Source organism: Manis javanica, chromosome 1 (assembly GCF_040802235.1).
Source record: "Manis javanica isolate MJ-LG chromosome 1, MJ_LKY, whole genome shotgun sequence".
In the NCBI taxonomy this organism is placed as follows: domain Eukaryota; kingdom Metazoa; phylum Chordata; class Mammalia; order Pholidota; family Manidae; genus Manis; species Manis javanica.
In genome coordinates, this window is record NC_133156.1 from 151,506,399 (window position 1) to 151,775,400 (window position 269,002).

The following is a 269,002-nucleotide window of genomic DNA, read 5'->3' on the forward strand; positions in this document are numbered from 1 at the left end:
GATCAAAAAAACCATATGAAGAACACACAAATGACCAATAAGAGGAAATGATAAGGAAATTATCACTACATGTCCTATAGACATTAAAATGATGAAAAAATAATTATAAACAATGTTCTAATAAGCTTGACAAATTAGATGGGATGGACATGGTCCTTGAAAGACACAGACTACTAAAGCTCATTCAATAAAAAGTAGAGAAGCTGAATAGCTTTGCATCTATTTTAAAGCTGAATCTGCAGATTAAGACATTGCACAAAGAAAACTTCAAGCCTGGATGGTTCTTCTGGTGAATTCTACCAAATATTTTTGGAAGAAATAATATCAATTATCAATATAAATAATATCAATACTACTAGACAATAGAAGTCCTAGTCTTTTCCAAATAACTTAAGGAGGCAACTATTTTGATAACAAAACATTTCAACCAAAACCAATGAGGTTTTGATAGCAAAATCAAAGATTTTGAAAGAAAATTACAGAAGAATAACCCTCATGAAAATAGCTATAAAAATACTTTGAAAATATTAGCAAATAAAATTCAGAAACACATATATCAGGACCAAGTGAAGTTTGTGCCAGAAATGCAAGAATAAAATTCAGAAACACATATATCAGGACCAAGTGAAGTTTGTGCCAGAAATGCAAGATTGGTATAACATTCAAAAATCAATTAATGTAATTTACCATATTAACAAACTGAAAAAAAAAGCCCCACATAAGTTTAGATACAGAAAAAATGGAAAACATTCAACACCCATTCATGGAAGAAACTCAGCAAATGAGCTGAGGGACCTTCCTAAACCTATATAGGAGATGGACAAAAAAACCTAAAGCTAACATAGTTAATAGTGAAATAATAAATTCTTTCCTCCTAAGGTAAGGAATTCAGCAAAGATGTCTGCTCTTTCCACCTCTAATAAACATGGTACTAGAGGTCCTAGCTAGTGAAATAAGGCAAAGAAAAGAAACAAAAGGTAAACAGATCAGAAAAGAAGCAAATTTGTCTTTATTTGCAGATGGCATGATTGTCAATATAGAATATTCCAAAAAAAATCCACAAAAAAACTACTTATACTATTGAGTTTAGCAAGGTCACAGGATATAAGGTATTTCTAACAATGAAAACTTAGAAGTTTAAATCCAGGAGAAAAAAAACCTTTTATATTGGCATAGACAAATACAAAGTTCTTAGGGATAAATCAAACACTAAGCACTACAAAATACCACTGGGAGAAAATTTTAATTTGACCCTAATTATCTGTATATTCAAAACAACTGCAATAAAATTTCAGTAGGTTTTTTTTTAATTCTAAAATTTAAGTGGAAGTGAAACAAAAAATAGCCAAACAAGTTCTAAAAAGAACAGTTACAGAAAGTGTACTACTCAATTTTAAGACTGCAAAACTAAAGCCAAGACTGGCAGTGACATAAAAATAGATATATAGATAAACAGAATAAAATAGAGATCCCAGAAATGGACCCACACATGTTCAATTGATTGATACAGATGTCAGGGAGCTCCAGTGGGCAAAAGACAGTCTTTTCAACAAATGGTAATGGAAAAATTAGATATTGAAAAGGAAACAAAATGAACCTCAAGCCTTCATACATATAAAAGATTAGCTTGAAATTGATCATAGGCCTGAATAGAAGAGCTAAAACTATAAAACTTATGAAGGAAATCCAAGAGACAATCTTTATGACCATGAGTTGGGCAAGTGTTTATAGAGAGGATACAAAAAAGCAAGAACTGTACTCAAAAATTGGTGAGTTGAACTCCATCAAAATGAAAACTTTTAATTGTACACTTAACTGGCCAAGTTGTGTGGTACCTGAATTTTATCTCAATGAAGCTATTATTGAAAAATATGTATCTTTTTGTTACATATACTTAGAATAACTTGTTTCAAAAGATACTGCTAAGAAAGTAAATATGGAAGTCAAAGAAAATATTTGCAAAACATACATCTATAAAGACTTTGTATCCTGAATACATAGAGAACACTTACAACATACTACTAAGAGAACTAACAGCTCCAAAAATAAGTGAAATGCTTGAACAGACACTTCACCAAGGAAGATATGGAAATGGCAAATAAGCACATTAAAAGACACTCATTAGAAAATACAATTTGAAACCAACCACATTATGATATTATCTTACATCCACTAGAACAGTTAAAATTTCAGACAGATAACGCCAAATGTTGGTAAGGATGCTAAACAACTAGATTTCTCCTACACTGGATGTGAGAATGAAAACAGCCAGTTTGGAAAACACTTTGGCAGCTTCTTATGGAATTATACATGTATTTATCATAATCCCAGCAATTAATGTTTATGTATCCAGGAGAAATGAAAACATATTCACTACAAAAAATAATTGTGTCTACAGAAATGTTTATAGAAGCTTTATTCAAATAGCTGAAAACTGGAAACAATCCAAATGTTCAAGTGGTGAAAAAATAAACCAATTGAGGTACATTCATGCAATGAAATACTAATTAGTAATAAAAATGAACAAAAAGGATACATGCAACATGAATGAATCTCAGAAGCATTAACTAAGTAAAAGCAGAGGCAGAAAGAAAATATGCCACATAATTTCATATATATGTGTGATTCTTGAGAAGATATAGTAATAGCTAATTAGTAGTTGCCAGAAGCCATGGGTAAGAGAGGCAACTGGCTGAAAAGGAACAGAAAGGAACTTTTTGGGTTGGTGCAAACATTCTATGTTTTAATCATTGTTGAGGCTGCACAAACAGATGTGTCTATTAAAACTCATTAACTGTACAGTTAAAATGAGTGAACTTGATTGGATTTAATTATAGATCAATAATGCTGATTAAATTTATTCATACCTTCACTGTACTACCACTGTAATCATTTTCACTGTTGCAAATTATCTTCAAAATACAAAAGAATGGTTGAATATTGAATGACTAGAAATTTTATGTGTTAGTAGGTTACAGGTTGGGAATATTCATGTTTTTTAAAAAATACATTGAAAGTAATTTTTTTTCAGTTTTTTTTTGGTAATGTTAATGTACAATTACTCGAACAACATATGGTTACTAGACTCCCCCTATTATCAAGTCCCCCCCACATACCCCATTACACTCACTGTCCATCAGCGTAGTAAGATGCTATAGAATCATTACTTGTCTTCTCTGTATATACTGCCTTTCCCATGTCCCCCCCGCCTGCTATTAAAAGTAACATTTTTAAAAAGAAGTTCTTTGTCCATTTCTCTTTCTCGATAAGATGGAATAACTCCATTCCTTCCAGTTTTTCCCTTCTATAACTGGAAAACGCTAAGTATATAATACAACAAAAAAAGCATAGGAAGACACTGAGAAGTGGAAAGAGGAAGATGGGTTACTTAGGGACCTCAGAACGTGAGAACAGCCTGTGGTGAGTTCCGTGGGTTTCCTTATTGTTTCACATATATCCTGGACAAAAAGCTACAGAAGCATCCAGCCCAGAACTATCAACAGTAGGAGGTAGGAAGAGATGGAAGAAGGAAGGGAGGAAGGGAGGGAAGGAAGGAAGGAAACTAACTCCTAGAAAAGCCTGTTTTCCCTAACCAGTCTGAGAAAAAGAATAGACTACTAAAAGAAACCCTTTTCTGGCATTGCCCCTTGTATTCCAGCCAACAGCATAATGGAAAAACTGCCCCCACCATCTATAGTTTCCACAAGACTGAGCAAGAAGCTGGTCTTTTACCCCCTCTCTTTGTCCTCTGGAATCAAGCAGCAGAGTTCCACTTCTGCCTGGTGGTGTCAGCAGGCCTGAGCAAACATCAGATAGCTGAGACAAAAAGCACCACTCCATCTGTCACCTGGCAGAAGTAGATGATTGTCCAATTTCCCCACCAAGGTAGTGTCAGTGGGGTTTGGCATTAAGCTGAACCACCACCTCCACCCCCAAGCGCTTGTTGGCTACACTTGTTGAAATGGTTCTGGCAAGACCCATGGAAGCTGAAATAAACCATCCAGCCCTCACATTACATCTCAACAGAGGAACTGCCGGATAAAAACAAGATTAAATAGGATCCAGAGTATCATAATATAATAACCAAAATTTCCTGGATACAGCTGAAAATTATTCATCATATCAAGAATCAGGAAAATCACAACTTGAATGAGAAAAGTCAGCAGACCCAATACCAAAATAAATCCAAAATAAATCTGATGTTGAAATTATCTGGCGAGGATTTTAAAGCAGCTATCATAAAAACACTTAAACAATCAATTAAAAATTCTCTTCAATGAAAAAAAACTAAAAAATTTCAACAAAGAAAAAGAGCAGTCTCAGAGAACTGTAAGACAATAACAAAAGAGCAAACTTTCCTATTATTGGAATCCCAGAAGCAAAGGAGAGAGAATGGACCTGAAAAGCATGCAAAGAAATAATTGTCAAAAAATTGAAAATTTGGCAAAAAATAATAATAATGAAGCTACACATTAGAGAAGCTAAGGGAAACCAAATAGGATAAACCCAAAAATCTATGCCAAGACACATCAAAACTGACCATATGGAAATCAACAGCAAAGAAAGAGCCCTGAATGCAGCCGTCAATGACATGTGATCAATGATGGAACACCAGTTCAGATTTCTCATCAGAAACTGTAAGTGCCAGAAGGAAGTGGCACATTTTTCAAGTGCTGAAAGAATCATTGACCATGAAAAGTTTCTTCAGGTATGAAGAGGAAATAAAGCCATTCTCAAATGAAGGAAAAGTAAGATAATTTGTGGCTGGCAAATCTGCCCATAGAGAATGGAGAAAACCAGAAAAGAAAAGACAACAGAAGGCCTGGGACTTCAGAAATTAAAGGTAAGCATTGGGTAGGTAACTAGAGTAGACTATCCTACTTCTCATGAGGTTCTTAAATCATATTTGATAGCTGAAGCAAAAGTTACATTCCATCTGATGTGGTATTTGATGTGTGTAGAGAGAATACTTCAGGAACTATATTTTAAAGCAAAACTACACAAAGTGATATACTCAAAAACACCACACAAAATGTTTAAGTAACCCACACAAAAGTAGAAAAAGAGAACAGAGGAACAAGAAATAGAGGAAACAAACAGAAAACAGGTAATAAAATGACAGGCTTAACTTCTAATATATCTATGATTACCTTAAATATACAAGGTCCATATACACCAATGAAAAGACAGAGATTGGCAGAGTGGATAAAAAAATCCAATGTGCTGTCTGCAAGAAATTCAATCAAATGTAATACAGGCAGGTAGAAAGTAAAAGGGTGTAAAAAGATGTACCATGCAGACATTAATTCTTACAAAATCAGGACTGGCTATATTAAATCAGATAAAGCAGACTTCTGAGGGAAAAAAATTACTAGAGAAAAAGATGGACAACATATAACAATAAAAGGATCAATTTACCAAAAAGACATAAGTCCTGAATGTGCCTGCACCAAGAACTATGTGGAATTACAGCATGTGTAAATTACTCTCCAATCTCAACAGTAAAAACAAATACAGTTTAAAAATATCAAAATACTTGGAAAGATACATCACCAAACAGGATGTATGTGACATGAAAAGGTGTTTGGCATCATTAACGGTTAGGGAAATCCACATTTAAGCCACAAGATACACTATACATCTATCAGAGAACAGCTAAAATAAAAAATAAAAATTTAATAAAATACTAAGATAAAAATAACAGTGTGATTTCACTCATATATGGAGTATAAGAACAAAGAAAAACTGAAGGAACAAAAACAGCACCACAATCACAGAACCCAAGAAAGGACTAACAGTTACCAAAGGGAAAGGGACTGAGGAGGATGGGTGGGAAGGAAGGGATAAGGGAGGGGGAAAAAGAAAGGGGCATTAGGATTAGCATGTATAGTGTGTGTGGGGGCACAGGGAGGGCTGTGCAACACAGAGAAGACAAGTAGTGATTCTATAGCATCTTACTACGCTGATGGACAGTGACTCTAGTGGGGTTTGTGGGGGGGACTTGGTGATGGGGGGAGCCTAATAAACATAATGTTCGTCATGTAATTGTAGATTAATGATACCAAAATTATAAATTAAAAAAAATAACAAGTAAAAATTTGTTGACCAGGATGTGAAAGTAGTGGGTCACTCACTGTTAGTGGGAATGTTAAATAGTATAGTCACTCTGGGGAAACGTATAAACATGTTTTCACTAAAACTAAACATGTGCTTACTGTATGACCCAGCAATTACACTCTTGGGCATTATCCCAGAGAAATAAAAACTTATGTTCACACACAAACCTGTACACAAATGTTCACATAGATGAAGTAGCCAACACTTGCAAAACACCCCAATGTCCTCCAGTGGGTGAAAGGTTAAACAAACTATGCATGTGCATACCTTGGAAAACCACTCACCAAGAAAGAAACAAACTGCTGATACACAGTTTGGGTGGATCTCAAGGGCATTTCACTGAATTTTTTAAAGCCAGTCTCCAAAGGTTACATACACTGTGTGATTCAATTTATATAAATTTCTTGAAATGACAAAATTTAGAAACGAAGGACAGATTTAATGCTTGGCAGGAGTGCATGTGGCTCACAGGCATTAGGGCTCTTTGTCATGAAACTGTTATGTGTGCTGACAGTGCTGAGGGCGGTTGGTCACATGAATCAGCATGTGATCAACTTGCACAGAACCAAATACACAAACACAAACAAGTACATGGAAAAATGAAGAAATCCAAGTAAGGTCAGTGGACTGTATCAATGTCAATTTCTTGACTGGGATATCTTACTATATTATGCAAGTCACCATTGGAGAAAACTGAGTGAGGGGTAGAAAGAACTTCTCTATAGTGTTTCCTACAACTGCATGTGAATTTACAATTATCTCAAGACAAACACTTAGAAAGAAAAGTTCATCACTGAACCCAGACTCAAGGTAAAGGTAAATATACAACTCAGTAAAAATGAGTCTTTTAGCTATCAGTATAGTTAAAAGAAAATTGGAGGAAAATATTGGTAATCAAAAGTTAATATTTTTACTAAAGTTCTTATAAACACATAAGTAAAACAAAACCTAAATATATGTGTAGATATGTCTATTGGCACAGGTGTGGGAAAATGGACCCCTTGGTGAAAGCTCTCTGGAAGGCAGTGTGGTAATGTATATTAATGTTTAATGTGTGTATCCCATTGACCCAACAATCCCACTGTTTGGAATTTCTCCTCTGGAAATATTCAGACAAGTGCACAGGTATGGAGATATGGATACTCATTAGCACCACTAATACTAGTAGTAAGTGGGAACCACCTAAGAGTCCATCAGTAGAAGTGAATGAACACTTCATGGTGCATCCATTCAGTGAAATATCATGCAGTTATTATAACTGGCTGCATTGAACTATGTAAGTTGACATGAATAGAAAGAAGTTCATTATATATTGTTAAAATTTAAAAAGCAAGCTAATGGAACTGTATGTGGAATATGACCCTGTCTCTGGATAGTAAAAAATGTCTGTGTATATGTGCAGAGAAAAAAACCTGAAAAACTGTACAAATGATAACAATAGTATCCTAGAATGGTGGGGTAATAGGTGACCTTCCCCCTGCTTTGTTTTGCTATGTTTATATTTCTGCAGTGTTTACAATGAACCTAGATTACCTTTATTAAAACAAAGCCATAAAATTACAATTGTATCAAAAAGAATAAAATAACCTAGAAATAAACCTAACCAAGGAGGTAAAAGACCTGTACTCTGAAAACTACAACATGAGAGAAATGAAGGAAGATACAAATAAATGGAAATCTATCCCATGCTCATGGATAGGAAGAACTAATATTGTCAAAATGGCCATTCTGCCTCAAACAATTCATAGACTCAATGCAATCCCTATCAAAATACCAACAGCATTCTTCAATGAACTAGAACAAATAGTTCTAAAAGTCATATGGAACCACAAAAGACCCCAAATAGCCAAAGCAATTCTGAGAAAGAAGAATAAAACAGGAGGGATTACACTCCCTGACCTCAAGCTCTAGTACAGAGTTACAGTAATCAAGACAATTTGGTTCTGGCACAAGAACAGATCCATAGATCAATGGAACAAAATAGACAGCCCAGATACAAACCCTTGCATATATGATCAATTAATACAGGAAAAGGAGCCATGGATATACAATGGGGAAATGACAGCCTCTTCAACAGCTGGTATTGGCAAAACTGAACAGCTACATGCAAAAGAATGAAACTGGATTACTCTCTAACTCCATACACAAAAGTAAACTCAAAATGGGTCAAAGACCTGAATGTAAGTTGTGAAACTGTAAAATTCATAGAAGAAAACATGGCAAAAATCTCTTGAACATAAATGTGAGCAATTTTTTCCTGGACACATTTCCTGGGGCAAGGGGAACAAAAGAACAAATGAAACAAATGGGATGACATCAAACTAAAAACTTTGGTACCATCAGCAGAACAAAAAGGCATCCCACAGTAATGGAGAATATATTCATAAATGATTTATCCAATAACGGGTTAATATCTAAAACAAAGAACTCATACAACACAACACTAAAATAATAGTAATAATAATAATAATAACCTAATTAAAAAATGGGTGGAGGACCTGAACATTTTTCAAAGAAGAAATTAAAATGGTCAATAAGCACATGAATAGATACTCTCCATCACTAATCATCAGGGAAATGCAAATTAAAACCACAACGACATATCACCTCACACTGATTAGAATGGCCAACATCCAAAAGACAAGGAACAAATGCTGGTGAGGGTATAGAGAAATAGGAGCCCTCCTACACTGCTGGTGGGAATGTGAATTGGTGAAACCGCTGTGAAAAAAAAGCATTATGGAGGTTCCTCAAAAAACTAAAAATAGAAATACCATTTGACCCAGTAATTCCACTTCTAGGAATTTATCCAAAGCAAACAAAATCCCTGATTTAAAGAGACATATGCAGCCCTATGTTTATCACAGCACTATTTACTATAGCCAAGATATGGAAGCAACCTAACTGTCCATCAGTAGATGACTGGATAAAGAATAGGTGGTACATATATACAATGGAATTTTATTCAGCCATTAAAATAAAAAGAAATCCTGCCACTTGCAACATCATGGATGGAGCTAGAGGGTATTTTGCTCAGTGAAATAAACCAGGCAGAGAAAGACAAATACCATATTATTTCATTTATTTATGGAATATAAAAACAAAGCAAACCAGAATGAACAAAACATCAATAGACATTGAGAAGTGACTGGTGGTTACATGTGGGAGGGGTTAGGGTGGGTAGGTGGGGAGATTGAGTGGAATAAAGGGGCACAAAAATCTTAATCATAGTATAAGTTGGTCATGGGGATGGAGGTGTAGCATGGAGAATATAGTCAATGATTTCAGTGATTCTGTAACATCTTTCTGTGTTGACAGATAGTAACTGCACTAGAGGGGGTGAGGATTTAATAATGTGGGTAATTGTTGAACAACTGTGTTGTATATTGGAAACCAACATAAAGGGCATTACAATTAGCAGACATAATGTAGGGGTGGGGGCACGGAGAGGGCTGTACAACACAGAGAAGACAAGTAGAGATTCTATAGCATCTTACTACGCTGATGGACAGTGACTGCAATGGAGTATGTGGGGGGATTTGGTGATGGGGGCAGTCTAGGAAGCATAATGTTGCTCATGTAATTGCATATTAATGATACCAAAATAAAAGAAAAAAATGATTGTATATCAGTGATACTTCAATAAAAGAAGCCATACAGATAAGGGAATAAATGATGCTATGGTATTTGGTTAAACGACTGTGAAGATACTTCTTTTAAAAAATATGAGATCTACTCTCTTAGCAACACTCAATTATGCAATACTGTTAACTACAGTCACCCTGCTGTACTTTAGTTGCCAAAAGTGTAGGTCCTAAAAGTCCTCATCACAATAAAAAATACTTTTTTGTAACTATATATGATGATGAAGGTTAACTAGGTGTTGAAAGGAAAGGAGCGACACACAACAGCAATTCACTGGAGAATTCCGCTTTATTAGGGAAAGGTGCTGCGTTATATAGGAAGGGGCATAGGGTGATTGTGGTGTTACTTCTATGGGGCTGTTGGCTGTTGGCTAGGTGCTGGGATTGGGAGTGGGGCGAGAGGTGATTGGGCTTTAGGTGGCTCCAGCGGGAACCGAGGACCCCGAAGAGAAGCCAGAAGTTTGCCATCTTACTGGTGGGGAACCTTCATTCCCCCCTTTCTCCTCTATGGGGTTGTGGACATTGCTTTCTCTCTGACTGCTTCTTGCTGAACAGGGGCGGAGAAGGAAGTGAGGGCTTGAGGATTGGGAGGAAAGGGTTGACAGGATTCCCACAGTAAGGATGAGTAGATGTGGACTTCTTCAGGTTGGAAATCAATGAAGGTTCCCTGTAACCATAGGTCGAGGACCTGTTGATTCCAATGGTGCCAAGAGTATATGGGTGTCAGGAGCCAGGGGGCTGTGGCCATTGTTTCCAGGAACAGTTTCCAGTGGAAAGAGAGGTCCATCTCAGCGTGTGGTGAGGAGGTCACATGAGGGTGAGGGATTTTCTGTGGCCAGAAGCTGGTAGTTCCTGAGTAAAAGCTGGTTGAAAGCTTGATTAGAGATTTTTCCGACTTGGGATTTGATGAACTTTATTATACAGGGTAAGAAGAGACAGACGAGAAGAATGACTATTATGGGGCCTGCAATGGGCCAGACCCAGGTAAGGAGGGGGTTTGTTAGTATTGATGAGAATGGGTTGGAATTGGAAGCAGAGTGGAGACTGGAGGCAAGGTCGGTGAGTTTGGTGATGTCAGTTTCTACAATGCCAGATTCGTTGATGTAATAGCAGCACTCTTCCCAGAGGAAGACGCAGGTGCCACCCTTCTTGGCTGTAAGCAGATCTAGGGCCCGCCGGTTTTGAAGGGTGACTTTAGCTAGCAAAGTGACCTGTCTTTGGAGAGAGGCTAGGGAATTGGCAGTGGATGTCAGGGCTCCCTCAAGTTTGGCGTCGAGATCTCTAACTGCCCATAGAGAGTGACCCAAGGCTCCTCCCGAAAACCCTGCCCCCATGGCTGAGGTGATCAAAGAGATACCGGCCATGATGGGAAGGAAAGCAGCCCTTTTTGTGCGCGAGGGCAAGGGAGGTTGGAGCTCAAGGAATTCTGCTATGCTGTAAAGTGTAAGCTGTGGGATTAGGGTGACGAGAATGCAGGGTGTATAGGAGTTAAGAGGCAGTGAGTTGAAAAGACTGCCATTACACCAAAAGAAGTGTCCCGGTTGTGTAAAAGTCTTAGAGCCGAGGTAGGGGTGTAGATAGAGAGGCAGTGAAGTGCGCTGGAGGGGGGTGGAGTTGGGCCTACACAGTGGTGGATGGTGAGATTATCTGCATATTCTGGTTCCCATAGGGGTATGTCTGCCAGGGGGCAGAGGGGTTGTCTTTCTGCATGGAAGGAGTAGTTGGAAATATTAAGGGGCACGGCGGCCAGCAGTGGGCGCTGTAGTGATGCGCACAAGAAACAATTGGCGGTGTTGAGGGTGTGGTTGAGAAAGATGGTGGTGTCTTGAATGAGTTGTAACCAAGAGTAGGAGGAATAAGAAGATGAAGAGGCGCCATCAAGGGTTTGGATAATGACTTTTTCGGAATGTCTGATATCTGATGCAACTTGAGAGATCTGGGAGTGAGAGGGAACATACTCTTGAGAGATATCAAGGGTACCGTGGGGGGTCGAGGACCCCCTGTAGTAAACTGAGGCTGTCACTCCGGCAGCCCATCGAGAATCCCAGGGATCTGGGATTGATAAGGAGAATGAGCCGTTGGTATATTTCATGAAATGGTTGGAGGAGTAATACTGTGGGTACTGGGAGCCCCGGGGGTAGAATCGGGCGGCTGTACATGATATCAAAGGGCGACAAGAAGGAAGGTTTCTTTGGGAGGGCTCGAATGCGGAGTAGAGCTAAGGGATGTAAGCGAACCCAGTCAAGGTATAGTTCTAGAGATAGTTTGGTCAGGATGTCTTTTAGAGTCCTATTGGCTCTTTCTACTTTTCCCGAAGCTTGTGGTCGATAAGGACAATGTAAATACCAGGGCAGTGAGAGCGACTTGGAGAGGTTCTGGATAATTTGGGCAGTGAACTCAGGGCCATTATCTGATTGGAGGGAAGTGGGCATCCTGAACCTAGGAAAGATCTGGGTGAGGAGGATAGAGGCAACCGCGGACGCTCGTTTGTTATTGGTGGGGAAAGCTTCGACCCATCCTGAAAATGTATCTACTAACACGAGTAGGTATCTGGTACACCGTACAGGGGGCATGTTAGTGAAGTCTATTTGCCAATCTGCAGCGGGGACATTACCCCTTGCTTGATGAGCCGGGAAGGGTCGGGCCTTGAGGGGGGTATTAGGGTTAGTGCGTTGGCAGATGGTGCACTTGCAGGTGATTTGGTTAAGTAGGGTTTTGTCTTCAGGAGAGAGAGGAAGAAAAGATTGTAAAAAATGGATCAAGGATTGGGGGCTGGGATGGAACAGGTCATGTAAGAGGTGGAAGAGAGACTCTTTGTCCTGAGAGCAGAGGGCATCTTGTGATAAGGCTAAAACTGCAAGGGCAGATGGATTGTTGTCTGGTGTGTCTTCTGATAGGGCAACTGACCAGGCTACTCTGTCAGCTTTGTTGTTACCTCTTGCAATGGGGGGGGTCATCCTTTTGATGTGATTTGCAGTGGACTATGCCTAGTTGGTGTGGGAGTTGTGAAGCCTCTGGAAGTTTAGTAATTAAGGCTGAATTAGTTATGGAATTTCCCTTTGTGGTGAGGAGGCCTCGTTCTTTCCATAGTGCCGCGTGGGAAAAGAGAATGTGGAATACGTACTTGGAGTCAGTGTACAATGTGAGAGACATGTCCCGGGCCAGAGTGCAAGCTCTGGTGGCTGCAGTGAGTTCGGCCTGCTGATTGGTTGTACCAGGGGGTAGGGCTCGTGCCTCAATGACATCTTTGAGGGAGACTACTGCGTATCCTGAGTAGTGGGTGCCCTCATGTTTAAAAGAGGACCCATCAGTAAACCAGATGAGGTCGGAGTGTGAGAGGGCTCCTTCAGAGATCGTGGAGTGGCACGGAAGGAAGTTGTGAAGGGCTTCTAGGCAATCATGCGAGGGAGTATGAGGAGAGTAGGGTAGAGGAAGAAGAGTGGCCGGATTCAGGGGCTGGCAGGGGAGGAAAGAAATGTTTGGATTTTGGAGGAAAGAGGATAGTAAGGTCAGGAGTCTGGAGGGAGAGAGAGTCTGTAAACTTTTGTAGGTTAAGAGATCTTTTAGGTGATGTGGGGACAGAATGGTAAGGGGCGCTCCGAATGTTAGTTTATGAGCTTCTTTCTGCAAGACCTGTCCAGCAGCTAATGCCCGTAGGCAGGGGGCCCATCCCCAAACTGTGGGGTCTAATTGCTTGGAGAGATAAGCTACTGGGGCAAAGGATGGGCCATAATATTGGCCTAGGACTCCTAGAGCTTGACTGGACCTCTCATGAATGTACAATGAGAAGGGTTTTGACAAATCAGGGAGATGGAGAGCTGGAGCTTCCACAAGGGCTTGATGGAGCTTAATGAAGGAGTGTCAGGGTGAGGATGATAATGGTTCTTCAGGGGGGCCCTTGCTGAGGTCGTATAGGGGTCTTGCCAACAGGGAGAAGTTAGGGATCCACGCTCTAAAATACCCAGCCAGGCGTAGAAAGGAAAGGATTTCTGTCTTGGTTTTGGGAACGGGTAGGTCAGAGAGGAGTCATTTTCTGTCTAAGGTAATGGACTTTCTTTGTTGAGACAGAAGGAATCCAAGGTAAGGGACAGAAGGGGAAGAGATTTGGGCTTTGACGGGGGATACCCGGTAACCTCTGGAAGCTAGAAAGTTAAGTAGAGATGCAGTGTCAAGTTGAGACTGTTCCCACGAGGGACTGCAGAGCAGAAGATCATCTACATATTGTAATAAAGTGGACTCGGGGTGATCATGATGAAACTGTTTGAGGTCTTGAGCTAGGACTTGTCCAAAAATGTGGGGACTATCTCAGAAGCCTTGTGGCAAAGCTGTCCAAGTAAGTTGTTCAGAATGTCTGGTGCATGGGTCCGTCCAGGTGAAGGCGAAAAAATCTTGGGAGGAGGGTTCTAGAGGGATAGAAAAAAATGAGTCCTTGAGATCTAGGACTGAGAAGTGGGATGCTGAGGCAGTGATCTGCGATAAAAGGGTGTATGGATTTGGAACTAAGGGATGGATAGGGACAATGGCCATGTTGATAAGGCGAAGGTCTTGGACAAGGCGGAAAGATCTGTTGGTTTTTTTTTAACAGCTAATATGAGGGTATTAAATGGGGAGTGAGTGGGTCTGAGGTAATTTTTGTTTAAGAGATCTTGAATGATGGGTTGGAGGCCTATGAGGGCTGAAGTGGTTAGGGGGTATTGGGCCTGACATGTATACTGAGAGAGGTCACATAATTTGATAGAGGCAGGGGGACATAGGGCCACGGAGGGGCTTGTAATGTCCCAAACTTTGGGATTTACAGGGTGTATGAGGGCGGAACTGGAGATTTCATTGGGTAGAGGGGGGTTGTCGGCTATGAGGGCCATCAGAAAGGGAGTACTGGGGGCTGTGGGAGTGGATATAGTTATGGAAACGTGGAGGAGGGAAAGGATGTCTCATCCTAGTAAAGGGATGGGACACTGGGGCATAACTAGGAAGGAATGGGAGAAAGGTATGGGATTGTCTAGGATTGTGCATAAAGGGGGGGGTTTAATGGGAAAATCTGTTTACCTCCTACCCCAACTATAGAAGTAATGGCTGGCGTGGTAGGTTCGCAAGACTGAGAAGGTGGCTCCTGTATCTAGGAGGAAGGAGATGGGGCGACCGTTTACTGTTAAAATAACCCTGGGCTCCTGTTTGGTGATGGAAATGGTCGGGCAAGAAGCTCCCGGGCCACGTCAATCTTCTTCTGTCAGCCCCACTATGGCGGGCTTAGGATGCGGGTTGTTTGTCCAGCCTCCCCTTTGGGTGGTTGGGCAATCAGACCCCCAGTGGCCCTTTCTGTGGCATCTGGGGCATGGGGTGGTAGGAGATCTGGGGGAGGGGTACGCCCTTGACCAATGTCCCTCTTTTCCGCACTTGAAACAAGCTCCTGGGGGGGGGGCTTGTTTGTAGAGGGGCACCCAGGTTGTGGTTTTATCAGCTGGGCCAACATCTGGAAATTGGCCTGATCAGCCTTTTGTTTATGGTGTTCTTTCTCCTCCTCCCGGTTATGGAAGACTTTAAAGGCCACTGTTAGGATCTCAGTCTGTGGGGTAGCGGGGCCCTGTTCTAACTTTTTGAGTTTAGCTTTAATGTCGGGGTAGCTTTGAGCTAGGAAGTATGTCATAAGGACATGTCTTCCTTCAGGTGTTTCTGGGTCCAGGCTGGTATACTGTAATAGGGCTTGAGTGAGTCTGTCTAAGAACTCAGAGGGGGTTTCGTCTCTCTTTTGAATTATGTCTTGGAGCTTTTGAATATTGAGTACTTTACGAGCTGCCTTTTTCAGACCTGCTATTAAGCAGGAGGCAAAAATATCTCGAGAGCAGAGACCCATGGCGGTGTTATAATCTCAGTGCGGGTCTTGTTCGGGGACAGCCGTGGGCCCAGGGGGATAGGTGGGGTCAGTCCTGTGGGTTTCGGTAGTGTGCATTTGGGCAAAGTCCTAAACTCGTCTACGCTCTTCAGGGAGGAGAGTATTGGCCAGGAGCATGAAAATGTCATTATGCGTGAGGCTGTAAGACTGGAGGGTCCATTGAAACTCCCTGATGTATGTCGTGGGATCAGTGGAAAAGGAACCTAGGCGTTTCTCTAGTTGGGCTAAATCTCCTAAGGAGAAAGGGACGTGAACGCGCACGATGCTTTCGGATCTTGCCACCTCCCGGAGGGGGGCAATAACTTTGGGAGGCCCTCGGGACCGGGTCTGAGGGGGGCTGAAGGGTTCTGGCTCAGTGTGTGTGGGGGAAACAGGTGATTGGGGCAAAGCTGCAATAATTTTGGGAGGCCCTCTGGACTGAGTCTGAGGGGGCAAAGACAGAGGAGGCTCCTGGAACTTAGTTAGAGGGGGGCTGAAAGGCTCAGGCTCAATCTGCGGGAGGGGGGGAGGTGAGGGGGACAGAGGAGGAGGGGGTGAGGTGGGGGAGGAGATGGTGGTGGAGGGTGGGGAGGAGGGGGAAGGGAGAGGACAGGAGGCTTCCGCCGCGGGGAAAGAGGCAGCAGTGGTGGCGGAGGGTGGAGGGGTTGTAGGAGGGGAAGGGGCCGAAGGGGGAAGTCTGTATGGCAGAGGCTCGTTGGCCGGGTCAAAGGTAATCGAAGAGGGACTGGGCATGTGTGGAGGGGAGGGAGATGGCTTGCAGGCTAGGAGAACTTGGGGTGGGGAGCAGGTGGTGCAGAGACTGGGATTTTGAGCTAGGAGGCAAAAAGCTTCGATATAGGGAATCTCCTTCCATTTTTTCAGGCGCTGGCAGTAGTTTAAGAGACTGCGAGTGATGTTAGGATCAAGAGTTCCCCCTTCAGGCCACTGGTTGTTATTGTCTAGGGGGTATGTCGGCCAATCTTGGGAGCAATATTTACGGAGAAGTTTTGCTTTTATATCAGGCATCAGGGAGAGGGTAGCCAGATGCTTAAGCAGACATTCAAGAGGTGAACTTTCAGGGAGGGATGAGGAGGCTCCCATGGCTAAAGGACAGAGAAGGAGACAAACAGGGGAGGACAAACGGAGATCCTCGGACTGGAAGCAGACTGCAAGGAGACAAAGGGTGTCCCCGATGATCCTTGGTGGTCTGCAGAAACTGATACATGAGTTGGAATTTCTTAGGAAGTGTGGGTCATCACCCAGACTTCCCTAAGAAGGCAGTTTGCTGGAGTGACGAGGTACCTAGTGGAAGGAGTTTTGGGCAGACAGAACAGATTTCGGCAGACGGAACAGAAGGAGGTGGGGGGGAAAAGGGAGCGTTCTCATCTGCAAAGGAGTCACATTGTTTATGGGAGGGGCCTGAGGGTCCACCGCAGCCATGAAGGCTTGAGGCAGGGATTTATGACTGTCAGAGGAGGGGCCTGAGGGTCCGCCGCAGCCATGAAGGCTTGAGGTGGGGAGAGTTCCCTCATGTTCCCAAGCGTCAGGGCCTTGCCGGACGATCACGGTCAATGGCACTGCTCGGGGAAGAGTGGCCCACTCCGGGGAAATTTTGCTTAAAAAGTTTAAGGCCTGAGGCGGGGGTTTATGGATGTTGGAGGAGGAGCCTGAGGGTCCGCCGCAGCCATGAAGGCCTGAGGCAGGGAGAGTTCCCTCCTTATCCCCGAGCATCAGGGCCTTGCCGGACGATCATGGTCAATGGCACTGCAATAGCTCGGGGAAGAGTGGCCCACTCCGGGGGAAAACTTACCTAAAGGCCAGAGAGGAGTGGTGAGTGTGATGAGCCAGCGCTGGAAAAAGAGGACGAGGGCAAGCTGCTGCTGGTGTAGGGGGGAAGACGGGGCCCAGTTGGGGTGTCCCGTCTCCCGGGTTTCGGCACCAATGAAAGGAAAGGAGCAACACACAGCAGCAATTCACCGGAGAATTCCGCTTTATTAGGGAAAGGTGCTGGGTTATATAGGAAGGGGCATAGGGTGATTGTGGTGTTACTTCTACGGGGCTGGTGGCTGTTGGCTAGGTGCTGGGATTGGGAGGGGTCGAGAGGTAATTGGGTTTCAGGTGGCGCCGGCGGGAACCGAGGACCCCCGGAAGAGAAGCCGGAAGTTTGCCATCTTACTGGTGGGGACCCTTCAGGTGTATTGTGGTGATCTTTGCAATATACACAAATATCAAATAATGTTGTGTACACCTGAAATTAATAGGTTGCATGTCAATGATGCCTGAATAAAAAGATATTAGAAATTACATGTTATTTGCTGGAACTTCACAAGTAACTATTTTTTGCAAATTATATAATAACAATCAGTGCCATGATTTGGGGGTGTAGAGATACTTCGATCAACTTTGTTGTCATATGTTGACTTCAGAGCTAATCCGCAGGGTCGGCAGGGCCAAGCCTGGCGGATCACAGGGCGCCTCCAGCGAAGGGTCGGAGCCTGCGCTTCTAATTGCGGTCTTCCTCACAGCACCTCCACCCAAGGAGGATCCAAAGCCTTTCACCGTCACAGGAAACCAATGTTCATACTTCCTTTTGAGGGAGGGGTGTGAGATCTTTATCTGGGGGAATATTCAGACAGAGAAAAAGGGTCACTAGTCCCGGCACAGGGAAAGACTACGGGCTGTCCCCATCCCTGTCCCTGACACACCCAGAGTCTGTGGGTAGGACTGAACTTGGACCACAATTACTTAAACAGTTCCTCCATGCAAATAGAAGCACTGTTTCCGTAAGTTCGACAGTCCTTCCTCATCAGAAACACTCAGGAGTAGCGGTGGCGATCAGCTCCGACTGTGCCTTCCCGGGAAGAGCGGCCCTTCTCCCTCGCCCCTCAGCGGCCACTCCTCCATTTTTGTCCCTGAATCCAATCGTAATAAAGCCTCACCACCGGATGAGGGGCTCTCCAAAACACACAGTTGACAATTACAATCTGCTTTTCTTTCTGCTTCTGGAAAAAAAGTCCTGAAATCATGTGATCTCCACCCTCCATATTAAAAGGTTTGAGGCTGAACAACACTTTGAGCTCTTGAAGGAAAATAATAATTTTTGGTTTTGAATTATGATCCCAACACCCACTGAGAAAATGTGTGTTTCCTGGCAGGGAGCATACCAAAGTGTCGATTCAGGAGGAGGGCACACGACAGCCAAGAGAGGTGGGAGGGTGGGGGCAGCGGGGGGGCACGCCAGAGACCTGGAGGGCAGGGGACCGCCTCTCCGCCCGGAGGAGAGCTCCGCCCAGCCAGTGCTGCCCACCCGCCCCGCGGGCCTGCGCTCACTCGGGCGGTCCCTGCCCTCTCACGGTGCCTCGTGATCTTCCGCGTCTGGTGCCTACAATAAAATGTAAAATATCCTGTGGTAGTTGGCCTGCTACAGTGTAGGAAGACAGCGGGAGAGTCACTCAGTGACCGGCTGGGAAGCCATTCTCTGCCTCCGGACCTGGGCCTCACGTTCCCACTGTGCGCCGGGCACCCAGCACAGGGGCTGCCCTTCCTTCCTCAGGGTCCCTCTCGCCTCAAGAGTGACTCCTGCTCCTGTGCTCTGGACTCTGCTGGCACGCCCCCTCGTGGGATGTGCTGGTTAGAACTGATTGTTCCATTTCCTGACAAGTCAGGAAGGAATTTCCCAGATGAAACCCTGTCAGGACGCTCCCTCTGGCCTCCATAACTCCGCTGAGGCGGAACAACGTGTTTGGCTACTGCGAGAGCCAGTGACTGGAGCAGCAGCTGTCCTCAGCGTCCCCTGCAGTTCCTGGGGCAACAATCTGCTGGGTTTTCATGACTCATGAGTCCTGGGCAGGGCGGGCAGGGCCCCCATTTCCAGGATCTCGGCAGCCTTCTGCCAACAGGCTGCCTCACCTTTGCAGTGTTGGCTCTGGAAAGGCCCTGGCTGCCCAGCCCCATGAGGCCCAGGGGTAAGGCCCCACCTCCATCCCCAGCCCTCAGCTTCCCCAGACCTTTCCTGATTTAAGATAGCAAGAGCAGGATGGGATACGCATGAACAGGCAAAAGTTCTGGTTTATCCAAAGGCAGACATCGCTGAGAGCTAACAGCGGGGAAGGAGCCTGAAGGGCGAGCCTGCACAAGGCGTAGTGCCGTCTCCCAAGGGCACTTGGAGGAGAGGGGCCAGGGAACATTTCCTGGAGGGACTGAGGCCTGAGTTGGGCCCTGGGGGACAGAAGTGACCAGGGGGCAGGCAGGGAAGAGCACTCCAGCTGAGAGAGCTAGGAAAATGTGATGAGGGGTTATTTGGAGAGCTGTACAAGTGCAGACCTGCTAACGTGGGACGTGGGATGTGGGAGGAAAAAGAAAGCAGGCCAGGTCTGCGGGGCATTAGGGCCAGAGTGCTGGCAGTCGGGGGCCATCCAGAGTTTCCGCATAAGAGGGTTTGGTTGTTACCTTTCAAGTTTCCTGTGTGTGAATTATTGATGTAGATTTTACTGATAACATGGGATGAGCCCTTTCTATCACACCATTGACCCACAGCAGCAATAACAAAAACAAAGGAACAGTAAGAGCAACCTAATAATATTATTTTGTTGTTTTAAGCAAGAAGCTCTAAATATTTTACTTTTTTTTTTTTTTTTTGAGAGGGCATCTCTCCTATTTATTGATCAAATGGTTGTTAACAACAATAAAATTCAGTATAGGGGGGTCAACGCTCAATGTACAATCATTAATCCATCTCAAGCCTAATTCTCGTCAGTCTCCAATCTTCTGAAGCATAACGAACAAGTTCTTACATGGTGAACGAATTCTTACATAGTGAATAAATTCTTACATGGTGAACAGTGCAAGGGCAGTCATCACAGAAACTTTCGGTTTTGATCATGCATTATGCCCTATAAACAATCAGGTCAAATATGAATATTCGTTTGATTTTTGTACTTGATTTATATGTTGATCCCACATTTCTCCTATTATTATTATTATTTTTATTTTTAATAAAGTGCTGAAGTGGTAGGTAGATGCAAGATAAAGGTAGAAAACATAGTTTAGTGCTGTAAGAGAGCAAATGTAGATGATCAGGTGTGTGCCTATGGACTAAGTATTAATCCAGGCTAGACAAGGGCAGCAAGACATCCACGGATGCAGAAGATTTCTCTCAAAGCAGGGGGGGGGTGAGGTTCTGAGCCTCACCTCTGTTGATCCCCAAATTCTCACCTGATGGCCCCCCTGCGACTGTGCCTGTCTTAGGTTGTTCCTCCCTTGAGGAATCTTACCCGTCTCTGGCTAACCAGTCATCTTCCGGGGCCATACAGGGAAATGTAAAGTTGGTAAGTGAGAGAGAAGCCATATTGTTTGCAAAGGTTAGCTTTTTACTTCTTTACAGATTTATGCCCTGTGGCTTCTATGCCCAGCACTTGTCTCGAGGTATCTTTACCACCTGGAGGAATTATGATACTCGGTAAATTCAATATGAGGCACGAATTCTATTTAAGTGTTGTAATTAGGAAGGAAGAAGAAAAGCTATAGATGTAGCATATGAAGGAAACATGGTAGGATTGATTATTTCTTTGACATATCTTCTTGTAGAGTACCTTAAGTATGTATAGATTTTAAACTACTAATTTGCACACACATATTAACATAATAGGAATACAGTGACATAAACAAAGCAAATCTATAATTACCATCCATCTCCAGTGAAGCCAAGAAAACCATTTAGGCACCCTAGGCATTTGTGAAAATTTATCTATGATATGATGGATATTGTCCAACTGTACTTGAACCATCAGACAAATTAAAGCAGCCCATTTCTGGGATCTGTTCACATCCCATATGTTCTTTTAACCATAGATAGTCTATAGTCATGAGATTTTGGAGTGCTACAACTTGCACCCCTCCCAACTCCTGGTTGAGTTCCAACAGTACAGATCCGGTCAAATTCGTTGTTTCACTGTATGCACATGCCAGCCTAGACATCTCCCTCCTCATTCTTATGGCAAGTCCAGGAGACGGTGGGGTGGACGCAGCCACAACCGCAGCATCGTCCGGATCCCTGTGGAGGCTTTTTGATGATCATCCCCTGGCACGAGTCCTCCAGAGAGTGCTGATGCCGGAAGCTCCTCCTCATATTGTACCTTAGTTCATTTTCTGGGTATCCAAGCTAGCCCTTGATCTTCTACATAGAAACAAACAGACCCTTTGCCCACACTTTGACATGCCCTTTATACCACTGTGCAGAACACATTGGAGGTCAGCACACAGTAACTGCTTTTTTTTTTTTTTTTTAATTTTTAATCTACACTTACATGAAGAATACTATGTTTACTATGCTCTCCCCTATATCAGGTCCCCCCTAACAACCACATTACGGTTACTGTCCATCAGCTTAGCAAAATGTCGTAGAGTCACTACTTGTCCTCTCTGTGTTGTGCAGCCCACCCTCCCCTTTCTCCCTTCCCCCCATGCATGCTAATCTTAATACCCCCCTTCTTCTTCCCCCCCCTTATCCCTCCCTGCCCACCCATCCTCCCCAGTTCCTTTCCCTTTGGTACCTGTTAGTCCATTTTTGGGTTCTGTAATTCCACTGCTGTTTTGTTCCTTCAGTTTTTCCTTTGTTCCTATACTCCTCAGATGAGTGAAATCATTTGGTATTTCTCTTTCTCCGCTTGGCTTATTTCACTGAGCATAATACTCTCCAGCTCCATCCATGTTGCTGCAAATGGTTGGATTTTTCCACTTCTTATGGCTGAGTAGTATTCCATTGTGTATATGTACCACATCTTCTTTATCCATTCATCTACCGATAGACATTTAGGTTGCTTCCAATTCTTGGCTATTGTAAATAGTGCTGCGATAAACATAGGAGTGCATCTGTCTTTCTCAAACTTGATTGCTGCGTTCTTAGGGTAAATTCCTAGGAGTGGAATTCCTGGGTCAAATGGTAGGTCTGTTTTGAGCATTTTGATGAACCTCCATACTGCTTTCCACAGTGGTTGAACTAATTTACATTCCCACCAGCAGTGTAGGAGGGTTCCCCTTTCTCCACAGCCTCGCCAACATTTGTTGTTGTTTGTCTTTTGGATGGCAGCTATCCTTACTGGTGTGAGGTGATACTTCATTGTAGTTTTAATTTGCATTTCTCTGATAATTAGCGATGTGGAGCATCTTTTCATGTGTCTCTTGGCCATCTGTATTTCTTTTTTGGAGAACTGTCTGTTCAGTTCCTCTGCCCATTTTTTAATTGGGTTATTTGTTTTTTGTTTGTTGAGGTGTGTGAGCTCTTTATATATTCTGGACGTCAAGCCTTTATTGGATCTGTCATTTTCAAATATATTCTCCCATACTGTAGGGTTCCTTTTTGTTCTATTGATGGTGTCTTTCACTGTACAGAAGCTTTTCAGCTTAATGTAGTCCCACTTGCTCATTTTTGCTGTTGTTTTCCTTGCCCGGGGAGATATGTTCAAGAAGAGATCACTTATGTTTATGTCTAAGAGGTTTTTGCCTATGTTTTTTTCCAAGAGTTTAATGGTTTCATGACTTACATTCAGGTCTTTGATCCATTTTGAATTTACTTTTGTGTATGGGGTTAGACAATGGTCCAGTTTCATTCTCCTACATGTAGCTGTCCAGTTTTGCCAGCACCATCTGTTGAAGAGACTGTCATTTTGCCATTGTATGTCCATGGCTCCTTTATCAAATATTAATTGACCATATATGTTTGGGTTAATTTCTGGGGTCTCTAATCTGTTCCACTGGTCTGTGGCTCTGTTCTTGCGCCAGTACCAAATTGTCTTGATTACTATGGCTTTGTAGTAGAGCTTGAAGTTGGGGAGTGAGATCCCCCCTACTTTATTCTTCTTTTTCAGGATTGCTTTGGCTATTCGGGGTCTTTGGTGTTTCCATATGAATTTTTGAATTATTTGTTCCAATTCATTGAAGAATGTTGCTGGTAATTTGAGAGGGATTGCATCAAATCTGTATATTGCTTTGGGCAGGATGGCCATTTTGACGATATTAATTCTTCCTAGCCATGAGCATGGGATGAGTTTCCATTTATTAGTGTCCCCTTTAATTTCTCTTAAGAGTGACTTGTAGTTTTCAGAGTATAAGTCTTTCACTTCTTTGGTTAGGTTTACTCCTAGGTATTTTATTCTTTTTGATGCAATGGTGAATGGAATTGTTTTCCTGATTTCTCTTTCTATTAGTTAGTGTATAGGAAAGCTACAGATTTCTGTGTGTTAATTTTGTATGCTGCAACTTTGCTGTATTCCGATATCAGTTCTAGTAGTTTTGGAGTGGAGTCTTTAGGGTTTTTTATGTACAGTATCATATCATCTGCAAATAGTGACAGTTTAACTTCTTCTTTACCAATCTGGATTCCTTGTATTTCTTTGTTTTGTCTGATTGCCGTGGCTAGGACCTCCAGTACTATGTTAAATAACAGTGGGGAGAGTGGGCATCCCTGTCTGGTTCCCGATCTCAGAGGAAATGCTTTCAGCTTCTCGCTGTTCAGTATAATGCTGGCTGTGGGTTTATCATATATGGCCTTTATTATGTTGAGGTACTTGCCCTCTATTCCCATTTTGCTGAGAGTTTTTATCATGAATGGATGTTGAATTTTGTCAAATGCTTTTTCAGCATCTATGGAGATGATCATGTGGTTTTTGTCTTTCTTTTTGTTGATGTGGTGGATGATGTTGATGGATTTTCGAATGTTGTACCATCCTTGCATCCCTGGGATGAACCCCACTTGGTCATGGTGTATGATCCTTTTGATATACTGTTGAATTCTGTTTGCTAATATTTTATTGAGTATTTTTGCATCTACATTCATCAGGGATATTGGTCTGTAATTTTCTTTTTTGGTGGGGTCTTTGCCTGGTTTTGGTATTAGGGTGATGTTGGCCTCATAGAATGAGTTTGGGAGTATTCCCTCTTCTTCTATTTTGTGGAACACTTTAAGGAGAATGGGTATTATGTCTTCTCTGTGTGTCTGATAAAATTCCGAGGTAAATCCGTCCGGCCCCGGGTTTTGTTCTTGGGTAGTTTTTTGATTACTGTTTCAATTTCTTTGCTTGTAATTGGTTTGTTTAACTTTTGTGTTTCTTCCTTGGTCAGTCTTGGGAGGTTGTATTTTTCTAGGAAGTTGTCCATTTCTTCTAGGTTTTCCAGCTTGTTGGCATATAGGTTTTCATAGTAGTCTTTAATAATTCTTTGTATTTCTGTGGAGTCTGTCGTGATTTTTCCATTCTCATTTCTGATTCTGTTGATTTGTGTTGAGTCTCTTTTTCTCTTAATAAGTTGGGCTAGAGGCTTATCTATTTTGTTTATTTTCTCAAAGAACCAGCTCTTGGTTTCGTTGATTTTTGCTATTGTTTTATTCTTCTCAATTTTGTTTATTTCTTCTCTGATCTTTATTATATCCCTCCTTCTGCTGACTTTAGGCCTCATTTGTTCTTCTTTTTCCAGTTTTAATAATTGTGATGTTAGACTATTCATTTGGGATTGTTCTTCCTTCTTCAAGTGTGCCTGGATTGCTATATACTTTCCTCTTAAGACTGCTGTCGCTGCATCCCACAGAAGTTGGGGCTTAGTGTTGTTGTTGTCATTTGTTTCTATATATTCCTTGATCTCTATTTTGATTTGTTCATTGATCCATTGATTATTTAGTAGCATGTTGTTAAGCCTCCATGTGTTTGTGAGCCTTTTTGTTTTCTTTGTAGAATTTATTTCTACTTTCATACCTTTGTGGTCTGAAAAATTGGTTGGTAGAATTTCAATATTTTGGAATTTACTGAGGCTCTTTTTGTGAGGTAGTATGTGGTCTATTCTGGAGAATGTTCCATGTGCACTTGAGAAGAATGTATATCCTGTTGCTTTTGGATGTAGAGTTCTATAGATGTCTATTAGGTCCATCTGTTCTAGTGTGTTGTTCAGTGCCTGTGTGTCTTTACTTATTTTCTGCCCGGTGGATCTATCCTTTGGGGTGAGTGGTGTGTTGAAGTCTCCTAAAATGAATGCATTGCAGTCTATTTCCCTCTTTAGTTCTGTTAGTATTTGCTTCACATATGCTGGTGCTCCTGTATTGGGTGCATATATATTTAGAATGGTTATATCCTCTTGTTGGACTGAGCCCTTTATCATTATGTAGTGTCCTTCTTTATCTCTTGTTACTTTCTTTGTTTTGAAGTCTATTTTGTCTGATATTAGTACTGCAACCCCTGCTTTCTTCTCACTGTTGTTTGCCTGAAATATGTTTTTCCACCCCTTGACTTTTAGTCTATGCTTATCTTTGGGTTTAAGGTGAGTTTCTTGTAAGCAGCATATAGATGGGTCTTGCTTTTTTATCCATTGTATTACTCTATGTCTTTTGATTGGTGCATTAAGTCCATTTACATTTAGGGTGACTATTGAGAGATATGTACTTATTGCCATTGCGGGCTTTAGATTCGTGGTTACCAAAGGTTCAAGGTTAGCTTCTTTAGTATCTTACTGCCTAACTTAGCTCACTTATTGAGCTGTTATATACACTGTCTGGAGATTCTTTTCTTCTCTCCCTTATTATTCCTCCTCCTCCATTCTTCATATGTTGTGTGTTTTGTTCTGTGCTCTTTTTAGGGGTGCTCCCATCTAGAGCAGTCCCTGTAGGATGCCCTGTAGAGGTGGTTTGTGGGAAGCAAATTCCCTCAGCTTTTGCTTGTCTGGGAATTGTTTAATCCCGCCATCATATTTAAATGATAGTCGTGCTGGATACAGTATCCTTGGTTCAAGGCCCTTCTGTTTCATTGCATTAAGTATATCATGCCATTCTCTTCTTGCCTGTAGGGTTTCTGTCGAGAAGTCTGATGTCAGCCTGATGGGTTTTCCTTCATAGGTGACCTTTTTCTCTCTAGCTGCCTTTAAAACTCTTTCCTTGTCCTTGATCCTTGCCATTTTAATTACTATGTGTCTTGGTGTTGTCCTCCTTGGATCCTTTCTGTTGGGAGTTCTGTGTATTTCCGTGGTCTGTTCGATTATTTCCTCCCCCAGTTTGGGGAAGTTTTCAGCAATTATTTCTTCAAAGAGACTTTCTATCCCTTTTCCTCTTTCTTCCTCTTCTGGTATCCCTATAATACGAATATTATTCCTTTTGTATTGGTCACATAGTTCTCTTAGTGTTGTTTCATTCCTGGAGATCCTTTTATCTCTCTCTATGTCAGCTTCTATACGTTCCTGTTCTCTGGCTTCTATTCCTTCAATGGCCTCTTGCATCTTATCCATTCTGCTTATAAATCCTTCCAGGGATTGTTTCACTTCTGTGATTTCCTTCGTGACATCTGTGATCTCCTTCCGGACTTCATCCCACTGCTCTTGCATTTTTCTCTGCATCTCATCCCACTGCTCTTGCATTTTTCTCTGCATCTCATCCCATTGCTCTTGCATTTTTCTCTGTATCTCTGTCAGCATGTTCATGATTTTTATTTTGAATTCTTTTTCAGGAGGAATAGTTAGGTCTGTCTCCCTCTCAGGTGTTGTTTCTGTGATCTTTATCTGCCTGTAGTTTTGCCTTTTCATGGTGATAGAGATAGTTTGCAGAGCTGGTACAAGTGACCGCTGGAAGTGCTTCCCTTCTTGTTGGTTTGTGGCCTTTTCCTGGGAGAATAGCGACCTCTAGTGGCTTGTGCTGGGCAGCTGTGCGCAGACAGGGCTTCTGCTTCCTGCCCAGTTGCTTTGGGGTTTATCTCCGTTGTTGCTGTGGGCTTGGCCTGGCTGGGGCTGTTCCTCCAAAATGGTGGAGCCCCGTTGGAGGGGGAGCGGCCGGGAGGCTATTTATCTCTGTAAGGGGCCTCTGTGCTCCCTGCTGCCCAGGGGGTTAGAGTGCCCAGAGATCCCCAGATTCCATGCCTCTGGTCTAAGTGACCTGTCCTGCCCCTTTAAGACTTCCAAAAAGCACTCTCCAAACCAAAACAACAACAGCAACAATGAGAGAGGGAACAGAAAGGAAAAAAAAAAAGGAAAAAAGACGCGATTTTTTTTTTTTTTTTTTTGTCCTCAGGTGCCGGTCCCAGGCACCCGCTCACCAGTCCCGCCGCCCTGCCTCCCTAGCACCGGGGTCCCTGTCCCTTTAAGGCTTCCAAAAAACACTCGCCAAAAAGAGAGAAAAAAAGGGGAAAAACGCGCGATTTCCTCCGTCCTCAGGTGCCGGTCTCAGGCACCCGCCCACCGGTCCCACAGGGAAAAATGCGCGATATTGTTTGCCCTCAGGCGCCAGTCCCAGGCACCTGCTCACCAGTCCCGCCGCCCTGCCTCCCTAGCACCGGGGTCCCTGTCCCTTTTAGGCTTCCAAAAAGCACTCGCAAAAAAGAGAAAAAAAAAAGGGGAAAAACGCGCAATTTCCTCCGTGCTCAGGCGCCGGTCTCAGGCACCCGCCCGCCGGTCCCGCAGGGAGAAAGGCGGGATATTCTTTGTCCTCAGGCGCCGTTCCCAGGCACCTGCTCACCGGTCCCGCCACCCTGCCTCCCTAGCAACGGGGGCCCGTCCCTTTAAGGCTTCCAAAAAGCACTCGCCAAAAAAAAACCGCACCGGTTTCTTTCCACCCACCGGGAGCCGGGGGAAGGGGCGCTCCGGTCCCGCCGGCCGGGGCTTGTATCTTACCCCCTTCGCAAGGCGCTGGGTTCTTGCAGGTGTGGATGTGGTCTGGCTGTTGTCCTGTGTCCTGTGGTCTCTATTTTAGGAAGATTTTTCTTTGGTATATTTTCATAGCTCTATGTGATTTTGGGAGGAGATTTCCACTGCTCTACTCACGCCGCCATCCTGGCTCCGCCCCATATTTTACTTTTTAAAATGGCATTTCTATAGCAGTAGACTCATAGACACTGAGACGTGACTGGTAGTTACCAGGGGGGAGGGTTTGGGGTGGATATGTGGAGAGGATGAGGGAGATAAAGGGGCACAAAACTCTCAGTCATAATTTAAGTTGGTCACAGGGATGGAAGTGAAGCATGGAGAACATAACCGATGATTCTGTAACACCTTCTTATATTGTAACTGCACTAGTTGGGTGAGGATTTAATAATATGGGTAACTGTTGAACCACTGTGTTGTACACTTGAAACCAATATAAGATTATATATCAATGATACTTCAATAGAAGAAGAAAAAAATTAGCAATTCTATTTTTAAAAATGACAGCAAATAATAAAAGGACTTGATAGCCACCTCAAAGCTGGCTTCCTCCATTAGGTTTTCCCTACCCATTGAGCCATCATTTCTAGGGCTTGCCAATATTAAGGGCCTCTTCTTCTCTGGACTAGACTCCTTGGAATGGGACTCTCAGGACACCCAGAGCCGATTGGTTCTATGGGTCTTTTACTCCCATGAGTCCTCTGCCTGAAGAGGCTCGAACACTCTCAGCTGTTGCAGCCCCCCAGCCAGCATCAGCACCCAGCAGTCAGAGGCAGAGAACAGAGGAACATGAGCCACGCCCTGGCAGTGCTCTGAATCTCCTTAAAACCTGACCCTGGGCACTGATTGTCACCCAAGTACAAGTTCCTCTCACCTAATTTGTCGTCCTTCCTAATCATCTATCTGTGGAGTTGTGTATATCAAAAAGAAAAAGCCAGCTAGCTTTCCTAAACAAGACCTGTATATTTCACTCACTTTCCCTTAGTCTATCTTTCTGGGATGGGTGAGCCCACTTTGGCACTCCTGATTAATCACTCAGGAAGTTCTTAGCTGCAAGTAACAAAAGACTGAATTTGAAGTGGCTTTAATAAGAAGAAAGTGGATGGGCTTGCTGAAGTCCCAACACAGGGAAGCTCTGAGCATGGCGCTGTTAGGCTCCCTCTCCAAAGCTCCATAAGCCTTCTCTCTGCCCTTTGTCCTATGCTGGCTACACCCTTGGCAGCCTTCCATTGGGGCCACAGTTGCAGCTGCCCTGCCTAATGCCTCTCCTTGGGGTGCAGAATAGCTGTCCTTCTCCACGGTGCTGATGGGCCAGCTGAATCCACTTGCCCATCCTTAGACTCGTAATGGTTACCAGAACAATGCAATGCTTTGATTGGCTTAAACCTGGATCCCTAAACCAGTCACTGACAAGGTAGGGTGGGATCAGCAAGGCCTGAACAGGACCCACTCCTGGAGTGATGGACACTTTCTCAGGTCACTCACCTGCAACATCTAAGTACTAATAGAAAAGAGGAAGGATACACGAGACGCTTGGCAGACAACTAAGTGTCCACAACTCCTTGCTTAAGAGCATGACCACTGTCTATTAATCCCCTTTGTCCTTATTCTTGGGATGCCCCATTTAGGGGCTTTCCTGAGACCTCCCCATCACTTCAATGATGTCCCTCCCTCAGTTCTGCTCAAGAACTACTATGAAATGAACCTCGTATTTCACTCTTCTTTCATGCACACTAATCTTATCTCTAAGTTAAATTCATCACTTCTGAATACTCACTATCACCTACATTCCCCAGGTTGCATCTATTGCATCTTGTGGTGTAAATACAATGGTGTGCCTCTCATCTCTTCCCAACTCTGCGTTCAAGGCTTGCTAAACATTCATGGTCTATGCCCACTGTCATTGCTCACAGCACCCCCATTCACTCTCAAAATGTCTCATTTTGGGTGAAAACCTATACGGTCATCTTGTCTATAGCTGTCATCTATCCGTACCTAGTAGAGATGGGAAATATCTGTCCCCAAAGAACTTATTCACTGGCAACACCCCCAAAGGTAAATTCTGAATCAAGTCATTCTCCCAAAACTTGCTCTGCCCACAGCCTCTTCATCGTGGTCAGGACCAGTGCCATTCTTCCTCTGTTCAGGGCAACCTTGGAGTCACTCCAATCACCCTTGTTCTTCCATGTTTCCCGTCTAATTGGGCAGGCTTGCATCCATGACATAGCTGCAGAGACACTCTCTGGTCCCAGCAACACTGTCTCCAGCAAGATCATGCAGCCCCAAGTCCATCTTTGCCCCCTATTCTCCTTTCAACACAGCAGCCAAAGTGGCCCCTTAGAAATGACTTGGGTCACATCCCTCCTCTGTTCTAAACCACCCAGGGATTCTGTGTTTCTCTCAAGGCAGAAGCCAAAGTCCTTATCTTTTAAGGGGACCCAGTATTTGTTTTAATCAGGTGTAGTAAGACACACAGACATGGAAATGACTGCCATGCAAGAAGATTTTATATTCACAGATGCCTAGAAACAGGGGACATGCCATGCAGATCCACATGGGGAAGCACCAGGACCAGGAATCAGGGAAAACTTGGGCAAGAGAATTTATGTGGTTTCCATGGGAGGTACAGGCAGTGTCAGTGTTAGCTAGTTTGAATGATTTCAGCAGGCCCTGCAGTGTGCAAGCTGTCCTGAGGAATCTGCTCTTGGCCCTGGGAAGATGTGGCAGGCCCCAAGTGTGAACGGAGGTGGAGAGGGGGTGGTTGTGGCAGGGGAACAGTGGCCTCAGTTCTGCTGTTACATTCACATTTTACTGGGATATAATTCACATGCCATAAGGTTCACCCTTTTAAAGTGTACAATTCATTGGGTTTGTCTATTCCCAGATCTGTGCATCTACCACCCCTACCATCAGTTTAGGGCATTTTATCACCCCAAGAAGATACTGCACAGCCTTTGCCATGAACCCTAGTTTCCCCTCCTCCCCATACCCCTTGACCTTAGGTAGCCGTGCATCTCCTTTCTGTCTCTGTGCATTTGCCTTTCTGGACAGTTCATGTAAGGGGAACCACATGACATGTGGCCTCTCACGTCTGTCTCCTTCCTGCTGCCACATTCGATTAGCACCTGATCCAGAACACAAATGCTCCTTGGCCTCATCAGTAAGCTTGCAAGAGGTAAATTGGGGTTTGATAGGCAGAAATTTAAAATTGATCACAAACTTTCTAGGATGTTTAAAGTTGGAGGTGGAAATAGGGCTGGTATATCCAGGACACCCACAGAGGATTCAGCTCTATTGTACAGATTGCCTTCCGACAGCGCGTCTGACCCTATCTCCACCCTTACCACCACTAAGGGGCAGGGGAAGGTGGAGAAGGAGCCAGAGCCCGAGACCCAGAGGCCACCCTAGCTAACTCCAGGTCCCATCTTCAGAGAGCTGTCACCACTTGCAAAGTGCTCTGTAAAATCTGTTCTAGTCATAGATCGACCCCTAGCCAAGTGCTGAGGTCATTCTGGCATTCACGCTGCCATCCAGCCAGAGCAGAGCCCTGGACCTCAGCCAGTTGCAGGCCCTCAGCAGCGCTTGGTGGAGCTTTGTGCTCGCACTGCCGCAGAGACTGATCCCTGGACCACGTCTCTAGTTGGCTTACCACCACATCTCCGTGTTTAGGCTAAAACCACCATCAGTATGTGGCATCCACTAAGATCTTGTTCTTTGAGGGAAATTTTTCCCAACAGCTGACCCTGGCTGGTTCTATTACCTAAAAGCCAGTGTATTTTTCTTTAAACACATTTGCTGGGCTTCTGGCAGAGCCACTGTAAACACTTTACTTCAGTCCTACATATTTTAGCCTCAAGTTTGGCAGTGCTGGGACAGACCCAAAGTCTTAGCACTGTCATCTGTAAAGAACCTGCCACAGGACGGGGCCAATTGGTCTGGTGTTGGTGAGTGGACCCTGTAAAACTGGCAGAATCAGGTGTCCCTGACCTGGTGAGGAGCCCTGTACTGGCATGAGAAGCAGAAAACAAAGTTATGCCTAAGTTAAGAAGGGACAACCTAAGTTAAGAAGGGACAATCAGAACTCTCTGATTACTGCTGTGCAGGAAGGACGAAGGTGGGGTGAAGGGAAAGCAAGATCAGGCCAGGACAGGTATGGCCAAGTTCTTCCCCACTGCCCAGGGCGGCTGTCAGCGGCTGCACTGCCTTATGGGTGGTGAGCATGGCTGGCGTGAAGGCAGCCAGGCCCCACAGGATGGCTTGGTCTCCCACTTGCTGAGGGACCTTGCACACATCACTCAGGATCAGTGATCTGAAGTTCTTCTGTGCCCAGTGGCCTCCCATGCCACGTGTGTCAGGAACATGCTAATATCATCAGTATATTTCTTTCTGTCATTAGATTAAAAACTCCTGGAGAACAAGAGCCAGGTAACATTTCTCTTTGTCCCCCTAGGTACCAACCTCAACATGAACCTAATACAGATTGGGAAATTTCATAAATGATGGCTAAAATGAATGAAATTTTAGGTAAGGGGGAGTACCAATATAATTTGTAGAGTTCAGCTATTCTACAAAAATTAGTTCTAGGAAAACATTTTATTGTTGTTCAGAGACATTTGGCAATGGAATAACTCTTTCAAAGGAGCAGTTTTTATGAGTTACGTGTAGATGGTCCAACCCATATGGATCAAGTTTCTCTGTAAATGCTTGGGCATGCTCTGAGAAACAGAGCAGAGATAGGGGGAGGAGGGAAAGAGCACCCTTGGCAGAAGGAATTTTGGAATTTACTGGATCAGAGTGCAGGAGAGGGAAAGGCGACTTTGCCAAGTCAGGGCGTGGCTGGATTCTGTCACTGCTAATGAAAAGCAGGTACTAGAAATGTGCTTCAGCTAGTTGAAAATCTCTCCACAAACTGTTTCCTGCTGACCTTTGCCCTCTTACATGGCTACTGACCCCAGATGCTGGCACTGCGAGATAACAATGTCCTGTTTAAGTTCTACCCTGTTGTGAGAGAGGCAGGCCACAGAGGCCCACCTCAGAGGTCTGGGAAAGGCCTGATGCGGCTGACCGCCTTTGCAAGCTGGCCCCTCCCTCTGTCTCTGGTGCATTCTGTTCTCAGCCTGGCTCTGGCTCACTGGGTCTAACTGCCTACCGGATTTTGGAGAAGATGGTAACAAGTTTCTACCAAATGTCAGCCAGTTGAAGAAGATATTGAAACAGTGTTAAGGAGGAGGGAACCATTTCATATTAATTCTACAGGAGAAAGTGGAAACACAACTAGATCTGTTTTTAGCTCAAAGGAGGCTCCCCCCAGAGAACAGCCATGGTCCTGTTTCTGAAGGAAGTGCAGGGGTGCCAGGATCCTGCTAGAGCTTCAGGAGGAACTTGTATTCACTCTAGACTCTGCACAGAGCAGAAGGCAAAGCCATAGGAAGGCCTGGGAACCCTGGGAGGACCACGGCATGGCATCTGCACAGTGGCTGTCCCGAGAGCAGTCTGTGGAGGCCTGGCAGCCCTGGGCCTCTGACACACAGGTATCAGGGGCTTCAGGAAGAGCAATGCCACCAGGAACCCTCACACAATTCTACCCAGAGCACCCAACTCCACACCACAGCTCCCAGATGGTGGGCAGCTTCTAACAGGGCATGAGCAGTGCCTTCATTTTCTTCTGCACACCCCTGCTCTCCCACACAGCTCCCAGCACCTTTCCCTGTTTCTGGCTCATATACGTCTGTAAGACCAGCTCTTACCCTGACCTGGGTAATGGGATAGCAATGTTGTGGCTGGATTCAGAGTCAGGCTAAATCAGAAAGAACAGTCCCCAGACTCTGTAATGTAAGCTCTTCCTCACAGTGGTGCAGGCCAGCAATTCTGAAACTACACTACAAATATAGTAGGGTCGACAAATAAGGAAATGTGCTGTAGATAATAAAGAGCCGGTTTCCCATGTTGGAGAAAGATGTTCCATGTGCAGCTACAATGAACTTGTGCTATGCAATGAACATGAGGGGTGTCAGGGGGAACTCATGGTGTCGCAGACATATGCACACAGACAGTCATGGACATCAGAACGGGTGTGTGCACGGTCACTGAGCTCCGTGCATTTCCTGCTCACCAGGTGGGTCCAGAAGCAGTGACAGTCTATCACCCCAAACGCCATTGCCAAGAACAGGAACCAGGGCTCCTTGGAGATAGGATCTGTTTCTGAGATAGGGCAAGGAAAATACAAGATAAGCCTAAATGTCCTGTGTTGCCAAAAAGTAAGGAGGTGCTCAAAATTCCAAATAGGGGTTTATCAAAGGCTCAAGGGCCCAGCTGAGGGGCCTCCTGATGGCCGTGCTGGGACACTGTGGGAACAAAATAAATAATGACAATACTGGATTATAACCCCAATAAAATAAGTATTCGTGGGTCCAAATCAATCTAAATAAATAATGGAATAAGTAACTTAATCGAATGCATTGCCCCTGATCAGTGCTCAGTCCATACATGCAGACCAATGTGTTAAGTGCACAATGGCTGCATAAATAAAATATTTCCATGTGAAAAGAAATGCAGTGGCCCCTATGTAGGCAAGGGGGCTGCATCTGAAGGACAAATGCCTTCTTTAAAACATTTGAGACTATGAGCAATTTTTTATTTTGCAAAGGCATGTTTAAGATGTAAGCCCTTTCCTGCTCAAACCAGAGAGTTAAAATTACACAGGTAAACAACTAGAAATAGGTGGGTTCAGTATGGGGCCAGTTTGCCTAAGTAAAATCTGAGCTCAATGCTCCAGGCTCATCTAAAAGCAATCAGAGACCCCTGGACTTTCCAGGGTCACCGGTTCAGGGCTTTGACTTGCTTGGAGGCCTCTCAGTCCCATCCTGAAGGGGCCCCAACACTAGTGCTCCCAAGATACTGACATCAGCCACCACGTGCCAGTTGGAAAATGATAAAACCATCTGAAAAAAAGGCAATTAGATATGAAAGCCAGAGGCTGGGAGTGAGAAAATGGCAAAACTGACAAAATGAACCACAAACCTCTCTAAAACCTTATTTCTTTGAAAATATCAGGAATTTTTTAAAACCCCGACTTTCCCCTCATGACTTAGGCTTCTTTTCCCCAAAATGACCTGTCCTCACGGCACTCCCGGCTCTCCAGTCTGGCTGGTGACTCCGGAAGCTGTCCAGCCTTTGTCCCCTCTGCATCCCATTCACGGTCCCGCCCTCCAGGCACTGTTCCTCCTGTCACTGTGATATGACCCAGCTACAAACTGAGAGCTATCTCAGAGCAAACCAGAACCACAGTAACCCAGTGGCCCCCAGGTCCATGCAAGCCCCTGTCCCTCAGGGCCAACGTCATTGCTGCCCAGCATTAAGACCCAGGCAGCCACCTACCGAGGCACCCTGTGGGCATGGTGTTCACAGTACGAGCACCTCGGTGCCTACGGGACGAGGCCTGGTATGTCTTTGCTGCAGGAAGCATCCCATACACTGCCTGTGCGTGTGCACTCAATGTGACCTCTACAAAGGCAGTCTGGCCATAACGGCCAGAGTTCCAACTACATGTGCCCTGCGCACCAGGAATTCTGCCCTCCAACAATCATCAGACTACAACCAGTCTACAGTTAGACTGCCACAAGTATGAAATTATGTGTTTATAAGCATATTCATTGCAACATTGTTTGCCCAACATGTTGATCAATGGTGACCAGGTTAAATAAACCATTTGCACATCCTCACAGTGGAATTAAAAAAAGTCAGGGCTATTTGGGAAAATACTGCAAGATACTATGATGAGTGACAAAAACAACATGTGAGCAGTGGAGTGGTGTATTGCCATTTATGTGACAGATAACATGCTCACAGATGCTCATAAACATATAGGTGCTTCTCACAGGAGTCCCAAGAAACCAAGAAGCAGGTGTCTTAGAGGTAATTAGATGGAAAGAAAGGCAGAAGAGAGAGGAAAGCTGGCTTTTCCCTCCTGCACCTTCACAGTTTTGTTCATGTGCACACTTAACCTATTCTAAACAATAAAATATTAAAAATATGCATGGTTTTTGTCTCTGATGAACTTGGGGGAAGTGAAAGGATTACTGAATTTTGAATTTGAGCCACTGTGGGCCAGGCACTGTGCTTATTCCCTCTGAGACACAAAGGAACGTGAAACAGTCTTTACTCAGGCTGAAAATGAATGAGTGTTGGCGAACGATAGGAATAGATATAGTGAAATAGCCACATGGGACCCCCACAGTAGTCCCCCAAGGGGCCTGGGACAGTGGGAAGGGGGAAGAGGGCCTCGGAGGTCAAGCAGCGTGTGCCTGCCTGAGCAGGCGGCCCTAGCAGTGCTTGGGGCAAATGTCCACAGAATGCCAGCCAGCCAGTGAAGTCTGCCCTTGGAAACCGTGTGTTTATTGCTCAATACCCCAGCATTTGGGGGAGGATGCTCGTTGATGGAAGGATTCAAGACCAGCATGAGAAGTGACCTGGCCATGTCCTGGAAGTAACATCATTCACGTCAGGTCAGACTGCAGCAAGACACAGCGGCTGCGGTGGGGGCGAGCAAGCAGCTGCCTGAGGAGTGGGGTGGGTTGGAGCAGCCGTGAGTCGGTGTTTACCAGTAACCACTGCTCTGGGATTTCTGGTCCCACCCCAATCCTGACCACGCCTGCCCTGCCCGGCAGGCCGAACTTGTGCACCTCTCCACGCCAAGTCACGTCCCGACTTCCTCACAAAGACGGTGTTAGCTAGCTCTTCCCACTCTACTTAGGGGTTCTTACAGGGAGTATTACATAATTTAACCCTTAACTTCTCTAACACTATTCAGTTTAGTCTTCTTTTCCCGACAAGTTAAAGGCTTTCAGGGGCGGGGCAAAGCAATGTTGCGCATCGTGTCCCCTGCAGCCCTGAGCAGATCCTCAGCAGAGCTCCTTGAACGACTGAACCTGCCCCTCCTCTCCATTACCAGGCCAAAGCCAGGCCCACTGTGCTCCCGGAGGCTGCTCCCTGAGGGCTCCAGACACTAGGTACCGCCAACCCTTCCAGGGGTACAGACATCGTTCACTTCTTATTTAAGTGAGGAAAACAAAGCAGAGGGTGGTTTATCCAAAGCCCTGATCCTTACAGGCAAGTCTGCCAAGGAAAGTGGAATGTCCCATGAGGTGACCCTGGGGCCTCCCAGGGTCACCACCCAGGTTGACATCTCCATGACTGGGACCTGTCATCTGGGCTGACAGCTCCCACCACACAGGCACAGGGGCCCCCACCAAGATCTGTGCTCCTGTGGCCTTGGCGCCCCTGCCCCTGGGTTCCCCTCATGTGCCCCAGTGCAGGCTTGGCGTCTGCCGCCTCTAAGAGTCTGAGTCAGGGAGCAGAACCCAGCTCACGCCTTCATGGGGAGGGCCCACCAGAGGCCATCACAGAGCAACCTGGCTGGGATGGGCGTGCCACAGGCTCACACCAGGCGGGCCTTCAGGCCTCTGCTTCTTCCTGGAAAGCCCAAGTTTCCACCCGATTCCAAGCCAAAGTGTCACCCTTCCATCTCCTGTCACCACTGCAGACGTACACACATGCATACCAGCTCCTCTTGTGCATGAAGCCATCAGGTCATTTTTGAATAAGGAAATGAGGTCAAATTGCCCAGGCCCTTGGTCCACCTCCCATGCTACCTAGAACTGAGCTCCTTGGGACCAGCTACTCTCAGAGAACTGCCCACCACATCCTGGGGGCTGGCCTTGCCCATGCTGACCCCAGGAGTCACCTCCCTTTTATGCCACTTTTGCTCAGCTTTACTCAGAAGCACCCCACCTTGGCTCCCGCATTCCCCGTGTGAACTCAGGTCAGACCGGTGGGGTCAAACCCATCTCAGATTTGAAAGGTCCCAGGGCCTTCCCTTCACTCTACACCAGTTAGGGCAAGATCTCTGGATGGGAACCCAGAAATCAGTGAGACTTTTGGTTCTGTTGCTTTTTAAAAGCCGCCCAGGGGTGTGACTTACAGCCCTGTAACTGAGAGCCCTTGCCTTGGGGTGCCAACTAGCTGTGTTAGCTTATGATGCCTTTGGCCAAGGAAAACAGAAGATCCCAGGTCAGCAGCTTTAAAGGAGGAAACTTACCTCCTCTAACAGAAAGTTCACACATGAAGCAGTTCCTGGGGTCAGTTAATCCACACACGATGCTGCCATCAAGAACGAGTGTTTCCCAAATCTGCACTGAGGGGTCTCCCCTCATCAGGCTAGCCCCCGTTCCCAGCCCCATGTCCTTACACAGAGCTCCCCAAGTGGGAAAGGCCTCCGGGGATCTGGCAGCAGTGGGCCCGGGCAGGGGTGCTCTGACAGGGTGCCGGCCCCACCACCGGCTTCCTCCCCTGCCTTCTGGGAGACACCTTTCTGCACTGGCCACGTTGGGGCTCTCTTTTCCCTGATACCATTAGCTTATTGAGCTCATTTATATTTTGATCACTCTGGCCTCAGGGACTTTGATCTGGTTATTCTAAGATTAAGAGCAAAATCCGCTGAGCTCCTCAAAGACTGAATTTCAAACTGGAAGGGGATGGAAAAAGTGAATTAAATAGGTAGTTATTTGGGAGATGGCTATACCCCCTGGATTTCAGGGACGCTTCCAGGCCTTGCTGCTGTCACATGGGTAGGTGCGGGGGGTGTCTGCTGCTCTCCTTTCCTGCTCACAGGCACTTCCATTGACATTCCTCAGCTGCATACCAGAACCATCTGTGGCTGGAAAAAATGTTCACATCCAGACCCCAACTCCAGAGACCCTGATTTAATTTGGCTGCCATGGAACTCGCACACTGTTGGGGGCTGAACTGTGTTCCTCTGGAACTCCTATGCTGCCGCCCTAAACACCAGCACTTCAGAGTGTGGCTGTATTTGGAGCTGGGGCCCTAAGAAATGATTACGTTAAAATGAGGTCATTAGGGTGGGCTCTAAGCCAGGATAACTGGTGTCCTTATGAGGTAGGGCAGGGACAGGGGACAGCATCAGGATTGGTGTTTCCTGCCAAGGATGAAAAATGTCAAGATATATAAACAGTCTGGTAAGAACAAGAGGGACCCCATCTTAAGGCTAAGATTCCATTTTAAACACTAGGAGCTAAGTTTCCTAACATATTTTATGGTAATCAGTCAATAATCTGCTCTATCTTAAGGCAGGGTAAGCAGTCCTAAATGTTATGTTCCCAGTGCTTGAGGGTAACCACTATTTTGGAGAAGAACAGGACCAATAAATTTCTTGTGTTAAGTTTATCTTACAGAATATCTAGAGGACTGACTGCAGATGGTAACACAATGTCTCTCACCAGAGATGCACTTCATGAGACCACATGTCAAGTCTGATCACCCCCCCTCCACCCTTTGACTCCTTCTTAAAATCCTTAAAAGACAGAATCCTAAGCCTTTGAGCACATCTCTCTGAGGTTGTCTGCACTCTTCTTTCTTTGAGTGTGTACTTTTTGCCTTAAATAAAGCCTTCTCAGTGCTCAACTTAATTGCCTTTTGTCTCTGAGCTCTTCCAATGATAAGCATCTTTGTTACTTCACTATTTCGTTCAATTTTCTAGACTTAAGCAGAAGTCTTCTCTCTCTCTGTTCTACTTCAGACAAGTAGGGAGGGGCTCCTGAGAGCTCTGATTTGGGCTTGAAAGTTTCTGCTGCCTGGGTGACCCAGACAGGCCTGCAGCTGTACGATCATGCTCTCTAGCAGCCTGCCTGAAAACCTCCTTTCTTTGCCTCTGGGAAATTCTCAGAACATAGTCTCACTCCATCCAGGGCTCTGCATCTCCCCAAAATCCTGGGGTGGTAGGGGCTTAGTTCCCACACCATGCTGATTCAAGCAGATGCTGGAACGCCAGGCAACTCTGGCTTCAGGAGCTGTGAACGGATCTGCCCTGTGCTGACCAGGAATTGAATGTGCTTCCCTCTCCTCCGTCTGCTCTCTGCCACCTGCACAGGGGCTGCCATTCACTGCCACTCCCGCTTTAATGAATTCCTTCCTTACCTACACTTGTCCAAGCTGTTTGAGAATTCTTCCTCTATCAGATTCAAGAACCCTCTCCCAACCAGGCTGAGGTTTCACCTAGTGCTCAGGTAGAGACTTCCCCAGATGCAGCTGCCCAACACTTATAAGAAGAGGCTGCGCCATGGGCACACAGAGGGAAGCCCATGTGAGGACCCAGGCAGAGGATGGCCATCGCAGGCCCGGGAGATGGGCTTCAGGAGGAACCAGCCCTGCCCAGGCCTTGTTCTCAGACTTCAGCCTCCAGATCTGTGATAAAATAAATTCCTGTTGGTAAGCCCCCAGTCTGTGGCACTATGTCCTGGTAGCCTGAGCAGACTGATATGGACATTAATATTTATCTATGGCCCAAGTGATTCTAATGTGTGGCTGGGTTGACAGTCACTGTTATAGACTCTTGGTTGAGTGACGTTTTCAAAGACGATGACAGCTGGACCCCACCGCCCCTGGTTCAGATTCATCGCATCAGCTGTGGTAATAGGTCATCAGTGTTCCTGGAGTTCCCCAGGGCACTTCACTGTGCGGCCAGCGCTGAGAGCAGCTCGTTCCGACTGCGCTCTGCTTCCAGGTGACACAGCACCCTGGAAGGGCACAGCGGAACTCCTCCCAGTCCCTGTGACCCCACGCAGCTTCCTGGGATGAAGAGGAATGCTTCGTTAAAGCGCCAGGCCCCTGAGGCGAGGGGAAGCCGGGGAAAGACAAGCACTAACCACTGACTCCTAAGCTTGGATGCCTTGGACTCCTTTAATTCAGATTGCTTTCCTCTTGTTACTTAGCTGAGATCAGCTACTCTGAAAATTAGGAATTTGGGTTGAGGGAGGAAGAAGAAAGTTCTGAAGTACAAAATGAAAAGTAAAAATCATGCCTTTCTTCCACCCCTCTAGCTCTCTTCAAGGGTGAAAGTGCTTATCACTATTAATGATTCATAATGGTTGCTGATATTAATAATTTCTTATGTGTCCTTCCATATATATGTAGTACCAGCATATGAATAACCTCTATGCTTCCACACAAAAGGGATTATACTTACATATACACTAAATTATACCACATATACTATATTTTACTATATAGTGTTAACCTAAAAACAATCAGTTATCCTACCAGCAAAAATGGATTTATTTGGAAGCAGAGAATCGCAATTTGGGACATGCCAGCTGCAGCAGAACCACAGGCTTGTCTGGAGAAAGAAGGAGAAGAGGCCTCCCACGTTTCATGGCTTCCAGGGGAAGGGGCCTCCCACGTTTCATTGGCTGAGCTGTGACAGTCTCTCATTGGCTGCGCCCTTTTTGGGGAAGAAGGTGGAAACCTCCTTCCTCCTGCTGGGGAGTAAAGCAGCTAGAACAGTGTGGCCTCCATCTCTTCCAATGGGATCTGAGATGTACAGTGGTGGGTCTGAGCTTCTCCTGCAGGCCTTCCAATGTCATGTCAGTGAGGTTTCCCTTAATTAATTTCACAATAGATATGTGATTGTATGTATATATATTTGTGGCTATTGCTTTTTAATTACCAGCACATTGCAGTTGAGTTCTTCCCATTGGCTTTTATATATTCAAGTCTTGCCTATTTAAAAAGTGTATTTCACTTCCCCTCACCCAATTCCATCCACCCCTCATTTCTGTTCTCTTGTGCACTGTTTTCCAGAGTTCTGTCTACGTGCTTGTTTCTTCTCAGCCCTTCCTAATCTGGTGTCTGTCCACACTGGTTACCAAGGTCCCTGGCTTCCAGGCACTAAGTTCAAAGCACAGTGCAGTCCAGTCCAGTCCTCTTCTAACTGTGTTCTGGCATCCTTTGACCCTGGCAGGTGCCCATCCTCCTCCTCTCCCCATCCCTTACCAGCCCCACCCTTTCCCCTGGACCATTCTTATCATGTCTTGTGAATTTGAGGCTTCTCAGGCTACTCTGTGCCTGGAACACAGGAAGATGGTGACTGCCAGATGAAATATTCAGTAGTAGAAGAAAAGAAGAACAGTATCCTAGGCATCTATCCAAGTCAGTGTATAGAGACCTAGCTCATTCTTTTTGATGTTGCAACATGAAATTCTATTTTATAAAGAAATCTATTTAACAATTCCCCTCAATCATCGACATTGGGTTTATCATTTCTGATCCAGTGCTGCAGGAAGCATCCTCCTACAAATATCTTGGGTTATGCTGTCTGGTGAATTACTACAGGGCACCTGGGTCAAAGGGTGTAGTCTTTTTAATTTTTGTAAATATTACCAAAATGCCCTCCCAATTACCTTTTCCCAATAGCATATGAGAAGATCTGTCTTCCACACCACCTACACAACATGGCAACATCACCCTTTAAGATGTTTGTTGGTCTGATATGTGAAACACGGCCTCACAATTCTGATCTGCATTTTCTTCATGGTGATTCTAGTAATAGCCATGTGTTAAGTGCTGTGCTAAAAGCAAGAACTGGCAGCCTTAAACTGCCACCAAAGTGGGGCAGCAGGAGAGAGCGTGAAGGACCAGGGCTCTGCCAAGGCAGAGGTGCAGGGCAGGGGGTGCAGATGCTGCGAAGGCTCTCTCCCTACCGCCTCTGGTGGCGCTGAGCAAAGGCCATCACCACCAGGAAAAGAGGTGGGAAACCTGCCCCAGGGTGGGTAGCCTCCAGGCTGGGCACCGAGGCCTCCTGGACACAGCCAGAAACCCCACCTGCCTCTCTCCCTGACCGACATCTGCTTGGAGGACTTGAGCGACCTCCGTGCGAGTCCACTCCAGGGAGCTGGCTGGCTGATGCCTCTTACCTCCTGGACAGCATGCTGCTTCCGTTTCTCAGGGCAGGGTAGGAACACAAAGGGACAAAACATAAACCCATGAAGCTCCAGAGGTAGATAGGAGACAGACAGCACTGGGCCAGACCATGTTAGGTCTGAGAAAGATGGGGAGATGAGTGAGGGAGGGAAGGTGGCTCCATCTTCCACTGGGGGTGAGGAATTAGGGCTTACTTGAGTCTCGGATGGAATTTCTGACAACACTCCTCCTCTCCAAAACATACGCACACTGTGGGCTCTACAAAGCAGGAACTAGATTTGTGTGTTCACCCTCACATCCCAGAAGTCCTGGGCCAGTACCTGGCACACAGTAGACCCACAGTGAGTGTTTGTTGAAAACATTAATAAATGGAGGACACAGGGACCGTCCTATGGCCATGTGCCCCTTTATTAGAGTGTTAAACCACAGGCCCAACATGGAGTCATTCTGCAAGGCTAAGTCACCAAACCTCAAACTTCTGATAATTACTACTAATAGGAATGAATACCCAACCTTAATTGCTGTTTCAACCTCCCCCAGAAATATAGTCAGTCTGGAATTTTCCAGCCAGCATCAGTAAGACAATCTGTCACTCAAGGACAGAAGATGAGATAAGCAAGAATGTTTGTTCTTCCCTCTAGTAACACTTGGCACCAGGATGTGCATCAGCACCGACCCTTTTTCTCCTAAGCGTCCCATGACTGTGGCTCCTCGGAACACTTCCGTCCACAGAAACTGTGTCTCCAGTGTTGTCCTCAGTTTGGCTCAAATAAAACTCTGTCTTATCTCAAAGTGACTTCAGTGAACTTTTCTTTAACAAGAGAAACCCTTGCTCTGTACCGTGCTGGCAGCCAGGTTGGTGACTGGCATGAGGGGACAGGATCACACTGCCTGGGGGGATTCTTGCTCCTCTGGCTCCTTGCTGCTGTGATTTGGGGTGATTTGCCACTATCTGCCTCAGTTTCCAAATCTGTAAAAGAGGGATAAGGATCCTGCCTACACTATATGTTAGTGTAAGGGGTAAGTGTAATAATGTAAGTTCGGACAGTAGTCTGGTCCCAGGGGACAGCCTGGAAATGTTCCTGTCATCATTCTAGCATCCTGACTGCCACCTCTGACCCACCCAGCCTGCCATTCCATCTACAATCAGCCTGAGCAACCACACTGTGCCTCTTCAGCACCTCCCAGGTGTGTGCCAGTTGGAGCCAATAAAAATAGAGTGCCCAGCTAACTCTGAATTTCAGGTGAACACAACAAGAATTTAGTCTAAGTATAGCTAATGCATTCTTACACTAAGTACTATTCACTGTTTACCTGGAACCCAATTTTAACTGGACATCCTGTATTTTAACTAGCAACTTTACTGCTGGGCTCACTGTCAGGACCTCACATTCTCCTTTTGTGTGAAAGGAGATTGTAATAGTATTATAATATTTCAGGTTATTTTCAAAGCATCATCTCACTATTTACAGTAATGTGCTTATCTGCACTAGAGCACCATTTCCTGAGCTCATCTGATTGGAAGAAGAGCCTGTGGTCCTGGATCCCACCCCCACCAACCAAATCAGAATCCCCAGGAAACAGGCTTGAGAAGCAGTGTCCTCGGCAAGCACCTCGGGTGATCCTGATGGACAGGCAGGTCTGGGAAACCCTGGGAAAGAAGTCACTCTTTGCTCCAGCAAGCAGACCTGTCATTTCCACCTGGGAGATGTTTTGTCTCCACTGGGCTCAAGGCAAATGGAAAAAGAGTTGCTCTGCACAGAGTAAATCTCTGCTGGCTAAGCAAACGTAGTGACCTTGGGACAGGACGCCTTCCCTCCAGGAAGCATTTACAGCTGTATCTTAAGCACACATGGTCCACGATGCTGGGACACAGTAGACCAGAACTGTCTCAGGTGGAGGACTTCTGGGGCCACTGCCAGCAACCTCTGGAGGCCACCCTGAGCCCATCTCCTGGCTGGGACTCATCAGGTCAGTGCCCTGTGAATTTTCTCTGAATTCTTGGTTTTCTGGGCTTAGTACTTCAACATCATTACAGGAAACAGTTTTCATTAAGTCCCTTTGATATTTTCCTCTTTGTTTTTACTCAATTGTTCTTTAAGTAAAAAGAATATCTTTGACACTGATCCCCACCTCCAAACACCAACTGCTTCATAAACCTGCCTTTTTTTAATGTGAATTTCCACTAAAACAGCATATAAGTTTGATAAAGTGCATAAATAAGCAAACAGCTTAAGATGGTTTCACAAGATACAGACACATGTATCCACAGCACAGAATTGAACCTCACCAAAGCCCAGAAATCCCCTCATCTGTCCTCCAAATCTCTAGTGCCCCTCCAAGGGGACCTGCTCCTGAGTTCTAACATTACCTGTACACGTGGGACAGTACGGTGTGCATTCTGCAGGCTTCCTTCATTCTGTTTGTGGGACTAACCACAGTGACGTCACTCCTCCCGTCGCCCTAGAGTGCCCTCGAAATGGACATCCCAGCTTATACATCCATTCTGCTGCTGATGGACATTTAGGCTATTTCTAATTTTGGATTATTACTAATAATGTTCTTGCACTGTGTTTCTGTGAATGTATCAAAGGGAGTTAGAACATGCCACCCCTAAATATGCCACTTTCATTTTTTGCCTACTTTCTACATATTTATCTTTTTGAGCAGCTTTTCAAAGTGACTTACCAATGTATACTTCCAACAGCAAGGTTTGAAAAGCCTTCCATCTACACACCTTCGCTGCTCTGGGCACAGTCTGCCTTCCACATTTAGCCATCCATGTATGCAAGATGCTTTTCTTTTAAATAATAATAATAATAAACCACGTAGTTCTATTTTGTTTTTAATAATATTTTTGCAAATAAACCACTTAAAACAGAGGCACCAAGACTGGAAAAGGGAAGGTTTGAAAAAAAGGTGAGATTCATGTGCCTGGAAAAGTAACCATGAGGAAATCGGTGGTGCCTGACTGCAAGGGTCTGACTGGAATTCAGATGACAGAGCTCATAGCAATAATTAATAATAATAATAAATGGTTGTTGAGTGTTTCTACATGCAAGCACTGTTCTACGTATTCTATTAATACATTTAATTGTATGATAAGCCCAAGAGACAAGTGCCCTCACTACCCTCACTGCACAGGGAAGGCAGAGAAGGTAGGTGACCCCCCTGGGTGACCCTGACTTAAATGGGACTGCCCACTGGGCCCCCACAGTCATTCCTGGAGGTTAGATTTAGTCTGGTTTCATCCGCTCACATGTGGGGGGAGTAGGGAGGAAGGTCTGCAATCTGCCTCTTGCTCTGGGTTCATACATAAAGTTTCAGGGCCTGACTTCTCTAACTGGCTAGGAACCTCCTCACAGTGGGCCTCAAAACTGAGTCATGCATGAGCTTTGTAAACTCTGTAAAAACAGACTCATGTTCCTAGTCTCCAGCTGTCTCTTATCTCGGATTCTGTTTCAGTAGGTCAGGGATGGAGTCAGGGCCTATGAGCACACAATTTTAACAAGGTCTCCTGGAAACTTTTATATAAGCAAGACAGTCTGATTGAGGTGGTGTGGAGTTTTTAGAGTCAGAAGTTTCTGCCCTAAAGAGTTTTTAAACCAAATAAGCAAAAGATTGCTCCAGTCAGCTAAGGGAGGTAGCATATGATGGGCGATGACTTCTCATCATGGAATGAGGGGTATAATGACTTTAATGACTTACAAGGATTAACCTTATAAATCCATACATGTTAGGAATATTAGGAGAAAGGTAGACATGAGCAGCCAGAAAAGGGAAAGATAAGGTTCAAAGAAAAAGCTGCCCAAACTCTGCCCAGGCATGTGGTCCCCATGAAGACAGCAAATGCTTTGCAGGGAGGTTATTTCCTTCCCAACCAGATCCCAAAGGGATTGGGATTGAAAAGAATTAAGAACAGCCCAGATCACACCTCATCATGGGAAAGGACATGCTCACTGAGAGGGATGGACCTGTCAGTCAAATGGCCCACCTTGTCAATCAAAGAGGTCCCTCCTTGTCAGACTGCAATACACAGTCCTTCCACCTCACAGTTCAGAGCCTTTGTCTACTGGACTCTGGCCCACTCCTCCCCTGGAGTGCATTCAAATAAAACTTCCCCTTAGCTTCACTATTGTGTCTCTGCCTTTCAATTCTTTGTTGTGGAGGGGACAAGGACCAAGGAGAAGGAACTCAGCCCTGTCATACATGCCTATGCACATAGGAGTCAGGTGTGCATTGATATTGTGTGTGTGTAGTCAACTTTGATAATGCCAGATCCACACATGCATACATGAACACATACACATATGTGCACATACACACATACATACACAGACATGCATACACACACATGTACATACGCACACCCATGCATATATACTGTGGGTAAAATTGCAATATTTCCAGAATCTCTTGCTTGGCTTTAGTGCATCTCCACACAATGGGTGTTTCCAAGGGATGGAGAGTAGTCCATCTCCATATCAGTATGTAGTTACAAGGGCCAGCGAGGGCTTATCTGGACTGGAGAGGTTGGGTGGGGGCCTCTTCTTCTACAGCCAGGTCGTGAGACACACGGGAGAGCAAAAGTAGACTGTTTGTAAGAAATAAATGGGTTTCTCCCACTTTATTTGTCCCTTTGACTGATTTTGGTTTCAAAGGTATTTTGCCCTAGATTTTCCCCCCAGAGTTACACCTGGCAGTAGTCAGCAGGAAATCCGAACATGAAATCTGTCTACATGGGTGTGACCCTTGGGCAGACTGCCCCTAGAGATGGTAGAGAGATTCTTGGAACCACCTCCCACCCCGTGGATGGTGGGGAGGCCACAGTGGCTGCAGCAGTGGAGAGTCCTGCTTCACCCAGGAAACCCCTATGTGTGGGGCTTCCAATTGGGGAACCCCTAGGAGGGAACTGGTCTATGGTAAACACCTCCTAGAGGGGTGGGGCCTTCCCCAGAATTGGGGAACTGTAGAGACACCAGAAGCTGGGGAATCAGCCCTCCATCGGATAGAAGACTGTTTAGAGGCCCTGAGTGGCCATGTAGCAGCTGGGATTGTGAGATATCTTTTCCTTGAGATCCTGGAAAGTGTTATCAAGGAGGAAGACACACTCGATGTAGCTTAGAGGAGCTGGGCCAGTGACCTATGGGATGCCCTTAAGAAAGAGAGACAGTTATTGAGAAGACGGGCACGCTCCTGGAAGATACATTAGCAGCAAGGGAGGAGGCAGCCAGAGAATCCCCCTTGCAGGACGTCAAGGGGGAGTGGGTGGAAAGAGGAGTGCCTTTAGCCCTAGAGATGGTAAAGGAGATGTTGGGAGAGGATGAGGGGGCGGGGCCAAGGGCTGATCTGCTGCTGAGGCCACCGCCTGAGGCACCAGCCTCTCCTATATTAAAGGCCCACCCAGTTGTAATTAAGAAAATAAAAACTCGACAACCACAGACTCCTTGTGGGGGGGAGCTGCCCCCTCCCCAGGTTGTGGAGCACTCCATGATCGGCCCCTGTACCCAGGATGAGCTGGTGGACATGAGCATCCAGGATTGGCAGAAGCCATTGTTAACTCTGCCTGTGTGGCTTTAATGTCTCTGGGATACGGGGGTGGAAAACATTGTTATGTCGAGTTTTGAAATGAGTAGACTGGCTTCTCTGATGACTCACCCTTCCCTCAGGCAGTGGTTGCAAAGTGTCCCTCATACATCAGAGAATCAGGCGCTTCTGGATTGGGTGACAGCAGCCATCAGGACAGGATGGCCTAATCAGGGTGATTTACTATACTTATCCACCAGCTGGAAAATGTATGCAGAGCTCCAACAGGTGTTACAGGAGCTGGGCATGAAAATGATCCTCTACAATATGGACCCCCAGGGCCCTGATGAGGAGCTGTTCACCATAAGAATGAGAAATATGATGCTCCCTACAGCTCCATCTATCTCTGGGTCCCTAGTCACTATTCTTGCCCCCATATAGGGCAACCCATAAGTGAGGCTACTTGTACTTCAGCAGATCTGGGGGAGGTTGAAACAATAAGAGTGTGGAAGGAAGTATGGGCTTCAACTGAAAGGAGAGGTGCAAAGGGCCCCGTGAAGGTCTTGAGGACCCAGATGTGGGTTGATCTGATAAAGGCAGGGATAGTGAAAGAAAAACTTGATGGGCAGCCCAATAGGATCTTGTTAGAACTATGGCACCAATTAAAGCCAGAGCAGCAGTTCCAGCTGCTGAGGTCCAGGACATGGAAACCAGAGGCAAGGCCTCATGCCCAGCCTGTGTCCCTGCAAAACTTCATGGGAGATAGTACTCAGGCTCTGCCTGGGCCCTCACCCCCACAGGACGATTGGACATCAAAGTTTGACTGGGGGGTGGTCAAAGTCCCCACCTTGGGGGACATGCTGGGGACCAGAGGCCACATGTAGAATTAGCAATTCATTGGTCCCCTGTGAATGTACAATGTGTCCTGGCACTGGTAGACACAGGAGCTGAGGGTTCTCTGATTTATGGCAACCCTGAGTGTTTTCCCAGGACTCCTGCTGTGATAGATGGCTATGGTGGCGAGACAATTATAATGAAGAAAGCCGAAATCCCTTTGGGGATAGGGCATTTACCCGCAAAGGAGTATACTGTGCACATTTTTCCCATCCCTGAATATGTTTTGTGGGTAGAGATCCTGCAGGGCCAGTGGTTACAGACCACTGCAAGGTGAGTTCAGACTGGGGGTATGTGTGGTAAAGGCAGTTCTGAGGGGACATGCTAAGCACCCACCTGTAGCTCTGCCTATAACTGGGCGAGTGACAAATACTAAGCATATAAATTGCCTGGGGGCACAAGGAAATTGGAGAAACTCTATAGAAGGTGGAGAAGGTGGACATCATAAAGCCCACTCATAGTCCTTTTAATTCCCCAGTGTGGCCAGTGAGAAAGCCAGATGGCTCTTGGCATATGACTGTGAACTGCAGGGAATTGAATAAAGTCACACCCTCTTTGCATGCTGCTGTCCCCCCTACAGCAACCCTTATGGACACACAGTCATGAACTAGGGAGGTATGATTATGTTGTGGACCTTACTAATGCATTCTTCTCTATTGACATAGCAGAGGAAAGTCAGGAACAGTTTTCCTTCATGTGGGAAGGACATCAATGGATTTTTCACTGCCCTTTCACAGGGATACCTCTACAGTCCCACAATTTGTCACAGACTTGTAGTCCAGGACTTGGCCACAGGGAAGAAAAAGCAAATGGTTTGGTTGCATTACTATATTGCTCACTTTACTGGACATGTGTTACAAAAATGAGTGCAGCAATTAAGAATAAAGTGGAAGTTTCATGTAACATATAACCCTACTGGGGGAGGCATGATAGGGAGGTATAATGGTTTTGTTGAAATCTCACCTTAAGTCAGACACCAATAATCTACAGGGCTGAGCAGTTCATTTATGGACAGTGCTACTGTGTTTGAATGAGAAGCCCTGAAAAGGAGCCTTGAACCCCATGGACATGCTAACACACATTGCTACCTCTCCTATTCAACTGTATGTACAAACCAAAGAAGAGTTATTGAAGCCAGGGTATGGCCAGGATATGGCTGTCAGCCCCAACTGCATTAAGCCCTGGAGACACTGTTGAGTGGACTTGGCCCTGAACATTTCGACACATGGGTCAATGATAGCTGGCCCTTCTGGCACCTTGGGGAAAAGGCCTGTAAGCTGGCCTCATGTGTGTTCCTGGAATAATAGCAGAGTGGAACCCAAAGATCATAGTAGTGTACCCAAAATGCGCAGGAGGTAATAGCTTCTTATGGGGAAGTTTTGTTTTAACTTTATGGCCAGTGCATGTACCTCCCGTAGCCCTACATACTGAGCCATCTGTAATTCCCACAGGGAGGAGGGTGAACGTCTAGTATACTAGACCAGGATGAGATCCCATTCCTGCCACTGTCCTATCACAGGACCACTCTCTTGCATGCATCCTATTTGATGGACAAGATTTGCCTATGCTGATGTCATTAAAACATGTATCTTATCGCCCTTAAGCTTATTTTCTTCTATAGTCCTTGTAGCCTGAATGCGCCTCCTGGCTGCAGCTGCCACATGATGATTGCTCTGAACTCCCTACCTCTTCAGCTACTGCCTGTGGAGTGGGCAATTGATGGGCTTAATCTGCATAGGACTTTGAACCTAGCTGAATCCTCTGGCTTGAGGATTGTCATGATTTTATTGCTATTGCTATTGTATGTCATTAGTTTGGTTTCAATGCTCCAGTTTTCCCACACAGGGGCCATTGCAGAAGATGGGGAATGAGTAGATTGTTAAGCAAGATTTTCTGGAGAGGTGGGCTATGGGTTAAAATTGCAATATTTCCAGAATCTCTAGACTGGCTTTAGAGCATCTGCATATTGATAGATGTTTCCAAGGGATGGAAAGAAGTATCCATCTCCACATCAATAGGTAATTACATGGGTGAGCAAGGGCTTAACTGGCCTAGAGTGGTTGGGTGGGGCCCTCTTCTTCTGTAGCCGATTGGAAGAGACACAGGACAGCAGAAATGGACTGCTTGTAAGAAGTAAATGGGTTTCTCCCACTTTATTTCCCCCTTTGACTGATTTTGGTTTTAAAGGTATTTTGCCCCAGGATTCCCCCCCACCTGGAGTTACACACACACACACACACACACACACACACACACACACACACACACACGTATACAGTTGATCCTTGTTATTCAGACTGTATTTGTGAACTCTAAAACTTATCTGTAACCCCAAACCAATACTTGCTTTTGTGGTCATTTGTGGATGTGCTCAAGGTGGAGAAACATCTGAGTGCCTGTGAGAAAGCTGCCAGCCCAGGTCAAACCAGTGATGTCTGCTGCTTGCTGCAGCTCTCCAACTATGAACACAAGTGCTCTCTGAGGTCCGTTTAGTGCCACGTTTTTCACATTTGTGCTTTTCGTGGGAGGTTTTCACTGTTGAAAATGGCCCCCACACAGGCTGCCAGCAGGCTGACTGGATGTCCTCAGCTCTGGAACACTGTGCCTGCTGGGGGAGAAAGGTGTTACATGGGCTTCTTTCAGGTTCAACTTGCATGACTGATGTCATGCGTTCAAAGTTAATGAATCAAAAATGTGTATTAAATAAGGTGACTGTAAACAAAAACTCTCATAAAACAATGTTCTGTATTGAGCTGAGAAAAATGCTGTGTTCACAGGACCTACCCTTCCATGTCCCCTATGGGCAGTGATTCAGCATTCCTGAATTCAGAGTTCACTGTGACTTTCTAGACCGTAACTTTTGGTGAGGGCGGGGAGGGCTGTGAGGTCATACGGAGGAGCTCCTTGCCTGGCTCCCTGCCAGGCCGGCGCTCTGAGCTCATGGCACCACCCTGCCTTTGCTGTTCTGCCTCAGCGCACAGGGTCCTGGCAAGTGTTTGTTGAATGCAGAGGGATCGAATGGCTCCAGGCCTATTCACTGACTGTGTCCCCAGCACATGCTGAGTCTGACCTGGAACTCCAGGGCTCTGTGGGGCCTTCCCGCACCCACAAAGAGTTGTCAGGAACCCTCCTGCCATGCCCACAGCCAGCATCCAGTTCCCTAGACCCCACCAGCTTCTCTTTGTGGAAGAAGTATGAAACCAAGAAAAGGAAACAGACTCACAAAGTGCATCGTGTGTTTTCCGAACAGTGGGCAGTCAGGTCGTTTATTTATGACTATTTGAATCATGGGCATCTTTTTCAGTGCAAATGTTTCAAGGGAACATACAAAGGTCTTCTAGGTTTCGGATGGGCAGAACTCTGCATGTTCTTCCAGAGGTATGCTGCTCAGGGAAACGTCAGCCACACTCAGAAGGCACATCTGTCCTTGGTGTGACCAGCCGACTTGGGTCCGGCCCCACCATGGGCCGCCCACAGCAGGGACAGGCTGTGCTCAGGGTGCAGCATTCCAGCCACAGGGACTGTAGTTCCTCCAGGGTCCAGAGCTGTGGGCTCTTGGAGATCCTCCCAATGTCCCTCTTGACTCAGTTAACCGGATGAAGCAGATCCTGGGGTATGAATATTTGATATCCTCAGTATTTTTGCCCTGTAGTCCTTGGAAAAAATTACATATTTTGAGCAGAGACAAGAGGAAAGATCTGATCTATTTTTAAGTAGGTAAGCCAAAGGTCCTAGCCTTGTGGGAGGAGTTGTTCGCTCTGTATGTTCTAAGTGACAGGAGAGTGAGGAAATGTCGCTGAGCAGCAGGACTCTGCCTCTCTGAAGCACAGTCACCTGGCTATGGGCTGCCTGGGGCCCCTCCTCTAGCTGTCACCCTGGTGAGTAAGACTGCATCAGGCTGTGCTGTGCGGCCTGACAGGCCCGGTTCCCTGTGTCCCCTTCCCTGCAGTCGTTCATCCTTGAAATTGGTGGGTGTATTGAGCATTTACAAGTCCCTGTGCCAGGCACAGGGGACACAGGTCAAAAGATGGGGTCTCTGCCTTCGGTGAGAGTCCCTGACTGTAGAGACGGGGAGGTCGGCAGCTGTGATTTGCTGCTGTTGGATCAAAACGAACTCTAAGTGGTTGGCCCGAATTCTTCACGGGAGGGAACTGGCTTTTTGTGGAAGGTAACTTGAGTTCCTGAAAGAAGGCAAAGAAAAGGAGGGAAATAAGCCTGGCTGATGGCATTCAGGGTGCTCAGTTTAAGAGCTCTGCTTTGAAAGCACTTCCTTTCTCCCATGATCCAGAAACCTTCAGTAAACCCTGCTGCTCCTGGCAGCACCTGGGCCACTGCTCCCTGGGAAGGAGTGGTCAAAGAGAAGGGTCTTGGCTCTAAGAGCTGATGTCAGACAGTGGTGATATGACAGCCACAACATTCAGAGAAAAGAAAAGTTTGGCATCAGCTGGAAATTGGCCCAACTGGGACCTCAAGAACACAAAACCCTCCCCACAAATTCATAGAAATCTTGGGCAGGCACTGACTTGCGGTCTGAGAAGCTGGGTGATGGGACCTGAGCCACTTCTCTACAGATAGCAGGGTGGTGAGACCCCAGCCAACACCAAGCTGGTAACACAAGGTGGGGTGGGGGGCTCTGATCAGCCTGGAATCAGGGGCAGGTGCCCAGAGGAGATGCCTCCCCAGAGGACTCTTAGAGGGGAAGAACATAGGGAGGAGCCCTGAGGAAGGGGCAAGACCAGAAGCAAAGGGAGCCAACGGTCACCTGCAAATCATGGGATTGACCTCGGGAATGGAGACTGCGACACAGAACAATGGGCTCCATTTAGTAAAGAGTGGAGCAAAGGTGGAAACCTCAGATGACATCTCAGCTTCTGAAAAGACAACTGCATTTTCCCCTCAAATTCAAATCTTACAGTGAGTATGGCCCTACCTTCAAGAGTGTCACTCCAGAGAAACAGACAATAGATAATGATAGATAGATGTGATAGATAATAGGTAGATGATAGGTAGATCAGAGATAGAGGTAGATCAGGTCAGTAAATGATAGATGATAGCTACAGACGACAGATAGAAGATAGATAAGTAGGCAGATAGGTAGCTATGGATAGAAACAGACACCAAAGAAAAGCCCACTGCTGTCTAAGTGTGTATCCACAGATCTCCCCAGAGATTGGCCTCCAATTGCCTCCCAGTGCCCACAGAAGAATGCCACCCTCATGCAAAATGAACACTGTGCTATCTTGCTTCTTAAGACAGAATTTGAAAAGTACTGTACTTGCGGTGTTCATGTCTTGCTTGCCTCCTTGTTTTGGAAAGAAAAATGCTTCCTGTTCTTTCCATGGCAGGCTTCTGACCTCCTTTAGCTGGCATCTACTGCACTCAGCCTGCCACATCAGCCCCATGGTGACCTCAGGGCTTAGGGCCAAGCTGGAGCTTCCTACCTGGCAGATCTGAACAGGCAGCAAATTTGTTTGAGTGCTGCACATCCCAGAGCCTGGGCAGCGTGTTCTGGTCTGCATGTGCCTGCCCGGGATTCCCACTTCTGTTGGGGAGCTGCAGACAAAGCGCACTCAGCAACATTTCCTAGCCGAGGAGAGCAAGGGCCGAAGCCAGCGTGGCCGCATGGTGGAGGATGGCACTGGGGAACGTTGCCTTTCAACGCACGATTAAGATGGCAAGGAAAAGTGGGCTCCCACTGCCACCTTGCCTTCCAGGGCCCCGTGGGTGGGAGTAGGAGAGTGCAGAGTCCAGGGCAGTGCCTCCCACGCACGGGCTTGGCGGGGTCAGGGCCAGGAAGCCCGCTGCAGTGCTGATGAGCTCCTGTCCTCCGGCTTCTCCTGAGCACTGCCCATGCAAAGCAAGACTGTGATGGATGTCACACTGGAGGAACCTCCTCAGGTACAAACATTTGTTGGAGATAAATGCATGGAGGATGTGAGTGAATAAATGCACTTTCCTCATTGCCATTGTGACCTTGCTGATCGACACATGCACCTGCCGGTGCTACCAAACAGTTCATGTCACAGTGAAACATTAACTCTGTTCCATACTGCATATGCTCCAGGACCAGCCACCCGCCTAGGACAGTTCCACTGCACACATTCACACAGACCCAGCCCTAGGTAAAGAGACACAGATGGAGCAAGCAGGGGGGGCCATGGCTGGCCCTGAGCCTCAGGGATGCGTGGCTCCTTGCTCAGCTCAGGGTCTGGCTTCTGCGAATTATTCTGGAATGCAGGAATGTGATGGTTTCAGGGTGCTGAGAAGGGAAGACAGTGCCAGAGGACTTCACAGTCCCTGGGCTTGTAAAGCAAGAGCTGTAGGAGGCCCCTGGCTGATCTCATCCAGGGGCACTGCCACCTACTTCAGATTTTGCCAAGTTGCCCTTCAAGTTTGAAGGGAAGAGACATTCCTGAGAGCCCTAATTGAAAATGAAGTCTAGCAACCAAGACATGAAATAAAATTAACAGTTAAGGGAGGGAGAAGCCATGGTGGAAAGATGGGTAAAAGGGATAACTTCACGCAAAGACCTAAGACTGCAGTACGGAGAAACTGTGACTTCAGAACAAAATGTGAATCTCAACAGCATAAAACTGGCAAACTCAGGATTTATAGAGAAATAAATCTGGGAAGATTTATTTGGGAGAAATAAGGGAAGAGAAAATGGAAGGATGTTTAATTTCCTTATCATAACAAGGAGTTAGTAGATACCATCTAAAGTTAAAACACATTTCAAAATAGCTGCTACCTATAAATGCTTTTCCTTAGCCCCTTAATTTCAGCAGATTTATTTTAGAAACTGTTACTTTTTCATGGTGAGGATTCTGAAATTCAGAAATTCCTTTGATTATTTTCTGGGGTTTTTTTTGGTTAAAGTACAGTTTTTTACTTCCTTTTCTGTTAAAGTGAAATTACACTCAATATTTATTGTTTAAAATAGCATGTATGGTCTCTGCTTGTGAAAATGGCGGTGTGAGTAAGGTGGCGGAAATCTCCTCCCAAAACCACATGTATTTTGAAAATACAGCAAAAACAACTATTCCTAGAAGAGAGACCAGAAGATAAAGTACAACAGCCAGGCTACATCTACATCTGCGAGAACTCAGCATCTCACGAAAGGGTAAGATACAAAGTCGTGACCCAGTAGGACCCAAACACTCCCCTGACCCCAGCTCACCAGCGGGGGCAGGAGGAAAAGAATCGGAGTGGGGAGGGAGTGGAAGCACAGGACTGCTAAATAACCAGCCCTAGTGATCTGCACTGAGAGCACAGACACACACAGCATGGTGTACTGGTTATTAGAGAAACGGAAAAGTAAAATCCGAGACAGAGACTGAGAGCTGGTCTCCACAGCCAGCTCCCCTGGGACAAAAGAAAAGTGGGTGCTTTAAAACTCTTAAAGGGACAAGGGTTTAACAGGTGGAAAAAATCGTCCTGCCACACTTAACCCAGCATGCTGGGAATTTTAAGCAACTTCAGGCACCCTAACCCCCTGGGTGACAACACAGTTCTGAAACCCCTCATGGCGATAAGCAGACTGCCAGTCATTATCCCGGCTGGCACTGCAAGCAAACCAGCTAACCCGCCATTGCTGCGGACCTGCTGGGTAGCAGCCCTGCCTGCAGCAACCACACAGAGGCTTCCGCCAGCATACAGCTAACCAGGCCAGACCCAGAGGCTGCTGCCTAAGTGCAGCGGCCCAGCACAGTCAGAGGAAGCCAGCGCAAATTCCAGAAGGCACGAAGGGGTGCTGTTCTGGCAGGAGAACACAAGCCGCTCATCTGGGACCCCTGCCAGTGCTCTAGGCTATACTGAGGACTCGAAGACTGCCCCACCCATGGCAACTCAGGGGATTAACCCAGAGACTGCTCCCTGTGTGCAGTTAACTAGCATAGGCAGTGGAGAAGGGCAAGGAGACCAGCAAGCAGGAAGGGACTTTATTCTCCCAGTGGACACACCCACCACTCACCGGCAATCATGTTATCACCACAAAAACGCAGAAGAACCTGGTCCAGTCTAAAATCACTCAAACACCAGAGACAGGGCCTGGTGAGACAGATATAACAAATCTTCCTGAAAAAGAATTCAAAATAAAAGTTATAACCATGCTGGTGGAGCTGCAGAGAAATATGCAAGAGATAAAGGAGTGGAGAGAGAGGATTAAAGATGGTGGCGTGAGAGGTAAGACAGAAGCTTCCTCCTAAAACCGCATATAATGTGAAAATATAATTAATATGACTAATTCTCAAAAAGCAACAAGAAAGAGGGCTGTGCCAAACTACATACACCTGGAGAAAAGAATAAACTTACAGAACAGGGTAACATACCAAATCCGTGGCCTGGTGGGACCTCACTGGTAGGAGGAAGACAAATGGAGTGGGGAGAGAGTGGAGGCCTGGTGCTGCTAAATACCTAACTCCAGAGATCTGCTCTGGGAGCACAAACCTACATCTCATGGTGCGTTCATGGTATTCTTGTGATTTGGGGGTTGTAAAGTTAAGACAGGCAGAATACCTGGAGAGACTGAGATTCCAGCCACTTGTGGAAAGCAGAGATCCATATCTGGCTGCTCTGGGACAAAAGAAAGGTGGGAAGTCTGAGAGACTTCCTAACAGCAAGAGAGCTGCTAAAGGGGCAAGGATTACACAGAGTTTACTGCTCAGAAGAAAGGACAGGTAGACAAAACTGTCTGGGTGCACTCTGCCCAGCAGGTTGGAACTTTCTCAGCCTTCAGGCACTCCAGCTCCCTGGATGGCTACACAACTAAAAGGACCCCCTCTGTGATATGCAGCCTACTGCACCTTTCTCCTGGCCAGCCCCACCTGGATATCAAACTGGCAAACCTGACCCTGGTGTTAGGCCAGCCAGAGGGAAGTCCCATCAACAGCAACTACAAACACAAAGCATAGAGACTTATACCTGTGTGCTCGGTCTACTGGTTACAGAAGTGGAGGCAGGCATAGCAGCCGGGAAGCAAGAAAGAGCTCTTTCCTCCCTCCAGGCACAGGTACCATTCCCTGAAACCCCCGACATTGCTTCAGGGGCTGAGCAGCTCCAGAGACTAGAGCCTCTGGATACTAGAGGGTGCCATATACAAATATGAAACACCAAAGAAACCTGGTTCAAAGTAAAATTATTAATACACCTGAGAGAGATTCAAATGAAATTGACCTCATGAAACTTCCTGAAAGGGATTTAAAAATAAAATCATTAATATGTCAAAGGAGGTAAAAAAAGGAACTCAGGAATGAACTCTGATTGAAGATCCAATTGTTGAAGACTGCAATGGAGGGTACTAAAAGCAAATTAGATATGGTGGAGGAGACAATTAAAGAGACAGAAATTAGAAAAGAGGAATATGAACAAGCTGAGACACAGAGAGAAAAAAAGGATCTCTAAGAATGAAAGAATATTGAGAGAACTGTGTGACCAATCAAAACAGAACAATATTTACATTATAGGGGTACCAGAAGAAGAAGAGAGAGAAAAAGGGATAGAAAGTGCCTTTGAGGAAGTAATTGCTGAAAACTTCCCAAATATGGGGAAGGAGATAGTCTCTCAGGCCATGGAGATGCATAGATCTCCCAACACAATGGACCCAAGGAAGAAAACACCAAGAAATATAGTAACTAAAATGGCAAAGATCAAGGATAAGGACAGACTATTAAAAGCATCCAGAGAGAGAAATAAGATCACATACAAAGGAAAGACCATCAGGCTATCATCAGACTTCTCAGCAGAAACCCTACAGGCCAGAAGGGAGTGGCATGATATATTTAATGCAATGAAGCAGAAGGGCCTCAAACCAAGAATAATTTACCAGCAAGATTCTCATTTAAATTTGAAGGAGGGATTAAACAATTTCCAGATGAGCAAATGCTGAGAGAATTTACCTCCCACAAAGCATCTCTACAGTCTATGTTGGAAGGACTGCTATAGATGGAAGTGTTCTTAAGGTTTAACAGCTGTCACTAGAAGTAATAAAATCACAGTAAAGAAAGTAGAACAGTTAATTACTAAGGAAATGCAAAACAAAGTCAACTATCCCAAAAGTCAATCAAGGGAAAGACAAAGAGTACAGAATATGATACCTAATATGTAAAGAATGGAGGAGGAAGAAAAAGGAGGAAAAAAAAAGAACCTTTAGATTGTGTTTGTAATAGCATGTTAAGTGAGTTAAGTTAGACTCTTAGATAGTAATGAAGTTAACCTTGAACCTTTGGTAACCACGAATCTAAAGCCTTCAATAGCAATAAGTACATACCTGTCAATAATCACCCTAAATGTAAATGGTCTAAATGCACCAATCAAAAGACACAGAGTCACTGAATGGATAAAAAACAACACCCATCTATATGCTGCCTACAAGACACTCACGTCAAACCTAAAATACACAGACTAAAAGTGAAGGGATGTAAAAAGATATTCCATGCAACTAATAGGGAGCAAAAAGCAGGTGTTGCTGTACTTGTATCAGACAAAATATACTTCAAAACAAAGAAAGTCACAAGAGACAAAGAAGGACATTACATAATGATGTCAGTCCAACAAGAGAATATAACCATTATAAATATCTGTGCACCCAACATAGGAGCTCCTACATATGTGAAAAAAATACTAACAGAATTAAAAGGGGAAATAGAATGGAATGCATTCATTCTAGGAGACTTCAACACACCACTCACTTTGTAGGGCAGATTCAACCAGACATAAAATAAGTAATGAGACAGTGGCACTGAACAACATATTAGAACAGATGGACCCAACAGACATCCACAGAACTTTACATCCAAAAGCAGTAGAATACACATTGTTCTCAAGTGCACATGGAACATTTTCAAGAATAGATCATATACTAGGCCATAGAAAGAGCCTTGGTAAATTCAAAAAGATTGAAATTGTACTAACCAGTTTCTCATATCACAAAGGTATGAAACTAGAAATAAATTATGCAAAGAAAATGAAAAATCCTACAAACACATGGAGGCTTCACAACATGCTCCTAAATTACCAATGGATCAATGACCAAATAAAAACAGAGATCAAGCAATATATGGAGACAAATGACAACAATAATTCAACACTGCAAAATCTGTGGGATGCAGCCAAGGCCATGCTAAGAGGCAAGTATATTGCAATACAGACCTACCTCAGGAAAGAAGAGCAATCTCATATGAGCAGTCTAAACTCACAATTAATGAAACTAGATAAAGAAGAAAAAATGAGGCCCAAAGTCAGTAGAAGGAGGGACATAATAAAGATTAGAGCAGAAATAAATAAAATTGAGAATAATAAAACAATAGAAAGAATCAGTGAAAGCAAGAGCTGGTTCTTCAAGAAAATAGACAAAATAGATAAACCCCTAGCCAGACTTATCAAGACAAAAAGAGAGTCTACACACATAAACAGAATCAAAAACAAGAAAGGAAAAATCACTATGGACACCACAGAAATACAAAGAATTATTAAAGAATACTATGAAAAATTATATGCTATAAAACTGGATAACTTGGAAGAAATGGACAACTTTCTAGAAAAATACAACTTTCCAAGGCTGACCCAGAAAGAAACAGAAAATCTGAACAGACCAATTACCAGCAATGAAATTGAACTGGTAATCAAAAACCTACCTAAGAACAAAACCCCTGGAGCAGATGGCTACACTGCTGAATTTTATTAAACATTTAGTGAAGACCTAATACCCATTCTCCTTAAAGTTTTCCAAAGAGTAGAAGAAGAGGGAATACGTCCAAACTCATTCTATGAGGTAAGCATCACTCTAATACCAAAACCAGGCAAAGACAACACACAAAAAAAATTATGGAACAATATCCTTGATTAACATAGATGAAAAAATATACAACCAAATATTAGCAAACTGAATTCAAAAATATATCAAAGAGATCATCCAACATGATCAAGTAGGATTTATTCCAGGGATGCAAGGATGGTACAACATTCGAAAATGCATTAACATCATCCACCATATGAACAAAAAGGACAAAAACCACATGATCATCACCATAGATGCTGAAAAAGCATTTGATAAAATTTAACATCTGCTGAAGATAAAAACTCTCAACAAAATGGGTATAGAGGGAAAGTACCTCAACATAATAAACAGCCAACATTACACTTAACAGCAAGAAGCTAAAAGCTTTTCTTTTATGACAGGGAACAACTCAAGGATGCCCACTCTCCCCACTTCTATTAAACATAGTAGTGGAGGTCTTAGACATGGCAATCAGACAACACAAAGAAATAAAAGGCATCCAGATTTGCAAGGAAGAAGTTAAACTGTCCCTGTTTGCAGATGACATGATATTGTACATAAAAAACCCTAAAGAATCCACACCAAAACTACAACATCTAAAACCTGAATTCGGTAAAGTTGCAGGATACAATAATAATACACAGAAATATGTTGCATTCCTATACATTAACAATGAACTAACAGAAAGAGAAATCAGGAAAACAATTCCATTCACAATTGCATCAAAAAGAATAAAATACCTAGGAAGAGAAAGACTTATACTCAGAAAACTACAAGACACTCACAAGAGAAATAAAAGAAGATACCAATAAATGGAAACACACCCCATGCTCATGGACAGTAAGAATTAATATTGTCAAAATGGCTATCCTGCCTAAAGCAATCAAAGATGCAATGCAATTCCTATCAAAATGGTACGAGCATTCTTCAATGAACTAGAGAAAATCATTCTAAAACTCATATGGAAGCACAAGACCCTGAATAGCCAAAGCAATCCTGAGAAGGAAGAATAAAAAGGGGAGAATTATGCTCCCCAACTTCAAGCTCTACTACAAAGCCACAGTAATCAAGACAATTTGGTACTGGCACAAGAATAGACCCATAGACCAGTGGAACAGACTAGAGAGCCCTGATATTAACCCAACCATATATGGTCAATTAATATATGATAAAGGAGCAATGGACATACAATGGGGAAATGACAGCCTCTTCAACAGCTGGTGTTGGCAAAACTGGACAGCTACATGTAAGAGAATGAAACTGGATTATTGCCTAACCCCATACACAAAATAAACTTGAAATGGATTAAAGACTTGAATTTAAGTCATGAAACCATAAAACTCTTAGAAGACAATATAGTCAAACATCTCCTGAATATAAGCATGAGGAAATTCTCCCTGAACGCATCTCCTTGAGAAAGGGAAACAAAAGCAAAAATGAACTCATGGGACTACATCAAACTCAAAAGTTTCTGTACAGCAAAGGAAACCATCAGTAGAACAAAAAGGCATCCTACAGTTTGGGAAAATATATTTGTAAATGAAATATGTGACAAGGGGTTAACATCCAAAATACATAAAGAACTTACATGCTTCAACATACAAAAAGCAAGTAACCTGATTTAAAAATGAGCAGATAATATGAAGAGACAGTTCTCCAAAGAAGCCAACACACACATGAAAAGGTGCTCCACATGACTAATCATCAGGGAAATGCAAATTAAAACCACAGTGAGATATCACCTCACACCAGTGAGGATGGCTATCATTGAAGAATCTTAGAACAACAAATGCTGGCGAGGATGTGGAGAAAGGGGAACCCTCCTAACACTGCTGGTGGAAATGTAAGCTTGTTCAACCATTGTGGAAAACAATATGGAAGTTCCTCAAAAAACTAAAAACAGAAATATCATTTGACCTGGGAATCCCATTCCTTGGAATTTACCCAAAGAATACAACTTCACAGATTCAAAAAGACATATGCACCCCTATGTTTATCACAGCACTATTTACAATAGCCAAGATATGGAAGCAACTTAAGTGTCCATCTGAAGATGAATGGATAAAGAAGATGCGGTACATATATACAATGGAATACTATTCAGCCATAAGAAAGAAACAAATCCTACCATTTGCAACAACATGGATGGAGCTGGAGGACATTATGTTCAGTGTAATAAGTGAGGCAGAGAAAGACAAATGCCAATTGATTTCCCTCATTTGTGGAGTATATCAATGAAGCAAAACTGAAGGATCAAAATGGTAGCAGACTCAGAGACTCCAAGAATGAACTAGTGGTTACCAAAGGGGAGGGGTGTGGGAGGGTGGGTGGGAATGGAAGGAGAAGGGGATTGAGGGGTATTATGTTTAGTACACATGGTGTGGGGGATCACAGGGAGAACAGTATAGAACAGAGAGGGTACATAGTGAACCTGTGGCATCTTGCTGCACTGATGGACAGTGACTGCATTGGGGTATGGGTGGGGACATGATGATATGGGTAAATGTAGTAACCACATTGTTTTTTCATGTGAAACCGTCATAAGAGTGTATATCAAAATACCTTAATAAAAAACTTTTTTAAAAAAGTAAATAATCCAGACAGTCTCTTCAACTGATGGTGCTGGCAAAACTGGACAGCTACATGTAGGAGAATGAAACCGGACCATTGTCTAAACCCATACACAAAAGTAAATTCAAAATGGATAAAAGACCTGAATGTAGTCATGAAACCATAAAACTCTTAGAAAAAAACACAGGCAAAAACCTTTTAGACATAAACATGAGTGACCTCTTCTTGAACATATCTCCCAGGGCAAGGAAAACAACAGCAAAAATGAACAAATGGGACTATATTAAGCTGAAAAGCTTCTGTACAGTGAAAGACACCATCAATAGAACAAAAAGGAACCCTACAGTATGGGAGAATATATTTGTAAATGACAGATCCGATAAAGGCTTGATGTCCAAAATATATAAAGAGCTCACATGCCTCAAAAAAAAAAAAACAACAAATAATCCAATTAAAAAATGGGCAGAGGAACTGAACAGACAGTTCTCCAAAAAAGAAATATAGATGGCCAACAGACACATGAAAAGATGCTCCACATTGCTAATTATCAGAGAAATGCAAATTAAAACTACAATGAGATATCACCTCACGCCAGTAAGGATGGCTGCCATCCAAAAGACAAACAACAACAAATGTTGGCGAGGCTGTGAAGAAAGGGGAAGCCTCCTACACTGCTGGTGGGAATGTAAATTAGTTCAACCACTGTGGAAAGCAGTATGGAGGTTCATCAAAATGCTCAAAACAGACCTACCATTTGACCCAGGAATTCCACTCCTAGGAATTTACCCTAAGAATGCAGCAATCAAGTTTGAGAAAGACAGATGCACCCCTATGTTTATCGCAGCACTATTTACAATAGCCAAGAATTGGAAACAACCTAAATGTCCATCAGTAGATGAATGGATAAAGAAGATGTGGTACATATACACAATGGAATACTACTCAGCCATAAGAAGAGGGCAAATCCTACCATTTGCAGCAACATGGATGGACCTGGAGGGTATTATGCTCAGTGAAATAAGCCAGGCAGAGAAAGACAAGTACCAAATGATTTCACTCATCTGTGGAGTATAAGAACAAAGGAAAAACTGAAGGAACAAAACAGCAGCGGAATCACAGAACCCAAGAATGGACTAACAGGTACCAAAGGGAAAGGGACTGGGGAGGATGGGTGGGTAGGGAGGGATAAGGGGGTGGAGAAGAAAGAGGGTATTAAGATTAGCATGCATAGGGAGGGAGGGAGAAAGGGGAGGGCTGTACAACACAGAGAAGACAAGTAGTGATTCGACAACATTTTGCTATGCTGATGGACACTGACTGTAAAGTGGTTTATAGGGGGGACCTGGTATAGGGGAGAGCCTAGTAAACATAATATTCTTCATGTAAGTGTAGATTAAAGATTATAAAAAAAGAAAGAAAAGGGGGATTACTCCTTGATAGGATAAAACTAATGGTTAATCAACGATTAATGCATACTTTAAATATCCTTAATTTTGATCACTTAAACGGTGTCAGATGATCGGCTATGGAGATACACTTTTCTGATAATATTCCTTTCTCTTAAAAAAAGAAAAGCAGTTCCTGTATGGTGACCTCCAGTGAGTTCTACACAATGGTATAAAGGGCATATCAAAGTGTGGGCAAAGGGTCTGTTTGTGTTTATACAGAGGATCAAAGCCTAATTTGGCTACCCAGAAAATGAACTAAGATACGATATGAAGAAGAACTTCCAACATCAGCACTCTCTGGAAGACTCATACCAGAAGATGATCATCAAAAAACCTCAACAAAGATCCAGGTGATGCTGCAGTTGTAGCTGCATCCATCCCATCGGTTCCTGGACTTGCCATTGGAATGAAGAAGGAGATATCTAAGCTGGCCTGTGCATACAGTAAAACAACAAATTTGACTGGATCTATACAGTTGGAACTCAACCAAGAATTAGGAGAAGTGCAAGTTGTAGCGCTCCAAAATCTTATGACTACAGACTATCTACGGTTAAAAGAACATATAGGATGTGAACAGTTCCCAGGAATGGGTTGTTTTAATTTGTCTGATTTCTCTCAGACTGTTCAAGTACAGTTGGACAATATCCATCATATCATAGATAAATTTTCACAAATGCCTAGGGTGCCTAACTGGTTTTCTTGGCTTCACTGGAGATGGCTGGTAATTATAGATCTGCTTTGGTTATGTAACTGTATTCCTATTATGTTAATGTGTGTGCACAATTTAGTTAGTAGTTTTAAACCTATACATGCTTAAGTTACTCTACAAGAAGATCTGTCAAAGAAATAATCAATCTTCCCATGTTTTCTTCCATCTGCTACCTCTATAGCTTTTCTTCTTCCTTCCTAATTACAACCCTTAAATAGAATTCATGCCTCATATCAAATTTACAGAGTATCATAATTCCTCCAAGTGGTAAAGATACCTCAAGACAAATGCTGGGCATAGAAGCCACAGGGCATAAATCTGCAAAGAAGTAAAAAGCTAACCTTTTCAAACAATATAGCTTCTCTCTCCCTTACCAACTTTACATTTCCCTGTATGGCCCCGGAAGATGACTGGTTAGCCAGAGACAGGTAAAATACTTCAAGGGAGGAACAACCTAAGACAGGCACAGTCGCAGGGGGGCCATCAGGTGAGAAATTGGGGATCAACAGTGGTGAGGCTTAGAACCTCACCCCCCCTTGTTTTGAGAGAAATCTTCTGCATCCGTGGATGTTTTAATTCCCTTGTCTAGCTTGGATTAGCACAGAGTTTATAGGCACACACCTGATCATCTACAATTGCTCTTTTACAACACTAAACTATGTTTTCTACCTTTATCTTGCATCTACATACCACTTCAGCATTTTATTTAAAATAAAAATAATAATAGTAATAAAGGGAGAAATGTGGGATCCACATATAAATCAAGTATAAAAATCAAATGAATATCCATATTTGACCTGATTGTTTATAGTTCATAATGCGTGATCAAAACCAAAAGATTCTGTGATGACTGCCCTTGTACTGTTCACCATGTAAGAACTTATTCACTATGTAAGAATTTGTTCACCATGTAAGAACTTGTTCGTTATGCTTGAGAAGATTGGAGACTGACAAGAATTAGGCTTGAGATGGATTAATGATTGTGCATTGAGCATTGACTCCCCTATACAGAATTTTCTTGTTGTTAACAACCATTTGATCAATAAATATGAGAGATGCCCTCTCAAAAAAAAATAATAAATAATCCAGTTAAAAAATGGGCAAAGGATCTGAACAGACACTTCTCCAAAGAAGAAATTCAGATGGCCAACAGACACATGAAAAGATGCTCCATATCACTAATCATCAGAGAAATGCAAATTAAAACGATAGTGAGATATCACCTTTTACCAGTTAGGATGGCCACCATCCAAAAGACAAGCCAAAAAAATGTTGGCAAGGATGTGGAGAAAGGGGAATCCTCCTGCACTGCTGGTGGGAATGTAAACTAGTTCAACCATTGTGGAATTCCACTCCTAGGAATTTACACTAAGAATGCAGGAGCCCAGTTTGAAAAAGACATATGCACCCCTATGTTTACTGAAGCACTATACACAATAGCCATGAAATGGAAACAACCTAAGTGTCCATCAGTAGATGAATGGATAAAGAGAATGTGGTACATATACACAATGTTTTCTTCTTCCTTCCTAATTACAACCCTTAAATAGAATTCATGCCTCATATCAAATTTACAGAGTATCATAATTCCTCCAAGTTCAGCCAATTCCTCCAAATTATTCAGCCATAAGAAGAAAACAAATCCAAACATTTGCAACAACATGGATGGATCTAGAGGGTATTATGCTAAGTGAAATAAGCCAGGCAGTGAAAGACAGGTATCAAATGATTTCACTTATCTGTGGAGACTCACAGAACCCCCAAATGGATTAAAAGTTATGAAAGGGAAAGGGACTGGGGAGGATGGGTAGGAAGGGAGGGATAAAGGGGGAAGGGGGGATTACAATTAGCATACATAATGTAGGGGTCAGGGCATGGGGAAGGCAGTACAACACAGAGAAGACACGTAGTGCTTCTATAGCATCTTACTATGCTGATGGCGTATGTGGTGGGGAGTTGGTAATGGGGGGAGTCTAGTAACCATAATGTTGCTCATATAATTGTACATTAATGATACCAAAAAAATAGCATGTATGCACTAACTGTAAAGACTGACACAATAAAAAGGTGTCATCAATACAGTATTAAGAGAGTGAAAGATATTTCACACTTCACAGAGTGCATGAGAAGGGATTTGCAACATAATCCCTACAAATTAATGAGAAAAAGGCAGACATCTCAGTTGAGAAACTGGAAAAAAGAGTTGAACCAACAAAACAGATATAACCCAAGTGGACAATAAATATGTGGAAAGGCACTCAATTTCATTAGTCTTCATAGAAATGTAAATTAAACCTACAGTGAGGTACCACATTATTCACAGAATAGCTAAAATGAGAATAGAAAAAAAATCTGGTGATGTCAAGTGTAGACAAGATTGGGGATCCCTGAAATTCTCATATACTGTTTGTAACAATATATTGATACAACAATCTTGGTAAGCTGTTTGGCCTTTCCGTATTAAAGTTGAGCATATGTGTGCTCTGTGACTCAATGCCACTCCTGGGTAATAACCAACAAAATGTGTACATATGTGCCAAAAACTTAGCAGGAATATCTGTAGCTTCACATTAACAGCTGAATGCACATATGGTGGAACATTACAGAACTATGAACAGGAGCTAGGATATAGGCAATGATGTCAAAGAATCTTATCAAAACAGTTTTGAGCCAAAGAAGCCAGACACAAAATAATACCTACTGAGGAGGAACCAAGATGGTGGCATGAGTAAGGAAACAGAAATCTCCTCCCAAACCATACACACACACACACACACACACACACATATATATATATATATATATTGGTATCATTAATCTACAAGTACATGAAGAACATTATGTTCACTAGGCTCCCCCCTTCATCAAGTCCCCCCACATACTCCTTCACAGTCACTGTCCATCAGCATAGTAAGATGCTGTAAAATCACTACTTGTATTCTCTGTGTTGTAGAGACTGCCCCATACCCCCCAAAATTATACATGCTCATTTTAATGCCCCCTTCTTTTTCCCACCTTAGTCCTCCCTTCCCACCCATCCTCCCCAGTCCCTTTCCCTTTCATAACTGTTAATCCATTTGGGGGTTCTGTGGTTCTGCTGCTGTTTTGTTCCTTCAGTTTTTCTTTGCTCTTATACTCCACATATGAGTGAAATCATTTGGTACTTGTCTTTCTCCGCCTGGCTTATTTCACTGACATAATACCCTCTAGCTCCATCCATGTTGTTGCAAATGGTAGGATTTGTTTTCTTCCTATGGCTGAATAATATTCCATTGTGTATATGTACCACATCTTCTTTATCCATTCATCTACTGATGGAGATTTAGGTTGCTTCCATATCTTGGCTATTGTAAATAGTGCTGCAATAAACATAGGGGTGAATCTATCTTTTTCAAACTGGGCTGCTGCAATCTTAGGGTAAATTCCTAGAAGTGAAATTCCTGGGTCAAATGGTATTTCTATTTAAGCATTTTGAGTAACCTCCATACTGCTTTCCACAATGGTTGAACTAATTTACATTCCCACCAACAGTGTAGGAGGGTTCCCCATTCTCCACAACCTCGCAAACATTTGTTGTTGTTTGTCTTTTGGATGGTGGCGATCCTTACTGGTGTGAGGTGATATCTCATTGTTGTTTTAATTTGCATTTCTCTGATGACAAGTGATGTGGAGCATCTTTTCATGTGTCTGCTGGCCATCTGAATTTCCTCTTTGGAGAACTGTCTATTCAGCTCCTCTGTCCATTTTTTAATTGGATTATTTGTTTTTTGTTTGTTGAGGTGTATGAGCTCTTTATATACTTTGGATGTCAACCCTTTATCGGATCTGTCATTTACGAATATATTCTCCCATACTATAGGATATCTTTTTATTCTCTTGATGGTGTCCTTTGCTGTACAGAAGGTTTTCAGCTTGATATAGTCCCACTTGTTCATTTTGCTTTTGTTTCCCTTGCCGGGGAGATATGTTCATGAAGAATTCACTCATGTTTATGCCTATGATATTTTGACCTATGTTTTTTTCTAAGAGTTTTATGGTTTTATGACTTACATTCAAGTGTTGATCCGTTTCAAATTTATTTTTGTGTAGGAGGTTAGACAGTGATCCAGTTTCATTCTCTTACATGTAGGTGTCCAGATTTGCCAGCACCATCTGTTGAAGAGACTGCCATTTCTCCATTGTATGTCCATGGCTCCTTTATCATATATTAACTGACCATATACATTTGGGTTAATGTTTTGAGTCTCTGTTCTGTTCCATTGGTCTGTGGCTCTGTTCTTGTGCCAGTACGAAATTGTCTTGATTACTGTGGCTTTGTAGTAGAGTTTGAAGTTGGGGAGCAAGATACCCCCACTTTATTCTTCCTTCTCAGGATTGCTTTGGTTATTTGGAGTCTTAGGTGTTTCCATATGAATTTTTGAACTATTTGTTTCAGTTCATTGAAGAATGCTGTTGGTAATTTGAGAGGGATTTCATCAAATCTGTATATTGCTTTGGGCAGGACGGCTATTTTGACTATATTAATTTTTCCAACCAGGAGCATGGGATGAGTTTCCATTTGTTACTGTCCTCTGTAATTTTTCTTAACAGTGTCTTGTAGTTTTCAGGGTGTAGGTCTTTCACTTCCTTGGTTAGGTTTATTCCTAGGTATTTTTTTCTTTTTGATGCTATTGTGAATTGAATTGTTTTCCTGTTCTCTCTTTCTATTAGTTCAGTGTTAATGTATAGGAAAGCCACAGATTTCTGTGTGTTAATTTTGTATCCTGCAACTTTGCTGTATTCCGATATCAGTTCTAGCAGTTTGGGAGTGGAGTCTTTGGGGGTTTTTTTATGTACAATATCATGTCATCTGCAAATAGTGACAGTTTACTTCTTCTTTACCAATCTGGATTCCTTGTATTTCTTTGTTTTGTGTGATTGCCAAGGCTAGGATCTCCAGTACTATGTTGAATAACAGTGGGGAGAGTGGACATACCTGTCTTGTTCCCAATCTCAGAGGAAAATCTTTCAGCTTCTTGCTGTTCAGTATAATGTTGGCTGTGGGTTTATCACATATGGCCTTTATTATGTTGAAGTACTTGTCCTCTATACCCATTTTGTGGAGAGTTTTTATCATGACTGGATGTTGAATTTTGTCGAATACGTTTTCAGCATCTATGGAGATGATCATGTGCTTTTTCTCCGTCTTTTTGTTCATATGGTGGATGATATTGATGGATTTTTGAATGTTGTACCATCCTTGCATCAGCTGGGACGAATCCCACTTGGTCATGGAGTATGATCCTTTTGATGTATCTTTGAATTCGGTTTGCTAATATTTTGTTGAGTATTTTTGCATCTATGTTCATCAGGGATTTCAGTCTATAATTTTCTTTTTTAGTAGGGTCTTTACCTGGTTTTCATATTAGGATGATGCTGGCTTCATAGAATGAGGTTGGGAGTATTTCCACCTCTTTTTTAGAAAAGTTTAAGGAGAATAGGTATTAATGTCTTCCCTGTGTGTCTGATAAAATTCTGAGGTAAATCCATCTGGCCTGGGAGTTTTGTTCTTGGGTAGTTTTTTTATTACTGCTTCAATTTCGTTGCTGGAAATTGGTCTGTTTAGATTTTCTGTTTCATTCTGGGTCAGTCTTGGAAGGTTGTATTTTTCTAGGAAGTTGTCCATTTCTCCTAGGTTTTCCAGCTTGTTAGCATATAGGTTTTCATAGTACTCTCTAATAATTCTTTGTATTTCTGTGCGGTCCGTCGTGACTTTTCCTTTCTCGTTTCTGATTCTGTTGATGTGTGTTGATTCTCTTAATAAGTCTGGCTAGAGGCTTATCTATTTTGTTTATTTTCTCGAAGAACCAGCTCTTGGTTTCATTGATTTTTGCTATTGTTTTATTCTTCTCAATTTTATTTATTTATTCTCTGATCTTTATTATGTCCCTCCTTCTGCTGACCTTACGCCTCATTTGTTCTTTATCCAATTTCGATAATTGTGACATTAGACTATGCATTTGGGATTGCTCTTCCTTCTTTAAGTAGGCCTCGATTGCTATATACTTCCCTCTCAGAACTGCATTTACTGTGTCCCACAGAAGTTGGGGCTTTGTGTTGTTATTGTCATTTGTTTCCATATATTGCTGGATCTCCTTTTTAATTGGTTGTTGATCCATTGATTATTTAGGAACATGTTGTAAAGCCTCCATGTGTTTGTGAGCTTTTTTGCTTTCTTTCTACAATTTATTTCTAGTTTTATACCTTTGTGGTTTGAAAAGTTGGTTGGTAGGATTTCAATCTTTTGGAATTTACTGAGGCTCTTTTTGTGGCCTAGTATGTGGTCTATGCTGGAGAATGTTCCATGTGCACTTGAGAAGAATGTGTATCCTGCTGCTTTTGAATGTAGAGTTCTATAGATGTCTATTAGGTCCATCTGTTCTAGTGTGTTGTTCAATGCCTCTGTGTCCTTACTTATTTTCCGTCTGGTAGATCTGTCCTTTGGAGTGAGTGGTGTGTTGAAGTCTCGTAAAATGAATGCATTGCATTCCATTTCCTCCTTTAATTCTGTTAGTATTTGTTTCACATATGTTGGTGCTCCTGTATTGGGCGCATATATATTTATAATGGTATATCCTCTTGTTGGACTAACCCCTTTATCATTGTGGAATGTCCTTCTTTATCTCTTGTTACTTGCTTTGTTTTGAAGTCTATTTTGTCTGATAATAGCACTTCAACACCTGCTTTTTCTCTCTTTTGTTTGCCTGAAATATCATTTTCCATCCCTTGACTTTTAATCTGTACATGTCTTTTGGTTTGAGGTAAGTCTCTTGTAAGCAGCATATAGATTGGTCTTGCTTTTTTATCCTTTCTATTACTCTGTGTCTTTGGATTGGTGCATTCAGTCCATTTACATGTAGGATGATTATTGACAGATATGTACTTAATGCCATTGCAGGCTTTTAGTTTGTGGTTACCAAAGGTTCAAGGTTAGCTTCTTTACTATCTTACTGTCTAACTTAACTTGCTTATTGAGCTATTATAAATACTGTCTGATGATTCTTTATTTCTCTCCCTTCTTATTCCTCCTCCTCCATTCTTCATATGTTTGGTGTTTTTTTTCTGTGCTCTTTTTAGTAGTGCTCCCATCTAGAGCAGTCACTCTAAAATACCCTGTAGAGGTGGTTTGTGGGAGGCAAATTCCTGCAACTGTTGCTTGTCTGGGAATTGTTTAATCCCTCCTTCATATTTAAATGATAATCATGCTTGATACAGTACAGTTGGTTCCAGGCCCTTCTGCTTCATTGCATTAAATATATCATACCATTCTCTTCTGGCCTATAAGGTTTCTGTTGAGAAGTCTGATAGCCTGATGGGTTTTCCTCTGTAGGTGACCTTTTTTCTCTCTCTGGCTGCCTTTAATACTCTGTCCTTGTCCTTGATCTTTGCCATTTTAATTATTATGTGTCTTGGTGTTGTCCTCCTTGGGTCCCTTCTGTTGGAAGTTTTGTGTGCTTCTGTGGTCTGAGCAACTATTTCCTTCCCCAGTTTGGGGAACTTTTCAGCAATTATTTCTTCAAAGACACTTTCTATCCCTTTTTCTCTCTCTTCTTCTGGTACCCCTATAATGCAGATATTGTTCCATTTGGATTGGTCACACAGTTCTCTTAATATTGTTTCATTCCTGGAGATCCTTTTATCTCTCTCTGCATCAACCTCTAAGTGTTCCTGTTCTCTGGTTTCTATTCCATTAATGGCTTCTTGCATCCCATCCATTCTGCTTTTAAGTCCTTCCAGAGACTGTTTTATTTCTGTAGTCTCCCTCTGTACTTGCTCCTTTAGCTCTTGCATATTTCTCTGCAGATCCATCAGTATGTTTATGATTTTTATTTTGAATTCTTTTTCAGGGAGACTGGTTAAGTCTATCACTGCAGGTCCTCTCTCAGGGGTTGTCTGGACTATTTAGGACTGGACTAAATTCTTCTGCTTTTTCATGGTGATAGCAGTGGCTATAGGCAGGTAGCGGGTTTGTCAGCTGGGAGAAGAAAGTCCTTTCCTGCTTGCTGGATGCCTTGCCCTTCTCCGCTGCCTGTGACAGTTACCTACACTCCTGGAGCAGCCACCGCATTAATCCCCTAAGGTACTGTGGGCAGGTCTCCATCAGAGCAGTGCAGAGCCCTGCAGGTAGTGGCAAGCATGCTGGGTGCACTCCCCCATGAAAGTGGCACCCCTGCTGGGCAGCTGTGTACTAGCAGTGGCCTTTGGGTCTGGCCCTGGTGGCTGTGCATCTGACTAGGATTCCGGATGGCTGCTGGGGGCATGGCTGCTCCTGCGCTGCTCCTCCACCGCTGCCGCTGGCTCCCACGGGCCACTCCCAGACTCCTCTAGTGCTGCTGTAGGTGCACCCGGGCGTCTCCCATGCCCCTTTTGCACCACCACCACTGGCACATGTGGGCTACTCCCAGGCCACTTGGTCACCACCGCTGCAGGCTCACGCACACCTCTCCTCAGGCCCTCTGCCGCCGCGGCTGCCAGTGCACACAGGCCACTCCTGGGTTGCTCGGTCGCCGCCACAGTGGGCTTGCACAGGCTGCTCTCTGTTCTCTCTGATGCCACCACCCCCAGCGCGCCCTGCTGCTCTCCCATTACTGGGTTAGTGTGTTGGGGTCCACGCCACTTGGGAGAATGACTGGCAAGCTACTTATTGCCATGAGGGGCTTCAGAGCTGTGCTGCTGCCCAGAGGGTTAGGGCGCCTAAAGTTCCCCGGGATTCCCAGCTGCTGGCTAAGTGTGCTGGGACAACTTTGTCCAGCTGGAGGGTCTCTCTTTAAGACTTGCAAAAAGCATTCGCTTTTCTTTTGTCTCAGGGACTCTGGTTGCAGGGACCTGCCCGCAGGTTTTGCTTTTCCGTTTCTCTAATATCCAGCACCCCATGCACCGTGTGTCTGTGCTCTGGGTGTGGATTTCTAGGGCTGGTTGTTTAGCAGTCCTGGGTTTTCACTCCCTCCCCATTCCAACTCCTCTCTTCCTGCCAGGTTCTAGGGTGGGGAGGCTTGGCCATGGCTTGTATCTTACCCCCTTTGTGTGATGTTGAGTTCTCGCAGATGTACATGTAGCCTGGCTGTTGTACTGTATCCACTGGTGTCTCTTTTAGGAATAGCTGTATTTATTGTATTTTCATAAATATATGTTTTTGGGAGGAGATTTCCACTGCAGTATTCACCCTGCCATCTTGGCTCCACCCCTATATTTTTGAAATTACAACAAATACAACTATTCCTAAAAGAGAGACCACAAGATACAGTACAATAGCCAGGCTACATCTACAACTGCAAGAACCCAGCACCTCACAAAGTGGGTAAGATACAAGCTGAGGCCCGGCAGGACTCGAGCGCACCACCCACCCCAGCTCCCTGTTGTGAGGAGAGGAGTCAGAGCAGGGAGGGATTGGAAGCCCAGGACTGCTAAATACCCAGCCCTAGTCATCTGCACTGGGAGCACAGACACACAGTGTGTGGTGTGCTGGATAGTAGGGAAATGGTACAATAAAACCTGCAAGTGGGTCCTCGCAGCTGGCGAACCTGGGACAAAAGAAAAGTGACTGCTTTTTGGAAGTCTTAAAGGGACAGGAGCTCACAGCTGGATGGAAGCATCCCGGCACACTCAGCCCAGCAGCTGGGAATCCTGGGGAACTCTGGGCACCCTAACCACCTGGGCAGCAGCACAGCTCTGAGGCCCCTCATGGTGATAAACAGCCTCCTGCCGATTCCCCCTCTGGTGCAGCCCCGCCATAGTGGAGCAACAGTCTGAGACAGGCCATGCCCACAGCAGCCACACAGAGCCTCCGCAGCCTCCTGGGCCAGACTCAGAGGCCCTGTCACTGTGCAGCTTCCCAGCACAAGCTGCTAGGGGTCACTGTACTCACATGAAGGGAAGGCAACAGGCCAGCAGGAAGGGACTTTGTTCTCCCAGCTGACACACACACCAACTGCCTACAACTACCTCTATCACCATGAAAAGGCAGAAGAATTTGATACAGACAAGAGTATCCCAGACAACCCCTCAGAGGGAACCTGGGGAGATAGATTTAACCAATCTTCCTGAAAAAGAATTCAAAATAAAGGTCATAACCATGCTGATGGAGATGCAGAGAAAAATGCAAGAGCTAAACGGACAAAGTTGGGAGGGAGAATACAGAAATAAAACAATGTCTGGAGGGACATAAAAGCATAATGCATGAGGTGCAAGAGGCCGTTAATGGAATAGAAATCACAGAACAGGAACACATAGAAGCTGACACAGAGAGAGATGAAAGGATCTCCAGGAATTAAACAATATTAAGAGAACTGTGTGACCAATCCAAATGGAACAATATCCGCATTACAGGGGTATTAGAAGAAGAAGAGAGAGAAAAAGGGTTAGGAAGTCTCTTTGAAGAAATAATTGCTGAAAAGTTCCCCAAACTGGGGAAGGAAATACTCGCTCAGACCATGGAAGCACACAGAAATCCCAACAGACGGAACCCAAAGAGAACAACACCAAGACACATAATAATTAAAATGGCAAAGATCAAGGACAAGGACAGAGTATTAAAGGCAGCCAGAGAGAGAAAAAAGGTCACCTACAGAGGAAAACCGATCAGGCTATCATCAGACTTCTCAACAGAAACCTTACAGGCCATAAGAGAATGGCACAATATATTTAATGCAATGAAACAGAAGGGCCTTGAACCAAGAATACTGTATCCAGCACAATTATCATTTAAATATGAAGGAGGGATTAAACAATTCCCAGACAGGCAAAAGTTGAGGGAATTTGCCTCCCACAAAACACCTCTACAGGGTATTCTACATGGACTGTTCTAGATGGGAACAGTCCTAAGGCTAACTACATGTCACCAGAGAAAATGAAATCATACCAAAGAAAGCAGACCAACCAAATACTAAGTAAAGGCAAAAAATAAAATCAACTACCCACAAAAGCAGTAAAAGGAAACACAAAAGAGCACAAAATAAAACACCTAACATATAAAGAACGGAGGAGGAGGAATAAAAGGGAGAGAAATAAAGACTGATCAGACTGTGTTTATAATAGATCAATAAGTGAGCTAAGTTAGACAGTAAGATAATAAAAAAGTTAACCTTGAACCTTTGGTAACCATGAATCTAAAGCATGAAATGGCAATAAGTACATATCTTTAAATAATCACCCTAAATATAAATGGACTGAATAAATCTATGAAAAGACACAGAGTAATAGAATGGATAAAAAAGCAACACCCATCTATATGCTGCTTACAAGAGACTCACCTCAAATCCAAAGACATGCACAGACTAAAAGTCAAGGGATGGAAAAAGATGTTTCATGCAAACAACAGGGAGGAAAAAGCAGGTGTTGCAGTACTAGTATCAGACAAAATAGACTTCAAAACAAAGCAAGTAACAAGAGATAAAGAAGGACATTACATAATGATAAAGGGGTTAGTCCAACAAGAGGAAATATCCATTATAAATACATATGCACCCAATACAGGAGCACCAACATATGTGAAACAAATACTAACAGAATTAAAGGAGGAAAATGCAATGCATTCATTTTAGGAGACTTCAACACACCACTCACTTCAAAGGACAGATCCACCAGACAGAAAATAAGTAAGGACACAGAGGTACTGAACAACACACTAGAACAGATGGACCTAATAGACATCTATAGAACTCTACATCCAAAAGCAGTAGGATACACATTCTTCTCAAGTGCACATGGAACATTCTCCAGCTTAGACCACATACTAGGCCACAAAAAGAGCCTCAGTAAACTACAAAAGATTGAAATCCTACCAACCAACTTTTCAGACCACAAAGGTATAAAACTAGAAATAAATTGTACAAAGCAAAAAGGCTCACAAACACATGGAGGCTTAACAACATGTTCCTAAATAATCAATGGATCAAATACCAAATTAAAATAGAGATCCAGCAAAATATGGAAACAAATGACAGCAACAACACAAAGCCCCAATTTCTGTGGGACACAGCGAATGCAGTTTTAAGAGGAAAGTATATAGCAGTCCAGGCATATTTAAAGAAGGAAGAACAATCCCAAATGAATAGTCAAAAGTCACAATGATCAAAATAGGGAAAAGAAGAACATATGAGCCCTAAAGCCCACAGAAGGAGGGACATAATAAAGATCAGAGAATAAATAAATAAAATTGAGAAGAATAAAACAATAGAAAAAATTCAATGAAACCAAGAGCTGGTTCTTTGAGAAAATAAACAAAATAGATATGCCTCTAGCCAGATTTATTAAGAGAATCAACACACATTAACAGAATCTGAAACGAGAAAGAAAAATAATGATGGACCCTACAGAAATACAAAGAATTATTAGAGAATACTATAAAAACCTACATGCTAAGAAGCTGAAAAACCTAGAAGAAATGGACAACTTCCTAGAAAAATACAACCTTCCAAGACTGAACAAGGAAGAAACACAAAATCTAAACAAACCAATTACCAGCAAAGAAATTGAAGCAGTAATGAAAAAACTCCCCAAGAAAAAAATCCCGGGCCAGAAGGATTTACCTCGGAATTTTATCAGACATACAGAGAAGATATAATACCCATTCTCCTTAAAGTTTTCCAAAAAAATAGAAGAGGAGGGAATACTCCCAAACTCATTCTATGAAGCCAACATCACCCTAATACCAAAACCAGGCAAAGACCCCACCAAAAAAGAAAATTACAGACCAATATCCCTGATGAGTGTAGATGCAAAAATACTCAATAAAATATTAGCAAACAGAATTCAACAGTATATCAAAAGGATCATACACCGTGACCAAGTGGGATTCATCCCAGGGATGCAAGGATGGTACAACATTCGAAAATCCATCAACATCATCCACCACATAAACAAAAAGAAGGACAAAAACCACATGATCATCTCCATAGATGCTGAAAAAGCATTCGACAAAATTCAACATCCATTCATGATAAAAACTCTCAACAAAATGGGTATAGAGGGCAGGTACCTCAACATAATAAAGGCCATATATGATAAACCCATAGCCAACATCATACTGAACAATGAAAGGCTAAAAGCTTTTCCTCTGAGATTGGGAACAACACAGGGATGCCCACTCTCCCCACTGTTATTCAACATACTACTGGATGTCCTAGCCACGGTAATAAGACAAAACAAACAAATACAACCAATCCAAATTGGTAAAGAAGTTAAGCTGTCACTATTTGCAGATGACATGATACTGTACATAAAAAACCCTAAAGAGTCCACTCCAAAACTACTAGAACTGAGATTGGAATACAGCAAAGTTGCAGGATACAAAATTAACACACAGTTTTCCATGGCTTTCCTATACACTAACAACGAACTAATAGAAAGAGAAATCAGGAAAACAATTCCATTCACAATTGCATCAAAAAGAATAAAGTACTTAGGAATAAACCTTACCAAGGAAGTGAAAGACCTATACCCTGAAAACACAAAGACACTCTTAAAAGAAATTAAAGAAGACACTAACAAATGGAAACTCATCCCATGCTCTTGGCTAGGAAGAATTAATATTGTCAAAATGGCCATCCTGCCCAAAGCAATGTACAGATTCGATGCAATCCCTATCAAATTACCAACAACATTCTTCAACGAACTAGAACAAATAGTTCAAAAATTCATATGGAAACACCAAAGACCCCGAATAGCGAAAGCAATCCTGAGAAGGAAGAATAAAATGGGGGGGGGGGATCTCACTCCCCAACTTCAAGCTCTACTACAAAGCCACAGTAATCAAGACAGTTTGGTACTGGCACAAGAACAGAGCCACAGACCAGTGGAACAGAATAGAGACCCCATATATTAACCGAAACATATATGGTCAGTTAATATATGATAAAGGAGCCACGGCCATACAATCGGGAAATGATAGTCTCTTCAACAGATGGTGCTGGCAAAACTGGACAGCTACATGTAAGAGAATGAAACTGGATCACTGTCTAACCTCATACACAAAAGTAAATCCAAAATGGATCAAAGACCTGAATGTAAGTCATGAAACCATAAAACTCTTAGAAAAAAGCATTGGCAAAAATCTCTTGAACATAAACATGAGTGACTTCTTCATGAACTTATCTCCCCGGGAAAGGGAAACAAAAGCAAAAATGAACAAGTGGGACTATATCAAGCTGAAAAGGTTCTGTACAGCAAAGGACACCATGAATAAAACAAAAAGGTACCCTACAGTATAGGAGAATATATTCATAAATGACAGTTCTGATAAAGGGTTGACATCCAAAACATACAAAGAGCTCACACACCTCAACAAACAAAAAGGGAACAATCCAATTAAAAAATGGGCAGAGGAACTGTACAGACAGTTCTACAAAGAAGAAATTCAGATGGCCAACAGACACATGAAAAGATGCTCCACATCACTTGTCATCAGGGAAATGCAAAGTAAAAACCACAATGAGATATCACCTCACACCAGTAAGGATGGCTGCCATCCAAAAGACAACCAACAACAAATGTTGGCGAGGTTGTGAAGAAAGGGGAACCCTCCTACACTGCTGGTGGGAATGTAAATTACTTCAACCACTGTGGAAAGCAGTATGGAGGTTCCTCAAAAAACTAAAAATAGAATAATACCATTTGACCCAGGAATTCCACTCCTAGGAATTTGCCCTAAGAATACAGCAGCCCAGTTTGAAAAAGACAGATGCACCCTATGTTTATCACAGCAGTATTTACAATAGCCAAGAAATGGAAGCCACATAAGTGTCCATCAGTAGATGAATGGATAAAGAAGTTGTGGTACATATACACAATGGAATATTATTCAGCCCTAAGAAGAAAACAAATTCTACATTTCCAACAACATGGATGGAGCTAGAGGGTATTATGCTCAGTGAAATAAGCCAGGAGGAGAAAGGCAAATACCAAATGATTTTACTCATATGTGGAGTATAAGAACAAAGAAAAACTGAAGGAACAAAACAGCAGCAGACTCACAGAACCCAAGAATGGACTAACAGTTACCAAAGGGAAAGGGACTGGGGATGATGGGTATGAAGGGAGGGATAATGGGTGGCAAAAAAGGGGGCATCACGATTAGCATGTATAATATGGGGGGGCATGGGGCGGGCTGTGCAACAGAGACAACAAGTAGTGACTCTACAGCGTCTTACTACACTGATGGACAGTGACTGTAATGGGGAATGTGGTGGGACTTGTGAAGGGGGAAGCATATTAACATAATTTTCCTCATGTAATTGTAGATTGATGATACCAAAATAAAAATAAATTAATTTTTAAAAATCAACGTTAAAAAAAGATAGATATTTCTTAATAAAGGACTTGACAATAAAACAAAACAAAACAAAACAAAAATAACAATACCTACTGTGTGATCCTTTTATAAAAATTTAAAAGGAAAAGGCAGAAGTGGGCTCTGGTGTCAGACGTCAGCATGGAAGCACTGTGGGGAAGAAAACTCATGGGAAGGCAGGAGTGGGGCTCTTGGGGTGCTGGCTATGTTCTTTCCTAACCTAAGTAGAGCCTCTACACAGGTCTTCATTTTGTGATAATTCATTGCATTTAAAGTTTTGGTTTGTTCCCTCCTCTGTATGTATACTGTCCTTCAAAGCAAAAATTTTAAATAAATTTTGATATAATTATTTTTATCTATGTTTAGGTATTCAATGAGATTTCAATAAAGATGTTCACTAAATATTCATGAAGGTTCTTTGTGACTGGTGGGATTTGGGGTGATTTTAATTTTCTTCATACTATTGCTTGAATTTCTATAAAATGAATTATTTCTAGAACTATATGTGCATCATTATAGAACTATAATGCAGGCATCTTGCTCACCAGGAAGGATGGACAAAAGCCAAGATGTGTTAAAAGAGGAATAAACGTCATGAGGACTGCCCAGCAACAGAACAGAGCGTCTGCTCTACAAAGGAGTGATTGCCTCACTTTGGAAGTGTCCAAGCATTTGAGGGGATTTGTTCATACTGTACACCTCCCAGACCTCAGCGTCCATGTGTCTGAGTCCATGACTGTACTTCAGGCCGGCTATTGCCCAGTGAAATTTGGGAAGCATCTCAATGTCACAGGAGCATTTTCCCCAAAGCCAGTTGGAGGAGGAGTTATTTCTGGAAATGATTCATAGGCATGTTTGGTCTCTTTTCTGACATGCATTCTTGTTAGCTTCTACACAAAGGCTGTTCTTTTCCATCTGGATATTCTGTCAACCTTCCTGTTATTCAACTCAAATGTTCTTGGCCTAAATTTGTGGCTTATATCACTTTTTTTTTGCAGTTAAAACTTTATTCTGTTTTTATCAACATATTTTATAATGATACAAGTTATATTTATTGAAAATACATATTAACTAATATAAACATGTAAGTGGCTATTCCAATATATAGTTAGTTAAACTGAGAAAACTGTTGGTTAACAGTCTTCTACTAGTTTTTTTTTTTTTTTGAGAGGGCATCTCTCATATCTATTGATCAAATGGTTGTCAACAACAATAAAATTCAGTATAGGGGGGTCAATGCTCAATGTACAATCATCAATCCATCCCAAGCCCAATTCTCGTCAGTCTCAAATCTTCTGAAGCATAACGAACAAGTTCTTACATGGTGAATGAATTCTTACATAGTGAATAAATTCTTACATGGTGAACAGTACGAGGGCATTCATCACAGAAACTTTCGGTTTTGATCACGCATCATGAACTATAAACAATCAGGTCAAATATGAACATTCGTTTGATTTTTATACTTGATCTATATGTTGATCCCACATTTCTCCCTTTATTATTATTATTTTTTTTATTTTTAATAAAATGCTGAAGTGGTAGGTAGATGCAAGACAAAGGTAGAAAACATAGTTTAGTGCTGTAAGAGAGCAAATGTAGATGATCAGGTGTGTGCCTATGGACTAAGTATTAATCCAAGCTAGACAAGGGCAGCAAAACATCCACGGATGCAGAAGATTTCTCTCAAAACAGGGGGGGTGAGGTTCTGTGCCTCACCTCTGTTGATCCCCAACTTCTCACCTGATGGCCCCCCTGCGACTGTGCCCGTCTTAGGTTGTTCCTCCCTTGAGGAATCTTACCCGTCTCTGGCTAACCAGTCATCTTCCGGGGCCATACAGGGAAATGCAAAGTTGGTAAGTGAGAGAGAAGCCACACTGTTTGAAAAGGTTGGCTTTTTACTTCCCTGCAGATTTATGCCCTGTGGCTTCCATGCCCAGCACTTGTCTCGAGGCATCCATACCACCTGGAGGAATCATGATACTCGGTAAATTCGACATGAGGCACGAATTCTATTTAAGGGTTGTAATTAGGAAGGAAGAAGAAAAGCTATAGAGGTAGCATATGGAAGAAAACATGGGAGGATTGATTATTTCTTTGACATATCTTCTTGTAGAGTACCTTAAGTATGTATAGGTTTTAAACTACTAACTAATTTGCACACACATATTAACATAATAGGAATACGGTGACATAAACAAAGCAAATCTATAATTACCATCCATCTCCAGTGAAGCCAAGGAAACCATTTAGGCACCCTAGACATTTGTGAAAATTTGTCTATGATATGATGGATATTGTCCAACTGTACTTGAACAGTCTGAGAGAAATCAGACAAATTAAAGCAGCCCATTTCTGGGATCTATTCACATCCCATATGTTCTTTTAACCATAGATAGTCTATAGTCATAAGAATTTGGAGTGCTATAACTTGCACCCCTCCCAACTCCTGGTTGAGTTCCAACAGTACAGATCCGGTCAAATTCGTTGTCTCACTGTATGCACATGCCAGCCTAGACATCTCCCTCCTCATTCCAATGGCAAGTCCAGGAAACGGTGGGGTGGATGCAGCCACAACTGCAGCATCACCCAGATCCCTGTGGAGGCTTTTTGATGATCATCCCCCTGGCACAAGTCCTCCAGAGAGTGCTGATGCCGGAAGCTCCTCCTCATATCGTATCTTAGTTCATTTTCTGGGTATCCAAGCTAGGCCTTGATCTTCTGCATAGAAACAAACAGACCCTTTGCCCACACTTTGACATGCCCTCTATACCACTGTGCAGAACTCATTGGAGGTCAGCACACAGGAACTGCTTTTTCTTTTTATTATTAAGAGAAAGGAATATTATCAGAAAAGAGTACTTCCATAGCTGATCATCTGACACCCTTTAAGTGATCAACATTAAGGATATTTAAAGCATGCGTTGATCTTTGATTTACCAATAGTTTTATCCTATCAAGGAGTAATCCCCCTTTTCTTTCTTTTTCTTTCTTTCTTTCTTTCTTCTTTCTTTCTTTCTTTCTTTCTTTCTTTCTTTCTTTCTTTCTTTCTTTCTTTCTTTCTTTCTTTCTTTCTTTTCTTTCTTTCTTTTCTTCTTTCTTTCTTCTTTCTTTCTTTCTTTCTTTCTTTCTTTTTCTTTCTTTCTTTCTTTCTTTCTTTCTTTCTTTCCTTCCTTCCTTCCTTCTTTCTTTCTTCTCTTTCTTTTTCTTTCTTTCTCTTTCTTTCCTTTCTTTCTTTCTTTCTTTCTTTCTTTTCTCTTTTTCTTTCTTTCTTTTTTCCTTTCTTTTTTCCTTCCTTCCTTTCTTTCTTTTTTTCTTTCTTTCTTTCTTTCTTTCTTTCTTTCTTCCTTCCTTCCTTTCTTTCTTTCTTTCTTTCTTTCTTTCTTTCTTTCTTTCTTTCTTTCTTTCTTTCTTTCTCTCTTTCTTTCCCTCTTTCTTTCTTTCTTTCTTTCTTTCTTTCTTTCTTTCTTTCTTTCTTTCTTTCTTTCTTTCTTTCTTTCTTTCTTTCTTCTTTCTTTCTCTCTCTCTCTCTCTCTCTCTCTCTCTCTTTCTTTCTTTCTTTCTTTCTTTCTTTCTTTCTTTCTTTCTTTCTTTCTTTCTTTCTTTCTCAGTTTCATTCTCCTACATGTAGCTGTCCAGTTTTGCCAGCACCATCTGTTGAAGAGACTGTCATTTTGCCATTGTATGTCCATGGCTCCTTTATCAAATATTAATTGACCATATATGTTTGGGTTAATTTCTGGAGTCTCTAATCTGTTCCACTGGTCTGTGGCTCTGTTCTTGCGCCAGTACCAAACTGTCTTGATTACTATGGCTTTGTAGTAGAGCTTGAAGTTGGGGAGTGAGATCCCCCCTACTTTATTCTTCTTTTTCAGGATTGCTTTGGCTATTCGGGGTCTTTGGTGTTTCCATATGAATTTTTGAATTATTTGTTCCAATTCATTGAAGAATGTTGCTGGTAATTTGAGAGGGATTGCATCAAATCTGTATATTTCTTTGGGCAGGATGGCCATTTTGACGATATTAATTCTTCCTAGCCATGAGCATGGGATGAGTTTCCATTTATTAGTGTCCCCTTTAATTTCTCTTAAGAGTGACTTGTAGTTTTCAGAGTATAAGTCTTTCACTTCTTTGGTTAGGTTTATTCCTAGGTATTTTATTCTTTTTGATGCAATGGTGAATGGAATTGTTTTCCTGATTTCTCTTTCTATTGATTCGTTGTTAGTGTATAGGAAAGCTACAGATTTCTGTGTGTTAATTTTGTATGCTGCAACTTTGCTGTATTCCGATATCAGTTCTAGTAGTTTTGGAGTGGAGTCTTTAGGGTTTTTTATGTATAGTATCTTATCATCTGCAAATAGTAACAGTTTAACTTCTTCTTTACCAATCTTGATTCCTTGTATTTCTTTGTTTTGTCTGATTGCCGTGGCTAGGACCTCCAGTACTATGTTAAATAACAGTGGGGAGAGTGGGCATCCCTGTCTGGTTCCCCATCTCAGAGGAAATGCTTTCAGCTTCTCGCTGTTCAGTATAGTGCTGGCTGTGGGTTTATCATATATGGCCTTTATTATGTTGAGGTACTTGCCCTCTATTCCCATTTTGCTGAGAGTTTTTATCATGAATGGATGTTGAATTTTGTCAAATGCTTTTTCAGCATCTATGGAGATGATCATGTGGTTTTTGTCTTTCTTTTTGTTGATGTGGTGGATGATGTTGATGGATTTTCGAATGTTGTACCATCCTTGCATCCCTGGGATGAATCCCACTTGGTCATGGTGTATGATCCTTTTGATATACTGTTGAATTCTGTTTGCTAATATTTTATTGAGTATTTTTGCATCTACACTCATCAGGGATATTGGTCTGTAATTTTCTTTTTTGGTGGGGTCTTTGCCTGGTTTTGGTATTAGGGTGATGTTGGCTTCATAGAATGAGTTTGGGAGTATTCCCTCCTCTTCTATTTTTTGGAACACTTTAAGGAGAATGGGTATTATGTCTTCTCTGTGTGTCTGATAAAATTCCAAGGTAAATCCGTCCAGCCCCGGGGTTTTGTTCTTGGGTAGTTTTTTGATTACCGTTTCAATTTCTTTGCTCGTAATTGGTTTGTTTAACTTTTGTGTTTCTTCCTTGGTCAGTCTTGGGAGGTTGTATTTTTCTAGGAAGTTGTCCATTTCTTCTAGGTTTTCCAGCTTGTTGGCATATAGGTTTTCATAGTAGTCTTTAATAATTCTTTGTATTTCTGTGGAGTCTGTTGTGATTATTCCATTCTCATTTCTGATGCTGTTGATTTGTGTTGATCCTCTTTTTCTCTTAATAAGTTAGGCTAGAGGCTTATCTATTTTGTTTATTTTCTCAAAGAACCAGCTCTTGGTTTCGTTGATTTTTGCTATTGTTTTATTCTTCTCAATTTTGTTTATTTCTTCTCTGATCTTTATTATGTCCCTCCTTCTGCTGACTTTAGGCCTCATTTGTTCTTCTTTTTCCAGTTTCGATAGTTGTGATGTTAGACTATTCATTTGGGATTGTTCTTCCTTCTTCAAGTGTGCCTGGATTGCTATATACTTTCCTCTTAAGACTGCTTTCGCTGCGTCCCACAGAAGTTGGGGCTTATTGTTGTTGTTGTCATTTGTTTCTATATATTGCTGGATCTCTATTTTAATTTGGTATTTGATCCATTGATTATTTAGTAGCATGTTGTTAAGCCTCCATGTGTTTGTGAGCCTTTTTGCTTTCTTTGTACAATTTATTTCTAGTTTTATACCTTTGTGGTCTGAAAAATTGCTTGGTAGAATTTCAATATTTTGGAATTTACTGAGGCTCTTTTTGTGAGCTACTATGTGGTCTATTCTGGAGAATGTTCCATGTGCACTTGAGAAGAATGTATATCCTGTTGCTTTTGGATGTAGAGTTCTATAGATGTCTATTAGGTCCATCTGTTCTACTGTGTTGTTCAGTGCCTGTGTGTCCTTACTTATTTTCTGGCCCGTGGATCTATCCTTTGGGGTGAGTGGTGTGTTGAAGTCTCCTAAAATGAATGCATTGCAGTCTATTTCCCTCTTTAGTTCTGTTAGTATTTGCTTCACATATGCTGGTGCTCCTGTATTGGGTGCATATATATTTAGAATGGTTATATCCTCTTGTTGGACTGAGCCCTTTATCATTATGTAGTATCCTTCTTTATCTCTTGTTACTTTCTTTGTTTTGAAGTCTATTTTGTCTGATATTAGTACTGCAACCCCTGCTTTCTTCTCACTGTTGTTTGCCTGAAATATGTTTTTCCACCCCTTGACTTTTAGTCTATGCTTATCTTTGGGTTTAAGGTGAGTTTCTTGTAAGCAGCATATAGATGGGTCTTGCTTTTTTATCCATTCTATTACTCTATGTCTTTTGATTGGTGCATTAAGTCCATTTACATTTAGGGTGACTATTGAGAGATATGTACTTATTGCCATTGCAGGCTTTAGATTCGTGGTTACCAAAGGTTCAAGGTTGGCTTCTTTAGTATCTTACTGCCTAACTTAGCTCACTTATTGAGCTGTTATATACACTGTCTGGAGATTCTTTTCTTCTCTCCCTTCTCATTCCTCCTCCTCCATTCTTCATATGTTGTGTGTTTTGTTCTGTGCTCTTTCTTGGAGTGCTCGCATCTAGAGCAGTCCCTGTAGGATGCCCTGTAGAGGTGGTTTGTGGGAAGCAAATTCCGTCAGCTTTTGCGTGTCTGGGAATTGTGTAATCCCGTCATATTTAAATGATAGTTATGCTGGATACAGTGTCCTTGGTTCAAGGCCCTTCTGTTTCATTGCATTAATTATATCATGCCATTCTCTTCTTGCCTGTAGGGTTTCTGTCGAGAAGTCTGATGTCAGCCTGATGGGTTTTCCTTCATAGGTGAACTTTTTCTCTCTAGCTGCCTTTAAAACTCTTTCCTTGTCCTTGATCCTTGCCATTTTAATTACTATGTGTCTTGGTGTTGTCCTCCTTGGATATTTTCTGTTGGGGGTTCTGTGTAATTCCATGGTCTGTTCGATTATTTCCTCCCCCAGTTTAGGGAAGTTTTCAGCAATTATTTCTTCAAAGAGACTTTCTATCCCTTTTCCTCTTTCTTCTTCTTCTGGTACCCCTATAACACGAATATTATTCCTTTTGGATTGGTCACATAGTTCTCTTAGCATTGTTTCATTCCTGGAGATCCTTTTATCTCTATGTCAGCTTCTATACCTTCCTGTTCTCTGGCTTCTATACCTTCAATGGCCTCTTGCATCTTATCCATTCTGCTTATAAATCCTTCCAGGGATTGTTTCACTTCTGTGATCTCCTTCCTGACATCTGTGATCTCCCTTCGGACTTCATCCCATTGCTCTTGCATTTTTCTCTGCATCTCATCCCATTGCCCTTGCATTTTTCTCTGCATCTCTGTCAGCATGTTCATGATTTTTATTTTGAATTCTTTTTCAGGAGGACTGGTTAGGTCTGTCTCCTTCTCAGGTGTTGTCTCTGTGATCTTTGTCTGCCTGTAGTTTTGCCTTTTCATGGTGATAGAGATAGTTTTCAGAGCTGGTACGAGTGACTGCTGGAAGAGCTTCCCTTCTTGTTGGTTTGTGGCCTTCCTCTCCTGGGAGAATAGCAACCTCTAGTGGCTTATGCTTGTCAGCTGTGCGCAGACAGGGCTTCTGCTACCTGCCTGTTTGCTATGGAGTTTATCTCCGCTGTTGCTGTGGGCGTGGCCTGGCTGGGGCTGCTCCTCCAAAGTGGTGGAGCCCCATTGGAGGGGGAGCGGCCAGGAGGCTGTTTATATCCGTAAGGGGCCTCTGTGCTCCCTGTTGCCCACGGGGTTAGAGTGCCCAGAGATCCCCAGATTCCCTGCCTCTGGACTAAGTGTCCTGTCCTGCCCCTTTAAGACTTCCAAAAAGCACTCTCCAAACCAAAACAACAACAGCAACAATGAGAGAGGGAACAGAAAAAAAAAAAAAAAAGGAAAAAACACGCGATTTTTTTTGTCCTCAGGTGCCGGTCCCAGGCACCCACTCACTGGTCCTGCTGCTCTGCCTCCCTAGCACCGGGGTCCCTGTCCCTTCAAGGCTTCCAAAAAGCACCCGCCCACCGGTCCCACAGGGAAAAACGCGCGATATTTTTGTCCTCAGACGCCGGTCCCAGGCACCCGCTCACTGGTCCTGCTGCTCTGCCTCCCTAGCACCGGGGTCCTTGTCCCTTTAAGGCTTCCCAAAAGCACTTGACAAAAAGAGAAAAAAGAGGGGAAAAAACGCGCGATTTCCTCCGTCCTCAGGCGCCAGTCTCAGGCACCCGCCCACCGGTCCTGCAGGGAAAAACGCGTGATAATCTTTGTCCTCAGGTGCCGGTCCCAGGCACCCGCTCACAGGTCCTGCTGCTCTGCCTCCCTAGCACCAGGGTCCCTGCCCCCTTAAGGCTTCCAAAAAGCACTCACCAAAAAGAGAGAAAAAAAGGGGAAAAACGCGTGATTTCCTCCGTCCTCAGGCGCCGGTCTCAGGCACCCACCCACTGGTCCCGTAGGGAAAAATGTGCGATATTCTTTGTCCTCAGGCGTCGGTCCCAGGCTCCCACTCACCGGTCCCGCCGCCCTGCCCCCCTAGCAACGGAGTCCCTCTCCCTTTAAGGCTTCCAAAAAGCACTCTCCAACAAAAAAACCGCTCTGGTTTCTTTCCACCCGCCGGGAGCTGGGGGGAGGGTCGCTCGAGTCCTGCCGGGCTGGGGCTTGTATCTTACCCCCTACGCAAGGCGCTGGGTTCTTGCAGGTGTGGATGTGGTCTGGATGTTGTCCTGTGTCCTCTGATCTCTATTTTAGGAAGAGTTTTCTTTGTTATATTTTCATAGCTCTATGTGTTTTGGGGAGGAGATTTCCACTGCTCTACTCACGCCGCCATCTGGCTCCACCCCTTTATATCACTTTTGTTTGTGTAGTTCTTCTGCAATTTCTGCAGAAATTCTCAACCATAATTCTATTTTCCCTCCTAAGATAGATGTGAGTTTCAGCATTCTATTAGCTGTATATTTTGCCAGTAGAATATTTTAAGTTATGATCTCCTTTTCCTTATTTAATAGCATGGCATTTGCTCTCTGCGAGAGCACCACCCAGCACCAGGATATACTACAATGAAACATTAGGAGACAGAGATTTTTTTTTAGATCTGTCCATTTAAATTTATCCCCAATATCCAGGTCCGGAACCAGGGCACAGAAGGCACTCAATAACTATTTGCTGGAAGGAAGGAAGGAAGGAAGGAAGGAAGGAAGGAAGGAAGGAAGGAAGGAAGGAAGGGAGGGAGGGAGGGAGGGAGGGAGGGAGGAAGGAAGGAGGAAGGAAGGAAGGAAGGAAGGAAGGAAGGAAGGAAGGAAGGAAGGAAGGAAGGAAGGAAGGAAGGAACCCCCTCCTTGCCTTCAAAGATCTCCAAATAGTGGAGGAAATGGACATGCATTTAAGGTAAAGGTTGTGGGCAACATGCTATGAGAACCCAGAAGAGAGAAGAAACAGGTTTTTTAGGATTAGGAAAGGTTTTGAGCTGGGTTCTAATTAATGAAATAGAATGAGAAATGGGTGGAAGCCATTTCAGGTAGAGGGAGGAGCCCAGACAGAGGGGGAATGTTACAGGCTCACGTGGAGACCTGGGTTACAGGCACGGCAAGGACAGTAGGAACAGGCAAGCCTGAGGAGAGAGGGTGAAGAATTCTGACCCACATTCCAGAAAATGTAGGTGGATTCCATAGGCGGCAGGTGGGAAGGATTGAAGGCATTTGATCAGAGAAGGGACATGTCAATATCTATACTCTGGAAACAGGAGTCTGTGGCCCCTTAGATGCTCTGTTTGAGAAAGATGAGATTGCAGGCAGGGAGACCATTAGGAGCTTTTGCAAAGTACAGGAAGAGGAGACTGGGCAGTGACAATGGGAATGGAAGGCAGAACAGTTTTGAACCCTGTCTTAGTTCAGAGCTTCTGAAAAGCAGTTACCAACACAGTACTAGGCTAATTTGCACGAGATTTTTCTGGGAGAACACCTGTAAAACATAAAGGTGGTGTGAGTTGTCCAATCACAAACTGGCCTGATCTTGGTGGAGACAAGGAGGCAGGACTGGAGGGCAGAGTCTCAGATGCAGCAGGCCCAGAGAAGTTTCTGCCATGCTGAGGGGGAGTGCTGGAACCACGGGCTCCCTCTGAAGGAATGCCACATGTCACAGAAGTTGGCTGTATGTGCTCCTCACCGGCTGGCATGTGGCTCAGTACACACACAGAGAGGCCGAAGGGGTCTTCAGCAGCTGGGGCCTCCAGTCCATCATCTCCTGAAGCAGGAGACATGAGCTATCTGCCAAAACTGTCTGGAAAGGGAAAAGTCGGCATTACACAGGGTTCGCAGGTGGTGTCAGGGTGATGATAGTACTGGAGAGAGGAAGGCTTTACTGGAGGCAATAGTGAGCATGAGGTCTAGTTTGAGTTTCCTGTGGAGTATCCAGGGTGTATATCCTGAAGATGGCTGGAGATCAAGGATGAACCAGCAGAGATGCACAGCTGCTCATTAAACCCTGTGTCCCTATTTTCTAGGCTTACCACTGTCAACATTTCTTAGCCTTCCTTGCAGTTAGCTGCTGCCATGTGAGTTCTAGACAGAGGAACATAAGCAAGTGTGTGCCACTGCCATTCCTAGCCCTTGAATCCTTCTTCTCACGCTCCTCCATGTCCCTTCCTCTTCCACCAGCAGGGACAGCCCTGACAGGACAAACCTGAAACCACATGTTGCCATGGGAGAGCCTCCATCAACCTGAGTCCTTGAATGACGCATGGGATGGAGTCACTCCGCCCACCTCGCATGTCCTTGGGCTGCTCGCTTGAGCAAGAATTACATTTCTATTGCATTTAGGCCATTGCCTATTATCATTTATCTGCTACAGCAGAGAAGCCAGCCCTAACTGACCTAATGACCCCTAGCTAGCACACAGAGGACCAAGGAAGAGGCCAGGCTAAAGACACAGCTGTAGGAGCAGCCAGGAGACTGCGAGGAGAGTAGAGAAGAGAGGAGAAAGCTTGAGGGACACCAGCTGGCACCTCTGCCTCCAGGGGCCAGGAAGGTGACAAAGGACAGGGGGCCATAATCCAGACTTAGGAGGAACTGGTGTGGTGTTACTGCCACTGATTTTCAGAAGAGGTAGATGAGGCTCTGAGAGATGTGGTCTTTCGGTGGCAGAATCAGAGCCAGCACTCCTCTGCTGGCGCCCTCTGCAGCCCATCTTTTCATTCCCCCACTGCTAGCTACAGGACTGCTTGGCCCCTCCCTGTAGGCTCAGGTCCTCCTGCCATTCATTTCCTGGGATCAGTCGTGGCCGGAGTCAAAAACTAAGCTCCTGCTGCTCATTTCACGCCCCCACCAGGACCCTGGGTCAGCTGTCTGGTCATCTGCCTGAGGCTGAGACTCAGCCCGCCTCGTGTCCCCACCCTCTTCACTGGGCTATGGCCCAGACCCTGAGGCCAAGTGCCCTGTCCAACTAATCTGCCTGAAATATCAGCCCCAACCCTGACTGTAGCTTTGCTTTGCTGTTCTCATTGTAGGTGCAGAGGACTGGGGTTTGCAAGCAGACACGTCCCCACCGCCCCCAGCCCTGGCCCCTGTGCTTCGTATTAGAGAGTCTCCACCTCATCTGGAGCCCCAGCTGGTTCCCTTTCCGACCTGAGCCCAGCGTTCCCACACTTCCTCAGCCTCACAAGCCTTCTTCACACTCAGTACCTGCTCAGGGCTGTGTCCCCCTCACGGCACCCCCACTGTCTGTCCAGCAGCAAGCCCCTCCCTATCACAGCCATCAAGGATGAATCAGAGCGCCCAGAAGGCGGGGCTCTGTTACTTACCAACACTCACTTCTGAAATGGGTCCCCGGCTGCTGGGGGATCTGTCAGCTGAGCTTCTTTGATTTCTGTTGTCATCTGATTTCCTTCCTGAGATGTCACTGGTATCGTTTGTCAGTCTTTGAACAGATTTAATAAGACCCTTTCACTATGACTCAACATTTTTCTAAAAGGATCTTAGCACTAGTCTGTTTAAAGGAAAGAATGTTGGGATTCTTATTCGGGCTGATGTCAAAGTCATGAACTTGGGGTAAGACTTCCATACCGAGTAAGCAGGGACAGACTCAGCTGGGTCGAGTTCCTTGGGGATTTCAGGTCAAGTAGGACTGCTTTTTTTTTTCTTTGGTGTCATTAATCTACAATTACAGGAAGAACATTATGTTTACTAGGCTCCCCCCTTCACCAAGTCCCCCCCACATACCCCTTCACAGTCACTGTCCATCCAAGTAGGACTGCTTTTTGAGAATATAGGCTTCCTCTCCTTTATACTGCTCTTAACTATTAATAAACATACTGAACATGAGAAATTTAAATATTTCAAGTTGGACTTCACTCTGCACATCTTATAATTTTCCTTCTTTGGGAATATAGAGAAAGAACTCAGTTAAGAGTGCCCCAGTTCTGCTTACCTAACAGCTATTTGGCATGTTGAAATGCAGGGATGTCTCAGTGTCCCCACAGAGCCTGGTTCCCAGCCATCTAGCAGTCAGGTGACATCTAGGTTCAGGCCATTCATGAAAGCAGGGTTTCCAGAAGTTGTTTCTAATTTACCAGCAATGACTTCATCTTTCAAATTGTATAACAGATTTTTTTTGGCCCCAGTGTTGAAATAACTGGTCATCCTATAGTTAACTTTTACCACCTGCCTTTTTGCTCTCCACTGGGGATCTTGATTTCTCCTATGAACTTCCAACTTTTTAAAACTCTTCCCAATATCTTATCAGAATCATAATAGTCTATATTTTAGCTTTTCCCATTCCTTGAGGCCTTATTCTGTATTCACTAAAATTTGACCTGAATAATAACCAGAATACTCACATGACATTAATTAATGTCAAAGGGCAAATTAATTTTATGATCACTAACTATCGAATGAGATATATTTCAGAAATGATTGTATATAACAAGTACATGGATAAATGGATCTGGGCTTCCTTTGGAATTTTATTTTTAAGAAAAGGATTTGAAAATAAAAGGAAAGAATGTGGGTCTTATGGACAATAGACACTTCACTCATTAGAGAAACATTTCTTGCATACCTCCTCTCAGAGAGGCTCTCTGTCATGGCCCACTGGGGATAAAGGGTGATTGGACATGGCCCCCAACTATAGGATGCTCATGGCATATAGCAGAGACAAGGCACATGTACAAATGAGTAGCATACGAGGCAGAATAGGATCACTCTTCAGAGGCAGAGGAGGGAGGTGACCCCCCCTTAGGGAATTGGGGTGAGTTTGTGGAGATGTCACTGAGTGAGGCTTTGAAGAATGGGTTTGCAAGTGAAAACTGATAGGTCTGAAGGGCATCCAATGGATTATCTTTATTTACTGAGGTGCCAGGAGGTTAAGCCACCCAGGATCACTGTAAGAATAAGTGATGGACCCAGGATTTGAACTCTGAGCTGATTCTGAATAAAAGTTTGATTTTTCCAGTATAGCTGGGCTTTCACACAATTGTTTTATTAAAGATGCTCTTTTCCCCAGGCCAGGATGTTTTGATTTTAAGGATGCGAAACCGCTCACAGTTTAAGGGAAGGGGACAGTTTATGTTGTTGCCTCTGTTTTTGCTTGTTTGTGTCTGTTTAAAAACGTAGGTGGGTGGGTGCCTCAGGGAACCCAGGTGAGGAAGCAGGGTAGACTTGTGGGTGCAGGGTGGGAGGGGTGCCGATGGGGGCCCTCAGTCTCCCCCGCTCTGATTCTCACCTTTCTCCTCCTCTCCCCTCCATCCTTCTCTTCCGAGAGTGAGTCATCATTGCTTCCTCATCAGTCTGCCCAGGGCCCCAAAACTTTCCAAGCCTGAGGAGCTTCGGGCTTCTTTCATTTCAGTTCTCTAATTGGACACTCAGCTGGAGCAGCTCTTCTATCTGGGCAGAGCCCTTCATGCCAGTCATTTATTAGCTGTTGGTCCGACACACCCAGTTCCACGCAACTGTGGTTGGAAGCAGTGAGGGTGGAGAGCAGGCCAGAGAACTAATATCACCTCCACTTTACAAATGAGAGCACGCCCAGAGAGAGCACATAACATCCCAAAGATTACACAACTAGAAAGCCGTCACATATAAACTCTGGCCCCATTACTGTGCCAGAAACTTGTCTGTCCAGTCCTGGATGCATTTTCTGTCCTGATTGGCTCCTGACTGAATCCAGAAGTGGCCCCAGGATTTCTAAGATTCAGGAACTCTGAGATTGCCTATCTATTTGAGCTTAAAAGCAGTATGAGCTCTGACAATTTCTGACATCACAATGACTTAAATTACCATCTGTGCTGATTGAGATGAAGGACCAGTAGAAAGAAGACTTTGGGACATGAAATAGCTACTGAACTTGATAGATCGGGTAGTAATGATGGCTATGGTGTAAGGATGCTTATGTAGTAATGATGATTATGGTATAAAGGATGGTTATATAGTAATGATGGTTATGGTGTAAGGATGATTGGGATATAATGATAGTTACAGTGCAAGGATACTTATGGTAATAATGAAGGATTGGCTTCTGTTGCACTAGACATCTCATGAAGGAAAAAAGAAGCTAAGCTCAGGGCTTTAAACTCTTAGGCTTAAGTCAAATCATGGTCAAAGAAACTGAGAACTTCATGGTGGCCCTAATAGAATTTCTTATCACAGACTGAAGGCTAGACCCAAAATCTAGTTGTGTAAGCTTCCAAATTACAAAAACATGTTCAGCCTTCAGCCTTGTCAAGAAGTCTTCTTTGTTGAGGTTAGGAAATTGTCAGTATGGCATATGGGACATTGAGATTGAGATGAGGGCATTTGGCTGGGTTTTTAAGAATCTGAGAACCTTGTACCCCAGGTCCACTGAGACTCCCTTACCAGGAGAAACACTCCTTTGCATATCATCTGAGACCACTCACCTGAGGTAATAACCTTTCCAGGAAATACGCATTCTGAGGACTTACCATCACCTCTGCTCATTACTTCCAAGCTCACATTTAGAGTCAACCATCAGCCTAGCTCAGCTTCTAAAGGAGAAAGTTTACACATCAAAACAATATCAACAATAGCAAGATTCTGGCAACGTTATACACATAAGAACCTGAGATGAAAAGAAATACTGGACTGGACCACACTTACCAGTGTGGTACTCATCCAAGATTCTGGACATCATGTGCCCGCTCGAAGAGGTGGGAGTGGCCCTAACAATCTGGTGGTTGTTTGACTGAAACCTGAGACCAGCAGTGGCCTCCATTTAACAAAGCAAAGAGGCTAGAACTTCTCTGGGATAAGGTCAAGGAAGGACTCCAAAAAATTTAGGGATGTGAGGAAGTTGAAATTACTTTGTGCACGTCATCTATTTACCATCTGACTGTCTCCCAGGAGGATCCAGAGATGCCCCTTTATTAAGGCTCTGAGAAATGCTTTGTGAGAAGACCAGCAGCCTAGAAAGCCTATGAGAATGATAACAGGACCTTTGCTGGGAACCATGCTACTCAAGCTGTGTAGCAAAGCTCAGGCTGGAGGAAGACCCCCCACAAATCAAGGCCCTTTGCAGCTGGCTCCCCCTATTACCCACCTTGATTTTGTTTTCCTCCATTATACTATTGGCTTTGCTTTTGCTTGCGTTTTGCCAAGGGTTAATTAACCTTTGCTGAGCAGTGTGGAAAAGATGAGAACATGAGTTTCCCAGAAGCTTTTCAGGACAGTGCTCCTAAAGAATGGAACATGCAGGGGCCAGATGGTGGTCTTGGCATAGAATACCGAAGCCTACTATTAGTTAGTCAAACATTGACTGCCCCATCTCCACTAAGTGGAAATGCCCCCCTTTTTTTATCACAATGCTAGTGAAATTAGTGATGAAGAGTTTTATAAGAAAATTAGAGAAATAGAGTTATGAGGGAATATTGAATAGAATAACCCTGACACTTAATCCATCTTCTCATGTTTTCTTCCATCTGCTACTTCTATAGCTTTTCTTCTTCCTTCCTAACTACAACCCTTTACTAGAATTCGTGCCTCATACGTAAAATTACCAAGTATCATAATTCTTCCAAGTGGTAAAGATACCTCAAGACAACTACTGGGCATAGAAGCCACAGAGCATAAATCTGCAAAGAAGTGAAAAACTAACCTTTTCAAAGAACATTACTTCTCTCTCACTTACCAGCTTTACATCTCCCTGTGTGGCCCCAGAAGATGGCTGGTTAGCCAGAGACGGGTAAGATTCCTCAAGGCAGGAACAACCTAAGACAGGCACAGTCGCAGGGGGACCATCAGGTGAGAAAATGGGGACCAACAGAGGTGACGCTTAGAACCTCACCACCCCCAGTGTTGAGAGAAATTGTCTACACCTGTGGATGTTTTGGTGCCCTTGTCCAGCTTGAATTAATACCTAGTCTATAGGCACAGACATGACCATCTACACCTGCTTTTTTACAGCACTAAATCATGCTTTCTATCTATATCTTGCATCTACCTACTACATCAACATTTTATTAGAAACGTAAAGGAGAAAATGTGAGAATCACATATAAAGTATAAAAATCAAATGAATAATCATACATCATATTTGACTTGATTGTTTATAGTTTAAGATTTTTAGTTAAAACAGAAACAGTTTCTATGACAAGAATGCTCTTGCATTGTTCACCATGTAAGAACTTGTTTAGTCCCTGCAGTAGTGGAGTCATGGAGACCGGTGTATTATATGTCAGGGAGATTTTGGTATCCACCCAGAAATGTAGATAAGAAGGGGAAATTTAGTTTGCTGCCTACTGAGTCCTATAAAGGGGGTGTATGGTGAAGATATGAGTTTATGATTTTAGATTGATTATAAATTTATTAAAGCCTCTAAGAATATTTTTGTGGGAAAGAATCCTAGCTAATTGTGGCAGTAGGTGACCTGTATTTCACCCTGAGCTGATAGACTCCATAGTTACTGCTACATACTTCACGCTCCTGCGGTCACATGCACTACTTAGAAACTGCGTTGCATAGAAACGTAAAACATGATAGAGTACATGTTGCTAGGAAAAGTTTCGGTCAAGGACAGAAAACGATCATCTGTCTAACACTTGACCAACCATGAATAGATTAGAAAGAAGAAAGAAAAAAGCTTGCCTATACCTATTAATCAACTGCCTATACCAATTAATCAACAGAACAATAAAAAATAATAATATCCTTGTGTAAAATGGTATAAATAAAGCTGTCATCAGCACTTTGTCGAGAGACCACCTCCATCTGACTCTGTGTCCTGTCTCTCCGGCACCGAGTCTGTCTCATCCTTTCGGGCTTCACACCCCCCTGCTGGAGCTGGACTCCAGCAGACCTTCTCCCTGAAATGGGCTTCCTGATTTAGTGGGAATAATGGGGTCCTGCAGCAGTGAGTTCCCTGACAGTGCTTAACCAGCAGACAAGATGGGCACAACTATAGAATGTGCAGAAAGGGTGAGGACTTAAGTTTGACCTGTAAGGACCACAGTTACCTTTGAAGTCAATCAAGTGAGCACTCTACTAAAGTATTACACCATACAGGCAGAAAAGTTATTGGCCAGTGGAAACCTCAGTAACCACAGAAGGAAGTCATCCTACTAGGTGAAGAGTGCCAACCATGTGATAGCAGAGGGACCTTGGAATGGGTGGTAAAAAAAAAAAAAGTAGTAATATCAACCTAATGACAGTTACAGAAATAAGAACTGCTGAAGTTTTAAGCAGTAAAACCTAATGAAAAATATATACAAAAATAAACATTGTGTATAAACAAACTTGAAAATTATACACACATGCCTCTATTTCCACTTTACCCATTGCCTGTTATTTTAGATAAGGAGAATTGGTGGCACTTAACTGATGTAGTTCATAGACCTCATCTGAAGGAAAGGCCACACTGGTGCATGACTAGGGGAACTGGGATCACCAGAGATGTTGGACTTTGAGCTGGATCCAGAGATGGCTGGGACTTTGTGTCTCTCTTTGGGGACAGAGGCTGTATTAAGGAGAGCTGATCTGATACCTGGACCCATGAGGTCACTGAATGGCAGCTAAGTATGGGTAGATATATGGGTAGGTACCTAGCCACAGAAGAAGGAGTTGTGCAAGTTATTTGCAGTCACTTTCAACCCTTCCCAGGCTTCATCCTGCCCCTGACCCCCACCCCCAGCCCTGCTCTATCAGACTACATTTCCCAGACTTCTTGCCAGCTTCCAGTTAGGGCTAGCCATCGGGAGGGACTGGCGGGAGATTGGCAGGGAGGAAAGGGAGAGGAGCCGGTTGCCCCTCCCCATTCTCTCTGCTCCTGCAGCCTTTCCAGCTGTCTGTGCTGCCACTCTGGCCAGGCAGCTCCTCTCCCAGAGCCCAGCGCCAGCCAGGCAGCCTCTGTGGCACCAGCTCACACGGGTGGCCCTGGCTTTTGGACACCTGGCTTCATTCACATCCTCTCAGGGTCCTCTGTGCCCTAGGGAGGCGGTGGCTTCCTGCAGTCATGAATGTCTGGGATGCCTTGCCTTCAGTTTCCTCACACCTTGTTCCCGATTCCCCACGTTAAATTCCCACAGTTGATCCGTGGGGATCAGGTTGTTTCCCAAGCCCGGAGGCTACTTTCGGTGCTGTCACAGCCCTAGAGTGAGGTGATAAGCCCTATAAATTCCCATCGTCCTGATTTGTTTCCCATAAAGTCTAACTGAGCACAAATCAGTTTGTGAATCAGTTAAAAAATCAAGTCACACACATCAGTGCCCTGCAAGGACATCCAGAACTGAGATGGAAAATAGGGAAGCACTGCGGCATTGTCCTAAGGAAAGATCACATCTGCTTCACAGCAGATGGTTGCTCCCTAGAGGTGTCACTTCATCCCGTGTAGTGTGACGGGGTGCAGGAGAGGTCAGGGCCTCCAGCAGCTGGTAGCCATTGTGACAGCGGCCCCGACTTCATCCCTGCCTACAAAGCCACTCTTTCCCCTTGAACACACAGGGGAAAATGTCCTCTAGGGAAACTGTGCTCTAGAAATCAACTTTATGAAAATGGAATATAAATACTTGACATTTTAAAATAGGTAAATGAGTTTTTAATCATATGCTTTACAAACAATACTGATAATTTTTGGAAATATAAAATTCCTAATACCTTTAAATACTAGATCCCTGTTATCAGAAGCACACCTCACATTAGGCAGCCTTGCTTCAGCTTCCTTCACTTGGCAGGCAGGACTTTGGGTATGGGTGCAGTTAAATCACTCTTGCTTTCTAAGCAATGTCTGTGTGCTGTTCCCAGATTACAAGAAGCTCCTTTGTCTGTTTTCATTTTGTCCTCTTAATACTTAGTACTCAGGAGTTTATTTTCTAGTCCTAAAAAAAAAGCACTGAAATATTAAATTTTAGTAAACACGGTGTCTTATCTCTGTTTCATAAGGTGAAGGTAGTTAACAGGCCAGCATGAGGGAAGCCATAGAAGCAGATCAGCTCTAATGAGGGTGACCTGGCCTGGAGTTTCACTCTTCCGCCAGGTGCTGTGAGGATCCCAGGTGAGCCACGTCCCCACTCAAGTCTGAGAAGCATGCTTTAGGGTGTGGAGGTTTTGCTAAAGCAATAAAAAGTTAAAACAGCCATGGCCAGCACACAATGTTGAAGTTTGAATCTGGGCTCCAGCGGTGGTTGTCTGGGGCGAGTCATGGCTCTGAAGGAAGAGCAGAGGCAGCTTGGAGCTTACAGGGCCCCCACATCCGAGGAAGCAGCTGACAGCAGGGAAGCACATACTCTGTCTGGAGTGAGCTGTCTCCCGCCTCCCACAACCATGACAGCATGAAGACCACCTGCAGCTCTTCAGAAACCGCGGTGACTACAGTGGACACCCATTTCCCCTGCCTCCTTCTCAGCAAGGCTGCGGGCTCTGCAGTAGCTCTCTTCCCAGCTCTGGTAGACCCTGTCAGTGTCCCTTAGAGAGGGGCTCTTTTCCAGCACCGTCCAACAGACTCCCACACGCTTATTAGCAAGGAGCAGTAGCTGGCCTTCGCCTAAACCTTACCTGGCCAGGCAGCGAGCCCTGTGATGGGCAATTCCCAACAGTGGCTTCCTGAGCACAACCAGGAAGAGAGGCGCTGCTCAGGGGAGGCAGCCACGGGCCCCCGTGGAGAGTAGGGCACACAGACGTCTGAGTGCGCAGGGGTCCTCTGGACCAGGCAAGGGGCAGAAGGGAAGCAGCGTGATGGGAGGGGTGGGGAGCGCCCACCAGGGCCACTGCCTCCCAGTCTGCTGTTTGCTGGGGAGGTGGCAGCGGGGCCGCCTTGGAAGCCCCACCTGAGTCCAGAGGAAGCAGTTTTCCTCGTTCTGGTTGAGGGGATGGATTCTCCCCAAGTCCACTGGAGAGGATGCCAGTGAATCATCTTCCTTGGAGGACAGCAGGGGTGGGATGCAGACATCAGGAACGGTTCCACCCGCCATAACTGTCCCCCTTCCTGTCCTGTCCACTGGCAGCAAGTCCAGGCAGCCGGCACCCCAGGAGAGTGCTTTCTCAGCATCCTGGAGAAGTGCTGTTCCTGCTGTGTGATGATCTCTCCTGACTGTGGCCAGAAGAGCAATAGGCAGAAAAGCAGATCTGTCCTGTTAGAGCTCCCTGAGGTGGGTGAATGGCTGGCCCCTATTTAAGCAGCCACCCCAGGCCTGAGCAGCAAGGGCCCAGGGGCCAGAATACAGTCCAGGGTCATAGCTGAGGTCAGATGCTGTCACTGTGTGCCTTCCCTACAGCAGCTTGAGGGGACTATCAAACATAGGCGTCAGCCACAGACCTCTCCCCACGCAGGGGCCTGCTGCTCCAGTTCTGGCTTAGACATGTAGGGAAGGTGAGGTGGGCTGGGTCTTTGAGAAAGATTCCCTCACTCTTAAAAAGAAGCTCCAGGAAGATGCAGGGTCTGGCTGTGATGGGGCCCACATCTTGCAGCCCTGGAGGGGGTCAGTCTGAGCAACCATCTGGAGATGGCAGAGCACAGTGATGGAAAGAACCTGGGTCCCTGATGCCACCATGGAGTGACTGTCCCACCTCCCAAATGCCATGCAATCAGAGGTAATAAATCCTCTTCCCTCAGACAACTTGGCTTGGACTGTTTTTGAAACTTAAGCTGAAGGCCTCCTAATAACAGAGTAACCCTGCTACTCACACAGCAAGAACACTGCAAAGCACTGGCGCAGTGGTGCCCTGCGGCTGCTTTATCCATTTATCGTTTCTTAGCACACCCCATCATAACAGCTACTCACCTTTAGTGTGCTTGGGGCTGGCTGGAGGAGGGCAGCCCGAATTCCTCCACCTTCTGATAGGGGCTCAGAGATGGGAAGACACTCTAGTCAGGATAGCAGCACCCTGTGGGAGTGGGGCCACATACAGTCCTGCATTCTCCAGACGCCAACCTTTGTAACACTCACCTTGCCCCCAGGAAATGGTGACAGGTGAGAGCCTGACCCATTACATATTTGCACGGTGACATAGAGTCAACTTTCGTGGAGAACAGAGGGTTCTCTCCCGGCCTCTCCACCAGCCCCACCTCCCGGAAGTACACCTGAGGGAAGGTGTGATCTGCAGGCCGGCCCAGGTGAGCTCAGCCCAGCATTTATGAGCCCTAGACACCCCAAGCCCCACCCTAGGCTCTGATCTTTAAGTGGCTGCTTTACCTTTCCACCTGGACATCCCTCAAGCACCTCAAAATTAACCTGTTCCAAAATGTAACATCATTTCCGCCGAGATTTGTTCCTGTCACTGGTTATTCCTCCCAATAAAGCCACCACATTACTCATCAGTTTTTAACATGTAATGACTCCAAGCAGACAAAATAAAGAGGGATGTGAGAAAGCTGGTGCATGGCCCCTTGGGAGTGCAGTGACTAGGGCGGCTGGCCAAGCAGCTGTAGCTCACTGGCAGCCTCATAAGAGCCAGGGACTCAAAAACCAGGGACTGGGCCCTGCCCGGTTCGAAATATATTTGCACTGATATTACCTCACCTTTGTAGGTTACTCTTAGTATTTTTGTACATGTGTTGTATTTTTCCAGTTTATTTTAATATTCCTGAGACTGTTACATGCTAATTTATCTATGACCATCTAAAAAATATTAGAATGTCACATTAAGTGACTTGGAACCTAATTCTTCAAACCAGACAGCATCCCATTTCACCCAAATATATTTAGTATATATCTCTAAAAAATAGGAATCTCTTTTGAAAATATAACTGGGACTCATTCTTGATTCTGTTCCTTAACCTTCTCCACCCAATCTGCTAAGGAGTACTGAGGATGATAACTCCAGAACAGATATCCACACCTTTGCCTGGCCCAGGGCTCTGGTGTTGCTGGGGCTGTAACAGCTGCCAGCCTGGGCCCACCTTCACCCCAGCCCATCCCACAATAGCAACCAGCAATACAAGGTATAAATTGGACAATGTCATTCAGTGCTTAAAATCTTCCAGGGGCTTCCTACTACAGGGAGAATATGATCCAGAGCTTCCGGCAGGTGACCTGGACTCCCTTCCTCCTCCCTTTGGGCCTCTGCTTCCCGCTCCATGGCCCACCTTCTCTGTGCAGCCTGCAATTCACACCAAGTGTCCACACTTCAGGAGCTTCTCGGGCACCGCCTCCCAGCCTTCTCACAGAAGCTAGACCTGGTCCCTCTGTTATTTCATCCTCTCTGCTTCCTTCTGAGATTCCTCTGATGTGTGATTACTACATATATGTCCATTTACTTGTTTATTGTCTGCCTCCCCACTGCCTGTGAGGAATTCCAGGGCAGAAATGGGAGTCACTGTGGTCGCAGGGACTTGCATGGGGAATGGAGTGCAATGAGGTGACCAGGTAGTGTTTGTGGAATGACAGCTGTTCTCAAAAGCTCAGTCAGACCCGGATGGCATAGGTGGGTTACCGAAGGCCTTGGGGGATATGCACAAGCCTAGTTTTGCTCTTAGGTCCCTAAGGTAACATCTGCTGTGTTGTGTCTTTATTTCCTTGCTCTCTATGCAAGTAATTTCTGTGTTTCTACACCTCCCTCCTCCCAGGGGCCAAGGCCAGTCCTTTTCTGGTCTATGTTTTTTTCAGGTGTTCTATTCACAATGAAGTCTGAGTGACTAATGTCCCTCAACTGCTTCAGTCCCACCTCAGCATTCATTAATTCGATTCACCAGCTGTTGCAGAGGGAGTGTGGCCTGCAGGCTGCACGGCTAGCCAAGCCCCAGCCCTGCTTTGGCTGCCCTCTGGAGCTGTTCTCCGGACTGGAGTGGGAGCTGTGAGGGCTGCTGGCAGGGCAGACATAAGCAGATAGCACTCACATTCTAGGAATGAATATGTATTTGTAAAGAATGGGACCCTCATAACCCTGTGTTTGTGACATCTAGGATTGCTTTGGGGTCATGATATCACAGAAAGGTAGTGTTCTGCCCAAAGGATGTGTTTGTTTATATTAGTTAACTAGTATTTACTAAGCACTTGGCATTGCCACCCACAGTGCTAGGTACTGGGGATAGAAGGAGAGCAAACAGATGCAGGCCCCTGTCTAGGGCGTCTGCATTCTAGCAGAGAAGGTGAACATATTCTTATAAATATTTGATTACACAATCTTGGGAGGACTAAGCTTAGTATGGAAGTCAGGGAAGTGCTCCTTGAAGTGGTGTTTAAACTGCAACCTGAAGGGCAGGCAATCAGGCATGGTGCAGTTGCTTGACAGAAAGTTCCCTGAATTGCTTCATACCTGCTAACTGGCACAGCAATGTGACCTTCCATTGCTGACCAATCTACGGTCACTGCCAATACAGCCTTACAAATTGCAGCTATGTTATTAGGCCTCCACAAATTTGCTTCCAGGATTTTTTTTTTAATGTAAGTAATAGAAATCTACTTGCCCCAGCTCAAGGGGAAGAAAAGGATCTGATTATAAGGACTTGTGTGTAGATCATGAACCTGAAGGCAGCCTCATAAGGAAACACCAGGACCTGGAAAATTGTTTCCAAGCTTTACTCCCAGCCACATGGCTGCTTATTTCCATTTCTGTCTGCATAGCATCCATTTTCTGTCCTTGTAGATACTCACACACAGCTGTCCTGTCACCTCCAGGCTAATGCGTCCCCGAGCAGTGGCCAGAGCAGAATGGCTTTTCCAGTCAGTCCCTGGTTCCCAAGTCTCAAGCAAGACCTACTCTGCTTGGTGCAGGCAAGCAGGCAGGTGTGCTCAGGAGGGCCACGGCGGGCATACCCCAGAGGGCACACACACGTGCCAATCGCTAAGCCTGGAAGCAAGCCCAGCCCCCGTGGAGCAGGGGAGCTGCAGCCTGAGGCAAGGGGGAAAAGTGCATACCTCCTGCAGATTTTCATGTATTTTTTTAAGGAACTTTTTTTACCAGAACATTAAAATAGTCAAATTATTGAAAAAAACATAGGTTTATGAAACTCACAGCATTATTTTAAGTTTAAATATTTTATTATATAAAAACAGAATTTATTATTTTGAAATAAAGAGAAGCTGACCACTGACTGTACTGGGGACACCAAAATGATTTCTAAGACCTAAGTATGGAAGGTGTCAATAACTCTGGGAGGCTCCAAATGGCCACGCCACCCATAAAAACTAAATGCCATCTGTTATTTAAGTTAGAAATAGAAGACTGGCATCCTCATTCCTGCTGGAAGACAAGCAAAGCGTCTGCCTCACCCAGTCCCCCTCACCGCCGGCCTGAGAGCCCTTCCGTGCAGGCACACCTTGTGGGAACGGTGTTACCTACAGTAACGAGTTGCTACCCTCGTCGGCTCTGCAAGGTACACAGTGTTAGTATCCCTCCTCAACTGATTAGGAAACTGAGGCAGAAGGGAGGTTAATTTGTTTAGTGTTCATCCACAGTTAAGTGACAGATGGGGGCTCCAATCTGGACAGTGACTCCAGGCCCTGTGCACAGACCAGTGTGCCTGCCCACCTCCGGGCAGGTCACTCAGCCATAGTGTGGCACCTGGAAGTCTCCTTTCACATAGGAACTTAGGAGGACCTGGGTTTACTTTAATAGGGTGTGGTCTCCTAATGGCAGCAGCAATTGGCTTTAGAGAACAAAATCTAGGCTGAAAGGTCAATTTAAGGCATCGCCCATCAGGGATTTGAGAGGCTGGGTACCCACTCTGCCCATTCACACACTACTTCTGCTCTGGGAGAGGTAGCTGAAATACCTGGCTAAATTGGTGAGGATTTGCAATGTGAGTCCCACCCCACCTCCTTCCTCCAATCTCTCTAAATGGAATATCAACCTGAAGGATTTTACCAACAGACTGCTGTATAATCTAGCGGCTAGCATTGCACTGACATTTACGATCTCTCTGGTTTATAAATCCCAGCATTGTCTCTTGGGGCCACACACTCCCAGGAGCGAACAAAGGGTGCTCAGAGCTTGCACTGCATTGCTATTCCTGGGGGCGGGGACGAGCAGGGATGAACCAACTGGGGAAAGTCCTGAGAAGTGGGCGCTTTGACCAGAGTGGTTTTTGCTGACGTCCTCTTCTGTTTGTTTTAAGTGACAGGCCATGGCACTTCATAAAGGATGGGGTCTTATGATCTGGAAATCAAATATTGACAAGCAGTTGCAGAAGCAGGGCAGGAAACAAGGTCCATGTTTGGATGACAGTGGCACTGATTAAAAAGTGGAGTACTGGCCGCAGGCATAAATTCCAGTAAATTCCAGTCCATGGCTGCATCCCGACAGGTTTGTGGCAACTGTCCAGCAACAGTGTTCTGGTGCCCTTGGGGGCAGAGACCCAGAGCCAAGTCACAGCTCCCACGGGTTAAATGTGGTTATTGCTGAAGCCTGATTTAGAGAAATCTTGCAGACGGTTTCTTAGTACTCATCTTAGATTCTAGAAAATTCTAACTCTAGTGCAAACTACCTTTTCTCCATTTTTTAATTGAAGTACAGTAGATACACAACTGTATTGTATGGGTTTCAGGTATATGATATAGTGATTTTTTTTATTAAGGTATCACTGATATGCAATCGTATGAACATTTCACATGAACAATATTGAGGTTACTACATTCACCCATATTATCAAGGCCTACCCACACACCCCATTGCAGTCACTGTCCATCAGCGCAGTAAGATGCTATAGAGTCACTAATTGTCTTCTCTGTACTACACTGCCTTCCCGTTGCGCTACATTATGTATGCCAATCATAATTCCCCTCAATCCCCTTCTCTCTCCCCACCCAGCCACCCAATTCCCTGCCCTTTGCTAACCTCTAGTTCCTTCTTGGAGTTTGTGAGTCTGCTGCTGTTTTGTTCCTTCAGTTTTGCTTTGTTGTTATACTCCACAAATGAGTGAAATCATTTGATACTTGTCTTTCTCCACCTAGCTTATTTCACTGAGCATAATACCCACTAGTGCTATCCATGTTGTTGCAAATGGCAGGATTTGTATTCTTCTTATGGTTGAATAATATTCCATTGTGTATATATACCATCTCTTCTTTATCCATTAATCTACTGATGGATGCTTGTGTTGCTTACATATCTTGGCTATTGTAAATAGTGCTGCGATAAACATAGGAATATGTATGTCTTTTTGATTCTGGGATCTTGTTTTCTTTGGGTAAATTCCTAGGAATGGAATTATTGGGTCAAATGGTATTTCTATTTTTAGTTTTTTGAGGAACCTCCATATTGGTTTCCACAATGGTTGAACTAATTTATATTCCCACCAGCAGTGTAGGAGCGTTCCCCTTTCTCTGCATCCTAACCAGCATTTGTTGTTCCTTGTCTTTCGGATGTTGGCCATCCTAACTGGTGTGAGGTGATACCTCACTGTGGTTTTAATTTGCATTTCCCTGATGATTAGCAATGTAGAGCATCTTTTCCTGTGCCTGTTGGCCATTTGAATTTCTTCTTTGGAGAATTCATATCCTCTGCCCATTTTTTAATCAGGTTATTTGCTTTTTTGGTGTTGAGGCATATGAATTCTTTATGTATTTTGGATGTTAACCCCTAATTGAATAAATCATTTATTAATATTTTCTCCTATACTGTAGGATGCCTTTTTGTTCTGCTGATTGTGTCATTTGCAGTAAAGAAGCTTTTTAGTTTGATGTAGTCCCATTTGTTCATTTTTGCTTTTGTTTCTGTTGCCCAGGATGTGCTCAGAAAAAAGTAGCTCATGTTTCTATTCAAGAGAGTTTTACCTATGTATTCTTCAATAAGTTTTATGGTTTTGTATGTTCAGGTCTTTGATCCATTTTGAGTTTACTTTTGTGTATGGGGTTAGACAACAGTCCAGTTTCATTCTCTTACATGTAGCTGTCCAGTTTTGCCAACACCAGCTGTTGAAGAGGCTGTCATTTTCCCATTGTATATCCATAGCTCCTTTATCATATATTAATTAACCATATATGCTTGGGTTTATATCTGGGGTCTCTAGTCTGTTCCATTGGTCTGTGGGTCTGTTCCTGTGCCAGTACCAAATTGTCTTGATTATTGTGGCTTTGTAGTAGAACTTGAAGTTGGGGAGCATAATCCTCCCCACTTTATTCTTCCTTCTCAGGACTGATTTGACTATTTGGGGTCTTTTGGAGTTACATATGAGTTTTAGAACTATTTGTTCTAGTTCCTTGAAGAATGCCACTGGTATTTTGGTAGGGATTGCATTAAGTATGTAGATTGCTTTAGGCAGGATGGTCATTTTGACAATATTAATTCTTTCTGTTTTTCCATTTATTGGTGTCTTCTTTAATTTCTCTCATGACTGTCTTGTAGTTTCAGGGTATTGGTCTTTCACCTCCATGGTTAGGTTTATTCTTAAGTATTTTATTCTTTTTGATGCAATTTTAAATGGAATTGTTTTCCTGATTCCTCTTTCTGCTAGTTTATTGTTAGTATGTAGGAATGCAACAGATTTATATGTATTAATTTTGTATCCTACAACATTGCTGAATTATTAGTTCTAGTAGTTTTGGGGTGGATTCTTTAGAGTTTTTTTATGTACAAAATATGTCAATTGCAAACAGTTACAGTTTAACTTCTTCCTTATCAATCTGGATGCCTTTTATTTCTTTGTGTTGTCTGAGTGCCATGGCTAGGACATCCAGAATTATGTTGAATAAAAGTGGGAAGAGTGGGCATCCTTGTCTTGTTCCAGATCTAAAGGAAAAGCTTTCAGCTTCTCGCTGTTGATGTTGGCTGTAGGTTTGTCATATATGGTCTTTATTATATTGAGGTACTTACTCTCTATACCCATTTTGTTGAGAGTTTTTATCATGAATGGATGTTGAATTTTGTCAAATGCCTTTTCAGCATCTATGGAGATGATCATGTGATTTTTGTCCTTTTTGTTGTTGTGGTGTATGATGATGGATTTTTAAATATTGTACCAACCTTGCATCCTGGAATAAATCCCAGTTTATCATGCTGGGTGATCTTTTTGATGTATTTTTGAATTGGGTTTGCTAATACTTTGTTGAGTATTTTTGCATCTATGTTCATCTAGGATATTGGTCTATAATTTTCTTTATTTGTGGTGTCTTTGCCTGGTTTTGGTATTAGAGTGATGCTGGCCTTATAGAATGAGTTTGGAAGTATTCCCTCTTCTACTTTTTGGAAAATTTAAGGAGGACGGGTATTAAGTCTTCACTAAATGTTCAATAAAATTCAGTGTTGAAGCTACCTCATCCAGGGATTTTGTTCTTGGGTATCTTGGGTAGTTCTTTTTATTACCAATTCAATTTCATTGCTGGTCATTGGTCTGTTCAAGTTTTCTCTTTATTCCTGGGTCTGGCTTGTGTTTTTCTAGAAAGTTGTCCATTTCTTCTAGGTTATCCAATTTGTTATCATATACTTTTTCATACTATTCTCTAATAATTCTTTGTATTTCTGTGGTGTCCGTAGTGATATTTCCTTTCTCATTTCTGATTCTGTTTATGTGTGTACACTCTCTTTTTTCTTGATAAGTCTGGCTATGGATTTTTCTATTTTGTTTATTTTCTTGAAGAACCAACTCTTGCTTTCATTGATTCTTTTGTTTTATTCTTCTCTATTTTATTTATTTCTGCTCTAATCTTTATTAGGTCCCTCCTTCTACTGTCTTTGGGCCTCATTTTTTCTTCTTTTTCTAGTTTCATCAATTGTGAGTTTAGACTGTTCATATGGGATTGTTCTTCTTTCCTGAGGTAGGCCTGATTGCAATATACTTCCCTCTTAGCACAGCCTTCAGTGCGTCCCACAGATTTTGCAGTGTTGAGTTATTGTTGTCATTTGTCTCCATATATTGCTTGATCTCTGTTTTTATTTGGTCAAGTCCCACAGATTTTGCAGTGTTGAGTTACTGTTGTCGTTTGTCTCCACATATTGCTTGATCTCCGTTTTTATTTGGTCATTGACCCATTGATTATTTAGGAGCATGTTGTTAATACTCCATGTGTTTGTGGGCTTTTTTGTTTTCTTTTCATAATTTATTTCTAGTTTCATACCTTTGTAGTCTGAGAACCTGGTTGGTACAATTTTAATCCTGAATTTACTGAGGCTCTTTTTGTGGCCTAGTATGTGATTTATTTTGGAAAATGTTCTAGGTGTGCTGGAGAAGAATGTGTATCCTGTTGCTTTTGGGTGAAGTGTTCTGTACATGTCTGTTAGATCCATCTGTTCTAATGTGTTGTTGAGTGCCTCTGTGTCCCTACTTATCTTCTGTCTGGTTGATCTGTCCTTTGGAGTGAGTGGTGTGTTGAAATCTCCTAAAACGAATGCATTGCATTCCATTTCCCCCTTTAGTTCTGTCAGTATTTGTTTCACATATGTAGGTGCTCCTATGTTGGGTGCATAGATGTTTATAATGGTTATATCTTCTTGTTGGATGATCTGATATAGTGATTTGACAATTATATACATTATGAAATGTTCACCCAAAAACACAAAACTGCTTTTCTTCAGCTACCCTTTCTCCCCTAGTGACCGTATTTAATCTTGTGGTTTTAAACACCATCTGTCAGCTGATTACTCCAGGTCCAACATCCCTCCCAAGCTTCAGAGCTGAACATTCAACTGTAGATTGACATTTCTAATCCTCAGCTCAAACTTAGTAGCCAAGACCGAACTTCTAAGTCCTGCCTACCTCTCTCAACATTCTGCCTCACCCCACTGTCTTCTCAGCCCAAACCTGGGAATCATAGTTTCTCACCTAGATTCTATATGGTGAGCCCCCCCATACATGCTATCTGCCACTTACTTACTTTTACTTTTTATGTTTTAAAAAACCTTTTTATTATGCAAAGTTTCCAACATATAAAAAGTAAAGAGAAGAAACCTCCATATATCTATCGTCCACCTTCAAAAAAATCAGCATTTTTAACTTTTTTTCCGCACAGACATTGGTATTTTGTTACAGAATATTTTAAAGCAAATCTCTTACAGCAAGCCATTTTTTCCATAAACTGCCATATGCATCTGTAACAGGCAAGAAAGTTTTAAGAAGCATAACCACCATAATATTTTCATATCTAAGATTAACAATAATCTTTCCATACTGTACATGTTGTCTCAAAACCTCATTTTTAGCCAGAGACAGGTAAGATTCCTCAAGGGAGGAACCACCTAAGACAGGCACAGTTGCAGGAGGGCCATCAGGTGAGAAATTGGGGATCAACAGAGGTGAGGCTTAGAACCTCACCCCCCCTATTTTGAGAGAAATCTTCTGCATCCATGGATGTTTTGTTGCCCTTGTCTAGCTTGGATTAATACTTAGTCTATAGGCACAGACCTGATCATCTACATTTGCCCTCTTACAGCACTAAATTATGTTTTCTACCTTTATCTTGCATCTACCTACCACTTCAGCATTTTATTAAAGATAATAATAATAATAATAAGGGAGAAATGTGGGATTCACATATAGATCAAGTATAAAAATCAAACAAATAATCATATCTGAGTTGATTGTTTATAGTTCATGATGCATGATCAAAACCGAAAGTTTCTGTGATATGACTGCCCTTGAACTGTTCACCATGTAAGAACTTATTCACTATGTAAGAACTTGTTCACCATGTAAGAACTTGTTCATTATGCTTCAGAAGATTGGAGACTGTTGAGAATTAGGCTTGGGTTGATTAATGATTGTGCATTGAGTCCCCTATACAGAATTTTATTGTTGTTAACAACCATTTGATGAATAAATATGAGAGATGCCCTCTCAAAAAAATAACAACAATAATAATAATTTTTTAAAAACCTCATTTTTAAAATTGCTCTGGTGGAATCAGGATGCAAGCAAATTCCACGTATTGAATTTGGGTAGTTTGTGCCTTGGGTCTTTTGTAACCATCCTTCCCCTCCCTTTGTATGCCATTAGGTATCGAGGGATGTGGTCATTTGTCCTGTGGAGTTTCCCACATACTGGCTTGATGGATGACATCCTCATAGTGTCATTTAAATCATTTCACTGCCTCCTGCTATTTCTGATAACAGGCTTGATGGGATAGCGGTTCCATTATTTATGGCAGGAATAGTACAGAAGTACTGCTGAAAATATCCTGCTTCATCACACCAGTTTTAGTGAAGCTATGGATAATCTGTGGGTTCAAGTGTCTTACTTACTTTAAATACTCTACAATTCAGAATCATTCATGTCAAAATTAATGAAACAGTCTACAAAGTCAGTGGGAGAATTGTAGCAGCATGATTAGTTGGGCCTGGTTGAAGATAAGGGGCAAGGATAGCGACAGAAAGGGAGGCATCTGAAAAGCATAAGCAGCCACCTCACTGCTGGGATCAGACATGGAGCCAAGGTCATCCTGAGATGGGCTCTTGACCTTGATTTGCATCCTTTCCTCTCAGTACCACCCTCCCCTCCACCCTACCAGCCTGGATTGGAGCAGGATGTTCTGCCAGAAAGGGGCCTTGCCAGATGCTGTCTTGACTCTTACTTTCTCCTGTAAAGAGAAAATGTCAGCTGTTGCACAGCATAGGCAGGAAAGAGAATTCTTAGTCTAAGAGTGGGCCAGTCATCTCTTGAATGTTTTAGGAGAATGACGAAACAAGATCTTCTGAGTTTCGACAGTTTAAGGAAAAATTGTCTAACAGACTTTGGTCAGCAAGAAGTTGAGGATGTGGGGAGCCAGTGGTTCTGCATGTAGGAAGTGGCAGATACTGGAATAGGTCTTTTCATAATTAGCATCTTCTTACTATCCGCACCCATACCATCTCCTGTAGGTTGCATTCCAAAAGAAGGTAGGTCCTTAGAGGCCTCATTATTATGAGGGATATTCTGTGCTTTTCAAGAGGAAGGGATAGTGTTTTGGAAGAGAACAAACTGCACTTCAAGGCTGTTACCTCCCAAAAGCAAAAAAGGGCTTAAGTAATTGTTTCTCGAAGATGAAACCGGAGTCTATGAATTTCATTCCAGGCTGTGTAGTGGGACATCTGAGTTAAACTTAGCATATGCCATCTTGTTATATTCCCATAGCAGGGTGATGAGATGGTAGGTATTATTCATCTTTATTTTGCTGATGAGAAAACTGAGGCTCAAAGAAGTAAATTGATTTAATCTAGTTCTCACACTAGTAATATATTTTATTTTTAAAGTGGATTTTGTACCACAGTGCTTTGAAAGACCTAGAAACAATTATAAACCCAATAGCAATGGCACCCTGATGTCCTGATAGCTTTTCTCATTAAAAAAAAAAGTTTTCCTTAGAGAAACATTCTCCTCCAGGTGTGGAGAAGGAAGTGCACAGCATGAACATGTTGTCATATCAGAAAATAAAGTGGGAACAGTGGCTGCTGCAGTCATGTCAGAATAAGCTACAAGCCGTTAACTCTAGAGCCATCAAAATTCAGAGACCCTCTTGAGTTGGCTGATAACAAGAAACTTAGAGCATCAAAAATAACTGGGGGGGGGGGGGCAGAGCCAAGTTGGCGGTGTGAGTAGTTCAGTGGAAATCTCCTTCCAAAAACATATATATTTATGAAAATACAATAAATACAACTATTCCTAAAAGAGACACCAGTGGATACAGTACAACAGCCAGGATACATCTACATCTGCAAGAACTCAACATCACATGAAGGAGATAAGATACAAGCCATGGCCTGGCAGGACCTGAATGCCCCCCCAACCCCAGAACCTGGCAGGAATAAAGGAGTCAGAACAGGGAGGGAGTGAAAGCCCAGGACTGCTAAACAACCAGCTCTAGAAATCCACACCTGGAGCGCAGACACAAGGTGCATGGGGTGCTGGATATTAGAGAAACGGAAGAGCAAAACCTGTGGGCAGGATGCTGCAACCAGCGCCCCTGAGACAAAAGAAAAGTGAGTGCTTTCTGCAAGTCTTAAAGAGACAGGGGCCCCATAGCTGGACAACGTTGTCCTGGCACACATAACCAGCAGCTGGGAACCCCGGGGAACCTTAGGCGCCCTAAACCCCGGGGAGGCAGTGCAGTTCTGAAGCCCCTCACAGCACTAACCAACCTGCTAGTCACTCCCAACACTGGCACGGACCCCGACACACTGGCCAAGTAGTGGGAGACCGGCAGAGCACGCCAGGGGTGGCGGCGCCAGAGGGGATAGGGAGTGGCCCGTGCGAGCCCGCCGCAGTAGCAACTGAGCAGCCCAGGAGCGACCTGCATGCAACAGCGACCACGGCGCCAGAGGGGCATGGGAGAGGCCTGCGCGACCCTGCAGAGGCGGTGACTGAGTGACCCGGGAGCAGCCCGTGCATATTTGCTGCGGCAACACAAAGGGACATGGGAGAGGCCTGCGTGCACCTGCAGCACTGCCAGAGGGAGCAGCCATGCTCCCAGCAGCCGACCGGAATCCCAGCCTAACACACAGCTGCCCAGGCCAGACCCAAAGGCTGCTGCTGGTATACAGCTGCCCAGCAGGGGTGCTGCTATCGCGGAGGAGGGCAGCCGGCATGCCTACCACTCCCTGCAGGGCTCTGCACCTCTCTGACAGAGACCCCGCCCACAGCAGCTTAGGGGATTAACCCGGTGGCTGCTCCAGGAGTGCGGGTAACTGTCACAGGCAGCAGAGAAGGGCAAGGCATCCAGCAAGCAGGAAAGGACTTTCTTCTCCCAGCTGACACATCTGCAACCTGCCTACAGCCACCATGAAAAGGCAGAAAAATTTAGTCCAGTCCAAAATAGTACAGACAACCCCTGAGAGAGGATCTGCAGAGACAGACCTAACCAGTCTCCCTGAAAAAGAATTCAAAATAAAAATCATAAACATGCTGATGGATGTGCAGGGAAATATGCAAGAGCTAAAGGAGTAAGTACAGAGGGAGACTACCAAAATAAAACAATCACTGGAAGGACTTAAAAGCAGAATGGATGGGATGCAAGAGGTCATTAATGGAATAGAAAGCAGAGAACAGGAATGCATAGAAGCTGATGCAGAGAGAGATAAAAGGATCTCCAGGAATTAAACAATACTAAGAGAACTGTGTGACCAACCCTAAAGGAACAATATCCGCATTATAGGGGTATCAGAAGAAGAAGAAGAAAGAAAAAGGGATAGAAAGTGTCTTTGAAGAAAGAATTGCTGAAAACTTCCCCAAACTGGGGAAGGAAATAGTTGCTCAGACCACAGAAGCACACATAACTCCCAACAGAAGGGACCCAAGGAGGACAACACCAAGACACATAATAATTAAAATGGCAAAGATCAAGGACAAGGACAGAGTATTAAAGGCAGCCAGAGCCAGAAAAAATGTCACCTACAAAGGAAAACCCATCAGGCTATCATCAGACTTCTAAACAGAAACCTTACAGGCCAGAAGAGAATGGCATGATATATTTAATGCAATGAAACAGAAGGGCCTTGAACCAAGGATACTGTATCCAGCATGATTATCGTTTAAATATGAAGGAGAGATTAAACAATTCCCAGACAAGCAAAAGTTGAGGGAATTTGCCTCCCACAAACGACCTCTACAGGGTATTTTAGAGGGACTGCTCTAGATGGGAGCACTCCTAAAAAGAGCACAGAACAAAACACCAAACATATGAAGAATGGAGGAGGAGGAATAAGAAGGGAGAGAAATAAAGAATCATCAGACAGTGTTTATAATAGCTCAATAAGCAAGTTAAGTTAGACGGTAAGGTAGTAAAGAAGCTAACCTTGAACCTTTGGTAACCACAAACTTAAAGCCTGCAATGGCAATAAGTACATATGTTTCAATAATCACCCTAAATGTAAATGAACTGAATTCACCAATCAAAAGATACAAAGTAATAGAATGGGTGAAAAAGCAAGACCCATCTATATGCTGCTTACAAGAGACTCACCTCAAACCCAAAGACATACACAGACTAAAAGTAAAGGGATGGAAAATGATATTTCATGCAAACAACAGGGAGAAAAAAGCAGGTGTTGCAGTACTAGTATCAGACAAAACAGACTTCAAAACAAAGAAAATAACAAGAGATAAAGAAGGACATTACATAATGATAAAGGGGTCAGTCCCACAAGAGGATACAACCATTAGAAACATATATGCACCCAATACAGGAGCACCAACATATGTGAAACAAATACTAACAGAATTAAAGGAGGAAATGGAATGCAATGCATTCATTTTGGGAGACTTCAACACACCACTCACTCCAAAGGACAGATCTACCAGATGGAAAATAAGTAAGAACACAGAGGCACTGAACAACACACTAGAACAGATGGACTTAATAGACATCTATAGAACTCTACATTCAAAAGCAGCAGGATACACATTCTTCTCAAGTGCACATGGAACATTCTCCAGAATAGACCACATACTAGGCCACAAAAAGAGCCTCAGTAAATTCCAAAAGATTGAAATCCTGCCAACCAACTTTTCAGACCACAAAGGTATAAAACTAGAAATAAATTGTAGAAAGAAAGCAAAAAGGCTCACAAACACATGGAGGCTTAACAACATGCTCCTAAATAATCAGTGGATCAAATACCAAATTAAAATAGAGATCAAGGAATATATGGAAACAAATGACAACAACAACACAAAGCCCTAACTTCTGTGGGACACAGCGAATGCAGTTTTAAGAGGAAAGTATATAGCAGTTCAGGCATATATAAAGAAGGAAGAACAATCCCAAATGAATAGTCTAAAGTCACAATGATCAAAATTGGAAAAAGAAGAACATATGAGCCCTAAAGCCTGCAGAAGGAGGGACATAATAAAGATCAGAGAAGAAATAAATAAAATTGAGAAGAATGAAACAATAGAAAAAAATCAATGAAACCAAGAGCTGGTTCTTTGAGAAAATAAACAAAATAGATAAGCCTCTAACCAGACTTATTAAGAGAAAAAGAGAATCAACACACATCAACAGAATCAGAAACGAGAAAGGAAAAATCATGATGGACCGCACAGAAATACAAAGAATTATTAGAGAATACTATGAATACCTATATACTAACAAGCTGGAAAACCTAGGAGAAATGGACAACTTCCTAGAAAAACACAACCTTCCAAGACTGACCCAGAAAGCAACAGAAAATCTAAACAGACCAATTACCAGCAACGAAATTGAAGTGGTAATCAAAAAACTACCCAAGAACAAAACCCCCGGGCCAGATGGATTTACACACAGAGAGGACATAATACCCATTCTCCTTAAAGATTTCCAAAAAATAGAAGAGGAGGGACTACTCCCAAACTCATTCTATGAAGCCAACATCACCCTAATACCAAAACCAGGTGAAGACCCCACCAAAAAAGAAAACTACAGACCAATATCCCTGATGAATGTAGATGCAAAAATACTCAACAAAATATTAGCAAACTGAATTCAAAGATACATCAAAAGGATCGTACACCATGACCAAGTGGGATTCATCTCAGGGATGCAAGGATGGTACAACATTCAAAAATTCATTGACATCATCCACCACATCAACAAAAAGGAAAAAAATCACATGACCATCTCCATAGATGCTGAAAAAGTACTCAACAAAATTCAACTTCCATTCATGAGAAAAGCTCTCAACAAAATGGGCATAGAGGGCAAGTACCTCAACATAATAAAGGCCATATATGATACACCCACAGCTAACATCATACTGAACAGCGAGAGGCTGAACGCTTTTCCTCTGAGATCAGGAACAAGACAGGGATGCCCACTCTCCCCACTGTTATTCAACATAGTACTGGAGGTCCTAGCCACGGCAATTAGACAAAACCAAGAAATACAAGGAATTCAGATTGGTAAAGAAGATGTCAAACTGTCCCTATTTGCAGATGACATGATATTGTACATAAAAAACCCTAAAGAGTCCACTCCAAAACTACTAGAACTAATATCAGAATTCAGCAAAGTTGCAGGATACAAAATTAACACACAGAGATCTGTGGCTTTCCTATACACTAACAACGAACTAATAGAAAGAGAAATCAGGAAAACAATTCCATTCACAATAGCATCAAAAAGAATAAAATACCTAGGAATAAACTTTACCAAGGAAGTGAAAGACCTATACCCTGAAAACTACAAGACACTCTTAAGAGAAATTAAAGAGGACACTAACAAATGGAAACTCATCCCATGCTCCTGGCTGGAAAGTATTAATATCGTTAAATGGCCATACTGTCCAAAGCAATACACAGATTCAATGCAATCCCTATCAAATTACCATCAGCATTCTTCAATGAACTGGAACAAATAGTTCAAAAATTCATATGGAAACACCAAAGACCCCAAATAGCTAAAGCAATCCTGAGAAGGAAGAATAAAGTGGGGGGGGGGGATCTTGCTCCCCAACCTCAAGCTCTACTACAAAGCCACAGTAATAAAAACAGTTTGGTACTGGCACAAGAACATAGCCACAGACCAGTGGAACAGAATAGAGACTCCAAACATTAACCCAAACATATATGGCCAATTATTATATGATAAAGCAGCCATGGACATACAATGGGGAAATGATAGTCTCTTCAACAGGTGGTGCTGGCAAAACTGGACAGCTACATGTAAGAGAATGAAACTGGATCACTGTCTAACCCCATACACAAAAGTAAATTCGAAATGGATCAAAGACCTGAATGTAAGTCATGAAACCATAAAACTCTTAGAAAAAAACATAGGCAAAAATCTCTTAGACATAAACATGAGTGACTTCTTCATGAACATATCTCCCCAGGCAAGGGAAACAAAAGCAAAAATGAATAAGTGGGACTATGTCAAGCTGAAAAGCTTCTGTACAGCAAAGGACACCATCAACAGAACAAAAAGGTACCCTATGGTATGGGACAATATATTCATAAATGACAGATCCGATAAAGGGTTGACATCCAAAATATAAAAAGACCTCACACATCTCAACAAACAAAAAGCAAATAATCCAATTAAAAAATGGGCAGAGGAGCTGAATAGACAGTTCTCCAAAGAGGAAATTCAGATGGCCAGCAGACACATGAAAAGATGCTCCACATCACTTGTCATCAGAGAAATGCAAATTAAAACAACAATGAGATATCACCTCACACCAGTAAGGATGGCCACCATCCAAAAGACAAACAACAATAAATGTTGGTGAGGTTGTGGAGAAAGGGGAACCCTCCTACACTGTTGGTGGGACTGTAAATTAGTTCAACCATTGTGGAAAGCAGTATGGAGGTTCCTCAAAATGCTTAAAATAGAAATACCATTTGACCCAGGAATTCCACTTCTAGGAATTTACCCTAAGAATGCAGCAGATAAATTTGAAAAAGACATATGTACCCCTGTGTTTATCACAGCACTATTTACAATAGCCAAGAAATGGAAGCTATCTAAATGTCCATCAGTAGATGAATGGATAAAGAAGATGTGGTACATATACACAATGAAATATTATTTAGCCATAAGAAGAAAAAAAACCCTACCATTTGCAAACAACATGGATGGAGCTAGAGGGTATAATGCTCAGTGAAATAAGCCAGGCAGAGAAAGACAAGTACCAAATGATTTCACTCATATGTGGAGTATAAGAGCAAAGAAAAACTGAAGGAACAAAACAGCAGCAGAATCACAGAACCCACGAATGGACTAACAGTTACCAAAGGGAAAGGGACTGGGGAGGATGGGTGAGAAGGGAGGGATAAGGGTGGGGAAAAAGGAAGGGGGCATTACGATTAGCATGTATAGTGTGTGTGGGGGTACAGGGAGGGCCCTACAACACAGAGAATACAAGTAGTGATTTTACAGCATCTTACTATGCTGATGGACAGTGACTGTGAAGGGGTACATTGGGCAGACTTGATGATGGGGGGAGCTTAGTAAACATAATGTTCTTCATGTAATTGTAGATTAATACCAAAATAAAAATAATAAATTAAAAAAAAATAACTAGAGAGGGTTGGGACACATTCAGTATGTTAAAGCCCAGAGTTCATAATAACATCTTTAAAATTTCAGCTCACTGTCACCTTTGGAAGATGCTAGGAAACCATTTTATTTGGAAAACAGGCAAGTAAAGGGAGAAAACTGTATTTATTCTTCATTTCTCAGGTGAGTCGTACCTTAGGGTCACAGCTGATGAGAACATTTCTTTTTACAGAAGCCATCCAGCTAATAATTAAAGAAGGGATGATAGAATTAGATCACCACTCTGAACCCTAATTTAGTAATGGACCTGGCACCCATCTTCAAAGCAGCTAACATCACACTCACTCTCAATAGATATTAGGGTCTCCTGATAAAAGTGCACAACACCTCCTAGAAAGGGTTCTTGACAAAATACAATCTGAATGTGATCCAGTCTCTAGATATGAATACCAACTTTCAAGAAAAGGAGGCAGGAGAACATGTTAAACAGTACCATGGGACCCAGTTAGCAAGATCTAGACTGTGGGAAGACTACAGAAAGAATGACCCAGTTTTTTAACAAATGAAGGGAAGATTTTTTTTAAAATGCTGATGTGACAATTCTGGGGGAAGGAACCTATGAATTGAGACTTAAGAGACATGTCAAGCAATGGAAATGCATGAGCCTAATTTGGATTCTAATTTGAAAATTCACTGTTTAGAAGTATGAGAAAATTGGGGATATTTGAACGCTCTGAATATCTGATGATATTAAAGAACTATTGCTAATAATTTAAGAGCAAGAGATACTGTGATCATGTGTGTGTGCATGGAGACACTTACCTTTCAGAGACACAAATCTTTTTTATCTTGGGTTTTATGAGGAATTTAAAAATCTAAATATTCCAGAGAGGACTGGGAAGCCTCCCTAGGCATGCCACCCACCTGTATGCCTCACCACACACACCCTCGTGTTGCACAGCTCAGCACCATAGTGGGTCCTTTCTTTATGCTTTTTGTTCAAAACTGGCCCATAGGTTTCAAAATTTATGTTACTAAAGTGACCAGCAGAAGTTTTAAGCATCCTGACAGTGCTCATTAACTCCACTTTTCTCGATGTCTGGGATTTGCTTCAAAATGACACAGGGTGGGAAAAGTGGGAAGGAACATAAATTTGACCAAAATGTTGATAATTGTGAAACCTGGTTTGTGGGTACACTGGGGTTCATAGTCACCTGTCCGTGTCTTTGACATTTTCCAAAATGAAAAGTAAACAACAAAAACATCCAGAGCTAACCATTTCCTACCAAATAATGTCTGGTGCTTAGGACCCACAGTCTTTCAACAACAGCTCCTATGTTCCAGTGCTTTCCATTTTGGGGTACTCTCTCTTCTCTGAATGTCATGACACACTAGTATGTGCATCTCACCTTCAGCACTGATATTGTGTAAGCTTTCTGTGTGCATGTGACTTTCCTTCCTATCTAGGTTATAAATCCTTGAGACTAAAAACGTTGTTTTGTACTTTTTGGTACACACAGAACACAGTACGTGATCAATAAATATGGCTTAGTTAAGTGGATATAATCACTCAATTAGATGCTAGAGGTAGAGCTTTGAAAGGAAAAACATGATGACATCTAAAAATAAAATTAGGAAAAAGAAAAACTAGAAATGAGGCAGTCTGCCCAGAAGAGAGAAAAACTACCTGGTGACAGCCTTCCGAATACTTTGGGCTTAGCGTGGAAAGACTTGTCTTGTGACCTTAGCAAATAATAGCAGATTTCCTCCTGGACTCTCAAGCACAGAGCCATTTTGTGCACACACAAGGGACTTTTATTTCCTGCTTACAGAATAATACTTCAGCCTGGCCCACAGGTTCAGCTGCCAAAGCACACCATCTGGCTGAAACACCCTAAAACCCTCATTAAGTGGCCATTAGTTCCTTTCATTAATCCTAATTCCTTTGTAAAATGCACCTCAAATAACCAAAGAAAAATAAGATTATTTGAGAAATGGGAAGCCTGTCTCTGCCATTTACATGACTACCTAGGATTTTGTCCCTTTGTTCCCCAATCCATACATTTTTTTAACATGGTAATTACACATAACATTTACCATTTTAGCTAATTTTAGGTGAAGAGTTCAATAGCATTAAATACATGCCATTGCTGTGCAATCGTCACCACCATCCCTCTCCAGAGTTTTTCATCTTGCAACACTGAAACTCCGTCCCCATTACACATTAACTCCCCATTCCCCGCCCCCAGCAGCCACCATCTCCTTTCTGTCTCTATGAATGTGACTCCTCTAGTGACCTCATTTAAGCGGAATCATAGTATCTGTCCTTTTGCATCTATTTGACTTACTTTATTTAGCATAATGTTCTCAAAAGTAATCCATATTGTAGCATATGTTAGAATTCTTTTCAGCTGAATAAGACCACATCTTGTTTGTCTATTCACCCATCAATGTCATTTGAGATGTTTCCACCTTTTGTGTTTTGTAAATAATGCCACTATAAATATTGCTGTACAAAGACCTGTTCAAGTACCTACTTTCAATTCTTTTGGTTATATACTCAGCCCAACCCACGTAGGAAGCCATTGTCAGTTACACTTCTTAGGGATTCTGAGTATTTCCCTTCTTCCCCCTCTTATTTTTTTATGCAATTCCAGAGGATTTCTTCTCAGTCTTTTGCATTTGACAAGCCCCATATTAAACAACAACTTCTGAGTGTTAGAGGAGTGTCAGAGCTGATTTGGAAGCAGGGGCCAGGTGGGCGTGGATGGGCACTCAGCCATCTGGTTTAGTCCTTCCTGCTACACCTGGGCTGATTGAGAATAACAGATGCTTCGGTCTCTAGGCTTGAGGGTTTGGAATGACTGTTCAGAAAGAGCAGTTGCACAGGGAGAAAAGAGGACCCCAGGATCAGAGCCTCCTGTCTGGAAAGAGCTGAGAGTGGTTGTGACTCCCAGGGGTGCTGGTAAGCCACAGAGCAGGGTTGGGGACCATGGTGACAGACTGCAGTAATGAAGCATGCGTGGCCCTCAGTGAGTCACCCACTCTGCCCTGCCTTATGTTTGCCTGCTTTTAGAAAAGGGGTCCTGTAATGGCTGCTCACTGTTCAGAGCTATTGTGAGGAAAGATTAAACACTAGAGGAGGGCTAGGCTTTGAAAACAAAAGGAACCATAAGTTGCTAAGTGTAACTCCAGGCAAGGAAATCCCGGGGCAAGATACCTCTAAAACCGAAATCAGTCAAAAGCAGAAATAATGTTTAAAACCCGTGTGTTGCTTACAGACTGCGGTCTGGGGCCTTTCTCTCTCCTGCCTCAGCAGAAGCAAGCAAGACCTCCCCCCAACATCTCAGGTTCAGATAAGCCCTTGGTTGCCCAGGTAATTACTCACTGGTATGGAGATGAACTACGGCTCTCCACCTCTGAGGAACGCCTGTTGATATGCAGATGCACTAAAGCCTGGCAAGATATTCTGGAAATATTACAATTTTACCACACTAGGTGACTCCTCCATTGTGCTTAATGCACTCCTTCAGAAAAAAATAGGCAGAAGAAAGAGGATTCCCAGCCCCTTCTGAGCAGCAAGTTTCTTGGTTCACCTTCACTCTTGATCTAGTACTGTCAGAAACACGAATGACCTGGTAATAACCTTTTGTAAAAGGCAGGACAAAACTTCTAGATTATAATCAATTTTCTCAAATGATTTCTAGAGTCAAACAGCCAGTTACTTAAAGCCTTCAGAAGATGCTGGAGGGGATTTTCCTTTCATGATGTCCATTTTAGCACAGATGGGCTTCATGCCAAACCTCACCGACTTGTACTGATTTCTCAGCCAGACAGTAGCGAAGAAAGCATGTGAGAATCAGCGTGAATCTCTGCACTTGAGGAGGAGCTGTCACTCAATGGCTTTGCCACGGGGAAAGGCCTGTAATTGTTACAGAAAGCAATCTCAGCATCAGGCCCCAGGCTCCTTCCTTCCAGGAAGATTGGATAGAAAATCTGGGCAGCTTCTCTTTCAAATTGCTCCGGGGTCTGCCTTAAAGGGATTTGGTGGCAGCGGCATCTGTAGGTCTTCTGGCTTTGCTTGGAGAATGGCCAGAGCTCTGCTGGAGGCAAGACAGTCTTCAGTTTGTTTGTTTCAAGAACAATTGTCTCAGGGGGTTGGCATAAGAACCAGGGAGACTCCCAAGAGAATAATCTCAACAATGCAATTCCCTAGGCATCTGAAACTGTTTTTAATTTTGGTATTATTAATATAAAATCACATGAGCAACAGTGTGGTTACTAGATTCCCCCCATTATCAAGTCCCCACCACAATACCCCATTACAGCCACTGTCCATCAGCGTAGTAAGATGCTATAGAGTCACTACTTGTCTTCTCTGTGCTATACTGCCTGCCCCGTGCCCCCATCTGAAATTGTTTTTAACAGTTTTGGTGATTCGGAGGAGAACCCCTCCTACAAGTAGCTGAGATCAAGCCCTCCTGAATGAGCCATTAAAAGAATCTAAAAGACGCCCAAGTTGCATTGTAATCATCAGTCTAGCTAAGGGGCTAGAACTTACTGGTGAAAAAGAAAGGGTAATTATGCAACTTGATAAAGGTACTGGTTATCACTACAGTGGCATCATATTAATTGATTATGGTTGAAAAAGAGAATCTAAAAGAGAATTGAATAATGGTAGCCCTGTTATTGAAGCACAATTTTAAAGAAGTTATTACGATCCAGACCTGCTACATTTACATGGGGAATAAGGAATTGATTTTATTAACACACATGTGAAAGCTAAATCTTGCTGGATTGATTTTTAAACTAGTCAGTGGAAGGAGACCACACAGAAGGCCAGCAATTCAATGACTGTTGTCTTTTTGTAGATGGCTCAGTCCCAATCTGGAGGTCACCTTCGAAACCAGGTGGAGGAAAACTACAAACACAGCCGTCCAAACACATGGCATGCACTTGGAGGGTAATGTGCTACTTGAGTTTGCTGTTATGGAACATAAAAAGAAAGTTTCAGGGGAAAATTAATTCTCATATGGAAAATGTTTTCAGAGAGCAAACCTAGTGTCCACCACTCTCTGAGTGAACTTAATTTGCTTCTAGTGAGTGTTACAGATACTTGAAAACCTTTTATCTCAACTCCTTCATGATAATTGTGCTCTTTTACCTAATTTTTAATGTAAACTGCAAAAAGAGCACAAAGAATTTCCATATATTCTTTTGTCTTGATTCCCCAAATGTTAACATTTTACCACATTTGCTTTATGTATTCCTTTTGATTCCCATTTGAGAGTAGTTTGCAGGCATGATGCTCATTAGCCCAGATAGTGTGTATTTCCTAGAAGGATATTCTTTTACATAAACACAAAACAATGATCAAACCAGGAAATTAGCATCAACACAATAATACCATTATCTACAGACCATATTCAGATTTTGCCAATTATCTTAATAATGTACCTTACAGCAAAAGAAAAGTCTAGGTCATATGTTGTGTTCAGTTGTCATTATTTCATGAGTCTCCTTTAATCTGGAAGAGCTGCTAGGTCTTTGTCTTTTATGATATTGACATTTTTAAAGACAACATGTCAGTATAGCACAGGCAGTCCCTCCATTTCGGTTTGTCAGACATTTCCTAATTGTTCCATTAAGTTACGCACTTTTTGCAGAGGTTATGCACCTGTGGCAGGGATTTCAGATCTGTGCACTTTGGGCAAATGTGTTCTTTTCAGTGCATCCAATAAGGAGGCATATTATATTGATGCATAATAATTTTTAACAGAAAAATTACATCTTGATATGCTCTTCTCAGTGAAAAAAAAAATGTAAGAATTCCAAATTACCATCAGATTCTTAATGACTGTGGTGCAATTCTGTGTTTATCACTTTCCTCTAGCAGAGAAACTAGAGGGTGTGTTTACAACTTAACGACCAGCAGTGTGCGAGAGATCTGGCTGGCACCCAATAATATCTATGGAGTGAAGTAATTAAAGAGCACTTTCTCTCATCTTCACATCCCATCTCTACTTTTGGTTTCTGCTCTGTGTCCCCTCGATCTTGGCTTCTTCCTCAGTGTAGACAGGGCCAGACAGTCCTGTTTGCCACAGCCTCCTCCTAGGACACAGCAAGTGGCTCCACTGGAGGGTTGTGGGTAAAACATTCTCACGTTGGTAAAACACCGCTCATCCTTCAGAATGTTGGCATCACTAAATAAATAAATGGTTGAGATACAATATTCCAAGAGGGTCTCTCACCTCTACTCAACTCTGGAGTCTCATTAATTGGTTAAAGAATTATAAATATCATTCATATTAAAAAACTGTTGTTTTTGCAATTTTCAGAAGTGGTTAGTACACCGTGTTTCAGGTTTTTCCATGAACTGGTGTCACCACAGGCTCTTGCCGTGTTCTGTTAGAGGTTGCAGGCAGACAACAAAATAAATGAATAGGTTGGCAACAGAATATTAATCAGAAAGAGAGGATCATGATTGCTTACCAGTTTTTTAATTTCTTCATGGATACTCATTTATGGTTGTGACTTTATATTATATGCAAATAATTAGTATTATAGTGAACATTGGTCAATTTTTTTGTATGCTGATATAACTCTTTCTTTAGTTCTCTTTTAATTTTTAACATTACAAAGATTGCTATTATTGTATTATGCAGTAATATTCTTTTGATTCGCCCATGTATACACATCACCATGGACAGCTCAGACCTTCCATTTGGGATTTACTTTGGTTCTCTCTCAATATACCTCTTTAATGAGCAATTGTGTTGGAGGCAAATTCTCTGTTTTTATTGTCTGAAAATATCTTTATTTTGCCTCCAGTCTTGAAAGCAGTCTTAGGTTCACCTCTCACCACAGCTGACAGTGATTCCAGGAAGTGCACCAAAGCCATCGCCCCTGCTTTCTGGTTCTTGTTGCTGTGATTAAGAGATTAGCTCTCAGCCTGATCATTCATTTTTCATAAAGGCAGTCTATATTTTCTCTCTGGCTTATTTTAATGTCTTCTCTATATTTGGTGTTCTTCAGTTGAAGCACATAACTTGTGGTATGAGTTTCTAGTCATTTATCCTGCCTGCCATTTATTGGGCTTCCTGATCAGTGATTGGGGTTTTCATCACTTGGGGGCAATTTACAGCCACTATTTCTTTGAATATTGCTTCTTTTTCCTTTGCTATTCTCTCCTGCTGGAACCCTAAGTGCATGTATGTTTGACCTCACCTTATCCTTTATGTCTCTTAACTTCTTTCTCACATTATAAAAATGTGTCTCTTTTGAGCTATAGTCTAGATAATTTCTTCAAACATATCTTCCAGTTGATGTTTTTTCTCTTCTGTCATCATTTTGGTGAAATACCTTGAAACAAAATGTAGATAAATTGAAAAAGATATAAAACAAGCAGATAGCTTTGGGGGAAAAAAGAATGAGTTTAGCAGAAATGGCAGAATGGAAGATCAGTTTTCCAGTGATCAGGAAATAGTGGTCACTTTCAAAGAGAAAATAAAGAACCTATTATTGCATGAGTCAATTATATTTAAGTCAACATTTTTAAATACTATAATCCATACTGATTGGGGGTCAGATCTATGTGAATTGCTGAAAATCTGAATAATAGGATGTTACAAGTGCAATCCATTGCTATTTAGTGAACTCAAACTAAGCTGACAAAGCTCTGCTTCATCATAGGTCCCAGTGTTAATGAGCACTAGGGTGACCTGCAGCCAGAGTTCTGGGGCATGAGAATAAGCATCACAGAATTTTCAAGGTAAAATGACCTCAACGTTTATCCTGTCCTACTTTCCACTCAGCTCAGAAATTCTCTCCTCAAGATCCCACACGAAGGGGAGTGTTAGCCTTCAAGGCAAAGTTCATATTCCTCATCTGGCGACATTCCCTTTACATACTCCTTTGTTTACTTGCTTACCAAAATACCTCTTCATCATCAGCTAAGAGCTTAATGTCAATGTAGCCCAAATCTCAACAAGCAGATTTCCTATGTAAAACCAAGAGACAGTGAGAGATATTTGGAGGTATGATGGAGAGAGAGAATCAGGAGCAATTGGGTAAGAATCGCACGGGGCTATGCCACACCCATGATCCCCCACAAACAGGAGCAAAGCCCAAGACTCTGCCCCACACTCACTGACAGCTTCAGAGGGACATCAGTGGGAATGGTCTAGGAGTGAGGTAATGTTTAAGCAATGGACAAGGCAGGTTGAAAGCATATATCATGGTCCAGAATGGTGGTCAGAATAATAAAAGCAATTGATTCTGTGAGGTAAATTTTCTTAAAATATAATACACATCATGTTGTGGTCCTCAACCTCCCCCCACCTGAGTCTATGGATAAGGTTGGCAGCCTGGCACTCAAAGCCTTCTGAGATGGCCCCTACCTGTTCTCATATGCTTGTCTCCTCTGAACCCTCCCCGGAGCCTCCTCAGAGTGGAGGTCACATAGGATAATTTTGCACTGTGGGCTGAACCATGGCATTTACTTTTATCTTAGCCTCAGACCACCATCTATGCTCCCATGGCCTCCTCTGAACTCATGATGACTAAGCAACTATCACATGCAGAACCCTGGGTGTGGAGTGTGGTGAGGCAGCCCAGCCCCTCTCCCGAGGATTATGTGGGCCAGAGCAGGGATGCCCAGCCTTGAGGAGCACAGAAGAGCGGCCCTCGCGGTTTTGCACATAATGGCATAAAGATGATGGAAGCAGACCCTGCGCAGACCTGCTGTTCAGAGCATCCCTGGGCCCTTGGGGCCCCTCTGCTGCCTGGATGTCGCCAGCCGAAGCTATGTCCTCTCTTTTCTCTCATCTCCTGTCCTCCCTCCACCTCAAACTTACAAGTCTTATTTATGAGTTTTTTTAGGAGACTGATTCTGGCTTCAAAGGTGATATTCACCTTTTGATAAAGGAATTCATGGATTTCTATTGATTTCCATGGTTTCCTATTGATTTCTAGTGGTTGATTGTGAATTAAGGCATTTCCATCCTGGAAGGAACTTCCCACAGGGTCCCTATGGAAAGATACTCTAAACCCAGGAATGTGCCAGCTTTTCCAGTAAGGCATTGGGAAAGATGATCAGGGTAACAGCTTTTACGTAAATAACATCACCTGCCAGGAGCTATACACTCATGGTTTTGAGAAAAAGAAGCTCCAGATATATCCCACTCTTAGAGATCCAGAAGTTGCGGGTTAAGTATAGACTGTGGAAGGCCTATTGGCAAGAAGGGCCTTTCCTTCTTTGAGTCTTTCAACAGCTCTGAGAGTGACTGTCAGGATGGCTGGGCCTGACTGATGCCTGAACTTGAGAACAAGCAGTGTGCAAGAAAACCAGGGTTCCATGAGACAGGGACACGCAGGGGAGAACTTTGTTAACCTGTCAGAGATGGGTGGGGGAGGTAATCAGGGAGGAGGTGAGCAGAGATTCAAAGGCAGGGACAGGAGGGCGAGTTCTTTTTGCAGAGGCCAGAAAGAACTGTGTTCTTTGAACTCCCTGTGTTCTGTGAACTCCAAGGAGTTTGCTGTGTGGGGAGCATGAGGTTGGGGGGCAGAGAGGAGATGAGAGTGGCAGGAGGTGAGCTAAAAAGTAGAGAGTAGGCCCCAGGAAACCACGAAAGCCTTGTTAATCCAAGGCCTTGCAGGTGACATTTGTTCGCCAAAGTTCCTCTGGAAAGGGCACTGCAGACGGGAGGTGGGAGGAGGGTGGTGGAGCGCAGCCCTGGGTGTGCTTGCCGGGACCCCCACTCACCAGTCCTGCTCTCATCTCTGAAGCCTCTAGGTACAGTGTCCCTTAGTAAGAATCTAAGGACTAGCTTTTCTTCACGTCAATATCTGCCTTAGGTACAACCTTGTAAAAATTGATTAAGTTGTTTTAAATTAAGAGGCCAGACTGAATTAAAGTCAAATACCCACAAATATAGAAGGACCCCTTAGCAGGAGCTATGCTGGGGAATGTAGATATGGGAGAAATGAGCAGCTTTTACTCTTCACCCATTCTACTACTGGCCTGCCATTCATTTAAATCTATGAGCATACATTGCATTTTTATATAAAAAGTTAATAAATGAAAGCAAGGCATTTTTATTTGAAGTACATGTAAAGGGGGTGTCAAATTTGTAGCAAGTGACTCATTTTTAAGAACAGTTTGCACACAATGAGCAAGGATTGTGTTCTTAAAAACATTCAAATATCACCCTTTGTAATAGAGCAAAGGTAAGTTTCTGGCTATTCCAAAATGAGCTATCAAAGTTCGGAGTGAGTGGACCACAAATTTAAAAATTTACAGTAAGGAACATATATGCTATGTTGCTGGTTTTCCTCCAGATTGACCTTTAATCTCATGACATGATGGGCAGGGGCTGGAGAGAGGGAAAGTGGGCCTCAGGGACAATCATCTATGCACTGTGTCATTAGTGGAAGCTTTGTAAGCTTACAGGCTATCCAGTGTAGGTTATGTTCCCAGAGAAGTGGCATAGGCCAGTGCTTTCCATAAACTCTAGTGCCAAGCTGCCCAAGCTCAAGGCCAGGCTGTGCAAACAACTAGCTTTGTTAACATGGGCAAGTAGCCTGTTTCTGCACCTCAATTCCCATCAATAAAATGAAGGTACTAGAATTGAATGGGGAGGAGAGTTGGGAAAATTAAACAGCTTAACTTTTTATGAAGGGCTTAAAACTTTGCCTGCCATCTGAAGTAAGTTTTCTGGAAGTACTTATACAACCAAGGAAACCTGCACCCAGTTGTAGAACTTCTCAGGGCAGCTCAGCATGAAGCCAAAGCAGTAAATTGCTGACTGCAACCAAATAATTACTTCTTGAATGCAAACTTGTCATGGACTGAATATTTGTGTCGCCCCCTCTCCCAACCAAACTCCTACATTGAAACCTAATCCCCAATGTGATGGTGTTAGGAGGTGGGGACTTTGGGGATGATCAGGTCGTAAGGGAGGAGCCCCCATGAATAAATGCCCTTATAAAGGAAACGCCATAGCGCTCCGTGCCCCTTCCACCACCTGTGCACACAGTGCATAGATGATTGTGAACAGGAAGCAGGTTCTCACCAGGCACCAAAACTGCTAGCACCTTGCTCTTGAGGACTTCCAGGCTCCAGAACACTAATAAATGTCTGTTGTTGATAAGCCACCCAGTCTGTAGCATTGTTACAGCAGCCCAAAGGGACTAAAACAAACTAAAAAATCACATTAATCAATATCAGAAACTTCCGAACAACTATCAAGGAAGCTCAGTTATATTTCTGTACTATTAAACTCTTCTAGGTTCTTTGATCAGAACAGCATGAAGCTGGGTTTAAAAAAAAAAAAACTTCTATGGCCCTACTTCACTGATTAACTTACTTCATTCTAAGTCAGAACAGTTTTGGCTAATCCTTTGGTCAGAATGAATATGGCCTAGGGCAGTATTTCTCAAGACAGAATCTGTCACAATGGTGCTTTAAAATAATCTATTTTAACTTCTTAGGTGCTCATGTAATCTTTGACTAATTATTTCTAAAAGCTGAGTGTTCTACCTCCTGAGACAGTCCATGGTATGTTTAAAATGGTCATTACAAAGTTCTCTAGGCTCAACTTCATATCCCTCTTCCTTTGCTCTTTGGGTTTTACAGAATAAGGAGTTGTTTGTATACACAATAATTCTTAGAATATTTAAAGCCACTTAGAGTGGATTCTCCTAGGGATTATGTACTTGCACCAGCTTGTATAGTAAAACTTTCTTATAATCAAATTTACTCTTGAAAACCTCCTAAATTGCTTAGAGTAAAATCCTAATAAAGCCAATTTTACCACCAGGGTTAGAACAGACTGTTCTTTTTGCTGGCTGCAGATGAAGTAGTTGGCTGGCAGTCATATGAAAAATACTCATCTTTATTCACTTGGCATGAATGTATATTATTGAAATTATCTGTATGATGCAACATTACAAAATATTTTAGCATTTTGCATTTAAAAAACAGAAATCAGGGTGGAGCCAAGATGGCGGCGTGAGTAGAGCAGCGGATGTTTCCTCCCAAAACCACATATATCTTTGAAAATACAACAAAGACAACTCTTTATAAAAGAGAGACCAGAAGACACAGGACAACAGCCAGACTACATCCACACCTGTGAGAACCCAGCGCCTCGCAAAGGAGGGTGTTGGATGATCAGCTATGGAAGTACATTTTTCTGATAATATTTCTTTCTCTTAAAAAAAAAAAGCAGTTCCTGTGTGGTGGTCTCCAATAGGTTCTTCACAATGGTATAAAGGTCATATCAAAGTGTGGGCAAAGGGTTTGTTTGTGTTTATACAGAGGATCAAAGCCTAATTTGGCTACACAGAAAACGAATTAAGATATGATATGAAGAAGAACTTCCAACATCAACATCCTCTGGAAGAGTCATTCCAGAAGATGATCATCAAAAAACTTCAACAAAGATCCTGGGACTGTTGCAGTTGTAGCTGCATTCATCCCACCGGTTCCTGGGCTTACCATTGGAATGAAGAAGGAGATACCTAAGCTGGCCTGTGCATACAGTAAAACAACAAATTTGACTGGATCTATATTGTCGGAACTCAACCAAGAATTAGGAGAAGTGCTAGTTGCAGTGCTCCAAAATCGAGTGACTATAGACTATCTACTGTTAAAAGAACATATGGGATGTGAACAGTTCCCAGGACTGTGTTGTTTTGTCTGATTTTTCTCAAACTATTCAAATTCAGTTAGACAATATCCATCATATTATTGATAAGTTTTCACAAATGCCTAGGGTACCTAACCGGTTTTCTTGGTTTCACTGGATATGGCTGGTAATTGTAGGTCTGCTTTTGTTATGTATCTGTATTCCTATTCTGTTAATGTGTGTATGCAATTTAATTAGTAGTTTGTTAAAACCTATACATGCTTATGTTACTCTACAAGAAGTTATGTCAAAGAAATAATCAATCTTCTCATGTTTTCTTCCATCTGCTACTTCTAAAGCTTTTCTTCTTCCTTCCTAATTACAACCCTTTAGTAGAAATTGTGCCTCATATAAAAAATTACCAAGTATCATAATTCTTCCAAGTGGTAAAGATACCTCAAGACAAATGGTGGGCATAGAAGCCACAGGGCATAAATCTGCAAAGAAGTAGAAAGCTAACCTTTTCAAAGAATATTGCTTCTCACTTACCAACTTTACATTTCCCTGTATGGCCCCGGAAGACGGCTGGTTAGCCAGAGATGGGTAAGATTCCTCAAGGGAGGAACAACCTAAGACAGGCACAGTCGCAGGGGGGCCATCAGGTGAGAAACTGGGGATCAACAGAGGTGAGGCTTAGAACCTCACCCCCCTGTTCTGAGAGAAATTTGCATCCGTGGATGTTTTGTTGCCCTTGTCTAGCTTGGATTAATACTTAGTCTATAGGCACAGACCTGATTATCTACATTTGCCCTCTTACAGCACTAAATTATGTTTTCTACCTTTATCTTGCATCTACCTACCACTTCAGCATTTTATTAAAATAATAATAATAATAAGGGAGAAATGTGGGATTCACATATAAATCAAGTATAAAAATCAAATGAATAATCATATCTGACTTGTTTATAGTTCATGATGCGTGATCAAAACCGAAAGTTTCTGTGATATGACTGCCCTTGCACTGTTCACCATGTAAGAACTTATTCACTATGTAAGAACTTGTTCACCATGTAAGAACTTGTTTGTTATGCTTCAGAAGATTGGAGACTGTTGAGAATTAGGCTTGGGGTTGATTAATGATTGTGCATTGAGTTCCCTATACAGAATTTTATTGTTGTTAACAACCAGTTGATCAATAAATATGAGAGATGCCGCCCTCTCAAAACAAAACAAAACAAAACAAAACAAAAATCACCATCAAGTACTTACAGTATATCAGGCACTGTGCAATGATAGGAGCACTTCTTACATATTCCTCACCAATGAATGTGGAAAAACAGGTAATTTATTAACTGAGTGAGGAAGCCATTCCTGAGATGAAACTGACATTTAAAGAGAAGATTAAGGAGAAAAAGATATGGTAACATGAAAGCAATATTCTTCAGAGGAAAAACTTAAGGTAGTTTAGCCTGAAAAACAAGTCTACACAAGTGTCACCTTCCAGCCATGAATTAAGTATCTCAGGAACATTTGACTCATCATGAACAATGATTTGCAGCAAATCCCCAGAATATCTACTTTTAGTTGTTGCCTATAAGAAACTCCAAACTGTGCCATTATTTAGAAAAAGAAAAAAAAATTTTTTTTCACTAGGGAAAATTACAAGGTATTTTCAAGTGGACTGCTTACTGAATCCTTGTAAGATATATAAACTTCAAGGAAAGAAGTCATCCTAGAAACAGAAACTAGACTTACCCAGTCCTTCAGTTACACTGAAAAATGTTTGTAAGTTGTCATAGATCAACAGTGGCAACAAAGACCCTAGCAGCAGTCATGCGGATCTTCTCAAGAGAGAGTGATGGCAAACAACTGCATCAGGGGCTCCCCACATCCCTTTGCCATCTGACAGAGGGGAGTTTTGTTAAAGATCAAAGGCAGCCTTGATAAGGAAATGAATTCACTAATGTCCAGTGCCTGACGGTACTGAAGAAATGGAAAAATGCACTCCCCTACCTAGCTGCAGATCTGGTCTGGGCAGGGACAGTTTATGGCAGGTGGTTTGTGCATGAGTCACAGAGCTGTTTTTTTTTTAAGGCACGGGTGGAGGTACTACTTTCTCCCCAAGTTGATCCCTCCATTACTAGCGCCAAACTACAGCAGTTTTACCAAAATCTGCCAACTTTTGAAAAGTGAAGAGAAGATAATGTTGCAGAAAAGCACTGAATCTTAAGATCTTCCTAACTCCCATCTACTTCACGACCCTAAACAGCCATCCACCTTCATTTCCTCAACTGCAAATTAGGGATATATGGCCAGTAACTTTAAGGGATAACAAAGTAGCAAATAAACTGAAACTTCAAAAAGCACTTTGTAAATCATAAAACACTATACAGGTAAAACATATAAAGAATTACAGATATTTAGACAATTGAGAGAAAAAAAATCTCGTGTGAACTTTTAATTTTGACAAAGCAAAATACAAATTTTACACCCTAGACTTACAGTTTCACTTATTTAAAAAATAAGAGACAAGGCATCCTGGATTCCAACAAGATTTCAGGCGTGAATAAAATAGTACCAGATTTTCAAGTTATATAAGCTAGCTGCATTTTATATATGATAAAAGTGAAGAGATTTGGGACATTCACTAGTTTTAAGTGTACCTCTAAGAAAGAAACACATGGACATGATGTATTTACTATCAACCACACAGTTATATATCAATAAATACCTAAGTAACTGACATACACATTTCCTCTAACGTTGGACACCACTCCACAAATATCAAATTACACAAATCATTTGCTTTTTTATAATCTCCATTTGAAAACTGAAAAATAAGAGGAATGTAGAGTTAAGTAGCTGAAAATGCTACACTTATTGCACACAAGCACATCATAACAAGGAATGCTGGAAGCAGTACCCCCAAAGGAATGACTTTTGAAAAATTATAGTATATTTTATCAGAAAAGTTAAAGTCTTTAGTGTGAAAAGCATAAGTATTGACTCAATCTCTAAAGATCTAGCAAATCATAGATTTTGTGCAATTAATTACTAACATACATATTTAAGGGATTAATATTCACTTCAACAATTTAGGTGGTTCTGAGGTGCCTACTCTTCACAATTCACTTTAGCTTTACATGTCCACAAAACGTGGGGATTCCTCAATGGTGAATGACAGCTTATTCTGCACTACATACAAGTATTATGTATATGATGCAGAACAAACGATTGCTTTTCACCTTCAAGAAGTCTATTTTTAATTTATATAAAATTAATTTTTTCACCCACTAGTATGGATAAAAGTGCTTCTCAAATATACATGGCCCATTTTCCATGATCCTAAAACAAAAGTAAAGGCACACAAATAGTTAAGGTAGTTTAGCCTGAAAAACAAGTCTACACAAGTGTCACCTTCCAGCCATGAATGAATTTTATGTGAATATTTTTCATTAGTCTTTAAACAAATTCAGTTACTATCTGCTGCTATCTAGAGGCGTGACAAAGTTGTTAGAAATTCCTACAACTTGGGAAATTAAAGATCTAAAGACTCTCTAAACAGTGCAGTACTGTACAGTTCATATATTGGTTCACTCACTCTAAGCTGTTAACTCCTCCTCAGTCTCTATGGGTGTTAGGTACTTACATTTCAGCAGTTACAAGACCAAGAAGACCAAGAACTTGTTGAAATTAGTCTCCCACAAAAGTTTTAAATCTTGTTACAAACAGATCTAATATGCTTGTGAGCTACATTTTACAATAACTATAAAGACATTTCCCCTTTCCACATTTGGATGAAATGTAATAAAGAATGCTTATGCAAGTCTTTCATTGTAATGAATGGTATTTTTCATTTATATGCAAAGAAATTCAATAGTGAGTATCACTTAGATATAGAAATAGTCCCATTTCTTCTCTTTTCCCTTTTATAAAGTGCTCTTTTTAACTGGGTAGATTTACTATCCAGCTTTCCAATAATTTCACTATATGTCTCTAACAGATTCAAGGAAACATTGGAAAATTGAAGGGATTCAGTATCTTAAACAGTTACAAAACATTGCTAGGCAGCATAGAGACTATGAATGTATTTTATTAATAAAGTTAAAAGTGTAACCTTACGTGAGAATCATTAAGTTGATTTAATAATTACTTCACAGAAGCATAGACTCGCTAACATTTATGCCAATTTTTGCTGATCGTGTGAACCAGAACACTTTCTGTAGGCAATTCAACTCTAGGCACCATCAAACAGGGCCACGTCTAATAAGACCAATGGTTATGTGGTCCCCAGAATGAAAAGTCCAGAAAATTTAGACTTTTAGAATAATAGCAAAAGAAGTTTGTGAGAATCAGAACCAGAGGAAGTATTTTACTTAAAAGTACCATAGATTGTTTTCTCTAAACAAAAATGTGTTGTTGTGGACCCTAATACTCAGTGCAGTTCTATTAGAGATAGTTAAGGGGGACCCACACTACTAATTCAAAAGTGAATGCTTATTTCTTTAGTGGTCAGTGATTAAAACTGAAATTGCCTTAAATAGTTGAACATTACTTATCTATACAAATAGGATATCATCCTTACTGATACTATTCCCTAATTAGTATTCCTGCATTTCAACTTTTACATGACCTTCAGAATCTTTTAAAGAAAATTTTTACCCAAATACATTGGACTTGGGTCTCAATTTGAATGAGGATGAGTGGCCTTTGTAAGACCGTTCCTCCTGTTCCTCCTCCCCCTCTTCCAGGGGCTGCTCCGGGTCTCGGAAAGTGGGTGTAGTGTGGATGATCTGGGTTCGGAAGCGGATTTTGTTCAGTCTGGGTTTTATCCTTCCACTAGAACTGCCTGAAGCTTTGCGACCTGGATCCTTCGCTTTGCCTCCAGCCCATCCCTCAACCAGGTGGAGGTGGTGGTGATGGTCCCCTCCATCTTCCAGGGGGTGGGAGAGTTTGCAGCTGATGAGGTGTGAGGGGAGCACCTTTGAAAGCCTCCAGCGCCCACCCCAGCTGACTGTGGCGCCCTCTCCGTCCTCCTCTTCATCCAGGGCTCCCACCAAGTTCCTGATCTCCTCAGCAATGCTCTGACTGAGGTACTGAGAGGCCTTCCTCCCACTGTAGTCCCTGATGTCCACGTCTGCATCATAAGCCCCCACCAGCAACTTCACCACCTCCACGTGCCCGTGCATGGCTGCCAAGTGCAAGGCCGTGTAGCCTCCGCTGGTCCTGGCGTTGATGTTCACTGGCAGCTGGTGTTTGTTGGCAAAGTTGACCAGCATGACCAGGAGCTCCTGCCTGCCATGCTTGGCGGCCCAGTGTAGGCAGGTGAAGCCGGTGATGAAGTCCCTCTTGGCCAGCAGGCCAGGCTCACAGGTGAGCAACCCTTCTAGGCTGTCCCACCTGCCATCGGAGGCTGAGAGCATCCAAGCATGCTCCAGAGGGTCCAGTGTCACCGAGCCCCCGCCACTGCTCTCCTCCTCAGCCAACGACGAAGCGACGGACGCGCTGTCCGAGTCGCCCCCACCCCTACCGCGTCCCCCAGCGGAGGAGCTCCCTGGGCTGCTGCCCCCAGGACAGCCGCTCCTCCTGAGCTGCGGGGAGCCGCCCATCACAAGCTCGCGGAGGTTCTGGCGGGCGGCCCTCTGGGCCGCGACCCCGCCCGGCGAGCTGCCCCCGTCCGCGTCCTTGCAGCCTTCGGGCGGGGGCTCCCGGTCCTCGCTGCCGGGGGCCTGTCCCCGGGGCGGCGGCCGCACTTCGCGCCGCGAATTCTTCCTCCGGACCCCGCCTCCTGGCCCCGCGTACTCCCCGCCGCGCGTCTCGCAACCCCGGCCCGGGAACGACTCGGAAGGCGCCACCGCGGGCCACAAGCCGCTCCGCTCAGGCTCGGCCGCGTCGCCGGGCGACCTAGAGCTGCGGCCGAGGGGCTCGGGCTCGGGCTCGGTCACCGTGACGAGGGGCAGACCCGGCGGGGGCGCGGCCTCGGGCGGAGGAGCCCCGTCGCAGAACCGCTTCTTGAGGTGCACGTACTTGGAGCCGTCGGTGGGGTCGGTGCGCACAGTGGCCACGGCGTTGACCAGCTCCTTGAAATGGGCGCGGGCGCGGGTGCGCTGCTCGGGCTCGCCGCCCAGGGCGCCCCTGAAGTGCTGCACTAGCTCGGCGTGCCGGGCCCGGCCCCCGCGCTCCGCCAGAAAGCGCAGCACCGCCTCGGGCCCCAGCTCCGAAAGGCCCTCCATCAGCGGCGGCGCAGCCTGTCCGGAGGCACACAGCTCAACCCAGCCCCATCACTGCGGCGCCCAGTTCGGCTCCCGACGGACGCGTACAAGCGCAGATCCCCAGGATCCTCGCCGCAACGTCTGCGGCTGGAAAAGCCTGGCCGCCGATGCGAGGCCGCGCCCGGACGGACACGCCCCCTCCCGCCCCGCCCACTTCCGGTCCCCGCGCGGTGCTCCAGCCGGCGGGCACGCCCCCGCCCCGTTCCCACCCACTTCCGGTACCCGCGCGAGCAGCTGTCCGGCGCCCGCTGGTCTTGGCCGGCTGGCTAAGGGGTCCTGCCTTGTGTCCGCCTGTCTTCCTCGCGTCGCGAACCCCCTCCACTCACCCTCTTCCTGTGTTCCGCGTCGTTTCAGACGTCGAGCGCACTCCTCCGACAGTATCGTTCTGCGCGCGTAACGACCGGCGCAACTGACGGCGCGCTCCCCCCCGAGCGGCCCGGCTTCACAGACGCCCCGAGCCTGGCCCCTCCCTTTCCCAGACCCCCGGCAGACGCAGGCCCGCCCCTAACCCCCGCCTCCGGCCGGCGCCGCGCCGCGTCAGACCCCCCGGCCCGCGCCGCTCCTTTCGCCGTCGGGACGCGCCTCTTAGGGTCCGGGGCCCAGATCCTCGCCCCGCCTCTCTCAGCCCGCCTGCGCCGCGCTGCCGCTCGGGACCATGACTTCCGAGGTGGCTCGGCACCGGGTGAGTCCCGCTGGACCCGGGGCTGTTGCGTTGGCTCGGCACGCTAGTGAGGCGGGGGTCGTGCCCGCGCCCCTCCCGGACTAACGCGGCTGAGCGCGGATTGGGCGGGAAGCGGACACTCTAGCCCGGGTCGGCGCGGAAGGGGAGGCGGGCGCCGGCGGTGGGGCAGCGGGCGTGGGACGGGAGGCTGGCGCCGGCGCCGGCGGCGGGGTCGACTCCTCCCAGAGCGCCGGGCGCGGTCCAGGAGCGGCCGCAAGTGTTCTCTTGGCACCCGGTCTGTGCCCGGAGTTGAGTCTGAGACAGTGACTGGTCCGTGTTGGATGTAACGGTCCGAGCGCGCCGATTCGCAGTCGTGACCACTCCCCGGGCAGCTCGCTGCGCCGCGCTTCCATGGCCTCTCCCAGGAGCTCCGCGCTTTTAGCCCACCGCCCTTGCCCAAGTTGTCTTCCGTTAGGATTTGAGCCTTTTCTTTTGTCTTGGCACCCTTGTACATTAAAAGAATACGTGTGACTGATTTGTTCCGTGTTTTATACCATTCAGATCGCTTTTATGTATTTGTTTCAATTGATAGTAAGCTAATGGCTCTCAAAGTGTAGTCGAATTGTCATTTTCATACCAAGCCGTTATTTGCCTTTTCACTCTCATTCTCTTAAGAGTGTACATTGAGTTTCCCATAGGCTGCGATGTGAGATGAGGTCACCGTTCTGAGGGCTAATAGAATATGTGTACATGTTTAAGAACTTTAATTTCTAGCACTATAAATGTTAATGATTGTAATGCATTGGGGGGGAGGGGGGAACTGAGACCAAAAAGTTTGAGAACTACTGATCTAAGCAATCTCCTAATCTAGAAGTTTGGATTGTAGGAACAGAGTTCACATTGCAGCCTGAGAGGTAGGCCGTTGTATCCAGTTTCTTTGATAGAATCCGGACAAGGTTGTTTCTCCCTAGTTCAGCCCAGGTTTCTCTCCCCTGTACTTTATATTTAGACAAATCCTCAGTTTTTCTATCTACTGCCTTGTTACAGTTGCTGTATTTGTGTGCATTCATGGGTGAGGAAAATGTGTAGTGTTCTTCAGAATTAAACTTGGGCTGAAGAAAGACTTCATTTGATTTTGGATTTCTCTTCAATTGCCGTATTTATTTTGTAATAATAAGGCTACCTTTAGTTTCTAATTAAACTTTTTATTTTGAGATAATTGTAGATTCACATTCAATTTTTTTAAACAATTTTGTATTAAGGTATTGATGTACACTCTTATGAAGATTTCACATGAAAAAACAATGTGGTTACTATACTCACCCATTATCATGTCCCCTCCATACCCCATTTCAGTCACTGTCCATCAGTGTAGTAAGATGCCACAGAGTCACTACTTGTCTTTGTGCTACACTGTCTTCCCCATGATCCCTCCCATACCATCACATTCAATTTTAAGAAATAAAGACATACTCTGTGTCCTTTACCCATTATTCAATAATATCTTGGCAAAACCATAGTACACGACCACAACCAGAACACTGGAATTGATAATGTGAAGATAGAGGACTTTCCAACACAAGAACCCCTCAGATTGACCTTTTATAGCCACATCCACTTCATTTCCACCCTACCTCGTCCTTAACCCCTTAACCACCAATCTGCTCTTTATTTCTGTAATTTACTCATTTTAAGATGGTTACTTAATGGAATCACACAGTATGTAAATTTCTGGGGTTGGATTTTTGTCACTTAAAATTCTCCAAAGATTCATCCAGGTCATTGTAAGATAATTTCTAGCCAAAAGAAGCAGGCGATGAGAGGCAACAAAGGGCCAGGCAGTTTATTTGAGCGCAATTCCCTGGCAAGGTTCACCAGTCTGAAACACTGGCGGGAAAAGTTCGCGCCCAGGAGGCGAGGTGGGGAGTTTTTAAGAGAACAGGGAAGGGAGGGGAAAGTGGGCCGTGCTAGGGGTATGTGGGGAATTTTTTATTGGCTCAGGGTCAGGTGATGGACAGCCAAAGGTCTCCTCCTTCCAGATGGAGGGTGTCCACATCTGGAGTTTGTGGGCAAGTCACAGGACTGGAATCCCGGAAGAGCTGTCCGTTCCTTCCTTATATGGCACAGAGCTATTTGGTGCTGTCTTTGTTCATTTGCACTGTCCTCGCTTTCCTCCCTTCAGTGCTTCCAGCCTTACAGTCATTAGTTTGTTCCTTTTGATTGCTGAGTAATATTCCATGGTGTGGATGGACCACACTTTGAGGGACATCTGGGTTTTCATTGTTTGGCTATCATAAATAAAGCTGCTGTAAATATCTGTGTATGCATAATGTACATTATTACACATAATGTAGCATAATGAAAAGTAAAGTCTTCAGTTCTCTGGGATAAGTGCCCAGGTGTAGAGTTGCTGGGTCACAGGGCAGTTGCATATTTTTATAAACACTGCTGAACTGTTTCCCAGGGCTTCTGTACCATTTTCCATTCCCACTAGTAATGTGTAAGAGATCAGTCTCTCCACTTCTCACCAGCATTTGGTGTTCTTATTTTTTATTTAGACATTCTGATGGATATGTAGTGAGATATATTTGCATTTCCATAATGGCTGATGATGTTAAATATCCTTTTGTGCTTATTTTCCATCTTCATGTTCTCTTTTGTGAAATGTCTCTTAATTTACCCATTTTCTAATTGGAATTTTTTTTTTACTGTTGATTTTAGAGTTTTTAAAAAATGTATTCTAGTGATTAGTCCTTTCTTGATAAATAGTTTGCAAATGTTTTCTCTGTCTTTATTTCTCTTAGCTTTGTTCTCTCTCAGGTTATTTCATCCTCTTAGTAGAGTTTTTTGCAAAGTAAAAGTTTAATTTTGATAAAATCCATTTTATTAAGTTTTCCTTCTATGGATTGTATTCTTGGTGTTAAATCTAAGAATTGCCTAATCCTAGAACCCAAAGGTTTTCTCTTACTTTTTTCTAAAAGTTTTATAGTTTATGTTTTACATTTAAAGCCTATGACCCTGTGGGTAAAATTGTAGTATTTCCAGAATATCTTACCTGATTTTAGTACATCTGCATGTTAATAGGCGTTCAGAAGTGAAAAGAAGTATGGCTTTAGTGCATTTGCATCATTTTTCAGGGGTGGAGATAAGTTCATCTCTATATCAATGGGTAATTACCTGGGCTGTGGAGGACTTATCTTTACCTGAGAGGGGAGGGGAGGGCCAGTTATGCTGCTGTTGGAGCAGGAGAGAGAGATGGGCCAGACTGCAGTTTTGTAAGCAATGAACAGGTTTTAAACTTTATTTCTCCCTTTGACTGATGTTGGTTTTTAGAGGTATTTTGTCCCAAGATTTTCTTTCCCCGGATACCTGGTGCAGTCGACAGGGTTCCTCTGAACCTGAAATCTGTTATAATAGGTGCGACCTTTGGGAGGGCCGCCCCAGGAAATGATGGGGAGGAGTGGCACTTGTGCTGAGGGACATGTGTCTACACTCGTGTGGTCGTGGAGGCACCACCACCGCTGCTGACCACGCTGACACCAGCCTGTGGCCCAAGCATAAGACTACTGCTTCTGCCACTGCTGCTGCTCCTGCTGCCGGCCGGAGCCTGGTCACAACTATGGAAAGGAGCAGAGGTCCGGTACATCTTAATAGAGAAGCAACTGGCTACTGTGTACCACGCCTTGTTGGCTATGGAGCCCATTGCCAGAAAAGTTCTGACCAAGGTAATAACCACCTGTCCCATCGCGGGGTGGGTGAGAGACTGGACCCAAAGGCCACAGAGTGGTGTGGCACACACCTACTGTATATCATGTGACTGACCATTTGCCTTTGGCATCCCTATGGAATGGTGAAGCAGACACATTGGCCCAGATGCTCTGGGTAAAAGGAAAGCCTGTCTCTGATGTGGCCCAATGCCTACATCAGTGCTTGTTGCACGTGGGGCAAAAGACAACGTGGGCTGTAGCCCATCAGTGGGGCTTGCCATTGATCTTTGTAGAAGTCAGCCAGTCCTGCAAAGAGTGCCCTATACATTGTGCAGATAAGCAAATCACCAAGAGGGACATAGAGCATCTCTTTGCAGCCTATGGCTGGTTGCTGGTGATTGTGATTGAGAGCAGTCAAGGCACCCACTTTATTGGACATGCGTTGCAAAGATGGGTGCAGCAATTAGGAATAAAATGGACATGGGCCTGGACATTTCGACACATGAACTGGTGATGGCTGGGTCTTCTGACACCTTGGGGAAAAGGCCTGGAAGCTGGCCTCCTGTGTATTCCTGGAATAACAAAATGGCCCCCCACAATCACAGTTATTTGCTTCTTCGGTCCTTGTGTCCTGGATGTGCCCCCTGGCTGCAGCTGTCACATGATGGCTGGAATGGATGAGTTTTGGACTTAATCTGCATGGAACTTTGAACCTAGCTGAATCCTCTGGCTTGAGAATTATCATGATTGTGTTGCTATTGTCAAGAAAAAAATGCTTAAAGAGAGGCTTGACTTTGTCTAATGTTTGGTAAAAGTTTTGTGAGCAATCTAGCGTGGTTGTTAGGAATTAGTAAACAAATGTAGAAACATTTTGTGTTTAGTGAGAGATTGTGCTATGAAATACATTTACTTAATCTGCATAGGATGAATCCTCTGGTTTGAGGATTATCATGATTTTATTGCTGTTGCTATTGTATGTCATTAGTTTGGTGAGATTTCTGGAGGGGTGGCCTGGGGCAAAATTATAGTATTTCCAGAATATCTTGCCTGGTTTTAGTACATCTGCATATCAATAGGTGTTTAGAGGTAGAAAGAAGTATGGGTTTAGTGCATTTGCAGCTTTCCTCAGGGGTGGAGAGAAATTCATCTCTGTATCATTGGGTAATTACCTGGGCAAGGAGGGCTTATCTGTACCCTAGAGGAGAGAGGACAGCCGGTTTTGCTTTTGCTGGAGCAGGAAAGAGAAACGGCCCCAGACTGCAGTTTGTAAGCTATAAACGGATTTTAAACTTTATTTCTCCCTTTGACTGATTTCAGTTTATAGAGGTATTTTGCCCTGGGATTTCCTCTCCCTGGACTTACACTTACAGCCTTGATACTGTAAGTCTTGTAACAGAGTAGATTGATTCCACTCTATGCTTACTTGAAAAAAATTTGGCTATTCTAGTTCATATCCCTTTCATTATAACTTTAAAAGTAGTCTGTCTATATCAGCAAAGCATTTTGCTGGGATTTTGATAGGAATTACATTCAGTCTGCATATCAATTTAGGGAGAATTGTATTTCTACAGTGTTGAGTTTTCCAACTTATGGACATGGTATTTCTCCCCATTTCTTCATATTTTCTTTGATTTCTTTCATCAGCATTATATAGTTCCAGGATACAAGTCTAACATATATTTTGTTATATTTACACCCATTTCATTTTTTACTAGCAGTTGTGAATGAGATTACATTTTTAATTTCATTGTCCACATATTCTTTGTTAACATACAGAAATACTTTGATTTTTGTATGTTTATTTTGTTTCCTTTGACCTTGCTAAATTCATATTCTCGAATTCAGGATACATAGTAGATTCTTTAGGATTTTCTACATAGGAACTCATGTCATGTATACTCAAAGAGATATTTGAGGGACAATGAAGGGACAATTTTATTTCTTCCTTTTCAGTTTGCCTTTTCTTTCTTGCCTCATTGTGCTAGCTAGAACTTTAGCATTATTTGAAGAGTGGTGAGAACAGATTTTCTTGCCTCATTTTTTATGTTGGGGGGAAAGCATTCAGTCTGTACCAATCATAGCTGTAGGTTTTGTTCTCTAGATGATTTTTATTAAGTTTATGAGGGATGGTGGTCTGTAGGTTCTTTGTACTCTGGTTTGGTATCAGGGTAATATTAGTTTCATAAAATGAATTAAGAAGTATTCCCTCTTCTGTTTTCTGGAAAAAATTGTGTAGAATTAGTTTTAATTTTTCTTCAAATATTTAGTGGGATTCTTCTGTGAAACCATCTGGGCCTTGAGCTTTCTTTTTTGGTATTTTTAAAATTACAAAATTAATTTCCTTAATAGTTATCTGGCTACTTATATTATTTCCTTTTGAGTGATTTTATGTGGTTTTGTGTTCCAGTTCTTCCAAGTTGTCGGATTTGTTTGTATAGAGTTCACAGAATTCTCTTATCCTTTTGATGTCTTCAGGGAATGTGGTGATATTCTGTTTCATTCTGGATATGGATAATTTGAATCTTCTGCCTTTCTTTGTCATTGTTTGCTGGAAGTTTGTCAGTTTCATTCATCTTTTCAAAGAACCAGCTTACTTTGGTTGATATTTCTCGATTTTTCTATTTTCAATATAACTGATTTCTGATCTTCCTTTCTTTTGCTTACTTTTGGTTTATTTTGCTCTTCTTTTCTAAGTTCCTGAGGGGAGGGGAGGCCCTGATTTGAGACTTTTCTTCCTTTCTAATGTATGACCTTGGTGGTATGAATTTTCATCTTAGCATAACTAGCTATGACCCACAAATTTTGGTATGTTGTATTTTCATTTTCATTCTACCTTTATTTTTTTTAAGAGCTGTATTAAATCTCACTTGATACTCTTAAAAGACTTTCAGAATTTTTTCTTTAACTAAAGAGGACATGAAGCCTCAGGGAGGTTTGGTATCTTGCACACAGCTAGTGATGGTGAGAGCTGCTGTTGGCCATATCATTTCTCCCACTCTCTCCAGTATGTTACTTAGTAGATACAGAAGTTTTTTGATTGACGAGATCTTGACTGTATGGTTATTTATTGCTGATTGCCATAGAGGGTCTTGAAATATAATGAGTACCTTTTCTTGTCTCCTGATAAAATACTCAATAATTTTCTGCTTCTTCAGACTATCTTTGCCAAAGCTTCTAAGAGGTGTCTTAAGCCTTTTCATTTCCTAGCTGCACTGTCATTTCCTCTTTGAGCTGTAATACTTCTGTACTCCTCTGCTCCTTTCAGTTGTCCTTCAGTGAGGATAACGCTGGTGTCTTACAGGCTTCCCTCATTTGTTTTACTGTCTTCAAGGTGTGATTCTTAAATCTTTCCTTTCATGTCTTGGAGTTAATTACCACCTCAGTGCCTTTGTGTATTTTCATTTCCCCATCAAGAGAGACATCTTCTTTCCCACTGATCTAGAACCTATTATCATTATGGGGTAATGAAAGACTGAGTTTCTGTCCCACCTCCTTTGGAAGCTTTCCCTGAGAGTACTATCCCTGGGCAGCTGTCATTCTGCTCTTCTACACTTAGTTATATGGAATCACATAATTTATGTTTTGAATTGTTACTTAGCTTCTTGCATCAATTAAATTTTAGTGCGCTTTGCATTTTTCTGTCCTCAAGTAAATAATCTGTATCCAGGAAAAGCAATTTGTAATATTCTTTGTATCCTTCACAGCAATAACCGTATACCTTTGAGGACAGGGTGTTGATTATTTTTTATATGGAAAAAATGTTTACCTTGAGTCATTTCTTTACTTATAAAAAATATTTTCTCAAATGTACATCACAACCATTCAACAGTTCTCCTCTCCCTCCCTCCCACTCCCCACCCCAATCATAACCAAGAGTGACTTCTCAGTATCTATGAGTCTGGTCTTATTTTGTTCCTTTTCTTATGGTTTGTTTTTATATTCCACAAATAAATGAAACCATACAGTATTTGTCTTTCTCTGCCTGGCTTATTTCACTGAGCACAATACCCTCTAGATCCATCCATATTGTTGCAAATGATAGGATTTAATTTCTTTTTATGGCTGAATATTCCATTGTGTATGTGTGCCACATCTTCTTTATTCATCTATTGTTGGACACTTAGGCTGCTTCCATTTCTTGGCTATTGCAAAAAGTGTGGCAATAAACGCAGGGGTGCATGTATCTTTTCTAATCAGGATCTTGTTTTCCTAGATAAATTCCTAGAACTGAAAGTACTGGGTCAAATGCTATTTCTATTTTTATTTTTTTGAGGGCCCTCCATACTGCTTTCTACATCAGTTACACCAATTTGCAGTCCCACCAGCAGGGTATGAGGCTTCCCATTTTTCCGCATCCTCTCTAGCATTTGTTCTTGTCTTTTGGGTGTGGGTCATCCTAACTGGTATGAAGGTGATATCTCATTGTGGTTTTAATTTACATTTCCCTAATGATTAGTGATGTGGAACATCTTTTCATGTTCCTGTTGGCCATCTGAATTTATTCTTTGGAGAATTGTCTGTTCAGATCCTCCACCCATTTTTTGATCAGGTTATTTGCTTTTTAGGTGTTGAGGCATATGAATTCTTAATGTATTTTGGATGTTAACCCCTTATCGGATGAGTTGTTTACGAATATATTCTCCCATACTGTAGGATGCCTTTTTATTCTGCTGATGCTGTCCTTTGCTTTTTAGTTTGATATAGTCCCATTTGTTTATTTTTAATATTGTTTCCCTTGCCTGAGGAGATATGTTCAGGAAAAAGTTGCTTGTGTTTATATTCAAGAGATTTTTGCCTTTGTTTTCTTCTAAGAGTGTTATGGTTTCATGATTTACAATCAGGTCTTTGATCCATTTCGAGTTTACCTTTTGTGTATGGAGTTAGACAACAGTCCAGTTTCATTGTCCTACATGTAGCTGTCCAGTTTGTCCAACGACAGTTGTTGAAGAGGCTGTCATTTCCCCATTGTGTATCCATGACTCCTTTATCATATATTAATTGGCCATATATGTGTAGGTTTATTTCTGGGCTCTCTATTCTGTTCCTTAATCTATGGGTCTGTTCTTGTGCCAATACCAAATTGTTTTGATTATTGTGGCTTTGTAATAGCTTGAAGTCAGGGAGCATAATCCTCCCAGCTTTGTTCTTTCTCAGGATTGCTTTGATTATTTGGGGTCTTTTGTGGTTCCATATGACTTTTAGAACTATTTGTCCTAGTTCATCGAAGAATGCTGTTGGTATTTTGATAGGGATTGCATTGAATCTGTAAACTACTTTAGGCAGGATGGCCATTTTGACAATATTAATTCTTCTATCCATGAACATGGGATAGATTTCCATTTAGTGTGGTGTCTTCTTTAATTTCTCTCATGAATGTCTTGTGGTTTTCAGAGTACATATCTTTCACCTCCTTGGTTAGGTTTATTCCTAGGTATTTTATTCTTTTTGATGCAATTGTAAATGGAGTTGTTTTCCTGATTTCTCTTTCTGCTAATTCATTGTTAGTATATAGGAATATAACAGAGTTCTGTGTACTAATTTTGTGTCCTGCAACTTTGCTGAAATCAGATATTCTAGTAGTTTTTGGTGGAGTCTTTAGGGTTTCTATGTATAATACCATGTCATCTGCAAATAGTGACTGTGTAACTTCTTTGTTACCAATCTGGATGCTTTCTATCTCTTTCTGTTGTCTAATTGTCATGACTAGACCCTCCAGCACTATAAATGTGGTATATTTATAAATATATCAGTACTATAAAACCAGTATAAAAGTGGTGAGAGTGAGCATTCTGTCTTGCTCCTGACCTTAGAAAAGCTTTTAGCTTTTTGCTATTAAGTATAATGTTGGCTGTTGATTTGTCCTATAAGGCCTTTATTATTTTGAGGTACATACCCTCTATACCCATTTTGTTGAGTTTTTGTCATGAATGGATGTTGAATTTTCTCAAATGCTTCTTCAGCATCTGTTGAGATGATCATGTGATTTTATTAGCCCTTTTTGTTAATGTGGTGTATGATATTGATTGATTTACAAATACTCTACCATCCTTGCATACTTGTAATAAATCTCACTTGATCGTGACGGATGATATTTTTTTAATGTATTTTTGAATTTGGTTTGCTAATATTTTTTTTGAGTATTTTTCTATCTGTGTTCAGAGATATTGGTCTATAATTTTCTTTGTGGTCTCTTTGTTTTTTGTATTACAGTGATGCTGGCCTTATCGAATGAGTTTGGTGGTACTTCTTCTACTGTTTGGATTACTTTAAGAAGAATGGGTATTTAGCTCTTTAAATGTTTGATAAGACTCAGCTGTGAAACCTGTTTTGTTCCTAGGTAGTTTTTTGATTACCAGTTCAATTTCATTGCTTGTAATTGGTCTGTTCAGGTTTTCTGTTTCTTCCTGGGTCAGTCTTGGAAGGTTGTATTTTTCTAGAAAGTTGTCCAATTTATTGGCATGCCGTTTTTCAAACTTCTCTTAATAATTTCAATTTTTGTGGTGTCTGTTGTGATTATTCTTTTTTTGTTTCTGATTCTGCTTATGTGTGTACAGTCTCTTTTTTCTTGATAAATCTGGCTAACAGTTTATCTAATTTGTTTATTTTCTCAAAGAATCAGCTTGTGGTTTCATTGATTTTTTTCTATTGTTTTAATCTTTTCAATTTTATTTATTTATTCTCTGATCTTTTTTATGTCCCTCTTTCTACTGACTTTGGCCTTCATTTGTAATTATTCTAGTTTCCTTAATTGTGAGTTTAGACTGTTCATTTGGGATTGTTCTTGTTTTTTGAGTTATGCCTGTACTGCTATGTATTTTCTTCTTAAAACTGCCCTAGCTGTATTCCACAGGTTTTGGCCTGTTGAGTTGTTCACATTTGTCTCCATGTATTGCTTGATCTCTGTTTTAATGTGATCATTGATCCACTAATTATTTAGAAGCATGTGTTAAGCCTCCATGTTTTTGTAGGCTTTTTGTTTTCTTTGTGTAATTTACTTCTAGTTCCATACCAATGTGGTGTCGTAAGAAGCTGTTTGGTACAATTTCAATCTTTTTGAAATTATTGAGGTCTTTTTGTGGCCAGTATGTGATCTATTCTGGAAAATGATTCATGTGCACTTTAGAAGAATGTGTATCCTGCTGCTTTTGGGTGCAATGCTCTGCAGATACCTGTTAAGTTCATCTTTTCTAAGATATGGTTCAGTACCTCTGTCTTCTTACTTATTTCTGTCTGGTTGATCTGTTGGTGTGACTGGTGTGTTGAAGTCTCCTAAAATGACAGTGTTGCAGTCTATTTCCCCCTTTAATTCTGTTAGTATTTGTTTTATATAGTTAGGTGCTACTTTTTTGGGTGCATAGATATTTATAGTGATTATATCCTCTTGTAAGACTGACAACATTATGTATTGTTCTTTGTCTCTTGTTAGTTTCTTTGTTTTGAAATCAATTTTGTCTGATATAAATACTGCTACTCCTGCCTTTTTCCTCCCTATTTGCATGAACTGACCTTTTCTGTCCCTTCCCTTTTAGTCTGTGTATGCCTTTGGGTCTGAAATGAGTCTCTTGTAGGTTGTATGTAGATGGTCTTGGGTTTGTTTTTTTTTTTTGTCCATTCTGCCACTCTGTGTCTTTTGATTGGTACATTCAGTCCATTTCTATTTAAGGTGATTACTGATAGATATGTACTTACTGCCATTTTATTGTTTTCTGCTTGTTTATATCTCCTCTCTGTCCCTTTTTTGTTCTTTTATAGTCTTGTTTGATGGATTTATTTAGTGTTGTGATTAGATTTTCTTTTTTCTTTTTCTTTTTTTTTAACTATTGTAAGCTTTAGATGTGTCTTTACCAAAGGTTCAAGAATAGCTTCTTTACTATCCAACAGTCTTTCTTAAATTACTGATTACTCTATTTAAAACACAATCTAGATGTATCCCCCTCCTTTCTTCTTTCTCCTCCACACTATATATTAAGTGTCATATTCTGCACTTTTTTGTATTCCTTGACTGATTTTGTGGGCAGTTGATTTAATTTAGTACTTGCCTTGTAATTAATTGGCCTACTACCTTTATTGTGGGTTTATTTTCACTGATGACAGCTATTTAACTTTAGGAACATTTCCATCTATAACAGTCCCTTTAACATATCCTTAGGGCTGGCTTAGTGGTGGTGAATTCCCTCAACTTTTGTTTATCTGAAAATTGCTTAATCTCTGCTTCAAATTTAAATGATAATCTTGCTGGGTAGAGGATTCTTGGTTGGAGGTCCTTCTGTTTCATTACCTTAATTATATCATTCCTCTCCCTTCTGGCCTGTGAAGTTCTGCTGAGAGGTCTGCTGATACAGCATGATGGGTTTTCCTTTATAAGTACTCTTTTCTCTCTCTCTTGTTGGTTTCAACACTCTCTTTTTGTCCTTGATCTTTGCCATTTTAACGATTATATGTCTTGATGTTGTCTTCCTGGGGTTCCTTTTGTTAGGGGATGACCTGAGTGTCTGTTTCCTTCTCCAGATTTCAGAAGTTTTCAACAATTATTTCTTCAAAGAGACTTTCTATTCTTCTGTCTCCCTCTTCTCTTTCTGGTACCTCTCTTATGTGACTATTGTGCTGTTTGGATTGGTCACACAGCTCTCTTTTTATTCTTTCATTTCTAGAGATCCTTTTTTTCTGTTTTTCAGCTTCAGTTTTCTTGCTCCCTAATTTCCATATCACTTAAAATTTCTTCAACTTGTGAAAGTCTGCTATTAAGTCCCTCCATTGTATGTTTCATTTCAGATACTGTATTCTTCAGCAGAGTAATTCTTTTCCAGGTCATCTTTCTTTTGGTTGAGGCCCTCCCTGAGATCATGAGTATTTTTCTATAAATCTTTGAGCATGTTGATGACTTTTACTTTGAAGTCTTTACCAAGAAGATTGATGATTTCAATTTTGCTCAGCCCTCTGTCTGATATTTTGTCTTTGGATTTGTTTGGAACAAATTCCTGTGCCTCCTTATTTTTTCAGTGTTTCCTATGGAGTAATAGCTTTATGGAGGAGGTACCCTCCAGTGCCCAGAAACTCAAGACACTTCACTTTCCAGTGCAGGAGCCCCAGCTGTTGGCATGTCATGGGTGGGGAGCCTTTCATCTGGCTTGTAGTGACCTGATTTCAGGCGGGCTGTGTGGGCCTTCAGCTGGTTACACATGCAGGGAGAAAATTCAGGCTGTACCACTGGAGTTGCTATGGGCTGAGCCAATCTCTGCCCAGCCTGCAGCAATGGCGGGGGCTGCAGGTGAGCAGGGCCAACACCTGCCAGGAGGAGGGAGCTCCTGGGGCTGACTCCTGTAGCACTTCCCTGGCTGAGCCAAAACAGGGCTGAAAAAATAGGGAGGATCTCCCTCTGACTTCCCAGCAGCAACCTCTGACAGCACTGCCGGGCCAAGTGGGCCACCTGCAGGCTGCTCACACAGGGAGGAGCCTCCTGAGGGTTCCCAACCTGTTGGGCTGAGGGTGGGCTGGGGAGGTATTTCCCACCTGCCCTACCTACTGAGCAGAGAGCTCTGTGTAATCCTTGCCCTTCTGGCACACCTCCTACTGCTGGAAAGTCTTTCAAACTGCCCACTTTGCTTTTGTTTCATGGGGCTCGTAGAGCGTGCCTGTTCTCCACCAGTGGCTGGAGTCTCAGCCTCACCTAGTGTTCCACCTGTCTTTGTTGTCCAGCTCCACTAATCACCAGAGCACCACGATGTAATGTGGGCTCCTGCTTCCAGAGCAGATCTCTAGGCTCCTACTTCCTCCCCATCCCATTCTTCTTCTACCTGTGAGTTGGGGTAGTGGGAGGGCTTGGGTCCCACTGGATCTTGGCTTTGCCACTTTACCCTTTTCTGTAGGGTCTTCTCTTCTTCCCCAGATGTAGGTAGTCAGTTCTGCAGTCTTCAAGTCGTTTTCAAGTTTAGTTGTGTTTGCTGTATTTTCATGTTCTTTGTGATTTTGGGAGGAGGTTTCTGCCATGTCTTCTTACTCTGCCATCTTTTTCCCAGAATCCTCTTAAAGATCCTTTTGGTTATCTGTCTTTCAGTTTGAGGCCTCCTCTTCTTCAATGTCTTGTATTTTCTGACCTACTTCAGCTTCTCCTTCTTGGAATTAATACCTGGGCCTTGACATTCCAGCTGTGACCCCTTGCACTGTCATGTCCAGGCATTGCACTCTGACCTCACCTCCTGCCTTGCCTGGTGGCTCCTTCAGGTCCCCCAGGTCGCCAAAGTCAAAGGCTTTTTCCTTTCCCATATCTTTCATGCCATCTTTTCCCTTTACACCCAGCTTAAATCCATCCTTGTGACAATTACAGTTATTTCCTTGCACATCTTAGTTCCTCTCTTGCTCCATCATTCTCCCCTGGTGAACCCACACCCAGTTCAATTAAATCATCCCTGGAGTCCACTCTCATGCCCTCACAGTGGAATATGAGAGAGGAAAGCGTACTGAGTGGACTCACTTTAACCTGTGACCACTAAACTTGAGAGGCCTTGATGCTGCCTAAAAATTGCCCTGCATTTTCCTTGTGTGTTCACCCTCTCTCATCCTTCTAGATAAAGGGTTGGCAAACATTTTCTTTAAAAAGCCAAAGAGTAAATAGTTTTGGTTTTTGTGAGCCATACGGTCTCTATCACAGCTGTGTGACTCTGTCCTTGTGGCCTGAAAGGCACTATACAATATAGGAAGGAATGGGAGGGGCTCTCTCCCCCCAGAGGGCTTTCTCCTATTTGCCAGGTTTCTGCACTTTTTGAATTTTTTTCACCCTCTTTGGCTTTTCCTTCTCACTTGCTTGGACTGGTTGCTCCCCAACTCCCCAACCTTTAAATGTTGGGAGTCCCCCCAGGGCTCAGTTCTGTGGTCCTCTCATCTTTTCTAAAATTTTCACTCCCCAGGTGATTTCTTTTGTCCCACCACATTAAGTCCCACCCATGTCTCCACTGCAGACATCTCTTCACTCCTGAGTTGTTTGCCCAGCCACCTACTAACTGCCTTCTCTTCAGAATCTAATAGGCATCTATTAGAACACACTGGAGAGTTTAGCATGTTCTGGAGAGAACTGATCTTCCCCAGTCCCCCTCTTGTCTCCCAGTTCCAGTAAATGGGAACTCCCTCTTCCCATTGTAACCCTGGTATCAATAGAGTCTTATATTCTTCTCTTGCCACTTAATATCACATCATTTCTCTTGATTTCCATAATTATTGCTTCTCATCTTTGTAGTAATATTCCCCAAGCCAATATATTTCAGTATAGATTCTTAATATATGCATCTTTTCCCTTCCTTTTGAAGACTTTTCATGACTTATAAAATGGGATAATATCTTCTAAACTGCAGCCTGTTCCTAGTAACACAGTAATAACTGTGTTCAGTCTGAAAGGAAAGCCGGACTAGCTAGCAAATTGAGCTGAACTTTTAATGCCTTGTCAATGTGGTAGAATTCCAGTCTTAAAGAATCAGTGGGAACTTCAAGAGAAATGGGAATTGCCTCTGTATTTGTTTTCAATAGTCATGTAAAAATTACCTTAGGTTAGTTATACACCTGACTAGAGATTCTGGCAATTAGGTGGAAGCTTCTTGAGGGATCCAAGGTACTCATGGGAAGCTTAAACTCGGTACTTCCAAAATGGCATTAAACCTGTGCTTATTTAACCTCATATTTTCTTAACTGCTCCACAGTAACATTTGTCAAGTTAGCTTAGCTTAGGACACTTGAAGGCATCTGGGCCTCACTCTGAGTCAGGGTGGATGCCCAGCCCCCTGTTGTCCTCTTCAGCCTCACCTCCCTCCTTTCCTTGCACTAAACTTAAGCCTCCTTAGGCATAAATGATAATGAGCTTACTGTTTTCCCACCATGCCAAGTAGGCTCACATGCTTCTGCAGACATTGATGGCTCTTACCTTCCTTTCTCATTTGCTGGGAAACTTCTGTTTCTCCAACTCTCATCTCAAGCTTTTTCTTGGCAACGCCTTTTCTGACCATACAGGCTGAGCTACAACTGTGTCCTGTCCATAATGCATGCACATCTCCCACCTGTACTACCGCTTAAATTGCAAGGATATTCGCTTACTCAACATGGGTCCTCAACGCCCAGGGTCTGTTATTCTTTCTGGAAAATATAAGGCCTTTTAGTAAATACTGTGTGTGTTTGTGAAACAAATGAAAAGCAGCGTGTATTAATACACTTCACACTGATTCCTCAGTATCATTTTATCTGAAATGTTCCTTGTCAAGTGTAACCTTTTAATGAGTTTTTTCTGCCCTCTCCTTTGCTCAGCTCCTCTCCCATGTGCTTTTTTGTTAGTTAAATAAATGACTTCTCAGATTTGACATTTTTATCACCTAGCCTGCATGGAACATGCTCCCTCTCCCAGGAATTTAAGCCATCTACTTTTCAGGTAAATAAGCCTTGAGATTTAGTTCTGAGAAGTCTTTCTAGTCAATTAGGTACAATTTTGTCATGTCTTTCCTTAATCCACCTTGTCTGTACATGCAGTTGCCATGACTCACTCATATTCTCCATCACATCAAACACTTTTTCCTCATTGCTTGCTCAGACTATACAGTGGTAAAATCTGAGTTGAAAGAGACCTTTGAAGGTCATTATTTTTGCTGCTCACTCAGTGCATGAATCAGCTCTACAGTTTGCCCAGTTGATGATGACTGTGTCACTGTTTGAACCACCCTTCCCTCCATGCCCCCCAGAGCCAGCAGCTACATCCCTTCCAGTAGAACCTGTCCCACTGTTGCAGGACAGCTCTGGCCCCTCAGGAGTTCCTCCTTGCTGGGTCAAGTGGCTTCTCTTATCTGTTCATGGGAAACTACATTTTCCCCTGGGAGATTGATTTCTCTAAGTCAGACTATAGATGTTTGAATATATTATGCTGTCCCTTGATGGGGCACTAGGCTAGCAGTGTTGAGAAAAGTAAGATTACCCTAACTCACTACTATAAAGTAACTTTTACAAGGCTTAAAAATTCCTCTGTGAGACATGAAACTATAAAAGAACTTGGCAAAATTTAGGTGCAGTTTTTGTTTCTTTAAACTGCAGGGTGTGGACAGATTTTTTAAGATTTACATTTAAGGAAGAAATCATAAAGGAAAAGATTGGTAGATTGGACTCCATGAAAACTGAAAGGATGACTGGCAAATCAGGAGAAGATATTTACAGTGTACATGGCAAACATAGAATTATATCCAACAGCCTTTGATAATAAGAGAAAATAGGCAAATGGGAAAAACATGAACTGGTGATTTATGAAACTAAGCTATATACTTTTCAGGCCATTAAACTGAAAAGAAATGTTCAAAATAACAAGTCAAATTAAGATGTCAGTTTTTTCCTATCAGATTGACAAACACCTAAAAATTGTTAATACTCTACATACATGCCCATATAATGAAACGGACCCTTCATTTTTTTTGTATCATTAATGTACAGTTACATGAGCAACATTATAGTTACTACACTCACCCCATTATCAAGTCCCCACCACATACTCCATTACAGTCACTGTCCATCAGCGTAGTAAGATGCTATAGAATCACTACATGTCTTCTCTGTGCTGTACTGCCTTCCCCGTGCCCCACCCCTACATTATGTGTGGTAATTGTAATGCCCGTTTTTCCCCCTTTTCCCTCCCTTCCCACCCATCCTCCCTAGTCCCTTTTCATTTGGTAACTGTTAGTCCATTCTCGGGTTCTGTGAGTCTGCTGCTGTTTTGTGCCTTCAGGTTTTGCTTTGTTCTTGTACTCCACAGATGAGTGAAATCATTTGATACTTGTCTTTCTCCACCTGGCATATTTCACTGAGCATAATACCCTCTAGATCCATCCATGTTATTGCAAATGGTAGGATTTCTTTTCTTCCATTATGTATATGTACCACATCTTCTTTATCCATTCGTCTAGTGATGGACACTTAGGTTGCTTCCATTTCTTGGCCATTGTAAATAGTGCTGCGATAAACATAGTGTGGATCTGTCTTTTTCAAACTGGGCTGCTGCATTCTTAGGGTAAATTCCTAGGAGTGGAATTCCTGGGTCAAATGGTATTTCTATTTTTAGTTTTTTGAGGGACCTCCATGCTGCTTTCCACAATGGTTGAACTAATTTACATTCCCACCAGCAATGTAGGGAGGGTTCCCCTTTCTCCACATCCTCCCTAACCTTTGTTGTTCTTTGTCTTTTGGATGGTGGCCATCCTAACTAGTGTAAGGTGATACCTCACTGTGCTTTTAATTTGCATTTCTCTGATGATTAGCGATGTGGAGCATCTTTTCATGGGCCTGTTAGTCATCTGAATTTCTTTGGAGACGTGTCTGTTCAGATACTCTGCCCTTTATTTTAATTGGATTATTTGCTTTTTATTTGTTGAGGTGCATGAGCTCTTTATATATTTTGGATTTCAACCCTTTATCGGATATGTCATTTAAGAATATATTCTCCCATACTGTTCTAGGATGCCTTTTTGTTCTATTAATTGTGTCCTTTGCTGTACAGAAGGTTTGCAGCTTCATGTAGTCCCATTTGTTCATTTTTGCTTTTGTTTCCCTTGCCTGGGAGATTTAAAGAAGTCGCTCATGTTTATGTCCAAGAGATTTTTGCCTATGTTTTTTTTAAGAGTTTTATGGTTTCATGACTTATATTCAGGTCTTTCATCTATTTCTAGTTTACTTTTCTGTATAGGGTTAGACAATGATCCAGTTTCATTCTCTTACATGTAGCTGTCCAGTTTTGCTAACACCACCCGTTGAAGAAGCTGCCATTTCTCCATTGTATATCCATGGCTCCTTTATCATGTATTAATTGACCGTATATGCTTGGGGTAATATCTGGACTGTCTATTCTGTTCCACTGGTCTGTGGCTCTGTTCTTGTGCCAGTACCAAATTATCTTGATTACTGTGGCTTTGTAGTAGAGCTTGAAGTTGCTAAGCAACTTTCCCCCCTGCTTTATTCTTCCTTCTCAGGATTGCTTTGGCTATTCGGGGTCTTTTGTGGTTCCATATGAATTTTAGAACTATTTGTTCCAGTTCATTGAAGAATGCTGTTGGTATTTTGATAGTGATTGCATTGAATCTGTAGATTGCTTTAGGCAGGATGGCCATTTTGACAATATTAATTATTCCTACCCAGGAGCATGGGATGAATTTCCATTTATTAGTGTCCTCTTTAATTTCTCTTAAGAGTGTCTTGTAGTTTTCAGGGTATAGGTCTTTCACTTCCTTGGTTAGATTTATTCCTAGGTATATTTTATTCTTGATGCAATTGTGAATGGAATTTTCCTGATTTCTCTTTCTCCTAGTTCATCGTTAATGTATAAGAATGCAACTGATTTCTGTATATTAATTTTGTATCCTCCAATTTTGCTGAATTCAGATACTAGTTATAGTTGTTTGGAAGTGGATCCTTTAGGATTTTTCTCTTTTTTTTGGTATCATTAATCTACAATTACATGAGGAACATTATGTTTATTTGACTCCCCCCTTCACCAAGTACCCCCAACAAACCCCATTACATTCACTATCCATCAGCGTAGTAAAATGCTGTAGAATCACTACTTGTCTTGTCTGTGTTGCACAGCCCTCCCCATGCACCCCCATTATACATGCTAATCCTATTGTTCCCTTTCTTTTTTTCCCCCCCTTATCCCTCCCTTCCACCCATCCTACCCAGTCCTTTTCCTTTGGTAACTGTTAGTCCATTTTTGGGTTCTGAAATTCTGTTGCTTTTTTGTCCCTTCAGTTTTTTCATTGTTCTTATACTCCACATATGACTGAAATCATTTGGTACTTGTCTTTCTCCTCCTGGCTTATTTCACTGAGCGTAATACCCTCTAGCTCCATCCATGCTGTTGCAAATGTAGGATTTGTTTTCTTCTTATAGCTGAATAATATTCCATTGTGTATATGTACCACATCTTCTTTATCCATTCGTCTACTGATGGACACTTAGGTTGCTTCCATTTCTTAGCTAGTAAATAGTGCTGTGATAAATATGGGGGTGTATCTGTCTTTTTCAAACTGGGCTCCTGCATTCTTAGGGTAAATTCCTAGGAGTGGAATTCCTGAGTCAAATGGTATTTCTGTTTTGAACTTTTTGAGGAACCTCCATACTGCTTTCCACAATGGTTGAACTAATTTACATTCCCACCAGCAGTGTAGGAGGGTTCCCCTTTCTCAACAACCTCACCAACATTTGTTGTTGTTTGTCTTTTGGATGGTGGCGATCCTTACTGATGTGAGGTGATATCTCATTGTGGTTTTAATTTGCATTTCTCTGATGACTAGCGATGTGGAGCATCTTTTCATGTGTCTGTTGGCCATCTGAATTTCTTCTTTGGAGAACTGTCTGTTCAGCTCCTCTACCCATTTTTTTAATTGGATTATTTGCTTTTTGTTTGTTGAGGTGTGTGAGCTCTTTATATATTTTAGATGTCAACCCTTTATCGGATCTGTCATTTATGAATATATTCTCTAATACTGTTGGATGCCTTTTGTTCTATTGGTGGTGTCCTTTGCTGTACAGAAACTTTTCAGCTTGATATCGTCCCACTTGTTCATTTTTTGCTTTTGTTTCCCTTGCCCGGGGAGATATGTTCATGAAGAAGTCGCTCATGTTTATGTCCAAGAGATTTTTGCCAATGCTTTTTTCTAAGAGTTTTATGGTTTCATGACTTACATTCAGTTCTTTGATCCATTTCGAATTTACTTTTGTGTTAGGGTTTAGACAATAATCCGATTTCATTCTCTTACATGTAGCTGTCCAGTTATGCCAACACCAGCTGTTGAAGAGACTGTGATTTCCCAATTGTATGTCCATGGCTGCTTTTTTGTGTATTAATTGACCATATATGTTTGGTTTAATATCTGGAGTCTCTATTCTGTTTCACTGGTCTGTGGCTCTGTTCTTGTGCCAGTACCAAATTATCTTGATTATTGTGGCTTTGTAGTAGAACTTGAAGTTGGGAAGTGAGATCCCCCCTGACTTTATTCTTCCTTCTCAGAATTGCTTTGGCTATTCAGGGTCTTTGGTGGTTCCATATGAATTTTAGAATTATTTGTTCCAGTTCACTGAAGAATGTTGTTGGTATTTTGATATTGATTGCATTGAATCTGTAGATTGCTTTGGGCAGGATGGCCATTTTGACAGTATTAATTCTTCCTAACCAGGAGCATGGAATGAGTTTCCATTTCTTAGTGTCCTCTTTAATTTCTCTTAAGAGTGTCTCGTAGTTTTCAGGGTATATGTCTTCACTTCCTTGGTTAGGTTTATTCCTAGGTATTTTATTCTTTTTGATGCGATTGTGGATGGAGTTGTTTCCCTGGTTTCTTTTTCTATTAGTTCATTGTTATTGTATAGGAAAGCCACAGGTCTCTGTGTATTAATTTTTTATCCTTCAACTTTGCTGAATTTTGATATTAGTTCTAGTAGTTTTGGAGTGGAGTCTTTAGGGTTTTTTATGTACAATATCATGTCATCTGCAAATAGTGACAGTTTGACATCTTCTTTACCATCTGGATTCCTTGTATTTCTTTGTTTTATCTAATTGCGATGACTATGACCTCCAGTACTATGTTGAATAACAGTGGGGAGAAGGGGCATCCTTGTCTTGTTCCCGATCTCAGAGGAAAAGCCTTCAGCCTCTTGCTGTTCAGTATGTTAGCTGTGGGTTTATCATATATGGCCTTTATTATGTTGAGGTACTTGCCCTGCATACCCATTTTGTTGAGAGTTTTTATCATGAATGGACCTTAAATTTTGTCAAATGCTTTTTCAGCATCTATTGAGATGATCATGTGATTTTTGTCTTTCTTTGTTTATGTGGTGGATAATGTTGATGGATTTTCGAATGTTGTACCATCCTTGCATCCCTGAGATGAATCCCACTTGGTCATGGTTTATGATCCTCTTGATGTATTTTTTAATTTGGTTTGCTAATATTTTGTTGAGTATTTTTGCATTTATGTTCATTGGTCTGTAATTTTCTTTTGGTGGGGTCCTTGCCTGGTTTTGGTATTAGAGTGATGCTGGCTTCATAGAATGAGTTTGGAAGTATTCCCTCCTCTTCTATTTTTTGGAAAACTTTAAGGAGGTATGGATAGTATGTCTTGTCTAAATGTCTCATAAAATTCAGCAGTGAATCCATCTGGCCCACGGATTTTGTTCCTGGATAGTTTTTTGATTACCAACTCAATTTCATTGCAGGTCATTGGTCTGTTTAGATTTTCTGTTTCTTCCTTGTTCAGTAATGGAAGGTTGTATTTTTCTAGAAAGTTGCCCATTTGTTTTAGGTTATTCAGTGTGTTAGCATATAGATTTTCATAGTCTTCTCTAATAAATCTTTGTTTTTCTGTGTTGTCCATCATGAGTTTTCCTTTCTCATTCTGGTTATGTTGATGTGTGTAGATTCTGTTTTTCTCTTAAGAAGTCTGGCTATGGGTTTATCTGTTTTGTTTATTTTCTCAACTACATCTTGGTTTCATTTTTTTCTGTTGTTTTATTCTTCTCAATTTTACTTATTTCCTCTGTGATCTTTATTATGTCCCTCCTTCTGCTGACTTTGGGCCTAATTTGTTTTTCTTTTTACAGTTTCAATAATTGTGACTTTAGACTATTCATTTGGGATTGTTCTTCCTTCTTTAAATAGGCCTGGATTCCTATTTACTTTCCTCTTAGAACTGCCTTCGCTGTGTCCCACGGAAGTTGGGGCATTGTGCTGTTGTCATTTGTCTCCATATATTGCTTGATCTCTGTTTTAATTTAGTCATTGATCCATTGATTATTTAGGAGCATGTTGTTAAGCCTCCATGTGTTTGTGAGCCATTTTGTTTTCTTTGTATAATTTATTTCTAGTTTTATACCTTTGTCATCTGAGAGCTTTGCACAATTCAGTTTTTTTGAATTTACTGAAACTCTTGTTGTGGCCTAGTATTCTGTTCTGGAAAATGTTCTACGTGCACTTTAGAAGAATGTGTATCCTGCTGCTTTGGGGTGTAGAGTTCTGTAGATGTCTGTTAGGTCCACCTGTTCTAGTGTGTTGTTCAGTGCCTCTGTATCCTTACTTATTTTCTGTCTGGCTGATCTGTCGTTTGGAGTGCGTGGTGTGTTGAAATATCCTAAAATGAATGCATTGCATTCTATTTTCTCCTTTAATTCTGTTAATATTTGTTTCACATATGTCAGTGCTCCTGTGTTGGGTACATAGATATTTTTTTATTAAGGTATGATTGATATACACTCTTATGAAGGTTTCACATGAAAAAATAATGTGGTTACTGCTTTTATCCATATTATCAAGTCCCCACCCATACCCCAATGCAGTCACTGACCATAAGAGTAGTAAGATGCCACAGATGCACTATGTGCCTTCTCTGTGCTACACTCTTCTCCCATGATCCCCCACACCATGTGTACTAAACATAATACCCTTCAGTCCCCTTCTCCCTCCCTCCTCACCAGCCCTCGCACATCCCTCCCCTTTGGTAACCACTAGTTCATTCTTGGAGTATCTGAGTCTGCTGCTATTTTAATTCCTTCAGTTTTGCTTCATTGTTATACTGCACGAATGAGGGAAATCATGGCATTTGTCTTTCTCTGCCTGGCTTATTTCATTGACCATAATGTCCTCAAGCTCTGTCCATGTTGTTGCAAATGGTAGGATTTATTTCTTTCTTATGGCTGAATAGTATTCCATCGTGTATATGTACCACATCTTTTTTTCCATTCATCTACTGATGGGCACTTAGGTTGCTTGCATATCTTGGCTATTGTAAATAGTGCTGCGATATACATAGGGGTGTGTATGCCTTTTTGAATCTGAGAAGTTGTATTCTTTGGGTAAATTCCTAGGAGTGGGATTCCTGGATCAAATGGTATTTCTATTTTTAGTTTTTTGAGGAACCTCCATATTGCTTTCCACAATGGTTTAACTAATTTACATTTCCACCAGCAGTGTAGGAGGGTTCCCCTTTCTCTGCATCCTCACCAGTATTTGTTGTTCTTAGTCTTTTCAATGATGGCCATCCGTACTGGTGTGAGGTGATACCTCATTGTGGTTTTAATTTGCATTTCCCTGATGATTAGTGATATGAAGCATCTTTTCATGTGTCTGTTGGCCATCTGAGTTTCTTCTTTGGAGAACTGTCTCTTCATATCCTCTGCCCATTTCTTAATCAGGTTATTTGCTTTTTGGGTCTTGAGGCATGTAAGTTCTTTATATATTTTGGATGTTAACCCCTTGTCAGATAAGTCATATACAAATATATTCTCCATACTGTAGGATGACTTTTTGTGCTGTTGATGGTGTCCTTTACCATACAGAATCTTTTTAGTTTGATATAGTCCTATGAGTTCATTTTTGCTTTTGTTTTCCTTGCTCAAGGAGATGTGTTCAAGAAGAAGTTGCTCATGCTTATATTCACAAGATGTTTGCCTATGGTGTCTTCTAAGAGTTTTATGGTTTTATGACTACATTCTAGTCTTTAATCCATTTTGCATTTACTTTTGTGTATGGGGTTAAACAATTATCCGGTTTCATTCTCTTGCATGTAGCTGTCCAGTTTTGCCAACACCAGCTGTTAAAGAGACTGTCATTTCCCCATTGTATGTCCATGGCTCCTTTATCATATATTATTTGATCATATATGTTTGGCTTTATATCTGGGCTCTCTAGTCTGTTCCATTGGTCTCTGGGTCTCTTCATGTGCCAGTACCAAATTGTCTTGATTACTGTGTCTTTGTAGTAGAGCTTGAAGTTGGGGAGCTTAATTCCCCCTGCTTTATTCTTCCTTCTCAGAATTGCTTTGGCTCTTTGGGGTCTTTGGTGCTTCCATATGAATTTTAGAATGGGTTTCTCTAGTTCGTTGAAGAATGCTCTTGCTATTTTGATAGGAATTGCATTGAATCTATAGATTGCTTTAGGCAGGATGGCCATTTTCACAATATTATTTCTTACTATCCATGAGGACAGAATGTGTTTCCATTTATTGTTATCTCCTTTAATTTCTCTCATGAGTGTCTTGTAGTTTTGAGTGTATAAGTCTTTCATTTCCTTGTTTAGGTTTATTCCTAGGTATTTTATTCTTTTGAATGCAATTTTGAATCAAATTTTTTTCCTGATTTCTCTTTCTGCTAGTTTATCGTTAGTGTATATGTATGCAACATATTTCTGTCTATTAATATTGTATCCTGCAACTTTACTGAATTCAGATATTAGAAGTAGTAGTTTTTGAGTGGATTCTTTAAGGTTTTCTATGTATAATATCATGTCATTTGCAAACAGGGACAGTTTAACTTCTTCCTTGCCAATCTGGATGCCTTTTATCTTTGTGTTTGTCTGATTGCTGAGGGTAGGACCCCTAGTACAATGTTGAATAGAAGTGGGGAAAGTAGGCATCCTGTCTTGTTCCTGATCTTAATAGAAAAGCCTTCAGGCTCTCAGTGTTAAGTATAATGTTGGCTGTGGGTTTGTCAATCAAGTATGGCTTTTATTATGTTGAGGTACTTGCCCTCTATACCCATTTTGTTGATGGTTTTTATCATGAATGGATGTTGAATACTGTCAAATACTTTTTCAGCATCTATGGAGATAATCATGTGATTTTTGTCTTTTTTTGTTGATGTGGTGGCTGATGATGATGGATTTTTTAATGTTGTACTATCCTTGCATCCCTGGAATAAATCTCACTTGATCATAATGGATGATGTTTTTGGTGTATTTGTTAATTTGGTTTGCTAATATTTTGTTGAGTATTTTTGCATCTATGTTCATCAGGGATTTGTTCTGTAATATCTTTTTTTGTGTTGTCTTTGCCTGGTTTTGGTATTAGAGTGATGCTGGCCTCATGGAATGAGTTTGGAAGTATTGCCTCTTCTTCTACTCTTTGGAAAACTTTAAGGAGGATGGGTATTATGTCTTCACTAAATGTTTGATAAAACTCAGCGGTGAAGCCATCTTTCTCTTCCAGGAGTTTTTTTCTTATGTAGTTTTTTGATTACCAGTTCAATTTCATTGCTGTTCAGATTATTGGTCTGAACAGTAATTGGTCTGTTCAGATTTTCTGTTTCTTCTCTGGTCAGCCTTGGTAGGTTCTATTTTACTGTAAACTTGTCCTTTTCTTCTCAGTTATCTAGTTTGTTATCATGTAATTTTTCATAGTATTCTCTAATAATTCTTTGTATTTCTGTGGTGTCCGTAGTAGTTTTTCCTTTCTCATTTCTGATTCTGTTTATGTGTATATCTCCTTTTATCTTGGTAATTCTGGCTATGGGTGTATCTATTTTGTTTATTTTCTCGAAGAACCAGCTCTTGCTTTCATTGATTCTTTCTATTGTTTTATTCTTCTTGATCTTATTTATTTCTGCTTTGATCTTTTTATGTCCCTCCTTCTACTGATGTTGGGCTTCATTTGTTCTTCTTTTGCTAGTTTCATTAATTGCGAGTTTGGAGTGCTTATATGGGATTGTTCTTTCCTGAGATAGGCCTGTATTGCAATATACTTGTCTCTTAGCATGGCCTTGGCTGCGTCCCTCAGATTTTGCACTGTTGAATTATTGTTGTCATTTGTCTCCATATATTGATTAATCTCTGTTTTTATTTGGTCATTATCCATTGGTTATTTAGGAGCATGTTGTGGAGCTTCCATGTGTTTGTGGGATTTTTCATTTTCTTTGTGTAATTCATTTCTAGTTTCGTACCTTTGTGGTCTGAGAAACTTGTTGGTACAATTTCAATGTTTTTGAGTTTACTGATGATCTTTTTGTGGCCTAGTATATGGTCTATTCTTGGAAATGTTCCATGTGCACTTGAGATGAATGTGTATTCTGTTCCTTTTCGGTATAGAGTTCTGTAGATGTCTGTTAGGTCCATCTGTTCTATTGTGTTGTTCAGTGCCTCTGTGTCCTTACTTCTTTTCTGTCTGGTTGATCTGTCCTTCCGAGTGAGTGGAGTGTTGAAGTCTCCTGGAATGAATACATTGCATTCTATTTCCCCTTTTAATTCAGTTAGTATTTGTTTCACATATGTAGGTGATCCTGTGTTGGGAGCATAGATATTTATAATGGTTATATCTTCTTGTTGGATTGACCCCCTTTATCATTATGTAATATCCTTCTTTGTCTCTTTTGACTTTCTTTGTTTTGAAGTTTATTTTGTCTGATATAAGTACTGCATCTCCTGCTTTTTTCTCTCTATTAGTTGCATGAAATATGTTTTTCCATCCCTTGACTTTTAGTCTATGTATGTCTTTGGGTTTAAAGTGAGTCTCTTGTAGCATATAGATGGGTCTTGTTTTTTTATCCATTTAGTGACTCTATGTCTTTTTATTGGTGCACTCAGTCCATTTACATTTAGGGTGATTATCAACAGGTATGTACTTATTGCCATTGCAGTGTTTAGATTTGTGGTTACCAAAGGTTCAAGGTTAACTTCCTTACTATCTAAGAGTCTAACTTATCTCACTTAATATCCTATTACAAACACAATCTAAGGGTTCTTTCCTTTTTCTTCTCCTTTTTCTTCATCCTCCATTCTTTGTATATTAAGTATCATATTCTGTACTCTTTGTCTGTCGCTTGATTCACTTTGGGGATACTTAATTTAATTTTGCAGTTGCTTAGTAATTAGGTGTTCTACTTTCTTTTCTGTGTTTTTATTAACTCTTGTGACAGCTACTAAACCTTTTGAGCACTTCCTTCTATAGCGGTCCTTCCAAAATACACTGTAAAGATGGTTTGTGGGAGGTAAATTCTCTCAGCTTTTGAATATCTGGAAATTGTTTAATTCCTCCTTCAAATTTAAATGATAATCTGGCCGGATAAATTAATCTTGGTTCCAAGCCCTTCTGCTTCATTGCATTAAATACACCATGCCACTCCCTTCTGGCCTGTAAGGTTTCTGCAGAGAAGTCTGATGTTAGTCTGATGGGCTTTCCTTTGTACATGTTCTAATTTTTCTCTCTGCCTGCTTTTAACAGTCTGTCCTTATCCTTTATCTTTACCATTTTAATTGCTGTATGTTTTGGTGTTGTCTTCCTTGGGTGCCTTATGTTGGGAGATCTGTGCATCTCCATGTCCTAAGAGACTATCTCCTTCCCCAGATTGTGGAAGTTGTCAGCAGTTACCTCCTCAAAGATACTTTCTATCCCTTTCTCTCTCTTCTTCTTCTTCTGGTATCTCTGTGCCTCAGTTTCTTTGTATTCCTCTTCTCTAATTTCTATTTCATTTATCGTCTCCTCCACCATATTCAATCTGCTTTTAATACCCTCCATTATGCTCTTCAACAATTAAATTTCCAACCAGAATTCATTCCTGAGTTCTTGAATATCTTTCCATACTTCCATTAGCATGTTAATGATTTTTATTTTGAACTCCCTTTCAGGAAGAGTCATAATGTCCATGTCATCTTTCTCAGGGGTTGTTACTAATTTTACTCGGTACCAAGTTCCTTTGGTGTTTCATATTTGTGTATGGCGCCCTCTAGTGTCCAGAAGCTCTACTCTCTAGAGCTGCTCAGCCCCTGAAGCAATGTCGGGGGTCGCAGGGGAGTGGGATTGGTGCCCCGGGGGGAGGAAAGAGCTGTTTCCTGCTTCCCAGCTGCTGTGCCTGTCTCCACTGCCTGAACCAGTGGACCGAGCACACAGGTATAAGCTTTTGTCCCAGAGCAGCCAGATATGGATCCCTGCTTTTTACAAGCCGCTGACATCTCAGTCTTTCCAGGAATTCTGGCTGTCTTAGCTTTCCAACCCCATAATCATGAGAGTATCATGAAAGCACCATGAAATGTAGGTTTTTGCTCCCAGAGCAGATCTCCAGAGCTAGGTATTCAGCAGTCCCAAGCCTCCACTCCCTCCCTGCTTAGTTTCTCTTCCTCCCTCCCACCGGTGAGCTGGGGTGGGGTAAGGGCTTGGGTCCCGCGGAGCCACAGTTCTGATACATTACCCTGTTCAGTGAGGTCTGCTCTTTTCTCCAGGTGTGTGCAGTCTGGTGCCATCCTCTTTCTTGTTAATCTCTGGATTAGTTGTATTAATTATATTTTTGTATTATATGTATGTGGTTTTAGAAGGAAGCCTCTATCTCGCCTCTCACCATTTTTAATCCTCTCTCTGTCAGGTACATAGATATTTATAATGGTTCTGTCCTGTTGTTAGACTGACCCCTGTATCATTAAGTAATGTCCTTCTTTATCTCTTGTTACTGTCTTTGTTTTGAAGTCTATTTTGTCTGATACTAGTACTGCAACACCTGCTTTTTTCTCCTGGTTGTTTGCATGAAATATCTTTTTCCATCCCTTGACTTTTAGTCTGTGCATGTCTTTGGGTTTGAGGTGAGTCTCTTGTAAGCAGCATATAGATGGGTCTTGCTTTTTTATCCATTCTATTACTCTGTCTTTTGATTATTGTGTTCAGTTCATTTACATTTAGGGTGATTATCAATAGATATGTACTTATTGCCATTGCAGGCTTTGGATTCACAGTTACCAAAGGTTCAAGGGTAGCTTCTTTACTATCTTACCGTCTAATTTTACCTCACTTATTATGCTATTATAAACACAGTCTGATGATTCTTTATTTCTCCCTTCTTAGTCTTCCTCCTCCACTCTATATGTTAGGTTGTTTTATTCTGTACTCTTTTATTTTTCCCTAGACTGCTTTTGTGGATAGCTGATTTTATTTTTTGCCTTTAGTTATTAGTATTTGGTTGGACTGCTTTCTTATCTGGATTTTATTTTCCATGGTGGCATCTATTTAGCCTTAGGAGTGCTTCCATCTATAGCAGTCCCTTTAAAATACTCTGTAGAGGTGGTTTGTGGGAGGTAAATTCCCTCAGCTTTTCCTTATCTGGATATTACTTAATCTCTCCTTCAAATTTAAAAGATAATCTTGCTGTATACACTATTCTTGACTCAAGGCCCTTTTGTTTCATTGCATTAAATATATCATGCCATTCTCTTCTGGCCTGTAAGGTTTCTTTTGAGAATCCCGGTAATAGCCTGATGGGTTTTCATTTGTAGGTGATGTTTTTTCCCTCTCTGGCTGCTTTTAATACCCTGTCCTTGTCTTTGAACTTTGCCATTTTAATTATTTCATGTCTTGGTGTTGTTCTCCTTGGGTACCTTGTGTTGGGAGATCTGTGGGCTTCCATAGTCTGAGAGACTATTTTCTTCCCCAGCTTGGAGAAGTTTTCACCAGTCATTTCTTCAGAGATACTTTCTATCTCTTTTTCTCTCTTCTTCTTCTTCTTGTACTCCTATTATGTGAATATTGTTTCATTTGGATCACACAGTTCTCTTAACATTCTTTCATTCCTAGAGATCCTTTTTTTTTTATCTCTCTCTGCCTCAGCTTCTCTGTATTCCTGTTCTCTGATTTCTATTCTATTAACAGTCTCTTGCACCTGCTTTTAAGTCCCTCCTTCCATTGCTTGTTTCATTTCTGTTATCTCCCTCTGGACTTCATCCCTTCACTCTTGCATATTTCTCTGCAGCTCCATCAGCATGGTTATGACTTTTATTTTGAATCCTTTTTCAGGAACATTGGTTGTATCTGTCTCACCAGGCCCTCTCTCAGGTGTTTGAGTGATTTTAGACTGGACCAGGTTCTTCTGCCTTTTCATGACCATAGAAGTCCTCGACAGTGAGTGGCACGTGTGTCCACTGGGAGAACAAAGTTCCTTCCTGCTTGCTGGTCGCTTTGCCCTTTTCTGCCTGTGCCAGTTGCCCGCACAGAGGGAGCAGTCTCTGTGTTAATCTCCTGAGCTGCCATTGACAGGGCAGCCCTTTGGGTAGCCTAGGGCACTGACTGGGGTCGCAGATGAGTGGCGTGTGTTCTCCTGTGAGAACGGCACCCCTTCATGCCTTCCGGACTTTACACCAGCTTCCTCTGCTTCTGCTGTGCAGCTGCATGCAGGGGTCAGCCTCTGGGTCTGGCCCGGTTAGCTGCTCACTTGGAGAAGACTGTGTGGTTGCTGTGGGCAGGGCTGCTCCCTGGGTGGTCCACAGCAATGGCGGGTCAGCTGGTTTGCTTGCAGTGCTGGTGGCATTTAATGAACTGCAGGCTGTTTATCGCTGTGAGGTTCTTTGGAGCTTTGTTGCCACCCAGAGGGTTAGGGCGCCTGAAATTGCTTAAAATTCCCAGCCTGCTGGGTTAAGTGTGGCAGGACAATTTTGTCCACCTGTTAAACCCTTGTCCCTTTAAGAGTTTTAAAGCACCCACTTTTCTTTTGTCCCAGAGGAACCAGCTGTGGGGACCTGCTCGCAGTCTCTGTCTCAGATTTTACTTTTCTGTTTCTCTTATATCCAGTACACCGTGCACTGTGTGTCTGTGCTCCTGGTGCAGATTACTAGGGCTAGTTGTTCAGCGGTCCTGTGCTTTCACTCCCTCCCCACTCAATTCTTTTCTTTTCCTCCCGCTGGTGAGCTGGGGTTGGGGGAGTGCTCGGGTCCCGCCTGGCCGTGGCTTGTATCTTATCCTTTTCATGAAATTCTGAGTTTTCGCAGATGTAGATGTAGCCTGGCTGTTGTACTGTATCTTCTGGCCTCTCTTTTAGGAATAGTTGTATTCGCTGTATTTTCAAAATATAAATTGTTTGGGGATGAGATTTCCACCACTCCACTCACCGTCATCTTGAGGAATCCCCTGGACACTTCATTTTTTGTATTAATTTTGGAAATGTAAGTAGGTACAGCCTCTTTGAGGGGGAGTTTGGCAGTATGTTTATACATTTGTTTAGTAATTACATGCTAGGAATTTATCACAAGGAAATTATCAGATGTGTAGAATGTTTGATTCTTATACAGGTGGTGTCCCTCTGAATCCACTGGAAAGCAGATGCTGAAGGGTTAGGAGTGCTAGAGATTGATTAAGGGTGGAAATGGGAGGGACGTAATACCTGTGAAGGAGAGGAAAAGGCTTCAGGCCCCTGATGCAGATCTTGACAGCTCTGAAAGGGAAGAGGTTAGGGAGCAGAGCTGGGCCATGAGTCTCAGAGGCCATGCAGATCTGGCAAGTTTGGGTCCACCCAATGCAGAGCTCTGCCTGCCTAGGGCAGAAGGGGCCATGCCCTGATACCCCACTGTGTGCAGTGCTTGGCTTCAGTTACCTGGTAGCAGAGTGGTCTTGGGTTGAATATTATACAGATCTTTAAGGCTCAGCAGCTGGAGGCTGGCAGTGAACTTTCATTCTTTGTAGCCAAAGGGCTAGTTCTTGCTTGAAGGGAGATCTGAGTAGCTCACCTCTTGAGTTCCACAAGAGGGATAGTCTTTGCAGTACTACTAAAGTGACACAATAAGAAATGTTATTTTTTCCTAGAATAAACATAAAATTTCTGATTTGGGGGGAAAGTAATTACAAAATAAGATTGCATTTGTATTTTAAGCAGCCACATTTATTACTCTAATAAGCTCTTGGTAAGCTTGAAATCCCCCTTTTTTACATGAACTACGATAAAAAATTTCTGTCTTCATGATTTTTCAAGGCTGAATATTAGACTTTGTAGTTACCTTTAACTTTTGTGCTTGTTGGAGATGATGGTAAAATTGAGGTGATATTTTAAGGGGACTTGGGCTTTGAGCTGCCTGGACTGAGACTATGCTGGGGGATTGAGGCAGGATGTGCCCCCGGGAGGCTGACAGTTGCTTAGCCTCAAGCTGCCCAGTTTTACTGATTTCAGTAGGATTCCTTTTTCCCCACTGGGTTATAATTAGCATTGACTTCTAGGATCTTCCTCTGCATAATTTGAATAGATAATGGTACTACTTGTGTTTAGGAAAATTTAAATCAGCACTATCAACTTCATCTTAAAGTTTCCTTAACCAAAGATTTAATAAAATGGTTTTAAATAACAGGTCTGCGTAATCTTTCAGAGTATTGTTTAATGCCAAAGAATCCTGTCCTTGCAAAACCCGCAAATTAGGCCCAGATAACTATTTTGACCACTCTGCTTTTCATTCTATTACTTGTATTTTTTTTTGTCCTAAAGAACTTCAAGAAACACCAGGGGACAATTTGAAAACTTTGATTCTATTTCTTGGATGAACTTTATAAAGATAAAAATTGTGGGAAAGGGAAGCTAAAAGCTGTTGTAAAAGCAAAGTCTGAATTCTGTTTCTCCAAGGCTCATTTTTCTATCCAGAGAGGCTATCAGGCAGTTTCAGCAATGTTCCCAGGTAGGGGAAAAAAATTGTTAACTAAGGTCCTTTGTGAAAGAATCACTAAATGTTTTCCCAGAATTGTCTGATAGGAAGGAAGTCATCTGCTCCATGTCTTTCAGGAACCCCACCCCAGGACAAATGTGTGCTACCTCCACTGTTTTGCTAGAACTATCCAAACTGAAATTTTCAAGAAAGTGGAGAACCTGACCTGCCTCCACCTTTCCCAGAATGTTCTGCACTGTTTTCTGTGATTCACTGTATATTACAACCTGTAAAAAATAAATGTTAGACTGGGCCAGGAGTTAAGGGTAATCTGTATATAGTTTCTTTCCTTCTAGGGAGTAGGTGTGCAGGTTTTTTTTTTTTGTTTTTTTTTTTGAGAGGGCATCTCTCATATTTATTGATCAAATGGTTGTTAACAACAATAAAATTCAGTATAGGGGGGTCAATGCTCAATGTACAATCATTAATCCATCTCAAGCCTAATTCTCGTCAGTCTCCAATCTTCTGAAGCATAACGAACAAGTTCTTACATGGTGAACGAATTCTTACATAGTGAATAAATTCTTACATGGTGAACAGTACAAGGGCATTCATCACAGAAACTTTCGGTTTTGATCATGCAATATGACCTATAAACCATCAGGTCAAATATGAATATTCATTTGATTTTTGTACTTGATTTATATGTTGATCCCACATTTCTCCTATTATTATTATTATTTTTATTTTTAATAAAATGCTGAAGTGGTAGGTAGATGCAAGATAAAGGTAGAAAACATAGTTTAGTGCTGTAAGAAGGCAAATATAGATGATCAGATGATCAGGTGTGTGCCTATGGACTAAGTATTAATCCAGGCTAGACAAGGGCAGCAAGACATCCACGGATGCAGAAGATTTCTCTCAAAGCAGGGGGGGTGAGGTTCTGAGCCTCACCTCTGTTGATCCCCAAATTCTCACCTGATGGCCCCCCTGCGACTGTGCCTGTCTTAGGTTGTTCCTCCCTTGAGGAATCTTACCCGTCTCTGGCTAACCAGTCATTTTCCGGGGCCATACAGGGAAATGTAAAGTTGGTAAGTGAGAGAGAAGCCATATTGTTTGCAAAGGTTAGCTTTTTACTTCTTTGCAGATTTATGCCCTGTGGCTTCTATGCCCAGCACTTGTCTCGAGGTATCTTTACCACCTGGAGGAATTATGATACTCGGTAAATTCGATATGAGGCACGAATTCTATTTAAGGTTTGTAATTAGGAAGGAAGAAGAAAAGCTATAGATGTAGCATATGAAGGAAACTTGGGAGGATTGATTATTTCTTTGACATATCTTCTTGTATAGTACCTTAAGTATGTATAGGTTTTAAACTACTAACTAATTTGCACACACATATTAACATAATAGGAATACGGTGACATAAACAAAGCAAATCTATAATTACCAGCCATCTCCAGTGAAGCCAAGAAAACCATTTAGGCACCCTAGGCATTTGTGAAAATTTATCTATGATATGATGGATATTGTCCAACTGTACTTGAACCATCAGACAAATTAAAGCAGCCCATTTCTGGGATCTGTTCACATCCCATATGTTCTTTTAACCATAGATAGTCTATAGTCATGAGATTTTGGGGTGCTACAACTTGCACCCCTCCCAACTCCTGGTTGAGTTCCAACAGTACAGATCCAGTCAAATTCGTTGTCTCACTGTATGCACATGCCAGCCTAGACATCTCCCTCCTCCTTCTTATGGCAAGTCCAGGAGACGGTGGGCTGGATGCAGCCACAACCGCAGCATCGTCCGGATCCCTGTGGAGGCTTTTTGATGATCATCCCCTGGCACGAGTCCTCCAGAGAGTGCTGATGCCGGAAGCTCCTCCTCATATCGTATCTTAGTTCATTTTCTGGGTATCCAAGCTAGGCCTTGATCTTCTGCGTAGAAACAAACAGACCCTTTGCCCACACTTTGACATGCCCTCTATACCACTGTGCAGAACTCATTGGAGGTCAGCACACAGTAACTGCTTTCTTTTTTTTTTTTTAATTAAGAGAAAGGAATATTATCAGAAAAGAGTACCTCCATAGCTGATCATCTGACACCCTTTAAGTGATCAACATTAAGGATATTTAAAGCATGCGTTGATCTTTGATTTACCAATAGTTTTATCCTGTTAAGGAGTAATCCCCCTTTTCTTTCTTTCTTTCTTTCTTTTTTTTTTTTTTTTAATTTTTAATCTACACTTACCTGAAGAATACTATGTTTACTATGCTCTCCCCTATATCAGGTCCCCCCTAACAACCACATTATGGTTACTGTCCATCAGCTTAGCAAAATGTGGTAGAGTCACTACTTGTCCTCTCTGTGTTGTGCAGCCCACCCTCCCCTTTCTCCCTCCCCCCCATGCATGCTAATCTTAATACCCCTCTTCTTCTTCCCTCCCCTTATCCCTCCCTGCCCACCCATCCTCCCCAGTTCCTTTCCCTTTGGTACCTGTTAGTCCATTTTTGGGTTCTGTAATTCTGCTGCTGTTTTGTTCCTTCAGTTTTTCCTTTGTTCCTATACTCCTCAGATGAGTGAAATCATTTGGTATTTCTCTTTCTCCGCTTGGCTTATTTCACTGAGCATAATACTCTCCAGCTCCATCCATGTTGCTGCAAATGGTTGGATTTTTCCACTTCTTATGGCTGAGTAGTATTCCATTGTGTATATGTACCACATCTTCTTTATCCATTCATCTACAGATGGACATTTAGGTTGCTTCCAATTCTTGGCTATTGTAAATAGTGCTGCGATAAACATAGGAGTGCATCTGTCTTTCTCAAACTTGATTGCTGCGTTCTTAGGGTAAATTCCTAGGAGTGGAATTCCTGGGTCAAATGGTAGGTCTGTTTTGAGCATTTTGATGCACCTCCATACTGCTTTCCACAATGGTTGAACTAATTTACATTCCCACCAGCAGTGTAGGAGGGTTCCCCTTTCTCCACAGCCTCGCCAACATTTGTTGTTGTTTGTCTTTTGGATGGCAGCTATCCTTACTGGTGTGAGGTGATACCTCATTGTAGTTTTAATTTGCATTTCTCTGATAATTAGCGATGTGGAGCATCTTTTCATGTGTCTCTTGGCCATCTGTATTTCTTTTTTGGAGAACTGTCTGTTCAGTTCCTCTGCCCATTTTTTAATTGGGTTATTTGTTTTTTGTTTGTTGAGGCGTGTGAGCTCTTTATATATTCTGGACGTCAAGCCTTTATCAGATCTGTCATTTTCAAATATATTCTCCCATACTGTAGGGTTCCTTTTTGTTCTATTGATGGTGTCTTTCGCTGTACAGAAGCTTTTCAGCTTAATGTAGTCCCACTTGCTCATTTTTGCTGTTGTTTTCCTTGCCCGGGGAGATATGTTCAAGAAGAGATCACTCATGTTTATATCTAAGAGGTTTTTGCCTATGTTTTTTTCCAAGAGTTTAATGGTTTCGTGACTTACATTCAGGTCTTTGATCCATTTTGAGTTTACCTTTGTATATGGGGTTAGACAATGGTCCAGTTTCATTCTCCTACATGTAGCTGTCCAGTTTTGCCAGCACCATCTGTTGAAGAGACTGTCATTTTGCCATTGTATGTCCATGGCTCCTTTATCAAATATTAATTGACCATATATGTTTGGGTTAATTTCTGGGGTCTCTAATCTGTTCCACTGGTCTGTGGCTCTGTTCTTGTGCCAGTACCAAATTGTCTTGATTACTATGGCTTTGTAGTAGAGCTTGAAGTTGGGGAGTGAGATCCCCCCTACTTTATTCTTCTTTTTCAGGATTGCTTTGGCTATTCGGGGTCTTTGGTGTTTCCATATGAATTTTTGAATTATTTGTTCCAATTCATTGAAGAATGTTGCTGGTAATTTGAGAGGGATTGCATCAAATTTGTATATTGCTTTCGGCAGGATGGCCATTTTGACGATATTAATTCTTCCTAGCCATGAGCATGGGATGAGTTTCCATTTATTAGTGTCCCCTTTAATTTCTCTTAAGAGTGACTTGTAGTTTTCAGAGTATAAGTCTTTCACTTCCTTGGTTAGGTTTATTCCTAGGTATTTTATTCTTTTTGATGCAATGGTGAATGGAATTGTTTTCCTGATTTCTCTTTCTATTGATTCGTTGTTAGTGTATAGGAAAGCTACAGATTTCTGTGTGTTGATTTTGTATCCTGCAACTTTGCTGTATTCCGATATCAGTTCTAGTAGTTTTGGAGTGGAGTCTTTAGGGTTTTTTATGTACAGTATCATATCATCTGCAAATAGTGACAGTTTAACTTCTTCTTTACCAATCTGGATTCCTTGTATTTCTTTGTTTTGTCTGATTGCCGTGGCTAGGACCTCCAGTACTATGTTAAATAACAGTGGGGAGAGTGGGCATCCCTGTCTGGTTCCCGATCTCAGTGGAAATGCTTTCAGCTTCTCGCTGTTCAGTATAATGCTGGCTGTGGGTTTATCATATATGGCCTTTATTATGTTGAGGTACTTGCCCTCTATTCCCATTTTGCTGAGAGTTTTTATCATGAATGGATGTTGAATTTTGTCAAATGCTTTTTCAGCATCTATGGAGATGATCATGTGGTTTTTGTCTTTCTTTTTGTTGATGTGGTGGATGATGTTGATGGATTTTCGAATGTTGTACCATCCTTGCATCCCTGGGATGAACCCCACTTGGTCATGGTGTATGATCCTTTTGATATACTGTTGAATTCTGTTTGCTAATATTTTATTGAGTATTTTTGCATCTACATTCATCAGGGATATTGGTCTGTAATTTTCTTTTTTGGTGGGGTCTTTTCCTGGTTTTGGTATTAGGGTGATGTTGGCTTCATAGAATGAGTTTGGGAGTATTCCCTCTTCTTCTATTTTGTGGAACACTTTAAGGAGAATGGGTATTATGTCTTCTCTGTGTGTCTGATAAAATTCCGAGGTAAATCCGTCCGGCCCCGGGGTTTTGTTCTTGGGTAGTTTTTTGATTACTGTTTCAATTTCTTTGCTTGTAATTGGTTTGTTTAACTTTTGTGTTTCTTCCTTGGTCAGTCTTGGGAGGTTGTATTTTTCTAGGAAGTTGTCCATTTCTTCTAGGTTTTCCAGCTTGTTGGCATATAGGTTTTCATAGTAGTCTTTAATAATTCTTTGTATTTCTGTGGAGTCTGTCGTGATTTTTCCATTCTCATTTCTGATTATGTTGATTTGTGTTGACTCTCTTTTTCTCTTAATAAGTTGGGCTAGAGGCTTATCTATTTTGTTTATTTTCTCAAAGAACCAGCTCTTGGTTTCGTTGATTTTTGCTATTGTTTTATTCTTCTCAATTTTGTTTATTTCTTCTCTGATCTTTATTATGTCCCTCCTTCTGCTGACTTTAGGCCTCATTTGTTCTTCTTTTTCCAGTTTTAATAGTTGTGATGTTAGACTATTCATTTGGGATTGTTCTTCCTTCTTCAAGTGTGCCTGGATTGCTATATACTTTCCTCTTAAGACTGCTTTCGCTGCATCCCACAGAAGTTGGGGCTTAGTGTTGTTGTTGTCATTTGTTTCTATATATTCCTTGATCTCTATTTTGATTTGTTCATTGATCCATTGATTATTTAGTAGCATGTTGTTAAGCCTCCATGTGTTTGTGAGCCTTTTTGTTTTCTTTGTAGAATTTATTTCTACTTTCATACCTTTGTGGTCTGAAAAATTGGTTGGTAGAATTTCAATATTGTGGAATTTACTGAGGCTCTTTTTGTGAGCTAGTATGTGGTCTATTCTGGAGAATGTTCCATGTGCACTTGAGAAGAATGTATATCCTGTTGCTTTTGGATGTAAAGTTCTATAGATGTCTATTAGGTCCATCTGTTCTAGTGTGTTGTTCAGTGCCTGTGTGTCTTTACTTATTTTCTGCCCGGTGGATCTATCCTTTGGGGTGAGTGGTGTGTTGAAGTCTCCTACAATGAATGCATTGCAGTCTATTTCCCTCTTTAGTTCTGTTAGTATTTGCTTCACATATGCTGGTGCTCCTGTATTGGGTGCATATATATTTAGAATGGTTATATCCTCTTGTTGGACTAAGCCCTTTATCATTATGTAGTGGCCTTCTTTATCTCTTGTTACTTTCTTTGTTTTGAAGTCTATTTTGTCTGATATTAGTACTGCAACCCCTGCTTTCTTCTCACTGTTGTTTGCCTGAAATATGTTTTTCCATCCCTTGACTTTTAGTCTATGCTTATCTTTGGGTTTAAGGTGAGTTTCTTGTAAGCAGCATATAGATGGGTCTTGCTTTTTTATCCATTCTATTACTCTATGTCTTTTGATTGGTGCATTAAGTCCATTTACATTTAGGGTGACTATTGAGAGATATGTACTTATTGCCATTGCAGGCTTTAGATTCGTGGTTACCAAAGGTTCAAGGTTAGCTTCTTTAGTATCTTACTGCCTAACTTAGCTCGCTTATTGAGCTGTTATATACACTGTCTGGAGAGTCTTTTCTTCTCTCCCTTCTTATTCCTCCTCCTCCATTCTTCATATGTTGTGTGTTTTGTTCTGTGCTCTTTTTAGGGGTGCTCCCATCTAGAGCAGTCCCTGTAGGATGCCCTGTAGAGGTGGTTTGTGGGAAGCAAATTCCCTCAGCTTTTGCTTGTCTGGGAATTGTTTGATCCCACCATCATATTTAAATGATAGTCGTGCTGGATACAGTATCCTTGGTTCAAGGCCCTTCTGTTTCATTGCATTAAGTATATCATGCCATTCTCTTCTGGCCTGTAGGGTTTCTGTTGAGAAGTCTGATGTTAGCCTGATTGGTTTTCCTTTATAGGTGACCTTTTTCTCTCTAGCTGCCTTTAAAACTCTTTCCTTGTCCTTGATCCTTGCCATTTTAATTATTATGTGTCTTGGTGTTGTCCTCCTTGGATCCTTTCTGTTGGGGGTTCTGTATAATTCCATGGTCTGTTCGATTATTTCCTCCCCCAGTTTGGGGAAGTTTTCAGCAATTATTTCTTCAAAGACACTTTCTATCCCTTTTCCTCTTTCTTCCTCTTCTGGTATCCCTATAATACGAATGTTTTTCCTTTTGTATTGGTCACATATTTCTCTTAGTGTTGTTTCATTCCTGGAGATCCTTTTATCTCTCTCTATGTCAGCTTCTATACGTTCCTGTTCTCTGGCTTCTATTCCTTCAATGGCCTCTTGCATCTTATCCATTCTGCTTATAAATCCTTCCAGGGATTGTTTCACTTCTGTGATCTCTTTCCTGACATCTGTGATCTCCTTCCGGACTTCATCCCACTGCTCTTGCATTTTTCTCTGCATCTCATCCCATTGCTCTTGCATTTTTTTCTGCATCTCTGTCAGCATGTTCATGATTTTTATTTTGAATTCTTTTTCAGGAAGACTAGTTAGGTCTGTCTCCTTCTCAGGTGTTGTCTCTGTGATCTTTGTCTGCCTGTAGTTTTGCCTTTTCATGGTGATAGAGATAGTTTGCAGAGCTGGTACAAGTGACCGCTGGAAGAGCTTCCCTTCTTGTTGGTTTGTAGCCTTTTCCTGGGAGAATAGCGACCTCTAGTGGCTTGTGCTGGGCAGCTGTGCGCAGACAGGGCTTCTGCTTCCTGCCCAGTTGCTTTGGGGTTTATCTCCGCTGTTGCTGTGGGCTTGGCCTGGCTGGGGCTGTTCCTCCAAAATGGTGGAGCCCCGTTGGAGGGGGAGCAGCCAGGAGACTATTTATCTCCGTAAGGGGCCTCTGTGCTCCCTGCTGCCCAGGGGGTTAGAGTGCCCAGAGATCCCCAGATTCCCTGCTTCTGGTCTAAGTGACCTGTCCTGCCCCTTTAAGATTTCCAAAAAGCACTCTCCAAACCAAAACAACAGCAGCGACAATGAGAGAGGGAACAGAAACAAAGAGAAAAAAAAAAGGAAAAAAAAGGAAAAAACAAGCGATTTTTTTTTTTTTTTTTTTTTTTGTCCTCAGGTGCCGGTCCCAGGCACCCGCTCACTGGTCCTGCTGCCCTGTCTCCCTAGCACCAGGGTCCCTGTCCTTTCAAGGCTTCCAAAAAGCACCCACCCACCGGTCCCGCAGGGAAGGAACGCTCAATATTCTTTGTCCTCAGGCACTGGTCCCACGCACCCGCTCACCAGTCCCGCCGCCCTGCCTCCCTAGCACCGGGGTCCCTGTCCCTTCAAGGCTTCCAAAAAGCACTCGGCAAAAAGAGAGAAAAAAGAGGGGAAAAACGCGCGATTTCTTCCGTCCTCAGGTGCTGGTCTCAGGCACCCACCCACCGGTCCCACAGGGAAAAATGCGGGATATTCTTTGTCCTCAGGTGCCGGTCCCAGGCACCCGCTCACCAGTCCCGCCGCCCTGCCTCCCTAGCACCGGGGTCCCTGTCCCTTTTAGGCTTCCAAAAAGCACTCGCAGAAAAGAGAAAAAAAAAAAAAGGGGAAAAACGCGCGATTTCCTCTGCCCTCAAGTGCCGGTCTCAGGCACCAGCCCACCGGTCCCGCAGGGAAAAACGGGGGATATTCTTTGTCCTCAGGCGCCGGTCCCAGCCACCCGCTCACCAGTCCCGCCACCGTGCCTCCCTAGCACTGGGGTCCCCGTCCCTTCAAGGCTTCCAAAAAGCGCTCGCCAAAAAGAGAAAAAAAAAAAAAGGGGAAAAACGCGCGACCTCCTCCGTCCTCAGGCACCGGTCTCAGGCACCCGCCCCCAGGTCTCGCAGGGAGAAACGCGGGATATTCTTTGTCCTCCGGCGCCGTTCCCAGGCACCTCCTCACCGGTCCCGCCACCCTGCCTCCCCAGCAACGGGGGCCCGTCCCTCTAAGGCTTCCAAAAAGCGCTCGCCAAAAAATAAAAATAAAAAAAACCGCTCCGGTTTCTCTCCACCCGCTGGGAGCCGGGGGGAGGGGCGCTCGGGTCCCGCCGGGCTGGGGCTTGTATCTTACCCCCTTCACAAGGCGCTGGGTTCTTGCAGGTGTGGATGTGGTCTGGATGTTGTCCTGTGTCCTGTGGTCTCTATTTTAGGAAGATTTTTCTTTGTTATATTTTCATAGCTCTATGTGTTTTTGGGAGGAGATTTCCACTGCTCTACTCACGCCGCCATCTTGGCTCCGCCAGGTGTGCAGGTTTTAAAACGTGTTTTTGTATGTATGTTGTATGTGTGTATTTAAAATAAAAGCAAACCAACTATGGTCAAGTGTGGATAGTGATTTTGTTGGTTCACCTTGCACTTTGGAATGAGATTGTGATTGCCTGGTGTGGATGTGTGTTTCTCTGAGGTAAGTTCTTAAGATCAAGGGCTATGTCTTACTCCTCTTGAGACTCCAGGACCCAGCACAGAGATTTGCGCATAGCAAGTAGGTGGTCAGTGATAATGTTGGAGGAGCATTGTGTATTTTCCTGGGTTTTTCTCCTTGCCGCAACAAAGAATTGAAGGGCAGAGACACAGTTGTGAAGCAGAGTAAAAGTTTTGCTTAAAGTTACTTAAAGAGAGAAAAAGTGTGGGTGACCTCAGAGAGGAGAGGCACCCTGAAAGGTTTAAGTTTTACTGAAGGAGAGCAAGTGCATGCTTGGAGAAAGGGGAGTGTGAGCTACATCATAGAAGAGGCACACTGAAAGGTTGAGATAAAGTTTTAAGGCTGTGCACTTAGAAAGTATGGATGACCTCAGAGGGAGGTGCGCACTGAAAGGTTTAGTGTCTGGGATTTTATAAGTGGTTGAAGATTTTCAGGAATGTGAGGCAGGGCCAGCTGCAGACTGGCCAGATTGTCCCAGAATGTTTATTTTTGTTAAGACATTAAGTTTCTTTCTTTTCTGTTTTCTTTTTTTAACTTAACACAAAAAATATACTCCTTTTATTCCTTTACAGGATGTCAGTTTCTGTCTGGAAGCATATCAGTCAAGACTGTCTGCCCTGCCTCCAAGGTGGGCTGAGCCACTGTCCATTTGATTAAAATGCAGTCTTAGTTTTAAGATACAGTTCTTCCAGAATAAGCTGGGCCTTTTAGCATGTGCTAAAGTAAATCTTACAATGGTATGTTCTAATTGACACAATGAAAACATAGGCTATGCTGAGACTTTTCTTTATCTGGGGAGTATTCAAGCTTCAAGGCCAAGTTGCTCCTGAGGTTAACTCTGAGTCCCTTGTAGTGGGCTTTACTGGCCTTATTCTCTTTCCACCCTGCTCATATCTATCTTCCTGCCTACCAATGGAACAACACTACGGTTCTACTTCCAGATTTTTTTTTTTTAATTTAGGGTTTGCCATTGGAGGGACTTGGTCAGCTCTTGTCCCCTTATTATCTTTAATAATGTCCTCTTAACTTATTGAAGACTTTCCATTCTAAAACTTGTTTTGCGTATTTGACTAGTTCAGTTGTACTACTGGAAATTATTAAAAATAATTGTTTATAATTTTATGTGACTCATACTTCCTGATCAAAACATTTACCCACAGAGATTGCTATGTGGGGTTTTTGGCAGGTGTTCAGAAACACAGGAAATGAATAATAAGTGGGTATTTGACATGAACTTAAATGACATAAGTTAAATCAAGGTTTTTTTAGTAAAATTTTAATGATAAGGTACAGAACTTTTCTTATTTTTTCTAAGCAAATTTTACTTACCAACCAAATTGCTTACTTTGTAGCATTTCACAAAAGTGGCCACATGTCGTCCATTACATTAAAAACCAAAAACTACCCCGAATAGCCAAAGCAATCCTGAGTAGGAAGAATAAAGCAGGGGGGATCTCATTACCCAACTTCAAGCTCTACTAGATACCACAGTAATCAAGACAATTTGGTACTGGCACAAGAACAGACCCACAGTCCAGTGGAACAGAATAGAGTCCAGACATTAACCTAAACATATATGGTCAATTAATATATGATAAAGGAGCCATGGACATACAATGGGGAAATGACAGCTTCTTCAACAGCTGGTGTTGGCAAAACTGGACAGCTACATGTAAGAGAATGAAACTGGATCATTGTCTAACACTATACACAAAAGTAAATTTGAAATGGATCGAAGACCTGAATGTAAGTCATGAAACCATAAAACTCATAGAATAAAACATAGGCAGAAATCTCTTGGACATAAACATGAGTGACTTCTTCATGAACACATCTCCCCAGGCAAGGGAAACAAAAGCAAAAATGAACAAGTGGGACTACATCAACCTGAAGAGCTTCTGTACAGCAAAGGACACCACGAATAGAACAAAAAGGCATCTTACAGTATGGGAGAATATATTCATAAATGACAGATCCAACAGAGGGTTGACATCCAAAATATATAAAGAGCTCATACACCTCAACAAACAAAAAGCAAATAATCCAATCAAAAAATGGTCAGAAGAGCAAAAATCTAAAAATAGAAATACCATTTGACCCAGGAATTCCACTCCTAAGAATTTACCCTATGAATACAGCAGTCAAGTTTGATAAAGACATATGCACCCCTATGTTTATCGCAGCAGTATTCACAATAGCCAAGAAATGGAAGTAACCTAAGTGTACAGCAGTATATGAATGGACAAAGAAGATGTGGTACATATACACAATGGAGTATTATTCAGCCATAAGAAGTAAACAAATCCTACCATTTGCAACAACATGGATGGAGTTAAGAGGGTATTATACTCAGTGAAATAAGCCAAGTGGAGAAAGACAAGTATCAATTTACTTTACTCATCTGTGGGGTATAAGAACAAAGAAAAAACTGAAGGAGCAAAACAGCAGCAGACTCACAAAACCCAAGAATGGACTAATAGTTACCAAAGTGAAAGGGCCTGGGGAGGATAGGTGGGAAGGGAGGGATAAGAGGGGGAAGAAAGGGGGCACTACGATTAGCATGTATAATGTGGGGGGAGGCATGTGGGGGGTTGTGCAACACAGAGAAGACAAGTAGTGACTCTACAGCATCTTACTAAGCTGCTGGACAGTGACTGTAATGGGGTTTGTTGGGGGGACTTGGTGAAGGGGGGAGCCTAATAAACATAATGTTCCTCATGTAATTGTAGATTAATGATACCAAAATTTTTAAAAAATGGTCAGAGGAGCTGAACAGACAGTTCTCCAAAGAAGAAATTCAGATGGCCAACAGACACATGAAAAGATGCTCCACATTGCTAGTCATCAGAGAAATGCAAATTAAAACCACAATGAGATATCACCTCACACCAGGAAGGATCGCCACCATTCAAAAGACAAACAACAACAAATGTTGGCAAGGTTGTGAAAAAAGGGGAACCCTCCTATACTGCTAGTGGGAATGTAAATTAGTTAAACCATTGTGGAAAGCAGTATGGAAGTTCCTCAAAAAACTCAAAATAGAAATACCATTTGGCCCAGGAATTCCACTCCTAGGAATTTACCCTAAGAATGCAGCAGTCAAGTTTGATAAAGACATACGCACCCCTATGTTTATCGCAGCACTATTCACAATAGCCAAGAAATGTAAGCAACCTAACTGTCCATCAGTAGATGAATGGACAAAGAAGATGTGATACATATACACAATGGAATATTATTCAGTCATAAGAAGTAAACAAATCCTACTGTTTGCAACAACATGGATGGAGCTAGAGGGTATTATGCTCAGTGAAATAAGCCAAGCAGAGAAAAACAAGTATTAAATGATTTCACTCATATGTGGAGTATAAGAACAAAGAAAAAACGGAAGGAGCAAAACAGCAGCAGACTCACAGAACCCAAGAATGGACTAACAGTTACCAAAGGGAAAGGGACTGTGGAGGATGGGTGTGAAGGGAGGGATAAGGGGGTGGAGTAAGATAGGCAGCATTACGATTAGCATGTATAATGTGGTGGTGCACAGGGAGGGCTGTACAACACAGAGAAGGCAAGTAGTGATTCTACAACATCTTACTACGCTGATGGACAGTGACTGCAATGGGGTATGTGGGGGGACTTGATGATGGGGGGAGTCTAGTAGACAATGTTCCTCATGTAATTGTAGATTAATGATACACAACAAAAAAACTACTTTCTTACCATAATTTTTTTAATGTTTGATTTTAATTAAAGTTCTGTAGTTGGTAGGTTGAAATAATACAGCCTTCAGTTAACTAGATGTGTGGCACCTCCTTGTATCAGTGTTGTGAACAGATGGAGCATTTCTTCGGGAGGCCACACTGAGTGAGGATGTTGTACTCCTGCACTCGGCTCAGCTAACACAGGCTCCACACAGGGCCCTGAGCAGGTGTTTTCCATGGCACTTCTCCATCTTCCCTCTCAAGTCAGACTCTTCAGACTTCCTCTATCAGCTGTTCATCTGTTGTCTCTAATCTATTTCTTAACCTCATTCCTAACTTCAGCAGGAGACCAATGAACCCTTTTATTCCCACCAGCCTCTTATGCTCACTTCTGCCTTCCTCTGGTGCTTAGGAACTTCTCTGCCTTAAATGCCACCTCATCTGATGCTTTACCACTTCCCTGACTTCATTCAACATCATTGTCATCTTCGAAAACTCTCCAAACGTCTGTAACTACCATGACTCTCTGTTCACTCTCACTTTTCTGTCCTGGCATAGGAGAGAGATGTGATCTACTACTGCTAAAGTGCCTCACAGTGCCTGGGGTGATGGAGATTATGGGAATGCAGGGGACTGGCTGGAAGTAAGGTGAAATATGTGTATAGTTAACAAAAAAACCGTAAGTCAGTTTTGGTGTACTTGTTATTACATATTTTCCATTTTAATTAAATTGTGAAAACATAGCACATACCTGCGTGTTTATCACCAGCTTTTGTTGTGTACTTTTATATGCTCTCATGTGTTACTATCTTCCAACTGAGAAGAGTCATGTCATGTTGGAACAATGTGGTCTGTTAGCTGCTCAGGATTTGAAAACACTATATGTGTATTGGTTAAGTCACAAGGCCAGCTTTCAAAAGCTTGAATTACCCAGAATGTACCAGAGGAATGTTGTTAGCATTCTGTAACTTCTGGTCATGATGCATATTGTGGGCCTCTGTGGGATTGCATTCGTAATCCATAGGGTGGCAGGGAGTTGAGGTGCCAGAAGTACCACTCCCTTGCTACAGTGGTAAGGTTCTCCCTTTCATCATACCTATGGGCAAAGCTGTTTGTGGCAGTATATTCTTTGTAATTAAAGATAAAAGGACTGCTGAAATAAAGGTAGAACATCCATCTCTATATGTGCCATAGTACAGCAGCACTATGAGGTAGCGCCATGGACTAGTGGAACACTGTCCAGGATGCAGAGACCTGGTGGCCTCTGGGAAAGCAGAACACTGTCCAGGATGCAGAGTCAGGTGGCCTCTGAGAAAGGGAACTACTGTGGTACTAACTAGGGGGTCAGAGGCAGGAAGGGAACCTAACTTGCACTGTTCTCTCATTGGCATTGTTAGCATTGTTTTCTTTGCCACATGCATGTTAATATTGCTTTTGTAAAATGCCACATTTTCTCGGTCTCTTGTGCTGCCCTCAGAGGTGGAGAGCAGTGCCTGGAGAGGTGCCATGGCTGCACATAGCTCCTCCTGTACTCTTTTCTCCCATCCCTTAATGCTGCACACAGTGACTGTGTATTTGGTTTACAGTTGAGACAGTGGTAAAAGGAACACCAGCTTTGCAGTCTGATCAGACCTATGTCTACAGCTTATTGGCTTGTATGATGTGGAAAAGTTATTTAACTTTCCAGAATACTAATTTTCTCATTTAGACTGTGGGAATAATAATATAATATGTATAGCTCAAATCTGTTGTAAAGCTTAAGAAAATATACTTCATAAGCTAGCGTAGTGACCCCAAATAGCGAAAGCAATCCTGAGAAGAAAGAATAAAGCGGGGGGGGGAGGATTATGCTCCCCGACTTCAAGCTCTACTACAAAGCCACAGTAATCAACGCAATTTGGAATTGGCACAAGAACAGAGCTATAGACCAGTGGAACAGACTAGAGAGCCCAGATATAAATCCAAGCATATATGGTCAATTTTAATATATGATAAAGGAGCCATGGATGTACAATGGGGAAATGACAGTCTCTTCAACAACTGGTGTTGGCAAAACTGGACAGCTACATGCAAGAGAATGAAACTGAATTATTGTCTAACCCCATACACAAAAGTAAACTCAAAGTGGATCAAAGACCTGAATGTAAGTCATGAAACCATAAAACTCTTAGAAGACAACATAAGCAAAAATCTTCTGAATATAAACATGAGCAACCTTTTCCTAAACACATCTACTTGGACAGGGAAAACAAAAGAAAAATGAACAAATGGGACTACATCATGCTGAAAAGCTTCTGTACAGCAAAGGACACCATCAGCAGAACAAAAAGGCATCCTACAGTAGGGGAGAATATATTTGTAAATGACATGTGTGATAAGGGGTTAACATCCAAAATGTATAAAGAACTCACATGCCTCAACACCCAAAAAGCAAATAACCCTATTAAAAAATGAGCACAGGATATGAACAGACACTTCTCCAAAGAAATTCAGATGGCCAACAGGCACATGAAAAGATGCTCCACATCGCTATTCATCAAGGAAATGCAAATAAAAATCACAATGAGGTATCACCTCACACCAGTTTGCATGGCCAACATTAGAAGAGACTAGGAACAACAAATGCTGGCGAGGTTGTGGAGAAAGGGGAAGCCTCCTACACTGCTGGTGGGAATGTAAACTAGTTCAACCATTGTGGAAAGAGGTATGGAGGTTCCTCAAAAAACTCAAAATAGAAATACCGTTTGACCCAGGAATTCAACTTCTAGGAATTTACCCTAAGAGTACAGGATCCCAGTTTCAAAAAGACATATGCACCCCTATGTTTATCACAGCAGTATTTACAATAGCCAAGAAATGGAAGCAACCTAAGTGTCCATCAGTAGATGAATGGATAAAGAAGATATGGTACATATATGCAATGGAATATTATTCAGCCATAAGAAAACAAATCCTACCATTTGCAGCAACATGGATGAAGCTAGAGGGTATTATGCTCAGTGAAATAAGCCAGGTTGAGAAGGACAAGTACCAAATGATTTCACTCATTTGTGGAGCATAAGAAGAAAAAAGCAAAAACTGAAGGAACAAAACAGCAGCAGACTCAAATGAACCCAAGAATGGACTAACAGTTGCCAAAGGAAAAGGGACTGGGGAGAGTGGGTGGGAAGGGAAAGAGAAGGGGAATAAGGGGCATTATGATTAGCACACAATGTGGTGGGGGGTGCACAGGGAAGGCAGTATAGCACAGAGAAGGCAAGTAGTGACTCTATAGCATCTTACTGTGCTGATGGACAGTGACTGTAATGTGGTATGTGGTGGGACTTGATAATGGGGAAAATCTAGTAACCACAATGTTGCTCTTGTGATTGTATATTAATGATACCAAAAAAAAAACAAGCTAGCATATTGATAGTATATAAATTACATTTATTTCTTTTTCAGTTGGAAGGAACTTGTTCAGATTTTAAACTCCGTGCTTTCCAACAATACTGAAATTAGAGCATTAACATTTCTCCTTCAAGGCATGCGACAGGAATATGTTTGAGTGCCTTCCTGATTCCTAGACTATTGAGTAGAATAGCATATTCCCTCTTTTAATCCTGTAGTATCTTCTAAATAAAAATAATGTTCTTTTGTTTTTCTGGATGCAAATGGAAGTTTATTATGTTTTAAAATATTTTTGTGTCTACGTGCATTGCTGTATATTATGTGTTGAATATATTATTTACTTCTGCAAATACCTATCCAGCAAGAACACCAGTTTTAAGTGTGAGTCACTTGTATAGATTATGAGTTGAACTTGGTGATAGTGACAATATTATTATTCATTTTGGATATAAATATATTATTTAGATACAAAGTTATTTTGAATAATTTTTTTTCCTGCTCTTTCAGCCTCATGTGCCAACAAAAACAACTTGTATGTCCTCACCAGTGTCTGATGATGAACAGAGAGTGAGTATAACTTTTAAATAGACCCATATCATGCTCCAGATGACCCTATGATTTCAGAGATGCTCAGAGAGCATCTTCTTTAATTTCCTTGACATTAAAATCATAGATAAAGAACCAGATGGGAGTATCTAGGACATTTAGTTCAACTTTTATCAAATAGAACTGAACTCTAACAAGTATTATTCTAATTTTGAATACTTTCATCTGGGAAGCCCAGTGTTTCCTCACTTTTTTTTTTGTATCATTAATCTACAATTACATGAGGAACATTATGTTTACTACACTCCCCCCATCATCAAGCACCCCCACCAACAAACCCCATTACAGTCACTGTCCATAAGCATAGTAAGATGCTGTAGAATCACTACTTGTCTTCTCTGTGTTGCATAGCCCTCCCCATGTCCCACCCCCAAATTATACATGCTAATCATAATGCCCCCCTTTTTTCCCCCCCTTATCCCTCCCTTCCCACCCATCCTCCCCAGGCCCTTTCCCTTTGGTAACTGTTAGTCCATTCTTGGGTTCTGTGAGTCTGCTGCTGTTTTTTTCCTTCATTTTTTTCTTTGTTCTTATACTCCACATATGAGTGAAATCATTTGGTACTTGTCTTTTTCCTCCTGGCTTATTTCACTGAGCATAATACCCTCTAGCTCCATCCATGCTGTTGCAAATGCTAGGATTTGTTTTCTTCTTATGGCTGAATAATATTCTATTGTGTATATGTTCCACATCTTCTTTATCCATTCATTGACTGATGGACACTTAGGTTGATTCCATTTATTGGCTTTTGTAAATAGTGCTGCGATAAACATAGGGGTGCATCTGTCTTTTTCAAACTGGGCTGCTACATTCTTAGGGTAAAATCCTAGAAGTGGTATTCCTGGGTCAAATGCTATTTCTGTTTTGAGCTTTTTGAGGAACCTCCATACTGCTTTCCACAATGGTTGAGCTAGTTTACATTCCCACCAGCAGTGTAGGAGGGTTCCCCTTTCTCCACAACCTCGCCAACATTTGTTGTTGTTTGTCTTTTGGATGGTGGTGATCCTTCCTGGTGTGAGGTGATATCTCACTGGTTTTAATTTGCATTTCTCTGATGACTATCAATATGGAGCATCTTTTCATGTGTCTGTTGGCCATCTGAATTTCTTCTTTGGAGAACTGTTTATTCAGCTCCTCTACCCATTTTTTAATTGGATTATTTGCTTTTTGTTTGTTGAGGTGCATGAGCTCTTTATATATTTTGGATGTCAACCCTTTATCGGATCTGTCATTTATGAATATATTCTCCCATACTGTAGGATGCCTTTTTGTTCTATTGGTGGTGTCCTTTGCTGTAAAGAAGCTTTTCAGCTTGATATAGTCCCACTTATTCATTTTTGCTTTGGTTTCCCTTGCCCAGGGAGATATGTTCATGAATAGGTCGCTCATGTTTATGTCCAAGAGATTTTTGCCTGTTTTTTTCTAAGAGTTTTATGGTTTCATGACTTACATTCAGGTCTTTGATCCATTTCAAATTTACTTTTGTGTATGGGGTTAGGCAATGATCCAGTTTCATTCTCTTACATGTAGCTATCCAGTTTTGCCAACACCAGCTGTTGAAGAGGCTGTCGTTTCCCCATTGTATGTCCATGGCTGCTTTATCATATATCAATTGACCGTATGTGCTTGGGTTAGTATCTGGACTCTCTGTTCTGTTCCACTGGTCTGTGGGTCTGTTCTTTTGCCAGTACCAAATTGTCTTGATTACTGTGGCTTTGTAGTAGAGCTTGGAGTTGGGAAGCAAGATCCGCACCCCCACACACACTTTATTCTTCCTTCTCAGGATTGCTTTGGTGGTTTCTCAGGGTCTTTGGTGGTTCCATATGAATTTTAGAAATATTTGTTCCAGTTCGTTGAAGAATGCTGTTGGTAATTTGATAGGGATTGCAATGAATTTGTAGATTGCTTTGGGCAGATGGCCATTTTGACAATATTAATTCTTCCTAGCCAAGGGCATGGGATGAGTTTCCATTTGTTAGTGTCCTCTTAATTTCTCTTAAGAGTGTCTTGTAGTTTTCAGAGTATAGGTCTTTCACGTGCTTGGTTAGGTTTATTCCTAGGTATTTTATTGTTTTTGATGCAATTGTGAATGGAATTGTTTTCCTGATTTCTCTTTCTGTAGTTCATCGTTAGTGTATAGGATAGCAACATATTTCTGTGTATTAATTTTGTATCCTGCAACTTTGCTGCATTCAGGTATTAGTTCTAGTAGTTTTGGAGTGGAGTCTTTAGGGTTTTATATGTACAATATCATGTCATCTGCAGATAGTGACAGTTTGACTTCTTCTTTTCTTGTTTCCTTTTTAAAAATATTTTATCAAATGTACATCACAGTGGTTCAACAGTTCCCATCCCCTTACCCCGCCCCTGCCCACTCCCGTCCCCCTTAGTATGCACTAGTCAGGTCTCAGTGTCTGAGTCTAATGCTGGTATGCTGTTTTGTTCCTTCTGTTTTGCTTTGTTTTACATTCCACAAATACAAAACAGATTTATATTTGAATATAAATATAAATCTGTGAAATCTTGTAGTACTTGTCTTTCTCCACCTGGCTTATTTCCCTGAGCATATTACCCTCTAGATCCATCCATGTTGTTGCAAATGGCAAAATTTCTTTGCTTTTTATCCCTGACCAATATTCCATTGTGTATATGTAGCACACTTTTTTTTTATTATTAAGGTATCATTGATATACAATCTTATGAACATTTCACATGGGTAACATTGTGGTTACTACATTCACCCTTATTATCAAGTCCCACTCCCATGCCCCATTGCAGTCAGTGTCTGTCAGCATAGTAAGATGGTGTAGAGTCACTGCTTGTCTTCTCTTGTGCTATACTGCCTCTCCCACAACCCCTCTACATTATGTGTGTTAATCATAATGCCCCTTAATCCCCTTATCACTCCCTCTGCACCCACACTCCCCACCCCCTTCCGTTTGGTGACTCCTAGTCTCTTCTTGGAGTCTGTGAGTCTGCTGCTGTTTTGTTCCTTCAGTTTGGCTTTGTTTTTATACTCCACAGATGAGTGAAATCATTTGGTACTTGTCTTTCTCTGCCTGGCTCATTTCACTGAGGGTAATACTCTTTAGCTCCATCCATGTTGCAAATGGTTGGATTTGTTTTCTTCTTATGGCTGAATAATATTCCATTGTGTATATGTACCACATCTTCTTTATCCATTCATCTACTGATGGACACTTAGGTTGCTTCCGTATCTTGGCTGTTGTAAATAGTGGTGCAGTAAACAGGGGTACGTATGTCTTTTGAATCCAGGATCTTGTTTTCCTCACTTTTTTTGTAATCATAAAGAGAACATACTTAACACAACTAAAAGGGATTCAAAAGGCACAAAAGAGAATACAGTGTGTTTTCTGTCGCTCCATAACAAATTGCCATAAATATAACTGCTTAAAACAATACTTGTGTATTAGTCCTCGGCTCTGTTGGTTGGAAGCCAGGCCTGTCACAGCTGGGTCTTCTCTTCATGGTTTCACCCTCAGGGTGATGCTCACATTGGTTTATCTGAAGCTGCCCTTCCAAATTCTTCCAGATTGTTCCAGAAATCTCTTTCTTGCCAGCTGGTTGCTGTTACCTCTTAGAGATCATTCTCAGGTTGTTGCTGTATGGCGCCTTCTATTCCATACAACAAGGGAGAACTTGAATATTTAATCCCCTTCAAGTTTCAAATCCCTTTCATCTAGAAGTTTTCAGTCTCTTTTAAGGGCTTACCTTATTAAATCAGGTCCACCCAGGATAATATCCGCTTCTAAAGTTAACTAATTTGGGACCTTAATTTCATCTACAAAATCCCTTCACAGCAGCACCTAGATTAGTGTTTGGATAACTAGGAGCTTGTAGGTATATCTGGAACCTCTAATCTTGGGGTTCATCTTAGAATTATGCCCACTATATATAGTAAAAGTGACTTTCTCACCTCCACCTCAAAGAACACTCCCTCAACCTTCAAGCCCACACCCCCAATGGGGACTACCTCCAGTAGGCTGTTACTACACTTTGAGACATTTTTACCTATATTTACTATATTTGAGAAAATATGGAAAAAATGTATCTTTTTCAAATTTTTAACCTCAAAAAAAAAGTAGTACATAAATCCCTGTTTGGATACTTAGTTTTGAGATTTATCATGTTGTGGTATGTCTCAGTAGTTACATATTCCATTGTATAGATTACTGCAGTTTATTTATGCATTCGCCAGTTGTTGGACATCTGGTTGTTACCAGTTTTTGATGATTTTTGTAGTAAAGCTGCTATGAACATGCATTCATAAGTTGTTGTGTGTATGCATGTTTTTATTTTTCTTTTGTGCCTACAAATGGGGTTTCGGTTGTATAGTAAATGTGTATTTAACTTGATAAGAAACTACCCATCTGTTTCCCAAAGTGAGGGAGTACAATAATCATAAAATCTTTCTTAGTTTCTTTGGTAATTATATTTATCCTTTTAAATGTGCCCATATTCTAATCTAGTAGAGATTTTTTTAATTGTTGCTGTGTTTTTGTTTCCTTTCAGCAGAAAGAAAATGTTCGTTCTTTAATTATGTCTGGCCATGTTGGTTTTGAGAGTTTGCCTGATCAGCTGGTGAACAGATCCATTCAACAAGGCTTCTGTTTTAATATTCTCTGTGTGGGTAAGGGCCACTCTCCCTTGTAGTACCCCTGCTCACCTCATCTCATAAGCAGTGTGATACCCACATCATCAATTTTGAGATCATGATCACAGATTTTTTTTTCTGTTATTTAAATTTTATCAATTATTTTTTCTTAGCTGTACTATTTTAATTTTGTTTCTTCTTTAAATATTTCAATACTTTCTTCAGTGTATTGAGTAACTTAGCAAACATTTTTCTTTTTGAGTTAGAATAAGGAAGTTCCTTTATTACTAGGATGAGGTTTTTTTAATGCTCTGCTAATTACTCAGTGGACCAGTCTTAGCATGTATGTCTTTCATGGACAACACAGACTTTGACATACTTGAAATATTTGGATTCCTTAAAACCACTGTAAGTTTTTTTCCTCATCCATCTCGTGTGCCTGTGAAGATGTACCTTTGTTTCCTTCAGGAGAGACTGGAATTGGAAAATCAACACTGATGGACACAATGTTTAATACTAATTTTGAAGACCAGGAATCCTCACATTTTTACTCAAACGTTAGACTAGAGGCTCAGACATATGACCTCCAGGAAAGTAATGTTCAACTGACACTGACCATTGTGAATACAGTAGGATTTGGTGACCAAATAAACAAAGAAGACAGGTAAGTGTTTTCTAGTAATAAAACATGTCTTTCTTATTTTAGGACTTTCACCTTCTTTCCCTAGAGGCTGTGATTTGACTTTCTTCTGTGGAAACCATACCTTTCCTCCCAGACATTTTTAACAAATTTATGTTTTCCTATCCAGTTGTCTAATTTATTTAGAATAATTTGATATTAAAATGTGTATTTCAGCAAAATAGTTTATTTCCTCATATGTCTATTCAGTGTATATTGAGTACTTTACTAATTCAGGTAGGACTTCTCTTATTGAGGAAGAAAACCAAGACATACAATGGCGATATAATGGTTAAATCTGTGGCACATGATGTTTTTTGTGAAATTCTAACCAAATTAGACACATGCATTATTAAGCAATGCAGGAGAGATTTGATAATGAAATTTTTATTTTATGTTATATCATTATTTCTCATGATATAAAGATTGATAACAGATTCTATGTGAAACTTAAAACTATTAAAGGGGAAGTGGATTAGGGTAAAACAATAACTTTTTATTCTTTTTCCTTTTTGAAATGCTTATATTGTTTTTATTAATTTCCTAGTTTGCTGAGGTTTGCCATAGAGGGAAAATATTTTGCATGATTGATTCTTTATGATACATGTGAGCCTTTTTAGCACAGTTGTGTTCTTTAAATTTCAAGAATTATGTGAGAACTTTCTAAGAAGCTTAGTGGCAGAGGCAAAGTCCTATGACCTGTTGCTTTAAATCATTTTATTTTATTTTATTATTTTATTCTATTTTATTTTATTTTTTATTTTATTTTATATTAAGGTATTATTGATATACACTCTTATGAATATTCCACATGAAAAAACAATGTGGTTACTATACTCACCCATTATCATGTCCCCTCCATACCCTATTGCAGTCACTGCCCATCAATATAGTAAGATGCCACAGAGTTACTATTTGCCTTCTCTGTGCTACACTGTCTTCCTCCTGATCCCCGCCACACCATGTGTGCCAATCATAACATGCCTGAATCCCCTTCTCCCTCCCTCCCCATGCGCCCTCCCACACCGTCCCCTTTGGTAACCACTAGTTCCTTCTGGGAGTCTGTTGCTGTTTTGTTCCTTCAGTTTTGCTTTGTTGTTATTCTCCGTGAAAGAGAGAAATCATTTGGTACTTGTCTTTCTCTACCTGGCTTATTTCACTGAGCATAATATCCTCCTGCTCCATCCATGCTGTTTCAAATTGTTGAATCTGTTTCTTTCTTATGGCTGAGTAGTATTCCATTGTGTATATGTACCACCTCTTCTTTGTGCATTCATCTACTGATGGACACTTAGGCTGCTTCCATATCTTAGCAATTATAAATAGTGCTGCAATAAACATAGGGGCACATATGTCTTTTTGAATCTGAGAGATTATATTCTTTGGGTAAATTCCTAGGAGTGGAATTCCTGGGTCAAATGGTATTTCTATTTTTAGTCTTTTGAGGAACCTCCATATTGTTTCCACAATGGTTGAATTAGCTTACATTCCCACCAGCTGTGTATGAGGGTTTCCCTTTCTCCACATCCTCACCAGCATTTGCTGTTCTTAGTCTTTTCAATACTGGCCATCCTAATTGGTATGAGGTGATATGTCATTGTAGTTTTTATTTGCATTTCCCTGATAATTAGTAATGTGGAGCATCTTTTCATGTGCCTGTTGGCCATCTGAATTTCTTCTTCGGATAATTGTCTGTTGATATCCTCTGCCCATTTTCTAATCAGGTTGTTTTCTTTTTGGGTGTTGAGGCTTGTGAGTTCTTTAAATATTTTGAATGTTAACCCCTTGTCACATATGTCATTTACAAATATATTCTCCCATTCTGTAGGGTGCCTTACTGTTATGTTGATGGTGACCTTTGCTGTACAGAAGCTATTAAGTTTGATGTAGTCCTGTGTGTTCATTTTTGCTTTTGTTTCCCTTGCTCTAGGAGGTGCATTCAGAAAAAAGTTTCTCATGTTTATATTCAGGAGATTTTTGCCTATGTTTTTTCCTAAGAGTTTTATGGTTTCATAACTTATATTCAGGTCTTTGATCCATTTTGAGTTTACTTTTGTGTATGGGGTTAGACAGTAATCCAGTTTCATTCTCTTACATGTAGCTGTTCAGTTTTGCCACACCAGCTGTTGAAGAGGCTGTCATTTCCCCATTGTATGTCCATGGCTCCTTTATCATATATTAATTGAACATATGTACTTGGGTTTATATCTGGGCTCTCTAGTCTGTTTCATTGGTCTATGGGTCTGTTCTTGTGCCAGTACCAAACTGTCTTGATTACTGTGACTTTGTAGTAGAGCTTGAGTCGGGGAGCATAATGCCCCCAGCTTTATTCTTCCTTCTCAGGATTGCTTTAGCTGTTTGGGGTCTTTTGTGGTTCCATGTGAATTTTAGAATTATTTTCTCTTGTTTGCTGAAGAATGAATGCTATTGGTATTTTGAAAGGAATTGCATTGACTCTGTAGATTGCTCTATTCAGGATGGCCATTTTGACAATATTCTTTCCATCCATGAGCACGGAATGTGTTTCATTTTATTGGTATCTTCATTAATTTCTCTTACAAGTGTCTTGTAGTTTTTAGTGTATAGGTCTTTCACTTCCTTCATTAGGCTTATTCCTAGGTATTTTATTCTTTTGGATATAATTGTGAATGGAACTGTTTTCCTGATTTATCTTTCTGTTAGTTCATCATAAGTGTATAGGAGTGCAAGAGATTTCTGTGCATTAATTTTGTATCCTGCTATGTTGCTGAATTCAGATATTAGATATAGTAGTTTTGGAGTGGATTCTTTAGGGTTTTTTTATGTACAAAGCATGTCATTTGCAAACAGTGACAGTTTACCTTCTTCTTTACCAATCTGAATGCCTTTTATTTCTTTGTTTTGTCTTACTGCCATGGCGACTACCTCCAGAACTATGTTGAATTAAATTGGGGAGAGTGGGCATCCTTGTCTTGTCACCAATCTTAAAGGAAAGGCTCTCAGCTTCTCACTGTTAAGTATTATGTTGGCTGTAGGTTTGTCATATATGGCCTTTATTATATGGAGGTATTTGCCCTCTATACCCATTTTGTTGAGAGTTTTTATCATGAATGGATGTTGAATTTTGTCAAATGCTTTTTCAGCATCTGTGGAGATGTTGATGTGGTTTTTGTCCTTCTTTTTGTTGATGTGGTGGATGATGTTGATGGATTTTCTAATGTTGTACCATCCTTGTATTCCTGGAATAAGTCTCACTTGATCATGATGGATGATTTTTTTATGTATTTTTTAATTTGGTTTGCTAATATTTTATTGAGTATTTTTATTCATCAGGGATACTGTTCTGTAATTTTATTTGTGGTGTCTTTGCCTGGTTTTGGTATTAGAGTGATGCTGGCCTCATAGAATGAGTTTGGAAGCATTCCTTCTTCTTCTACTTTTTGGAAAACTTTATGGGGGATGGGTATTAGCTCTTCATTAAATGTTTGATAAAATTCAGGAGTGAAGTCATCCAGTCTAGGAATTTTATTCTTAGGTAGTTTTTTAGTTACCAGTTCATTTTCATTGCTAGTAATTGGTCTGTTCAGATTTTCTATTTCTTTCTGGGTCAGCCTTGGAAGATTGTATTTTTCTAGAAAGTTGTCTATTTCTTCTAGGTTATCCAGTTTGATAACATAATTTTTCATAGTATTCTATAATAATTCTTTGTATTTCTGTGGTGTCTGTAGTGATGTTTCCTTTCTCATTTCTGATTCTGTTTATGTGTGTAGACTCCCTTTTTGTCTTGATAAGTGTGGCTAGGGGTATATTTATTTTGTTTATTTTCTCAAAGAAGCAGCTCTTCCTTTCATTGATTCTTTCTATTGTTGTATTCTTCTCAATTTTATTTATTTCTGCTCTAATCTTTATTATGACCCTCCTTCTACTGACTTTGGGCCTCATTTGTTCTTCTTTTTCTTGTTTCATTAATTATGAGTTTAGACTGTTCATATCGGATTGTTGTCCTTTCCTGAGGTAGGCCTGTATTGCAATATAATTCCCTCTTAGCACCGCCTTCACTGCATCCCACAGATTTTGTGTTGTTGAATTATTGTTGTCATTTGTCTCCATATATTGCTTGATCTCTGTTTTTATTTGGTCATTGATCCATTGGTAATTTAGGACCATGTTGTTAAGCCTCCATGTGTTTGTAGGCTTTTTTGTTTTCTTTGCGTAATTTATTTCCACTTTTACACCCTTGAGTTCTGAGAAGTTGGTTGTTACAATTTCAGTGTTTCTGAATTTACTAAGGCTGTTTTTGTGGCCTAGTATATGACCTATTCTTGAAAATGTTCTATGTGCACTTGAGAAGAATGTGTATCCTGTTGTTTTTGGGTTGAGAGTTCTGTAGATGTCTATTAGGTCCATCCGTTCTGATGTGTTGTTCAGTGCCTCTGTGTCCTTACTTATTTTCTGTCTGGTTGTTCTGTCCTTCAGAGTGAGTGGAGTGTTGAAGTCTCCTAGAATGAATGCATTGCATTCTATTTCCCCTTTTCATTCTGTTAGTATTTGTTTCACATATGTAGGTGCTCCTGTGTTGGGTTCACAGATATTTATAATAGTTATATCCTCTTGTTGGATTGACCCCTTTATTATTATGTAATGTCCTTCTTTGTCTTTTGTGATTTTCTTTCTTTTAAGATGTATTTTGTCTGATGCAAGTACTGCAACATCTGCTTTTTTCTCCCTGTTAGTTGCATGCAATATCTTTTTCTTTTCCATCCCTTCACTTTTAGTCTGTGTATTTTGGATTTGAAGTGAGTCTCTTGTAGGCAGCATATAGTTGGGTCTTGTTTTTTTATCCATTCAGTGACTCTATGTCTTTTGATTGGTGCTTTCAGTCCATTTACATTTAGGGTGATTATCGATAGGTATGTTCTTATTGCCATTGCAGGCTTTAGATTCATGGTTACCAAAGGTTCAAGGGTAAGTTCCTTCCTATCTAATATTCTAACTTAACTCACTTAGTATGCTATTACAAACATGATCTAAAGGTTCCTTTTTTTTTCTCCCTCCCTTTTTTCTCCTCCATACTTTATATATTAGGTATCATATTCTGTACTCTTTGTCTATCCCTTTTTATTACCTCTGGTGACACAGCTATTTAACCTTAGGAACACTTGCATCAATTAGCAGTGCCTCCAAAATACATTGTAGAGATGGTTTGTGGGAGCTAAATTCTCTCAGTGCTTGCTTATCTGGAAATTGTTTAATCCCCCCTTCAAATTTAAATGAGAATCTTCCTGGATAAATTATTCTTGATTCGAGGACCTTCTGCTTCATTGCATTAAATATATCATGCTACTCCCTTCTTGCCTGTAAGGTTTCTGCTGAGAAGTCCGATGATAGCCTGATCGTTTTTCCTTTGTATGTGTTCTTATTTGTCTCTTTGGCTGCTTTTAATAGTCTGTCCTTATCCTTGATCTTGCCATTTTAATTAGTGTATGTCTTCGTGTTGTCCTCCTTGGTCCCTTGTGTTGTGAGATCTGTGCACCTCCATGGCCTGAGAGACTATCTCCTTCCCCAAACTGGGGACGTTTTCAGCAATTACTTCCTCAAAGACACTTTCTATCCCTTTTTCTCTCTCTCTTCTTCTTCTTCTGGTATTCCTATAATGCGAATATTGTTCCATTTGGATTGGTCACACAGTTCTCTCAGTACTCTTTCATTCCTAGAGATCATTTTTTCTCTCTGTACCTCAGCTTCTTTGTATTTCTCTTCTCTGGTTTCTATTTCATTTATCATCTCCACCGTATCCAACCTGCTTTCAGTACCCTCCATTGTGCTCTTCAATGATTGGATCTCCGACCAGAATTCATTCCTGCATTCTTGAATATTTTTCTGTACCTCCATTAGCATGTTAATGATTTTTATTTTGAAATCTCTTTCAGGAAGATTTATTAATTCAGTCCTTTTTCTGGTGTTGAGATTTTGCTTTGAACCAGTTTCCTTTAACGTTTCATGTTTGAATGTGGCACCCTCTAGTGCCCAGAAGCTCCAGTCTGTGGAGCTGCTCAGCCCCTGGAGCAATGTCGGGGGTTGCAGGTGAGTGATGCTGGTGCCTGGAGGAAGAAAGAGCTGTTTCCTGTTTCCTGGCTATTAAGCCTGTCTCCACTGCCAGAACCAGTGGGCCGAACACACAGGTGTAAGCCTCTGTGCTTTGTGTTTGTAGCTGCCATAGGCGGGGCTCCGCTGTGGCTGACCTGACACCAGGACAGGGGCTGCCAGTTTGCAAACCAGGTGCAGGCTAGAGGAAGACACAGCAGGCTGCATATCATGGTGGGGGGCCTTGGAGCTGCGTAGCCAGCCAGGGTGATGGAGTGCCTGAAGATCATTTAAGCTCCCAACCTGCTGGGCAGAGTGCACCCAGACAATTTTGTCTACCTGTCCTTTCTCCTGAGCAGTAAACTCTGTGCAGTCCTTGCTCCTTCAGCAGCCCTCTCACTGTTAGGAAGTCTCTCAGACTGCCCGCCCAGATCAGCTGGTTATGAATTCCTGTTTTCTACAAACAACTGGAATCTCCTTCTCTCCAGGTATTCCGCCTGTCTTAGCTTTCCAACCCCACTAATCACCAGAGCACAATGCAATGTCGGTTTGTGCTCCCAGAGCAGATCTCCAGGGCTAGGTGCTCAGCAGTTCCAAGGCCTCCACTCCCTCCCAGCTCTGTTTCTCTTCCTCCTGCCAGTGAGCTGGGTGGTGGAAGGGCTTGGGTCCCACCAGGTCACAGCTTTGGTATGTTATCCTGTTCCGTGAGGTCTGCTCTTTTCTCCAAGTGTATGCAGTCTGGTGCAGCCTTCTTTCCTGTTGCTCTTTCAGGATTAGTTGTATTAATTATATTTTTGTATTATATGTGGTTTTAGGAAGAGGTCTGTGTCTCACCTCTCACGCTGCCATCTTTAATCCCCTGTTGCTTTAAATCTTATTAACTTCTTTATAATTTCTATAGAGAGATCTTATACACTAGTTAAATTTATTTTTAGATATTTGACATTTTTTATATAAATGGTATCTTTTTAAAATATTTCATTCTCTATTTGGTTTATAGAAATATAATTAACTTTGCATATAGCAGAATTTGTAAATTCTCTAATTCCAATAATTCATCTCTAAATTTGTATAGATTTTCTGTGTATGCAATAGCATTATGTACAAATAATGTTTATATTTCTTCCTTTCTAGTTTTTTGTGTCTTCTTTTTAAATAAGTTTTATTGATGTATAATTCACATAGGATAAATAAAATGCACTGACTTTTTAAGTGTACAGTTCCACTAATTTTGTCAAATGTATAGTTTTGTAAAACCCTACCCATAACTGTAATAAGAAATTGGTTACTCTGATCCTGGGTTACTTTCCTCATATGCCTGTACAGATCAGTGCTTCACCAGGGGCTGGCAGGGACCCCCTCTAGTCTCCAGCTGCCTTCTCTCCTTTCTGCCCTAGAAATCCTAGTTGCTTTGGCCTGGCTGGGCTCTGGCCTCTGTCTCCTCATCTCAGTGAGTCGGACAGGCCCTGAGCTCTCCTGTCTGGGTCCTGGAAACTTGTCTCCTACTATCTTGCTTAGGACAAAAGCCTGAGCCCCTCATTTATTTCTGTTTCTCAGTGATCACAGTTTTATGCTACCTGTTGTCTGATGTTTAAAAACATTTATTAACATATTTTGTCCCACTTCCTACTTGTTTAAGGTAGGAGGATAAATCCAGTCCCAGTTGGTAGCTAGGATGGTAGTTTTTATTTTTCTTTCTTTCATTTTTAATACCTGATTGCACTGGGCAGGGCTTACAGAATTTTGCTGGACAGTCAGCAGTGTTGGTGGGCATCCTTGCCTTTTTCTGACTCCAAAGGGAAAATTCAATTTTACCATGTTGCTAACTTTCTCTTTTTTAATTATAATAAGGAAGTTCCTTTGTTATTAGTATGAGTTGTTTTTTTAAATCTTGAATACGTACTTTTATGGGTTTTTTTTTTTTTTTGCATTCTCTGGAGAAGATGGTAATTTCTCTCCTTTAATCTTAATAAGGTGAACTACAATAACTGATTTTTCTTTTGGTAAATTAGACCTTGCCATCATGGATACCATTTGATATTCTTTATATATTGTGCTATATTTGATTCTTTCCTTTTAGTATTTTTCCATCTTATGCTTATAAGTGAGGGGTTTTTTTTCATCCTGTATTTTCCTCCCTTACTGCCTTTTTTTCCTTTTTTTTTTTTTTTTTTTTTACAAGATTATGTTAGGTTTCTAAAATGAGTTTGGGTAGTTTTTTTCACTATTTTCTGGAAAAAATGTGTAGAAGATTAGACTTATTTTTTCCTGGAATGAGTGGTGTAATTCATCTATAAAACCATATAGGCTTGGAGTTTTTAGAGAATTTGAGTTACTGATTTTCTTCAATGATTATAGGATAGTTTAGAGTTGTGTTTTGAGACAGTTGTGGTAAGTTACAGTTTCCTAGGAACCTGTTCATTTCATCCAAGTTTTCAAATATATTTACTTTAAAATGTTGGTGATATACTCCTAGTTTCTTTTATTGTATCCATCATCTGTAATGATGTCTGTTTTTCCTCTTCAGATATTATTTGTGTTTATTTTCTTTTCTCTTTGATCAGCATTGACAAAGTTTATTTGGTCTTCAAATTTGGCTTTATTGACTCTCTAATTTTAAATTTCATGAATCTCTGCTCTTATAATTTACCTTTCTTTGGGTTTTGATCTAATTTGCTCCAATTTCTCATTGATTCTCAATCAGCCTTTTGCATTTATCATGGTAATTATTTACTAATGTTTGCTTTTTGCTATGGTTCTCATTGTGATTTGTCTTTCTTATGTGCTGGGTCATTGTTTTGGTTTTCATGGTGTTTGAACAGGGTATTTGCAGAGAGACACTCCAGGTCTAAGGTGAAGATGTCTCCTTTGAACAGACTTGGATTTGCTTTAGGCCCCTCTGGGCATTGATCCTCCCAGGGTCCCTAACCCTGTTCCATGGCTTAGGGTTCCCAGAGTCAAAGAGGCAGCATGAACCTGGGCAGCAGATGTGTGTCAGGACTGACCCTGTGGCCACAGATTTACAAAGGATGGGGTTTTTCTTCTTTTCTTTTCCCTGCTTCATTTATTGCCTGGGCCACCTATACAGATGCTCCAGGACAGGGGAGCAATTGCTGATTTACTTCAGTTCATTCTTACCCTGAAGGCATATGGTTGTAGGATCTCAGCTCAGTTTGGAAGGTGATCTCTTAGTAGATTCCCACCTTCGTGGTCCCTGGCCTTTGATTTCTTCCTTCTTGTCCTACAAGTCCTTCAGAAGCAAAGCCCAAGGACTGCTAGATTGACAAGTGGCCTCAGGATACAACTAGCACTGATGCTTTTAGTGCAGAGGATGGTAAATTTTTTTGCAGAGGGTCAGATAGTAAATACCTCAGGTTTTGCAGCTTGCATGGCTTCTGTCCAAACTCCTCTCCTCTGCCATCACAGCACATATGTCAACAAATGGTTAAGTGTGTCAATGAGACTTTATTTACAGAAACAGGTATCGGGCTGGGCACGTCCCAGTACCGACTCTACCCTCATCCTCTGCTTACCTCCCAGTCTCCACTTTCTTCGATTTGAGCTGGTTAATCCCATACCACCTTATGAGTACTTTGATGTTTTAAAGAAGGTGATTTTTATATTTTAAGCCAGTATCTTTCAGTTCATTCAAAGAGTGAGTTTATAATTTACTCAAAATGGAAACCTCAAGCAAATTACTGTGGGAGAATACCTAATAATGGTCTATAATTTATTTAGCAGAAATTGTTTGTGGTTTGTATTTATGACAAGCCTAGTGTAGAACATTCAGATAGAGGAACATTTATGGCTATTTGTTTAGGCATTAAAAATAGGTTGTATATTTTAGTCATTACTAGAACCTTCTTTGGAAATTTTATGCTAAATATGTACTTATAGATAAATTTTTAGTATTTTATTACTTTGGGGAAGGAATCATGTTGGGTCACATTAGACCAGTTTCTCAAGGATGGTGTTTCTAATAGTCCATTTGATAATGTTCAAGGCTAGTCACTGTGAGGACACTGAGGTTAAGATGCTCTCTCTGCCCTCACATTGCTTACCAACTGCACAGGAAGAACAAGGTATTTTATGAGTTTAAGAGAGGTGATGATCTGTAAGGATTAGACAGGTCAGGGAACTTTATGGAGGAATTCAATTTTATGAATTCTGTTGAGTACCTCAGCCATACAAGGTGCTGCTCCCCTTGGGGCCTACAATCATTATTATGGGGATTCTGGGGAGTTGGAGGAGTGGAGGGGGCCTGACTGCACCTTCTCCCAACTGCACACCAAATGCACACCTACACACAGAACATTTCACCCTATAGAAGAACAGAGACCGAAGTGAGCACTTTCTTTACAGTAAGGGACAGAATGATCAATAAAAAGCAGTAGGCAAGATGGAGACATGGGAACCCCACCCCCATTGGCCAAGGGGTAGGGGAGAGCATCCCAGAGAGCAGGTATGAACTCCCTGCCCTGAGGTACTTTGTGGTTCAAAGTGTGGCTAGACCATAAGTGAAAGAACCCAAGTTTCAGAACTGAACACCTACTGCTTGGCAAGGAAACTGTTGGAAGCAATCCCGGATGGAAGGAGCTACCAGCACTTTTGTGCTTCTTCAACACATCTTAGGAGGGCCAGAAGCAGGGTCTGGGTGCACACGCCAATCTCAGATGTGGTCTGGGTGGCCTCCTGGCCCTTGCCTATACCCAGAAACATCTACAGAAGATCCAGCAGTTCCACTTTGGTACCTGCTGCCATCCACCAGCCCAACAGGGAGTGTGCACAAAACTGCAGGCTGGTGCCCTGGTGCCAGAATTCCCGAGTGGCACAGAGCACCTGCACGCATATGTGTGAGGAGGCACAGAGGCTTAGCTGGTGCCAACCCAGAAGTTACCAGGCATGTCCTCCTACCTGCCACTTGCCCACAACCCTTCCTCATCAGTATAGAACCAACAGGTGTTCACCCAGAAGCCCCTCCAACAGCCCACCACACTCTGCCTGCCAAAACTGTGCCCTGGAGCCCCAGCACAAGGAAAAGTTTGTCTCACACCTAATCCACCGCCAGCCTGCCAGAACCGTGAGGCACACAGGCTACTCAAGGGATATTCCTACACAAAGCCAATCCTTAAAGACTGGGAGAGTGAGCCCTTCCAACTAATTCATAGAATCAAGCACAGAAAGTCAGACAAAATAAGGAGACAGAGGAATATGCTCCAAACAACAGAACAAGAAAAAAAACAGGAAAAAAGCTAAATGAACCAGAGTTAACCATTTTACCTGATAAGGAGTTTAAAGCAGTTTTTTATTAAAGTATCGTTGATATACAATCTTTTGATGGTTTCACATTCACAACATGGTGGTTCAACATTCATCCATATTATCAAGTCCTCACCCCCTCCAGTGTGGTCACTATCAACGTAGTAAGATACTGAGTCATTATATTCTCCATGCTGTACTACCATCCCAGTGACATACCTATATTGTGATCATGAATTATAGTGTCCCTTAATCCCCTTCTCCCTCCCCTCCCACATTCCCAACCCCTCCCCTATGGTAGCCACTAGTCTCTTCTTGGTGTCTGTGAGTCTACTGCTTTTTTTGTTCCTTCTGTTTTGCTTTGTTTTTAAACTCCACAAATGAGTGAAATCATTTGGCATTTGTCTTTCTCCACCTGGTTTATTTCACTGAGCATAATACCCTCTAGATCCATCCACGTTGTTGCAAATGGCAAAATTTTTTTTCTTTTTATGGCTTAATAATACTCTATTATGTGTATGTACAACATCTTTATCTGTTCATCTATTGACGGAAACTGAGGGAATGAAAAGAGATATCTAATCAAACGGGTTGCTTCCGTATCTTGGCTATTGTAAATAGTGCAGCAGTAAACATAGGGGTTCATATGTCTTTTCAAAATGGGGATCTTGTTTCCTTCATGTAAATTCCTGGAAGTGGAATTACTGGGTCAAATGGTATTTTTAGTTTTAGTTTTTTGAGGAGTCTTCATATTGCTTTCCACAATTGTTGCACCAGTTTACATTCCTACCAACAGGAGAAAGGGTCCCCTTTCTCCACATCCTCACCAGCATTTGTTATTTCTTGTGTTTTGAATAGTGGCCATTGTGACTGGTGTGAGGTGATATCTCATTGTGGTTTTAATTTGCATTTCCCTGATAATTAGCCACGTGGAGCATCTTTTCATGGCCCTGTTGGCCACCCATATTGTAAAGCAGTGGTTTTAAAGATACTGTCCAAACTTGAGAAAACAATGGTGGAACTCAAGGGGGACTTCAACAAAGATATAGAAAAATCTAAGAAGGAACCAATCAGTGATGATGAATTCAATAGATGAAATAAAAAGTACACTAGAGGGAATGAACAGACCAGAGGATACAGAATGGGTCAGTGACTTGGAAGATGGACTAAAGGGAAACACTCACACTGAATAGGAGAAGGAAGAGAATTAAAAGAAATGAGGATAGGGTAAGAGAGCTCTGGGACAACATCAGATGTCCTAACATCTGTGTTATAGGAGCCCCAAAAGGAGGAGAGAAGGGAGTGGAAAACTTATTTGAAGAAATGATAGCTGGAAACTTTCTTAACCTGGGGAAGGAAACAGTCTACCAGGTCCAGGAAGCAGAGAGTGCTCCAAACAAGATGACCCCAAGGAGGTCACACCAAGACACATTGTCATTAAAATGCAAAATCAAAGACAAAAAATCTTAAAAACCACAAGAGAAGGGCAGCAAATTATATATAAAGGAAACCCCTTAAGGCTATCAGCTGATAGTTCAGCAGAAACTCTATAAGCTAGAAGAGAGTGACATGATATACTCAAAATGCTGAAAGGAAAAAATTTCCAACCAAGCATGCTTTACCCATCAAGGTTATTATTCAGAATTGAAAGAGAGATAAGGAACTTCACAGATAAATATGTTAAGAGTTCACCAATACTAAACCAGCCTATGAGAAATGTTAAAAGGGACTTCTTTAGGAGGAAAAGAAAAGACCCTAACTAAAGCAAGAAATGTAAGAAAGAGAAAGTTTTCCATTGGTAACACAAACATATAACAGAGGTAGATCTATTTACTTAAAAGCTAGTATGAAAGTCAAAAAGACAAAAATAGCAAAGCCAATTACATCTAAGAATTTGTTAAGGGAATCACTAAATTAAAAGGTGTAAAGGAAGATATATACATAAAACATGGGGAGGAGGAGTAATGAATGTACTCTTAGAATGCATTTGAACTTCAGTGACCATCAGCGTAATATAAATTGTTATATTCATAGGATGTCATGTAAGAACCTCGTGGTAACAACAAACCAAAAACTTACAATACACAAAAAAAGAACAAGGGAACACAACCATAACACTAAAGAAAGTCATAAAACACAAGAAAAGAGAGGAAGAAAGGATCATAGAAGAGCTACAAAAATAACCAGGAATCATTTAACAAAATGGCAACAAGTACATACATATTGATAATTTAAATGTAAATGGACTAACTGCTCCAATCAAAAGAGATATGGTGACCAAATGGATAAAAAACCAAGACCCTTCTATTTGCTGCATGTAAGAGACCCACTTCAAACTTAAAGACATGCACAGACTGAAACTGAGGGGATGGAAAGAGATATTCTAATCAAACAGGGATGAAAAAAATAGCTGGAGGGTCAATATTTACATGAGCAAAGTAGACTGCAAAACAAAGAAAGTATCAAGAGACAAAGAAGGACATAATGATGAAAGGATCAGTCCAACAAAAGGATATACCATTATAAATATCTATGCAGCCAGCATAAGAGCACTTAAATATATAAAGCAAGTATAGACCTAAAGGGAGAAATATATAGCAATGCAATAATAGTAGGAGACTTTGACACCCCACCTACATCAGTGGCTTGATTATTCAGACAGTGTAAATAAGGAAACAGAGGCATTGAATATGACACCTCAGGCCAAATGGACTCAACAGGTCTATGCAGAACATTCAAAACAAAAGCAACAGAATACACATCGCACATGGAATGTTCTCCAGAGTAGATCATATATTAGGGCACAAAACAAATCTGTACAGATTTAGGAAGATTGAAATTGTATCAAGCATTTTTTCATGCCACAATGTTATAAAACTAGAAATTACAGAGAAAACTGGGGAAACAAACACATGGAAGCTAAACAACATGCTTTAAATAATCAATGAATAGATCAAAGGAAATGAAACAATACATGGAGTCAAAAAAGAAATACAAGTGGTTCAAAATGGATGCAGCAAAAGCAGTTCTAAGAGGGAAGTTCATACCATTACAGGCCTACCTTAAGAAACAAGAACAGTCTAACAATCTAACCTTACACTTAAAGGAACTAAAAAAACAAAGACAAACCACAAAGTTAGTAAAAGGAAGAACATAATATAAATCAGAGCATAAATGGATAAAATAGAGACTAAAAAAACAGTGAAACCAAGATCTGGTTCTTTGAGAAGATAAACAAAAATAGACAAACCTTTAGCCAGACTTATCAAGAGAAAAAGGGCATAAAATCAGAAATGAAAAAGAAGTTACAACTGACACCACAGACATTCAAAGAATTATAAGAGAATCCTATGAATAATTATATGTCAATAAACTGGACACCCTAGAAGAAATGGTTAAATTCCTAGAAACATACAAGATTGAACCAAGAAGAAACAGAAAGTCTAAACAGACTGATTACTACTAACGGGATTGAATTGGTAATCAAAAACTCCCAACAAACCAAAGTCTAGGACCTGATGGCTTCACAGGTGAGTTCTACCAATCATTTAAGGAAGTGCTAATATCCATTCTCCTTAAAGTATTCCAAAATATAAAAGAGATAGGAATACTCCAAAATCATTTTGTGAGAACAGCATTACTAATACCAAAACCAGACACTAGAGTAAAAGAATATTACAGACTAATATACCTGATGAACATAGATACAAAAATCCCCAATTAAGTATTAACAAACCGAATTAAAAAATACATGAAAAGGATCATTCACCACAACCAAGTGGGACTTATTCCAGGGATGCAAGGATGGTACAATATCTGCAAATGAATCAATGTGATACACTGCATTAACAAAAGGAAAGGTAAAAACCATGGGATCATCTCAATAAATGCTGAAAAAGCATTTGACAAAATTCAATATCCATTCATGATTAAAACTCTGAACTAAGTGGGTATAAAGGGAATATACTGCATCACATAATAAAGGCCATCTAAGACAAACCTACAGCCAACATCATACTCAGTGGCAAAAAGCTGAAAGCTTTTCCTCTAAGATCAGGAACAAGACAAGGATGTCCACTCTCACCAACTTTATTCATCACAGTGCTGGAGGTCCTAGCCATGGCAGTCAGACAAAATGAAGAGATAAAAGACATCCAAATTTGTAAGGAAGAAGTAAAACTGAGACTATTTGCATGACATTATACTATATATAGAAAACCCTAAAGATTCCACCAAAAAGCTATTAAAGCTAAGAAATAAATTCAGTAAAGTTGCAGGATATAAAATCAATAAACAGAAATCTGTTGCATTCTATATGCTAATAACAAACTAGCAGAAAGAAAAATCAAGAGAACAATTACATCAAAAAGAATAAAATACCTAATAAACCTAACCAAGGAGGTGAAAAACCTGTACTCTGAAAACCATGACATTGATGAAAGAAATTGAGGAAACCACAAATAAATGGAAATCTGTTTCATGCTAATGGATAGGAGAATTAACATTGTCAAAATGGCCATGCTGCCTGAAGCAATTTACAGATTCAGTGCAATCCCTATCAAAATACCAGTGGTATTTTCAGTGAACTAGAACAAATAATCCTAAGACTTGTATTGAACCACACACACACACAAAAAACAAATAGCCAGTGCAACCTTGACAAAGAACAAAGCAGGGTATATCCCACTTCCTGATTTCAAGCTATACTAACAAAGCTACAGTGATTAAAACAGTATGGTACTGGCACAAGAGTAGACCCAAAGATCTATGGAATGGAATAGAGAGCCAAAATATAAACCCACACATATGTGATCAATTAATATATGACAAAGGAGGCAAGAATATCTAATGGGGGAAAAAAGCCTCTTCAATAAATGGCATTGGGAAAACTGGACAGTTATATGCAAGAGAATGAAACTAAATCACTGTCGTACCATACACAAAAGTAAACTCAAAATGGATTAAGACATAAAAATCTCATAGAAGAAAACATAGGCAGGAATTTTCTTGAACATCAGTATGAACAATTTTTTCTAGAAACATCTGGGCAAGGGAAACAAAAGGAAAAATGAACAGATAGGACTACATTAAACTAAAAAGCTTCTGCAGAGCAAAGAAAACCAATAAAACAAAAAAGCAACCTATAGTATGGAAGAATGTATTTTCAAATGATGTATCCAGTATGGAGCTAATATCCAAAACACATAAAGAACTCAACAACACCAAAAACAGCCCAATTAAAAATGGGCAGAGGACCCAAATAGACATTTTTCCAAAAAAGACATATAGATGATCAACAGGTACATGAAAAGATGCTCCATATCGCTAATTATCAGGGAAATGAAAATCAAAACCACAATGAGGTATCACCTCACACTGGTCAGAATGGCCACTATCCAAAAGACAAGAAATAACAGGTGTTGGAGAGGGTGTGGAGGAAAAGGAACCCTCCTACCCTGTTGGTGGGAATGTAAATTAGTACAACCACTGTGGAAAGCAGCATGGAGGTTCCTCAAGAAGCTAAAAAATAGAAATACCATACGACTCAGCAATTTCATTTATGTGGAAGTTCCCAAGGAAAACAAAATCACTAAATTGAAAAGATATATGCACACTTAGGTTTATTGCAGCATGATTTACAATAGCCAAGATATGCAAGCAACCCATGTGCTATCAATAGATGAATGGATAAAGAAGTGGTGTATATACACAATTCAATATTGCTCAGCCATAAAAAAGATCTTGTCATTTGCTAAAACTTTGATGGACCTAGAGGGTATTATGCTATGTGAAATAAGTCAGGCAGAAAAAGACAAATGGTATATGATTTCACTTATGTGTAGAATCTAAAAAGCAAAACAAAGAAAAGAGAAATAGACCCATAAATACTGACAACACACTGTTGGTTACAGTAGGTGAGGGAGTGGGGGATGGGTGAAATAGGTGAAGTTGGTAAAGTGGTACAGACTTAAAATTATCAGTTAGTTATATGAATGAATGTACAGCATAGACAATTGAACCAATTTGGTATGGTATCTTGGTATGGTAGCAGGGGGTAACTACATTGAACAGTGTTGAGCATTTAGTAAAATATGTAATTATAGAGTCACTATGTTATACATCTGAAACCAATATAATATGTATATTGACTATATTCCAATAAACAAAGGTCATTATGAAGGTGTCCAGGGAATTTGGCAGAGGAACGTTTGCTGTTACTTTCATGTGGAAACCAAAAGTTACTTAATGAGAATAGCCAAGAGTAGCAACTAGAGTAGTATAGGCAGTGATTTAGCTACCCAAATGAAGTGGACCTTTCACGAACTAATCCAGAAGTGATTCCCAGGGTGCTGTGCACGCACACTGGGATATGCTTTGCATCTTGAAGAATGGATAGAAAGAAACAACTAAAGTGAAAAAGCATGCCAGAAGGAGCTCTGATGTGAGCACTCAGAGCTCAGGGTGTGATGGGACTGTCCTTTGTTTATAACTAAAGGAAATGAAACCATGCCTTTCCTCCTTACTACATTAATGCTTTGTATGAATCTGATTTAAGAAGCAGAAGTGATGAAGTTTGACAAATACATTTTTAGCTATTAAGCTCATGCCTTCTCCCAGTTAAATGTGTGTGGCCCAGTCTGGTTACAATGAGATGCCTAATCTCATTCAGCAGTCTGGGGATGTGGGAACTTTTGTGAGAAGGCAAATGGACCCAGTATTTAAATGATTGTGAGACTGAAGTGGGGTGAATCCAATGAATGTGATTTCTACAAAGAAGTGTAAAGCGCAAGTTGTCCTGATGGTTCTGAAGTGCCACCTTTGTGTGTGCATACCCTGCACAATTTGTTTTATTACTGAAGTTATTTGTTTAGCTAGATACTAACTTTATTAATTGGTGAAAATATAGATCTCAAATGTACAGGTACACAAATATCTTATTAGGGTAACATGAATGTGTTGTGTTAACTATTTAAATAATTACGTTTTAGCTACCAACCAATAGTTGACTACATAGATGCTCAATTTGAGGCCTATCTCCAAGAGGAACTGAAGATTAAACGCTCTCTCTTTAACTACCATGATTCTCGCATCCACGTGTGCCTGTACTTCATCTCACCCACGGGCCACTCTCTGAAGACACTGGACCTCTTAACCATGAAGAGCCTTGACAGCAGGGTGGGTTTGGAAAAGCAATCAATGCAGCAGGCTCATTTTGAACTATTAAAATCTCTTTGTGATGAGTATACCTATCATAACTTTTATTCTGTGCATTTTGAAAGCATTTCATAGCTATCTTAGGTTATATTCCAGGGAAATTCCTTTTGGAAGATCAGATTCAAAGAAAAAACTTTAACATAAAATTTCAGCCTCCCTTTAGTAATTGCCAGAATGTGGTTCTCCATTTACATTTTTAAATACAGAACTTATTGGACACTAATTTTACTTTGTAACACTTAAGTGAAAAGAGTTGGCAGAGATTAAGATCTAATGTGTTGTCATGTATTATGTAAATTATGTCTTACTTTGAACCTTCCCAAGAAAACCTATTTTTGATTTTCTGAGGTAGTGAGTTATATATAAATTCAGGGAGCTATAAAATTATGTAATCTGCAAATGAACTCACTTCAGATTTTTTTAGATTAAAAGATGGCTAAAGACTGGTATCTTGCACTGAAAAATCTCCAGAGTTTTCCTGTAAACTCTGATGGCATGACAATTGCAACTTTCATCATACAGGCTAATAATTTTATAAGGTAGGATTCATAAAAAATGGCACGCTGGCCATGTCTGCTTTCTGTATAGGGATCAGTATGGAAAGCATGAAGACCTGCTTAGTGAAGCCTTGGTATGTAGATTGATTGACTTTTGACTAGTTGCACAGTCCCCTGGCTTTAGCAAAACCTGATGAAGCTTATGTGGAGTCTGGTCATCTCATCAGATGTTCTAGCCGTTTAGCCATTTACAGTTATAGTTGAGTCTGATTTTGTAGAAATTCATATTTATTAAAGGAGCATAAAAACAATAGTGTGCATCTTCGTCATAGCCAGACACAAGCGCCAAATGGCATCGTTTGTGTAAAGGTCATAGAAACTGGTGTTGGTGGAGGCTGGTTGTAAATATGGGCTCCGTCACTTAATAGCTATGTGTTCTTGGGCAAATTTCTTTAGCCCTCTAAGCCTCAGTTTCCCCATCACTGAAATAAAAACTAGGAAGAATTACTACCTCAAGGGGCAGATGTGATGATTAATTAAATTGTTAGTTTATCCTTAACTTATATTCTTAAAAGCAGAACGCTATGCAGTGTGGCATGGAAAGTTACCTTATCTTTTGCATTGAGTGCCAGGTTGCCATCCCTGGGCACACCTGTTACTTTCCCTCTTCCGATAGACAGATCAGCGTTAACATTTAGCTTTCAGTCCATGCTGTGCCCAGCACGTTTGTAGTGTTCCTGGCTCGGAATGCCTGAGGAGTACCTCAGCTGTGTGTACTCACAGTGAGCCTGCAGACATCCTCCCCCAACCAGGGCCAATGCCAAGGCTAGGCTGCACCTGTGGTTCTTACTGTGATCACAGGATGCACTTCAGCAAGAAACCATCCAGGAACTTTGGAAAATAAGGTTTGTTACTCACGGATCCTGGAGGGTACACAGCACACCCAAGGGCCACAGAGGTCAGGAGGAGGAGGGAGGCGAGCACGAACCTGGTTTGGCCTTTATCATGGTCTGAGGTTGGGGTGTCTAGAGCTTCTTGGGCTCATGCTTCATTAACAAATTTAAAGCATCAGGCAGGGAATTAGGGTGAGAGAAGGGAGAAGTGGCCTGGTTCCTTTGTTGTTTTGCTAGCAGCTGTGTCAGATAGCTGGTGATATGTGCATTCCATGTGAATGTCTGAGTTGAGATAGGGGCCTCAGCAATTGAAAAGCTTGTCAGGCACTTACACTAAAGCCTGGTTCTGCTATTTATTGTGGAAACTATAAGTTATTAACTTGGCACAATTTATTGAATACCTAAGTATTTAACATTGAAACCAAGAACTTGGCATCACATTTTTATGTATTTTGACAAATTTAACATGAAAACTACCTACCCACAATTATTGGAAAGTCTTCTGTCACACATTTTATGGATATTTGGGGAAATTTTATCTTATTTGAAGCATATTTAGGAATAATAAATCCAAATATACACAGTAAATCTGTGAAATTGGAGAAGAGAAAGACATTTAAGGATAGAATAAGAAATATGATTTTTACCTTTCACTCATTCTGAAAATTACATTGATACCTCATTCTCTTGACACACATGACTGGCCTGAAGTTTTTCCACTAAAAAATACCCTAAATAACCAAAAATCTACAGATCCCTAAATCTGTGGAGTCATCACTATTTTGTGGGACATTAATCTTACAGAAGCAGCTTCACAGGTTTTGTCGGTCCTCATGACCCCACCTCTCTTCTGGACAGTGATAAGACTTCAGTTAATGCTGAGAAAATTATTTCTTAAAGCCGTGAACATTTTTGGTTGGTATACATAAAATCTCCTTCCTTAGACAACCAGGTGAGAGTCTGATGACGGGTGCAGATTGGATGGATTCATCGGGAAAGTGGGACCTGCTGCTTGAGAGGCTGCAAAGACTTAACCTGTCCCAAGTGTTGCTTGGGGATCAGTCCCCCATTAGTTAGTGCTTAGATTATTAAGAAGTAAAGCATCCTTAGTGAAGTAAGCGGGCATTTCAGCTTACTGCCTATATTTACTTATTTTGTATATGATAGATTTTGAGAGGAGGGAAGAAAATGTGAGATTTCTAAACCTATTCAGAGGAAATACTGTAAGAACTCCTTTTTAAAAGTAGTTATTGCAAGGCAGCGTCTGCAGGAATGATTGTATAGAGGTGTCTCGTAAGAACGATAGCCAGTGCTTATCTAAGTCAGGAGTCGGCAAGGCTTCCCAGGCCATGTGGTCTCGAGTAACCACTCATCTCTGCTGCTGTGGCATGAAAGTGGCCGTAGACAGTATGTAAGTGAATGGGGCCAGCTGTGTTCCAGCAGATCTCAGCTTATATAAACAGGCAGTGAACTGGACCATAGTTTGACCGTCCCCTCCTAACCCAGGTTAAAAAAATTTGTGAGAGACTGAATGGATTTGAAAGCAGAAACTACAGGATTAAAAAATAAATCCTCAATTATGAGATTTTGTTTTTCTTTATTCTTACTAGGTGAACATTATACCAGTGATTGCCAAAGCTGATGCAATTTCTAAAACTGAATTACAGAAGTTTAAGGTCAAGCTCATGAGTGAATTGGTCAATAATGGTGTCCAGATATACCAGTTCCCAACAGATGATGAAAGTATTGCTAAAATCAATGCTGCAATGAATGTGAGCTCCTAATTGAATACTGATTCTGTTTAACATGTGAAAAAACATAATTTATAAGTAACAGTGCTACTAATATGTTTTCAGTTGTTTCTTCAAAAACACTTATTTAAAGCAAACAGAATTTTTAAAAAGCTCAGTATAGGAAAATATTTATTTTCTAGAGTTGGGAAAAGTATAATATGTTTTTGAGCATTTCTTTCCTTCCCACTTTCACCTAAATAAAGTACATTTGCGAGGTGGAGATACACCTTTTGTAGAACCATACATACTGCCTTAGAAAGATGGCTATTTTATCCTCTTTAAAAACATAGAAACCTCCCTTGGAATGCTTTAGAATCTTAAAACCTTTGAGGAGATCTTTCTAATCTGATACTTAAGCTCATTCTCCCTTGCGGTGTCATACATACATATTAAATATTCACACAACTTTTAGGTTAATGTAATTGAAGATAACAGAGTTCTTTGTGTTACTTTCTTGAGGCTACACAATTTGTGAAATATTTGGTTATCTTTTGAAGGATAATAGGTTTTGGAGTCAGACAGACTTGATGATATGGTTTTCTGAGACTTTATCTTATCTACAAAATTGGGGAATTCATACCTTTGTTAAGGACGGTTGTGAGGGTAGAGCCTTCATTGACTGCCTATCATGGTGATGTTGACTAATGTAGAGGAAGTGTTGGGTAATTCCTATGTGCAATTGTATTTAGATCTAATTTTTTCTTTAGACCACCTGGAGTAATTTTTCAGAAAGACATTATTAAGAGGCTAAATGTCAGTTATTAAATATTAAGCCATTCCTATAGCACAATACCTTGCATGTGGGGATGCTCAATAAGTAATTTCCTTTTTAGGCCTGAAAATGACTCTTACAGAATAGTTGGCACATACTCACTGCCAAGTTTTAAAATCTGAAGCCTAGCAGGTCATTCTGTTTTTTAATAAATTTGTTATTTAATAGGTGTTCATTCTGTAATTTGCATAAAACTTCTCTTGTTGGTCATTTACACACTGGTGAGAGATGTGATCGATGTAATGGTTCCTTTCCAGGGACACTTGCCCTTTGCCGTAGTGGGAAGTATGGATGAGGTCAAAGTTGGAAATAAGATGGTCAAAGCTCGCCAGTACCCCTGGGGTATTGTTCAAGGTAATGAGAGAATGGTGACTGGGACGCAGCCGCGAATTGCTGGGAGCTGCATGGGGTGCGCCCTCTCGGGTGAGGCCTGCCTTGGATCGCGGTGGGTTGTCAGAAGAGTTGGCTGCATTTGGTTTTAGCCAAGCGTGTAGAGGTGGGGCAAAACCACCCTATGGTCCACATCCTATCACCATGCCTCCCCAGCCAGGTGTGCTAGAATGTTCAGAAGGGTGAAGCATTGGTTGGGTAGTTTGAACAAAATTTGAGTGTAAATGTAATACTTAAACTAATTACTAGGTAATTTTAGGACAATAAACCATCTTGTAAACTTATATATTTCTGTGCCTTAAAGTATTGCTAGCTATTTCCAAAATAAACAGCCAACTAAAATATTTTAGGATTTATCAAGCATTAAAATTAGTAGTACTCTCTGGTTCATTTGCTTGTTCTACCAAGAGGGAAGGATTATCCCTACTAGTGGTAGTGTTCCACTGCTGCTTTCTAAAAATTTTATGTTTTGTAGTCAGTGAAAAGTATTGACAAAACATGTTTAATGTATAAAACTATAAAACCGATAATTAACAGTGTTTGTCACAGCACATTCTGGCCTTCTGGATGCCATAAACATTGGGAGACTATGTAAGTTTAAGATGACTCACTAATTTTGAGTAGTGTATAACGCAGGATCGTAAAGGCAGCACTGTAAAAAGCAGGCAGAATTTACTACTTTGAGGTTTGGGTGAGACGGTGTTACACCTTTTTAAGCACTATGTGAAATGTCCTGAGGATAATTTGTAAGCTGCCAACAAAATACTGGTGAAGTAGCTGAAGCATATGGCAACACAGTGCGTTTCCTTTCCAGTTCTTTGTCCAGGACCACTAACTTGAAAGCACAGGCCTGGTCTGTTAATTAACTCAGTGTGTGATGCCCATTTTCCCCGTGGTGACCAGCTGGCAGTCAGACACACTTTACCATGTTTGTTATTTCGGCTGATGTGTGAAATTTGTTCTCCCCTGCTCGCTCCGCAAACGCTGATTGTGTCAGGAATTAAATGTGCCACCGTTTTCGTGTCTCCCCCCAGTGGAGAATGAGGCGCACTGCGACTTTGTGAAGCTGCGTGAGATGCTCCTCTGCACCAACCTGGAGGACCTGCGGGAGCAGACGCACATGCGCCACTACGAGCTGTACCGGCGCCGCAAGCTAGGCGCCATGGGCTTTGCTGACGTGGGCCCCGGGAAGCAGCCGCGCAGGTGAGTGCCCACCAGGGACGGGTCCGAGAGGGCGGAGCAGGGGCGTGAAAGGAGCAGCTGGCGTGCTGCTCTTACCCAGGTGTCCTTGCTTTGAGGGTCTCTGACTCCTCCTCCGAACCAAGGAGTAAAGTGGAGGGAGATCACTTGGCAAAAATCCACTGTTACCGCACATGCTCAAATGAATAACTAAAGGAAAATCTCATTTGGTTTTGGTTTTTTATTTATATGAAAAGGATGAAAGTATGTTTCTATTATTAAAAAGGAAGTTGGAAGGTGAGTTTTGGAGTACCTTAAGCTTACGGAAGTATCTTGTAAAGGGAGAGTGAAAGTGCTTGTAGGAATGCAGTGATTTGACTTTAAATACTATTATACATTTGCTTGTTAATTTTATATGCTGCTATATTCCTGACTTTTATTAAGATATGTAAACATAAAACTCTAATCCCTAACTAAATCAAATTTGACTTGATGTGGTGTTCCAGAACAGTTTTTGCGTGGAGGAAAGCATGAGATCCTTAGGACGAACATTATTAGAGACTCCGTTATGAGATGAAGGCTTCCTTTTCCATTTGATTATGTTCATTTCAGGCTTTTGCCTGGCCACTAGTATTTGCACCAGAGTAAACATGAGGAGGAGGGGGCATTAAATGGATGTTGCTATTACATATGACCCTTGGGAAGATGCAATGATAGATGAAGTTACAGGTTTAATTTTTTTCCATCTGTGGATTTAATTAGTGTTTCAGTTCTGGTAGCATAGTAAATTAAGAATTACGTCCTTAACCCTCCTCACGAGTTCAGACATGCTGTGCTTCCTGTTATGGGACAGTTCTGATAAAATGATGATTGTCTCTGTTGAGTTGGCTTCCCTAGTGTTTCCCAGAGGGAGACTTCACTTCATTATTCCAACTGTTGGGGTTTGAGTTTATTCTCCTTGGTTCTTGTCCCCTCCACAGCAAAGAATTGAAGGGCAGAGACACAGTAATGAAGACAGTTAAGGTGTTACTTGAATGCACTCCAAGGGACGAGCAGGCCAGAGTCAAGGTGGACAAAGCAGGTTTACTTGAATAAGGCAGAGGGGAAGGAAAAACTGAGAGGAGAGGGAAGCTCACAGAACAACTGCTCAGCGTGGGGCAGATCCCTTGCCAACTCTTAAAGCCTGTGTCACGTGGCTCCCAGTGTCCACTTGGATCTGCCTGGCCTGAAAACTAAGCCCCTGCCACCCCAGGATTTGGGGGAGCCGCAGAGCCCTGGATGGAGTGAGATGATGTTCAGAGAACTTACCAAAGGCAGAGAAAGAAGGTTTTCAGACAGATGCTAGAGAGCACAGTCGGACCGCTGGGGTCCTGTGGTGGTCACCGAGGCAACTGGAGCTTGAAAGCCCCAGGTCAGAGCTCTCAGCTGCCCCTCTCTGCTGATCAGAGTGACACACTCAAACAAAGGGGAGTGCAGGCAACCTCAGAGAGGAGGTGTGCTTAAGGGTGCCGGGCCTGAAGTTCTATAGGGCTTCCTGGGTAAGAGTCAGCATAAGGCATGATGTGTACAGGTTCATAGAATTACAAGAATTATAAAGGAATTTATAATTCCTTTGACGTTTTATATAAAGAATAGGGTTATTTAGGTGACTGTTGGCCTGGATCTCAGCATTCTTTGTCCACATAGGTTTATTTGTCTCCTACCCTTGTTACAAAGTTACTTGATTAAGGTGTGGGAGAAGAGAAGAAACAGCATATAGATTAAGTTACAGAATAAGCTGGCCAAGTAGATTTTACAATGGCATGATCTAATTGATAAGGCAGTGAAGACACAGGCGGCTCTTGGATACTTTTCTTTATTTGAGGAATATCTGGACACTCTTAAGTCCCTCCTGGCCTTTGGAACTTCAACTAATTAACTCATTAACTCTGTGAGTCCTTTCTGGCTCTCTGGTTTTACCTGGTTAACTCTTTGAGTCCCTGTTGGTGGGCTTTACTGGCTTTATTCTTTCTCCACCCCACTCATGTCTATTTTTCTTCCTAACACAAGTCTGAGAGTCAGTCATATGTATTACATGACACAGCCCTGGGTGAGAGCAAGCGGGCCAGTCTTGACACGCTGCAAGAAGCAGGGTCAGGCTGCCTCTTGTGTCAACCAGCAGTCCCCTGTGAATGATGGAGAGGTGCGGGTTCAGAATTCCAGGATGGAACCTCAGGACCTGCATTTAAGTTAAAATCCTCACTCAGTCATTCAGCAGATGCTAGTCACCAGGTCTACAGGCATTGTGGGGTTAAGCAAAGACCTTGTCTTGTAGAGTTTTGGGGGTGAAGGTGGGAGGAAGGCACACTCTGGCCCTGTGTAGAGACTAGGTGTTGGGGGGATCAAAAGTAGAAATGGGAGACCAGGTCAGGAGGCTGCTGTAGTGGTCCAGGCATGAAAAGACAGGCTTAGAATAGGGGATGGTGGTAGAAGTGGTCAGAGCATAATGTAGTTAGGTTCTTTAAAGGTAAGAGTTACTAGGACTCATTGATGATTTAGATATGAGATGTCAAGGAAAGGGAGGACTCAGGATGATTTCAGTCATAGTTTTTGACCTGAGAAACTGGGTGAATGGTGGTGATGTTTATTAATAGGGGCCATTTTGGGAAGGGGTAGATTTTAGGGGTTGTGGTTGGTAATTAAGAGGTTTGGACATGTTAAAATTAAGTTGCCAGTTAAATATTCAGGTGAAGAGTTTGAATAAGTTACTGCATAAATGAAAATGGTGGAGCTTAGAGTGAAGTTAAGGCTGAGATAATAATTTGGGAGTCTACAGTGAATATTCCTGTGTAAAATCTTAAGTCTGTTTGAAGTGCCTATTATTTGCCAGGCTCTGGACAAAGAGCTGGGGATATAGTACTGATAAGGTCTTATAGCCCTGGCTCTCGTGGAGTTGAAATCAAACATCTAATTGCAGAATAAATTACAATTGTGAAATGCACACACTGAAGGAGAGAGAGTGTACTGGGGGGAGGGTATGCTGATTTGATCTGGGAAACTAGGGAAGACTTCTTTGAGGCATTTACTGTTTTGAACTATAACAACATGGGAAAAACAGCAAGACATATGCAGAGACCCTCAAGACAGAGGGACAGTGATGTCTTCAAGGCCCCAAAGAAGATGAGTAGCTGGAGAGCAGACAAGTGTGGGTGGCATAAGGATTGAGAGAAAGGTAGGCAGGAGTCACACCCTAGGGGCCACTGAGGATTTTGGTCTGAGTCCTTTTCAAAGACAGAGCAACTGAAGGAGTGGTGTTACATCTGCATTTGAAAAGTCACTCTTAGCTGCAAAGTAAAGAAGGTATTAAAGATGCTTGGGGGGGGACCATTTAGGTGAGTATTGCCTAGACTAAGGTAATAGCTATAAAAACAGAACTGGATGTGTTTGAGAGTGATCTAGAAGATGGACTTGGAAGAACTTAGTAATTGTTTGGATATGATGAGGTAACGGAAACCGGCGATGACAAAAGATGCTAGAAGACTTCCTGTCTCCTGGATTTATGGGTTCACTGGCTACGTGCATGGTTGTACCTCTCATCAAGACAGGTATCTCTGAAAGGGACGAGCTTTTGTGGGGGCAGCAGCCATGGTATAATGGGGATCATAAGCTCAGTGTGGATCCTGTTGACTTTGAGTTTCATCTGAAACATTAAAGTATCAGGGTGCATAGGCATTTTGGGTACATATCTGGAGTTCAGGGAAGAGGGCCGGGCCAATGGAATAATCTTAAGAGTCAGGCATTTAGGTGGTTAATTAAACATAATTAGTATTAATGAGATCACCTGGAGAGAGAAGTACATCTGGAAAGAATAGTGCCTTGGAAGCAGCCTTGAGCCTTTCTAATATTTGTCAGCAGGAGAAGCAGGTAGAAGAGACAGAAAAGTTTTGAGCAGTGAAAAGAGGAAAACTGGGAGTGTTGAGACAGGGACCGTGGGTTTAGACAGTATGGTGAGGGTCTCCTGAAAAAGACCCCTACCGAAACTCTGTATTAAACAATTAAGCAAAGTCAATTTATTTTAATTCTCTAAAGTAAAATAGCAAACTAGAAATATAAGCATTCTTCAGTGAGATTAGTTAAAACTAAAAAGCCAGCAGTAACTTGGCCTAGAATGTTTGAATATAGCCAGACAAGAAAATGAGGTCAGCATAGCCCATGTCTTCATTTTTGTCAATTAAATCATGCTATTGTAAAATTTATTTTAACCTGCTAAAAGGCCCAGCTTATTTTCTTTAACTTTACCCAGATGCTGTTTTTCCCTCCTTCAGCCCTAAATCAATTAATTTACAATCTGGGCAATTAATATGGCAAGCGAGCCCAGTCATAAACAACATAGTAAAAACAGAAAAAACTCCATCTTAAAGATAAGATTGCATTTTAAAACCCAAGAAGTAAAAAAATAGGTTTCTTAACACAACAGACAATAACTCAGCCCACCTTGGGAGCAGGACACGTAGTCCTGATTGATACGCTCCCAGATCAAGAGGCTGCTATCCTGGGAAAGAATCAGAGCAGTAAATTTCTTGTATTAACTCTGCAAAATAATCTGGAAGACTGATAAGAAACTTAATGTCTCTTCAAAGGTAAGCATTTGGGGACCATTTAGCAGACCTGCATCCCTAGCCCTTTGTCTCTCAGGCACCTATAAATCCCCTAAACAGTGCACCACCAAGGACTCTCCTGTTCTCTCCTCATGAGCCAGGAGCTCTGTCCTCTCACTTTATCTCTAAATAAAAGCTTCACACTTACTCTCCCACTTTTAGTGTTTGTGAAGTTCACTCTTCAACTCCATGAACAGAACCCCAGCATCAGTATCACATCTTAGATGCCAAGGAAGGTTTCACAAAAGGAGAGGTCACCATTAGTGGAGTTGAGCATTGGTGTTCGCTGTAGAAGCACTCAGTGCAGTACAAACCAGGTGCTTCTTTGAAAGTAATGAAGGCCACTCCCTCTAAAACAAAAAAAGCCGTGGCTGGGAGACCGCATAGGCCAGGACTTAAGAGTTCAGAGGGAAGGCTTAGAGTAGGTAGAAACCAGTTTTACTCTAGTGCTGGCAGTGGAATGAATGAACTGAAACCACTCAACAATTTCTAGCCCAGGAGTCCCATTTTAGGACATGCACCCATGTCCTGGCTAGGGGTGGCCATGAACTGAAGTAATTGCCCTGTCAGAGTGTATCCCATGAAGGAGAGAATCAGGATAATAGTATCAAAAGGAAGTAGACAGACTCCAAGGAAGTAGGTCAGAATAGAAGATTTCCCAGAACATCCATGTTTTGAGCATTTCTTCAGTTTGGGAAGCATCTGCTCACTTCAGTGAAGAATGGAAAACTGGAAGAGGAGGGTTCTTCAGTTTAGGCCAGGTTGCTGACTGGGGAGGGAGCAGGGGCTGCGGGATGCATGCAGAGGACAAGCAGCGGGGGAAGTGGGTGTCAGTGCGAGGCCCGCTGTCCTGAGGTGGGAAGGCTCATCTGGCGGGGTTTCTGGATCAGGCACTGCAGGGCATCTCTTCTCTTGGTAATTCTTCTGTGAGTTATTTGATAAAGCTTCTATAGCTCACTGTAGCCCGATGTCTTATGAAGGTTTTACCTTTATAGATTCAAGATAAACATTTTATGTTATAGGGAGTCTCTCCCATTTAATTTGGTGTGTACATGACAGTAGTCACCATAGTTTGGTCAGCATGTAAAACCTGCCCCTCAATATCATGTATATCAATGAAAAGGTAGTCACATGACCTGTTAGTGTGACCTTTGTTCCCCTTTGTTTCCTGGCCCTCTGCGTTGCCAGACCTCCAGCCTGTTTTCCATACATTTATTTTACTGAACGGCTCTACTGAGTCATAGCATCCAGGCCCACCAGCACTGACTATGTGCTTATCAAGAGGTCCAAATAAATGGCATCACACATTTCTGATCTTAATGACCTGATTTTCAGTTGTTTAAAATATATGAAACATGCTTTTTTAACCTTCTTAAATCCCCAGGTTATCTTAGATTGGTGTAACCAGTCCCATTCCCATGGTTAATCACCTTTAACGTTCAGCTACAAATTCAGTCATTGCAGGTGCTGTGGGACCTATAGTTTTGAAAGGGTTTTTGTCTTTTAGAATTACTTAAGTGTTTGACGTGATTTTTTGTGTCATTACATTGTGTCTTTGGAACTCTCAGGAAATAGTTAACTTGCTGCATTTGGTCTACAGTAGAAGTGGAAACATTCACCAGTCTTGTTAGAACTGTACATGAAGGGCCTGTGGTGATTTCTTGACGAACATGAGCATGTGAGAATTTTTTTCTTCCTCTTTGGTTTTCAGTTTTGCCTTAAATTAGTTCTATATTTGCAACTATATTAGTATGTTGCATTAAGTACTCACCAGAGCAAGCTACTTCTACACTAGAAAAGGGAGGAGTATGGCAAGAGAGCTGTTTCATTTTATTTAACAAATAAACCCATGATAGAAAACAATGGCTGCATTAGTTTTACAATGCTAACTCTGTAAACCATTCCTTTCCAATTCTTTGAAATGTTTCTTCACCACTTTTTGAGAGATGTGTGGGTTTCTTTTCTCGCTGTGGGCTTTGTAAATTTATGTTGCCAGAGTTGGAATGCGGTGCGATGCAGTGGAAAACAGGCAGGAGCAGAGTATCACTTTATGGTCTGCTGCTGGAACATCACTGGGGCCGTCGTGTTTATGGCAGTCAGGAAGGTGGGCTGTGGGGCCAGTCTGATCTGCCCAAATCCCAGCCTTTTGTTACCAACTGTGTTACTTTAGGCAGACCACCTTCCTGAGATTGTTTCCTACCTGTAAAACAGTGTCAATGCATGTCACTCGGTTGCTATGGCAGTTAGATAGTGGAAGGGGTCCAGCAGAGCATCTGCCAGTAGCAGGTATCCACAGATGTTAGGTCTTTTTACTGTTTGCCACATACATTTATTTCCCTCCTAAGCAACTCATGTGCTTGTATAAATAGACTAAATGAGAACTTTTTAAAACTTACATATAATATGAACTCAAGACATTATTTAAACCAAGTTTGTCATTAAAGACTTAAAGACTGAATCCAGTGTAGGATCAGAGGTTTCTGAAAATGGAGAAAGTAACCTGACAGATTTAGAGGCCAAACAGAAAAACAAAAAACCTGGTAAAAAGTAGAATGCCTGCTGCATAGTCAGGTCACAAAGATGGTTATATGTTAGGAGAGAGGGCAGGTGGGATGTAGACACCAAAGCAGAGGTATAAACAAAGTGCCTTGAACATGCACAGGAGGAGCAGTTAGTTTCAGCCAGGGATACCATAGAAGGCTTTCTGGAGGAAGCTGCGTGTGAACTTGGCATTGAGGGATGGAAGATCAGCTGGGTAACGGGGGGGTGGGAAGCGAGCCGTGGTATTGGAAGCCCAAGGCATAACAAAGTAAAGCGTGAGATGTGAGGCTTGCGTAGGAACAGTGGGTAAGTGGGTGTGGCTGGAACCCTAGAGGGACTGGATTTGGGTGGTAAGAAATGAAACTGGAAAGGGAGAATTCGGCCAGTTCACGAAGTTTCTGAAGGGCTGTTTTAAGGAGATGGGACCTTGTTCTGCAGATGCCATAATAACTGTAATGCAGAGAAAAAAGAGGGTGAGATATGTGTTTTTAAAATCTGAGGAGTGGCAAGAAGAGCAAAGTGAAAGAGAAGCTAGAAGCCCAGACCGATTAGACTACTGCAGTGGTGAAGGCCGAACGCCACAAAGATCCAACGGGGCTGGAGCAGGGGGTATGTAGGAATCAAAAGATGTCCGAGTCCCAGGCTGTACTCACAGCCCTTGGTGGTCGGCTGTGGAGATCAGAGAAAGGGGAGAGTCAGAGATGACTTCCTGGCCCCTGGGCACAGTGCTGCCAGTTAGCAAGGGCTGAGAGAGCACCGTTGCGGTGAGGTGAGAGCACTCCTGAAGGCCGTGGAAGCACGGCTTAGAACTCTAGTCCTGTCTGGGAGCCGTCGCACGGCTGGCTGTTTGTCTCGGGCTGTTAGTCTCGGACTGCAGGAGGCTCCATGGTCCGGATTCCTCTGCATGACGTGTGGTGCACATTACTATCATCCTGAGGCTTAACCCCAGGTGTTTGTGTTCTTACAAGCTTGTTACATCATCTTTTCTAACATGAGTACCCAAATAACTTCTCAGTCTTCAAGAGACCTACCAAGCCAAAAGACATGAATTTCAAGGAGAACGTCAGCGGAAGGAGGAGGAGATGAAGCAGATGTTTGTCCAGCGAGTGAAGGAGAAAGAGGCCATATTGAGAGAAGCTGAGAGAGAGGCAAGTACGCTGACGTGTTGTGATCTGCACTTGCCTTTTAGGTATCCTGTTAATTTGGGGGATTTGTCTTGAGAATTTAATTAGATGCCTTTGGAGACTACTTGTTTTTTTTAAAAAAATAGCTATTTTAACACACAGTCTTTGGACACAGACATTACAGTCTGAAATCAACTAAAAAATTTGGTCTTTTTGAACAGGTAGTCTTCCATTAGAAAGGGTTTGCCAAGTGTTGCCTTGCAGCCTCGTCTGGGGTGGGGGTTCTCTCCCTGCACACCAGGTGACCCCTCAGCCTGGATGGCAGGGTGCTCTTGATTCTGGACGAGAAAGAATTCTCGAGCAGGTCGAACAAGTGCAGGTAAGGAAGGAATTCATTAAAGTGAGAGTAGCCGCAAATGGCAGCAGCTGTGCAGGCGGCAGAGAGCAGAGGGAGGAGAGGGAGGCTCACTGAACTCCTGCTCAGCACAGGGCAGATCCCTGCACAGCTCCTGAACCAGGGTCACCTGGTGTCCAGTGTCCAGTCAGATCTGCACAGTGTGGGAACTAGGCCCCTAACACCCTGGGATTCGGGAGAGCTGCAGAGCACTGGTTGGAGTGAGATTGTGTTCTGAGAACATCCCAAAGGCAAAGGAGATTTAGAGGCAGGCTGCTAGAGAGCATGACTGGGCAGTTGCAGTCGGCCCAGGTTCTCCAGGCAACAAGAGCTTGCAAGCCCGAATCAGAGCTCTCAGGAGCCCCTCCCAACTTGTCTGAAGTAGGACAGAGAGACTGAAGATTTGTGCTTAAGTTTAGAAAATGGAATGAAATAGTGAAGTAATAAAGACATTTAACACTGGAAGAGCTCAGAAACAAAATGCAGGTAAGTTGCATAGTGAGAAGGCTTTATTTAAGGCAGAGTACACACTCGAAGAAAGGGGAGTGTAGGCAACCTCAGAGAGGAGGCGCTCTTAAGGGCTTAGGATTCTGTCTTTTAAGGCTTTCAAGAAGGGGCAAAGGTGGAAGTGGGGTGTGGAGGTTTGACATGTGGTCTCATGATGTCTCTGGTGAGAGACAGTGTTACCATCCATAGTCAGTCCTCTAGATACTCTGTAAGATAAACTACACACAAGGAACTTATTGATCCTGTTCTCCAAGATATGGTTACCCTCAAGCCCTGGGAACATCTCACTGAGGACTGCTCGCCCTAGATTAAGACAGGTTGTTGGCTGCATATCAAAGAATATGTTAGGAATCTTACCTCCTAGCCTTAAGACATCTTAGCCTTAACATGGAGTTCCTCCTGTTCTTACTATGCTGTCTGTTTCTTGGCATTTTCCATCCTAGGCAGGAAACGTTCATCATGATGTGGTCCCCTGTCCCTGCCCTCCCTCATAAGGACTTGTAATGGAGCAGGTCACTGAGAAGTGCTTTAAGTGTCTTAACCATGAGCCCAAAATGTAGCTATGGCTTGAGGGAGCCTTTTAGGAGAGTTTCTGAGAGTTCTTGTGACTTTGCTCCCATGAAACAGTGACTCTGAGGTCTGTTCAGCAGCCTTTTGAGTTTAGCTCAGGCCTTCCCGAAGAGTTAGTGGCAGAGGGCCTTTGACAACCTTGGTGCCCAAACAAACCACCAGCAGATTTCCATGATTTTGTTCGATTCTAGTTTTTCAAACAACAGCTCTACTTTTATTTGAGGTAAGCTATTTTCTATAGACCTATAGACCTGACTGCAGTGGCTCCTTTTAAGTAAATGGGCACACTTAAGATGAGGACCCAAAAAGATTAGCCCCAAAGGGAGCCTCTGAGAGAAATCAGAAACGTCAGCTCTGACAAACTCTGTGAAGCACAGAGTTCCTGGAAAGTCGTGTGAGCTCTACAGGTTTGTTTCTTCAGGTGCACTTCAGTCCTTGCTATCTGAACGAATCCAGCAGGAAGTGGGTTTGTTAAATTAACCTACTGAAATATATGATGCATTATTGATCTTTTATTTTGCAAAAGTTCAAACAACAGGAAAGTGGAAGTACAGGGTCCCTGTGTCCCTCCCCACACCTACTTTAGCTGGACGTTTTGCCCTTTGTTTTGTGGGTGTGGCTGGGTGCGACTGGGTGTGCCTGGGTGTGCCTGGAAGCTTGCTATAGGCATCATGGCTCTTTTATCCTGGCGCTTCACTGTGCATCTTGCAAGCTCAGGGGTGTCTCCTCCTCAGCTGGAGCACCCACCTCACACCTGGGGGAATGCACAGGAGTGCCACACACCACCCATCTGCAGCTCACATTCACACCTCCCTCTTGCTCCACAGTGGTCTTCCCTTGTTTCTTTTTGTTTGATGAATATTTTGGTTTGTTTTTGAACCAGAATTCAGTCACGGGTCTCATTGCATGTGGGTGTTGTTTGTCTTCTCTTTTATTCGAGAATAGTCCCAAGTTTGCAGTTATTTTTAAGCATAAATACTGAGGAAGGGGCTGTGATGAGTGGGAGACAAGGATGCTGATATTTCTTTAGTAGATTCATCTTTAAGGTGGAGGTGGAACAAAACTCTTAAGAGCTTATCTCTCATATCACATGATTCTTAGTTTCTCCAATGTGGAGAGAAGGTATAGGAACAGTTTATAGTCTAGTTCTCAATTTTTTTAATCCCACATAAGAATATTTTGCTTAAATGTGTCTTACTTAAAAGGAAATTGAAAATTCAGAGTGACCAAGTGGTTGAAAGAAAGAAATACTATTTGATAGTGTACTTCGTACATTTTTATTTTTACAGCCCAAGATCTTTGAGTTATGTGTATGTATTAACCTAACGACGAAGTTAATTTAAACCTGAGGCACCAGCACCAAAGCTGTTCTAAGCCTGGAATTAAATAGCTTAGGGCCTGTTTTATTCACACTATGAGGACTTCACACCCAGTTTCCGTACTGTAAAGCCAGTACCTCTGATACTTTAGAGTCGGTCAGTTGTGAAGGACATCCAGTCAATAATCATCACTCCCTGAGGCCAAAACTCATCAGCTGAAGGACTGATAATATGGAGGACCGTACAACTCATTGTCTTGATGATTGTGGTTTTAGAGGGAAAGGAGGCTTATTAATACTTATGCTGGAATGTGTAAGTGTAAATCAGGTCTCTCCTGAGCAAATGAGGACATTTTGTCACCCAATACTTGGCTGCTGACATTTTAAATCTAGTTATATCATTGAGGTACTGGTAGTCACTAATAAAAAGATCATTTCTGATAACTCAAAGCATTATTTGATGCTGTATTTCAGGCCCTTGTTACTCAACATACCCTGCCAGTATTGTTGTAAAACAACTCAATTTATCTTCAGTATAAATTGGGACTTTCATATACTGCTACTGAAAACACTGTGAACCTTGGATAACTAGTTTAGGGAGGGTACCCAAAACAGATGTGAGCTTGAAATACTGTTTAAATGTGACCTTTGCTACATCTTTATTAACATAATTCTAGATGTATCTATGAGGCATGCTATGTATGTCACATTTATTTCCCACACCACAGGAAAAAGCACACAGTTTACAGTTATCCCTCAAATAAATAGTACATAACCATCGTTAAAATACTACTTCCCAATTTTATATGTAAGTCTTTTCTTGGTTCATTTTTCATTTAATATGTATGCCTCTCCTATTTTCAAAGGTATTTAGATAATTTTCATTAAAAAAAGGCCTACAGCTACCTTATGATCCTGAGCAGGAGCGTGCAGGAACCTCATCAGAGAGTGTGTGAAGGCGGCACACAGCTGCCGCTGAGAGCCTGGCAGTCAGGGCTGGAAGGGCCCCAGCTGTGCGGGCAGAGCTCAGATGAAAGAGTCCAACAAAGAGAGGAATTCTGTCTCTAGCTTTCTTCTCTAAAAATGGGTACTTTTAAAAGGATCATCGAATAGCAGAATGTATAATAATCTTAGGAATGTTTATAAAAGGTGCAGCAGCACCCATACTGGTGGTACAGTTTTAGGGGCATGTTGAGTAGTTACCAACAGCACAAAAGGCCTCTTGCCTTTGCCTTTTTGAGTATTTGGAAATACATTTGAATTAAACCCATGGTTACAAATCATGGAACCACAGGTAAGGGCTGCATGTGTGTGGAATAGATTGTTACCCTCAAAAGCCTTGACTCCGCAAATGTGGATGATAGTCACATTCACACCTCCCCTCTCCCCCTTTCTAAATCACATTTCTCTTTCTATAGTTTCCCTGGGATTTTTAGTCAGTGACGTACAAAATACCCTATAACCTGTCAGGATATTTAAGTGTGCATATAAAGTACATAACCTCCATTTGAGTAACAGAGATACATCTCTATTCATGTAATGTAATCTGCCCTGTACCCTCCCTTTCCAGGCTTTACCTCCACTCTGCTTCTCTTCCATTTTTTTTAAACATGTGAATGTTTAGAGTTTAACGAATACTTTTGGTGAAAACTACTGTAATGGGCTGAGTTATAGTCCCCCAAAGTTCATATGTTGAAGTCCTAATCCCCACTACCTCTGAATGTGACTATATTTTGGGACAGGGTCTTACTGATTTATTTATAAGTATATGTAGTTGATGTACAATATTGTAGTTTCCAGTGTACAGCATAGTGATTCAACGATTATATATACTACCAAATGCTCACCACAGTATGTGTAGTTACTGTCTGTCACCGTACAAAATTCCTATGTTGTTATTGACTATATGTTTTATGCTGTATTTTTCATTTCCATGACTTACTTTACAAATGGAGGCTTGTACCTCTTTATTCCCTTCACCTATTTTGCTTATCTCCCTACCACTACTCTGTTCTCTGGTTTTTTTTTTTAGTTTATTTCTCTTCTTTGGTTTGTTCCTTTGTTTTTAGGTTCCACATGTAAGTGAAATCTTAGGGTATTTGTCTCCATCTGTCTGACCTATTTCACTGATCATAATACCCTCTAGCTCCATCCATGTTGTTGCAAATGGCAGAATTTCTTTCTTTTTATGTGAATAATATTCCACTGTGTACCGCCTTTTCTTTATCTACTCATCTACTGATGGACACTTAGGTTGTTTCCATATCTTGACTTTTGTAGATAATGCTTCTGTGAAGATGGGGGTGCATACACCTTTTCAGATTAGTGGTTCTGTTTTCCTCAGGTGGAGTCCCAGAAGTGGGGTTGCTGGGTCGTATGGTAGTTCTACTTTTAATTTTTTGAGGAACCTCCACGCTGCTTTCCACAGCACCAGTTTACATTCACACCATTAGTGTCAGAGGACTCCCTTTTCTCCACGTCCTCACCAACCCGCTTGTCTTTCAGTACTGGCCATTCTGTCAGGTGTGAGGTGATGTCTCATTGTGATTTTGATATGCATTTCCCTGATCTTGAGTGACATTGAGCATCTATTTGTGTGTCTGTTGGCCATCTCTCTTAGAGAAAGAGAAAGATAGATATAGATATACAGATAGATAGATATATAAATAGATTATCTTCTGTGGAAAAATACTTGTTCAGGTCCTCTGCCCACCTCTTAAATCAGATTATTTGGCCTTTTGGTGTTGAGTTGTATGCATTCTTTATATATTTTGGATATTAACCCCTTATCAGATAGATCATTTGTAACTATTTTCTCCCAGTTAGTGAGTTGCTTTGCTTCTCTCCCAAATTTATAGGGGCTGTGCACATGCTCAGAGAGTGTGACTGTATTTATACCACTGATTTGAATGACATGATGAATCCCACCCTTTAAATACACCACACACACACACACACACACACACACACACACACACACATTTTATAAAAGCAGGAACCATGTAAATAAGCATATACCAGGGACCTTGTCCTTCTCTGAAATGGCATCCTCAGAAATAAAGGAATCTTAGGTAGAAGGGCTTCACTTAATCTCTCCCAACCCTGTCCTGTCTCTGCTTAAATACTTGTCCTGTCAGGGGTTTACTGACTCACTGGTCAACCTGTCCCGTATTTGGGACATTTAAATCATACTAAGATGGAGTTTAGCTCTCTCCAGTTTCTACCCTCAGCCTCTGATTTTTGGCAAAGTATTTCCTCAACTATCCTTTACCATCTCTTATAGAAAATAAGTCCTCCTTTTTGTATGAATGCTAGGTGTCCTCCCAGAACTGAAAATACTAATTTAAGTTCATCTAAGCAAACCAGGGGATCAAGAAGGTTCTCCTTTCTGGTCCAGATCCAGATGTGGGACTTGTGCTCCTAGCAGCTTGGCTCATGGCCGACGCACACAGGGTTTGCTGCATTCCCTAGTCTCTCTTTTCAGGTGAACAGTAATTAAACCGGGGAGTGCTCTTGTAACACTACAAACTTTTGCAAACCTCTTTTTAATGGTTGCCTTGAATACATTTAACATAAATTTAGTTTTTGGCTTTATTAGACACAGACAGTTTTTCCCATTGTGAAAATTATACTACAGTGAGTGTTTTTATATATAAAACTTCCTCTGAACTTAGGATTTCTTGATTTATCTTACATTTCAAGAAGGTGAATGACTGTAAAAATATAATAGATTTTTAAGGTTTTTGATTTAAATTGATCATTTGACACTTGCTTTCCAAACAGGTTTAACTTTAAACAACTGTTTTCACTACACATGGTAATTTCATTTTGAAAATAATTTTTTCCTTTTCCGTAACTTGCTTCTTTAATTTGTGTCCCTTGCTTTTACTGAGCATGCATTTTAGAAACTTCATTTGGAGAGGCTTGTAGGGGAAATGTGGAGCAAGAAAATAAAAACTCCAAGAAGAAGCCAAATGTTTTAAAAACTGAGGATTGTTCATGAGGTTCTGATTTTATTATTTCCATGCATGCATTTTTTTCATGGGAATGCATTTAAAATTAAAGCTACAAAGGCAATTCCCTGCGTAAGGTTTTACTTTTAAGTATGAACTTGTGAGATGTCAGGCAGAGCCAGTAAGTAGATCCCTCCCGATAAGCATTAGCCGCAGGTTTGGGCCAGAGAACATTCCTGGGCGTGTGCTGCCACCTTGTGTCACTCCTGGGAATTGCACCTTTGTCGCAGCTACAGGCCAAATTCGAGCATCTTAAGAGAATTCACCAAGAAGAGAGAATGAAGCTTGAAGAAAAGAGAAGACTTTTGGAAGAAGAAATCATCGCTTTCTCTAAAAAGAAAGCTACGTCTGAGATATACCAGAGTCAGACTTACACAGTGTCAGGTGGCAACCTGAAGGACAAGGACCGCAAGAAGTAAGCCACCTCACGTAGCCCTGGTCCCTGGCAGCCCTCCTCCGTCACTTGCTGTCTCCTTGCCCTGTCGGGTCTCGTAGCACCTGCTCACTGTCTGTTCCCTCATTCCTTGTCTGCTTCTGCAGCTACCATGTCAGCAGCTTGAGAGCACACCTGTCCCTCCGGCTCACGGCCACTTCCCCAGCTTCTTACCTCAGCACCGGGCACATGTTAGGGGACCAGTAAATCATTAGGTGCCACAATGAGTGAGTGAAAGAGTGAACAAAGTTAACGAAAAAAATCAGTGTAGAAAGGGTCAGTCACCTTGGGGAAGTTCATGGTGTGATTTCCGAGGCCAGCCTGGGGCTTTGTACACGTCTGTTACTCCTGATCTATCATTAGTTATGTCTAAAAGGAAGCTGTACACTTTATAGGCAGATCATAAGATGTAAAATAAAACTTGAAAAAAAAACTATATTTAACCAAATTCTACTGATAGTGATTTTATGAGAATTTTTATTTCAGTAAGGGAACCAGGCTATCGATTCGAGCTCCTGTGCTTTGATGTCAGAGCTTGTGAAACCAGTGGTGGACATACAGATGGGGAGGAAGGTAGAGAGGGCCCCGGTGAGGCGGGGCAGCACGAGTAGCGCGGGGCTAATCACAAGGCTTATAGGTGCGGGGTATGTGTCAAAACCGAAGTCACCAAACCAGAATATGAGCTCTTTCCTCTTCTGTACTTTGTGCCCTTCTTTTGTTTCTTCCACCTAAGATGTCCTTGTCAGTTTGCTTATTTGTTCCTGAAAGTCATCACTGGCCAGCTCTGCTGAGAGTGTTCCTCCGTGGTCTGTGCTTCAGCCTCTGCCATCCCCCAGACCCTGGGGCGCGGGCCCCAACCCCCAGCCCAGGCAGCGCCGGTCCCCCTCCCCCAGCCCGGGCAGCGCAGGTCCCCCTACGTGCTGCACAGAGCAGTACTGCTGGTTACATTTTATCCCCACGTCTTACTTCAACCCCAGCAATTTCAGACTTCAGTAATTCAACTTCAGAATGGTTAGGAGAACTGAACACTGGTCCATGATGTACCAATTTTGACCTCTGGGGAAGTAAACTCACAGGTTTGGGTGGATTTTATAGTTTTGTGGGAAGAAAGGAGTCCTCATGTGTGATCTTGTAACATAAGCTCTAGAGGGCATGGGTCTTTGTTTTGTTTGCTCGTGTACTTTTCAGTATGCTTTAAATTAGAAAGCTCAGTACCTTCTTATTCTTTCATCCTAATCCAGTGTTAGTAAACTGGATTTCCCAATTTTATAACATACGTGAAAGACAGTTTACATATCCCTTGTAAAAACTGTCACTCTGTTCCACTTGTGAACCATTAGTATGTGCTATTGTTGACAAAACCAGGGCCTAGACTGTAGTTTTTTGAGAGGTCAAAAGAATTCTTAAGAAAGTAGTGTTTGGTGTTTGTTTTTATTTCTTATATCTCCAAAATCCTACAGCTAGATATCCTTTAGTATAGTATGTTAGCTCTTTCTGTACAAACCTTTGTAAAACTAATGATTCTAACAATTTTTATTTCCTAAATGTTTTTTTCATTGTACCAATCAAAAGTTTTTTGTTCTCTTTCCAGCTCCGGTTTTATATAAAACTAAGGTTCCAGGTCACAGAAGGTCATCACGACCAAAAGTCATTAAAATGTTAGAAGTATGCTTTGATTTTCTTCTGTTTTTATTTGCTGTATCACTTATTCAGTACCTGGCAAATGGCTACAGTTACTGACATTTAAGTATCAGGTCAATACAAAGGCCAGAGTGGCTGATAATCAGGTATATTGTCACTGCTGTTGAAGGGCCGACGTTGCTGGTTTGCAGTGAATCTGGATCGTCTCTCCTGCTGCCCAGTTATGGTCACATGCAATGCACAGTAGCTCAAAGTGTCGGCGCTGTGGAAAACACAGAACTCACTCAGGATGGTTACCTGATTGCATTTATATCCAAGATGAACCATTTTTGGGGGTACACACAAACAGTAGTATTTTGGGGATATGTTTTTATTAGGTACCTGAAACTCTAACCTCTCAGTAGTTTTATAGAACTTTTAATTCTTGACATAATTATCCAGTTGGTAACATGATCCTAACCTTTTTTATCACATTATATAACATGATGGCCTTCCATGCTTCAGTATGCCTTACTGTGGCTCGTGTATTGTTGTTGTGATGAAACAAAGTATGTTTTAAAAGTAAAAACATCCAGGCATTTAAACCCTTTTTCTAAGGGTAAGTGACTTGGAACCTGGGTATTACCATACTGTTTTCATTGGATGTATTGCATACTTATTGTTTAAAACTGTCTTCCAGGGAAAAAATAATAAGGTTGAGTCATCTTATTAACACTATTTCTTGAGAAATAACAATGAACATCTGAATATTAAAGATATAAGAATTTAGATATTCAGATCTTAAGGGTATTTGGTTTCAGTGCCTTAGTGGTATTCTCAGAGCAATTTAATGGTTTCTAACTTTTTCTTAACAGCCATAGGTGTTTAGTTTTTCATTTTTTGTACATGAATATTCTAAGTAAAACACATTTAGTCTCGACAATAAAATACATCTGCGTATTTACTAAAATGTTTAAATTACTTTAATTTTTCTTTTTTCAAACTGTCATCTTAAGCATTTTATCAAAATTAGTTCATATAATGATGCTTGAATCATTTTAAGGTGGGGAATACTACCAGTATTTTCCAGATGATAGATGTTTCACTTAGCCTGTGTCAGATTCTGAACAGTGTATGTTTTCATGAAGTTGTATAAGTTGCAAATAAAACCTTTCATTTCATAGTGCAGTTTATCTGGACAAACACTTTCAATTTCATTTTCGCATTTGAAATTCACCACTGTCTCTTAGCCTTTTAAAACCTCAGAAAAGTAAGTTAAAAGAACCATAGAAAAAGTTCTAAACTTTCTCAGGATCAGTAATGCCCAAGGTCTGGAAGGTGGGAGCAGGAGAGTGTGTGAGTCCCTGAGGGCAGGCAGCCTGTGGCGCAGAGCCAGGCCAGCACTACTGCGCTAAAGCACTAGCTGAGGAGAGCCGTCCAGAGACCCAGTGATGTGATGAGTGGTAGCTATTTATGGCCATGCAAACTGGATAAACAGCTATCCTAAACGCCAATGAAATATTTATAGTTGCCAGATTGGTTGTTGACATGTTAAAACCATTATTCAAGTTTCCAGCTGAAAAGATTACAGACACCTGCCTGAGAGTCTGAACTTAATAGAAGGGTAATCATTTTGTATTGCTAATGATTCTGCTAAGAGAAAGACTCACCACCACTTTGCCAAGCAAAGGAGAAAGTCTTTAAAAGTCACACTGTAACATTCAAGTTTCCTTACAAAGCTAGTTTATTCTGCACTGTTCAGGCACAAGGTTTCGAAGGGAGCTAGTATCTGCTGATGCTTTAGTTAATTTCCTGGGAACAAAATTAAGTTAGACATGTGTTGGTTACTATTTTTCCATAAAGCATGTAAAATAGAATTGCCTCTCAGGACCAACATTAATCATGTACCTACTTCTCTGGTGTTTAAGACTGATTTAAACAGAGTAAAGGAAAAGCATGATGAATTCTTACCGCATTTTGAAGGGACTCAGTTTAGGTTCTGCTCTCCTAGTGGGCTTGGAAGTGGGGACACCAGCGTGATGAAGGCCATCCGCACCCTCAGGGAGTACCAGAGTGGTCACAGGTCAAAAAACCACTGTGTGCGTGTGGAAAGCATTCATGTGGCTGAGTCTGGGAGGACTGGGAGCAACTGTCCACATATAGGAATGGGGAAAGACAATCCAGGTACAACAGCACATTTTTAATAAAACCTGTGTGCCATGGAAAGTAGCTACGTGTAAATAGAGAGTGTAGGTGAAGTGTGGCAGCAAGAGTGAGGGTGCGATCTTAGAAGCAGGTGGGAGCAGGTGAAGACTAGTCTTCAGGACTCTCATCCAAGCAGGCAGCAGGAGCCATGGGTAGACTTGGCCTCACACGGTCAGGTGCTCCTCCAGAGTTCACGGCAGGAGGAGCATGCTGGCCCCTTAAAGAGACAACAGTCTGGGCCAGGAGTTGTTAACACTGTGTTCAGGAGTAAACAGCAGAACAACTAAGTCATGTTTACAAAAAACACTGGTGTGGAAAGGAACATATGTATAAAAACAAAAACCATAGAGCAAAGTGGTAGTTGTATGGATAAACCTAAGTGAATTGTGACTGTCAAACAATGATAATGTCTTGTGGAGTAGGGAAACAGAGAACCAAACTACAGGCCTACAGGAGCCTGTAAGTCAGGGGAGTGGGGAGGGGCCTCATCAGCCAGCCAGCGTGAGACTTGGCAGAGTGTAAGTATGCCCAAGTGGGAGGAAAACCAGCCTAATAAATGAGAATCCAAACAAAAATAAAGGAAATAAAAAGGTGTGACAACTAGAAAGCATTTAGTAATTTGGTAGATTTAGACCCAAGTAAATGAGTTACATGGATTACATGCTCTAATCTTCTTAGATGAAAGGTTTTAAAATCCTGTTATATGTACTTTATAAAACAGATGTTTCAAACTTTCTGCCTTTATAGACAGAAGATAGGAAAAGGTACATGATGCAAACTCTAACCAGAAGCTAATGTGTGGCGGTACTTTCTGTAAAAAAAAGACCCTTAATTAACACTTAGTCTACAGGCACACACCTGATCATCTAAATTTGCTCTCTTACAGCACTAAACTATGTTTTCTACCTTTATCTTGCATCTATCTACCACTTCAGCATTTTATTAAAAATAAGAAGAAGAAGGGAGAAATGTGGGATTCACATATAAATCAAGTATAAAAATCAAACGAATATTCATATTTGACCTGATTGTTTATAGTTCATAATATGTGATCAAAACTGAAAGTTTCTGTGATGACTGCCCTTGTACTGTTCACCAGTAAGAACTTATTCACTGTGTAAGAACTTGTTCGTTATGCTTCAGAAGATCGGAGACTGACGAGAATTAGGCTTGGAGTGGATTAATGATTGTACATTGAGCATTGAGTACCCTATACAGAATTTTATTGTTGTTAACAACCATTTGATCAATAAATATGAGATGCCCTCTCAAAAAAAAAAAAAGACCCTTAAAGCAAAAGCATGGTTAGAGATGAAGATGGACACTTTAAACATGACAATGTAGAACAATTGCAAATCTGTATGTACGTAATAGCCTCAGCATTTGTAAAACAAAGGTGATGAGAATACGTGGAGAAATATGCAAAGCCACACTTGCGGGAGGTTTTACACATCTCTATGATAAAGCAAGCCGACCAAATATCAGAGCAGACACAGGAGGACCACAGAAAACATCCGAAAGCCTGGGCCCAGTGGACCACACAGCATGCGCCCAAGCGTGTCCCATCCCACTGCTGTGACGTGCACTCGACACCTGTGAGCATGGACCGCGTGCTTGACTCAATACCTCCTAAAAGAAGCATGTTATAGTTCTGCTTGTTATAGATCAGCAGTTACACCTGATCATAGTGTAAGAGTCAGTAATAACAAACATCCCCATGTATTTGGAAATAAGAAATGTACTTATAAAACCACAGGCCAGAGAAGAAGTCAAAAGGGACATTAGAAAATCTTTTGAACTGAACAATAATGAAAATATATATCATAACTTTTAAGGACAGCTAAAGTCATTTTAAGGTCAAATTTATAGTCCTAAATGCTCCTACTAGAAGGGAAAACAGGCTGAAAACCAGTGCTCTACACATTCATCTCAAGCAGTTAGGAAAAGAATACCAAACTAAAGGAAAATATTAAAGGTGAGAGCAGAATTCATGAAATAGGAAAAAAAAGTTTGTATTTTTAAGATTGTTAAGGTTGATAAAACGGGGGAAATGACCAAGAAGAAAGCAAAGCGGCATAGAATGGCTAAAATTAAAAACAACCTGACTACCAAAAAGGTGGGTGTGGTGGATGGTGGGGTGGCCCTCAGTGCACCAGCGCCGGGCGGCTGTGTGCTGGCTTTCACTGGCTGCTCTGACAAGGTACCACAAACTCCAGGCTTCATAAGCTGCATCTCAGAGTTTGGGAGGTCAGAAGGCTGACACAGGTTTCCCAGGGCGAAAGGGTGTGGAGGGGCTGGGCTCCCAGAAGTTCTAGAGGACTGCTTCCATGCCTGTGCCCCTACTTGCACTCAAGGAAGCAGGTGGGCGGGGTCCCCATTGGACAGGTAGGGAAGCAGGTCCTGAGTAGTGACAAGCCATGGAACTTGGCTCTGACAGTCCTGGACATTAACACAGGCTTGTCCGCAGAGAGAGCGTCCCCTGGAGAAGTGAGCTGAGGGAGCTTCTTAGGGGATCTGGAGACTGGGGACCATTCCTCAGGTCAGACAGCACAGGAGGGAGGGCAACTGGCCTCCCCTCACCACACCGAGTGCATTCTCAGGGCTTGTCCCTATACCTCTGGTCCGTGATTTTGCACTGTGGAGTTAAGTTCAGTGTTTTAAAGTGTTACCCCCCATGGGGGAAAATAACAGCTTTAAAAAGAGATGCTTAAAGAAGAAAAGTCAAGACTTGAATGTATTTGCAAGGTGGAGTTTCAGGAATATCGGGAAATGGAGAGCTTTTGAAAGCACCTCCCCAGCCCTCATATTGTCTGAGCCCATCGTAGTGAAGGCCCTTGGCTCTGTGATGGTTAGAAATTATGTTATATGAATTAAATGGACTCATAGGTCATATGACACTGCATTACCCGAATTCTTACCTGTTTCTATTTGCTAAGAGCTTATTTAAAGCATAAAAAATGTTTTGGAAGTTACTCTGTTAAAAAAATGGGGGGTGCTACATGAGTGTGACTTGAGAGTGTCCCCGGAATGCAGACAGTACCACATGCCCGCGCTTTCCCATCCCACAGCCTGGCAGGCCCACTGCCTCACTGGCGTTTCTCAGGGACTCCACATCACGTCTGCTGAGAAGACAGATGTTATGCAGTTCTGACTGACAGATGCAAATGAAACTTAATCGTGTTTTACGACAGAAAAATGTGTCTTGTATTTCTTTTAAAGGCAACAGATAGTGCAATGACGCAAAGGCTGAGTTCCCGCCTTGCTGTTCCCTTGCGGTCTTTGCTCATGCGTGTGTGCACACAGGTCACTGTATGAATTGGTATGTCAATTTTTCAAATGCTTCTTGAGACCCATCCTTTAAAATGTGAGCCATATTCATTTTTTTCCTTCTCATTCAAAAACAACAGAAATAATTTTTCTGTGGTGCTAGACCTTGCCTAGTGAAAATATATACAGTGGTATAGCCAGAATGATTTCCCTCACAAACCCGGCGTGTCTGTGGCATCTGCCAGCAGGTGATGCCCAGTGACCATGGTGAGTTATGTGGCTGCCCATCTCATCCAGCTGCTGGACCGCACACAGCCTCCTTGATGATCACCAGTGGTTTTGTGCGAATTTCTAAACAAAGGCACTACCCAGGTGCACTGCATTATTATGCCCTTTAACCTTGGAGTACCCCAAAAGGTAGTTGCTTTTCTTCCCCTTTTGATGATGATGAGACAAAGTCCAGGCAAATGGAGCCTGAATTTCACCTGCTCCCACCATTTTGCCAGCTCATCTCACTCCATGTACTGGCCAGCCCCTCAGTTACGGAGTACCGCAGCCTGCCCTCCCTGTCCTGGTCCTCCGTGTATGTCACCCATACTCCACCCCAGCCATGTGCCAGTGGCCTTTGCCCCTCTCCTGAGCACCAGACCCATATTTCTAGCCACCTGCTGGAAATACCTACCTGTGGGGTCCACTGCACCCAACACACCCAGTGGCCTGTGATGGCTACCTCCCCTCCTGTCCTGGACACCTGAGTCTGGCTCACGGATGAACCCCCGGACCCTTGTGTGGGTCCCCAGTCCTCTGGGCTGTACCCCTGGGAGGCTCTGGTGCCTACCCCACCTGCGTCTGACAGCTCCTTTCCCAGGAGGGCCCCTGGCCCATGACTGCTGTGTCCAGGGGGCTGGCCGCCTCTGGGTGATCTGTGTCTGGGTTGAGGGAGTGAAGGGAAACCCAGCAGGGTGGAGCAGCTGCCTTGCAGCCTGGCCACAGGGTCCAGTTGGGCAGAGGGGGCCAGTGGGAAAGCAGAGGGGGCTCTGCGCATGGCAGGGAAGCAGCTGCGGGAGTCCGTGTCTGCCCGGGGCCCTGCCTTCCCCCCCCAAGCCAGGGCACCACATGCAGTCCCCTTACGAGCCTCACAGAGTCGGCCAGCCACACTGACTTATCTGATGCCACCCATTCACCCCCCTGCCAGCAGCTAGTCGGGCTGGCCTGGTTCGCTGATCCCTAGGACAAATAAACCCTTTTTCCTAACTCTGAGTTCCTGAAAGATTTTACTGATAATATGGAGATCAATACACTCTCACTGTTGCAGTGCCCCCTCCCCTGCCCCAATCCCCTCCAGTCCTGAAGAGCCTTGCCTTACCAAGTCTGTTTCTTATTTGGCACAACTTCCTGGAGGCAGAGGGGAGAGCTTCCCAGTTCAGGGAGGGCAGCCAGGCTTTTCCTGCATGAATGAGGGGAGATGTGGGAGCAGAGCAGTCAGTTCCTGTGAGTGTGGGCTTTAGGGAGAGGCTTGGGAGGCTTGGAGCCTCTGGACAGGACAAATGTCGGGCAGCAGCCTGCAGCCTGCTCCTCTGTTCAGACTGGAGTTCTAACATGCACAGGGCTATGGATCTCACCCTCCCAGCCCCCGCCCCTGCCCCACCCCCCACGCACACGCACAGCTGCTCCTGCCAACCCTCAGTCCACTCCGGGGGACCTGGACTGCCTGGGAGATGTACCCTGGACTGAGGCCTGCAGAGGCCCCGGGTCAGCTGGGGCCTGAGACTCCACCAGTGGGGGGCAGGCAGCGGCACCAGTGCAGGGGTCTAAGTGTGCACTGTTGAGCATCAGCACGTGGGCTGCAGAGGGGTGGGAAGGAGTGGACTAGAGCCTGGCCAGGTGGGGGAGGCCCTGGTGTTGACTGGGGCCCCTTCTTGGAGCCCCACATGGTACTTCCACAAAATCTTCAGGTCAGGGCCCACATGCGCTTGTCTCTGCAGCTCCAGGGGCTGGCCTGAGGTCCACTCAGCTGTCAGCAGGATGAATGATGCCAATCTGCTGGCATTAAAAATGGTGTTGGTGTGCTCTATACAGGATTGTTTTTAATTGCTGAGGACAATGTTTCTACTAGATACAATTATCAGGACCAGTAAGGAGAGAGAAACCACACAGAAAGCAGAGAAAATTTAATATAAAAAATAAGATTGAGGAGTATTTGGCTAATAAAAGGTAGAAAAATGCCAGAGTATAGTAACTGCATCTCTAAGCAGCAGCCCCTACCCAGAGCTGAGTGGAGCCCCAGGAGGAGCCCTACCCCACCCCAAAGCCCCACTAGGGGCTTGGAATGACCAACTGGATGGAAATCCACCCTGAAGAGTGCCAGCAAATTGTCCACAGGGAGGCATCTCACCAAACACTCTGGGCTACAGATTCCTGAGTGGATAGGCTCCTGGCCTACAGATTCGGCGGGACCTGTGGGCAGGGGCCTCCAGGAGCCCGGAAGGAAAGCGCCTGTTCCAGTGCCTTCAACCATCAAACCCCAAAGTGGCATTGGCTGGCAAATGACAATATTTAAAGGGTCCATTTAATCTTCACAGGGCAGGCGATGAAGGGTGGATTTGAAGTCGAGAGGTGACGTATTCACAGTTGGTGCAGTTACATGGGATGATTTAAGCAATAAATACATGAGATCTGACAGCTTGGAAGGGAGGATTTTTCCAAGTTATTTTACTTGTTTATCTTCAGAAGAGCTGACTTCATTCTTGAGTTCCATCCTCTGTGAGACAGGCTCCTTGCAAAGGGTCTCCCTCTGCCTCTGGCCTGGAGCAGGTAGGGCTGTGCCCCACTTCAGGAGGCACACAGGCTGCCTCATGGAGGGAGGTGCAGCCAGAACGCTGCCTGACAGGTGCTATTAGCTCTGGACCTCTCGCCCAAGGACAGATGTAGCTCTGGACCCAGACTCACACGTCATTTCTCTCCCAGGGCCTCCAGACCCCCAGTATAACAGAAAGATCCCACATGGCTCTCCTTCCATTTCCTATGGAAAAAGATAATTTTTTCTCTGTTTAAATTTCTTTTTTCCTAAAGAAATATAGCATGTTGTTTGTGGAACTTTGGAGCCACTATTGTACAACGTGGCTTGTGTGTCTTCTCTTTAAAGCCCTCCACAGACTGCTTCTGATAGCATTAGCTCAGGGACCTGTGAGCTGGCCGCAGTCCTGACACCCATGGTGGTGACAATTACAGCCTCGTATGCTTGGTGAGAGCATCTGAACTTACAGACTGCTTTAGCAAGCATACAGGGCAGCTATGTAATTCTTCCATGAGCAACTTGTCATGTTTTCATCTCCATCAGCAGCTAGCACCTGCTGGAAGTCAGGCTTTGCCCCATCTTAAATCTGTGAGAATTCAATTGCCGCCGCCTCCTCTGCTGGCTTTGGCGCTCAGGATCTGAGTACAATGAGGGTAATAAATTGCCCTTAATTCCTGGCATACTAATCTCCCTGCCTCCCCTGTGGGGTTTCTGATCGTTTAAAATATGTGCATGTATTTTAACCATAAAACTGTGTCTCTTGATTTTGGTTTGGCAGAACGTATGTGTAAGCTGCATACATAGGAAATAAAGGTCTAATTACTCCTTTCCTCTCGATGTGCACTTTAGGTGGGAGCTCAGGCTGCTTCTGAAGTTTGCAAATGTCACACCTGGTCTGCACCTGCCGGGGCGGCAAGTAGCCTTTCCACAGGCCTGGACTCCCACACTAAAGCCTAAAGGATGCTGGATTAGCCTGGATAGAGAAGGGGGTGTGAGTAAGCAACCCCACCCAACAGGGTCACCCCATCCCATTGTTGCTGGGTGGCTGCATCTGGGGAAGTCCCTCCCTGTGCACTAGGTGAAAACTCAACCCGGATGGAGGAGGGTTCTTTACTCTGGACAACAAAGAATTCTCAAACAGGTCAGACAAGTGTAGCTAAGGAAGGAATTTATTAAAGCAAGACCAGCAGGGAATGGCAGGGAAGTGTAGAGGGAAGCAGGGAAAATTCTTGGCCTAGGGCAGATTCCCTTGCTAACTCTTAAAGCCAGGGTCACTTGGTGTCCTGTGTCCACTGGGATCTGCATGGCATGGGGACTATGCCCCTACCATCCAAGAATTTGCCAGAGCCATGGAGCACAGGATGGAGTGAGATTATGTTCTGAGAATTTCCCAAAGGAGATTTTCAGGCAGGCCACTAAGCAGATAGCACAGCTGCAGTTCTACCCGGGTCACCTAGGAGATGGAAACATGCAGGCCCAGATCTGGGCTCTCAGCAGCCTCTTTTACTTACCAGGAGTAACGTGGAGACAGAGTGAAGACTTGGAAAGAAAATGAAATAGCAAAGAGACAAAACGCAGTAATTTGAGCATAAGAAAGCTTTATTTGAAAGTATGCACTTAAAGAAAGGAAAGTGCAGGCGTCCTCAGAGAGGAGGCACACTGAAAGTTTGGGGATTCTGTCTTAAGGCTTTCAAGAATGGGGCAAAGGGCAGGTGGGGGTGTGGGGGTAGTGCTGTTGGGCGTAGGCTTGACTTGCGGTTTCAAGATGCTTATCTCTGGTGGGACACCACGTCTCCTCTCCTAAATTATCAGTCCTCCAGATAATCCTTATAAACCCAACTCAAGGGATTTTTCTACCTGTTCTTCTCCAAGATAGTGGTTACCTTCAAGCAGTGGGGACATACCAGTTAAGACTCCCTGCCCTGCCTTAAGATAGGCTGTTGGGTTATTGTCTAATTTCCAGAGAATATGTCAGGAATCTTACTTCTCAACTCTCTGCTTTTTAAAGTGGAATCTTAGCCTTAAGATGGGGTCCTTCCTGTTCTTACTATACTGTTCATATCTGAGCATTTTTCATCGTAGGCAGGAAAAGTTAATCACAGCACTGGGGCAGGAAAGGTCTTGTAGGTGGTGTGAAAGGCTTTGGACCCTCATAGCAGAGTTCAATAAGGGGTGTGACCTGATCCAATATGTGCTGTGAAAACAAGTCTCCACAGCCCATGGCAAAGGGTGGGCCGGGGCTCAGGTGGATGGGGACTGCTGGGGGCTCCAGGCATTGTTGATCATGTGGGTGGTCACAGAGGAAAGCTGGCCGAGGGCAATGGACAGGCAGAGCTGCAAGATGGGCCTAGAGGGCATAGAGCAGGGCTGCCTGGACTTCCGCTCGGTCAGCTGGGCACGAGGTGGTGCTGTGGCCTGGGGAGGGGAAGCTAGGAACAGGCGCATATATGGGGCACGGTTGCCAGTGGTGGTGCCAGAAGAGAGGGGAGGAGGCCCAGAGGAGCACTGCAGGGCGGGGACCGCAGGGCGGAGGGTCGGGTGGTGAAGCGCATGTGGGACTAGGCCTGGGGTTGAGCTCACCAGGGATCGATCACACGGACAGAGGGAAGCAGCAGCCAGGGGGAGAGGCAGGGAGGCCGGGCCCACCACGAAGGGGGAGTAGCCCGGGCGGGGCGCCCGCCACAGAGGAGCGTGTTTAAGGTTGAAGGCGGCCGATGTGGAGTGCTGCTGGGGCACAAGAAAGGCACACGGAGCCCCGACTTCTTGGCCACTGGGCACAACAAGACGGCCGTCAGTGCCCTGGGCCCGCAGCGCCGGGGGTGGGGGTGGGAGGGGCGCCCCCGGCTTCCCCAGGAGGGCTGGGTGGGCCGAGCGCTGCAGCAGCAGCAGCTGAGAGGTGTCACCGCAGCCGTGGCTCCAGGCAGCACCCGTCTGTACTTCCCACAAGACGTGGGGTCCTGAGCCAGGCCGGGCCTGCGCGTCCACGCTCGGTGCTGCTCGCGCTCCGCACCAGGAGGGCCCGCGCCTGGGGCTGGAGGCGGGGCGCAGGCACAGGGCTCCCGCGACCCCGGAGGGCTCCCAGGGCCCCGCCTCGCCGCCCTGGCCCCAAGGCGGGAGGGGCTGCAGAGCCACCGGACGGTGAGAGGCAGGCAGGGGGCGCAGGCCTATGCCCCCGTCAGCCTGCACCCGGGCACTGCAGAGGCTCCCTGCCCGCCCTCTGTGCCCCCGTTCTCCACACAGCGGCAGGGGGTGGGGACCTTCTGGTCCCAGAGCCGCTGCCCCGTCCAGGGACGTTTTGTTTTGTGGCTACCGCAGGATTGCAAAGAACATCTCACAGAGGAGACAGTCTACTTTAAGCTGATGGCAACTTAATTTCCATCATTCACAGAAGCCTTTTACTCCTCCCTTTTGTATGTTTGGTGTCATTAGTTCTCTCATTGTTGTTCTTTTTTTTTGTAGCCATAAATATTTTTCATGCTCTTCCCCTTTAACCTTTATACTGTAGTTGAGTGGTTGGCACCACCGGTACAGAGTTCGTTTTCCCAGCCTCACTGCGTACTGGCCTTTGCCCGTGGTGTGTGCTCCGTGCACTTTCTCACTGATTTTTGTCTTTTCTTTCAGCCTCAAGAACTCTCAGCATTTCTTCCAAGGCAGATCTAAAGGTGATAAACTCCTTTGGCTTCTGTTTGTCAGGGAGTCTTTATTTCTCCTTCACATCTGATGATAACCTTGCTGGACAGAGTTTTCCTGTCTGGAAATTTTTTTCTCATGACTGTGAATATGTCTCCCTCTCTCCCCTGGCCTGCAGGATTTCTTGCAGAGAAACCCACTGATAACATAATGCGGTTCCTTTGTAGGTTGCCATCTTTTTTCCCTGGCTGGTTTTGAGGTCTTCTCTTTACTTTGATTTTTGACAGTTTCACTCTACTGTGTCTTGAAGAAGGTCTTTATCCATTGAGATAAAGGGTGACTGTTACCTTTGTGAATTGGGATGTCCAAGTCCTTTCTCCGTTTGGGAATGTCTCAGCTATTATTTCTTTAAAACAACTTTCTAACCCTTTCCTCCCTCTCTTCTCCTTGGGAACCTATGTTATTCTTAATATTTGTTCTTTAGATGGAATCACACAGACCACATAGGCTTTCTTCACTGTTTTCTATTCATTTGTCCTTGTTTGGCTCTGATGGTCATTTCAAATTTCTGCAGTGGTTGAAAGTGTCCATCACACCTCAGGGAATCAGGTGTTTCTGGATTGACTCACAGCTGTCATCAGGGCAGTGTGGCCTAATCAGGATGATTTACCATACTTACCCACTAGCTGGAAAATGTATGCAGAGACCCAACAGGTGTTGCAGGAACTGGACATGAAAAATATCATCTATAATGTGGACCCAAAGGGCCCCAGTGAGGAGTTCTTCACCATAGGAATGAGAAATCTGGTGCTCTATACAACTGCCCCATCTCTCTTTGGGTCCCTAGTGACTATTCTTGCCCCCACATAGGGCAACCCGTAAGTGAGGCTACTTGTACTTTAGCAGATCTGGGGAAGGTTGAAACAATAAGAGCACGGAGGGAAGTATGGGCTTCAACTGAAAAGAGAGGTGCAAAGGGCCCCGTGAAGGTCTTGAGGACCCAGATCTGGGTTGATCTAATAAAGGCCAGGGTAGTGAAAGAAAAACATGATGGGCAGCCCAACAGTATCTTGTTAGAACTGTGACACCAATTAAAGCCAGAGTTCCAGCCATTGAGGTCTAGGACACAAAAGCTGGAGTCAAAGCCCCATGTCCAGCCTGTGTCCCACAAGATTTCCTGGGGGACAGTGCTCAGGCTCCGCCTGGGCCCTCATCCCCACAAGACGACAATTGGGCATTGCAGTTCGACTAGGGGGTCAAGGTCCCCAACTGGGGGGACGTGCTGGGGACCGGAAGCCACATGTAGAATTAGCAATTCATTAGTCCCCCATGAATGTATACATGTCCTGGCACTGGTGGACACAGGAGCTGAGTGTTCTCTGATTTATGGCAACCCTGACTGTTTTCCTGGGACCCCTGCTGTGATAGATGGCCATGGGGGTAAGGCAATTAGAGTGAAGAATGCCCAAATTCCACTGGGGATGGGCATTTACCCCCTCAAGGAGTATACTGTGTACATTTCTCCCATCCGTGAATATATTTTGGGGGTAGATATCCTGCAGGGCCTGTGGTTACAGACCACTGCAAGGTGAGTTCAGACTGGGGCTATGTGTGATAAAGGCAGTTCTGAGGGGACATGCTAAGCACCCATCTGTCACTCTTCCTATACCTTGGCAGGTGACAAATAGCATATAAATTGCCTGAGGGCACAAGGAGATTGGAGAAACTCTACAGGAGTTGGAGAAGGTGGGCACCATAAAGCCCACTCAGTCCTTTTAATTCCACAGTGTGGCCAGTGAAAAAGCCAGATGGCTCCTGGCATGTGACTGTAGACTACATAGAATTGAGTAAGGTCACAACCACTTTGCATTGCTGCTATCCCCTCTATAGCGGCCCTTATGGACACCCTCAGTCATGAACTGGGGACATATCATTACATTGTGGACCTTGCTAATACTTTCTTCTCTATTGACATAGCACAGGAAAGTCAGGAACAGTTTGCCTTCACGTGGGAAGGCTGGCAGTGGATATTCAGTGTCCTTCTGCTGGGATACCTCCACAGTCCCACCATTTGTTATAGACTGGTAGCCCAGGACCTACCCACATGGAAGAAACCTCAAATGGTGCAGCTGTATCACTACATTGATGACATTATGCTCACATCTGATTCTCTTGAGATTTAGAAGGGGCAGTTCCTAGGCTGTGGCAATATCTACGGGAAACAGGATGGGCTGTGAATAGCACCAAGGTTCAGGGACCTGGTTTTTCTAAAATTCTTGGGGGTTGTCTGGTCAGGTAAAACTAAACTTATTCTTGACACAGTCTTAGACAAGGTCCAGGCTTTCCCTACCCCTACCACTGGGGCAGTATTGCAGAAGTTTTGGCTGGAGAGTGTTTATCCCACACATTGACACAAATTCTGAAGCCTTGAAACAGTTGATATGAAAGGACATCAGGTAGGACTGGGATGAGACATGTGCAGCTGCTTTTCCTGCTGCCAAGCAGGCAGTCAAGGCCATACAGGCTTTGAGTGTAATGGACTCATCAAAGCCCTATGAACTAGATGTTCATGTAACCAAAGATGGTTATGGAGAGGGTCTTCGGCAGCAGCTTGGATAGACATGCCAACCTATTGGACTATGGTCACAACTATGGAAAGGAGCAGAGGTCTGGTACACCTTGACTGAAGCAACTGGCTGCTGTGTACCATGCCTTGCTGGCTACAGAGCCCATCACTGGAACAGCTCCAACCAAGGTAATAACTATTCCATCGTAGGGTGGGTGTGAGACTGGACCCAAAGGCCACGGAGTGGTGTGGCTCAGACACCTATACTGGCCAAATGGAATGCATATTTACAGCAGTGTAGCACCCTCTCTACTAGCCCCTTAAGTGGAGAACTCCAGTGCTTACTGGGGCCAGTGACTTCTACCAGTGGAAAGCAGGAAGAACTTACTTTTGAGCCATTGGTAGCTAAGACTACTTATCAGGAGGGAAAAACCCCTATACCTCAAGATGCTTGGAGTACAGACAGCTCTAGTCATGGGCAGCTCCCAAAGTGGAGGCAATAGTTTTCTATCCTAAGACTGAGACAATACTGATGGAAGATGGAGAGGGGAAGAGCAGCCTACTGGCTGAATTGTGGGCAGTATGGCTTGCCATCTCCCAGGAGCTTCCCCTATAGTTGTCTGCACTGACAGCTGGGCTGTCTGTTGGGGCTTGACCCTGTGGCTACCAACCTGCTACCATGCCAACTAGATGGTTGGTCACTGGGCCCAATGGGGGCAAGAGTTGTGGCAAGACCTTTGGGCCTCTGGTCAGACTAAGACAGTTACCATATATCATGTGACTGGCCATTTGCCTTTGGCATCCCCAGGGGATGATGATCACATTGGCCCAGGCGCACCCGCTAGAAGGAAAGACTACCTCTGATGTGGCCCAATGGTTACATCAGCATTTGTTGCACATGGGGCAAAAGACAATGTGGGCTATAGCTCATCAGTGGGGATTGGCATTGACCTTTGAAGAAGTCACCTGAGCCCCGAAGGAGTGCCTTGTGTGCTCCATTAGGGACTTACACCGAGTCCCACAGAAACGTGGGACAATAGTAAAGTGGCTGATACCCCTTGTCAGGTGGCAGATAGACTATATTGAACCTGTGCCCATATGAGAAGAATATCGGGATGCCATGACTTGTGTGGACATGGCTACAGGACTGTTGGTTGCTTTTCCTGCATGTCATGCAAATCAGCAAACCACCAAGAGGGGCCTGGAGCATCTCTTTGCAGCCTATGGCTGGCCGCAGGCGATTGAGGGCAATCAAGGCACCCACTTTACCAGACCTGCTTTACAAGAATGGGTGTAGCAATTAGGAAGCAAGTAGATGTTTCATGTACCATATAATCCTACCAAGGCAGGCATGATAGAGAGGTACAATGGTTTGTTCAAATCTGGCCTGATACCAGGCACCAATAGTCTGTGGGGCTGGTCAGTTCACTTAATGGACAGTGCTATGGTGTTTGAATGAGAAGCCACGAAAAGGAACCTTGAGCCCTGTGGATATATGCTGACACACATTCCTGTCTCTCCTATACAAGTATGTGCAAATCGAAGAGGAAATATTGAAGCCAGGATACGGCCAGCAGAGTAACATCCTGCATTAAGCCCTGGGGACACTGTTCTCCCTGACATTTTATGACTAATGACCTCTAAGCATGCTGTCTTGAGCTGCCCCCACAGGTGGCCAGGGAGTCACTGAGGGTCGTCCCGTCCTTGGGACCTTGGGGATGATGTGCTCTAACTGCCAGGAGCACTGGGCATGGGGGCCCATCAGGCTTGGTACTTTCCCACCAGCATATACTTGGGCTCCTTCAAGACCTAAGCCGTCAGGCACTGCTTCCAGGAGGGAACTGGGGGCTGAAAACCATTAGTTTTAAAAGTATGGGGCCAGCTGCATGGCATGAGCCAGTGAGGGAAGCAAAGAGGAGGGGGGGAAAGCAAGGAGATAAGTGGAGGGAAGTGGCTGCAGGGAGCCTGAGAGGCTCTTTGTTTTCCTGGAGAGCTCAGTTAATGGGGTGGTCAGAGCAGAACTTGCCAGAGATCCCCTAGAGTTGAAAGACTTTGAATCTGCACCAGCTGCCTTCCCTCCATGGAAGAATCATTTTCTGAGAGGGTATAGTCTGATTACTTCATTTTGCCATCCTGATTAGCTGGAGGTAATCCAGGCTGCCCAGAGCCGGGATGGGAGGCTGTGCATTCAGGGAGCAGCTGAGGCTGTGTCTAGCTGCAGGTGACGTTTGGTGGAGAAGACTCTGGGTGCTCCACTCCTGTGTCTCCAGGGGGCCCTAGGGGAACCGTCCAGCCTGGGAGAGCCAAGTGGCCAGGCTATGTCATTCCCAGCCTTTAAGGATGCTGGGATTTTCAGAGCCAGCATGGAAGGCAGAGCAATGGGTGGGCATGCTCCCCAGGGTGGAGCTGAAGCAGATGGTCCTGACACAGGGGTGAGGAGGCTGGTAGGGGGGTCTATATGGTGCATCCTGGAGTCTCCCTCTGTCTAGCTGGGACATGGTCTGAGGCAACTGCAGTGCTATGCTCTTCCATGGTGCAGGAGTTCCTGGTCAGAAAGGCCTCCTGGGAGGCACTGGGGCAAGTGGGAACCAAGGAGCAGGCAGCATGTCCCAGCTCCCAGGTCAGGTGCTGGGGGCCATGTCCCAGAAGGCATGTGGACAGGGATGGAGGTGACCAGTCCCACACGGCGGCTCCATGGTCCTGTGGGACTGCTGGGGGCAGGGTCTGTCTCAGGAGGGCCCTGGTCCACAGAGCTGCGGCCTCTCTGGCCAGCCTGTGCTCAGCAGTCTCCTGGGATGTACCACGCAGATGCACACTGCCCACGATTTCTCTTGTCAGCGCTTCCTTCATGCCAGACACCTCACAACACCAGCTCCTTAACTCTCTAGGTGACCCAAGGGGTGGGGACTACGGGTGCCTCCCCCACATGGCCTCCATCCCCCAGGGCCCATGCTGTCCCAGGTGCTTCCTCCCAGGCCCTCCCATCTACCTAAGCTGCCTGAGCATGTCCCAGCAGGGTTGGCAAGCATCCGTGTCACCATATGTAGCTAATGCCTCAGGGACTAGGACACGGGCTCCCACTCAGCTCAAGATTCATCTGTTAAGCAGGAAAATATATATGAGTGGGGTGGAACAAGAATAAGGCCAGTAAAGCCCACTAGAAAGGCCTCAAAGAGTTAACCAGTTTAAAACAGCTCAGAAGGCCAGGAGCAACTTGACTTGGAATGTTGAATACTCCCTTGATAAAGAAAAGAATCTCAGCATAGCCTATGTTTTCACTGTATCAATTAGCACCTGCTAAAAGGCCCAGCTTATTCAGTAAGAATTCTATATTAAAGCTAAGATAGCATTTTAATCAGACAATAACTCAGCCTGTTACGGAAAATACTGGAAAACCTGGACTGTATCGCTGATGGAAGAACCAAGCGGCACTCGGAGGTCTTGGAGGGCTGAGGTTTATTTCACACCTGCGGCTCAGAGAGGAGTCATCTCCCAAGGTCTGAGCCCTGAGCACAAGCAAGGGGAGCAATTTATATTATTTGATATGTGGCATTTGGGCATGCGCAGGGCAAAAGAGGAGCCTGGAGGAGGGGAGGAGGGAGCTGGGAGGGCTTTGCCAACCGGAGGAAAAGAGCGGTTTGCTGACCTTGATGGCTGTGTTGACTCTTCTCATCAAGCCCACTTTGGAGGCAGGGCAGTCTTAACTGATCTGCTTCTAGACAGAAACTGTTATCCTGGGAAGGAATCAGGGCAGTCAATTTCTTGTGTTAAGTTAAAAGAAGAAACTTATGTCTTATCAAAGATGAACATTCTGGGACCATTTAACAAGTCCACACTCCTTTTTAAGTTTTGCTCCTATAAAACCCCTGACCCCAAGCCCTTAGGCACTCCTCTCTCATCTGCACTTTCTAAGTGCATAGTCTTTTCCCAATCTTTTGGCATGCCTCTTTGAAGTATCCCACACTCTCCTTTCTCTGAGTGTGCACCTTTTGCCTTAAATAAATTTCTCACTGCTCAATTTATAACATTTTGTCTCTGCGCTTTTCCAGTGGTTAAGTGTTGTTGTTACTTTTCTTTGTCATTCTAATCCTATGGATTTCAGCTCAAACCTTCACTCCTTCTGTCCAGTTTCAGATAAGTAAGGAGGGGCTGCTGAGAGCTCAGACCTGGGCTTGCAAATTACCATCCAGGGTGACCGGGAACTGCAGCTTCTGGTCATGCTCTTTAGTAGCCTGCCTGAAAGTCTCCCTTCTTTGTCTCTAGGAAGTTTGCAGGACATAATCTCACTCCATCCAGTGCTCTGTGGCTCCCCAAAAGCCTGGGGTGGTAGGGACTCAGTTCCCAGGCCGTGCAGACCCAAGCGGATACTGAATGCCAGGTGACCCTGGCTTAAGGAGTTAGCAGGGGATGTGCCCCATGCTGAGTAGCAGCACAATAAGCTTCCTTTATTAATCTGATCTGTCATCCCCTGACACTCTTACTTTAATGAATTCCTTCCTCACCTTGTCCTCTGACTTCCCTGTGTCTCTAAAGCAACTGCCTTCCAACCCTCCATCATCGGTTCCCTGAGCTTGCCCACACTTTCTCTCTCTTTAAGTGCATAATTTTAAATAAAACTTTTACTCTGCTTCACTACTGTGTCTCTGCCCTTCACTTCTTTGTTGTGATGGGGATAAGAACCGAGGAAAATACACAACACTCCCCTAACACATCCTTCTTCAGGTTTTTCTGTTTGCACCTAATAGCCCTGCCTCTCTGCTCTAATTGCAGCAGTTTTTGCTGAGCCTAAGTCTGTGAACACCCATGGCCCACATCCCTGCCTGGCGATGCTGTGTTCATCACAGCTGTGAGGCTGGGTGCCTGGGGACAGTGTGGCCCTCTCCCTCCAGTGAGGCAAGCAGTGGGGCTGCTCTCTGCACACCTGCCAGCCCCCCTGGGACTCCACACCCTACCTTGTGCAGAAATCCAGCAAGTGAGGCCAGGGAGGCAGGATTTGGGGTCCAGCCACATTCCCGACTCAATTGTCTACTATCTCGCATCAGACCACTCATGCAATGCCTGAAAACACCCATGTTTTATCAGCTCATCAGCCTGCAGCTGGGGCTGGGCTCTGTGGGCCATCATGCCTCTGGCTCCTGGGACCCCATGCATGTCACTCACCCAGCTGTCAGCTGGGCTGTGTTTCCCCAGCAGGCCTATGTGCCAGGCAGCAGAGGAGGCACCGGGAGAAAGACAGTTTGCCCTGAGCACAAGCACTCTTCAGCCTCTGCGGTGACCATTGCTGACCTCTTCTTAGGCATGGCCAGCCAGGGTTGGGGGCAAGCAGCATGTGGGTCCTGCCAGGTGCAGTTGATGGGCCACCACAGTCCTTAGAGCAAGCAGCAAAGTAACATTGCCACACTGCCTGGGGCTGCCTGAAGGCCACCCCTGGGAGACTCCCCTTGCTAAGGATTGGGAACTGGGTCCTTTGAGGAGAGCAAGAGGTGTGGCCCTGCTGCTGAGCCATCCACACACCCATGTGCCAGCTTTAGGGACAAGGACACAGGCACTCTGAGCACCATGACTGGTGGCCACGTGTACAACAGCCCCACTAGGTGGAGATGCCTTATACTTTTAAAATTAACAAGAGTTTCTGAAACAGAGAACTTATAAAATATATAGAAAATAAGGAAGGAGAACCAAGAACCAAGAAAACCATGTGTAACCCTCAGGCCCAGAGGAAATATTTTGCTGCATGTCTCCCATTTATTTTTTTGAGCAGGATTTTGTCTATGGGCGCATCACAGAGTTCACCTGCTTGTGCTCTTCTGTCATGTCCTGCACCTTGTCCTGCATCTGGCCCCACAGACACTGTAGCTGCATGTTTTCACACATTCCAGGTGTCAGACAACTTCATGTGGGTGGGAAATGTCCTCCTCATTTTTTTCAATATATGGATAATGCTTCAGCAAATATCCTTTGACATAATTTTTTGTTACAACTCTGATTAGTTCCCTGGTTAGATTTCCCAAATACCAGAGTGTAAACATCTCAAGGATTTTAGTACACTGGGCCAAACTCTACAGCTGCTCCATAAAATGTGAAACTGCGGAGTCACTGACCAACCTTCCAGGTCATCTAGAGATACAGCAGAGACAGGAGACAGGCATCATGACTAATTTCCCAAAAAAGTCAAGATATAAACAGTATAGTAAGAACAGGAGATATTCCATCTTAAGGCTAAGATTCTATTTTAAAAGCCAGGAAGTTAGGAGGTAAGATTCCTAATGTACTCTTTAGCAAATAGATGATAACTCAGCCCACCTTGGGGGCAGGGCAGGTGGTCTTGATTGATTTGTTACTAGAGGGAAGCTGCTATCCTGGGGAGGAAGCCATCAATAAATTTCATATGTTGTTTGTTTTGGAGAATTAGTTGGAGGACCGATAATAGAGGAGAGGAGACATGGTATCTCTCACTGGAGATAAGCATCTTGAGACCACTTTGATGCTGGGGTTCTTATCTGCAGAGTCGGAAGAATGAATTTAGCAAACAGTCAAGGTAGGAGAGCCAGGGAGACTTTTATTGAGAGATACAGTGAGAGGACAGTCAGAGCTCCTGGCTCATGCCAGGAGGGGACAAGAGAGCCGGGTGGTGCTGTCTAGGAGATTTATAGGCAGTTGAGGATTTGGGGGAAGGTGAAAAAAGGCTTAGGGGTGTGGACTTGTTAAGTGGTCCCTGAATATTAAGAATTCACTTAATATAAGGAATTTCCTGCTCTGATTTCTCCCTGGGATACTAGCGTCTTGGTCCAGGAGCAGATCAAAAGGCCACCTGCCCAGCCCCCAAGGTGGGCTGAGCTATTGTCTGTTTGCTAAAGAGTAAGATAAGAATCTTACTTCTTAAACTTCCTGGGTGTTAAAATGCAATCCTATCTTTTAGGTGGAATCCTTCCTGCCTTTTACCATGTTGTTTATGGCTGGGCCTGCATGCTAAATTAGTTGCCCACTTTGCAAATAACCTCATCAGATCTGAAGGAGGAAAGACAGCACATGGGCCTGGGCCTTTTAGCATGCTAAAGTGAATCTTACACACGATTACAAATGATTAGCATAATAAAAATATGTGCTACTCTTCCTTATTTGGGAAATATTAACTGATCTCATTGAAGAATGACTCCAGAGCTAAATGTTTTGTTGTGGGTTTCAGATCAGGCACGCTGGAGCAGAAGGAAACAGGTCCTCACAGAAAAGTAGATTATAAAAAGAGAGCCTTTATTTTAGCCAGCTGGCACCTGCCAAGGAGCAAACTCTCCAAGTGCAGCCCTGAGTCCCTGTTACAACATCCTTTTAAGCATTTTTACTGCATCCTGCTTAGTTTTTGCAACTTTTCTGCCTTTGCCTAAATTCAGCAAGCTACATTCCTTGTTTAGTGCTCAGGGGGCTTATGCATCTTGTTTGCCCACCTGCTGCAGGAAACGTGATACTGCTGGTCTCTAACAAAGCAATGTATAGAGGCAAAAATAGCCTGGGGTTAGTTGAGCATCCTGTTTCTCATGGGATTTATATCTTTTCCTTTAGTTTCTCAGAAGTTGGTACATGACTAGGGTCTGGGGCTAACTTTACACAGAGCTTTGTGTCCTATTTTTATGTCTGAAAACTGCTTCAGCCTCTCACATTCCCCCCTCTCCTTGTAACAAGAGTCAAACCATTGACTCTTCAGTTTTGTTTTTTTTTTTCAGTCTTGGTAACGTTCTCTAATGAAAAGTAGCTTTACTGCCGCTAGTCTCTTCTGAATATAACTCATGAGGCAAATCATAACACAGGGCCCTACAGTAACTACAAGCAGAAGGAGAGCGAGGGGACCTGCAAGGGCTGTCAGGAGTGTCATTAGCCAAGAGGGACCATGAGAACAGGCCTTGATACCAGTTTGCTGTTGCTTCCCTCTGAACCTCTCTTTCTTTGAGGTTCTGCCTCACCATAGCCAGGTTATCCCGAATAATGCCTGATTTGTTTGCATAGAAGCAGCAGGTTTCACCTAATGCCATGCAAAAGTCCCCCTTGTTTCTTGAATAGGAGGTCCAGTCCTCTCCTATTCTGCAAGACTATCTCTGCTAGGGAGTCTACAGCTGACTCTAACTGATGGTCGGAGCTCTCTAACATCCCTAGATCTTTATCTACTTGTTTATTGAGCACTTTGAAATTGGCATCATTTACAACAAAAGAAGCAGTCCCTACTGCTCCTGATCCTGCTATTCTTAGCCCAAATAGGAGGGGCACTAGGATGGGGGCTGCTCCTTTTGTTCAAAGGGAATATACTAAGCCCATGTGTTCCCTACGAGCTTCCCCGTTATAGAGGTAAACTTGAGGGAGGATGTGAACCAAAATACAGAGCTCGGGTACCCTTGGTTCCCCTACACCAGCTGTTATTAATTGCTCAGACAAACAAGGGCTTAATCCGCTGGTACAAGCAAACTACGTGGCAGACAGGCTGTTTACAGTGAAGTCACGGGTTATACTGAGATACCCTTGCAGAACACTCAAAACATTCCAGGCCAAGTTGCTCCTGGCCTTTTGACCTTTAACTGATCTCACTGAAGATGTCTATATTCCTAGGCTGGTATCTTTTACCCTAGAGAATTAGTGTGACCTTGACTTTGCATAATGCTGAACACAGAGTTTCAATAGGGACTTTACACTGTTACACTGCTTTGACTGCCTTGCTTTTTCCAGAGGCCCTCACCCTACTCTGTCAAAGCCCATGGTCCCTGTCTCATTCCCCCCTCTACAGATAGAGACCCTAGCTGCTGCTAGGGAAAGGGGGCGATGACCTCTCTGGCTGCTTCATGCTGAGAAGGTGCGCAATAAAGGGTGCAGTTAGGTCTCCATCAGTGGTCAGTTGAAAGGGCCTCGGAAGATGGGCACTTCTATTCCATGTTCCATTTCTATTACTATTTGTAGCTTTATGGCTTCTCGGCAAGATAGAACAAATTGTGTTATTAGGTTAAATAGCAATATCTGGAGTTGAATTTTCCATTCTGGAAGGTCAAACTTGATGAGATTAAGAATGCATCATTGAATATGAGAACTAGAAATAGTAAAACTTTAACTGAAATCATGGGAGAAAACTAACACATTTGGAGAATCATAGTTAGATATTTTGGGGAAACTAGAATTCTGGATCTAGTTTATGTCACAATGACTAGTATTAGTATTTAGTATAGATAAAGGCTGCATTACTGAAGTAACACTTTCTCTAACATCACCTCATTTTTATTAGAAGTAACCAGATTAAGAAAATAATTAACACTTGGCTTGATAATTTGCATAAGTGCATCAAGAAGAGCGATTGATTACATAGGCTTTTTTAAATGTGCTTTGCTGGAACTTTTTATAAGGAATTTCAGATTGAACTTTTAAAGGCCTCTTGAGGTCAGAAAGCCAAGTCAGACTTGCCATCAGGTTTTGCCTACAGTACCTGTAGATTTGGGCAAATTCCTCTTGAGGTTCCCAAGACATTCCTGAGGTTCTTGCACCTGCCAGGAAGTGACCTTCCTTACTCACCTGGTAAGGCTGCTGGGAACCCTGTAAGCAAGGTACCAGGCCAGTTCTTCCAAGGGGCTTTGTTGGTTTTATAAAGTCAACCTGTTCCTTAAAGCTGTTCATATCTGAGTTTACACATGTGTCTCTCAGGTATAACATTTCAGTCAAAGCCTTGGTAATATAACCAGTGTTTTTCATTGGTCCTCTTACAAGGAAAGCAGATTCTTATTGAACTTATGCAAGTAAACATACTGCCATGAAATATAAAAATAGTCACTGAGAGTTTTTAAATTCTGGAGGGATCAGGTAGAGAGAAAGATAAAGTTTCAATTCTGCTTATAAAGACAGTCATTTACTAAACTGTTGTCAGTTTAAGAGAAAAAGGTTAAAACACTTTAAGAGCAACATCTGAAACAAAAACCCACAAAATCATCTTCCTTAGTTTACTTAATCCTACTTAACCAACACCTGTTCTGCTGAAATCTAGTTCTTTACTAGTGTAGGAGTAATAAAACAGAGAATATAAATGAAAAAAGACAAATAACAATGGTTAAAGATCTGATGAGAGCTTACTGTAAGACAGTTGACATAAGAAAATTCAGGTATTTTTGTAACAAAAAAACATTCAGTAACTGAAGGGTCCCCACCAGTAAGATGGCAAACTTCCGGCTTCTCTTCGGGGGGGGTCCTCAGTTTCCGCTGGCGCCACCTGAAGCCCAATCACCTCTCGCCCCCCTCCCAATCCCAGCACCTAGCCAACAGCCACCAGCCCCGTAGAAGTAACACCACAATCACCCTATGCCCCTTCCTATATAACCCAGCACCTTTCCCTAATAAAGCGGAACTCTCCGGTGAATTGCTGCTATGTGTCGCTCCTTTCCTTTCATTGGTGCCGAAACCCAGGAGACGGGACACCCCAACTGGGCCCCGTCTTCCCCCGACACCAGCAGCAGCTTGCCCTCATCCTCTTTTTCTGGCGCTGGCTCATCACACTCACCACTCCTCTCTGGCCTTTAGGTAAGTTTTTCCCCCGGAGTGGGCCACTCTTCCCCGAGCTATTGCAGTGACATTGACCGTGATCGTCCGGCAAGGCCCTGACGCTCGGGGATGAGGAGGGAACTCTCCCCACCTCAGGCCTTCACGGCTGCGGCGGACCCTCAGGCCCCTCCCCAAACAGCCATAAATCCCCGCCTCAAGCCTTTACGGCTGCGGCGGACGCTCAGGCCCCTCCTCCGACAGTCATAAATCCCCACCTCAGGCCTTCATGGCTGCGGCAGATTCTCAGGCACCCCCCTCCAACAGCCATAAACGAGGTGACTCCTTTGTGGATGAGAACGCTCCATTTCCCCCCCTCCTCCTTCTGCTCCGTCCACCGAAAACGCCTAGTGCTAGGTACCTCGTGACTCCGGCACTCTGCCTTCTTAGGGAAGTCTGGGTGACGACCCACACTTCCCAAGAAATTCCGACTCGTATACGAGTTTCCGCAGACCACCAAGGATCATCGGGGACGCCCTTTGTCTCCTTGCGGTCTGCTTCCAGTCCGAGGATCTCCGTTCGTCTTCCCCTGTTTGTCTCCTTCTCTGTCCTTTAGCCATGGGAGCCTCCTCATCCCTCCCTGAAGGTTCACCTCTTGAATGCCTGCTTAAGCATCTGGCTACCCTCTCCCTGATGCCTGATATAAAACCAAAACTTCTCCGTAAATATTGCTCCCAAGATTGGCCGACACACCCCCTAGACAATAAAAACCAATGGCCTGCAGGGGGAACTCTTGATCCTAACATCACTCGCGATCTTTTTAACTACTGCCAGCACCTGAAAAAATGGAAGGAGATTCCCTATATGGAAGCTTTCCACCTCCTCCTCTCCCCGCCCCCTCCCAAGTTCTCCTAGCCTGCAAGCCGCCGCCCCCGCAGAAGCCTCCCGTTCACTCCCTTCCCCTTCTTCTCCTACAACAGCCCTTCTCCCTTCCTCCCCAACCATCTCCTCCCCCATCTCACCTCCTCCACCTTCATTCCCTGCAGATTAAGCCTGAGCCTTTCAGCCCCCCTTTAACTAGGTCCCGGGGGCCTCCTCCGTCTTTGCCCTCATCACCTGTTTCTCCCCTGTTAGGGACTAACTTTGTCTTCTCACATGTTTGTAGAGAGAATGGGAAAGCACCTCCCCCCATGTCTGAACGCAGCATGGGAAAGCACATGCTAGAGAACAACTGGTGCAGTCCTTAGAAGTTATCTGTCCACAAAAACATATCTTGCCAAAACTCCTCACTCTGAAAATAGGGAGACCTTGAAGATGTGTAGAAACACCGCCCCTGCTTCTAGCTATGCCCTTCCCCCACTTGCCGATGTGCAGGAATAGAAAACAACGCATTCCATAAGCAATTAACTGGAGCCCTGCTGTAGCTCAGTAGAGCATGGGACTCTTAACCTCAGAGTCATGAGTTCAAGCCCAACTAAAGCAGCAGAGGCAAGCAGCTGGGCTGCTAGCTGGCGACATGTGGGTCCGATTCTATCTTTCTTTATTTTCTTTGCCCCCCTTCTGCACTTCAGGACCTGCTCGACTAGGCACGGCTAGACCGTGTCACTCCCCCACAGACTGAGCCAGAACCCTTCAGTCCCCCTCAGACTCAGTCCTGAGAGCCTCCAAAAATTATCGCCCCCTTCCGGGAGGTAGCAGAATCCAAAGGCATTGTGTGTGTTCACGTCCCTTTCTCCTTAAGAGATTTAGCCTAACTAGAGAAACGCCTAAGTTCCTTTTCCACTGATCCCATGACATACATCAGGGAGTTTCAACAGACCCTCCAGTCTTACAGCCTCACACATCATGACATTTTCATGCTCCTGGCCAATACTCTCCTCCCTGAAGAGCGTAGACGAGTGTAGGACTTCGCCCAAATGCAGGCTACTGAAACCCACAGGACTGACCCCACCTATCCCCCCTGGCCCCACTGCTGTCCCCGAACAAGACCCACACTGAAATTATAACACCGCCATGAGTCTCTGCTCTCGAGATATTTTTGCCTCCTGCTTAATAGCAGGTCTGAAAAGGGGCAGCTTGTAAAGTAGTCAATTTTCAAAAGCTCCAAGACATAATTCAAAAGAGAGATGAAATCCCCTCCGAGTTCTTAGACAGACTCACTCAAGCCCTATTACAGTATACCAGCCTGGACCCAGAAACACCTGAAGGAAGACATGTCCTTATGACATACTTCCTAGCTCAAGGCTACACTGACATTAAAGCTAAACTCAAAAAGTTAGAACAGGACCCCGCTACCCCACAGACTGAGATCCTAACAGTGGCCTTTAAAGTCTTCCATAACCGGGAGGAGGAGAAAGAATGCCGTAAACAAAAGGCTGATCAGGCCAATTTCCAGATGTTGGCCCAGCTGATAAAACCACAACCTGGGTGCCCCTCTACAAACAAGCCCCCCCAAGAGCTTGTTTCAAGTGCAGAAAAGAGGGACATTGGTCAAGGGCGTGCCCCTCCCCCAGATCTCCTACCACCCCATGCCCCAGATGCCACAAAAAGGGCCACTGGGGGTCTGATTGCCCAACCACCCGAAGGGGAGGCTGGACGAACAACCCCCATCCTAAGTCCGCTGTAATGGGGCTGGCAGAAGAAGATTGATGGGGCCCGGGGGCTTCTCGCCCGACCATTTCCATCACCAAACAGGAGCCCAGGGTTACTTTAACAGTAGACGGTCGCCCCATCTCCTTCCTCCTAGATACAGGAGCCACCTTCTCAGTCTTGCGAGAATACCGGGGCCCTACCACACCAGCCATTACTCCTATAGTCAGGGTAGGAGGTAAACAGATTTTCCCATTAAACCCCCCCCCCCTTTTATGCACAATCCTAGACAGTCCCATACCTTTCTCCCACTCCTTCCTGGTTATGCCCCAGTGTCCCATCCCTTTACTAGGATGAGACATCCTTTCCCTCCTCCACGTTTCCATAACTATATCCACTCCCACAGCCCCCAGTACTCCCTTTCTGATGGCCCTCATAGCCGACGACCCCCCTCTACCCAATGAAAGCTCCGGTTCTGCCCTCATACACCCTGTAAATCCCAAAGTTTGGGACATTACAAGCCCCTCCGTGGCCCTATGTCCCCCTGCCTCTATCAAATTATGTGACCCCTCTCAGTATATCTGTCAGGCCCAATACCCCCTAACCACTTCAGCCCTCATAGGCCTCCAACCCATCATTCAAGCAGACCCACTCACTCCCCATTTAATACCCCCATATTAGCTGTTAAAAAAACCAACGGATCTTTCTGCCTTGTCCAAGACCTTCACCTCATCAACATAGCCATTGTCCCTATCCATCCCTTAGTTCCAAATCCATACAGCCTCAGCATCCCACTTCTCAGTCCTAGATCTCAAAGACCCATTTTTCTATCCCTCTAGACCCCTGCTCCCAAGATTTTTTCATCTTCACCTGGACGGACCCATACACAAGACATTCTAAACAACTCACTTGGTCAGTTTTGCCACAAAGCTTCCGAGATAGTCCCCATATTTTTAGAGAGGTCCTAGCTCAGGACCTGAAACAGTTTCATCATGATCACTCCAAGTCCACCTTATAATACATAGACAATCTTCTACTCTGCAGTCTCTCATGGGAACAGTCTCAACTTGACACTGCCTCCCTACTTAACCTTCTAGCTTCCAGAAGTTACTGAGTATCCCCCGTCAAAGCTCAAATCTCTTCCCCTCCTATCACTTACCTCAGATACCTTCTATCTCAACAAAGAAAGTCCATTACCTTAGACAGAAAATGGCTTCTCTCTGACCTGCCCATTCCCAAAACCAAGACAAAAATCCTTTCCTTTCTAGGCCCTTTCTAAGCCTAGCTAGATATTTTAGAACGTAGATCCCTAACTTCTCCCTGCACCCTGTTAGCAAGACCCCTATACAACCTCAGCAAGAGCCCCCCTAAAAAACCATTATCCTCCTCACCCCGACACTCCTTCATTAAGCTTCGTCAAGCCCTTGTAGAAGCCCCAGCTCTCCATCTTCCTGATTTGTCGAAGCCCTTCTCATTATACATTCATGAGAGGTCCAGTCAAGCTCTAGGAGTCCTAGGCCAATATTATGGCCCATCCTTTGCCCCAGTAGCTTATCTCTCCAAGCAATTAGACCCCACAGTTTGGAGATGGGCCCCCTGCCTACGAGCATTAGCCGCTAGACAGCTCTTGCAGAAGGCAGCTCATAAACTGACATTCAGGGCGCCCCTTACCATTCTGTCCCCACATCACCTAAAAGATCTCTTAACCTAGAAAAGTTTACAGACTCTCCCTCCCTCCAGACTCCTCACCTTACTGTCCTCTTTCCTCCAAAATCCCATTCACCCCCTTTGCCATCCATACCCGAATCATGACTTTTTCTTCCTTTACTGCTCTCTTGCTTTTTGCCTCATTCTTATTGTCTTCCCTGCCACCCCAGCCTCCTTTGTATGGTGATTCAAAGTCAGAGAGACTTACACACAGCATCAAACAAAAGTTACTGCCCTCATTGCCACACCAGACTGCCCTCTGAAAAGCTGCTCTGAGCCTTTATACCTCCACTTTCCTCCCTCCACCGAAGTGTTCACTAGCAGCTACCCTTATTCTCCCTACCTCTGCTTCCTCTATGACCAAAAACAAGCCTATTGCAGGCGATAGCCAGACACCTACAGGAGATGTCCCTACTGGTCTTGTGCCATTCACTACATGAGTAACTTCCAGTACCCAGAGTATTACTCCTCCAACAGTTTCATGAAATATCCCAACGGCCCATTCTCCTTATCAATCCCAGATCCCTGGGACTCTCGTTGAGCTGCCAGAGTCACAGCCTCAGTTTACTACGAGGGGGGGGTCCTCGACCCCCCACGGTACCCTTCATATCTTTCGAAAGTATGTTCCCTCTCATTCCCAGATCTCTCAAGTTGCATCAGATATCAGACATTCCGAAAAAGTCATTATCCAAACTCTTGACGGCGCCTCTTCATCTTCTTATCCCCGCCCCTCTTCCCATTTCTCCTACTCTTCGTTACAGCTCATTCAGGACACCACCATCTTTCTCAACCACACCCTTAACACTGCCAATTGTTTCTTGTGTGCATCACTACAGCGCCCACTGCTGGCCGCCGTGCCCCTTAATATTTCCAACTACTCCTTCCATGCAGAAAGACAACCCCTCTGCCCCCTGGCAGACATACCCCTATGGGAACCAGAATACGCAGATAATCTCACCATCCACCACTGTGTAGGCCCAACTCCACCCCCCCTCCAGTGCACTTCACTGCCTCTCTATCTACACCCCTACCTCCGGCTCTAAGACTTTTACACAACCGGGACACTTCTTTTGGTGTAATGGCAGTCTTTTCAACTCACTGCCTCTCAACTCCGATACACCCTGCATTCTCATCACCCTAATCCCACAGTTAACACTTTACAGCATGGCAGAATTCCTTGAGCTCCAACCTCCCTTGCCCTCATGCACAAAAAGAGCTGCTTTCCTTCCCATAATAGTCAGTAGCTCTTTGATCACCTCAGCCATTGGGGCAGGGTTTTCGGGAGAAGCCTTGGGTCACTCTCTATAGGCAGTTAGAGATCTCAACGCCAAACTTGAGGGAGCCCTGACATCCACTGCCGATTCTCTAGCCTCTCTCCAAAGACAGGTCACTTCGCTAGCTAAAGTCACCCTTCAAAACCGGTGGGCCCTAGATCTGCTTACAGCCGAGAAGGGCGGCACCTGCGTCTTCCTCTGGGAAGAGTGTTGCTATTACATCAATGAATCTGGCATTGTAGAAACTGACATTACCAAACTCACCGACCTTGCCTCCAGTCTCCACTCTACTTCCAATTCCAACCCATTCTCGTCAATACTAACAAACCCCCTCCTCACCTGGCTCTGGCCCATTGCAGGCCCCATAATAATCATTCTTCTCGCCTGTCTCTTCTTACCCTGTATAATAAAGTTCATCAAATCCCAAGTCGGAAAAATCTCTAATCAAGCTTTCAACCAGCTTTTACTCAAGAACTACCAGCTTCTGGCCACAGAAGATCCCTCACCCTCACGTGACCTCCTCACCACACGCTGAGATGGACCCCTCTCTCCACTGGAAACTGTTCCTGGAAACAATAGCCGCAGACGCCTGGCTCCTGACACCCATATCCTCTTGGCCAACCTATGGTTACAGGGAACCTTCATTGATTTCCAAACCTGAAGAAGTCCACATCTACTCGTCCTTACTGCGGGGAGTCCTATCAACCCTTTCCTCCCAATCCTCAAGCCCTCACTCCCTTCTCTGCCCCTGTTCAGCAGGAAGCAGCCAGAGAGAAAGCAACGTCCACAAACCCATAGAGGAGAAAGGGGGGAATTAAGGGACCCCACCAGTAAGATGGCAAACTTCCGGCTTCTCTTTGGGGTCCTCAGTTCCCGCCGGCGCCACCTGAAGCCCAATCACCTCTCACCCCCCTCCCAATCCCAGCACCTAGCCAACAGCCACCAGCCCCGTAGAAGTGACACCTCAATCAATTCATGCCCCCTCCTATATAACCCAGCACCTTTCCCTAATAAAGCGGAACTCTCCGGTGAATTGCTGCTATGTGTCGCTCCTTTCCTTTCAGTAACAAGTTTAGCATCATTCCGTGTGACAGTGCTTTCCAGGTAATTAAGCAGGTAATTATATATCAGATAAATAAGCCAAATTAGCCAAATACTTTCCCCAATGAGAAAAAAATTCCTCTGACATGTTCCAGGGGCCCTCTGGAACATATCAGAGTTAACTAGAGGTAAAAGCACCTTTTTAAATTTGATTTTGGGAAGTTGTCAGAAAAAAGTTTCTTTGGCATTTGATTAAATAGGATTATAGGTTGCCATAAGCAATAGTTATCCATTTAACCAGATGCCAACAAAATACCTCAAAGACAAATACAGAAGGTTTCAGTTGTTAGCAAAGTTTAGCTTTTAGTCCTTTTAATATTAAGATCTCATTTTCTTAAATACTCAGACAACTCATTGAGATTTTAAGCATGAGAAACTGCTTTGATAAAACAATTAGAGAACACCTTTGCAATCTTTCAACATTAAGAGCAGACTAACAGTTTAAGAAAACTTTGTCCTTGTAACTGAAAACAAAATTCTAATTTTGCTGTATACTTGATATGGAGACTTATTTGCTTTAATTTTATATAGCATGACCATATCAATTCTTCCACAAATTTTCTACAGCTTCCTTTTTACATTCAGAGTTCTTCCTCTTTAAATAAACAGCTGTACTTTAGAACGGAGTTATGTTCTTTTATCAAAAAACACATTCTTTTGCATGGAGAAATGTTTTCTTATTACTTGAAGTAGTTTTATTAGAACTTAAAACCAATAGGAACCTTAATTTTCAGTGAACACTGAGAAGTAGGCTATTGTAAACTGTTACAGTAGCATTCTTTAGACTGACAAATTTATGAACATATTTTATAATTTCTGGAAC

General features: G+C 42.7%; 2 protein-coding genes and 1 long non-coding RNA gene across 33 annotated transcripts; 1 reads left to right on the plus strand and 2 right to left on the minus strand.

Annotated features, from left to right (window-relative positions):
- Nucleotides 1–51,767: 51,767 nt before the first annotated feature.
- Nucleotides 51,768–139,998, minus strand: LOC108388553 (uncharacterized). Of its 25 annotated transcripts, none has more exons than XR_012132230.1 (11): nucleotides 139,862–139,998; nucleotides 102,599–102,701; nucleotides 100,476–100,696; nucleotides 97,516–97,595; nucleotides 96,314–96,376; nucleotides 93,441–93,531; nucleotides 93,179–93,294; nucleotides 91,387–91,659; nucleotides 57,455–57,558; nucleotides 52,709–53,666; nucleotides 51,768–52,093 (listed from the first exon to the last, which is right to left on the minus strand). It is a non-coding gene; the product is annotated as an uncharacterized lncRNA (long non-coding RNA). The 25 variants fall into 25 exon arrangements; XR_012132200.1 differs by having other exon boundaries at nucleotides 100,476–101,907; XR_012132205.1 differs by lacking the exon at nucleotides 139,862–139,998 and adding an exon at nucleotides 96,928–97,062 and having other exon boundaries at nucleotides 100,476–101,907; nucleotides 102,599–103,256.
- SOWAHC (sosondowah ankyrin repeat domain family member C) lies at nucleotides 135,692–139,698 on the minus strand. Its single transcript, XM_037015578.2, has one exon. It carries the CDS (start codon nucleotides 139,494–139,496, stop codon nucleotides 137,922–137,924), a length of 1,575 nt encoding a protein of 524 aa, XP_036871473.1. The 5' UTR covers nucleotides 139,497–139,698; the 3' UTR covers nucleotides 135,692–137,921.
- On the plus strand, nucleotides 139,813–236,599 carry SEPTIN10 (septin 10). Of its 7 annotated transcripts, XM_073238592.1 has the most exons (12): nucleotides 139,813–140,217; nucleotides 182,913–182,968; nucleotides 189,939–189,998; nucleotides 194,571–194,688; nucleotides 195,121–195,316; nucleotides 213,643–213,829; nucleotides 216,869–217,030; nucleotides 218,081–218,177; nucleotides 219,248–219,416; nucleotides 227,586–227,718; nucleotides 234,727–234,911; nucleotides 236,521–236,599. In XM_073238592.1, the coding sequence occupies exons 3-12, from the start codon at nucleotides 189,966–189,968 to the stop codon at nucleotides 236,534–236,536; spliced, it is 1,296 nt and encodes a 431-aa protein (XP_073094693.1). In that variant the 5' UTR covers nucleotides 139,813–140,217; nucleotides 182,913–182,968; nucleotides 189,939–189,965; the 3' UTR covers nucleotides 236,537–236,599. The 7 variants fall into 7 exon arrangements, 6 of the variants coding, with proteins under 6 accessions (XP_073094693.1, XP_036871474.1, XP_036871475.1 ...); XM_037015579.2 differs by lacking the exon at nucleotides 182,913–182,968 and having other exon boundaries at nucleotides 140,054–140,217; XM_037015580.2 differs by lacking the exon at nucleotides 182,913–182,968 and having other exon boundaries at nucleotides 140,054–140,217; nucleotides 194,574–194,688.
- Nucleotides 236,600–269,002: the final 32,403 nt, after the last annotated feature.

Excerpts from the sequence above, each read along its gene's own strand:
- SEPTIN10 (XM_037015579.2), top strand. The coding sequence starts at position 140,191 with ATGACTTCCGAGGTGGCTCGGCACCGG. Across the intron at positions 140,218-189,938 it reads CCGAGGTGGCTCGGCACCGG|CCTCATGTGCCAACAAAAAC; the intron begins GTGAGTCCCGCT and ends CTGCTCTTTCAG. Across the intron at positions 195,317-213,642 it reads CAAATAAACAAAGAAGACAG|CTACCAACCAATAGTTGACT; the intron begins GTAAGTGTTTTC and ends ATTACGTTTTAG.
- SOWAHC (XM_037015578.2), bottom strand. The coding sequence starts at position 139,496 with ATGGAGGGCCTTTCGGAGCTGGGGCCCGAGGCGGTGCTGCGCTTTCTG.